We start from the raw sequence: 263,869 nt of genomic DNA on the forward strand, positions 1-263,869 counted from the left end.
AACTAATAATAACAACTAATTAATTAATATTAATATAATACACTTTATTATAGTGTTAACGAACGTTAACGTTATTTAGATTTTAGCCTACCTGTTGCGAAGGCTTCTCCAGGTATCCTTCACTCGTTTCACGTTTGGATTGCCTTCGGGAGTGCGGGCAACACCAAGTGTTTCGGAAATTTCGACCCATGAATTTAGATTTCCTACCACATCTTTATAATCCTGACTGCTGGAGTCATAGAGACTACGGTACTTCCTCACCTCCTCCGCCAGTCTCTCTTCAAAACCATTCATATTGACTCGGTTGACTCGGCTCCGATCAAAACACGGAACTTCTCGTCTCCTAGCAACACAGAACGCTCGTCCAGGCCAGTCAACCAATCAAAGCTATAAGACATGAATGACGCGGTGTGAGCCGCTAGAAATTTCAGGTGGTATGAGCCAAGACTTTCCAAATGACGTCTGTGAGCCACGGCTCATGTCTGTGCGCCGTGAGCCAAGGAGGTATAAATTGGGCTTAAGTTACCTAACTTTTATCAATGTCTGTTGAATCATCAGTCTTCTTCAAACCTCTTTGTTGGAACGTGTTGACGTTTCAGTGGGGCCAAAGGTGAACTTGGAGCCAAATCCCTCAGCATATTTTGGATGTTGAACTTGTTGTCTTAAGTAAACCAAACACAATGTTAATTAATGTGACTTGAACTGTCCTAAGAAGCACGTTGATGGATAGGACAAGACAGGATAGGGTAGATACTGTATTAAGGTCATTTAATTTTGCACATTCAAACATCAGCTAAAACATACTCCATTATAACAGACACAAAATAAAATACTTATTTCATAATAACTCATTTTAAACATGTTATCATGTCATATGTCTGAGGTGTGACTGATCCAATCATTCACATACTGTTAATTTTGACTAAAAAAGAATTACCAAGAAACTTACTTGGCTAGCTAGCTAGCAGATTTTTTTATGCCTTAACTATTTATCTAGCTAGCTAGCTACGTTAGCTGCCTCCAGGCGGTGTTAACGTTAGTCTACGACGTTAACGGTATTACCAGCTGTCGAATTACGTATATATCATGCTATGCATATTTTAAATAATGATAGCGATATATTTTATGTGACAATTTATATTATAGCGTACACGGTTTAACTTACCGAGTAACGTGAACGCTGTCCTCCACTGCCAAATTAAAGCCAACTAGCTATTTCAAATAACCGCAGCCGTTGCTCGCTAAGATGTTGGACCAAAACATGTCTATTTAGGGGGGAGGTAACAACTCATTTATTATAGCTCAAGTCACCTTACCATCTTTGATGGGTACATAACTAAATTCGAGCAGTTGATTAATAACATGGTGTGAGTGGGTGATCATACAGGCACATATGAATAGCCTACGTGTAAAAACGTTTATGAACCGTTATTAATTGCTATACTATTTAAATGGATCCCGCAGCCCGTAATTTAATGCAGTGCACCACTGGAATAAATTCGTCAATGTTACCCGATTGAGCCAAGTTAGCTAGTAAGCTAGCTAAAATTCAGACATGGCTCATGTTATTAACGAAGAAATAGACCTCTTTTTCATTTTCTGGAAACGCAGAAGGCCCAGTAAAAATTCCAAAACGTACCAGGTCACGCTGGAAAAACCGGTGAGTAGCTTCAATGATACCTGAGCCTATGTTAACAAGATAATGTTTCGACTGCTAGCTAGCCTAGTTAGATACTGTAGTGTAGGCCGTAGCGTTAGCTAACTAACGAACAAACTGCTTCTTTTTCTGAAGAAACCTTGAAAGAGCTATGGAGGACCTTGGAGGTAAAAACACTGAAAATGTTCACGTGAGTATCTAACATTACAAACATTAAAGACATATATGTGTGTGTCTTTAATATATATATAATTATATATAATATATGTGTCATAATATATATGGGTAGTTGACGTGACATGGCATTTTCACCGTCACACACGATAAAACACAATTTAAGACACAATTTATTTCACATTTTTCTCATTTAAAATAATGTAAATGTTTAAACATTTTCTTGTTTTATATGAACTTGTTGTTTTAAAACTGGAGTTATTTTTAATTTTTTTGTAACTTTGAGCCAAATCTCAAAATCGTCCTATGGTGTGACTGAAGACAACATGATTCCATAAACATGAACTTTTATAAATAAAGAAAATAATGTTTAAAAATGTTAATGAACACTCCTGGCACAATTGTGCAAGTGCCTATTTTACTAGGTGGCAATCACTTTTCCAATACATATGTTTCAAAAATTGTAGGAATATCATAAAATTTGTCACAGAAAACAATGTCCTATGGTGTTATGCAATAACCTGACTTTAAGTTGGGCAATTTCATGGACAACTACATTTAGTTGAAAGACCCCATTCAAGGTCATGTGAGTGAAGACCCCTATGAAGCCCATGAGCTGTGCACATGGTAAATATTTCTCTCAGAATTGTTCAGATATTTAACTATGTTTTCAGACCACTGAAGTTCTCTAAATTTCATTTTTTTATTAAAATGTGTATTTTTAACAGCAAGATTATGTAATATTATGCAAATGTATAATGCCAAATGCTAATAACAGTTTCAGCTAGTATTAGCATGGTTATTAACTGCCACAGAAGCTGAAATGTCCTTTGGTGTGACACTTTGAGCTGTCACACCATATGATAAAGATGTCACACCGTAGGACAAGACCTCCTAAAGAAGCTTTTAAAACAAATAAACAAAGTTTGTTAACATACTTTTCATTATCTTTTGACCAGTTTTAATGATTCTAAATTCAATAATTACTTAAATTCAAATGTTTATTGCTGTTTTTTGGAGACTATGTAAAATATTCTGAAGTGTTACTGAAACAACTAATAAATAGAAAGTACATAAATATAATGCAACTTAACTCTTTTTTAGAGCAGAAAGAACTGAGGGAGAGATGGATGCAAAAGAGAGGACCAGGGATTTCCAATTCAGAAATCCAGTCTCATCACTGGGCAGGAAGCCGAAAGCAAGTCACACTGCATACTGCAGTTGCATACACATCAAAAGGAACCCAGAGCTATGCAACTCTGTCACCATCATTAAGGCATGACGAGAGAGCTGTTTGGGCACACATCATGCCTGTTCTGGAAGATGTGATGCTGGAACATGACCAAGCCATTGATACCTGGAACCGTTCCTCCAGGCCATCAGGGCCAATCCAGGTGTGGTGGGCTATCCACTACCTGGAGCTGGGGGGGAAGCCATTGATACGCATGTCATCAGTGATGGTCCGGTAACACAATACCGAAACAAAACCAACTGCTTTCTGTTAAGCCAAGTTCCCTTCACAATTGGCTTTAAAGATGTAACTTGGAATTTCTGAGAAAGGTCGCATGGCAAGGGAGCCCCGGATGGTGTTGGGGGAGCAGTGAAAAGAACGGCGGACAAGTATGTTCTGAGAGGCAGTGATTTGCAATCTCCAGAACATTTCTACGAGTTTCTATCCTCCCAAACAGATACGAGGGTGAAATTCAAATGGATTGAAGAGTCAGATATTGAGGCCTACGACAAACTGCTACCTCAATCTGTCAAACCAGTCACAGGGATTCTCAGTACAAACCAAGTCTTGTCATCTTCACCTGGAGTGATCCTGCACAGAGACTTAAGTTGTTTCTGTTCCTATCCTAAAGTATGTTCTTGCCACAAATCAAAGAAGGTGGATTTTGGAAATGGTCTGGAGACTGAATCAAATGACTCCTTTGAGGAAGGTGGTGCACACAAGGAAAATTTGTCATTGTGGAGTATGATGACAGGCCATATGTTGGTCAGATCGTGGAGGTTCATGGAGATGAACTAAAAATAGACTGTATGAAGCAATAAAGTGAGAATTAATTTGTGTGGCCGAAGAAACCTGACTGCATTTACTATTCACGGCAGAAGATAATTGGTGTCATATCTGAACCGGAGCCAATGCGCCGTGGTGCTCGACTCGTACCCCCTTGACTGGTTGATGTTCAATTCTTGATTGATGAATGCTTCCATGTACAATGACCTCATTATTGAAAATGTTGTTAAGAATAAAAAATATAGCTCTTCAAATTGTTTTGTAATAGAAAATTCATACATGAAAGGTAATATTTGAAAATGAATTGAAAGTTTAAAATTGAAAGTACCTAAGAATGTCAAAGGAGTGCCATCTTCTTGATTTAAAATGTGTAAAGTATGATTAAAAACTGTTCTAAGAATGTTTTAGATGGAATGGAGTACATGAATGTTATACAAATGTTTTTAAAAATGTAATTTCCTTGTAAGTGATAGTGTCAAGTATGATTAAAAACTGTTCTAAGAATATATTTTCAATGGAATGGACTACATGAATGTGAAACAACATTAATTCCTTTTAGAAGATTTTATCTTCACGTCACTGTTACTGTTTAACTACATGTTAGTTTAGCTTTTTAACAATGTCACAATATTGTTTTGAAATTAAATTGTATAGAATTTTAGAAAGCTATAATATGCGTCAGCGTTTGTTTGACGATGGATCTCAAATAATCAAAGTTACGTCTGATGTGCTATGTGTTTTGTCCTCCTTTGTCAATGTTACAATAAAATATATTCTGACTCTCTTTATGCAATAACTATCATTGTCCTTTGGTGTGACGTTTTGTCCTACGGTGTGACAAACATTAAATAACAAAAAAAAATCCTCAATTTCAAAATATCTTTTAAAAAAAAGTTAGATTTGGCATCAGGGGAGAATCAATAAGAACTCCTCTTAGATTGGTAGAATTTCTAGCAGTTTTGTGAGGTTGGCGAGAGTTTTATTGACATTCATAGGAAAACGTTAATCAAGTTCAACTATTCATGGTGAAAATGATTCTAAGGAGTACTGTTATGTGAAATAAATATCACTTTAAGAAAATAATGGTGTTACAATATAGACAATTCTGTTTCCAGTAATTTGTATGTTTTTTAATAGACTTTCTTATTCATTTTTTCAATGTCACACCATAGGACACATTTACAGTGCAGTTAAGTGAAAATGTGAAAAAATATGTGAAGTCATTGACAAAATGTGTGACCACTACTATTTTTGCAAACAGCAGTTTTCGTACTCCTTAAATAGGTATTTCTTCTTAAAAAGTGATGTTAAAAAAAAAAAAAAACTTTTTCCTGGCCATTTGTCAACTACCCATATATGTGTGTGTGTGTGTGTGTGACTTGATTATTGAGTTGCAAAATGCCATGTTGTTACTGAAAAATGATGCTGTGTGCAGAAAATATGTTTTACCGTTAGTGACTATGTGATTACAACTGCTGCGGTTTAACGTGAGGCAATATGACTGTTAACTAGTTATGTTGTTAGCTTATTTCGGATTTTAATTTATTTCTCTTCTTTTTTTCTTAATTTATAAATGAAATTAATTTTTTTCATTGAACTAAGAATAACTAATAAAAAAGAATAAAACAGAATAAAAAATGATATAAAGGAAACCTATACAATCAAAAAACTAGGAGAAAAGAAGAGACAACAAGAGTGTACATTGATTTTTATTTTTTTTATCAAAAAAATCTTTATGTAAAAATGAAACCAAATACTTGACTTTCTTTTTTTAATTTCTAAATGTACATGCAAGAATAACAAATAAAAAAATCAAATATATGTAAAGGAAACCTGCATGAAATGTACACAGATAGTTTTTTCATTAAAGTTGTTTTTAAACAGAATTTTTTTTTATCAGAAGACACAAATCATACTTTTTTGGATTTGATAGCTTTTCTCTCCTTCTCCTGAGTTTTCCTTTCCTTCTCTCTCTTCATCTTCTCGACTTTGTCTTTCTTCTCCCTCTCCAGATTTTCTTTCGTCTACTCTGTCCTTTTCCGTTGCTCTAATCTTTTTTGCACTTCCTGTGTTTCTTTTATTTTCCTCTCTGTAGAATTTTTAAAGAGTTCAATATATTCCTCCGTACGATTGTCAGTAGAAAAATAAATGCTGATACGCCTTTGTTTCAAATAGATAGTTTAATATTGTAGAGTGGTTTTTAAGTCCTTTACAATTTAAAAATCTTAAAACACACTCAATAACACAAAGGTCTACAGATGTCTTTTGGTAGACCTTGATGTTCCTCGTCTCCCACAGGACCTGCTTCACGGTGTTAATGATCCTCCACTGACGCTGGAGATCGGTGGTCTTGCACCCTGCTGGCGGACCGTAGAGGATGCCCTCAGCCATCGGGAAGGACCTCGGCAGGCACCTGCTAAGGGAGAAAGAGGAACAAACAAGGCCCCAGACCCGCCTGGCCACGGAGCACTCCCAGAACAAATGGTAGATGTGTTCTGAGTCAGTGCATCTGTGGGGGGCGATACATAAATGTTCTAGTGGGGAGATACCTATGGGCTGTCATCCAGGCAATGTCTTTTTATTTGTTAGTAAGTCACTTGTGTGTCATATTTGCCCAGATCCCGGTCTTGCGGGTCCCGGACTGCCCCCCCCCCTCGGGAGCGTTACAATTTGGGCAGATTTTAAATAAGCCATGATCATTTTGTAGCTCCATGAGGTTAGGCCAGCCCTGGACAGACCCGTCCTGTAGGCAAAGTCCTTCAGGGCTCGGTAGACGTAGGGGGGGTCCCAGCGATAGGGTATGGTACGGTCTAGCACACCCAAGCCCATTGCCCTGAGGAAGGGGGTGGCATAGTACCTGGCAAAGGTACCAGAGGCCTTACCCACCTTCCCTGCGTTCAAGGGTGGCCAGACCCTGCACCATAATTATGGTTATGATGTCTGGGACCCCCTGCCCCCCATTCCGCTCCTCCTTGATGAGGGTGATGCATTTCAGCTTTTCCATGGTATTCCCCCAGACAAAGCGGAAAGCCATCCGGGTGATTAGCTTGGTAAATGGTAAATGGTTGGCATTTATATAGCGCCTTCATCCAAAGCGCTGTATAATTGATGCTTCTCATTCACCCATTCATACACACACTCACACACCAACGGCGATTGGCTGCCATGCAAGGGGCCGACCAGCTCGTCAGGAGCATTTAGGGGTTAGGTGTCTTGCTCAGGGACACTTCGACACAGCCCAGGCGGGGGATCAAACCGTCAACCCTCCGACTGCCAGACGACTGCTCTTACTGTCTGAGCCATGTCGCCCCAGTGGCTTTCCGCTGGCTTTGCCTGGGGAAAACACCCTCCCCACATAGAGCAGAATGGGTAGGACAATTTCCTTCAGGACAAGGATCTTACCTGCCATGGTCAAGGGCAGTGCACTCCAGCTCCTGATTTTATTTTGGACGTGGCGAAGGGCTCCCTCCCAGCTGGTTCTCCCTCCTCCGTCAGCCTGGAAGGTCACCCCCAGGAGCTTGATGGTATTCCTAGGTACAGGGAAGGAAACGGTCAGCTCCTCACTCCAATGTGGAGACAGAAACAGTTCACTCTTGTCCCGGTTGACCAGGGCGCCAGTGGCCACACAGAAGTCGTCCAACACCTTGGTGGCACAAGCAATGGACCGACTATCTGTGGCGACGATGGAAATGTCGTCCATGTACGCCATCGCCTTCAACCGTTCCCCCCCAGCTCCAGGTAGTGGATAGCCCACCACACCTGGATTGGCCCTGATGGCCTGGAGGAACGGTTCCAGGTAGATGACGTACACGAGAGATGCTAGAGGGCACCCCTGCCTGACACAAGACCTGACTATTTTTCTATCCTATCCTTCTTCCTTTTCTCCTGCCTTTCCCTCAATCTCTGCGCCTCCAGCTGCCCTATCGCCTCCGCCATTGCTTTCAACACCTTCCTCTTCTCTCGGAGTTTCCTCACCTGCTCCTTAGATCGCACTTGGATCTAATTTTCTCCTCCTGTTCTTGCTCCTTCCTGTGCTTCTCAAACATTTTCCTCTCAACAGTTCTCTCCTCATGTCTCCCTCCACTTGCTTCCTCCCGTTCTTCTCCTTCTCCTTCCTCATCATTTCCAGGAATATCTTCTCCTGCATTTCTCTCTTCAACTGCTCATTTTCTTTCTTTTTATCCTGGGCTTCCTTCTCTCTCTCTGCCCGCTTCTGAATGATCCTTTCCAGTTCTCTCCTCCTCTGTTCTTCAGCTTGCTTCATCCTTTCTGTCTTTTCCATCACTCTCTCAATCTCCTGTATCTCTCTGTCCCTTCGTTTTCTCTCCTGCTCATCCTCCCTTTTCCTCCGCTCATTCTCAGCTTGCCATTTCTCCTCTGCCCTCTCCTTTTCTTTCCTGTCCCTCTCGAGGCCTTACTTCTTTTCCTGTTCCCTCTTTATCTGCTTTCTGGCCTCCATTTGTCTTCTCTCCACTTCATCAGTCCTCCTTTCATTTTCTCTCACCAGGTTTTCCTTCACCTGCCTGTTCTTCTCCTCCTGCTCTTTTCTTTCCATCTCCTGCACTTGTTTCCTCTGCTTTTGTCTTTTTCTCTGCTCCTCCATCTTCATTCTCTCTCCCTCCTTTGCTGCTATTTCCAGTTCCTTCTTGTGTCTTTTTTCCTCTTCTTCTTGCCTGCCTCTTTCAGCAATCTTTCTTTTCAGTTCCTTCCTCATCTTCTGTTCCTCCGCTCGCCTTCTCTCCTCCACCTTCTCCTTCTTCTCCTTCTCCAGGACTCTATTGAGTGTTGCCTTTGTCCATTTTTGCTTCTTTAAGGCAAGACAAAATGGGACCAGTTAGAATTTAGCAGTGGTGCAGTTAATACCCATTGTGGATTATATTATCCAATATTAAACACCATTGGCAAAAAAAGAGCAGACACAACTGGTCCCTTAAAGGCTGTCATCCTTAAGATATGTATGTCTATCAGATAGAGCCAGATTAAGTAGTTGTAGTCCACCATGAGTTTGCATCTTTAGTTATGGTAAAACCATAAAATGTTAACTATTTCAGTGGGTACATCACAGTGAGAACTTCACAGCAACATCATGGTGCTGCAGATTATTCCTCGACAACATCAAGAGGATTGGACCTGACCATATACTCCATTGGCACCCTGACTTCACAGCTCTGTTAATACTATTCAGTGAAAACTTCACAGTCTATTTCGTGGTCCCTCGTCCTAAACCCTTCCCATGAGACATTAGCGAATTCAAGGTATAGTGGAGTTAAGTAGTGGCCTCATGCTTCCAGAGCATTTGCATTTTGTTCAGCAAACGATCGCTTCCGTACGAACCACAGAACAGTCACGAGCCCATTAAAAAGTATAGAGCGCTGAAGTGATTGAACCTGAAATAAGAGGACTATATCCATTTCTATTTTAATTTTTTAATTTATTTAAATGCGGCCACTTGTGAGCATATTCTAATCAATTTAGGTTTATTACCAGTTAACACTGGTGTCATTTTCGAGTTATGGTACAACATATTACAATCTGCGCGTGCCAATGTGTGCTGAAATATACTCCATACTAAAAACGCGTATGATTATAGACTATTAGATTTGGATTCATGAATCTTGTGGTACATACTTCCATAGGGGAATGGCCACAGACCATCAGTGGCTCCAATTTGTTGTGCTTCGACTAGACAAGAAACCCAAGAGTGAAAGAATAGTAAAGATAATGTACAGGCTAAAATACCCAATTAAGATGTACCCAGTTAAGCAATAATAACTCTTACATAACTCTTAACATGTTTACTTTATTCCACTACCTTCTTTTTTACAATATTTTGTTAAAATGTTTAAATAAAAAATACATTCTCATTACTTACGAACATCGTGCATTCTGTAATCTCTGAAAATGAATAATGAGCATGAATATATAGTTTTGCCCTTTTATGTGGCAACCCCTTGTGAAAATTGATCTAATCTGTGAAGTGCCACAGCACTTCAACCTGTGTCTATCGTTGTGTATGTTTTCAAATTCGTCTTCTGTATCGCAGTCAACTACAATTCTGCTTTGTTGACTGTCGCTAGCCTTGATCAATTAGTTAAGACATACATTTTAAGACATACGTATTAATTTATTGATAGAACATCACCAACTCAATAGTCAATTGTATTTGTATAGCGTTTTTCACAACAGACTGTCCCAAAGACACTTTACAAAGTAACAGAAGGGAAGAAAAAATAGGAAATATCAGCCCTAAGCCCTCAAATAGCATATGAGGTAAACAACTCCCTGAAACAGTGGCGAGAAAAGAAAAATCTTGGGATGAGCTGTTGGGGGACGCCCATCCGCTGGCCTATGAAATGAGACAGTTCAGGTATTAAACTAGCAGGTAAATTAGAAAGTCCACATGGATGGAAGTAGAATAGGCTGTGCAGTTCAGAGGGTATGGGGATTCCAAATGTGATTCCACAGTACGAGGAGCTTAGGGATACATTAACACATTTTACGAAATGATGCCTAAAGGCCTATAGATCGTTTTTAATACACATCACAAACCACGCGACCATGACTCGTGGAGGGCAAACTTGCCATAGAACTCGATGCATTTTTCCTCCAAAAATATAGTTTTTTTTACATCTCAGGTGAACGACAAAGGATACAAATACAGCGATAACACAGGTTTATATGCGCAGTTCATGGTTGCTTAAATCGAGCTGATCCAGAGTGAGACTGTTGGAAAATTAAAATTGGGTCACGAAATATAGCTCAGATGGCATTAGCTGTGTAATTTGTGCAAAGCATTAATATGTGCCCACTTCTACTAATGTGCAGAGAGCAGCTGTCTACCACTGGGAATTTCTACTGAACTGTATCAACGTGAGCAAATTTGTGTCATAGGGCATGAATACCAGTAAGATAAGAGAATCAGAAACATTTGTTTCAAATATCATCACGAGCTTGCAGAAAAACAGGAGCCCACCTAACCACGAAGGAGGGGGCCACACTGGATTAACCCCTGAGCTTAGAATAGTTTCTCTTGGTGCATGTGCTGGCAGCTGACGGGAGGGAGACAGGGACTGCCCCACTCTCCCCAGCAACAGCATATTTATATAAGTTGTAACGAAGTATAAGGCATTGTTCTCAGCGTTGGAAGCGCTGGACCTGATATGCATATTGTATGAAGCTGTTAAACTCTCACTTGTGCAGAGCTTTTATTGTATTGCAGATTTGCATCGAACATAACTTGGGGGCTCATCCGGTATCCCAAGATCTTTACTTCGACTCTCACTGAATACCAAACCTGAAACCGTGCACGGGGGAGTCTGGGACTCCTGAGTAAAGACCTCTTCCCGGATCACTTAAGGAGATTTTTGGGTTAACCCTCCCCAGAATATGCCACCGCCGTATTCTGGGACTGTACCTAAATTGCTTCCGAGTCTGTCTCCGGCTGGGCCAGTGGGTAACTTATACCCCACACTGCCGGAAGGCGGATTCGGCAACCCAACCATATACCCGCTGGCGCCACCCGGCAAATCATTACATTCTGATAACTGTCCGACTGACAGTCCATGCATTGCATGAACTAAAGACAATTACACTGTTGATCAGTACCCCATGCTACAAATGCCCTCGGGAGAACACATTGATTTGGATCTGGAAAAATAACAGGATATGCAAAAACAAACACTAGAACCAGAAAAAAAGGGGATAGATTCATAACCGTAAATTGAACAAAGATACTGGACTCTGGGAGGGCTCAGAGGGTAAGCCAGTACTTCCAAGACATGTATTTGACTTGGTTTCTGAATTGAGTCATGGGAAGACCCATGTCTCAAAGGGAGGGATGGTAGACCAAGTCAGACAAGTGTTTTCAGCATTCGGATATACAACTTACTCACAAAATGTTTGTAAAAAGTGTTTGATTTGCATCAAAAACAACCCACAGGGGATGTGTAAACCAAAACCGGGAAAGATCCCAGGAGCTGAATATCTGTTCCAGTTTTGGATGATGGATTTAATCTCCCCTACACCAAGCGAAGGCCAGAAATATTGCTTGGTGATGATTTGCCCATATTCAGGATGGGTGGAAATTTTCCCTGCAGCACATGCAGATGCCATAACGATGGCAAAAGCATTGTGCAGGGAAATCATTCCAAGGCACGGAGTGCCGCAAAGATTATTCAGTGACAATGGACCAGAATTTGTAAACATGGTCATTGCAGATATTGGTAAGCAATTGGACATAGAACTCAAAAACCACTGTGCCTATCACCCTCAGTCAGCAGGAATGGTGGAAAGAACGGATGGCACTATCAAAGGGAAATGGCGCAAAATGATGCAAGAGACGAGAAATAATTGGACTCACTGTCTCCCCCTGGTAGCGTTAAGCAAGAGAATTCTGAAAGGACAGAGGTCTCTCCCCATTTGAGACAGTACATTGGAAACCATATATTATGGCCATATTTGGAAAGATAATGAAACCAGCAGATGACTAGACCCTGGTAGATCACATGAGGGTAATGTTGGAACAAAAAAACTGTTATCAGTTGTGTCTTAACCCCGACAGAAGCCAGTAGAACCAGAAGACGATCCAGTGGTGAGACTGGGTGGTGGTAAAAGACATTGAGGAAAACCTGGGCGTCGCCCTGGTGGAAAGGACCATATCAGGTGCTGTTGACCACGCCCATAGCAGTAAGAATTGCTGAAAGATCTTCCTGGGTGCACCTCACTCACTGTAAAAAGGTAAACACGGCAGTAACAGAGGGACAAGCAGACACCTAAGAACTGAAGACCGGTTACAAAGGGGGGTGAATACAACAGGTATCATCCGTCTCAAACCCGGTGAAGAAAATGACAACAGTTCTTGGGATTAGTCGCTGCCCATTAGCTAAAATGAAATTATCAACCTTTAAGAGAATAGCAGCTGCAGGGCTGGCTGGGGGGATAGTGCTGATAATAGGCTTACTGTGCAAGCCCATTCCAAAACAGGTAACTGATTATCATAAAAGAGTGGCTGCGAGCAGCAATTGGTACTGGTGGGTTAACGAAACAACACTGCCTCACCATCCCACAGGTGACTGCCTGGTGTGTAGTGGGCCTCAATTTGCGATAAAGCCTTTGCCTATAGTTCCACACCCTCATACGTGGAGTAAATGTGAGGCCTTCCACACAGGGCCAGAAATGAAGGCGTGGGATAAAGAACAGGAGAGGTTAAACTGCAAGTGCCCAACGTGTGCAGTGGCGGGGCTGTGTAACATTAAATGTCCTGAGAAAAACTGCACAAGCAGCATATCGTGGTGTGTTAATGGGAAAGCAAACGCCACCTCCTGTTTGCCACCAGAACACTGTGCAAACTAGATGAGACCACTGTGTGAAGCCGAATGACTAACAATGCTGTCAACAGGATTGTACAATCTGACTAGCTCTCATATGGCTGCAAACTGTTCCCATTTTGAATGGAGGTTCATGCCCGATACTGAGGAAGCCCGATACTGAGTGTCTGTCAAGGAATAGATCTAATAATAGTAATCAGGAAGTGGGCAACTTCCCGGCATTCGCCAGGACCATTAAAGTAACCGGAGGGCGAGAGCCCCTCAATCCAGGAGACCAATGTAATACTGCCTTCTGCCTAAATACTGTACTAATGTATGACCAAGGTACAGCAATGGCTGACTTGTGGTGGATCTGCGGAGGCACCCAATTGGACGGGAACCTGTGCTAGAGTAATGTTAGCAAGGCCATTCCAAATTACCACAGGACCAAAAGAGCACCCAAAAAGGCAGAAAAGAGAGGTACTCCTGCCACCAGAATTAGATGGAAATTGGTTTGATGGAATAAGCACTCCCCACAGGGTACCTGACCAGTACAAAGCACTTAACCTTGTAGGATATCATGTTCTCTCGGTATTCTGCCCCTGGTGTGAAATGGGTAACCATGCAGGTTGGATAAATTTGATATATTATATGCAAATGTATGAGGCAAACTTAACCACGGCTGCATTAGGATTGATTAGGAACACTATAACCACCAGACAAAATAGAGCAGCATTGGACATGATAACCGCAAAAGAAGGCGGAGTCTGTTTAATGTTGGGGGAGCAGTGTTGTATTGTATTCGCAGCACTATGGGGGATGGAGAGGGACTAGACGCGGTTCTGACTCGGATGAAGATGTCTGAAAAGATGCAGGAAGGAGCAGGGACCACTGATTTGCTAGGAGGCCTGGGAAGGTGGTTCTCCGGCTGGACTGGCATCCTGATAACCGGACTGACGATTGTCGGACTGTTTCTGCTGCTCCTCGGGTGCTGTGGATGCTGCGTCCTCCCAATGCTGCAATGAAGAGAACAACGGCCAGTCTGTACCTCAGACTCGAACAGTCCAATAGAGAACCGGAGTATGATGATCAATATGATGATGTGAAGAGTAGAGTCCACTATAAAAATTAACCCTCTGTTGAAAACCTGAAGGGGAGAGGCAGATGGGTGGAAAATTGTAATAGTGTAGATTAATCATTAGGAGCGTTGTAATGATAAAAAGGAGGGAAATGTGGGGAAAAGTTTAAATATAACTGAAATATAACTCATATGGCATTAACTGTGTCATTTGTGCAAAGCATTAATATGTGCTCACTTCTACTAATGTGCAGAGAGAAGCTGTCTACAAGTGGAAATGTCCTCTGAACTGTAGCAACGCAAGCAAATATGTGTCATAGGGCATGCATACCAGTAAGATAAGAGAAGCAGAAACATTTGTTTCAAATATCATCACGAGCTTGCAGAAAAACAGGAGAACACCTAACCATGAAGGAGGGGGCCACACTGGATTGACCCCAGAGCTTAGAATTGTTTCTCTTGGTGCATGTGCTGGCTGCTGACTGGAGGGAGACAGGGACTGCCCCACTCTCCCCAGCAACTGAATGTGTATAAAAGCTGTAACAAAGTATGAGGCATTGTTCTCCTCTTTGCAAGCGCTGGACCCGATATGTATATTGTATAAAGCTGTTAAACTCTCATTGTGCAGAGCTGTTATTGTGTTACAGATTTGTATCCAACAAAAGTCATCACGAAGACGAGTGCATAATAAACGATGAAAACTTCCACTTGGCATCTTAGCTAGTTTGCTGGGTAGATCGCTATTGAAAAATCTTATCCATAAATGTACTGTTTAAAAACAATTTACTTGATATACATGTCTACTTGATTATTGAGTTGCAAAATGCCATGAAATGCCACTGAAAAATGATGCTGTGTGCAGAAAATATGTTTTACTGTTAGTGAGTGACTGATTAAACCCGCTGAGTGTAGATTTAACGTGAGGCTATGTGACTGTTAGCTAGTTACGTAGTTAGCTTGGATTTAAAGTTATTTTTTCTTCATTTATAAATGAAAATATTATTTTCATAAATGAGTTTTCATTGAACTAAAAATAACTAATAGAAAAGAATAAAACAATAAAAAAGATATAAAGGAAACCTATATAACTAATCAAAAAACGAGGAGAAAGAAGAGTACATTGATTTTTATTATTTTTTAATCGATTTTTTTTTATCAATTGTTTTTTTATTCAAATTGTTTTTAAACAGTTTTTTTTTTTAATCGGAATACACTATTGATACTTTTTTGGATTAGATTTTTTCTGTAAGACATTAAACAAATACATTTAATTTATTTTCTCGATCCTTCTCTCCTGCCCTCTTTCTCTTTTCTTGTCCTCTCTTATCTTCCCTTTAATTTTTCTCTCCTTCTCCTGAATTTTCCTTTACTTTCTCACTTTCTTTTCCTCCTCTCTCCATCTCATTCTTTTTCATTTTTCTCTCCCTCTTTTTTCTCTCTGCCCACTTCTGAATCATCCAGTTCTCTCCTCCACTGTTCTTCCTCTTGCTTCATCCTTTCTATCTTTTCCATCACTCTCAACCTCCTGTATTTCTGTCCCTTCGTTTTCTCTTCTGCTTATCCTCCCTTTTCCTCCGCTCATTCTCAGCTTGCCATTTCTCCTCTGCCCTCTCCTTTTCTTTCCTGTCCCTCTCGAGGCCTTTCTTCTTTTCCTGTTCCCTCTTTATCTGCTTTCTGGCCTCCATTTGTCTTCTCTCCATTTCCTCAGCCCTCCTTTCATTGTCTCTAACCAGTTTTTCCTTCACCTGCCTGTTCTTCTCCTGCTCTTTTCTTTCCATCTCCTGCACTTGTTTCCTCTGCTTTTCTTTTTCTCTGCTCCTCCATCTTCATTCTCTCTCCCTCCTTTGCCGCCATTTCCAATTCCTTCGTGTATTTTTTCCTCTTCCTCTTGCCTACCTCTCTCAGCGATCTTCCTTTTCTGTTCCTTCCTCATCTTGTATTCCTCCGCTCGCCTTTTCTCCTCCTCCCCTTCTCCTTCCTCTCCTCTCTCTACATCTTCTCCCTTTTCTCTTTTATTTTCCTCTCCCTCTCCAGGTTTCCTTCATCTTTTTCTCTCCTTTTCTGTTCCTCTAATCTTCCTGTTTTTTCCTTTCCCTCCATTTTGTTTTTCCCATAAACCTTTTCTACTGCTATTTTCGCTTTTGCTTTTCTCTCCTTTTCTCTGTCTGCCTTCTCAGATTTTAATCTTCTGTTTTCTTTCATTTTCTGGGCCCTTTCTATCTTTCCTGCATCCCCCATTTCACAATTTGTTGAGTCCTCCTTGTCTTTGTTTTTCCTGTCCGCCATTACCTCCGTCCTCTTACCGTGGGCTTTCCTCTCCTGTGCTCTCCAATTTCTCTCCTTCTCTAGTTTTGAATCCTCCACTGCCTGCTTTTTCATGTCCTCTATTCTTTTCTTTTCATGGCGGTCTTTTCTCTCTCCCTCTCTTCTCTCCCTCTCCTCCTCTTCCTTCTTTTTCTTCTTCTCCTCCATCACCCTCCTTCTTTCACTTTTTTTCTTCTCCTCTCTTATCTTATCTTCCTTTTCTTTAGCTTTTCTCTCCTTCTCCTGAGTTTTCCTTTCCTCCTCTCTCTTCATCTTCTCTACTTTCTCTTTCATTTTCTTCTCCCTCTCCAGGTTTTCTTTCGCCTGCTCTCTCCCTTTCCGTTGCTCTAATCTTATTTGCTTCTGTTCCCTCTCCCTCCGTTTGGCTTCTTCCAGAAGCATCTTCTTCTCCATTTCCTCTTTTTCTATCCTATCCTTCTCCCTTTTCTCCTGCCTTTCCCTCAATCTCTGCGCCTCCAGCTGCCCTATCGTCTCCACCATTGTTTTCAACTCCTTCCTCTTCTCTCGGAGTTCATTCTCCCTACTTTTCTTCCCCTGCTCCTTGGATCTAATTTTCTCCGTCAGTTGTTGCTCCTTCCTGAGCTTCGCAAACATTTTCCTCTCCAACAGTTCTCTCCTCATGTCTCCCTCCACTCGCTTCCTCCCGTTCTTCTCCTTCTTCTTCCTCATCTTTTCCAGGAATATCTTCTCCTGCATTTCTCTCTTCAACTGCTCATTTTCTTTCTTTTTATCCTGGGCTTCCTTCTCTCTCTCTGCCCGCTTCTGAACGATCCTTTCCAGTTCTCTCCTCCTCTGTTCTTCAGCTTGCTTCATCCTTTCTGTCTTTTCCATCATTCTCTCAATCTCCCGTATCTCTCTGTCCCTTTGTTTTCTCTCCTGCTTATCCTCCCTTTTCCTCCGCTCATTCTCAGCTTGCCATTTCTCCTCTGCCCTCTCCTTTTCTTTCCTGTCCCTCTCGATGCCTTTCTTCTTTTCCTGTTCCCTCTTTATCTGCTTTCTGGCCTCCATTTGTCTTTTCTCCATTTCCTCAGCCCTCCTTTCATTTTCTCTAACCAGTTTTTCCTTCACCTGCCTGTTCTTCTCCTGCTCTTTTCTTTCCATCTCCTGTTTCCTCTGCTTTTCTCTTTTTCTCTGCTCCTCCATCTTCATTCTCTCTCCCTCCTTTGCCGCCATTTCCAGTTCCTTCTTGTGTCTTTTTTCCTCTTCCTCTTGCCTGCCTCTCTCAGCAATCTTCTTTTTCTGTTCCTTCCTCATCGTCTGTTCCTCCGCTCGCCTTCTCTCCTCCTTCTCCTTTTCCAGGACTCTATTTGTTGCCTTTGTCCATTTTTGCTTCTTTAGGGTAAAACAAAATGGGACACCAGTTAGAATTTAGCAGTGGTGCAGTTAATACCCATAGTGGATTATATTATCCAATATTAAACACCGTTGGCAAAAAAAAGCAGACACAACTGGTAAGATATGTATGTCTATCAGATAGAGCCAGATTAAATAGTTATAGTCCACCGTGAGTTTGCATCTTTAGTTATGGTAAAACCATAAAATCTTAACTATTTCAGTGGGTACATCACAGTGAGAACTTCACAGCAACATCGTGGTGCTGCAGATTATTCCTCTACAACATCAAGAGGATTGGACCTGACCATATACTCCATTGGCACCCTGACTTCACAGCTCTGTTAATACTATTCAGTGAAAACTTCACAGTCTATTTTGTGGTCCCTCGTCCTAAACCCTTCCCATGAGACATTATCGAATTCAAGGTACAGTGGAGTTCATTCGGGGCCTCGTGCTTCCAGAGCATTTGCATTTTGTTCCGCAAACAATCGCTTCCGTATGAACCACGGAACAGTCACAAGCCCATCAAAAAGTATTGTGCTAAAGTGATTGAACCTGAAATAAGTGCATATTTGCATTTCTATTTGAAAAAGCCCCAAATATTATTTTTTGAAATACTGACACTTGTTAGCATGCTCTAATCAATTTAGTTTAATTACCAGTAAACACTGGTGTCATTTTTGATTCATGGTACAACATATTACCATCCGCGCGTGCCAATGTGTGCTGAAACATTTGAATCTCTGGCCTCGTATACTACATACTAAAAACGTGTGTGAGTAGAGACTATTAGATTTGGTTTTACGAATACTGCAGTACATACTTCCGTAGGGGAATGGCCACAGACCATCAGTGGCTCCACTTTGTTGTGCTTCGACTGGACAAGAAACACAAGAGTGAAAGAATAGTGAAGATAACGTACAGGCTAAAATATCCAATTAAGATGTATACAGTTAAGCAATAACTCTTTGGAAAGTAACATGTTTATTTTCTTCCACTACCTTCTTATTTACAATATTTCGTATGATTAACGTTAAATAATATTCTCATTACTTACGAACATCGTGCATTCTCTAGTCTCTGAAAACGAATAATGAGCATGAACATATAGTTTTTCCATTTTATGTGGCACCCCCTTGTGACGCCACAGAAGAAAATTGATCTCATCTGTGAAGCGCCACAGCACTTCAACCTGTGTCTATCGTTGTGTATGTTTTCAAATTCGTCTTCTGTATCGCAGTCAACTACAATACAATTCTGCATGATTCACTGTCTCTAGCCTTGATCAATTAGTTAAGACATACATTTTAAGCCATACGTATGAATTTATTGATAGAACATCACTAACTCAATAGTCAATTGTATTTGTATAGCGCTTTTCACAACAGACTGTCCCAAAGACGCTCTGCGTAGTAACAGAAGGGAAGAAAAAATAGGAAATATCAGCCCTAAGCCCCACATAGCATATGAGGTAAACAACTCCCTCAAACAGTGGCGAGAAGAAAAATAAATCTCTGGATGAGCTGTAGGGGGACGCCCATCCTCATAAATTGAAACAGTTCAGGTATTAAACTAGCAGGTAAATTAGAAATTCCACATGGATGGAAGTAGAGTAGGCTATGCAGTTTAGAGGGTATGTGGATTCCAAATATGATTCCACAGTACGAGGAGCTTAGCAATACATTAACACATTTTACGAAATAATGCGTGCCCAAAGGCCTATAGATCGTTCTTAATACACATCACAAACCACGCGACCATGACTCGTGGAGGGACAACCTTGCCATATAACTCAATGTATTTTTTCCTCCAAAAATAGTTTTTTAAAAAATATCTCAGGTCAACGACAAAGGATACAAATACAGCGATAACACAGGTTTATATGGTTGCTTAAGTCGAGCTGATCCAGAGTGAGACAAGTCGTTCTTTCAAGTTGGATTTGCTATTTAAGTAGGCAAAATGTTACACCAGAACAAATTGAATATATACGAGTTCGTATCACTTTGTCACCGGTAAGCTTACTTTTAATGCGTTCAATCATATAACGCATTAAGTGATATAACTAACCAGTGAGCTGGAAAAATCCCAAGGATTTACCATGTGTAAAGTCCAAACTACCGAGCTACGAGATACTTTACAACAAAATCAGCTAATAAACGTTGTGCGACATGATTACTTGTATGTCCTAGCTAACTGGTTATATCGTAACCCTTTGGACGTAAAGTCATTCCGAAGACGTGTGGATAATCAACGATGAAAAACTTCCACTTGGCATCTTAGCTAGTTTGCTGGGTAGATCGCTATTGAAATATCTTATCCATAAATGAAACCTCTACGTGATTATTGAGTTGCAAAATGCCGAAGTGTTCTAGAAAAATGATGCTGTGTGCAGGAAATATGTTTTACAGTTCGTGCTGAGTGTAGGTGTAACGTTAGGCTATATGACTGTTAGCTAGTTACGCTGATTAGCTGATTTCGGTTGTCATCGCTTTTATGTTAGTATACTAGTAATGCATTAATCAAGGATTTAAAGTTATAGCTATCTAGGCTACGTTTGAACTGAAGTACAGCTGGTGCAACCCAATCCTACATAGGCCGACGTTAGATAATTTTATAGCTAGGCCTACTGCTTCAAGACGTTGGTGAGGACTCCCATTTCGATGAAGTAGCATAGTAGGCGAGAACGACTAGAACGACATGTAATGGGCTATCAAATTAGGGTTTTATAAAATTCATTTATTGTTCAAATTAACAGGACTACCGCTAAATTAAAATTGACAAGTTTCTACGTTTTGTTGAAGCAGCATATCCTTATTGAATAATTATTTCCGGTTTATCACAATGGGGCGTTTCACATCAATTTGCTTATTCGCTCCAGTTAGATTCAGTCGCCACGAGGATAAGCAGGCATTTGATGTCCGAAGTTGTGTTCCGTGTTACGTGTTTTATTTAATTAGAAAGTTAGAAACCAGAACTTGGGCATTGAATTTCATTTCTTGTCTTGTGTGAATGTATTTTCTATGTAGATTTTGGGCAGCTGTGTGTTTTTCTGTGGATTGTGTGCTTTGCAGCAGACTGTGTTTTTTAGGCTTGTTTCTTTTACATCTTATTTTGTAGTATTTGTCTTATTTTTTGGTATTATTCTTAGAGATGACTTTTTATACAATTCTTTACCACAGTCTTGCTTACTTTAAAAGTATCGTTGAAATTCTGTCTTTAACCAATTATGTTAATCCATAGCTTCACAATTCACAGTGGCTGACCATTCCAAACACGGGCAAACGCCCAAGAAGAAGTGCCCTCGGAGGATATTGGTAATACTGACCCCCGCGTGTTATATAAAAAAGAAGTTATATAAAAATCATGTTTTTTTTGTATGTTCTTATCGAAATTATTGTGTCTCACTGCATTAAAACATAAAGAAAACATATATGAATTCTTTCTTTATTATGGCCCCTTTCATATACAGTGACTTATAAAAAATGGATATGAAAATTGTATGATTTATGCATGTAGAAATATAGTATTTATGCATGTCAACATATTAGAAATGAATGTAAATTTAACATAATTGTATGTATCTGTATGATTAATATAGTAAACGTACATGATTGTTGTGTGCCTCACTGCATGAAATGTGTAAGAATCATATATTGTTCTTATATGATTTTTGGCTTTTTAATGTATGTTAACATATTAGAAATGAATGAGACAGTAAACATGCGATTATTGTCTCACTGCATTAAAACATAAAGAAAACGTATATTAATTCTTACTTGATTATGGCCCCTTTCATATACAGCAAACATATAAATCTGTACAATTTGTATATGTTAAAACATAATGTTTATTTGTCAGCATACATAGCCATTTTCAGTCATTCAATCATGCTACTTACACAGCAGACATTCTCTTTAAACCAAAAGGAAACAAGAAAATAAATGTTTTGGTTTCAAGTCAGTAAGTGTAAAAGGGTGAACTATCCCTTTAACATTGAACACGCTGTTAAAACGCTTACCGTACTTGGATAAATGTCCATCATTAATAACCCTTTTTAACAAGACCAGGAAAGCCTAGTTGAAGTAGACAACTGCTGGTCACAACTGGTACTGCATGCAGTCCAACGATGGGAATAACTCACCCACTCACATAGGGGGCATTCTCTATTCTAGACAGGGGGCCTGCATGGGTCAGGCAAAAAGTTCTTCAGAGCCATCGGAAGGGCAAACCTAGCCTTAATTGTCAAAAAGCAGTAGGTTCCATCCTTTTGTTTGTCTTGCTGCCGTTTCTTGTGGCGGAGCTCATTGAGTTGATCCCATTTGAGAGGTTGTAGCATTGGGCCATTTTTTCAGTGTAGCTGCTACAATAAAACAAATGAAGGAAAACAGTGCTAGTGGGTCAATTTAAAACATTGTAACAATACTTTTAGTTTCCATATACATTTGAGCTGCTGGAACAAATTAGGTCCTTGTTCAATCGTGGTCTACATCCCCCTTGTGGTGATATTCAGTAATCAGGTCATTTCCCCATTATCTCCTGGCTTATGGCATTCACAAACAAATCTAATGCTTCCATTCAATAGGCTACAGTTCAGAAATGTTATCAAGTAATGTAGCTATACTTTTATAATTATTATTTAGTCATACTCGCATCCTGTTCCGTTTCATTACATAATCTACTTTTGGTTAAGAATTTTCATCATTTACAGTGTTAATTTAATTAAATTAGCTTACTGTAGCATATTCAATTTAAAATACATATGTTTACAAACCGATGAGTGCAAACCGATGACTTCTAATTATTTTCAGGGTGGCAATTCATGCGTAATGCCTATGCAGTGCAGGAACCTGTAATATCATTATTTAGCTAATAATAACTACTGCAAATTAACAGGAACCATAGAATACTAACAACCTTTACAGAATCGTGTCATTTGAGTGAACCATCCCGCACACACACCGCATCGCGCGCACACACCTAAACTTACTGTAAATTGCATCGACTTTCTTGGCATCCAGAGGCTCCCTGCTCTGTCTTCCCTCTCGGGTTTGTCCTCGCAAATTGCTGTTCAGAAGGACATCCACAGGAAAGACAGACATGAGCAGTGTCTGTATAAAGACAGACATCAAAGTCGCGTTCCCAGCTGCAGCCCATGCCAGTTTGTCACAGAAGACCTGTGTTCCTGGATATATTTCAACCTGTGAACACACAAAGAATAAAAATAATGGTAATAATTTGCCCCCATACATTAACTCCTTTTTTTATTGGGTAAGCAATTCCATTATTTTCTCTACAGTTTTCAAACACAAAAACTGATTTTTAAAAATATTTACTGAAGCTTTTCGCAAGTGTGAAATGTAGCACTTGTTGTCGTGGTGTAAAAAGTAACTTCAAAGCAGTGACTTCAGAAGTTGTGTTTGTGTATTACGACATTATTCTATTAAAACAATGTTTGGTTAGTGTCCAATAATGAACCATTTCTTGTAGAATCAATTTTTGCTTTTAGCAAATAAGTTCCAACTGAAAAATAAAATAGAATGAACACAGAAAACGTCTGAAGACACCAAGACAGTCACTGTACACGCTGGATTCAAGGATACTGGTTTAGATATTGTAGTTTGAAAGCTACCATTTCAGTAAAGACTTCATCAGATGACTCTCTAAGTCTGAACATCTGTGGCATAGGAGAAGCTGATGTCTGTAGCCTGGGCGAACAGGATGATTTTAATGAAACTTCAGATGAGACATTCATACTTTCCAGACCTGGGTCGATTACTATTTGCCCTTCAAATACATTAAGTGCTGATTGAGCCTGCCTGGAGTGCCAGAAGGCCAGGGCTTGAAATCTCTGGGACCATTCCACTGGTTTGCTGTGTCAAGCAAGGGCAATCAAGCTGATATTTCGTTTTCTTGCATACATTCACCATATATTTCTACTTGGTACAATCAATTAAATAAAGACTAAAGAGAAAAGTAACGTGAGTAGTAAATAAATAGTATCCATACAGCCTTATTTTTATTCAGAGCTAGAAGCTGAGAGTAAGTTACCTGACTTTTATCAATGTCTGTTGAATCATCAGTCTTCTTCAAACCTCTTTGTTGGAAGGTGTTGACGTTTCAGTGGGGCCAAAGGTGAACTTGGAGCCAAATCCCTCAGCATATTTTGGATGTTGAACTTGTTGTCTTAAGTAAACCAAACACAATGTTAATTAATTTACTTAATTTGCTTAAACGTGACTTGAACTGTCCTAAGAAGCATGTTGATGGATAAGACAAAGCAGGATACTGTATTAAGGTAATTTGTTTTGCACATTCAAACGTCAGTTAAACATACTCCATTATAACATTACAGACACAAAATAAAATACTTAATTCCAGAATAACTCATTTTAAATATGTTATCAATGTCTGAGGTGTGACTGATCCAATAATTCACATATTGTTAATTTTGACTAAAAACGAATTACCAAGAAACTTACCAATAAACTTACTTGGCTAGCTAGCTAGCACATTTTCTTATGCCTTAACTATTTAGCTAGCCAGCTAGCTACGTTAGCGGCCTCTAGGCTGTGTTAACGTTAGTCTACGACGATAACGGTATTACCAGCTGTCGAATTACGTATATATCATGCTATGCATATTTTTAATAATGATAGCGATATATTTTATGTGACAATTTATATTATAGCGTACACGGTTTAACTTACCGAGTAACGTGAATGCTGTCCTCCACTGCCAAATTAAAGCCAACAAGCTATTTCAAATAACCGCAGCCGTTGCTCGCACGCTAAAATGTTTGACCAAAACATGTCTATTTAGGGGGGGTGGTAACAACTCATTTATTATAGCTCAAGTCACCTTACCATCTTTGATGGGTACATAACTAAATTCGAGCAGTTGATTGATAACATGGTGTGAGTGGGTGATCATACAGGCACATATGAATAGCCTACGCGTAAAAACGTTTATGAACCGTTATTAATTGCTATAATATTTAAATGGATCCTGTAACCCGTAATTTAATGCAGTGCTGCATTTAATCTATAAATTAAACCTCTACTTGATTGAGTTGCAAAATGCCATGTTGTTACCGAAAAATGATGCTGTGTGCAGAAAATATGTTTTACCGTTAGTGACTATGTGATTACAACTGCTGCGGTTTAACGTGAGGCAATATGACTGTTAACTAGTTATGTTGTTAGCTTATTTCGGATTGAAATTTATTTCTCTTCTTTTTTTCTTAATTTATAAATGAAATTAATTTTTTTCATTGAACTAAGAATAACTAATAAAAAAGAATAAAACAGAATAAAAAATGATATAAAGGAAACATATACAATCAAAAAACTAGGAGAAAAGAAAAGAGACAAGAGTGTACATTGATTTTTATTTTTTTTATCAATTTTTTTTTATGTAAAAATGAAACCGAATACTTGACTTTCTTTTTCTTTCTTTTTTAATTTCTAAATGTACATGCAAGAATAACAAATAAAAAAATAAAATATATGTAAAGGAAACCTGCATGAAATGTACACAGATAGTTTTTTCATTAAAGTTGTTTTTAAACAGAATTTTTTTTATCAGAAGACACAAATGATACTTTTTTTTGGATTTGATAGCTTTTCTCTCCTTCTCCTGAGTTTTCCTTTCCTTCTCTCTTCATCTTCTCGACTTTGTCTTTCATTTTCTTCTCCCTCTCCAGATTTTCTTTCGTCTACTCTGTCCTTTTCCGTTGCTCTAATCTTTTTTGCACTTCCTGTGTTTCTTTTATTTTCCTCTCTGTAGAATTTTTAAAGAGTTCAATATATTCCTCCGTACGATTGTCAGTATAAAAATAAATGCAGGTACGCCTTTGTTTCAAATAGTTTAATATTGTAGAGTGGTTTTTAAGTCCTTTACAATTTAAAAATCTTAAAACACACTCAATAACACAAAGGTCTACAGATGTCTTTTGGTAGATCTTGATGTTCCTTGTCTCCCACAGGACCTGCTTCACGGTGTTAATGATCCTCCACTGACGCTGGAGATCGGTGGTCTTGCACCCTGCTGGCGGACCGTAGAGGATGCCCTCAGCCATCGGGAAGGACCTCGGCAGGTACCTGCTAAGGGAGAAAGAGGAACAAACAAGGCCCCAGACCCGCCTGGCCACGGAGCACTCCCAGAACAAATGGTAGATGTGTTCTGAGTCAGTGCATCTGTGGGGGGCGATACATAAATGTTCTAGTGGGGAGACACCTATGGGCTGTCATCCAGGCAATGTCTTTTTATTTGTTAGTAAGTCACTTGTGTGTCATATTTGCCCAGATCCCGGTCTTGCGGGTCCCGGTCTGGCTCCCCCCCTCGGGAGCGTTACAATTTGGGCCTTCAGGGCTCGGTAGACGTAGGGGGGGTCCCAGCGATAGGGTATGGTACGGTCTAGCACACCCAAGCCCATTGCCCTGAGGAAGGGGGTGGCATAGTACCTGGCAAAGGTACCAGAGGCCTTACCCACCTTCCCTGCGTTCAAGGGTGGCCAGACTCTGCACCATAATTATGGTTATGATGTCTGGCACCCCCTGCCCCCCATTCCGCTCCTCCTTGAGGAGGGTGATGCGTTTCAGCTTTTCCATGGTATTCCCCCAGACAAAGCGGAAAGCCATCCGGGTGATTAGCTTGGTAAATGGTAAATGGTTGGCATTTATATAGCGCCTTTATCCAAAGCGCTGTATAATTGATGCTTCTCATTCACCCATTCATACACACACTCACACACCAACGGCGATTGGCTGCCATGCAAGGGGCCGACCAGCTCGTCAGGAGCATTTAGGGGTTAGGTGTCTTGCTCAGGGACACTTCGACACAGCCCGGGCGGGGGATCGAACCGTCAACCCTCCGACTGCCAGACGACTGCTCTTACTGTCTGAGCCATGTCGCCCCAGTGGCTTTCCGCTGGCTTTGCCTGGGGAAAACACCCTCCCCACATAGAGCAGAATGGGTAGGACAATTTCCTTCAGGACAAGGATCTTACCTGCCATGGTCAAGGGCAGTGCACTCCAGCTCCTGATTTTATTTTGGACGTGGCGAAGGGCTCCCTCCCAGCTGGTTCTCCCTCCTCCGTCAGCCTGGAAGGTCACCCCCAGGAGCTTGATGGTATTCCTAGGTACAGGGAAGGAAACGGTCAGCTCCTCACTCCAATGTGGAGACAGAAACAGTTCACTCTTGTCCCGGTTGACCAGGGCGCCAGTGGCCACACAGAAGTCGTCCTTGGTGGCACAAGCAATGGACCGACTATCTCTGGCGACGATGGAAATGTCGTCCATGTACGCCATCGCCTTCAACCGTTCCCCCCCAGCTCCAGGTAGTGGATAGCCCACCACACCTGGATTGGCCCTGATGGCCTGGAGGAACGGTTCCAGGTAGATGACGTACAGGAGAGATGCTAAAGGGCACCCCTGCCTGACACAAGACCTGACTATTTTTCTATCCTATCCTTCTTCCTTTTCTCCTGCCTTTCCCTCAATCTCTGAGCCTCCAGCTGCCCTATCGCCTCCGCCATTGCTTTCAACACCTTCCTCTTCTCTCGGAGTTTCTTCACCTGCTCCCTGGATCGCACTTGGATCTAATTTTCTCCTCCTGTTCTTGCTCCTTCCTGTGCTTCTCAAACATTTTCCTCTCCAACAGTTCTCTCCTCATGTCTCCCTCCACTCGCTTCCTCCCGTTCTTCTCCTTCTCCTTCCTCATCATTTCCAGGAATATCTTCTCCTGCATTTCTCTCTTCAACTGCTCATTTTCTTTCTTTTTATCCTGGGCTTCCTTCTCTCTCTCTGCCTGCTTCTGAATGATCCTTTCCAGTTCCTCCTGTTCTTCAGCTTGCTTCATCCTTTCTGTCTTTTCCATCACTCTCTCAATCTCCTGTATCTCTCTGTCCCTTCGTTTTCTCTTCTGCTCATCCTCCCTTTTCCTCCGCTCATTCTCAGCTTGCCATTTCTCCTCTGCCCTGTCCTTTTCTTTCCTGCCCCTCTCGAGGCCTTTCTTCTTTTCCTGTTCCCTCTTTATCTGCTTTCTGGCCTCCATTTGTCTTCTCTCCACTTCATCAGTCCTCCTTTCATTTTCTCTCACCAGGTTTTCCTTCACCTGCCTGTTCTTCTCCTCCTGCTCTTTTCTTTCCATCTCCTGCACTTGTTTCCTCTGCTTTTCTCTTTTTCTCTGCTCCTCCATCTTCATTCTCTCTCCCTCCTTTGCTGCCATTTCCAGTTCCTTCTTGTCTTTTTTCCTCTCCTTCTTGCCTGCCTCTTTCAGCAATCTTCCTTTCTGTTCCTTCCTAATCTTCTGTTCCTCCACTCGCCTTCTCTCCTCCACCTTCTCCTTCTCCAGGACTCTATTGAGTGTTGCCATTTTTGCTTCTTTAAGGCAAGACAAAATGGGACCAGTTAGAATTTAGCAGTGGTGCAGTTAATACCCATTGTGGATTATATTATTCAATATTAAACACCGTTGGCAAAAAAAGAGCAGACACAACTGGTCCATTAAAGGCTGTCATCCTTAAGATATGTATGTCTATCAGATAGAGCCAGATTAAGTAGTTGTAGTCCACCGTGAGTTTGCATCTTTAGTTATGGTAAAACCATAAAATGTTAACTATTTCAGTGGGTACATCACAGTGAGAACTTCACAGCAACATCGTGGTGCTGCAGATTATTCCTCGACAACATCAAGAGGATTGGACCTGACCATATATTCCATTGGCACCCTGACTTCACAGCTCTGTTAATACTATTCAGTGAAAACTTCACAGTCTATTTCGTGGTCCCTCGTCCTAAACCCTTCCCATGAGACATGAGCGAATTCAAGGTATAGTGGAGTTAAGTAGTGGCCTCATGTTTCCAGAGCATTTGCATTTTGTTCAGCAAACGATCACTTCCGTACGAACCACAGAACAGTCACGAGCCCATTAAAAAGTATAGAGCGCTGAAGTGATTGAACCTGAAATAAGAGGACTATATCCATTTCTATTTTAATTTTTTAATTTATTTAAATGCTGCCACTTGTGAGCATATTGTAATCAATTTAGGTTTATTACCAGTTAACACTGGTGTCATTTTCGAGTTATGGTACAACATATTACAATCTGCGCGTGCCAATGTGTGCTGAAATATACTCCATACTAAAAACGCGTATGATTATAGACTATTAGATTTGGATTCATGAATCTTGTGGTACATACTTCCATAGCGGAATGGCCACAGACCATCAGTGGCTTCAATTTGTTGTGCTTCGACTAGACAAGAAACCCAAGAGTGAAAGAATAGTAAAGATAATGTACAGGCTAAAATACCCAATTAAGATGTACCCAGTTAAGCAATAATAACTCTTACATAACTCTTAACATGTTTACTTTATTCCACCAACTTCTTTTTTACAATATTTTGTATGGTTAACGTTAAAATGTTTAAATAAAAAATACATTCTCATTACTTACGAACATTGTGCATTCTGTAATCTCTGAAAATGAATAATGAGCATGAACATATAGTTTTGCCCTTTTATGTGGCAACCCCTTGTGAAAATTGATCTAATCTGTGAAGTGCCACAGCACTTCAACCTGTGTCTATCGTTGTGTATGTTTTCAAATTCGTCTTCTGTATTGCAGTCAACTACAATTCTGCTTTGTTGACTGTCGCTAGCCTTGATCAATTAGTTAAGACATACATTTTAAGACATACGTATTAATTTATTGATAGAACATCACCAACTCAATAGTCAATTGTATTTGTCTAGTGCTTTTCACAACAGACTGTCCCAAAGACACTTTACAAAGTAACAGAAGGGAAGAAAAAATAGGAAATATCAGCCCTAAGCCCTCAAATAGCATATGAGGTAAACAACTCCCTCAAACAGTGGCGAGAAAAGAAAAATCTTGGGATGAGCTGTTGGGGGACGCCCATCCGCTGGCCTATGAAATGAGACGGTTCAGGTATTAAACTAGCAGGTAAATTAGAAAGTCCACATGGATGGAAGTAGAATAGGCTGTGCAGTTCAGAGGGTATGGGGATTCCAAATGTGATTCCACAGTACGAGGAGCTTAGGGATACATTAACACATTTTACGAAATGATGCCTAAAGGCCTATAGATCGTTTTTAATACACATCACAAACCACGCGACCATGACTCGTGGAGGGCAACCTTGCCATAGAACTCAATGCATTTTTCCTCCAAAAATATAGTTTTTTTACATCTCAGGTGAACGACAAAGGATACAAATACAGCGATAACACAGGTTTATATGCGCAGTTCATGGTTGCTTAAATCGAGCTGATCCAGAGTGAGACTGTTGGAAAATTTAAATTGGGTCACGAAATATAGCTCAGATGGCATTAGCTGTGTAATTTGTGCAAAGCATTAATATGTGCCCACTTCTACTAATGTGCAGAGAGAAGCTGTCTACCACTGGGAATTTCTACTGAACTGTATCAACGTGAGCAAATTTGTGTCATAGGGCATGAATACCAGTAAGATAAGAGAATCAGAAACATTTGTTTCAAATATCATCACGAGCTTGCAGAAAAACAGGAGCCCACCTAACCACGAAGGAGGGGGCCACACTGGATTAACCCCTGAGCTTAGAATAGTTTCTCTTGGTGCATGTGCTGGCTGCTGACTGGAGGGAGACAGGGACTGCCCCACTCTCCCCAGCAACAGCATATTTATATAAGTTGTAATGAAGTATAAAGCATTGTTCTCAGCGTTGGAAGCGCTGGACCTGATATGCATATTGTATGAAGCTGTTAAACTCTCACTTGTGCAGAGCTTTTATTGTATTGCAGATTTGCATCGAACATAACTTGGGGGCTCGTCCGGTATCCCAAGATCTTTACTTCGACTCTCACTGAATACCAAACCTGAAACCGTGCACGGGGGAGTCTGGGACTCCTGAGTAAAGACCTCTTCCCGGATCACTTAAGGAGATTTTTGGGTTAACCCTCCCCAGAATATGCCACCGCCGTATTCTGGGACTGTACCTAAATTGCTTCCGAGTCTGTCTCCGGCTGGGCCAGTGGGTAACTTATACCCCACACTGCCGGAAGGCGGATTCGGCAACCCAACCATATACCTGCTGGCGCCACCCGGCAAATCATTAAATTCTGATAACTGTCCGACTGACAGTCCATGCATTGCATGGACTGAAGACAATTACACTGTTGATCAGTACCCCATGCTACAAATGCCCTCGGGAGATGGGCAAGGGGGAACTCAGTGTGTCTACAGACCATGGACCCAGCAAGATATAAAAAGGTGATGGACACCCTACAGAGGGACCAGAAGATTGTATCAGACAATTGATACAAAGTTACAGACCAAATCTGGTGGAATTGGAATCATGTATGAGAGTGATGTTGGGCATTGAGTGGTGTCAGGTGCAGGGCGCCTGGAACCCACTCACCAAAACCAAGTTGTCCCTTATCAAGATCCTCCTGGACCAGCTGCAGACCCTACTAGAGCCCGATAAGGGGACTGCAGGACAGGCTCAGACAGGTCTATGCAGCGCATGCCGACTACTCTCGAGTAGCCAATTGCACGCAGGGACCAGACGAGTCAGTCATGCACTGTTTGGCTAGGCTCGACAAGGTATTTAGGGCAAACAGCGGCATCCCATACCCTCAAGGAGCATGGGATGATGTAGGAGGCTATGCGATGCAACTAAAAAAAAATGCTTTCCTGGCTGGCATGAAACTAGAGATAACAAGGCTGGTGAAACAACATCTGATAACATGGGCAACAGGCGGTAAACGCCTGGAGGATGGTAGAAAAACGGCCATCCTAAATGCACCAAAACTACAAACCAAACAGCAAGTGATGTCATTTTTAGGAATGGTAAATTACTGCAGAGCATGGATCTGTAACTATGTGGAACTGACCCAACCACTGACTGACCTCATATACACCAGGCCTATGACAGCCCAGGAGAATGTCCGATGCACACCTGAGGCGGAAGAAGCCTTTACGAAAGTAAAGCGAGCGTTAGTTGGCTCGGCAGTGCTGGCAAACCCAGACAGAAGTAAACCATTTCAGCAGAAATGGATGCATGACCTTGGTCTTGACTCAAACATTTGGGGGTAATGCTGGGCAAAAGACTGATCCATCCATCCATCCATCATCACCCGCTTATCCGGAGTCGGGTCGCGGGGGCAGTAGGCAAAGCCGGGTATTCCAGGCGTCCCTCTCCCCAGCAGCGCATTCTAGCTCCTCCTGGGGGATCCCGAGGCGTTCCCTGGCCAGGAGAGATATATAATCTCTCCAGCGGGCTCTGGGTCTCCCTCGGGGTCTCCGCCCAGTTGGACGAGCCCGGAAAACCTCCAAAGGGAGGCGCCCGGGAGGCATCCTGATCAGATGCCCGAACCACCTCAATTGGCTCCTTTCGACGCGAAGGAGCAGCGGCTCTACTCCGAGCTCCCTCCGGATGTCCGAGCTCCTCACCCTATCTCTAAGGCTGAGCCCGGCCACCCTACGGAGGAAGCTCATTTCGGCCGCTTGTATACGCGATCTCGTTCTTTCGGTCACTACCCAAAGCTTGTGACCATAGGTGAGGGTTGGGACGTAGATCGACCAGTAAATCGAGAGCTTCGCCTTCCGGCTCAGCTCCTTCTTCACCACAACGGTCCTGTGCAACGCCCGCATTACTGCTGACGCTGCACCGATCCGCCTGTCGATCTCACGCTCCCTTCTACCCTCACTCGTGAACAAGACCCCGAGATACTTGAACTCCTTCACTTGGAGCAAAGACTCGTTCCCAACCCGGAGAGAGCAATCCACCGTTTTCCGGCAGAGAACCATGGCCTCGGACTTGGAGGTGCTGACTCTCATCCCGGCCGCTTCACACTCGGCTGCAAACCGCTCCAGTGCGTGCTGAAGGTCACGGTCCGATGAAGCCAGCAGAACCACATCATCCGCAAAAAGCAGAGATGCGATTCTGAGGTCACCAAACCGGACACTCTCCTCACCTCGGCTGCGCCTTGAGATCCTGTCCATGAATCCCACAAACAGGACCGGTGACAAGGGGCAACCTTGGTGGAGTCCAACACCCACCGGAAACGTGCTTGACTTTGTGCCGAGAATGCGGACACAGCTCTCACTTTGGTTATACAGAGACCTGATGGCTCGTAACAACGGCCCCGATACCCCATACTCCCGCAGTACACCCCACAGGGTTCCCCAGGGGACACGGTCGAAAGCCTTCTCCAAGTCCACAAAGCACATGTGGACTGGATGGGCAAACTCCCATGACCCCGCCAGCAACCCTGCCAAGGTAAAGAGCTGGTCCACTGTTCCACGGCCAGGACGGAAGCCACATTGCTCCTCCTGAATCCGAGGTTCGACCGTCGGTCGGAGCCTCCTTTCCAGTACCCTAGAGTAAGCTTTCCCAGGGAGGCTGAGGAGTGTGATACCCCGGTAATTGGAGCACACCCTCCGGTCCCCCTTCTTGAAAATGGGGACCACCACCCCGGTCTGCCACTCTACAGGTACTGTCCCCGATCTCCACGCGACACTGAAGAGGCGTGTCAGCCAAGACAGCCCAACAATGTCCAGAGCCTTCAGCATCTCAGGGCGAATCTCATCTACACCCGGCGACTTGCCACTGAGGAGCTTTTTGACTACCTCAGCAACTTCCGCCAGGGATATAGGTGCAGATTCCCCCGAGTCTTCAGGCTCTGCCTCTTCCACAGAGGACGTGTTGTTCGGGTTCAGGAGCTCCTCGAAGTGCTCTTTCCACCGCCCGACAATATCCCCAGTCCGGGTCAGCAGTTCTCCTCCCCTGCTGAAAACAGCCTGAGACAAGCCCTGCTTTCCCTTTCTGAGTCGTCGGATGGTTTGCCAGAGGCCAACCGAAAGTCCTTCTCCATAGCCTCCCCGAACTCCTCCCATACCCGGGTTTTTGCTTCAGCGACTGCCGAAGCTGCAGCCCTTCTGGCCACCCGGTACCTGTCTGCTGCTTCAGGGGACCCCCGGGCCAGCCAAGCCCGAAAGGCCTCCTTCTTCAGCTTGACGGCCTCCCTCACCGCTGGTGTCCACCGGCGGGTTCTTGGGTTGCCGCCCCGACAGGCACCGATGACCTTCTGGCCACAGCTCCTGCTTGCCGCCTCTGCAATGGAGGCTTTGAACATGGCCCACTCGGACTCCATGTCCCCAGCTTCCCCCGGGATGCGTGAGAAGTTCTTCCGGAGGTGGGAGTTGAAGACCTCGCGAACAGGGGCCTCCGCCAGACGTTCCCAGTTCACCCTCACTACACGTTTGGGTTTACCGGGTCTGTTAGGCAGCCTCCCCGGCCACTTGATCCAACTCACCACCAGGTGGTGATCAGTTGACAGCTCTGCTCCTCTCTTCACCCGAGTGTCCAAGACATACGGCCGCAGGTCTGATGATACGACCACAAAGTCGATCATCGATCTTTGGCCTAAGGTGCTCTGGTACCAAGTACACTTATGAGCTACCCTATGCTCGAACATGGTGTTTGTTATCGACAATCCATGACCAGCACAGAAGTCCAATAACAAAACACCGCTTGGGTTCAGATCAGGCAGGCCGTTCCTCCCAATCACCCCCCTCCAGGTTTCTCCGTCATTGCCCACGTGAGCGTTGAAGTCGCCCAAAAGACTGATGAAGCAGCAAAAAAAGCTGCGTCACACACAATCTCTGTTGTGCCACATAGAAAAGAACAACACATTGATTTGGATCTGGAAAAATAACAGGATATGCAAAAACTAGAACCAGAAAAAAAGGGGATAGATTCATAACTGTAAATTGAACAAAGATACTGGACTCTGGGAGGGCTCAGAGGGTAAGCCAGTACTTCCAAGACATGTATTTGACTTGGTTTCTGAATTGAGTCATGGGAAGACCCATGTCTCAAAGGGAGGGATGGTAGACCAAGTCAGACAAGTGTTTTCAGCATTCGGATATACAACTTACTCACAAAATGTTTGTAAAAAGTGTTTGATTTGCATCAAAAACAACCCACAGGGGATGTGTAAACCAAAACCGGGAAAGATCCCAGGAGCTGAATATCTGTTCCAGTTTTGGATGATGGATTTAATCTCCCCTACACCAAGCGAAGGCCAGAAATATTGCTTGGTGATGATTTGCCCATATTCAGGATGGGTGGAAATTTTCCCTGCAGCACATGCAGATGCCATAACGATGGCAAAAGCATTGTGCAGGGAAATCATTCCAAGGCACGGAGTGCCGCAAAGATTATTCAGTGACAATGGACCAGAATTTGTAAACATGGTCATTGCAGATATTGGTAAGCAATTGGACATAGAACTCAAAAACCACTGTGCCTATCACCCTCAGTCAGCAGGAATGGTGGAAAGAACGGATGGCACTATCAAAGGGAAATGGCGCAAAATGATGCAAGAGACGAGAAATAATTGGACTCACTGTCTCCCCCTGGTAGCGTTAAGCAAGAGAATTCTGAAAGGACAGAGGTCTCTCCCCATTTGAGACAGTACATTGGAAACCATATATTATGGCCATATTTGGAAAGATAATGAAACCAGCAGATGACTAGACCCTGGTAGATCACATGAGGGTAATGTTGGAACAAAAAAACTGTTATCAGTTGTGTCTTAACCCCGACAGAAGCCAGTAGAACCAGAAGACGATCCAGTGGTGAGACTGGGTGGTGGTAAAAGACATTGAGGAAAACCTGGGCGTCGCCCTGGTGGAAAGGACCATATCAGGTGCTGTTGACCACGCCCATAGCAGTAAGAATTGCTGAAAGATCTTCCTGGGTGCACCTCACTCACTGTAAAAAGGTACACACGGCAGTAACAGAGGGACAAGCAGACACCTAAGAACTGAAGACCGGTTACAAAGGGGGGTGAATACAACAGGTATCATCCGTCTCAAACCCGGTGAAGAAAATGACAACAGTTCTTGGGATTAGTCGCTGCCCATTAGCTAAAATGAAATTATCAACCTTTAAGAGAATAGCAGCTGCAGGGCTGGCTGGGGGGATAGTGCTGATAATAGGCTTACTGTGCAAGCCCATTCCAAAACAGGTAACTGATTATCATAAAAGAGTGGCTGCGAGCAGCAATTGGTACTGGTGGGTTAACGAAACAACACTGCCTCACCATCCCACAGGTGACTGCCTGGTGTGTAGTGGGCCTCAATTTGCGATAAAGCCTTTGCCTATAGTTCCACACCCTCATACGTGGAGTAAATGTGAGGCCTTCCACACAGGGCCAGAAATGAAGGCGTGGGATAAAGAACAGGAGAGGTTAAACTGCAAGTGCCCAACGTGTGCAGTGGCGGGGCTGTGTAACATTAAATGTCCTGAGAAAAACTGCACAAGCAGCATATCGTGGTGTGTTAATGGGAAAGCAAACGCCACCTCCTGTTTGCCACCAGAACACTGTGCAAACTAGATGAGACCACTGTGTGAAGCCGAATGACTAACAATGCTGTCAACAGGATTGTACAATCTGACTAGCTCTCATATGGCTGCAAACTGTTCCCATTTTGAATGGAGGTTCATGCCCGATACTGAGGAAGCCCGATACTGAGTGTCTGTCAAGGAATAGATCTAATAATAGTAATCAGGAAGTGGGCAACTTCCCGGCATTCGCCAGGACCATTAAAGTAACCGGAGGGCGAGAGCCCCTCAATCCAGGAGACCAATGTAATACTGCCTTCTGCCTAAATACTGTACTAATGTATGACCAAGGTACAGCAATGGCTGACTTGTGGTGGATCTGCGGAGGCACCCAATTGGACGGGAACCTGTGCTAGAGTAATGTTAGCAAGGCCATTCCAAATTACCACAGGACCAAAAGAGCACCCAAAAAGGCAGAAAAGAGAGGTACTCCTGCCACCAGAATTAGATGGAAATTGGTTTGATGGAATAAGCACTCCCCACAGGGTACCTGACCAGTACAAAGCACTTAACCTTGTAGGATATCATGTTCTCTCGGTATTCTGCCCCTGGTGTGAAATGGGTAACCATGCAGGTTGGATAAATTTGATATATTATATGCAAATGTATGAGGCAAACTTAACCACGGCTGCATTAGGATTGATTAGGAACACTATAACCACCAGACAAAATAGAGCAGCATTGGACATGATAACCGCAAAAGAAGGCGGAGTCTGTTTAATGTTGGGGGAGCAGTGTTGTATTGTATTCGCAGCACTATGGGGGATGGAGAGGGACTAGACGCGGTTCTGACTCGGATGAAGATGTCTGAAAAGATGCAGGAAGGAGCAGGGACCACTGATTTGCTAGGAGGCCTAGGAAGGTGGTTCTCCGGCTGGACTGGCATCCTGATAACCGGACTGACGATTGTCGGACTGTTTCTGCTGCTCCTCGGGTGCTGTGGATGCTGCGTCCTCCCAATGCTGCAATCAAGAGAACAACGGCCAGTCTGTACCTCAGACTCGAACAGTCCAATAGAGAACCGGAGTATGATGATCAATATGATGATGTGAAGAGTAGAGTAATTAACCCTCTGTTGAAAACCTGAAGGGGAGAGGCAGATGGGTGGAAAATTGTAATAGTGTAGATTAATCATTAGGAGCGTTGTAATGATAAAAAGGAGGGAAATGTGGGGAAAAGTTTAAATATAACTGAAATATAACTCATATGGCATTAACTGTGTCATTTGTGCAAAGCATTAATATGTGCTCACTTCTACTAATGTGCAGAGAGAAGCTGTCTACAAGTGGAAATGTCCTCTGAACTGTAGCAACGCAAGCAAATATGTGTCATAGGGCATGCATACCAGTAAGATAAGAGAAGCAGAAACATTTGTTTCAAATATCATCACGAGCTTGCAGAAAAACAGGAGAACACCTAACCATGAAGGAGGGGGCCACACTGGATTGACCCCAGAGCTTAGAATTGTTTCTCTTGGTGCATGTGCTGGCTGCTGACTGGAGGGAGACAGGGACTGCCCCACTCTCCCCAGCAACTGAATGTGTATAAAAGCTGTAACAAAGTATGAGGCATTGTTCTCCTCTTTGCAAGCGCTGGACCCGATATGTATATTGTATAAAGCTGTTAAACTCTCATTGTGCAGAGCTGTTATTGTGTTACAGATTTGTATCCAACAAAAGTCATCACGAAGACGAGTGCATAATAAACGATGAAAACTTCCACTTGGCATCTTAGCTAGTTTGCTGGGTAGATCGCTATTGAAAAATCTTATCCATAAATGTACTGTTTAAAAACAATTTACTTGATATACATGTCTACTTGATTATTGAGTTGCAAAATGCCATGAAATGCCACTGAAAAATGATGCTGTGTGCAGAAAATATGTTTTACTGTTAGTGAGTGACTGATTAAACCCGCTGAGTGTAGATTTAACGTGAGGCTATGTGACTGTTAGCTAGTTACGTAGTTAGCTTGGATTTAAAGTTATTTTTTCTTCATTTATAAATGAAAATATTATTTTCATAAATGAGTTTTCATTGAACTAAAAATAACTAATAGAAAAGAATAAAACAATAAAAAAGATATAAAGGAAACCTATATAACTAATCAAAAAACGAGGAGAAAGAAGAGTACATTGATTTTTATTATTTTTTAATCGATTTTTTTTTATCAATTGTTTTTTTATTCAAATTGTTTTTAAACAGTTTTTTTTTTAAATCGGAATACACTATTGATACTTTTTTGGATTAGATTTTTTCTGTAAGACATTAAACAAATACATTTAATTTATTTTCTCGATCCTTCTCTCCTGCCCTCTTTCTCTTTTCTTGTCCTCTCTTATCTTCCCTTTAATTTTTCTCTCCTTCTCCTGAATTTTCCTTTACTTTCTCACTTTCTTTTCCTCCTCTCTCCATCTCATTCTTTTTCATTTTTCTCTCCCTCTTTTTTCTCTCTGCCCACTTCTGAATCATCCAGTTCTCTCCTCCACTGTTCTTCCTCTTGCTTCATCCTTTCTATCTTTTCCATCACTCTCAACCTCCTGTATTTCTGTCCCTTCGTTTTCTCTTCTGCTTATCCTCCCTTTTCCTCCGCTCATTCTCAGCTTGCCATTTCTCCTCTGCCCTCTCCTTTTCTTTCCTGTCCCTCTCGAGGCCTTTCTTCTTTTCCTGTTCCCTCTTTATCTGCTTTCTGGCCTCCATTTGTCTTCTCTCCATTTCCTCAGCCCTCCTTTCATTGTCTCTAACCAGTTTTTCCTTCACCTGCCTGTTCTTCTCCTGCTCTTTTCTTTCCATCTCCTGCACTTGTTTCCTCTGCTTTTCTTTTTCTCTGCTCCTCCATCTTCATTCTCTCTCCCTCCTTTGCCGCCATTTCCAATTCCTTCGTGTATTTTTTCCTCTTCCTCTTGCCTACCTCTCTCAGCGATCTTCCTTTTCTGTTCCTTCCTCATCTTGTATTCCTCCGCTCGCCTTTTCTCCTCCTCCCCTTCTCCTTCCTCTCCTCTCTCTACATCTTCTCCCTTTTCTCTTTTATTTTCCTCTCCCTCTCCAGGTTTCCTTCATCTTTTTCTCTCCTTTTCTGTTCCTCTAATCTTCCTGTTTTTTCCTTTCCCTCCATTTTGTTTTTCCCATAAACCTTTTCTACTGCTATTTTCGCTTTTGCTTTTCTCTCCTTTTCTCTGTCTGCCTTCTCAGATTTTAATCTTCTGTTTTCTTTCATTTTCTGGGCCCTTTCTATCTTTCCTGCATCCCCCTTTTCACAATTTGTTGAGTCCTCCTTGTCTTTGTTTTTCCTGTCCGCCATTACCTCCGTCCTCTTACCGTGGGCTTTCCTCTCCTGTGCTCTCCAATTTCTCTCCTTCTCTAGTTTTGAATCCTCCACTGCCTGCTTTTTCATGTCCTCTATTCTTTTCTTTTCATGGCGGTCTTTTCTCTCTCCCTCTCTTCTCTCCCTCTCCTCCTCTTCCTTCTTTTTCTTCTTCTCCTCCATCACCCTCCTTCTTTCACTTTTTTTCTTCTCCTCTCTTATCTTATCTTCCTTTTCTTTAGCTTTTCTCTCCTTCTCCTGAGTTTTCCTTTCCTCCTCTCTCTTCATCTTCTCTACTTTCTCTTTCATTTTCTTCTCCCTCTCCAGGTTTTCTTTCGCCTGCTCTCTCCCTTTCCGTTGCTCTAATCTTATTTGCTTCTGTTCCCTCTCCCTCCGTTTGGCTTCTTCCAGAAGCATCTTCTTCTCCATTTCCTCTTTTTCTATCCTATCCTTCTCCCTTTTCTCCTGCCTTTCCCTCAATCTCTGCGCCTCCAGCTGCCCTATCGTCTCCACCATTGTTTTCAACTCCTTCCTCTTCTCTCGGAGTTCATTCTCCCTACTTTTCTTCCCCTGCTCCTTGGATCTAATTTTCTCCGTCAGTTGTTGCTCCTTCCTGAGCTTCGCAAACATTTTCCTCTCCAACAGTTCTCTCCTCATGTCTCCCTCCACTCGCTTCCTCCCGTTCTTCTCCTTCTTCTTCCTCATCTTTTCCAGGAATATCTTCTCCTGCATTTCTCTCTTCAACTGCTCATTTTCTTTCTTTTTATCCTGGGCTTCCTTCTCTCTCTCTGCCCGCTTCTGAACGATCCTTTCCAGTTCTCTCCTCCTCTGTTCTTCAGCTTGCTTCATCCTTTCTGTCTTTTCCATCATTCTCTCAATCTCCCGTATCTCTCTGTCCCTTTGTTTTCTCTCCTGCTTATCCTCCCTTTTCCTCCGCTCATTCTCAGCTTGCCATTTCTCCTCTGCCCTCTCCTTTTCTTTCCTGTCCCTCTCGATGCCTTTCTTCTTTTCCTGTTCCCTCTTTATCTGCTTTCTGGCCTCCATTTGTCTTTTCTCCATTTCCTCAGCCCTCCTTTCATTTTCTCTAACCAGTTTTTCCTTCACCTGCCTGTTCTTCTCCTGCTCTTTTCTTTCCATCTCCTGTTTCCTCTGCTTTTCTCTTTTTCTCTGCTCCTCCATCTTCATTCTCTCTCCCTCCTTTGCCGCCATTTCCAGTTCCTTCTTGTGTCTTTTTTCCTCTTCCTCTTGCCTGCCTCTCTCAGCAATCTTCTTTTTCTGTTCCTTCCTCATCGTCTGTTCCTCCGCTCGCCTTCTCTCCTCCTTCTCCTTTTCCAGGACTCTATTTGTTGCCTTTGTCCATTTTTGCTTCTTTAGGGTAAAACAAAATGGGACACCAGTTAGAATTTAGCAGTGGTGCAGTTAATACCCATAGTGGATTATATTATCCAATATTAAACACCGTTGGCAAAAAAAAGCAGACACAACTGGTAAGATATGTATGTCTATCAGATAGAGCCAGATTAAATAGTTATAGTCCACCGTGAGTTTGCATCTTTAGTTATGGTAAAACCATAAAATCTTAACTATTTCAGTGGGTACATCACAGTGAGAACTTCACAGCAACATCGTGGTGCTGCAGATTATTCCTCTACAACATCAAGAGGATTGGACCTGACCATATACTCCATTGGCACCCTGACTTCACAGCTCTGTTAATACTATTCAGTGAAAACTTCACAGTCTATTTTGTGGTCCCTCGTCCTAAACCCTTCCCATGAGACATTATCGAATTCAAGGTACAGTGGAGTTCATTCGGGGCCTCGTGCTTCCAGAGCATTTGCATTTTGTTCCGCAAACAATCGCTTCCGTATGAACCACGGAACAGTCACAAGCCCATCAAAAAGTATTGTGCTAAAGTGATTGAACCTGAAATAAGTGCATATTTGCATTTCTATTTGAAAAAGCCCCAAATATTATTTTTTGAAATACTGACACTTGTTAGCATGCTCTAATCAATTTAGTTTAATTACCAGTAAACACTGGTGTCATTTTTGATTCATGGTACAACATATTACCATCCGCGCGTGCCAATGTGTGCTGAAACATTTGAATCTCTGGCCTCGTATACTACATACTAAAAACGTGTGTGAGTAGAGACTATTAGATTTGGTTTTACGAATACTGCAGTACATACTTCCGTAGGGGAATGGCCACAGACCATCAGTGGCTCCACTTTGTTGTGCTTCGACTGGACAAGAAACACAAGAGTGAAAGAATAGTGAAGATAATGTACAGGCTAAAATATCCAATTAAGATGTATACAGTTAAGCAATAACTCTTTGGAAAGTAACATGTTTATTTTCTTCCACTACCTTCTTATTTACAATATTTCGTATGATTAACGTTAAATAATATTCTCATTACTTACGAACATCGTGCATTCTCTAGTCTCTGAAAACGAATAATGAGCATGAACATATAGTTTTTCCATTTTATGTGGCACCCCCTTGTGACGCCACAGAAGAAAATTGATCTCATCTGTGAAGCGCCACAGCACTTCAACCTGTGTCTATCGTTGTGTATGTTTTCAAATTCGTCTTCTGTATCGCAGTCAACTACAATACAATTCTGCATGATTCACTGTCTCTAGCCTTGATCAATTAGTTAAGACATACATTTTAAGCCATACGTATGAATTTATTGATAGAACATCACTAACTCAATAGTCAATTGTATTTGTATAGCGCTTTTCACAACAGACTGTCCCAAAGACGCTCTGCGTAGTAACAGAAGGGAAGAAAAAATAGGAAATATCAGCCCTAAGCCCCACATAGCATATGAGGTAAACAACTCCCTCAAACAGTGGCGAGAAGAAAAATAAATCTCTGGATGAGCTGTAGGGGGACGCCCATCCTCATAAATTGAAACAGTTCAGGTATTAAACTAGCAGGTAAATTAGAAATTCCACATGGATGGAAGTAGAGTAGGCTATGCAGTTTAGAGGGTATGTGGATTCCAAATATGATTCCACAGTACGAGGAGCTTAGCAATACATTAACACATTTTACGAAATAATGCGTGCCCAAAGGCCTATAGATCGTTCTTAATACACATCACAAACCACGCGACCATGACTCGTGGAGGGACAACCTTGCCATATAACTCAATGTATTTTTTCCTCCAAAAATAGTTTAAAAAATATCTCAGGTCAACGACAAAGGATACAAATACAGCGATAACACAGGTTTATATGGTTGCTTAAGTCGAGCTGATCCAGAGTGAGACAAGTCGTTCTTTCAAGTTGGATTTGCTATTTAAGTAGGCAAAATGTTACACCAGAACAAATTGAATATATACGAGTTCGTATCACTTTGTCACCGGTAAGCTTACTTTTAATGCGTTCAATCATATAACGCATTAAGTGATATAACTAACCAGTGAGCTGGAAAAATCCCAAGGATTTACCATGTGTAAAGTCCAAACTACCGAGCTACGAGATACTTTACAACAAAATCAGCTAATAAACGTTGTGCGACATGATTACTTGTATGTCCTAGCTAACTGGTTATATCGTAACCCTTTGGACGTAAAGTCATTCCGAAGACGTGTGGATAATCAACGATGAAAAACTTCCACTTGGCATCTTAGCTAGTTTGCTGGGTAGATCGCTATTGAAATATCTTATCCATAAATGAAACCTCTACGTGATTATTGAGTTGCAAAATGCCGAAGTGTTCTAGAAAAATGATGCTGTGTGCAGGAAATATGTTTTACAGTTCGTGCTGAGTGTAGGTGTAACGTTAGGCTATATGACTGTTAGCTAGTTACGCTGATTAGCTGATTTCGGTTGTCATCGCTTTTATGTTAGTATACTAGTAATGCATTAATCAAGGATTTAAAGTTATAGCTATCTAGGCTACGTTTGAACTGAAGTACAGCTGGTGCAACCCAATCCTACATAGGCCGACGTTAGATAATTTTATAGCTAGGCCTACTGCTTCAAGACGTTGGTGAGGACTCCCATTTCGATGAAGTAGCATAGTAGGCGAGAACGACTAGAACGACATGTAATGGGCTATCAAATTAGGGTTTTATAAAATTCATTTATTGTTCAAATTAACAGGACTACCGCTAAATTAAAATTGACAAGTTTCTACGTTTTGTTGAAGCAGCATATCCTTATTGAATAATTATTTCCGGTTTATCACAATGGGGCGTTTCACATCAATTTGCTTATTCGCTCCAGTTAGATTCAGTCGCCACGAGGATAAGCAGGCATTTGATGTCCGAAGTTGTGTTCCGTGTTACGTGTTTTATTTAATTAGAAAGTTAGAAACCAGAACTTGGGCATTGAATTTCATTTCTTGTCTTGTGTGAATGTATTTTCTATGTAGATTTTGGGCAGCTGTGTGTTTTTCTGTGGATTGTGTGCTTTGCAGCAGACTGTGTTTTTTAGGCTTGTTTCTTTTACATCTTATTTTGTAGTATTTGTCTTATTTTTTGGTATTATTCTTAGAGATGACTTTTTATACAATTCTTTACCACAGTCTTGCTTACTTTAAAAGTATCGTTGAAATTCTGTCTTTAACCAATTATGTTAATCCATAGCTTCACAATTCACAGTGGCTGACCATTCCAAACACGGGCAAACGCCCAAGAAGAAGTGCCCTCGGAGGATATTGGTAATACTGACCCCCGCGTGTTATATAAAAAAGAAGTTATATAAAAATCATGTTTTTTTTGTATGTTCTTATCGAAATTATTGTGTCTCACTGCATTAAAACATAAAGAAAACATATATGAATTCTTTCTTTATTATGGCCCCTTTCATATACAGTGACTTATAAAAAATGGATATGAAAATTGTATGATTTATGCATGTAGAAATATAGTATTTATGCATGTCAACATATTAGAAATGAATGTAAATTTAACATAATTGTATGTATCTGTATGATTAATATAGTAAACGTACATGATTGTTGTGTGCCTCACTGCATGAAATGTGTAAGAATCATATATTGTTCTTATATGATTTTTGGCTTTTTAATGTATGTTAACATATTAGAAATGAATGAGACAGTAAACATGCGATTATTGTCTCACTGCATTAAAACATAAAGAAAACGTATATTAATTCTTACTTGATTATGGCCCCTTTCATATACAGCAAACATATAAATCTGTACAATTTGTATATGTTAAAACATAATGTTTATTTGTCAGCATACATAGCCATTTTCAGTCATTCAATCATGCTACTTACACAGCAGACATTCTCTTTAAACCAAAAGGAAACAAGAAAATAAATGTTTTGGTTTCAAGTCAGTAAGTGTAAAAGGGTGAACTATCCCTTTAACATTGAACACGCTGTTAAAACGCTTACCGTACTTGGATAAATGTCCATCATTAATAACCCTTTTTAACAAGACCAGGAAAGCCTAGTTGAAGTAGACAACTGCTGGTCACAACTGGTACTGCATGCAGTCCAACGATGGGAATAACTCACCCACTCACATAGGGGGCATTCTCTATTCTAGACAGGGGGCCTGCATAGGTCAGGCAAAAAGTTCTTCAGAGCCATCGGAAGGGCAAACCTAGCCTTAATTGTCAAAAAGCAGTAGGTTCCATCCTTTTGTTTGTCTTGCTGCCGTTTCTTGTGGCGGAGCTCATTGAGTTGATCCCATTTGAGAGGTTGTAGCATTGGGCCATTTTTTCAGTGTAGCTGCTACAATAAAACAAATGAAGGAAAACAGTGCTAGTGGGTCAATTTAAAACATTGTAACAATACTTTTAGTTTCCATATACATTTGAGCTGCTGGAACAAATTAGGTCCTTGTTCAATCGTGGTCTACATCCCCCTTGTGGTGATATTCAGTAATCAGGTCATTTCCCCATTATCTCCTGGCTTATGGCATTCACAAACAAATCTAATGCTTCCATTCAATAGGCTACAGTTCAGAAATGTTATCAAGTAATGTAGCTATACTTTTATAATTATTATTTAGTCATACTCGCATCCTGTTCCGTTTCATTACATAATCTACTTTTGGTTAAGAATTTTCATCATTTACAGTGTTAATTTAATTAAATTAGCTTACTGTAGCATATTCAATTTAAAATACATATGTTTACAAACCGATGAGTGCAAACCGATGACTTCTAATTATTTTCAGGGTGGCAATTCATGCGTAATGCCTATGCAGTGCAGGAACCTGTAATATCATTATTTAGCTAATAATAACTACTGCAAATTAACAGGAACCATAGAATACTAACAACCTTTACAGAATCGTGTCATTTGAGTGAACCATCCCGCACACACACCGCATCGCGCGCACACACCTAAACTTACTGTAAATTGCATCGACTTTCTTGGCATCCAGAGGCTCCCTGCTCTGTCTTCCCTCTCGGGTTTGTCCTCGCAAATTGCTGTTCAGAAGGACATCCACAGGAAAGACAGACATGAGCAGTGTCTGTATAAAGACAGACATCAAAGTCGCGTTCCCAGCTGCAGCCCATGCCAGTTTGTCACAGAAGACCTGTGTTCCTGGATATATTTCAACCTGTGAACACACAAAGAATAAAAATAATGGTAATAATTTGCCCCCATACATTAACTCCTTTTTTTATTGGGTAAGCAATTCCATTATTTTCTCTACAGTTTTCAAACACAAAAACTGATTTTTAAAAATATTTACTGAAGCTTTTCGCAAGTGTGAAATGTAGCACTTGTTGTCGTGGTGTAAAAAGTAACTTCAAAGCAGTGACTTCAGAAGTTGTGTTTGTGTATTACGACATTATTCTATTAAAACAATGTTTGGTTAGTGTCCAATAATGAACCATTTCTTGTAGAATCAATTTTTGCTTTTAGCAAATAAGTTCCAACTGAAAAATAAAATAGAATGAACACAGAAAACGTCTGAAGACACCAAGACAGTCACTGTACACGCTGGATTCAAGGATACTGGTTTAGATATTGTAGTTTGAAAGCTACCATTTCAGTAAAGACTTCATCAGATGACTCTCTAAGTCTGAACATCTGTGGCATAGGAGAAGCTGATGTCTGTAGCCTGGGCGAACAGGATGATTTTAATGAAACTTCAGATGAGACATTCATACTTTCCAGACCTGGGTCGATTACTATTTGCCCTTCAAATACATTAAGTGCTGATTGAGCCTGCCTGGAGTGCCAGAAGGCCAGGGCTTGAAATCTCTGGGACCATTCCACTGGTTTGCTGTGTCAAGCAAGGGCAATCAAGCTGATATTTCGTTTTCTTGCATACATTCACCATATATTTCTACTTGGTACAATCAATTAAATAAAGACTAAAGAGAAAAGTAACGTGAGTAGTAAATAAATAGTATCCATACAGCCTTATTTTTATTCAGAGCTAGAAGCTGAGAGTAAGTTACCTGACTTTTATCAATGTCTGTTGAATCATCAGTCTTCTTCAAACCTCTTTGTTGGAAGGTGTTGACGTTTCAGTGGGGCCAAAGGTGAACTTGGAGCCAAATCCCTCAGCATATTTTGGATGTTGAACTTGTTGTCTTAAGTAAACCAAACACAATGTTAATTAATTTACTTAATTTGCTTAAACGTGACTTGAACTGTCCTAAGAAGCATGTTGATGGATAAGACAAAGCAGGATACTGTATTAAGGTAATTTGTTTTGCACATTCAAACGTCAGTTAAACATACTCCATTATAACATTACAGACACAAAATAAAATACTTAATTCCAGAATAACTCATTTTAAATATGTTATCAATGTCTGAGGTGTGACTGATCCAATAATTCACATATTGTTAATTTTGACTAAAAACGAATTACCAAGAAACTTACCAATAAACTTACTTGGCTAGCTAGCTAGCACATTTTCTTATGCCTTAACTATTTAGCTAGCCAGCTAGCTACGTTAGCGGCCTCTAGGCTGTGTTAACGTTAGTCTACGACGATAACGGTATTACCAGCTGTCGAATTACGTATATATCATGCTATGCATATTTTTAATAATGATAGCGATATATTTTATGTGACAATTTATATTATAGCGTACACGGTTTAACTTACCGAGTAACGTGAATGCTGTCCTCCACTGCCAAATTAAAGCCAACAAGCTATTTCAAATAACCGCAGCCGTTGCTCGCACGCTAAAATGTTTGACCAAAACATGTCTATTTAGGGGGGGTGGTAACAACTCATTTATTATAGCTCAAGTCACCTTACCATCTTTGATGGGTACATAACTAAATTCGAGCAGTTGATTGATAACATGGTGTGAGTGGGTGATCATACAGGCACATATGAATAGCCTACGCGTAAAAACGTTTATGAACCGTTATTAATTGCTATAATATTTAAATGGATCCTGTAACCCGTAATTTAATGCAGTGCTGCATTTAATCTATAAATTAAACCTCTACTTGATTGAGTTGCAAAATGCCATGTTGTTACCGAAAAATGATGCTGTGTGCAGAAAATATGTTTTACCGTTAGTGACTATGTGATTACAACTGCTGCGGTTTAACGTGAGGCAATATGACTGTTAACTAGTTATGTTGTTAGCTTATTTCGGATTGAAATTTATTTCTCTTCTTTTTTTCTTAATTTATAAATGAAATTAATTTTTTTCATTGAACTAAGAATAACTAATAAAAAAGAATAAAACAGAATAAAAAATGATATAAAGGAAACATATACAATCAAAAAACTAGGAGAAAAGAAAAGAGACAAGAGTGTACATTGATTTTTATTTTTTTTATCAATTTTTTTTTATGTAAAAATGAAACCGAATACTTGACTTTCTTTTTCTTTCTTTTTTAATTTCTAAATGTACATGCAAGAATAACAAATAAAAAAATAAAATATATGTAAAGGAAACCTGCATGAAATGTACACAGATAGTTTTTTCATTAAAGTTGTTTTTAAACAGAATTTTTTTTATCAGAAGACACAAATGATACTTTTTTTTGGATTTGATAGCTTTTCTCTCCTTCTCCTGAGTTTTCCTTTCCTTCTCTCTTCATCTTCTCGACTTTGTCTTTCATTTTCTTCTCCCTCTCCAGATTTTCTTTCGTCTACTCTGTCCTTTTCCGTTGCTCTAATCTTTTTTGCACTTCCTGTGTTTCTTTTATTTTCCTCTCTGTAGAATTTTTAAAGAGTTCAATATATTCCTCCGTACGATTGTCAGTATAAAAATAAATGCAGGTACGCCTTTGTTTCAAATAGTTTAATATTGTAGAGTGGTTTTTAAGTCCTTTACAATTTAAAAATCTTAAAACACACTCAATAACACAAAGGTCTACAGATGTCTTTTGGTAGATCTTGATGTTCCTCGTCTCCCACAGGACCTGCTTCACGGTGTTAATGATCCTCTGGACGCTGGAGATCGGTGGTCTTGCACCCTGCTGGCGGACCGTAGAGGATGCCCTCAGCCATCGGGAAGGACCTCGGCAGGTACCTGCTAAGGGAGAAAGAGGAACAAACAAGGCCCCAGACCCGCCTGGCCACGGAGCACTCCCAGAACAAATGGTAGATGTGTTCTGAGTCAGTGCATCTGTGGGGGGCGATACATAAATGTTCTAGTGGGGAGACACCTATGGGCTGTCATCCAGGCAATGTCTTTTTATTTGTTAGTAAGTCACTTGTGTGTCATATTTGCCCAGATCCCGGTCTTGCGGGTCCCGGTCTGGCTCCCCCCCTCGGGAGCGTTACAATTTGGGCCTTCAGGGCTCGGTAGACGTAGGGGGGGTCCCAGCGATAGGGTATGGTACGGTCTAGCACACCCAAGCCCATTGCCCTGAGGAAGGGGGTGGCATAGTACCTGGCAAAGGTACCAGAGGCCTTACCCACCTTCCCTGCGTTCAAGGGTGGCCAGACTCTGCACCATAATTATGGTTATGATGTCTGGCACCCCCTGCCCCCCATTCCGCTCCTCCTTGAGGAGGGTGATGCGTTTCAGCTTTTCCATGGTATTCCCCCAGACAAAGCGGAAAGCCATCCGGGTGATTAGCTTGGTAAATGGTAAATGGTTGGCATTTATATAGCGCCTTTATCCAAAGCGCTGTATAATTGATGCTTCTCATTCACCCATTCATACACACACTCACACACCAACGGCGATTGGCTGCCATGCAAGGGGCCGACCAGCTCGTCAGGAGCATTTAGGGGTTAGGTGTCTTGCTCAGGGACACTTCGACACAGCCCGGGCGGGGGATCGAACCGTCAACCCTCCGACTGCCAGACGACTGCTCTTACTGTCTGAGCCATGTCGCCCCAGTGGCTTTCCGCTGGCTTTGCCTGGGGAAAACACCCTCCCCACATAGAGCAGAATGGGTAGGACAATTTCCTTCAGGACAAGGATCTTACCTGCCATGGTCAAGGGCAGTGCACTCCAGCTCCTGATTTTATTTTGGACGTGGCGAAGGGCTCCCTCCCAGCTGGTTCTCCCTCCTCCGTCAGCCTGGAAGGTCACCCCCAGGAGCTTGATGGTATTCCTAGGTACAGGGAAGGAAACGGTCAGCTCCTCACTCCAATGTGGAGACAGAAACAGTTCACTCTTGTCCCGGTTGACCAGGGCGCCAGTGGCCACACAGAAGTCGTCCTTGGTGGCACAAGCAATGGACCGACTATCTCTGGCGACGATGGAAATGTCGTCCATGTACGCCATCGCCTTCAACCGTTCCCCCCCAGCTCCAGGTAGTGGATAGCCCACCACACCTGGATTGGCCCTGATGGCCTGGAGGAACGGTTCCAGGTAGATGACGTACAGGAGAGATGCTAAAGGGCACCCCTGCCTGACACAAGACCTGACTATTTTTCTATCCTATCCTTCTTCCTTTTCTCCTGCCTTTCCCTCAATCTCTGAGCCTCCAGCTGCCCTATCGCCTCCGCCATTGCTTTCAACACCTTCCTCTTCTCTCGGAGTTTCTTCACCTGCTCCCTGGATCGCACTTGGATCTAATTTTCTCCTCCTGTTCTTGCTCCTTCCTGTGCTTCTCAAACATTTTCCTCTCCAACAGTTCTCTCCTCATGTCTCCCTCCACTCACTTCCTCCCGTTCTTCTCCTTCTCCTTCCTCATCATTTCCAGGAATATCTTCTCCTGCATTTCTCTCTTCAACTGCTCATTTTCTTTCTTTTTATCCTGGGCTTCCTTCTCTCTCTCTGCCTGCTTCTGAATGATCCTTTCCAGTTCCTCCTGTTCTTCAGCTTGCTTCATCCTTTCTGTCTTTTCCATCACTCTCTCAATCTCCTGTATCTCTCTGTCCCTTCGTTTTCTCTTCTGCTCATCCTCCCTTTTCCTCCGCTCATTCTCAGCTTGCCATTTCTCCTCTGCCCTGTCCTTTTCTTTCCTGCCCCTCTCGAGGCCTTTCTTCTTTTCCTGTTCCCTCTTTATCTGCTTTCTGGCCTCCATTTGTCTTCTCTCCACTTCATCAGTCCTCCTTTCATTTTCTCTCACCAGGTTTTCCTTCACCTGCCTGTTCTTCTCCTCCTGCTCTTTTCTTTCCATCTCCTGCACTTGTTTCCTCTGCTTTTCTCTTTTTCTCTGCTCCTCCATCTTCATTCTCTCTCCCTCCTTTGCTGCCATTTCCAGTTCCTTCTTGTCTTTTTTCCTCTCCTTCTTGCCTGCCTCTTTCAGCAATCTTCCTTTCTGTTCCTTCCTAATCTTCTGTTCCTCCACTCGCCTTCTCTCCTCCACCTTCTCCTTCTCCAGGACTCTATTGAGTGTTGCCATTTTTGCTTCTTTAAGGCAAGACAAAATGGGACCAGTTAGAATTTAGCAGTGGTGCAGTTAATACCCATTGTGGATTATATTATTCAATATTAAACACCGTTGGCAAAAAAAGAGCAGACACAACTGGTCCATTAAAGGCTGTCATCCTTAAGATATGTATGTCTATCAGATAGAGCCAGATTAAGTAGTTGTAGTCCACCGTGAGTTTGCATCTTTAGTTATGGTAAAACCATAAAATGTTAACTATTTCAGTGGGTACATCACAGTGAGAACTTCACAGCAACATCGTGGTGCTGCAGATTATTCCTCGACAACATCAAGAGGATTGGACCTGACCATATATTCCATTGGCACCCTGACTTCACAGCTCTGTTAATACTATTCAGTGAAAACTTCACAGTCTATTTCGTGGTCCCTCGTCCTAAACCCTTCCCATGAGACATGAGCGAATTCAAGGTATAGTGGAGTTAAGTAGTGGCCTCATGTTTCCAGAGCATTTGCATTTTGTTCAGCAAACGATCACTTCCGTACGAACCACAGAACAGTCACGAGCCCATTAAAAAGTATAGAGCGCTGAAGTGATTGAACCTGAAATAAGAGGACTATATCCATTTCTATTTTAATTTTTTAATTTATTTAAATGCTGCCACTTGTGAGCATATTGTAATCAATTTAGGTTTATTACCAGTTAACACTGGTGTCATTTTCGAGTTATGGTACAACATATTACAATCTGCGCGTGCCAATGTGTGCTGAAATATACTCCATACTAAAAACGCGTATGATTATAGACTATTAGATTTGGATTCATGAATCTTGTGGTACATACTTCCATAGCGGAATGGCCACAGACCATCAGTGGCTTCAATTTGTTGTGCTTCGACTAGACAAGAAACCCAAGAGTGAAAGAATAGTAAAGATAATGTACAGGCTAAAATACCCAATTAAGATGTACCCAGTTAAGCAATAATAACTCTTACATAACTCTTAACATGTTTACTTTATTCCACCAACTTCTTTTTTACAATATTTTGTATGGTTAACGTTAAAATGTTTAAATAAAAAATACATTCTCATTACTTACGAACATTGTGCATTCTGTAATCTCTGAAAATGAATAATGAGCATGAACATATAGTTTTGCCCTTTTATGTGGCAACCCCTTGTGAAAATTGATCTAATCTGTGAAGTGCCACAGCACTTCAACCTGTGTCTATCGTTGTGTATGTTTTCAAATTCGTCTTCTGTATTGCAGTCAACTACAATTCTGCTTTGTTGACTGTCGCTAGCCTTGATCAATTAGTTAAGACATACATTTTAAGACATACGTATTAATTTATTGATAGAACATCACCAACTCAATAGTCAATTGTATTTGTATAGTGCTTTTCACAACAGACTGTCCCAAAGACACTTTACAAAGTAACAGAAGGGAAGAAAAAATAGGAAATATCAGCCCTAAGCCCTCAAATAGCATATGAGGTAAACAACTCCCTCAAACAGTGGCGAGAAAAGAAAAATCTTGGGATGAGCTGTTGGGGGACGCCCATCCGCTGGCCTATGAAATGAGACGGTTCAGGTATTAAACTAGCAGGTAAATTAGAAAGTCCACATGGATGGAAGTAGAATAGGCTGTGCAGTTCAGAGGGTATGGGGATTCCAAATGTGATTCCACAGTACGAGGAGCTTAGGGATACATTAACACATTTTACGAAATGATGCCTAAAGGCCTATAGATCGTTTTTAATACACATCACAAACCACGCGACCATGACTCGTGGAGGGCAACCTTGCCATAGAACTCAATGCATTTTTCCTCCAAAAATATAGTTTTTTTACATCTCAGGTGAACGACAAAGGATACAAATACAGCGATAACACAGGTTTATATGCGCAGTTCATGGTTGCTTAAATCGAGCTGATCCAGAGTGAGACTGTTGGAAAATTTAAATTGGGTCACGAAATATAGCTCAGATGGCATTAGCTGTGTAATTTGTGCAAAGCATTAATATGTGCCCACTTCTACTAATGTGCAGAGAGAAGCTGTCTACCACTGGGAATTTCTACTGAACTGTATCAACGTGAGCAAATTTGTGTCATAGGGCATGAATACCAGTAAGATAAGAGAATCAGAAACATTTGTTTCAAATATCATCACGAGCTTGCAGAAAAACAGGAGCCCACCTAACCACGAAGGAGGGGGCCACACTGGATTAACCCCTGAGCTTAGAATAGTTTCTCTTGGTGCATGTGCTGGCTGCTGACTGGAGGGAGACAGGGACTGCCCCACTCTCCCCAGCAACAGCATATTTATATAAGTTGTAATGAAGTATAAAGCATTGTTCTCAGCGTTGGAAGCGCTGGACCTGATATGCATATTGTATGAAGCTGTTAAACTCTCACTTGTGCAGAGCTTTTATTGTATTGCAGATTTGCATCGAACATAACTTGGGGGCTCGTCCGGTATCCCAAGATCTTTACTTCGACTCTCACTGAATACCAAACCTGAAACCGTGCACGGGGGAGTCTGGGACTCCTGAGTAAAGACCTCTTCCCGGATCACTTAAGGAGATTTTTGGGTTAACCCTCCCCAGAATATGCCACCGCCGTATTCTGGGACTGTACCTAAATTGCTTCCGAGTCTGTCTCCGGCTGGGCCAGTGGGTAACTTATACCCCACACTGCCGGAAGGCGGATTCGGCAACCCAACCATATACCTGCTGGCGCCACCCGGCAAATCATTAAATTCTGATAACTGTCCGACTGACAGTCCATGCATTGCATGGACTGAAGACAATTACACTGTTGATCAGTACCCCATGCTACAAATGCCCTCGGGAGATGGGCAAGGGGGAACTCAGTGTGTCTACAGACCATGGACCCAGCAAGATATAAAAAGGTGATGGACACCCTACAGAGGGACCAGAAGATTGTATCAGACAATTGATACAAAGTTACAGACCAAATCTGGTGGAATTGGAATCATGTATGAGAGTGATGTTGGGCATTGAGTGGTGTCAGGTGCAGGGCGCCTGGAACCCACTCACCAAAACCAAGTTGTCCCTTATCAAGATCCTCCTGGACCAGCTGCAGACCCTACTAGAGCCCGATAAGGGGACTGCAGGACAGGCTCAGACAGGTCTATGCAGCGCATGCCGACTACTCTCCAGTAGCCAATTGCACGCAGGGACCAGACGAGTCAGTCATGCACTGTTTGGCTAGGCTCGACAAGGTATTTAGGGCAAACAGCGGCATCCCATACCCTCAAGGAGCATGGGATGATGTAGGAGGCTATGCGATGCAACTAAAAAAAAATGCTTTCCTGGCTGGCATGAAACTAGAGATAACAAGGCTGGTGAAACAACATCTGATAACATGGGCAACAGGCGGTAAACGCCTGGAGGATGGTAGAAAAACGGCCATCCTAAATGCACCAAAACTACAAACCAAACAGCAAGTGATGTCATTTTTAGGAATGGTAAATTACTGCAGAGCATGGATCTGTAACTATGTGGAACTGACCCAACCACTGACTGACCTCATATACACCAGGCCTATGACAGCCCAGGAGAATGTCCGATGCACACCTGAGGCGGAAGAAGCCTTTACGAAAGTAAAGCGAGCGTTAGTTGGCTCGGCAGTGCTGGCAAACCCAGACAGAAGTAAACCATTTCAGCAGAAATGGATGCATGACCTTGGTCTTGACTCAAACATTTGGGGGTAATGCTGGGCAAAAGACTGATCCATCCATCCATCCATCATCACCCGCTTATCCGGAGTCGGGTCGCGGGGGCAGTAGGCAAAGCCGGGTATTCCAGGCGTCCCTCTCCCCAGCAGCGCATTCTAGCTCCTCCTGGGGGATCCCGAGGCGTTCCCTGGCCAGGAGAGATATATAATCTCTCCAGCGGGCTCTGGGTCTCCCTCGGGGTCTCCGCCCAGTTGGACGAGCCCGGAAAACCTCCAAAGGGAGGCGCCCGGGAGGCATCCTGATCAGATGCCCGAACCACCTCAATTGGCTCCTTTCGACGCGAAGGAGCAGCGGCTCTACTCCGAGCTCCCTCCGGATGTCCGAGCTCCTCACCCTATCTCTAAGGCTGAGCCCGGCCACCCTACGGAGGAAGCTCATTTCGGCCGCTTGTATACGCGATCTCGTTCTTTCGGTCACTACCCAAAGCTTGTGACCATAGGTGAGGGTTGGGACGTAGATCGACCAGTAAATCGAGAGCTTCGCCTTCCGGCTCAGCTCCTTCTTCACCACAACGGTCCTGTGCAACGCCCGCATTACTGCTGACGCTGCACCGATCCGCCTGTCGATCTCACGCTCCCTTCTACCCTCACTCGTGAACAAGACCCCGAGATACTTGAACTCCTTCACTTGGAGCAAAGACTCGTTCCCAACCCGGAGGGAGCAATCCACCGTTTTCCGGCAGAGAACCATGGCCTCGGACTTGGAGGTGCTGACTCTCATCCCGGCCGCTTCACACTCGGCTGCAAACCGCTCCAGTGCGTGCTGAAGGTCACGGTCCGATGAAGCCAGCAGAACCACATCATCCGCAAAAAGCAGAGATGCGATTCTGAGGTCACCAAACCGGACACTCTCCTCACCTCGGCTGCGCCTTGAGATCCTGTCCATGAATCCCACAAACAGGACCGGTGACAAGGGGCAACCTTGGTGGAGTCCAACACCCACCGGAAACGTGCTTGACTTTGTGCCGAGAATGCGGACACAGCTCTCACTTTGGTTATACAGAGACCTGATGGCTCGTAACAACGGCCCCGATACCCCATACTCCCGCAGTACACCCCACAGGGTTCCCCAGGGGACACGGTCGAAAGCCTTCTCCAAGTCCACAAAGCACATGTGGACTGGATGGGCAAACTCCCATGACCCCGCCAGCAACCCTGCCAAGGTAAAGAGCTGGTCCACTGTTCCACGGCCAGGACGGAAGCCACATTGCTCCTCCTGAATCCGAGGTTCGACCGTCGGTCGGAGCCTCCTTTCCAGTACCCTAGAGTAAGCTTTCCCAGGGAGGCTGAGGAGTGTGATACCCCGGTAATTGGAGCACACCCTCCGGTCCCCCTTCTTGAAAATGGGGACCACCACCCCGGTCTGCCACTCTACAGGTACTGTCCCCGATCTCCACGCGACACTGAAGAGGCGTGTCAGCCAAGACAGCCCAACAATGTCCAGAGCCTTCAGCATCTCAGGGCGAATCTCATCTACACCCGGCGACTTGCCACTGAGGAGCTTTTTGACTACCTCAGCAACTTCCGCCAGGGATATAGGTGCAGATTCCCCCGAGTCTTCAGGCTCTGCCTCTTCCACAGAGGACGTGTTGTTCGGGTTCAGGAGCTCCTCGAAGTGCTCTTTCCACCGCCCGACAATATCCCCAGTCCGGGTCAGCAGTTCTCCTCCCCTGCTGAAAACAGCCTGAGACAAGCCCTGCTTTCCCTTTCTGAGTCGTCGGATGGTTTGCCAGAGGCCAACCGAAAGTCCTTCTCCATAGCCTCCCCGAACTCCTCCCATACCCGGGTTTTTGCTTCAGCGACTGCCGAAGCTGCAGCCCTTCTGGCCACCCGGTACCTGTCTGCTGCTTCAGGGGACCCCCGGGCCAGCCAAGCCCGAAAGGCCTCCTTCTTCAGCTTGACGGCCTCCCTCACCGCTGGTGTCCACCGGCGGGTTCTTGGGTTGCCGCCCCGACAGGCACCGATGACCTTCTGGCCACAGCTCCTGCTTGCCGCCTCTGCAATGGAGGCTTTGAACATGGCCCACTCGGACTCCATGTCCCCAGCTTCCCCCGGGATGCGTGAGAAGTTCTTCCGGAGGTGGGAGTTGAAGACCTCGCGAACAGGGGCCTCCGCCAGACGTTCCCAGTTCACCCTCACTACACGTTTGGGTTTACCGGGTCTGTTAGGCAGCCTCCCCGGCCACTTGATCCAACTCACCACCAGGTGGTGATCAGTTGACAGCTCTGCTCCTCTCTTCACCCGAGTGTCCAAGACATACGGCCGCAGGTCTGATGATACGACCACAAAGTCGATCATCGATCTTTGGCCTAAGGTGCTCTGGTACCAAGTACACTTATGAGCTACCCTATGCTCGAACATGGTGTTTGTTATCGACAATCCATGACCAGCACAGAAGTCCAATAACAAAACACCGCTTGGGTTCAGATCAGGCAGGCCGTTCCTCCCAATCACCCCCCTCCAGGTTTCTCCGTCATTGCCCACGTGAGCGTTGAAGTCGCCCAAAAGACTGATGAAGCAGCAAAAAAAGCTGCGTCACACACAATCTCTGTTGTGCCACATAGAAAAGAACAACACATTGATTTGGATCTGGAAAAATAACAGGATATGCAAAAACTAGAACCAGAAAAAAAGGGGATAGATTCATAACTGTAAATTGAACAAAGATACTGGACTCTGGGAGGGCTCAGAGGGTAAGCCAGTACTTCCAAGACATGTATTTGACTTGGTTTCTGAATTGAGTCATGGGAAGACCCATGTCTCAAAGGGAGGGATGGTAGACCAAGTCAGACAAGTGTTTTCAGCATTCGGATATACAACTTACTCACAAAATGTTTGTAAAAAGTGTTTGATTTGCATCAAAAACAACCCACAGGGGATGTGTAAACCAAAACCGGGAAAGATCCCAGGAGCTGAATATCTGTTCCAGTTTTGGATGATGGATTTAATCTCCCCTACACCAAGCGAAGGCCAGAAATATTGCTTGGTGATGATTTGCCCATATTCAGGATGGGTGGAAATTTTCCCTGCAGCACATGCAGATGCCATAACGATGGCAAAAGCATTGTGCAGGGAAATCATTCCAAGGCACGGAGTGCCGCAAAGATTATTCAGTGACAATGGACCAGAATTTGTAAACATGGTCATTGCAGATATTGGTAAGCAATTGGACATAGAACTCAAAAACCACTGTGCCTATCACCCTCAGTCAGCAGGAATGGTGGAAAGAACGGATGGCACTATCAAAGGGAAATGGCGCAAAATGATGCAAGAGACGAGAAATAATTGGACTCACTGTCTCCCCCTGGTAGCGTTAAGCAAGAGAATTCTGAAAGGACAGAGGTCTCTCCCCATTTGAGACAGTACATTGGAAACCATATATTATGGCCATATTTGGAAAGATAATGAAACCAGCAGATGACTAGACCCTGGTAGATCACATGAGGGTAATGTTGGAACAAAAAAACTGTTATCAGTTGTGTCTTAACCCCGACAGAAGCCAGTAGAACCAGAAGACGATCCAGTGGTGAGACTGGGTGGTGGTAAAAGACATTGAGGAAAACCTGGGCGTCGCCCTGGTGGAAAGGACCATATCAGGTGCTGTTGACCACGCCCATAGCAGTAAGAATTGCTGAAAGATCTTCCTGGGTGCACCTCACTCACTGTAAAAAGGTACACACGGCAGTAACAGAGGGACAAGCAGACACCTAAGAACTGAAGACCGGTTACAAAGGGGGGTGAATACAACAGGTATCATCCGTCTCAAACCCGGTGAAGAAAATGACAACAGTTCTTGGGATTAGTCGCTGCCCATTAGCTAAAATGAAATTATCAACCTTTAAGAGAATAGCAGCTGCAGGGCTGGCTGGGGGGATAGTGCTGATAATAGGCTTACTGTGCAAGCCCATTCCAAAACAGGTAACTGATTATCATAAAAGAGTGGCTGCGAGCAGCAATTGGTACTGGTGGGTTAACGAAACAACACTGCCTCACCATCCCACAGGTGACTGCCTGGTGTGTAGTGGGCCTCAATTTGCGATAAAGCCTTTGCCTATAGTTCCACACCCTCATACGTGGAGTAAATGTGAGGCCTTCCACACAGGGCCAGAAATGAAGGCGTGGGATAAAGAACAGGAGAGGTTAAACTGCAAGTGCCCAACGTGTGCAGTGGCGGGGCTGTGTAACATTAAATGTCCTGAGAAAAACTGCACAAGCAGCATATCGTGGTGTGTTAATGGGAAAGCAAACGCCACCTCCTGTTTGCCACCAGAACACTGTGCAAACTAGATGAGACCACTGTGTGAAGCCGAATGACTAACAATGCTGTCAACAGGATTGTACAATCTGACTAGCTCTCATATGGCTGCAAACTGTTCCCATTTTGAATGGAGGTTCATGCCCGATACTGAGGAAGCCCGATACTGAGTGTCTGTCAAGGAATAGATCTAATAATAGTAATCAGGAAGTGGGCAACTTCCCGGCATTCGCCAGGACCATTAAAGTAACCGGAGGGCGAGAGCCCCTCAATCCAGGAGACCAATGTAATACTGCCTTCTGCCTAAATACTGTACTAATGTATGACCAAGGTACAGCAATGGCTGACTTGTGGTGGATCTGCGGAGGCACCCAATTGGACGGGAACCTGTGCTAGAGTAATGTTAGCAAGGCCATTCCAAATTACCACAGGACCAAAAGAGCACCCAAAAAGGCAGAAAAGAGAGGTACTCCTGCCACCAGAATTAGATGGAAATTGGTTTGATGGAATAAGCACTCCCCACAGGGTACCTGACCAGTACAAAGCACTTAACCTTGTAGGATATCATGTTCTCTCGGTATTCTGCCCCTGGTGTGAAATGGGTAACCATGCAGGTTGGATAAATTTGATATATTATATGCAAATGTATGAGGCAAACTTAACCACGGCTGCATTAGGATTGATTAGGAACACTATAACCACCAGACAAAATAGAGCAGCATTGGACATGATAACCGCAAAAGAAGGCGGAGTCTGTTTAATGTTGGGGGAGCAGTGTTGTATTGTATTCGCAGCACTATGGGGGATGGAGAGGGACTAGACGCGGTTCTGACTCGGATGAAGATGTCTGAAAAGATGCAGGAAGGAGCAGGGACCACTGATTTGCTAGGAGGCCTAGGAAGGTGGTTCTCCGGCTGGACTGGCATCCTGATAACCGGACTGACGATTGTCGGACTGTTTCTGCTGCTCCTCGGGTGCTGTGGATGCTGCGTCCTCCCAATGCTGCAATCAAGAGAACAACGGCCAGTCTGTACCTCAGACTCGAACAGTCCAATAGAGAACCGGAGTATGATGATCAATATGATGATGTGAAGAGTAGAGTCCACTATAAAAATTAACCCTCTGTTGAAAACCTGAAGGGGAGAGGCAGATGGGTGGAAAATTGTAATAGTGTAGATTAATCATTAGGAGCGTTGTAATGATAAAAAGGAGGGAAATGTGGGGAAAAGTTTAAATATAACTGAAATATAACTCATATGGCATTAACTGTGTCATTTGTGCAAAGCATTAATATGTGCTCACTTCTACTAATGTGCAGAGAGAAGCTGTCTACCAGTGGAAATGTCCTCTGAACTGTAGCAACGCAAGCAAATATGTGTCATAGGGCATGCATACCAGTAAGATAAGAGAAGCAGAAACATTTGTTTCAAATATCATCACGAGCTTGCAGAAAAACAGGAGAACACCTAACCATGAAGGAGGGGGCCACACTGGATTGACCCCAGAGCTTAGAATTGTTTCTCTTGGTGCATGTGCTGGCTGCTGACTGGAGGGAGACAGGGACTGCCCCACTCTCCCCAGCAACTGAATGTGTATAAAAGCTGTAACAAAGTATGAGGCATTGTTCTCCTCTTTGCAAGCGCTGGACCCGATATGTATATTGTATAAAGCTGTTAAACTCTCATTGTGCAGAGCTGTTATTGTGTTACAGATTTGTATCCAACAAAAGTCATCACGAAGACGAGTGCATAATAAACGATGAAAACTTCCACTTGGCATCTTAGCTAGTTTGCTGGGTAGATCGCTATTGAAAAATCTTATCCATAAATGTACTGTTTAAAAACAATTTACTTGATATACATGTCTACTTGATTATTGAGTTGCAAAATGCCATGAAATGCCACTGAAAAATGATGCTGTGTGCAGAAAATATGTTTTACTGTTAGTGAGTGACTGATTAAACCCGCTGAGTGTAGATTTAACGTGAGGCTATGTGACTGTTAGCTAGTTACGTAGTTAGCTTGGATTTAAAGTTATTTTTTCTTCATTTATAAATGAAAATATTATTTTCATAAATGAGTTTTCATTGAACTAAAAATAACTAATAGAAAAGAATAAAACAATAAAAAAGATATAAAGGAAACCTATATAACTAATCAAAAAACGAGGAGAAAGAAGAGTACATTGATTTTTATTATTTTTTAATCGATTTTTTTTTATCAATTGTTTTTTTATTCAAATTGTTTTTAAACAGTTTTTTTTTTAAATCGGAATACACTATTGATACTTTTTTGGATTAGATTTTTTCTGTAAGACATTAAACAAATACATTTAATTTATTTTCTCGATCCTTCTCTCCTGCCCTCTTTCTCTTTTCTTGTCCTCTCTTATCTTCCCTTTAATTTTTCTCTCCTTCTCCTGAATTTTCCTTTACTTTCTCACTTTCTTTTCCTCCTCTCTCCATCTCATTCTTTTTCATTTTTCTCTCCCTCTTTTTTCTCTCTGCCCACTTCTGAATCATCCAGTTCTCTCCTCCACTGTTCTTCCTCTTGCTTCATCCTTTCTATCTTTTCCATCACTCTCAACCTCCTGTATTTCTGTCCCTTCGTTTTCTCTTCTGCTTATCCTCCCTTTTCCTCCGCTCATTCTCAGCTTGCCATTTCTCCTCTGCCCTCTCCTTTTCTTTCCTGTCCCTCTCGAGGCCTTTCTTCTTTTCCTGTTCCCTCTTTATCTGCTTTCTGGCCTCCATTTGTCTTCTCTCCATTTCCTCAGCCCTCCTTTCATTGTCTCTAACCAGTTTTTCCTTCACCTGCCTGTTCTTCTCCTGCTCTTTTCTTTCCATCTCCTGCACTTGTTTCCTCTGCTTTTCTTTTTCTCTGCTCCTCCATCTTCATTCTCTCTCCCTCCTTTGCCGCCATTTCCAATTCCTTCGTGTATTTTTTCCTCTTCCTCTTGCCTACCTCTCTCAGCGATCTTCCTTTTCTGTTCCTTCCTCATCTTGTATTCCTCCGCTCGCCTTTTCTCCTCCTCCCCTTCTCCTTCCTCTCCTCTCTCTACATCTTCTCCCTTTTCTCTTTTATTTTCCTCTCCCTCTCCAGGTTTCCTTCATCTTTTTCTCTCCTTTTCTGTTCCTCTAATCTTCCTGTTTTTTCCTTTCCCTCCATTTTGTTTTTCCCATAAACCTTTTCTACTGCTATTTTCGCTTTTGCTTTTCTCTCCTTTTCTCTGTCTGCCTTCTCAGATTTTAATCTTCTGTTTTCTTTCATTTTCTGGGCCCTTTCTATCTTTCCTGCATCCCCCTTTTCACAATTTGTTGAGTCCTCCTTGTCTTTGTTTTTCCTGTCCGCCATTACCTCCGTCCTCTTACCGTGGGCTTTCCTCTCCTGTGCTCTCCAATTTCTCTCCTTCTCTAGTTTTGAATCCTCCACTGCCTGCTTTTTCATGTCCTCTATTCTTTTCTTTTCATGGCGGTCTTTTCTCTCTCCCTCTCTTCTCTCCCTCTCCTCCTCTTCCTTCTTTTTCTTCTTCTCCTCCATCACCCTCCTTCTTTCACTTTTTTTCTTCTCCTCTCTTATCTTATCTTCCTTTTCTTTAGCTTTTCTCTCCTTCTCCTGAGTTTTCCTTTCCTCCTCTCTCTTCATCTTCTCTACTTTCTCTTTCATTTTCTTCTCCCTCTCCAGGTTTTCTTTCGCCTGCTCTCTCCCTTTCCGTTGCTCTAATCTTATTTGCTTCTGTTCCCTCTCCCTCCGTTTGGCTTCTTCCAGAAGCATCTTCTTCTCCATTTCCTCTTTTTCTATCCTATCCTTCTCCCTTTTCTCCTGCCTTTCCCTCAATCTCTGCGCCTCCAGCTGCCCTATCGTCTCCACCATTGTTTTCAACTCCTTCCTCTTCTCTCGGAGTTCATTCTCCCTACTTTTCTTCCCCTGCTCCTTGGATCTAATTTTCTCCGTCAGTTGTTGCTCCTTCCTGAGCTTCGCAAACATTTTCCTCTCCAACAGTTCTCTCCTCATGTCTCCCTCCACTCGCTTCCTCCCGTTCTTCTCCTTCTTCTTCCTCATCTTTTCCAGGAATATCTTCTCCTGCATTTCTCTCTTCAACTGCTCATTTTCTTTCTTTTTATCCTGGGCTTCCTTCTCTCTCTCTGCCCGCTTCTGAACGATCCTTTCCAGTTCTCTCCTCCTCTGTTCTTCAGCTTGCTTCATCCTTTCTGTCTTTTCCATCATTCTCTCAATCTCCCGTATCTCTCTGTCCCTTTGTTTTCTCTCCTGCTTATCCTCCCTTTTCCTCCGCTCATTCTCAGCTTGCCATTTCTCCTCTGCCCTCTCCTTTTCTTTCCTGTCCCTCTCGATGCCTTTCTTCTTTTCCTGTTCCCTCTTTATCTGCTTTCTGGCCTCCATTTGTCTTTTCTCCATTTCCTCAGCCCTCCTTTCATTTTCTCTAACCAGTTTTTCCTTCACCTGCCTGTTCTTCTCCTGCTCTTTTCTTTCCATCTCCTGTTTCCTCTGCTTTTCTCTTTTTCTCTGCTCCTCCATCTTCATTCTCTCTCCCTCCTTTGCCGCCATTTCCAGTTCCTTCTTGTGTCTTTTTTCCTCTTCCTCTTGCCTGCCTCTCTCAGCAATCTTCTTTTTCTGTTCCTTCCTCATCGTCTGTTCCTCCGCTCGCCTTCTCTCCTCCTTCTCCTTTTCCAGGACTCTATTTGTTGCCTTTGTCCATTTTTGCTTCTTTAGGGTAAAACAAAATGGGACACCAGTTAGAATTTAGCAGTGGTGCAGTTAATACCCATAGTGGATTATATTATCCAATATTAAACACCGTTGGCAAAAAAAAGCAGACACAACTGGTAAGATATGTATGTCTATCAGATAGAGCCAGATTAAATAGTTATAGTCCACCGTGAGTTTGCATCTTTAGTTATGGTAAAACCATAAAATCTTAACTATTTCAGTGGGTACATCACAGTGAGAACTTCACAGCAACATCGTGGTGCTGCAGATTATTCCTCTACAACATCAAGAGGATTGGACCTGACCATATACTCCATTGGCACCCTGACTTCACAGCTCTGTTAATACTATTCAGTGAAAACTTCACAGTCTATTTTGTGGTCCCTCGTCCTAAACCCTTCCCATGAGACATTATCGAATTCAAGGTACAGTGGAGTTCATTCGGGGCCTCGTGCTTCCAGAGCATTTGCATTTTGTTCCGCAAACAATCGCTTCCGTATGAACCACGGAACAGTCACAAGCCCATCAAAAAGTATTGTGCTAAAGTGATTGAACCTGAAATAAGTGCATATTTGCATTTCTATTTGAAAAAGCCCCAAATATTATTTTTTGAAATACTGACACTTGTTAGCATGCTCTAATCAATTTAGTTTAATTACCAGTAAACACTGGTGTCATTTTTGATTCATGGTACAACATATTACCATCCGCGCGTGCCAATGTGTGCTGAAACATTTGAATCTCTGGCCTCGTATACTACATACTAAAAACGTGTGTGAGTAGAGACTATTAGATTTGGTTTTACGAATACTGCAGTACATACTTCCGTAGGGGAATGGCCACAGACCATCAGTGGCTCCACTTTGTTGTGCTTCGACTGGACAAGAAACACAAGAGTGAAAGAATAGTGAAGATAATGTACAGGCTAAAATATCCAATTAAGATGTATACAGTTAAGCAATAACTCTTTGGAAAGTAACATGTTTATTTTCTTCCACTACCTTCTTATTTACAATATTTCGTATGATTAACGTTAAATAATATTCTCATTACTTACGAACATCGTGCATTCTCTAGTCTCTGAAAACGAATAATGAGCATGAACATATAGTTTTTCCATTTTATGTGGCACCCCCTTGTGACGCCACAGAAGAAAATTGATCTCATCTGTGAAGCGCCACAGCACTTCAACCTGTGTCTATCGTTGTGTATGTTTTCAAATTCGTCTTCTGTATCGCAGTCAACTACAATACAATTCTGCATGATTCACTGTCTCTAGCCTTGATCAATTAGTTAAGACATACATTTTAAGCCATACGTATGAATTTATTGATAGAACATCACTAACTCAATAGTCAATTGTATTTGTATAGCGCTTTTCACAACAGACTGTCCCAAAGACGCTCTGCGTAGTAACAGAAGGGAAGAAAAAATAGGAAATATCAGCCCTAAGCCCCACATAGCATATGAGGTAAACAACTCCCTCAAACAGTGGCGAGAAGAAAAATAAATCTCTGGATGAGCTGTAGGGGGACGCCCATCCTCATAAATTGAAACAGTTCAGGTATTAAACTAGCAGGTAAATTAGAAATTCCACATGGATGGAAGTAGAGTAGGCTATGCAGTTTAGAGGGTATGTGGATTCCAAATATGATTCCACAGTACGAGGAGCTTAGCAATACATTAACACATTTTACGAAATAATGCGTGCCCAAAGGCCTATAGATCGTTCTTAATACACATCACAAACCACGCGACCATGACTCGTGGAGGGACAACCTTGCCATATAACTCAATGTATTTTTTCCTCCAAAAATAGTTTAAAAAATATCTCAGGTCAACGACAAAGGATACAAATACAGCGATAACACAGGTTTATATGGTTGCTTAAGTCGAGCTGATCCAGAGTGAGACAAGTCGTTCTTTCAAGTTGGATTTGCTATTTAAGTAGGCAAAATGTTACACCAGAACAAATTGAATATATACGAGTTCGTATCACTTTGTCACCGGTAAGCTTACTTTTAATGCGTTCAATCATATAACGCATTAAGTGATATAACTAACCAGTGAGCTGGAAAAATCCCAAGGATTTACCATGTGTAAAGTCCAAACTACCGAGCTACGAGATACTTTACAACAAAATCAGCTAATAAACGTTGTGCGACATGATTACTTGTATGTCCTAGCTAACTGGTTATATCGTAACCCTTTGGACGTAAAGTCATTCCGAAGACGTGTGGATAATCAACGATGAAAAACTTCCACTTGGCATCTTAGCTAGTTTGCTGGGTAGATCGCTATTGAAATATCTTATCCATAAATGAAACCTCTACGTGATTATTGAGTTGCAAAATGCCGAAGTGTTCTAGAAAAATGATGCTGTGTGCAGGAAATATGTTTTACAGTTCGTGCTGAGTGTAGGTGTAACGTTAGGCTATATGACTGTTAGCTAGTTACGCTGATTAGCTGATTTCGGTTGTCATCGCTTTTATGTTAGTATACTAGTAATGCATTAATCAAGGATTTAAAGTTATAGCTATCTAGGCTACGTTTGAACTGAAGTACAGCTGGTGCAACCCAATCCTACATAGGCCGACGTTAGATAATTTTATAGCTAGGCCTACTGCTTCAAGACGTTGGTGAGGACTAGAACGACATGTAATGGGCTATCAAATTAGGGTTTTATAAAATTCATTTATTGTTCAAATTAACAGGACTACCGCTAAATTAAAATTGACAAGTTTCTACGTTTTGTTGAAGCAGCATATCCTTATTGAATAATTATTTCCGGTTTATCACAATGGGGCGTTTCACATCAATTTGCTTATTCGCTCCAGTTAGATTCAGTCGCCACGAGGATAAGCAGGCATTTGATGTCCGAAGTTGTGTTCCGTGTTACGTGTTTTATTTAATTAGAAAGTTAGAAACCAGAACTTGGGCATTGAATTTCATTTCTTGTCTTGTGTGAATGTATTTTCTATGTAGATTTTGGGCAGCTGTGTGTTTTTCTGTGGATTGTGTGCTTTGCAGCAGACTGTGTTTTTTAGGCTTGTTTCTTTTACATCTTATTTTGTAGTATTTGTCTTATTTTTTGGTATTATTCTTAGAGATGACTTTTTATACAATTCTTTACCACAGTCTTGCTTACTTTAAAAGTATCGTTGAAATTCTGTCTTTAACCAATTATGTTAATCCATAGCTTCACAATTCACAGTGGCTGACCATTCCAAACACGGGCAAACGCCCAAGAAGAAGTGCCCTCGGAGGATATTGGTAATACTGACCCCCGCGTGTTATATAAAAAAGAAGTTATATAAAAATCATGTTTTTTTTGTATGTTCTTATCGAAATTATTGTGTCTCACTGCATTAAAACATAAAGAAAACATATATGAATTCTTTCTTTATTATGGCCCCTTTCATATACAGTGACTTATAAAAAATGGATATGAAAATTGTATGATTTATGCATGTAGAAATATAGTATTTATGCATGTCAACATATTAGAAATGAATGTAAATTTAACATAATTGTATGTATCTGTATGATTAATATAGTAAACGTACATGATTGTTGTGTGCCTCACTGCATGAAATGTGTAAGAATCATATATTGTTCTTATATGATTTTTGGCTTTTTAATGTATGTTAACATATTAGAAATGAATGAGACAGTAAACATGCGATTATTGTCTCACTGCATTAAAACATAAAGAAAACGTATATTAATTCTTACTTGATTATGGCCCCTTTCATATACAGCAAACATATAAATCTGTACAATTTGTATATGTTAAAACATAATGTTTATTTGTCAGCATACATAGCCATTTTCAGTCATTCAATCATGCTACTTACACAGCAGACATTCTCTTTAAACCAAAAGGAAACAAGAAAATAAATGTTTTGGTTTCAAGTCAGTAAGTGTAAAAGGGTGAACTATCCCTTTAACATTGAACACGCTGTTAAAACGCTTACCGTACTTGGATAAATGTCCATCATTAATAACCCTTTTTAACAAGACCAGGAAAGCCTAGTTGAAGTAGACAACTGCTGGTCACAACTGGTACTGCATGCAGTCCAACGATGGGAATAACTCACCCACTCACATAGGGGGCATTCTCTATTCTAGACAGGGGGCCTGCATGGGTCAGGCAAAAAGTTCTTCAGAGCCATCGGAAGGGCAAACCTAGCCTTAATTGTCAAAAAGCAGTAGGTTCCATCCTTTTGTTTGTCTTGCTGCCGTTTCTTGTGGCGGAGCTCATTGAGTTGATCCCATTTGAGAGGTTGTAGCATTGGGCCATTTTTTCAGTGTAGCTGCTACAATAAAACAAATGAAGGAAAACAGTGCTAGTGGGTCAATTTAAAACATTGTAACAATACTTTTAGTTTCCATATACATTTGAGCTGCTGGAACAAATTAGGTCCTTGTTCAATCGTGGTCTACATCCCCCTTGTGGTGATATTCAGTAATCAGGTCATTTCCCCATTATCTCCTGGCTTTTGGCATTCACAAACAAATCTAATGCTTCCATTCAATAGGCTACAGTTCAGAAATGTTATCAAGTAATGTAGCTATACTTTTATAATTATTATTTAGTCATACTCGCATCCTGTTCCGTTTCATTACATAATCTACTTTTGGTTAAGAATTTTCATCATTTACAGTGTTAATTTAATTAAATTAGCTTACTGTAGCATATTAAATTTAAAATACATATGTTTACAAACCGATGAGTGCAAACCGATGACTTCTAATTATTTTCAGGGTGGCAATTCATGCGTAATGCCTATGCAGTGCAGGAACCTGTAATATCATTATTTAGCTAATAATAACTACTGCAAATTAACAGGAACCATAGAATACTAACAACCTTTACAGAATCGTGTCATTTGAGTGAACCATCCCGCACACACACCGCATCGCGCGCACACACCTAAACTTACTGTAAATTGCATCGACTTTCTTGGCATCCAGAGGCTCCCTGCTCTGTCTTCCCTCTCGGGTTTGTCCTCGCAAATTGCTGTTCAGAAGGACATCCACAGGAAAGACAGACATGAGCAGTGTCTGTATAAAGACAGACATCAAAGTCGCGTTCCCAGCTGCAGCCCATGCCAGTTTGTCACAGAAGACCTGTGTTCCTGGATATATTTCAACCTGTGAACACACAAAGAATAAAAATAATGGTAATAATTTGCCCCCATACATTAACTCCTTTTTTTATTGGGTAAGCAATTCCATTATTTTCTCTACAGTTTTCAAACACAAAAACTGATTTTTAAAAATATTTACTGAAGCTTTTCGCAAGTGTGAAATGAAATGTAGCACTTGTTGTCGTGGTGTAAAAAGTAACTTCAAAGCAGTGACTTCAGAAGTTGTGTTTGTGTATTACGACATTATTCTATTAAAACAATGTTTGGTTAGTGTCCAATAATGAACCATTTCTTGTAGAATCAATTTTTGCTTTTAGCAAATAAGTTCCAACTGAAAAATAAAATAGAATGAACACAGAAAACGTCTGAAGACACCAAGACAGTCACTGTACACGCTGGATTCAAGGATACTGGTTTAGATATTGTAGTTTGAAAGCTACCATTTCAGTAAAGACTTCATCAGATGACTCTCTAAGTCTGAACATCTGTGGCATAGGAGAAGCTGATGTCTGTAGCCTGGGCGAACAGGATGATTTTAATGAAACTTCAGATGAGACATTCATACTTTCCAGACCTGGGTCGATTACTATTTGCCCTTCAAATACATTAAGTGCTGATTGAGCCTGCCTGGAGTGCCAGAAGGCCAGGGCTTGAAATCTCTGGGACCATTCCACTGGTTTGCTGTGTCAAGCAAGGGCAATCAAGCCGATATTTCGTTTTCTTGCATACATTCACCATATATTTCTACTTGGTACAATCAATTAAATAAAGACTAAAGAGAAAAGTAACGTGAGTAGTAAATAAATAGTATCCATACAGCCTTATTTTTATTCAGAGCTAGAAGCTGAGAGTAAGTTACCTGACTTTTATCTATGTCTGTTGAATCATCAGTCTTCTTCAAACCTCTTTGTTGGAAGGTGTTGACGTTTCAGTGGGGCCAAAGGTGAACTTGGAGCCAAATCCCTCAGCATATTTTGGATGTTGAACTTGTTGTCTTAAGTAAACCAAACACAATGTTAATTAATTTACTTAATTTGCTTAAACGTGACTTGAACTGTCCTAAGAAGCATGTTGATGGATAAGACAAAGCAGGATACTGTATTAAGGTAATTTGTTTTGCACATTCAAACGTCAGTTAAACATACTCCATTATAACATTACAGACACAAAATAAAATACTTAATTCCAGAATAACTCATTTTAAATATGTTATCAATGTCTGAGGTGTGACTGATCCAATAATTCACATATTGTTAATTTTGACTAAAAACGAATTACCAAGAAACTTACCAATAAACTTACTTGGCTAGCTAGCTAGCACATTTTCTTATGCCTTAACTATTTAGCTAGCCAGCTAGCTACGTTAGCGGCCTCTAGGCTGTGTTAACGTTAGTCTACGACGATAACGGTATTACCAGCTGTCGATTTACGTATATATCATGCTATTCATATTTTTAATAATGATAGCGATATATTTTATGTGACAATTTATATTATAGCGTACACGGTTTAACTTACCGAGTAACGTGAATGCTGTCCTCCACTGCCAAATTAAAGCCAACAAGCTATTTCAAATAACCGCAGCCGTTGCTCGCACGCTAAAATGTTTGACCAAAACATGTCTATTTAGGGGGGGTGGTAACAACTCATTTATTATAGCTCAAGTCACCTTACCATCTTTGATGGGTACATAACTAAATTCGAGCAGTTGATTGATAACATGGTGAGAGTGGGTGATCATACAGGCACATATGAATAGCCTACGCGTAAAAACGTTTATGAACCGTTATTAATTGCTATAATATTTAAATGGATCCTGTAACCCGTAATTTAATGCAGTGCTGCATTTAATCTATAAACTAAACCTCTACTTGATTGAGTTGCAAAATGCCATGTTGTTACCGAAAAATGATGCTGTGTGCAGAAAATATGTTTTACCGTTAGTGACTATGTGATTACAACTGCTGCGGTTTAACGTGAGGCAATATGACTGTTAACTAGTTATGTTGTTATCTTATTTCGGATTGAAATTTATTTCTCTTCTTTTTTTCTTAATTTATAAATGAAATTAATTTTTTTCATTGAACTAAGAATAACTAATAAAAAAGAATAAAACAGAATAAAAAATGATATAAAGGAAACATATACAATCAAAAAACTAGGAGAAAAGAAAAGAGACAAGAGTGTACATTGATTTTAATTTTTTTTATCAATTTTTTTTTATGTAAAAATGAAACCGAATACTTGACTTTCTTTTTCTTTCTTTTTTAATTTCTAAATGTACATGCAAGAATAACAAATAAAAAAATAAAATATATGTAAAGGAAACCTGCATGAAATGTACACAGATAGTTTTTTCATTAAAGTTGTTTTTAAACAGAATTTTTTTTATCAGAAGACACAAATGATACTTTTTTTTGGATTTGATAGCTTTTCTCTCCTTCTCCTGAGTTTTCCTTTCCTTCTCTCTTCATCTTCTCGACTTTGTCTTTCATTTTCTTCTCCCTCTCCAGATTTTCTTTCGTCTACTCTGTCCTTTTCCGTTGCTCTAATCTTTTTTGCACTTCCTGTGTTTCTTTTATTTTCCTCTCTGTAGAATTTTTAAAGAGTTCAATATATTCCTCCGTACGATTGTCAGTATAAAAATAAATGCAGATACGCCTTTGTTTCAAATAGATAGTTTAATATTGTAGAGTGGTTTTTAAGTCCTTTACAATTTAAAAATCTTAAAACACACTCAATAACACAAAGGTCTACAGATGTCTTTTGGTAGACCTTGATGTTCCTCGTCTCCCACAGGACCTGCTTCACGGTGTTAATGATCCTCTGGACGCTGGAGATCGGTGGTCTTGCACCCTGCTGGCGGACCGTAGAGGATGCCCTCAGCCATCGGGAAGGACCTCGGCAGGCACCTGCTAAGGGAGACAGAGGAACAAACAAGGCCCCAGACCCGCCTGGCCACGGAGCACTCCCAGAACAAATGGTAGATGTGTTCTGAGTCAGTGCATCTGTGGGGGGCGATACATAAATGTTCTAGTGGGGAGACACCTATGGGCTGTCATCCAGGCAATGTCTTTTTATTTGTTAGTAAGTCACTTGTGTGTCATATTTGCCCAGATCCCGGTCTTGCGGGTCCCGGACTGCCCCCCCCCCCTCGGGAGCGTTACAATTTGGGCAGATTTTAAATAAGCCATGATCATTTTGTAGCTCCATGAGGTTAGGCCAGCCCTGGACAGACCCGTCCTGTAGGCAAAGTCCTTCAGGGCTCGGTAGACGTAGGGGGGGTCCCAGCGATAGGGTATGGTACGGTCTAGCACACCCAAGCCCATTGCCCTGAGGAAGGGGGTGGCATAGTACCTGGCAAAGGTACCAGAGGCCTTACCCACCTTCCCTGCGTTCAAGGGTGGCCAGACCCTGCACCATAATAATGGTGATGATGTCTGGGACCCCCTGCCCCCCATTCCGCTCCTCCTTGATGAGGGTGATGCATTTCAGCTTTTCCATGGTATTCCCCCAGACAAAGCGGAAAGCCATCCGGGTGATTAGCTTGGTAAATGGTAAATGGTTGGCATTTATATAGCGCCTTTATCCAAAGCGCTGTATAATTGATGCTTCTCATTCACCCATTCATACACACACTCACACACCAACGGCGATTGGCTGCCATGCAAGGCGCCGACCAGCTCGTCAGGAGCATTTAGGGGTTAGGTGTCTTGCTCAGGGACACTTCGACACAGCCCAGGCGGGGGATCGAACCGTCAACCCTCCGACTGCCAGACGACTGCTCTTACTGTCTGAGCCATGTCGCCCCAGTGGCTTTCCGCTGGCTTTGCCTGGGGAAAACACCCTCCCCACATAGAGCAGAATGGGTAGGACAATTTCCTTCAGGACAAGGATCTTACCTGCCATGGTCAAGGGCAGTGCACTCCAGCTCCTGATTTTATTTTGGACGTGGCGAAGGGCTCCCTCCCAGCTGGTTCTCCCTCCTCCGTCAGCCTGGAAGGTCACCCCCAGGAGCTTGATGGTATTCCTAGGTACAGGGAAGGAAACGGTCAGCTCCTCACTCCAATGTGGAGACAGAAACAGTTCACTCTTGTCCCGGTTGACCAGGGCGCCAGTGGCCACACAGAAGTCGTCCAACACCTTGGTGGCACAAGCAATGGACCAACTATCTGTGGCGACGATGGAAATGTCGTCCATGTACGCCATCGCCTTCAACCGTTCCCCCCCAGCTCCAGGTAGTGGATAGCCCACCACACCTGGATTGGCCCTGATGGCCTGGAGAAACGGTTCCAGGTAGATGACGTACAGGAGAGATGCTAAAGGGCACCCCTGCCTGACACAAGACCTGACTATTTTTCTATCCTATCCTTCTTCCTTTTCTCCTGCCTTTCCCTCAATCTCTGAGCCTCCAGCTGCCCTATCGCCTCCGCCATTGCTTTCAACACCTTCCTCTTCTCTCGGAGTTTCTTCACCTGCTCCTTGGATCGCACTTGGATCTAATTTTCTCCTCCTGTTCTTGCTCCTTCCTGTGCTTCTCAAACATTTTCCTCTCCAACAGTTCTCTCCTCAAGTCTCCCTCCACTCGCTTCCTCCCGTTCTTCTCCTTCTCCTTCCTCATCATTTCCAGGAATATCTTCTCCTGCATTTCTCTCTTCAACTGCTCATTTTCTTTCTTTTTATCCTGGGCTTCCTTCTCTCTCTCTGCCCGCTTCTGAATGATCCTTTCCAGCTCCTCCTGTTCTTCAGCTTGCTTCATCCTTTCTGTCTTTTCCATCACTCTCTCAATCTCCTGTATCTCTCTGTCCCTTCGTTTTCTCTTCTGCTCATCCTCCCTTTTCCTCCGCTCATTCTCAGCTTGCCATTTCTCCTCTGCCCTGTCCTTTTCTTTCCTGTCCCTCTCGAGGCCTTTCTTCTTTTCCTGTTCCCTCTTTATCTGCTTTCTGGCCTCCATTTGTCTTCTCTCCATTTCATCAGTCCTCCTTTCATTTTCTCTAACAAGGTTTTCCTTCACCTGCCTGTTCTTCTCCTCCTGCTCTTTTCTTTCCATCTCCTGCACTTGTTTCCTCTGCTTTTCTCTTTTTCTCTGCTCCTCCATCTTCATTCTCTCTCCCTCCTTTGCTGCCATTTCCAGTTCCTTCTTGTCTTTTTTCCTCTCCTTCTTGCCTGCCTCTCTCAGCGATCTTCCTTTTCTGTTCCTTCCTCATCTTCTGTTCCTCCACTCGCCTTCTCTCCTCCACCTTCTCCTTCTCTAGAACTCTATTGAGTGTTGCCTTTGTCCATTTTTGCTTCTTTAAGGCAAAACAAAATGGGACCAGTTAGAATTCAGCAGTGGTGCAGTTAATACCCATTGTGGATTATATTATCCAATATTAAACACCGTTGGCAAAAAAAGAGCAGACACAACTGGTCCATTAAAGGCTGTCATCCTTAAGATATGTATGTCTATCAGATAGAGCCAGATTAAGTAGTTGTAGTCCACCTTTATGGTAAAACCATAAAAGGTTAACTATTTCAGTGGGTACATCACAGTGAGAACTTCACAGCAACATCGTGGTGCTGCAGATTATTCCTCTACAACATCAAGAGGATTGGACCTGACCATATACTCATATACTCCATTGGCACCCTGACTTCACAGCTCTGTTAATACTATTCAGTGAAAACTTCACACTCTATTTCGTGGTCCCTCATCCTAAACCCTTCCCATGAGACATTAGCGAATTCAAGGTATAGTGGAGTTAAGTAGTGGCCTCATGCTTCCAGAGCATTTGCATTTTGTTCAGCAAACGATCGCTTCCGTACGAACCACAGAACAGTCACGAGCCCATTAAAAAGTATAGAGCGCTGAAGTGATTGAACCTGAAATAAGAGGACTATATCCATTTCTATTTTAATTTTTAAATTAATTTAAATACTGCCACTTGTTAGCATATTCTAATCAATTTAGTTTTATTACCACTTAACACTGGTGTAATTTTTGAGTTATTAACATTTAAATATCTAGCCTCATATACTACATACTAAAAACGTGTATGAGTATAGACTATTAGATTTGGATTCATGAATTTTGTGGTACATACTTCCATAGGGGAATGGCCACAGACCACCAGTGGCTCCAATTTGTTGTGCTTTGACTGGACAAGAAACACAAGAGTGAAAGAACAGTGAAGATAATGTACAGGCTAAAATATCCAATTAAGATATACCCAGTTAAGCAATAATAATACTTTGCAAAGTAACATGTTTACTTTATTCCACGACCTTCTTTTTGAAAATATTTTGCATGGTTAACGTTCAAATGTTTAAATAAAAATACATTCTCATTACTTACGAACATTGTGCATTCTGTAATCTCTGAAAACGAATAATGAGCATGAACATATAGTTTTGCCCTTTTATGTGGCACCCCCTTGCGACGCCACAGAAGAAAATTGATCTAATCTATGAAGCGCCACAGCACTTCAACCTGTGTCTATCGTTGTGTATGTTTTCAAATTATTAAATTGAATATGCTTACTGTAGCATATTAAACTTAAAATACATATGTTTACAGAGTGCAAACCGATGACTTCTAATTATTTTCAGGGTGGAAATTCATGCATAATGCCGATGCAGTGCAGGAACCTGTAATATCATTATTTAGCTAATAATAACTACTGCAAATAAACAGGAACCATAGAATACTAACAACCATTACAGAATCGTGTCATTTGAGTGAACCATCCCACACACACACCGCATCGCGCACACACACCTAAACTTACTGTAAAGTGCATCGACTTTCTTGCCATCCAGAGGCTCCCTGCTCTGTCTTCCCTCCCGGTTTTGTCCTCGCAAATTGCTGTTCAGAAGGACATCCACAGGAAAGACAGACATGAGCAGTATTTTGGATGTTGAACTTGTTGTCTTAAGTAAACCAAACACAATGTTAATTAATTTACTTAATTTGCTTAAACGTGACTTGAACTGTCCTAAGAAGCGCAATGTTGATGCCGGATAGGACAAGACAGGATAGGGTAGATACTGTATTAAGGTCATTTCATTTTGCACATTCACACATTCGTGACATCACCGCGACTGAAATGCGCTCTGTTTGCGGTTGAGGGCAATGTACACTGTTGCATTGTGGGGAAACAGAAAGTCGTCCTTGAAATGCGGTGGGAAAACGCCAAAATAATAAACACATGAAAAAAAAAGAAGTACATGAATAAAAAGGTTGCCATCGTTTATGCGGCTAGCCGCAAGAGCGCAAATCAGACTTTTGAACCGGCTAGACATTGTGACTTGACGGGCTGCTAGCCGACTACCCAGAAACCGTAACTGTGCAACGTACCACCTAGCGGTCCGGCCCATCCCTTGCGGATTCCAACTCATACTTACCTGACAGGGGAGATACCGTGATCACGTGTTTCTTTCTTGCTGTGCATTTTGCTCTGGTTTCTTTTCAGCTCAGTTAGTCCTCTTGCCCACTACTGGGGTTCTAGTGGTGGACAGGGGGTCATTGGGCTGTTTAGTTGCTTTCTAAGAGCATTTTTTTTTTTTTTTTTTCTTTCTTAGTTCATTCTCCTTCCCGTTTTCCTCCTGCTGGAGGAGCCCGGAGCCAAGGCCTGCGGCCTGCTGCTTGGAGGAGCCCGGAGCCAGGGACTGCGGCCTGCTGCCTAAAAGAGCCTGGAGACCTGCAATCAGCTGAGTGTCAAGGCGCCAGACCCCAGATTCTTAGGGGAATAATATTGGAGGAGGTTGCACTGCAGCCTTCTTCTTTTCCAGTTTTAGTTTCTTTGAGTTGTTTTCTCAGTTAAACCCCACTAAATACCTGTTCCTTTTTTCCCCTTTTTCTTTCACCCTCATTTTGATTTTGAACCTCTATTTTAATTTTATTTCTTTTGTTTGTGAGTGTTTCCCTACCCCTTTTCCTTTCCCCACCCTTCCCCCTTCTCCCCATTCCCCCTCCCCCCCACCTTCTCATTCCACCTACCTGCACACCCGAAACATCATGGAGAACCAGCGAGCACCCGGCACGAGAAGGCACAACGCAGTCAGATTCATCCACAACCGCACTGACCCGGAACCATCACTGACACGCCTGGAGTTCAGCAGAGCAGTGCTGCAGAGAGGTTTGGGCTTCGCTCCGTCTGACTTGAACTGCCTGTTCAAGCTGCCTGGTCCTAGGGACATATTTCAAACCAGTTTTAAGAATGCACAGACACTAGAGATGTTTTGGAATCAGTACAGACAGAAAGCCACACAAACACCACTGAACAAATTCACAGTAGAAGCACTCACTGACAGGGAGGTTAAGGTTATCACAGTTTTATTTTATAATGAATCAGTTTCAGATTATGACATTTCACTTTGGTTAAGCAGACACGGCACATTGGTATCGGACGTGAGACGGGTATACGACGAGGACGGGGTGTGGACAGGCGCCAGAAAATGGTTAGTCCGTCTGCACCCAGACGACACATCCATCGGGGGGGTCAGGCATTTACCCAGCACCATCACTTTGGGACAGAACAGGGGACAAATATTTTATAATGGGATGCCAAAACTTTGCCGCACCTGTGGGAACCTGGGGCACCTTGCAGCAGCATGCACGGTGATTAAATGTAAAAATTGTGGAGGGGAGCACCAGACAAACAAATGCACAGAGGCACGGAGGTGTAATCTATGTGGGAGCCAGGAGCATGTTTTCAGGGACTGTCCATCCTCATATGCCAACAAAACACGAGCACGCACAGACAGCAATGCACAACAGGGCACAGACCACCCTCCACAGGACACAGCACCCCCTCCACAGAACACAGCACCACCCCCACAAAACACAACCAACACAAACCCACAAACACACGATGCAACCACAGAACCCGCACAGACCCCCCCTCAGCACCCCACCACCACAGAACAACCCACCCCTACACCACAGTCCGAGACAGAACCCGACACAGACCAGCCCCCAAACCCCTCACAGATGGAGACAGTTGGACCAGACACACAGACAGACTCACTCCCGTGTGGAAATCCTGGACAGTGCACGACACAAGACAGTACTAGCACCAACTCCCCTTCCACCACTACAGACACTGAACAGATAGAAGTCAAGAGCGAGGACGAGGAGATTGAGATCACAGACAGCACACCCTCCACTCTGCCCACAGACACAGACAACACAACAGACACACTGTCACCAGACATCCTTGGAAAAAGAAAAAGAGACCCCCGACCACGGGAAAGGAAAAGAACTACCACCACCTCCACCAATCAGGACACAGAACCAGAACCCACACAAGCAGAAAAACAACCCCCAGCACCACCACCACCACCACCAGAAAAACAGCCACCACCGCCACCTCCACAGACAGTGGAACCACCGACACAACCTGACAAACCAGCGCAGCCAGTAAAACACGCACAGACGGACAGCCCGACCACTACCCAAATACCCCCCAAACCCGTAGTCACCCCAAGGACACACCGCTCCTCTGGGAAAACGATGACAGAACCAGCACAACCAGCACCAGCAAAACCCACCAGACCCAGAACTTCACACAGCACACCTGACAAAGACGACGCACCTGAACTGGACTACATATGGGGAGAAGTTATAGACAGGACGGTCAAATTACAACACCCACAGACACGACCACCCCCACAGACACGCGTATCTAGGGAAACACTCCGACTCACCAAACTTTACATTGACACCCGCCCGGACACAGCTGGACCAGTGCACGCTTCGCAGGCAGCCCTGGGTGCGTCGAGAGCCGGTAAGCCAGCCACACCCCTCACCACTCTGCCCGCCAGGTCCTCCTCCAATCCACCCGGGGGGGGTCCTCCAGAATCTAGAACAGGGAAAGGGCAGAAGTAAATATCACCTCCCGTGATCAGCTATGGATTGGACGCAGTACCATACATACACCACTGTCATTGCACTAGTTACCACTACAACAACAATCATGAGCACATTAAACATCCTCACATTAAACATACGCAGTATTCACAACAATAAGAAAAGGGCAGACGTCATGGCATTCCTCACAACACAAAACACAGACATTTTATGTTTACAAGAGTGTAGAATCCCCTTTTTAACAGATTACATAGATTATCAGAATGAATGGGCCATAGGGGATTCGGTGTGGTCGGGTTCGAGTGTGGCACTTGCAGATGGGGTGGCAATATTAATCAAGAATAACTCAGTCAAGATAACCCGGAAAAAAGTGGTGGAGGCAGGAAGGATTTTAGCAGTTGAACTTGTTTATAACAATTTTCACTTTAAGGTTATTAATGTTTATGCACCCGCAAACCAAAATGAGCGCACAGCCTTTTTCCCCAAGCTGCGTCCAATCCTTTTGGGAAACCTCCCCGTCGTGATGGCAGGGGACTTCAACTGTGCCCTGAGGGATGAGGATCGGAGCCGGCCGTGGAGGGACCGCTCGAGTCGGGAGCTGGCATCAGTCATAGCGGACTGCTCCCTCACTGATGCCGGTCGGGACCTGGTGCCACGCTACACGTGGGTGAGTTCCTGTGGCAAATCCTTTTCCCGGATAGACCTCCTCCTTCTGAGCCATCAGATACAATCACAGAACATCACAGCACAAACAGTCTTCTTTTCAGATCACAAAGCACTCACCATCCAGATTACAACACCAGCACAAACACACAGGGGGAGAGGAATCTGGAAACTAAACACATCATTACTAGAGGACAAAGCAATAAAACAGGCATACATCAATAGACTACAAGAATGGGCATCACTCAAGGAACTCTTCACGTCACCCGTAGAATGGTGGGAAATGGTCAAGACACGCACTAAGGGTTACTTCATCACGGCAGGACGCAGGCAGGCACAGAAAAGGAGGGAACAAACAAAAAAATTGCACAGCACACTCCAACGACTAGCAGCACTACAGGCACAGGGATTCCAGGTCGCACAAGAAATCACACAGGCCAAACACAACCTCTCAGCACTCTATAGACAGGAACAGGAAAAAATTAGACATCAAAGCAGAGTTCAACACCTAGAACAAAATGAAAAATGCACCCGTTACTTTTATAGGAAGATCAAGAACAAAAAGAATCACATACAGACATTACTGGACAACACAGGACAAATCATCACGGGTGAACAGAATATACACAACCACATCAGGGCATTCTACACTGATCTGTATAGCACAAAGCACATGGATGAGCACATGGTGGACACATACCTACATGACATCCCAGCCATAGCACCCCGGGCAGGAGAAGGAGAGGAGGAGGAGAGTCTGTCCGTGGAGGAGCTCACCCACGTGGTGAAAGGCCTGAACACCGGCAAAACTCCGGGTCCCGACGGGCTCCCGGCCGAGTACTACCAAACCTTTTGGGAACACCTCAAGGTAGATTTAACATCGGTGCTCTCCGCGGTGTACAGTGAGGGCCGGTTGGCCCCCTCGATGACAGAGAGCGTCATCACCCTTATTTACAAGGGCAAGGGTGATGAGCGTAGCCTGGCAAACTGGAGGCCTATTAACCTCTTGGGGGCCGACTACAAGCTCTTGGCGAAGGCCCTCATGTACAGGCTCCAGGAGACTACCCCTCAGGTCGTGGGTCCGGACCAGGCTTGCGGGGTCCCGGAGAGGTCGACCGCCGATAACCTGGTGCTCATCCGGGACATCATGGCCCACTCTGTCGAACGGTCGAAACCTTTTTGCATGTTTAATCTAGATCAGGAGAAGGCCTTCGACAGAGTGGGCCATAGCTACATGTTTAAGGTCCTGGAGGCAATGAACCTCCCTCTTGGTCTTAGAAAATGGATTCACATCATCTATCAAAACAACACAGCAAAAATACTGGTTAATGGACACACTACAGAACACTTTCCCATACACTCAGGGGTTAGACAGGGTTGCCCACTTTCTGCACTACTGTACATACACTGCCTGGAACCACTCTTACACAAAATCAGGACAAACACAGACATCACCGGCTACACACTCCCAGGGTGCACAGAACAACTCAAGGCACTAGCATACATGGACGACATCACACTTTTCTGCACTGAACAAACCTCTATACAGCACATCATTAGGACTCTGGACCACTTCTGCACAGCCACCTCCGCAATAATTAACAAGACCAAGAGCGAGGTGTTTGTGTCCAGGGCCTGGGCGGTCGACCAGGTCCTGTCGGACACATTTCCCATTCGTACATCCGTGAACATCCTTGGCGTCACGTTCGACAGGACCAACTCCGGGGGCCGGAGCTGGGCCGGGGCCCTCGGCCGGGCTCGAGCTAAGACCTGCAGTTGGAGTTCCAGGGCACTGTCAATGACGGGGAGAATCCTCATAGTACAGACTATCCTTTACCCGATCCTCGCCTATGTCGGAAAGATCTTTCCCCCAGACAAGCATATTGAGAAACAAATTAACAAAATTGTCTTTGGTTTTGTCTGGGGGAGTAGGCAGGAGAGGGTAAAGAGGCTGATCATGTGGAAGGACCCTAGGAACGGGGGTAGAGGCGTGCCAAACGTCGCAGAACTGATCAGGATGCAGAGCCTCGCCTACCACATCAACTCCATAAAAAACCGCAGTAACAAAACCGGATACATGACCCGTTTTTACTTCACCACCAGCTTAAGACCCCTGGGGCTCTGCATCCTGGATCACAGGCACCCCTACTCCTGGGACCCCCCCCAGCCCTACAGGTCACTCCGCCGGTACATCTACACAGCACGTCTGCACACTGCACAGCTCACTCACTGGACATTTCAGGAAATCAAAACACCACAAATGCACAGGAACATTTACACAGACCCGACAACACGACCCACAGCACAGCCACTACAGTTTGGAAAAACATAAATCACTCATGCCTTCTGAACACACAGAAAGACCTGGCGTGGCTAGCTGTGCTGAAAGCTCTCCCCACCAGGGTGTTCATGTTCAGGAGGAGCTTGGCCCTGGCGGAGACATGCCCGTACCCTCGCTGTAATGAAAAGGAAACCGGAGATCACCTCCTGTGGCACTGCAGAAAGGCCAAATCTATCTGGCAATCCATTTTCACTTTCCTGGACACATACACTGACACACAGTCACTGACCCTCCGGGATATCCTCCTCGGCCCCCGCAACGGGATCACATCTGCTGAGGAGGAGATTGCCTGGAGGGTGATCAACATCACCAAGCACACTTTATGGGACGCACGCAACATCATGTTTTTTCAAAAACAGGAACTTCACAACATCATCATCACCCGGCAGATCACCAACCACATCAAGGACTACTATCACCTGGACTGTCACAAAGCCGGAAAGAGCACCACAAACACAAAATGGAAAATTCACAACAGCACAGAATTGCACATATGACACGGACACCCTGGACAATACACCTACAGCCAGACACCTACACTCCCGAAGCCTTCCCTTGGGTAATGTATGTAATGTTTACTGTGTACTGTCTACTGTCTTAATGTATTGTGGTATTGTCTGCGGTCATGTTTAAATGTAACTCTGTTTGTTACTGTCTGACGTTTGCAATGTAAATATGTGTTATGTAAGTAAATGTAAATAAATGTAAGTATGAATGTAAATGAAATGTAAGAGTGAAAGTAAGTGAAACTCAGTAATGTCTTAATGTATTTTGGTATTGTCTGCGGTCATGTTTAAATGTAACTCTGTTTGTTACTGTCTGACGTTTGCAATGTAAATATGTGTAAAAAGCAATGTGCAATGTAAAAAGCTCAACCCAGGTAAAACTGAAATGATATTCATCCCTGCTAATACCTCTCCCCATCTGGATCTCTCCATTTCTCTCGGGGATACCACACTCACGCCGTCACCCAGTGCAAGGAACCTCAGCGTGGTGATGGACAGCAGACTGTCCCTTTCCGAGAACATTGCGGCGGTGACCCGGTCTTGCAGGTTCTTCCTCTACAACATACGGAGAATCCGCCCCTTTCTCACCCCCTACTCGACCCAGCTCCTGGTCCAAGCGATGGTTCTGTCCCGCCTGGACTACTGCAATTCCCTCTTGGCTGGCCTCCCAGCGTCCGCCATCAGACCCCTCCAACTCATCCAGAATGCAGCAGCTCGTCTGGTCTTCAACCTTCCCAAATACTCACACGTCACCCCCCTGCTTACTTCCCTCCACTGGCTGCCTGTCATGGCTCGCATCAAATTCAAAACATTGGTGCTAGCCTTCCAAGCAGTTAAAGGGTCTTCCCCAGCTTATCTGCAAAAAATCATCAGACCCTACACCCCTGCCAGACCTCTTCGTTCAGCCTCCACAGGCCGCTTGGCACCTCCCCCTCTCAGAACCTCCACCTCACGCTCACGACTACTGTCTGTTCTGGCTCCACGGTGGTGGAACGAACTCCCCGTTGAGGTCAGAACTATAGAATCTCTCCCCACCTTCAAGCGCAAGCTGAAGACGCACCTCTTCAAGCAGCACCTCTCCCCATCCCTCCCTACCTCCCTGTGAACCTTAATTGTTGTCTCTGTGACTTGCTTTGTGTATCGGTATTTTTAGTTGGCTAGGTAAGCAGTGTTTGGATAGTTAACTTTGGTCACTTTTGCTCTTGTTTGTTTGTTTGTTCAAAAAAAAAAAAAAAAAAAAAAAAAAAAAATATGGCCCTTGTCCTTATCTTTGTTGTACAGGTAGCAGTTGAAATTGTACTGACCTCTAGGGTCTTTCAGCGAACTTATCCCTGGTCATGGGTATGCACTTTGTTGTACGTCGCTCTGGATAAGAGCGTCTGCCAAATGCCAATAATGTAATGTAATGTAATGTGTTATGTAAGTAAATGTAAGTAAATGTAAGTAAATGTAAGTATGAATGTAAATGAAATGTAAAAGGGAGAGTAAGTGAAACTCAATAAAAGAAATAACGGTTCACCCAGGGCGAAGCTCGGCCATTGCACTCCGGCTGTGTTGACCCCTGCGAATTCCTCAAATGTGGGAATCTCGACTGCATAATTTCTGCTAGTGGGGGACTGCGTTCGCGCTCTCCCCTGATCACGTGGTCAAACGATAGACTCGATTAATGTGCAAATACCCCCTTGTGCTGCCTTTCCTTCGCTTACGGCCATACCACTCTGAATACGCCCGATCTCGTCTGAGGCTCGGCCATTGCACTCCGGCTGTGTTGACCCCTGCGAATTCCTCAAATGTGGGAATCTCGACTGCATAATTTCTGCTAGTGGGGGACTGCGTTCGCGCTCTCCCCTGATCACGTGGTCAAACGATAGACTCGATTAATGTGCAAATACCCCCTTGTGCTGCCTTTCCTTCGCTTACGGCCATACCACTCTGAATACGCCCGATCTCGTCTGATCTCGGAAGCTAAGCAGGGTCGGGCCCGGTTAGTACTTGGATGGGAGACCGCCTGGGAATACCAGGTGCTGTAAGCTTTTTTCACTATGCTTTTGGACAGGCGCTGCTGTTTCACAACGTTCAAAACACGTCGCGCACAGTGCTATATCGTTTAGTCTATTACCCGTTTATGCTTCTCATGTCTTACCCAGACATTTGGGCAGCGCATTGCAAAGGAACAAGGCTAGCATCCAAATTCATTACGTACGGCGCTATTTTAGACACAACACAGGCTAAATCAGTGCAATGCAAATTCACTTCACACCAAGAGTACCGCACATTTTCCTTACACGTCTGTAGCCTATCATGAAGCAGGATTGCCGAGTTACAGTGAGCGCCGCACTTCATTGGACAGTGGCACGTGTTTTTCTTCTTTTGGTTCTGCGCTCTAGCGATTTCAGTTTGAAAGGACACAACGACAACCAAGTTCAAGTGCAGACTGTCAGCTTTAATTTGAGGCCATTTTCAAGCACACCCGACGAACCGTTTGGAACTCACGTCGCATCTTGCACACGGTCACTTGTCCATTTAGGTGTCGCATTTCGGCAGGGCTCTGGCTTGGTGTTCGACGTGACATCACCGCGACTGAAATGCGCTCTGTTTGCGGTTGAGGGCAATGTACACTGTTGCATTGTGGGGAAACAGAAAGTCGTCCTTGAAATGCGGTGGGAAAACGCCAAAATAATAAACACATGAAAAAAAAAGAAGTACATGAATGAAAAGGTTGCCATCGTTTATGCGGCTAGCCGCAAGAGCGCAAATAAGACTTTTGAACCGGCTAGACATTGTGACTTGACGGGCTGCTAGCCGAATACTCAGAAACCGTAACTGTGCAACGTACCACCTAGCGGTCCGGCCCATCCCTTGCGGATTCCAACTCATACTTACCTGGCAGGGGAGATACCGTGATCACGAAGGCGGTTCACCCAGGGCGAGGCTCGGCCATTGCACTCCGGCTGTGTTGACCCCTGCGAATTCCTCAAATGTGGGAATCTCGACTGCATAATTTCTGCTAGTGGGGGACTGCGTTCGCGCTCTCCCCTGATCACGTGGTCAAACGATAGACTCGATTAATGTGCAAATACCCCCTTGTGCTGCCTTTCCTTCGCTTACGGCCATACCACTCTGAATACGCCCGATCTCGGAAGCTAAGCAGGGTCGGGCCCGGTTAGTACTTGGATGGGAGACCGCCTGGGAATACCAGGTTCTGTAAGCTTTTTTCACTATGCTTTTGGACAGGCGCTGCTGTTTCACAACTTTCAAAACACGTCGCGCACAGTGCTATATCGTTTAGTCTATTACCCGTTTATGCTTCTCATGTCTTACCCAGACACTTGGGCAGCGCATTGCAAAGGAACAAGGCTAGCATCCAAATTCATTACGTACGGCGCTATTTTAGACACAACACAGGCTAAATCAGTGCAATGCAAATTCACTTCACACCAAGAGTACCGCACATTTTCCTTACACATCTGTAGCCTATCATGAAGCAGGATTGCCGAGTTACAGTGAGCGCCGCACTTCATTGGACAGTGGCACGTGTTTTTCTTCTTTTGGTTCTGCGCTCTAGCGATTTCAGTTTGAAAGGACACAACGACAACCAAGTTCAAGTGCAGACTGTCAGCTTTAATTTGAGGCCATTTTCAAGCACACCCGACGAACCGTTTGGAACTCACGTCGCATCTTGCACACGGTCACTTGTCCATTTAGGTGTCGCATTTCGGCAGGGCTCTGGCTTGGTGTTCGACGTGACATCACCGCGACTGAAATGCGCTCTGTTTGCGGTTGAGGGCAATGTACACTGTTGCATTATGGGGAAACAGAAAGTCGTCCTTGAAATGCGGTGGGAAAACGCCAAAATAATAAACACATGAAAAAAAAGAAGTACATGAATGAAAAGGTTGCCATCGTTTATGCGGCTAGCCGCAAGAGCGCAAATCAGACTTTTGAACCGGCTAGACATTGTGACTTGACGGGCTGCTAGCCGAATACTCAGAAACCGTAACTGTGCAACGTACCACCTAGCGGTCCGGCCCATCCCTTGCGGATTCCAACTCATACTTACCTGGCAGGGGAGATACCGTGATCACGAAGGCGGTTCACCCAGGGCGAGGCTCGGCCATTGCACTCCGGCTGTGTTGACCCCTGCGAATTCCTCAAATGTGGGAATCTCGACTGCATAATTTCTGCTAGTGGGGGACTGCGTTCGCGCTCTCCCCTGATCACGTGGTCAAACGATAGACTCGATTAATGTGCAAATACCCCCTTGTGCTGCCTTTCCTTCGCTTACGGCCATACCACTCTGAATACGCCCGATCTCGGAAGCTAAGCAGGGTCGGGCCCGGTTAGTACTTGGATGGGAGACCGCCTGGGAATACCAGGTTCTGTAAGCTTTTTTCACTATGCTTTTGGACAGGCGCTGCTGTTTCACAACGTTCAAAACACGTCGCGCACAGTGCTATATCGTTTAGTCTATTACCCGTTTATGCTTCTCATGTCTTACCCAGACACTTGGGCAGCGCATTGCAAAGGAACAAGGCTAGCATCCAAATTCATTACGTACGGCGCTATTTTAGACACAACACAGGCTAAATCAGTGCAATGCAAATTCACTTCACACCAAGAGTACCGCACATTTTCCTTACACGTCTGTAGCCTATCATGAAGCAGGATTGCCGAGTTACAGTGAGCGCCGCACTTCATTGGACAGTGGCACGTGTTTTTCTTCTTTTGGTTCTGCGCTCTAGCGATTTCAGTTTGAAAGGACACAACGACAACCAAGTTCAAGTGCAGACTGTCAGCTTTAATTTGAGGCCATTTTCAAGCACACCCGACGAACCGTTTGGAACTCACGTCGCATCTTGCACACGGTCACTTGTCCATTTAGGTGTCGCATTTCGGCAGGGCTCTGGCTTGGTGTTCGACGTGACATCACCGCGACTGAAATGCGCTCTGTTTGCGGTTGAGGGCAATGTACACTGTTGCATTGTGGGGAAACAGAAAGTCGTCCTTGAAATGCGGTGGGAAAACGCCAAAATAATAAACACATGAAAAAAAAAGAAGTACATGAATGAAAAGGTTGCCATCGTTTATGCGGCTAGCCGCAAGAGCGCAAATAAGACTTTTGAACCGGCTAGACATTGTGACTTGACGGGCTGCTAGCCGAATACTCAGAAACCGTAACTGTGCAACGTACCACCTAGCGGTCCGGCCCATCCCTTGCGGATTCCAACTCATACTTACCTGGCAGGGGAGATACCGTGATCACGAAGGCGGTTCACCCAGGGCGAGGCTCGGCCATTGCACTCCGGCTGTGTTGACCCCTGCGAATTCCTCAAATGTGGGAATCTCGACTGCATAATTTCTGCTAGTGGGGGACTGCGTTCGCGCTCTCCCCTGATCACGTGGTCAAACGATAGACTCGATTAATGTGCAAATACCCCCTTGTGCTGCCTTTCCTTCGCTTACGGCCATACCACTCTGAATACGCCCGATCTCGGAAGCTAAGCAGGGTCGGGCCCGGTTAGTACTTGGATGGGAGACCGCCTGGGAATACCAGGTTCTGTAAGCTTTTTTCACTATGCTTTTGGACAGGCGCTGCTGTTTCACAACTTTCAAAACACGTCGCGCACAGTGCTATATCGTTTAGTCTATTACCCGTTTATGCTTCTCATGTCTTACCCAGACACTTGGGCAGCGCATTGCAAAGGAACAAGGCTAGCATCCAAATTCATTACGTACGGCGCTATTTTAGACACAACACAGGCTAAATCAGTGCAATGCAAATTCACTTCACACCAAGAGTACCGCACATTTTCCTTACACATCTGTAGCCTATCATGAAGCAGGATTGCCGAGTTACAGTGAGCGCCGCACTTCATTGGACAGTGGCACGTGTTTTTCTTCTTTTGGTTCTGCGCTCTAGCGATTTCAGTTTGAAAGGACACAACGACAACCAAGTTCAAGTGCAGACTGTCAGCTTTAATTTGAGGCCATTTTCAAGCACACCCGACGAACCGTTTGGAACTCACGTCGCATCTTGCACACGGTCACTTGTCCATTTAGGTGTCGCATTTCGGCAGGGCTCTGGCTTGGTGTTCGACGTGACATCACCGCGACTGAAATGCGCTCTGTTTGCGGTTGAGGGCAATGTACACTGTTGCATTATGGGGAAACAGAAAGTCGTCCTTGAAATGCGGTGGGAAAACGCCAAAATAATAAACACATGAAAAAAAAGAAGTACATGAATGAAAAGGTTGCCATCGTTTATGCGGCTAGCCGCAAGAGCGCAAATCAGACTTTTGAACCGGCTAGACATTGTGACTTGACGGGCTGCTAGCCGAATACTCAGAAACCGTAACTGTGCAACGTACCACCTAGCGGTCCGGCCCATCCCTTGCGGATTCCAACTCATACTTACCTGGCAGGGGAGATACCGTGATCACGAAGGCGGTTCACCCAGGGCGAGGCTCGGCCATTGCACTCCGGCTGTGTTGACCCCTGCGAATTCCTCAAATGTGGGAATCTCGACTGCATAATTTCTGCTAGTGGGGGACTGCGTTCGCGCTCTCCCCTGATCACGTGGTCAAACGATAGACTCGATTAATGTGCAAATACCCCCTTGTGCTGCCTTTCCTTCGCTTACGGCCATACCACTCTGAATACGCCCGATCTCGGAAGCTAAGCAGGGTCGGGCCCGGTTAGTACTTGGATGGGAGACCGCCTGGGAATACCAGGTTCTGTAAGCTTTTTTCACTATGCTTTTGGACAGGCGCTGCTGTTTCACAACGTTCAAAACACGTCGCGCACAGTGCTATATCGTTTAGTCTATTACCCGTTTATGCTTCTCATGTCTTACCCAGACACTTGGGCAGCGCATTGCAAAGGAACAAGGCTAGCATCCAAATTCATTACGTACGGCGCTATTTTAGACACAACACAGGCTAAATCAGTGCAATGCAAATTCACTTCACACCAAGAGTACCGCACATTTTCCTTACACGTCTGTAGCCTATCATGAAGCAGGATTGCCGAGTTACAGTGAGCGCCGCACTTCATTGGACAGTGGCACGTGTTTTTCTTCTTTTGGTTCTGCGCTCTAGCGATTTCAGTTTGAAAGGACACAACGACAACCAAGTTCAAGTGCAGACTGTCAGCTTTAATTTGAGGCCATTTTCAAGCACACCCGACGAACCGTTTGGAACTCACGTCGCATCTTGCACACGGTCACTTGTCCATTTAGGTGTCGCATTTCGGCAGGGCTCTGGCTTGGTGTTCGACGTGACATCACCGCGACTGAAATGCGCTCTGTTTGCGGTTGAGGGCAATGTACACTGTTGCATTGTGGGGAAACAGAAAGTCGTCCTTGAAATGCGGTGGGAAAACGCCAAAATAATAAACACATGAAAAAAAAAGAAGTACATGAATGAAAAGGTTGCCATCGTTTATGCGGCTAGCCGCAAGAGCGCAAATCAGACTTTTGAACCGGCTAGACATTGTGACTTGACGGGCTGCTAGCCGAATACTCAGAAACCGTAACTGTGCAAAGTACCACCTAGCGGTCCGGCCCATCCCTTGCGGATTCCAACTCATACTTACCTGGCAGGGGAGATACCGTGATCACGAAGGCGGTTCACCCAGGGCGAGGCTCGGCCATTGCACTCCGGCTGTGTTGACCCCTGCGAATTCCTCAAATGTGGGAATCTCGACTGCATAATTTCTGCTAGTGGGGGACTGCGTTCGCGCTCTCCCCTGATTACGTGGTCAAACGATAGACTCGATTAATGTGCAAATACCCCCTTGTGCTGCCTTTCCTTCGCTTACGGCCATACCACTCTGAATACGCCCGATCTCGTCTGATCTCGGAAGCTAAGCAGGGTCGGGCCCGGTTAGTACTTGGATGGGAGACCGCCTGGGAATACCAGGTGCTGTAAGCTTTTTTCACTATGCTTTTGGACAGGCGCTGCTGTTTCACAACTTTCAAAACACGTCGCGCACAGTGCTATATCGTTTAGTCTATTACCCGTTTATGCTTCTCATGTCTTACCCAGACACTTGGGCAGCGCATTGCAAAGGAACAAGGCTAGCATCCAAATTCATTACGTACGGCGCTATTTTAGACACAACACAGGCTAAATCAGTGCAATGCAAATTCACTTCACACCAAGAGTACCGCACATTTTCCTTACACATCTGTAGCCTATCATGAAGCAGGATTGCCGAGTTACAGTGAGCGCCGCACTTCATTGGACAGTGGCACGTGTTTTTCTTCTTTTGGTTCTGCGCTCTAGCGATTTCAGTTTGAAAGGACACAACGACAACCAAGTTCAAGTGCAGACTGTCAGCTTTAATTTGAGGCCATTTTCAAGCACACCTGACGAACCGTTTGGAACTCACGTTGCATCTTGCACACGGTCACTTGTCCATTTAGGTGTCGCATTTCGGCAGGGCTCTGGCTTGGTGTTCGACGTGACATCACCGCGACTGAAATGCGCTCTGTTTGCGGTTGAGGGCAATGTACACTGTTGCATTGTGGGGAAACAGAAAGTCGTCCTTGAAATGCGGTGGGAAAACGCCAAAATAATAAACACATGAAAAAAAAGAAGTACATGAATGAAAAGGTTGCCATCGTTTATGCGGCTAGCCGCAAGAGCGCAAATCAGACTTTTGAACCGGCTAGACATTGTGACTTGACGGGCTGCTAGCCGAATACTCAGAAACCGTAACTGTGCAACGTACCACCTAGCGGTCCGGCCCATCCCTTGCGGATTCCAACTCATACTTACCTGGCAGGGGAGATACCGTGATCACGAAGGCGGTTCACCCAGGGCGAGGCTCGGCCATTGCACTCCGGCTGTGTTGACCCCTGCGAATTCCTCAAATGTGGGAATCTCGACTGCATAATTTCTGCTAGTGGGGGACTGCTTTCGCGCTCTCCCCTGATCACGTGGTCAAACGATAGACTCGATTAATGTGCAAATACCCCCTTGTGCTGCCTTTCCTTCGCTTATGGCCATACCACTCTGAATACGCCCGATCTCGGAAGCTAAGCAGGGTCGGGCCCGGTTAGTACTTGGATGGGAGACCGCCTGGGAATACCAGGTGCTGTAAGCTTTTTTCACTATGCTTTTGGACAGGCGCTGCTGTTTCACAACTTTCAAAACACGTCGCGCACAGTGCTATATCGTTTAGTCTATTACCCGTTTATGCTTCTCATGTCTTACCCAGACACTTGGGCAGCGCATTGCAAAGGAACAAGGCTAGCATCCAAATTCATTACGTACGGCGCTATTTTAGACACAACACAGGCTAAATCAGTGCAATGCAAATTCACTTCACACCAAGAGTACCGCACATTTTCCTTACACGTCTGTAGCCTATCATGAAGCAGGATTGCCGAGTTACAGTGAGCGCCGCACTTCATTGGACAGTGGCACGTGTTTTTCTTCTTTTGGTTCTGCGCTCTAGCGATTTCAGTTTGAAAGGACACAACGACAACCAAGTTCAAGTGCAGACTGTCAGCTTTAATTTGAGGCCATTTTCAAGCACACCTGACGAACCGTTTGGAACTCACGTCGCATCTTGCACACGGTCACTTGTCCATTTAGGTGTCGCATTTCGGCAGGGCTCTGGCTTGGTGTTCGACGTGACATCACCGCGACTGAAATGTGCTCTGTTTGCGGTTGAGGGCAATGTACACTGTTGCGTTGTGGGGAAACAGAAAGTCGTCCTTGAAATGCGGTGGGAAAACGCCAAAATAATAAACACATGAAAAAAAAAGAAGTACATGAATGAAAAGGTTGCCATCGTTTATGCGGCTAGCCGCAAGAGCGCAAATCAGACTTTTGAACCGGCTAGACATTGTGACTTGACGGGCTGCTAGCCGAATACTCAGAAACCGTAACTGTGCAACGTACCACCTAGCGGTCCGGCCCATCCCTTGCGGATTCCAACTCATACTTACCTGGCAGGGGAGATACCGTGATCACGAAGGCGGTTCACCCAGGGCGAGGCTCGGCCATTGCACTCCGGCTGTGTTGACCCCTGCGAATTCCTCAAATGTGGGAATCTCGACTGCATAATTTCTGCTAGTGGGGGACTGCGTTCGCGCTCTCCCCTGATCACGTGGTCAAACGATAGACTCGATTAATGTGCAAATACCCCCTTGTGCTGCCTTTCCTTCGCTTATGGCCATACCACTCTGAATACGCCCGATCTCGGAAGCTAAGCAGGGTCGGGCCTGGTTAGTACTTGGATGGGAGACCGCCTGGGAATACCAGGTGCTGTAAGCTTTTTTCACTATGCTTTTGGACAGGCGCTGCTGTTTCACAACGTTCAAAACACGTCGCACACAGTGCTATATCGTTTAGTCTATTACCCGTTTATGCTTCTCATGTCTTACCCAGACACTTGGGCAGCGCATTGCAAAGGAACAAGGCTAGCATCCAAATTCATTACGTACGGCGCTATTTTAGACACAACACAGGCTAAATCAGTGCAATGCAAATTCACTTCACACCAAGAGTACCGCACATTTTCCTTACACGTCTGTAGCCTATCATGAAGCAGGATTGCCGAGTTACAGTGAGCGCCGCACTTCATTGGACAGTGGCACGTGTTTTTCTTCTTTTGGTTCTGCGCTCTAGCGATTTCAGTTTGAAAGGACACAACGACAACCAAGTTCAAGTGCAGACTGTCAGCTTTAATTTGAGGCCATTTTCAAGCACACCCGACGAACCGTTTGGAACTCACGTCGCATCTTGCACACGGTCACTTGTCCATTTAGGTGTCGCATTTCGGCAGGGCTCTGGCTTGGTGTTCGACGTGACATCACCGCGACTGAAATGCGCTCTGTTTGCGGTTGAGGGCAATGTACACTGTTGCATTGTGGGGAAACAGAAAGTCGTCCTTGAAATGCGGTGGGAAAACGCCAAAATAATAAACACATGAAAAAAAAGAAGTACATGAATGAAAAGGTTGCCATCGTTTATGCGGCTAGCCGCAAGAGCGCAAATCAGACTTTTGAACCGGCTAGACATTGTGACTTGACGGGCTGCTAGCCGAATACTCAGAAACCGTAACTGTGCAACGTACCACCTAGCGGTCCGGCCCATCCCTTGCGGATTCCAACTCATACTTACCTGGCAGGGGAGATACCGTGATCACGAAGGCGGTTCACCCAGGGCGAGGCTCGGCCATTGCACTCCGGCTGTGTTGACCCCTGCGAATTCCTCAAATGTGGGAATCTCGACTGCATAATTTCTGCTAGTGGGGGACTGCGTTCGCGCTCTCCCCTGATTACGTGGTCAAACGATAGACTCGATTAATGTGCAAATACCCCCTTGTGCTGCCTTTCCTTCGCTTACGGCCATACCACTCTGAATACGCCCGATCTCGGAAGCTAAGCAGGGTCGGGCCCGGTTAGTACTTGGATGGGAGACCGCCTGGGAATACCAGGTTCTGTAAGCTTTTTTCACTATGCTTTTGGACAGGCGCTGCTGTTTCACAACGTTCAAAACACGTCGCGCACAGTGCTATATCGTTTAGTCTATTACCCGTTTATGCTTCTCATGTCTTACCCAGACACTTGGGCAGCGCATTGCAAAGGAACAAGGCTAGCATCCAAATTCATTACGTACGGCGCTATTTTAGACACAACACAGGCTAAATCAGTGCAATGCAAATTCACTTCACACCAAGAGTACCGCACATTTTCCTTACACGTCTGTAGCCTATCATGAAGCAGGATTGCCGAGTTACAGTGAGCGCCGCACTTCATTGGACAGTGGCACGTGTTTTTCTTCTTTTGGTTCTGCGCTCTAGCGATTTCAGTTTGAAAGGACACAACGACAACCAAGTTCAAGTGCAGACTGTCAGCTTTAATTTGAGGCCATTTTCAAGCACACCCGACGAACCGTTTGGAACTCACGTCGCATCTTGCACACGGTCACTTGTCCATTTAGGTGTCGCATTTCGGCAGGGCTCTGGCTTGGTGTTCGACGTGACATCACCGCGACTGAAATGCGCTCTGTTTGCGGTTGAGGGCAATGTACACTGTTGCATTATGGGGAAACAGAAAGTCGTCCTTGAAATGCGGTGGGAAAACGCCAAAATAATAAACACATGAAAAAAAAGAAGTACATGAATGAAAAGGTTGCCATCGTTTATGCGGCTAGCCGCAAGAGCGCAAATCAGACTTTTGAACCGGCTAGACATTGTGACTTGACGGGCTGCTAGCCGAATACTCAGAAACCGTAACTGTGCAACGTACCACCTAGCGGTCCGGCCCATCCCTTGCGGATTCCAACTCATACTTACCTGGCAGGGGAGATACCGTGATCACGAAGGCGGTTCACCCAGGGCGAGGCTCGGCCATTGCACTCCGGCTGTGTTGACCCCTGCGAATTCCTCAAATGTGGGAATCTCGACTGCATAATTTCTGCTAGTGGGGGACTGCGTTCGCGCTCTCCCCTGATCACGTGGTCAAACGATAGACTCGATTAATGTGCAAATACCCCCTTGTGCTGCCTTTCCTTCGCTTACGGCCATACCACTCTGAATACGCCCGATCTCGGAAGCTAAGCAGGGTCGGGCCCGGTTAGTACTTGGATGGGAGACCGCCTGGGAATACCAGGTTCTGTAAGCTTTTTTCACTATGCTTTTGGACAGGCGCTGCTGTTTCACAACGTTCAAAACACGTCGCGCACAGTGCTATATCGTTTAGTCTATTACCCGTTTATGCTTCTCATGTCTTACCCAGACACTTGGGCAGCGCATTGCAAAGGAACAAGGCTAGCATCCAAATTCATTACGTACGGCGCTATTTTAGACACAACACAGGCTAAATCAGTGCAATGCAAATTCACTTCACACCAAGAGTACCGCACATTTTCCTTACACGTCTGTAGCCTATCATGAAGCAGGATTGCCGAGTTACAGTGAGCGCCGCACTTCATTGGACAGTGGCACGTGTTTTTCTTCTTTTGGTTCTGCGCTCTAGCGATTTCAGTTTGAAAGGACACAACGACAACCAAGTTCAAGTGCAGACTGTCAGCTTTAATTTGAGGCCATTTTCAAGCACACCCGACGAACCGTTTGGAACTCACGTCGCATCTTGCACACGGTCACTTGTCCATTTAGGTGTCGCATTTCGGCAGGGCTCTGGCTTGGTGTTCGACGTGACATCACCGCGACTGAAATGCGCTCTGTTTGCGGTTGAGGGCAATGTACACTGTTGCATTGTGGGGAAACAGAAAGTCGTCCTTGAAATGCGGTGGGAAAACGCCAAAATAATAAACACATGAAAAAAAAAGAAGTACATGAATGAAAAGGTTGCCATCGTTTATGCGGCTAGCCGCAAGAGCGCAAATCAGACTTTTGAACCGGCTAGACATTGTGACTTGACGGGCTGCTAGCCGAATACTCAGAAACCGTAACTGTGCAAAGTACCACCTAGCGGTCCGGCCCATCCCTTGCGGATTCCAACTCATACTTACCTGGCAGGGGAGATACCGTGATCACGAAGGCGGTTCACCCAGGGCGAGGCTCGGCCATTGCACTCCGGCTGTGTTGACCCCTGCGAATTCCTCAAATGTGGGAATCTCGACTGCATAATTTCTGCTAGTGGGGGACTGCGTTCGCGCTCTCCCCTGATTACGTGGTCAAACGATAGACTCGATTAATGTGCAAATACCCCCTTGTGCTGCCTTTCCTTCGCTTACGGCCATACCACTCTGAATACGCCCGATCTCGTCTGATCTCGGAAGCTAAGCAGGGTCGGGCCCGGTTAGTACTTGGATGGGAGACCGCCTGGGAATACCAGGTGCTGTAAGCTTTTTTCACTATGCTTTTGGACAGGCGCTGCTGTTTCACAACTTTCAAAACACGTCGCGCACAGTGCTATATCGTTTAGTCTATTACCCGTTTATGCTTCTCATGTCTTACCCAGACACTTGGGCAGCGCATTGCAAAGGAACAAGGCTAGCATCCAAATTCATTACGTACGGCGCTATTTTAGACACAACACAGGCTAAATCAGTGCAATGCAAATTCACTTCACACCAAGAGTACCGCACATTTTCCTTACACATCTGTAGCCTATCATGAAGCAGGATTGCCGAGTTACAGTGAGCGCCGCACTTCATTGGACAGTGGCACGTGTTTTTCTTCTTTTGGTTCTGCGCTCTAGCGATTTCAGTTTGAAAGGACACAACGACAACCAAGTTCAAGTGCAGACTGTCAGCTTTAATTTGAGGCCATTTTCAAGCACACCTGACGAACCGTTTGGAACTCACGTTGCATCTTGCACACGGTCACTTGTCCATTTAGGTGTCGCATTTCGGCAGGGCTCTGGCTTGGTGTTCGACGTGACATCACCGCGACTGAAATGTGCTCTGTTTGCGGTTGAGGGCAATGTACACTGTTGCGTTGTGGGGAAACAGAAAGTCGTCCTTGAAATGCGGTGGGAAAACGCCAAAATAATAAACACATGAAAAAAAAAGAAGTACATGAATGAAAAGGTTGCCATCGTTTATGCGGCTAGCCGCAAGAGCGCAAATCAGACTTTTGAACCGGCTAGACATTGTGACTTGACGGGCTGCTAGCCGAATACTCAGAAACCGTAACTGTGCAACGTACCACCTAGCGGTCCGGCCCATCCCTTGCGGATTCCAACTCATACTTACCTGGCAGGGGAGATACCGTGATCACGAAGGCGGTTCACCCAGGGCGAGGCTCGGCCATTGCACTCCGGCTGTGTTGACCCCTGCGAATTCCTCAAATGTGGGAATCTCGACTGCATAATTTCTGCTAGTGGGGGACTGCGTTCGCGCTCTCCCCTGATCACGTGGTCAAACGATAGACTCGATTAATGTGCAAATACCCCCTTGTGCTGCCTTTCCTTCGCTTATGGCCATACCACTCTGAATACGCCCGATCTCGGAAGCTAAGCAGGGTCGGGCCTGGTTAGTACTTGGATGGGAGACCGCCTGGGAATACCAGGTGCTGTAAGCTTTTTTCACTATGCTTTTGGACAGGCGCTGCTGTTTCACAACGTTCAAAACACGTCGCACACAGTGCTATATCGTTTAGTCTATTACCCGTTTATGCTTCTCATGTCTTACCCAGACACTTGGGCAGCGCATTGCAAAGGAACAAGGCTAGCATCCAAATTCATTACGTACGGCGCTATTTTAGACACAACACAGGCTAAATCAGTGCAATGCAAATTCACTTCACACCAAGAGTACCGCACATTTTCCTTACACGTCTGTAGCCTATCATGAAGCAGGATTGCCGAGTTACAGTGAGCGCCGCACTTCATTGGACAGTGGCACGTGTTTTTCTTCTTTTGGTTCTGCGCTCTAGCGATTTCAGTTTGAAAGGACACAACGACAACCAAGTTCAAGTGCAGACTGTCAGCTTTAATTTGAGGCCATTTTCAAGCACACCCGACGAACCGTTTGGAACTCACGTCGCATCTTGCACACGGTCACTTGTCCATTTAGGTGTCGCATTTCGGCAGGGCTCTGGCTTGGTGTTCGACGTGACATCACCGCGACTGAAATGCGCTCTGTTTGCGGTTGAGGGCAATGTACACTGTTGCATTGTGGGGAAACAGAAAGTCGTCCTTGAAATGCGGTGGGAAAACGCCAAAATAATAAACACATGAAAAAAAAGAAGTACATGAATGAAAAGGTTGCCATCGTTTATGCGGCTAGCCGCAAGAGCGCAAATCAGACTTTTGAACCGGCTAGACATTGTGACTTGACGGGCTGCTAGCCGAATACTCAGAAACCGTAACTGTGCAACGTACCACCTAGCGGTCCGGCCCATCCCTTGCGGATTCCAACTCATACTTACCTGGCAGGGGAGATACCGTGATCACGAAGGCGGTTCACCCAGGGCGAGGCTCGGCCATTGCACTCCGGCTGTGTTGACCCCTGCGAATTCCTCAAATGTGGGAATCTCGACTGCATAATTTCTGCTAGTGGGGGACTGCGTTCGCGCTCTCCCCTGATTACGTGGTCAAACGATAGACTCGATTAATGTGCAAATACCCCCTTGTGCTGCCTTTCCTTCGCTTACGGCCATACCACTCTGAATACGCCCGATCTCGGAAGCTAAGCAGGGTCGGGCCCGGTTAGTACTTGGATGGGAGACCGCCTGGGAATACCAGGTTCTGTAAGCTTTTTTCACTATGCTTTTGGACAGGCGCTGCTGTTTCACAACGTTCAAAACACGTCGCGCACAGTGCTATATCGTTTAGTCTATTACCCGTTTATGCTTCTCATGTCTTACCCAGACACTTGGGCAGCGCATTGCAAAGGAACAAGGCTAGCATCCAAATTCATTACGTACGGCGCTATTTTAGACACAACACAGGCTAAATCAGTGCAATGCAAATTCACTTCACACCAAGAGTACCGCACATTTTCCTTACACGTCTGTAGCCTATCATGAAGCAGGATTGCCGAGTTACAGTGAGCGCCGCACTTCATTGGACAGTGGCACGTGTTTTTCTTCTTTTGGTTCTGCGCTCTAGCGATTTCAGTTTGAAAGGACACAACGACAACCAAGTTCAAGTGCAGACTGTCAGCTTTAATTTGAGGCCATTTTCAAGCACACCCGACGAACCGTTTGGAACTCACGTCGCATCTTGCACACGGTCACTTGTCCATTTAGGTGTCGCATTTCGGCAGGGCTCTGGCTTGGTGTTCGACGTGACATCACCGCGACTGAAATGCGCTCTGTTTGCGGTTGAGGGCAATGTACACTGTTGCATTATGGGGAAACAGAAAGTCGTCCTTGAAATGCGGTGGGAAAACGCCAAAATAATAAACACATGAAAAAAAAGAAGTACATGAATGAAAAGGTTGCCATCGTTTATGCGGCTAGCCGCAAGAGCGCAAATCAGACTTTTGAACCGGCTAGACATTGTGACTTGACGGGCTGCTAGCCGAATACTCAGAAACCGTAACTGTGCAACGTACCACCTAGCGGTCCGGCCCATCCCTTGCGGATTCCAACTCATACTTACCTGGCAGGGGAGATACCGTGATCACGAAGGCGGTTCACCCAGGGCGAGGCTCGGCCATTGCACTCCGGCTGTGTTGACCCCTGCGAATTCCTCAAATGTGGGAATCTCGACTGCATAATTTCTGCTAGTGGGGGACTGCGTTCGCGCTCTCCCCTGATCACGTGGTCAAACGATAGACTCGATTAATGTGCAAATACCCCCTTGTGCTGCCTTTCCTTCGCTTACGGCCATACCACTCTGAATACGCCCGATCTCGGAAGCTAAGCAGGGTCGGGCCCGGTTAGTACTTGGATGGGAGACCGCCTGGGAATACCAGGTTCTGTAAGCTTTTTTCACTATGCTTTTGGACAGGCGCTGCTGTTTCACAACGTTCAAAACACGTCGCGCACAGTGCTATATCGTTTAGTCTATTACCCGTTTATGCTTCTCATGTCTTACCCAGACACTTGGGCAGCGCATTGCAAAGGAACAAGGCTAGCATCCAAATTCATTACGTACGGCGCTATTTTAGACACAACACAGGCTAAATCAGTGCAATGCAAATTCACTTCACACCAAGAGTACCGCACATTTTCCTTACACGTCTGTAGCCTATCATGAAGCAGGATTGCCGAGTTACAGTGAGCGCCGCACTTCATTGGACAGTGGCACGTGTTTTTCTTCTTTTGGTTCTGCGCTCTAGCGATTTCAGTTTGAAAGGACACAACGACAACCAAGTTCAAGTGCAGACTGTCAGCTTTAATTTGAGGCCATTTTCAAGCACACCCGACGAACCGTTTGGAACTCACGTCGCATCTTGCACACGGTCACTTGTCCATTTAGGTGTCGCATTTCGGCAGGGCTCTGGCTTGGTGTTCGACGTGACATCACCGCGACTGAAATGCGCTCTGTTTGCGGTTGAGGGCAATGTACACTGTTGCATTGTGGGGAAACAGAAAGTCGTCCTTGAAATGCGGTGGGAAAACGCCAAAATAATAAACACATGAAAAAAAAAGAAGTACATGAATGAAAAGGTTGCCATCGTTTATGCGGCTAGCCGCAAGAGCGCAAATCAGACTTTTGAACCGGCTAGACATTGTGACTTGACGGGCTGCTAGCCGAATACTCAGAAACCGTAACTGTGCAAAGTACCACCTAGCGGTCCGGCCCATCCCTTGCGGATTCCAACTCATACTTACCTGGCAGGGGAGATACCGTGATCACGAAGGCGGTTCACCCAGGGCGAGGCTCGGCCATTGCACTCCGGCTGTGTTGACCCCTGCGAATTCCTCAAATGTGGGAATCTCGACTGCATAATTTCTGCTAGTGGGGGACTGCGTTCGCGCTCTCCCCTGATTACGTGGTCAAACGATAGACTCGATTAATGTGCAAATACCCCCTTGTGCTGCCTTTCCTTCGCTTACGGCCATACCACTCTGAATACGCCCGATCTCGTCTGATCTCGGAAGCTAAGCAGGGTCGGGCCCGGTTAGTACTTGGATGGGAGACCGCCTGGGAATACCAGGTGCTGTAAGCTTTTTTCACTATGCTTTTGGACAGGCGCTGCTGTTTCACAACTTTCAAAACACGTCGCGCACAGTGCTATATCGTTTAGTCTATTACCCGTTTATGCTTCTCATGTCTTACCCAGACACTTGGGCAGCGCATTGCAAAGGAACAAGGCTAGCATCCAAATTCATTACGTACGGCGCTATTTTAGACACAACACAGGCTAAATCAGTGCAATGCAAATTCACTTCACACCAAGAGTACCGCACATTTTCCTTACACATCTGTAGCCTATCATGAAGCAGGATTGCCGAGTTACAGTGAGCGCCGCACTTCATTGGACAGTGGCACGTGTTTTTCTTCTTTTGGTTCTGCGCTCTAGCGATTTCAGTTTGAAAGGACACAACGACAACCAAGTTCAAGTGCAGACTGTCAGCTTTAATTTGAGGCCATTTTCAAGCACACCTGACGAACCGTTTGGAACTCACGTTGCATCTTGCACACGGTCACTTGTCCATTTAGGTGTCGCATTTCGGCAGGGCTCTGGCTTGGTGTTCGACGTGACATCACCGCGACTGAAATGCGCTCTGTTTGCGGTTGAGGGCAATGTACACTGTTGCATTGTGGGGAAACAGAAAGTCGTCCTTGAAATGCGGTGGGAAAACGCCAAAATAATAAACACATGAAAAAAAAGAAGTACATGAATGAAAAGGTTGCCATCGTTTATGCGGCTAGCCGCAAGAGCGCAAATCAGACTTTTGAACCGGCTAGACATTGTGACTTGACGGGCTGCTAGCCGAATACTCAGAAACCGTAACTGTGCAACGTACCACCTAGCGGTCCGGCCCATCCCTTGCGGATTCCAACTCATACTTACCTGGCAGGGGAGATACCGTGATCACGAAGGCGGTTCACCCAGGGCGAGGCTCGGCCATTGCACTCCGGCTGTGTTGACCCCTGCGAATTCCTCAAATGTGGGAATCTCGACTGCATAATTTCTGCTAGTGGGGGACTGCTTTCGCGCTCTCCCCTGATCACGTGGTCAAACGATAGACTCGATTAATGTGCAAATACCCCCTTGTGCTGCCTTTCCTTCGCTTATGGCCATACCACTCTGAATACGCCCGATCTCGGAAGCTAAGCAGGGTCGGGCCCGGTTAGTACTTGGATGGGAGACCGCCTGGGAATACCAGGTGCTGTAAGCTTTTTTCACTATGCTTTTGGACAGGCGCTGCTGTTTCACAACTTTCAAAACACGTCGCGCACAGTGCTATATCGTTTAGTCTATTACCCGTTTATGCTTCTCATGTCTTACCCAGACACTTGGGCAGCGCATTGCAAAGGAACAAGGCTAGCATCCAAATTCATTACGTACGGCGCTATTTTAGACACAACACAGGCTAAATCAGTGCAATGCAAATTCACTTCACACCAAGAGTACCGCACATTTTCCTTACACGTCTGTAGCCTATCATGAAGCAGGATTGCCGAGTTACAGTGAGCGCCGCACTTCATTGGACAGTGGCACGTGTTTTTCTTCTTTTGGTTCTGCGCTCTAGCGATTTCAGTTTGAAAGGACACAACGACAACCAAGTTCAAGTGCAGACTGTCAGCTTTAATTTGAGGCCATTTTCAAGCACACCTGACGAACCGTTTGGAACTCACGTCGCATCTTGCACACGGTCACTTGTCCATTTAGGTGTCGCATTTCGGCAGGGCTCTGGCTTGGTGTTCGACGTGACATCACCGCGACTGAAATGTGCTCTGTTTGCGGTTGAGGGCAATGTACACTGTTGCGTTGTGGGGAAACAGAAAGTCGTCCTTGAAATGCGGTGGGAAAACGCCAAAATAATAAACACATGAAAAAAAAAGAAGTACATGAATGAAAAGGTTGCCATCGTTTATGCGGCTAGCCGCAAGAGCGCAAATCAGACTTTTGAACCGGCTAGACATTGTGACTTGACGGGCTGCTAGCCGAATACTCAGAAACCGTAACTGTGCAACGTACCACCTAGCGGTCCGGCCCATCCCTTGCGGATTCCAACTCATACTTACCTGGCAGGGGAGATACCGTGATCACGAAGGCGGTTCACCCAGGGCGAGGCTCGGCCATTGCACTCCGGCTGTGTTGACCCCTGCGAATTCCTCAAATGTGGGAATCTCGACTGCATAATTTCTGCTAGTGGGGGACTGCGTTCGCGCTCTCCCCTGATCACGTGGTCAAACGATAGACTCGATTAATGTGCAAATACCCCCTTGTGCTGCCTTTCCTTCGCTTATGGCCATACCACTCTGAATACGCCCGATCTCGGAAGCTAAGCAGGGTCGGGCCTGGTTAGTACTTGGATGGGAGACCGCCTGGGAATACCAGGTGCTGTAAGCTTTTTTCACTATGCTTTTGGACAGGCGCTGCTGTTTCACAACGTTCAAAACACGTCGCACACAGTGCTATATCGTTTAGTCTATTACCCGTTTATGCTTCTCATGTCTTACCCAGACACTTGGGCAGCGCATTGCAAAGGAACAAGGCTAGCATCCAAATTCATTACGTACGGCGCTATTTTAGACACAACACAGGCTAAATCAGTGCAATGCAAATTCACTTCACACCAAGAGTACCGCACATTTTCCTTACACGTCTGTAGCCTATCATGAAGCAGGATTGCCGAGTTACAGTGAGCGCCGCACTTCATTGGACAGTGGCACGTGTTTTTCTTCTTTTGGTTCTGCGCTCTAGCGATTTCAGTTTGAAAGGACACAACGACAACCAAGTTCAAGTGCAGACTGTCAGCTTTAATTTGAGGCCATTTTCAAGCACACCCGACGAACCGTTTGGAACTCACGTCGCATCTTGCACACGGTCACTTGTCCATTTAGGTGTCGCATTTCGGCAGGGCTCTGGCTTGGTGTTCGACGTGACATCACCGCGACTGAAATGCGCTCTGTTTGCGGTTGAGGGCAATGTACACTGTTGCATTGTGGGGAAACAGAAAGTCGTCCTTGAAATGCGGTGGGAAAACGCCAAAATAATAAACACATGAAAAAAAAGAAGTACATGAATGAAAAGGTTGCCATCGTTTATGCGGCTAGCCGCAAGAGCGCAAATCAGACTTTTGAACCGGCTAGACATTGTGACTTGACGGGCTGCTAGCCGAATACTCAGAAACCGTAACTGTGCAACGTACCACCTAGCGGTCCGGCCCATCCCTTGCGGATTCCAACTCATACTTACCTGGCAGGGGAGATACCGTGATCACGAAGGCGGTTCACCCAGGGCGAGGCTCGGCCATTGCACTCCGGCTGTGTTGACCCCTGCGAATTCCTCAAATGTGGGAATCTCGACTGCATAATTTCTGCTAGTGGGGGACTGCGTTCGCGCTCTCCCCTGATTACGTGGTCAAACGATAGACTCGATTAATGTGCAAATACCCCCTTGTGCTGCCTTTCCTTCGCTTACGGCCATACCACTCTGAATACGCCCGATCTCGGAAGCTAAGCAGGGTCGGGCCCGGTTAGTACTTGGATGGGAGACCGCCTGGGAATACCAGGTTCTGTAAGCTTTTTTCACTATGCTTTTGGACAGGCGCTGCTGTTTCACAACGTTCAAAACACGTCGCGCACAGTGCTATATCGTTTAGTCTATTACCCGTTTATGCTTCTCATGTCTTACCCAGACACTTGGGCAGCGCATTGCAAAGGAACAAGGCTAGCATCCAAATTCATTACGTACGGCGCTATTTTAGACACAACACAGGCTAAATCAGTGCAATGCAAATTCACTTCACACCAAGAGTACCGCACATTTTCCTTACACGTCTGTAGCCTATCATGAAGCAGGATTGCCGAGTTACAGTGAGCGCCGCACTTCATTGGACAGTGGCACGTGTTTTTCTTCTTTTGGTTCTGCGCTCTAGCGATTTCAGTTTGAAAGGACACAACGACAACCAAGTTCAAGTGCAGACTGTCAGCTTTAATTTGAGGCCATTTTCAAGCACACCCGACGAACCGTTTGGAACTCACGTCGCATCTTGCACACGGTCACTTGTCCATTTAGGTGTCGCATTTCGGCAGGGCTCTGGCTTGGTGTTCGACGTGACATCACCGCGACTGAAATGCGCTCTGTTTGCGGTTGAGGGCAATGTACACTGTTGCATTGTGGGGAAACAGAAAGTCGTCCTTGAAATGCGGTGGGAAAACGCCAAAATAATAAACACATGAAAAAAAAAGAAGTACATGAATGAAAAGGTTGCCATCGTTTATGCGGCTAGCCGCAAGAGCGCAAATCAGACTTTTGAACCGGCTAGACATTGTGACTTGACGGGCTGCTAGCCGAATACTCAGAAACCGTAACTGTGCAAAGTACCACCTAGCGGTCCGGCCCATCCCTTGCGGATTCCAACTCATACTTACCTGGCAGGGGAGATACCGTGATCACGAAGGCGGTTCACCCAGGGCGAGGCTCGGCCATTGCACTCCGGCTGTGTTGACCCCTGCGAATTCCTCAAATGTGGGAATCTCGACTGCATAATTTCTGCTAGTGGGGGACTGCGTTCGCGCTCTCCCCTGATTACGTGGTCAAACGATAGACTCGATTAATGTGCAAATACCCCCTTGTGCTGCCTTTCCTTCGCTTACGGCCATACCACTCTGAATACGCCCGATCTCGTCTGATCTCGGAAGCTAAGCAGGGTCGGGCCCGGTTAGTACTTGGATGGGAGACCGCCTGGGAATACCAGGTGCTGTAAGCTTTTTTCACTATGCTTTTGGACAGGCGCTGCTGTTTCACAACTTTCAAAACACGTCGCGCACAGTGCTATATCGTTTAGTCTATTACCCGTTTATGCTTCTCATGTCTTACCCAGACACTTGGGCAGCGCATTGCAAAGGAACAAGGCTAGCATCCAAATTCATTACGTACGGCGCTATTTTAGACACAACACAGGCTAAATCAGTGCAATGCAAATTCACTTCACACCAAGAGTACCGCACATTTTCCTTACACATCTGTAGCCTATCATGAAGCAGGATTGCCGAGTTACAGTGAGCGCCGCACTTCATTGGACAGTGGCACGTGTTTTTCTTCTTTTGGTTCTGCGCTCTAGCGATTTCAGTTTGAAAGGACACAACGACAACCAAGTTCAAGTGCAGACTGTCAGCTTTAATTTGAGGCCATTTTCAAGCACACCTGACGAACCGTTTGGAACTCACGTTGCATCTTGCACACGGTCACTTGTCCATTTAGGTGTCGCATTTCGGCAGGGCTCTGGCTTGGTGTTCGACGTGACATCACCGCGACTGAAATGCGCTCTGTTTGCGGTTGAGGGCAATGTACACTGTTGCATTGTGGGGAAACAGAAAGTCGTCCTTGAAATGCGGTGGGAAAACGCCAAAATAATAAACACATGAAAAAAAAGAAGTACATGAATGAAAAGGTTGCCATCGTTTATGCGGCTAGCCGCAAGAGCGCAAATCAGACTTTTGAACCGGCTAGACATTGTGACTTGACGGGCTGCTAGCCGAATACTCAGAAACCGTAACTGTGCAACGTACCACCTAGCGGTCCGGCCCATCCCTTGCGGATTCCAACTCATACTTACCTGGCAGGGGAGATACCGTGATCACGAAGGCGGTTCACCCAGGGCGAGGCTCGGCCATTGCACTCCGGCTGTGTTGACCCCTGCGAATTCCTCAAATGTGGGAATCTCGACTGCATAATTTCTGCTAGTGGGGGACTGCTTTCGCGCTCTCCCCTGATCACGTGGTCAAACGATAGACTCGATTAATGTGCAAATACCCCCTTGTGCTGCCTTTCCTTCGCTTATGGCCATACCACTCTGAATACGCCCGATCTCGGAAGCTAAGCAGGGTCGGGCCCGGTTAGTACTTGGATGGGAGACCGCCTGGGAATACCAGGTGCTGTAAGCTTTTTTCACTATGCTTTTGGACAGGCGCTGCTGTTTCACAACTTTCAAAACACGTCGCGCACAGTGCTATATCGTTTAGTCTATTACCCGTTTATGCTTCTCATGTCTTACCCAGACACTTGGGCAGCGCATTGCAAAGGAACAAGGCTAGCATCCAAATTCATTACGTACGGCGCTATTTTAGACACAACACAGGCTAAATCAGTGCAATGCAAATTCACTTCACACCAAGAGTACCGCACATTTTCCTTACACGTCTGTAGCCTATCATGAAGCAGGATTGCCGAGTTACAGTGAGCGCCGCACTTCATTGGACAGTGGCACGTGTTTTTCTTCTTTTGGTTCTGCGCTCTAGCGATTTCAGTTTGAAAGGACACAACGACAACCAAGTTCAAGTGCAGACTGTCAGCTTTAATTTGAGGCCATTTTCAAGCACACCTGACGAACCGTTTGGAACTCACGTCGCATCTTGCACACGGTCACTTGTCCATTTAGGTGTCGCATTTCGGCAGGGCTCTGGCTTGGTGTTCGACGTGACATCACCGCGACTGAAATGTGCTCTGTTTGCGGTTGAGGGCAATGTACACTGTTGCGTTGTGGGGAAACAGAAAGTCGTCCTTGAAATGCGGTGGGAAAACGCCAAAATAATAAACACATGAAAAAAAAAGAAGTACATGAATGAAAAGGTTGCCATCGTTTATGCGGCTAGCCGCAAGAGCGCAAATCAGACTTTTGAACCGGCTAGACATTGTGACTTGACGGGCTGCTAGCCGAATACTCAGAAACCGTAACTGTGCAACGTACCACCTAGCGGTCCGGCCCATCCCTTGCGGATTCCAACTCATACTTACCTGGCAGGGGAGATACCGTGATCACGAAGGCGGTTCACCCAGGGCGAGGCTCGGCCATTGCACTCCGGCTGTGTTGACCCCTGCGAATTCCTCAAATGTGGGAATCTCGACTGCATAATTTCTGCTAGTGGGGGACTGCGTTCGCGCTCTCCCCTGATCACGTGGTCAAACGATAGACTCGATTAATGTGCAAATACCCCCTTGTGCTGCCTTTCCTTCGCTTATGGCCATACCACTCTGAATACGCCCGATCTCGGAAGCTAAGCAGGGTCGGGCCCGGTTAGTACTTGGATGGGAGACCGCCTGGGAATACCAGGTGCTGTAAGCTTTTTTCACTATGCTTTTGGACAGGCGCTGCTGTTTCACAACGTTCAAAACACGTCGCACACAGTGCTATATCGTTTAGTCTATTACCCGTTTATGCTTCTCATGTCTTACCCAGACACTTGGGCAGCGCATTGCAAAGGAACAAGGCTAGCATCCAAATTCATTACGTACGGCGCTATTTTAGACACAACACAGGCTAAATCAGTGCAATGCAAATTCACTTCACACCAAGAGTACCGCACATTTTCCTTACACGTCTGTAGCCTATCATGAAGCAGGATTGCCGAGTTACAGTGAGCGCCGCACTTCATTGGACAGTGGCACGTGTTTTTCTTCTTTTGGTTCTGCGCTCTAGCGATTTCAGTTTGAAAGGACACAACGACAACCAAGTTCAAGTGCAGACTGTCAGCTTTAATTTGAGGCCATTTTCAAGCACACCCGACGAACCGTTTGGAACTCACGTCGCATCTTGCACACGGTCACTTGTCCATTTAGGTGTCGCATTTCGGCAGGGCTCTGGCTTGGTGTTCGACGTGACATCACCGCGACTGAAATGCGCTCTGTTTGCGGTTGAGGGCAATGTACACTGTTGCATTGTGGGGAAACAGAAAGTCGTCCTTGAAATGCGGTGGGAAAACGCCAAAATAATAAACACATGAAAAAAAAGAAGTACATGAATGAAAAGGTTGCCATCGTTTATGCGGCTAGCCGCAAGAGCGCAAATCAGACTTTTGAACCGGCTAGACATTGTGACTTGACGGGCTGCTAGCCGAATACTCAGAAACCGTAACTGTGCAACGTACCACCTAGCGGTCCGGCCCATCCCTTGCGGATTCCAACTCATACTTACCTGGCAGGGGAGATACCGTGATCACGAAGGCGGTTCACCCAGGGCGAGGCTCGGCCATTGCACTCCGGCTGTGTTGACCCCTGCGAATTCCTCAAATGTGGGAATCTCGACTGCATAATTTCTGCTAGTGGGGGACTGCGTTCGCGCTCTCCCCTGATTACGTGGTCAAACGATAGACTCGATTAATGTGCAAATACCCCCTTGTGCTGCCTTTCCTTCGCTTACGGCCATACCACTCTGAATACGCCCGATCTCGGAAGCTAAGCAGGGTCGGGCCCGGTTAGTACTTGGATGGGAGACCGCCTGGGAATACCAGGTTCTGTAAGCTTTTTTCACTATGCTTTTGGACAGGCGCTGCTGTTTCACAACGTTCAAAACACGTCGCGCACAGTGCTATATCGTTTAGTCTATTACCCGTTTATGCTTCTCATGTCTTACCCAGACACTTGGGCAGCGCATTGCAAAGGAACAAGGCTAGCATCCAAATTCATTACGTACGGCGCTATTTTAGACACAACACAGGCTAAATCAGTGCAATGCAAATTCACTTCACACCAAGAGTACCGCACATTTTCCTTACACGTCTGTAGCCTATCATGAAGCAGGATTGCCGAGTTACAGTGAGCGCCGCACTTCATTGGACAGTGGCACGTGTTTTTCTTCTTTTGGTTCTGCGCTCTAGCGATTTCAGTTTGAAAGGACACAACGACAACCAAGTTCAAGTGCAGACTGTCAGCTTTAATTTGAGGCCATTTTCAAGCACACCCGACGAACCGTTTGGAACTCACGTCGCATCTTGCACACGGTCACTTGTCCATTTAGGTGTCGCATTTCGGCAGGGCTCTGGCTTGGTGTTCGACGTGACATCACCGCGACTGAAATGCGCTCTGTTTGCGGTTGAGGGCAATGTACACTGTTGCATTGTGGGGAAACAGAAAGTCGTCCTTGAAATGCGGTGGGAAAACGCCAAAATAATAAACACATGAAAAAAAAAGAAGTACATGAATGAAAAGGTTGCCATCGTTTATGCGGCTAGCCGCAAGAGCGCAAATCAGACTTTTGAACCGGCTAGACATTGTGACTTGACGGGCTGCTAGCCGAATACTCAGAAACCGTAACTGTGCAAAGTACCACCTAGCGGTCCGGCCCATCCCTTGCGGATTCCAACTCATACTTACCTGGCAGGGGAGATACCGTGATCACGAAGGCGGTTCACCCAGGGCGAGGCTCGGCCATTGCACTCCGGCTGTGTTGACCCCTGCGAATTCCTCAAATGTGGGAATCTCGACTGCATAATTTCTGCTAGTGGGGGACTGCGTTCGCGCTCTCCCCTGATTACGTGGTCAAACGATAGACTCGATTAATGTGCAAATACCCCCTTGTGCTGCCTTTCCTTCGCTTACGGCCATACCACTCTGAATACGCCCGATCTCGTCTGATCTCGGAAGCTAAGCAGGGTCGGGCCCGGTTAGTACTTGGATGGGAGACCGCCTGGGAATACCAGGTGCTGTAAGCTTTTTTCACTATGCTTTTGGACAGGCGCTGCTGTTTCACAACTTTCAAAACACGTCGCGCACAGTGCTATATCGTTTAGTCTATTACCCGTTTATGCTTCTCATGTCTTACCCAGACACTTGGGCAGCGCATTGCAAAGGAACAAGGCTAGCATCCAAATTCATTACGTACGGCGCTATTTTAGACACAACACAGGCTAAATCAGTGCAATGCAAATTCACTTCACACCAAGAGTACCGCACATTTTCCTTACACATCTGTAGCCTATCATGAAGCAGGATTGCCGAGTTACAGTGAGCGCCGCACTTCATTGGACAGTGGCACGTGTTTTTCTTCTTTTGGTTCTGCGCTCTAGCGATTTCAGTTTGAAAGGACACAACGACAACCAAGTTCAAGTGCAGACTGTCAGCTTTAATTTGAGGCCATTTTCAAGCACACCCGACGAACCGTTTGGAACTCACGTCGCATCTTGCACACGGTCACTTGTCCATTTAGGTGTCGCATTTCGGCAGGGCTCTGGCTTGGTGTTCGACGTGACATCACCGCGACTGAAATGTGCTCTGTTTGCGGTTGAGGGCAATGTACACTGTTGCGTTGTGGGGAAACAGAGTCGTCCTTGAAATGCGGTGGGAAAACGCCAAAATAATAAACACATGAAAAAAAAGAAGTACATGAATGAAAAGGTTGCCATCGTTTATGCGGCTAGCCGCAAGAGCGCAAATCAGACTTTTGAACCGGCTAGACATTGTGACTTGACGGGCTGCTAGCCGAATACTCAGAAACCGTAACTGTGCAACGTACCACCTAGCGGTCCGGCCCATCCCTTGCGGATTCCAACTCATACTTACCTGGCAGGGGAGATACCGTGATCACGAAGGCGGTTCACCCAGGGCGAGGCTCGGCCATTGCACTCCGGCTGTGTTGACCCCTGCGAATTCCTCAAATGTGGGAATCTCGACTGCATAATTTCTGCTAGTGGGGGACTGCGTTCGCGCTCTCCCCTGATCACGTGGTCAAACGATAGACTCGATTAATGTGCAAATACCCCCTTGTGCTGCCTTTCCTTCGCTTACGGCCATACCACTCTGAATACGCCCGATCTCGGAAGCTAAGCAGGGTCGGGCCCGGTTAGTACTTGGATGGGAGACCGCCTGGGAATACCAGGTTCTGTAAGCTTTTTTCACTATGCTTTTGGACAGGCGCTGCTGTTTCACAACGTTCAAAACACGTCGCGCACAGTGCTATATCGTTTAGTCTATTACCCGTTTATGCTTCTCATGTCTTACCCAGACACTTGGGCAGCGCATTGCAAAGGAACAAGGCTAGCATCCAAATTCATTACGTACGGCGCTATTTTAGACACAACACAGGCTAAATCAGTGCAATGCAAATTCACTTCACACCAAGAGTACCGCACATTTTCCTTACACGTCTGTAGCCTATCATGAAGCAGGATTGCCGAGTTACAGTGAGCGCCGCACTTCATTGGACAGTGGCACGTGTTTTTCTTCTTTTGGTTCTGCGCTCTAGCGATTTCAGTTTGAAAGGACACAACGACAACCAAGTTCAAGTGCAGACTGTCAGCTTTAATTTGAGGCCATTTTCAAGCACACCCGACGAACCGTTTGGAACTCACGTCGCATCTTGCACACGGTCACTTGTCCATTTAGGTGTCGCATTTCGGCAGGGCTCTGGCTTGGTGTTCGACGTGACATCACCGCGACTGAAATGCGCTCTGTTTGCGGTTGAGGGCAATGTACACTGTTGCATTGTGGGGAAACAGAAAGTCGTCCTTGAAATGCGGTGGGAAAACGCCAAAATAATAAACACATGAAAAAAAAAGAAGTACATGAATGAAAAGGTTGCCATCGTTTATGCGGCTAGCCGCAAGAGCGCAAATCAGACTTTTGAACCGGCTAGACATTGTGACTTGACGGGCTGCTAGCCGAATACTCAGAAACCGTAACTGTGCAAAGTACCACCTAGCGGTCCGGCCCATCCCTTGCGGATTCCAACTCATACTTACCTGGCAGGGGAGATACCGTGATCACGAAGGCGGTTCACCCAGGGCGAGGCTCGGCCATTGCACTCCGGCTGTGTTGACCCCTGCGAATTCCTCAAATGTGGGAATCTCGACTGCATAATTTCTGCTAGTGGGGGACTGCGTTCGCGCTCTCCCCTGATTACGTGGTCAAACGATAGACTCGATTAATGTGCAAATACCCCCTTGTGCTGCCTTTCCTTCGCTTACGGCCATACCACTCTGAATACGCCCGATCTCGTCTGATCTCGGAAGCTAAGCAGGGTCGGGCCCGGTTAGTACTTGGATGGGAGACCGCCTGGGAATACCAGGTGCTGTAAGCTTTTTTCACTATGCTTTTGGACAGGCGCTGCTGTTTCACAACTTTCAAAACACGTCGCGCACAGTGCTATATCGTTTAGTCTATTACCCGTTTATGCTTCTCATGTCTTACCCAGACACTTGGGCAGCGCATTGCAAAGGAACAAGGCTAGCATCCAAATTCATTACGTACGGCGCTATTTTAGACACAACACAGGCTAAATCAGTGCAATGCAAATTCACTTCACACCAAGAGTACCGCACATTTTCCTTACACATCTGTAGCCTATCATGAAGCAGGATTGCCGAGTTACAGTGAGCGCCGCACTTCATTGGACAGTGGCACGTGTTTTTCTTCTTTTGGTTCTGCGCTCTAGCGATTTCAGTTTGAAAGGACACAACGACAACCAAGTTCAAGTGCAGACTGTCAGCTTTAATTTGAGGCCATTTTCAAGCACACCCGACGAACCGTTTGGAACTCACGTCGCATCTTGCACACGGTCACTTGTCCATTTAGGTGTCGCATTTCGGCAGGGCTCTGGCTTGGTGTTCGACGTGACATCACCGCGACTGAAATGTGCTCTGTTTGCGGTTGAGGGCAATGTACACTGTTGCGTTGTGGGGAAACAGAGTCGTCCTTGAAATGCGGTGGGAAAACGCCAAAATAATAAACACATGAAAAAAAAGAAGTACATGAATGAAAAGGTTGCCATCGTTTATGCGGCTAGCCGCAAGAGCGCAAATCAGACTTTTGAACCGGCTAGACATTGTGACTTGACGGGCTGCTAGCCGAATACTCAGAAACCGTAACTGTGCAACGTACCACCTAGCGGTCCGGCCCATCCCTTGCGGATTCCAACTCATACTTACCTGGCAGGGGAGATACCGTGATCACGAAGGCGGTTCACCCAGGGCGAGGCTCGGCCATTGCACTCCGGCTGTGTTGACCCCTGCGAATTCCTCAAATGTGGGAATCTCGACTGCATAATTTCTGCTAGTGGGGGACTGCGTTCGCGCTCTCCCCTGATCACGTGGTCAAACGATAGACTCGATTAATGTGCAAATACCCCCTTGTGCTGCCTTTCCTTCGCTTACGGCCATACCACTCTGAATACGCCCGATCTCGGAAGCTAAGCAGGGTCGGGCCCGGTTAGTACTTGGATGGGAGACCGCCTGGGAATACCAGGTTCTGTAAGCTTTTTTCACTATGCTTTTGGACAGGCGCTGCTGTTTCACAACGTTCAAAACACGTCGCGCACAGTGCTATATCGTTTAGTCTATTACCCGTTTATGCTTCTCATGTCTTACCCAGACACTTGGGCAGCGCATTGCAAAGGAACAAGGCTAGCATCCAAATTCATTACGTACGGCGCTATTTTAGACACAACACAGGCTAAATCAGTGCAATGCAAATTCACTTCACACCAAGAGTACCGCACATTTTCCTTACACGTCTGTAGCCTATCATGAAGCAGGATTGCCGAGTTACAGTGAGCGCCGCACTTCATTGGACAGTGGCACGTGTTTTTCTTCTTTTGGTTCTGCGCTCTAGCGATTTCAGTTTGAAAGGACACAACGACAACCAAGTTCAAGTGCAGACTGTCAGCTTTAATTTGAGGCCATTTTCAAGCACACCCGACGAACCGTTTGGAACTCACGTCGCATCTTGCACACGGTCACTTGTCCATTTAGGTGTCGCATTTCGGCAGGGCTCTGGCTTGGTGTTCGACGTGACATCACCGCGACTGAAATGCGCTCTGTTTGCGGTTGAGGGCAATGTACACTGTTGCATTGTGGGGAAACAGAAAGTCGTCCTTGAAATGCGGTGGGAAAACGCCAAAATAATAAACACATGAAAAAAAAAGAAGTACATGAATGAAAAGGTTGCCATCGTTTATGCGGCTAGCCGCAAGAGCGCAAATCAGACTTTTGAACCGGCTAGACATTGTGACTTGACGGGCTGCTAGCCGAATACTCAGAAACCGTAACTGTGCAACGTACCACCTAGCGGTCCGGCCCATCCCTTGCGGATTCCAACTCATACTTACCTGGCAGGGGAGATACCGTGATCACGAAGGCGGTTCACCCAGGGCGAGGCTCGGCCATTGCACTCCGGCTGTGTTGACCCCTGCGAATTCCTCAAATGTGGGAATCTCGACTGCATAATTTCTGCTAGTGGGGGACTGCGTTCGCGCTCTCCCCTGATCACGTGGTCAAACGATAGACTCGATTAATGTGCAAATACCCCCTTGTGCTGCCTTTCCTTCGCTTACGGCCATACCACTCTGAATACGCCCGATCTCGGAAGCTAAGCAGGGTCGGGCCCGGTTAGTACTTGGATGGGAGACCGCCTGGGAATACCAGGTTCTGTAAGCTTTTTTCACTATGCTTTTGGACAGGCGCTGCTGTTTCACAACTTTCAAAACACGTCGCGCAGAGTGCTATATCGTTTAGTCTATTACCCGTTTATGCTTCTCATGTCTTACCCAGACACTTGGGCAGCGCATTGCAAAGGAACAAGGCTAGCATCCAAATTCATTACGTACGGCGCTATTTTAGACACAACACAGGCTAAATCAGTGCAATGCAAATTCACTTCACACCAAGAGTACCGCACATTTTCCTTACACATCTGTAGCCTATCATGAAGCAGGATTGCCGAGTTACAGTGAGCGCCGCACTTCATTGGACAGTGGCACGTGTTTTTCTTCTTTTGGTTCTGCGCTCTAGCGATTTCAGTTTGAAAGGACACAACGACAACCAAGTTCAAGTGCAGACTGTCAGCTTTAATTTGAGGCCATTTTCAAGCACACCCGACGAACCGTTTGGAACTCACGTCGCATCTTGCACACGGTCACTTGTCCATTTAGGTGTCGCATTTCGGCAGGGCTCTGGCTTGGTGTTCGACGTGACATCACCGCGACTGAAATGCGCTCTGTTTGCGGTTGAGGGCAATGTACACTGTTGCATTGTGGGGAAACAGAAATTCGTCCTTGAAATGCGGTGGGAAAACGCCAAAATAATAAACACATGAAAAAAAAAGAAGTACATGAATGAAAAGGTTGCCATCGTTTATGCGGCTAGCCGCAAGAGCGCAAATCAGACTTTTGAACCGGCTAGACATTGTGACTTGACGGGCTGCTAGCCGAATACTCAGAAACCGTAACTGTGCAACGTACCACCTAGCGGTCCGGCCCATCCCTTGCGGATTCCAACTCATACTTACCTGGCAGGGGAGATACCGTGATCACGAAGGCGGTTCACCCAGGGCGAGGCTCGGCCATTGCACTCCGGCTGTGTTGACCCCTGCGAATTCCTCAAATGTGGGAATCTCGACTGCATAATTTCTGCTAGTGGGGGACTGCGTTCGCGCTCTCCCCTGATTACGTGGTCAAACGATAGACTCGATTAATGTGCAAATACCCCCTTGTGCTGCCTTTCCTTCGCTTACGGCCATACCACTCTGAATACGCCCGATCTCGTCTGATCTCGGAAGCTAAGCAGGGTCGGGCCCGGTTAGTACTTGGATGGGAGACCGCCTGGGAATACCAGGTGCTGTAAGCTTTTTTCACTATGCTTTTGGACAGGCGCTGCTGTTTCACAACTTTCAAAACACGTCGCGCACAGTGCTATATCGTTTAGTCTATTACCCGTTTATGCTTCTCATGTCTTACCCAGACACTTGGGCAGCGCATTGCAAAGGAACAAGGCTAGCATCCAAATTCATTACGTACGGCGCTATTTTAGACACAACACAGGCTAAATCAGTGCAATGCAAATTCACTTCACACCAAGAGTACCGCACATTTTCCTTACACATCTGTAGCCTATCATGAAGCAGGATTGCCGAGTTACAGTGAGCGCCGCACTTCATTGGACAGTGGCACGTGTTTTTCTTCTTTTGGTTCTGCGCTCTAGCGATTTCAGTTTGAAAGGACACAACGACAACCAAGTTCAAGTGCAGACTGTCAGCTTTAATTTGAGGCCATTTTCAAGCACACCCGACGAACCGTTTGGAACTCACGTCGCATCTTGCACACGGTCACTTGTCCATTTAGGTGTCGCATTTCGGCAGGGCTCTGGCTTGGTGTTCGACGTGACATCACCGCGACTGAAATGTGCTCTGTTTGCGGTTGAGGGCAATGTACACTGTTGCGTTGTGGGGAAACAGAGTCGTCCTTGAAATGCGGTGGGAAAACGCCAAAATAATAAACACATGAAAAAAAAGAAGTACATGAATGAAAAGGTTGCCATCGTTTATGCGGCTAGCCGCAAGAGCGCAAATCAGACTTTTGAACCGGCTAGACATTGTGACTTGACGGGCTGCTAGCCGAATACTCAGAAACCGTAACTGTGCAACGTACCACCTAGCGGTCCGGCCCATCCCTTGCGGATTCCAACTCATACTTACCTGGCAGGGGAGATACCGTGATCACGAAGGCGGTTCACCCAGGGCGAGGCTCGGCCATTGCACTCCGGCTGTGTTGACCCCTGCGAATTCCTCAAATGTGGGAATCTCGACTGCATAATTTCTGCTAGTGGGGGACTGCTTTCGCGCTCTCCCCTGATCACGTGGTCAAACGATAGACTCGATTAATGTGCAAATACCCCCTTGTGCTGCCTTTCCTTCGCTTATGGCCATACCACTCTGAATACGCCCGATCTCGGAAGCTAAGCAGGGTCGGGCCCGGTTAGTACTTGGATGGGAGACCGCCTGGGAATACCAGGTGCTGTAAGCTTTTTTCACTATGCTTTTGGACAGGCGCTGCTGTTTCACAACTTTCAAAACACGTCGCGCACAGTGCTATATCGTTTAGTCTATTACCCGTTTATGCTTCTCATGTCTTACCCAGACACTTGGGCAGCGCATTGCAAAGGAACAAGGCTAGCATCCAAATTCATTACGTACGGCGCTATTTTAGACACAACACAGGCTAAATCAGTGCAATGCAAATTCACTTCACACCAAGAGTACCGCACATTTTCCTTACACGTCTGTAGCCTATCATGAAGCAGGATTGCCGAGTTACAGTGAGCGCCGCACTTCATTGGACAGTGGCACGTGTTTTTCTTCTTTTGGTTCTGCGCTCTAGCGATTTCAGTTTGAAAGGACACAACGACAACCAAGTTCAAGTGCAGACTGTCAGCTTTAATTTGAGGCCATTTTCAAGCACACCCGACGAACCGTTTGGAACTCACGTCGCATCTTGCACACGGTCACTTGTCCATTTAGGTGTCGCATTTCGGCAGGGCTCTGGCTTGGTGTTCGACGTGACATCACCGCGACTGAAATGCGCTCTGTTTGCGGTTGAGGGCAATGTACACTGTTGCATTGTGGGGAAACAGAAAGTCGTCCTTGAAATGCGGTGGGAAAACGCCAAAATAATAAACACATAAAAAAAAAAGAAGTACATGAATGAAAAGGTTGCCATCGTTTATGCGGCTAGCCGCAAGAGCGCAAATCAGACTTTTGAACCGGCTAGACATTGTGACTTGACGGGCTGCTAGCCGAATACTCAGAAACCGTAACTGTGCAAAGTACCACCTAGCGGTCCGGCCCATCCCTTGCGGATTCCAACTCATACTTACCTGGCAGGGGAGATACCGTGATCACGAAGGCGGTTCACCCAGGGCGAGGCTCGGCCATTGCACTCCGGCTGTGTTGACCCCTGCGAATTCCTCAAATGTGGGAATCTCGACTGCATAATTTCTGCTAGTGGGGGACTGCGTTCGCGCTCTCCCCTGATTACGTGGTCAAACGATAGACTCGATTAATGTGCAAATACCCCCTTGTGCTGCCTTTCCTTCGCTTACGGCCATACCACTCTGAATACGCCCGATCTCGTCTGATCTCGGAAGCTAAGCAGGGTCGGGCCCGGTTAGTACTTGGATGGGAGACCGCCTGGGAATACCAGGTGCTGTAAGCTTTTTTCACTATGCTTTTGGACAGGCGCTGCTGTTTCACAACTTTCAAAACACGTCGCGCACAGTGCTATATCGTTTAGTCTATTACCCGTTTATGCTTCTCATGTCTTACCCAGACACTTGGGCAGCGCATTGCAAAGGAACAAGGCTAGCATCCAAATTCATTACGTACGGCGCTATTTTAGACACAACACAGGCTAAATCAGTGCAATGCAAATTCACTTCACACCAAGAGTACCGCACATTTTCCTTACACATCTGTAGCCTATCATGAAGCAGGATTGCCGAGTTACAGTGAGCGCCGCACTTCATTGGACAGTGGCACGTGTTTTTCTTCTTTTGGTTCTGCGCTCTAGCGATTTCAGTTTGAAAGGACACAACGACAACCAAGTTCAAGTGCAGACTGTCAGCTTTAATTTGAGGCCATTTTCAAGCACACCTGACGAACCGTTTGGAACTCACGTTGCATCTTGCACACGGTCACTTGTCCATTTAGGTGTCGCATTTCGGCAGGGCTCTGGCTTGGTGTTCGACGTGACATCACCGCGACTGAAATGTGCTCTGTTTGCGGTTGAGGGCAATGTACACTGTTGCGTTGTGGGGAAACAGAGTCGTCCTTGAAATGCGGTGGGAAAACGCCAAAATAATAAACACATGAAAAAAAAAGAAGTACATGAATGAAAAGGTTGCCATCGTTTATGCGGCTAGCCGCAAGAGCGCAAATCAGACTTTTGAACCGGCTAGACATTGTGACTTGACGGGCTGCTAGCCGAATACTCAGAAACCGAAACTGTGCAACGTACCACCTAGCGGTCCGGCCCATCCCTTGCGGATTCCAACTCATACTTACCTGGCAGGGGAGATACCGTGATCACGAAGGCGGTTCACCCAGGGCGAGGCTCGGCCATTGCACTCCGGCTGTGTTGACCCCTGCGAATTCCTCAAATGTGGGAATCTCGACTGCATAATTTCTGCTAGTGGGGGACTGCGTTCGCGCTCTCCCCTGATCACGTGGTCAAACGATAGACTCGATTAATGTGCAAATACCCCCTTGTGCTGCCTTTCCTTCGCTTATGGCCATACCACTCTGAATACGCCCGATCTCGGAAGCTAAGCAGGGTCGGGCCCGGTTAGTACTTGGATGGGAGACCGCCTGGGAATACCAGGTGCTGTAAGCTTTTTTCACTATGCTTTTGGACAGGCGCTGCTGTTTCACAACTTTCAAAACACGTCGCGCACAGTGCTATATCGTTTAGTCTATTACCCGTTTATGCTTCTCATGTCTTACCCAGACACTTGGGCAGCGCATTGCAAAGGAACAAGGCTAGCATCCAAATTCATTACGTACGGCGCTATTTTAGACACAACACAGGCTAAATCAGTGCAATGCAAATTCACTTCACACCAAGAGTACCGCACATTTTCCTTACACATCTGTAGCCTATCATGAAGCAGGATTGCCGAGTTACAGTGAGCGCCGCACTTCATTGGACAGTGGCACGTGTTTTTCTTCTTTTGGTTCTGCGCTCTAGCGATTTCAGTTTGAAAGGACACAACGACAACCAAGTTCAAGTGCAGACTGTCAGCTTTAATTTGAGGCCATTTTCAAGCACACCCGACGAACCGTTTGGAACTCACGTCGCATCTTGCACACGGTCACTTGTCCATTTAGGTGTCGCATTTCGGCAGGGCTCTGGCTTGGTGTTCGACGTGACATCACCGCGACTGAAATGCGCTCTGTTTGCGGTTGAGGGCAATGTACACTGTTGCATTGTGGGGAAACAGAAAGTCGTCCTTGAAATGCGGTGGGAAAACGCCAAAATAATAAACACATGAAAAAAAAAGAAGTACATGAATGAAAAGGTTGCCATCGTTTATGCGGCTAGCCGCAAGAGCGCAAATCAGACTTTTGAACCGGCTAGACATTGTGACTTGACGGGCTGCTAGCCGAATACTCAGAAACCGTAACTGTGCAACGTACCACCTAGCGGTCCGGCCCATCCCTTGCGGATTCCAACTCATACTTACCTGGCAGGGGAGATACCGTGATCACGAAGGCGGTTCACCCAGGGCGAGGCTCGGCCATTGCACTCCGGCTGTGTTGACCCCTGCGAATTCCTCAAATGTGGGAATCTCGACTGCATAATTTCTGCTAGTGGGGGACTGCGTTCGCGCTCTCCCCTGATTACGTGGTCAAACGATAGACTCGATTAATGTGCAAATACCCCCTTGTGCTGCCTTTCCTTCGCTTACGGCCATACCACTCTGAATACGCCCGATCTCGTCTGATCTCGGAAGCTAAGCAGGGTCGGGCCCGGTTAGTACTTGGATGGGAGACCGCCTGGGAATACCAGGTGCTGTAAGCTTTTTTCACTATGCTTTTGGACAGGCGCTGCTGTTTCACAACTTTCAAAACACGTCGCGCACAGTGCTATATCGTTTAGTCTATTACCCGTTTATGCTTCTCATGTCTTACCCAGACACTTGGGCAGCGCATTGCAAAGGAACAAGGCTAGCATCCAAATTCATTACGTACGGCGCTATTTTAGACACAACACAGGCTAAATCAGTGCAATGCAAATTCACTTCACACCAAGAGTACCGCACATTTTCCTTACACATCTGTAGCCTATCATGAAGCAGGATTGCCGAGTTACAGTGAGCGCCGCACTTCATTGGACAGTGGCACGTGTTTTTCTTCTTTTGGTTCTGCGCTCTAGCGATTTCAGTTTGAAAGGACACAACGACAACCAAGTTCAAGTGCAGACTGTCAGCTTTAATTTGAGGCCATTTTCAAGCACACCCGACGAACCGTTTGGAACTCACGTCGCATCTTGCACACGGTCACTTGTCCATTTAGGTGTCGCATTTCGGCAGGGCTCTGGCTTGGTGTTCGACGTGACATCACCGCGACTGAAATGCGCTCTGTTTGCGGTTGAGGGCAATGTACACTGTTGCATTGTGGGGAAACAGAAAGTCGTCCTTGAAATGCGGTGGGAAAACGCCAAAATAATAAACACATGAAAAAAAAAGAAGTACATGAATGAAAAGGTTGCCATCGTTTATGCGGCTAGCCGCAAGAGCGCAAATCAGACTTTTGAACCGGCTAGACATTGTGACTTGACGGGCTGCTAGCCGAATACTCAGAAACCGTAACTGTGCAAAGTACCACCTAGCGGTCCGGCCCATCCCTTGCGGATTCCAACTCATACTTACCTGGCAGGGGAGATACCGTGATCACGAAGGCGGTTCACCCAGGGCGAGGCTCGGCCATTGCACTCCGGCTGTGTTGACCCCTGCGAATTCCTCAAATGTGGGAATCTCGACTGCATAATTTCTGCTAGTGGGGGACTGCGTTCGCGCTCTCCCCTGATTACGTGGTCAAACGATAGACTCGATTAATGTGCAAATACCCCCTTGTGCTGCCTTTCCTTCGCTTACGGCCATACCACTCTGAATACGCCCGATCTCGTCTGATCTCGGAAGCTAAGCAGGGTCGGGCCCGGTTAGTACTTGGATGGGAGACCGCCTGGGAATACCAGGTGCTGTAAGCTTTTTTCACTATGCTTTTGGACAGGCGCTGCTGTTTCACAACTTTCAAAACACGTCGCGCACAGTGCTATATCGTTTAGTCTATTACCCGTTTATGCTTCTCATGTCTTACCCAGACACTTGGGCAGCGCATTGCAAAGGAACAAGGCTAGCATCCAAATTCATTACGTACGGCGCTATTTTAGACACAACACAGGCTAAATCAGTGCAATGCAAATTCACTTCACACCAAGAGTACCGCACATTTTCCTTACACATCTGTAGCCTATCATGAAGCAGGATTGCCGAGTTACAGTGAGCGCCGCACTTCATTGGACAGTGGCACGTGTTTTTCTTCTTTTGGTTCTGCGCTCTAGCGATTTCAGTTTGAAAGGACACAACGACAACCAAGTTCAAGTGCAGACTGTCAGCTTTAATTTGAGGCCATTTTCAAGCACACCTGACGAACCGTTTGGAACTCACGTCGCATCTTGCACACGGTCACTTGTCCATTTAGGTGTCGCATTTCGGCAGGGCTCTGGCTTGGTGTTCGACGTGACATCACCGCGACTGAAATGTGCTCTGTTTGCGGTTGAGGGCAATGTACACTGTTGCGTTGTGGGGAAACAGAGTCGTCCTTGAAATGCGGTGGGAAAACGCCAAAATAATAAACACATGAAAAAAAAAGAAGTACATGAATGAAAAGGTTGCCATCGTTTATGCGGCTAGCCGCAAGAGCGCAAATCAGACTTTTGAACCGGCTAGACATTGTGACTTGACGGGCTGCTAGCCGAATACTCAGAAACCGTAACTGTGCAACGTACCACCTAGCGGTCCGGCCCATCCCTTGCGGATTCCAACTCATACTTACCTGGCAGGGGAGATACCGTGATCACGAAGGCGGTTCACCCAGGGCGAGGCTCGGCCATTGCACTCCGGCTGTGTTGACCCCTGCGAATTCCTCAAATGTGGGAATCTCGACTGCATAATTTCTGCTAGTGGGGGACTGCGTTCGCGCTCTCCCCTGATCACGTGGTCAAACGATAGACTCGATTAATGTGCAAATACCCCCTTGTGCTGCCTTTCCTTCGCTTATGGCCATACCACTCTGAATACGCCCGATCTCGGAAGCTAAGCAGGGTCGGGCCCGGTTAGTACTTGGATGGGAGACCGCCTGGGAATACCAGGTGCTGTAAGCTTTTTTCACTATGCTTTTGGACAGGCGCTGCTGTTTCACAACGTTCAAAACACGTCGCGCACAGTGCTATATCGTTTAGTCTATTACCCGTTTATGCTTCTCATGTCTTACCCAGACACTTGGGCAGCGCATTGCAAAGGAACAAGGCTAGCATCCAAATTCATTACGTACGGCGCTATTTTAGACACAACACAGGCTAAATCAGTGCAATGCAAATTCACTTCACACCAAGAGTACCGCACATTTTCCTTACACGTCTGTAGCCTATCATGAAGCAGGATTGCCGAGTTACAGTGAGCGCCGCACTTCATTGGACAGTGGCACGTGTTTTTCTTCTTTTGGTTCTGCGCTCTAGCGATTTCAGTTTGAAAGGACACAACGACAACCAAGTTCAAGTGCAGACTGTCAGCTTTAATTTGAGGCCATTTTCAAGCACACCCGACGAACCGTTTGGAACTCACGTCGCATCTTGCACACGGTCACTTGTCCATTTAGGTGTCGCATTTCGGCAGGGCTCTGGCTTGGTGTTCGACGTGACATCACCGCGACTGAAATGCGCTCTGTTTGCGGTTGAGGGCAATGTACACTGTTGCATTGTGGGGAAACAGAAAGTCGTCCTTGAAATGCGGTGGGAAAACGCCAAAATAATAAACACATGAAAAAAAAAGAAGTACATGAATGAAAAGGTTGCCATCGTTTATGCGGCTAGCCGCAAGAGCGCAAATCAGACTTTTGAACCGGCTAGACATTGTGACTTGACGGGCTGCTAGCCGAATACTCAGAAACCGTAACTGTGCAACGTACCACCTAGCGGTCCGGCCCATCCCTTGCGGATTCCAACTCATACTTACCTGGCAGGGGAGATACCGTGATCACGAAGGCGGTTCACCCAGGGCGAGGCTCGGCCATTGCACTCCGGCTGTGTTGACCCCTGCGAATTCCTCAAATGTGGGAATCTCGACTGCATAATTTCTGCTAGTGGGGGACTGCGTTCGCGCTCTCCCCTGATTACGTGGTCAAACGATAGACTCGATTAATGTGCAAATACCCCCTTGTGCTGCCTTTCCTTCGCTTACGGCCATACCACTCTGAATACGCCCGATCTCGTCTGATCTCGGAAGCTAAGCAGGGTCGGGCCCGGTTAGTACTTGGATGGGAGACCGCCTGGGAATACCAGGTGCTGTAAGCTTTTTTCACTATGCTTTTGGACAGGCGCTGCTGTTTCACAACTTTCAAAACACGTCGCGCACAGTGCTATATCGTTTAGTCTTGTCTTGTCTAGGAAACGACAGAGTCCAAATCTTCAATTTGTCGAAAAACATCTTTGCGAGGGAAAAGACGACACCAGGCAGCAAGATCTTCAGGAAAATCAGACTTTATTAGCACACGTGCATAAAGCCGGATCAGCTCTCCAGAACTGAACCCCGACTGGCATTTGTACACCCATTTTATACACAGTTACTCCACCTACAACTCCTCCTCGAACCTCATTCTGGCAAATCACCCACACTTTTCTTATTGTAACTCCTCCCAACGCTCCTCCCACAACGTCATTGTGGCAAATTGCCAACGGTCCTTATGCTCTGCCAACTCTGTACAAAGTTCAGGGCATTCTGCCAACTACGTGTCCTCACTTCACCCCGCACCTGCTCTTGGCAAACTACCAGACCTCAGAAAGTTCTGGATGCCCTCCCTCTAACACGTCATCCATACACGTCACTCTGTATCTTTCGCTTTTATAAGACGAACTAAGCAGCAGTAATCATTGAAAATATACAGACAAACTAAACATTTCATTAATATTCACTTCTAATATACTTTTCTAATCTACAGACATACTAAACATTTGATTAATTATTCTCTTCTAAGGGAGTAAATGTACGTAGCATTATTTGCTCTCATTTCAACAGTTTTCACTGTGGTTTCTTGCGTTTTCATAAGCTCAGCTATAATTAATGTTCTAGGTCAAATAGATACACTCCTGGCATAAAACATCGAGAGTCCCGGAGAAATCAGCTGTATAGTCATATCTTGCTCTGCCCGTGTCCTTGACAGTTTGGTCTACACAGTTCAAGACGGGCCCCCCCCCTGCCAGCTGGCTGGGCTCACTGTGTAATCCTAGCACAATTTAGCAGTTAATCAGTTTGAAACTATACAGGGTACATATCATACTTTAATACAGATATATTGATAAACTTTTAGCACACATCGTCGAGAGTTTTGGAGGAACCAGCCTGCTCACTAAGGCGGAGTCTGATTTTGACTTGTGATTGGTTATCATGCTTTTAGGAGGGAGATCTTTCATTCTGTGAATTTTCCCTACATTCCCCCCTTTCGGGGTCAAAACCTATGGCCCCGAATACCTCCCTTGGCCAATGCACCATACTAAGTTGGGTTCCTGCACATCCCCTGCTGCTATAGCAGCATCCAATTGCCTCAGACTCAATATAACAGCGTTTCCATGGTTTCTCCAACACTCTCTGCACAAGTGCATCCCGCGTAATTTGACTGGCTATAGCCGTATCACAGCTGTATGTATTATCCTAAGTGACTCAGCTATTAAAATTATCACACACTTCTTTTAATTTTGTTAACATGTTGATTCGTAGCACGAGGAATTGCCATAGTCCATGTAACAGGTGGGCTCCTGGATCCAACCAGTGGATGTGGTCTGCACGTCCCTCCACTGGTGAGCCGGCTTGATCTTCCAACCAGTGGATGTAGTCTGCACGTCCCTCCACTGGTGAGCCGGCTTGCAATTCTCGTACTGGGTCCACTGGGGCACTGTTGGTGCTTCTGGCACTCCCAGCTGTAAGCTGGAATAAAGTGACCCTAAAAAACCAAAACCAAAATAACAACATACAACCCAGAAAAAACACTAGGCACGGAAATAAAGAACCATGAGACGCAGCTCAGGAAAAAACACAAACCAAAATACAAATACCGGGGACAACGTCCCTCACCCACAAGCTCACATGAGCAAGAACATAAAAAGAGACAAAGAACCTTTAGGAAGGCGTCTGGTTCTATGTGTTACTACTCTGTTTAAGTTCACCAAGTTTACTTTTATTTTTACTTTGATTATCTACTCCAATTAGAATCAGATAAATACCAGCTATCATAAATACTACCACTACCAGCATCATCAAAAGTGCGCTGATTCTGCTGCCCTGTCCACTGATTGGTTTGCCCACCATTCCCTGGCCCTCCCTTCATTTGGTTCCCACCCATTTGTAGTTCCCCCCCTTGTATATTACCTTGCATGGCCACTGGGTGAGGGATGCCGGAGAAGTTGTAGACCACCGCTGGCGGGGCGCCATCGGGCTGCTCCATGGTTCGGGTGTGGGGGGTGCTTTGGTTCTTTGGCTTCCAGCTCCTTCAGCTGCACAGTAGTTTTCTTTGAATGTCTTTTGCTTGATCTTCCAGCTTTTTTCCATCTTTTCGCTGTCTCTCTTCAGCATGCGCCACATGATCCACAAACTCCCTGTGTGTCATGGTGTTCAGTCCCACCACCTCATCGAGGCGGCACCCCACTCCTGGTGACATCCCCTCCCGTATGGCTTTACGGCATTATGGGATCTGTTTGTGCGTCCCTTTCGGTTATCAGCCTCCACCTGCGCAGCACGTACATTGTCAAATGGCCCACTGTCCACTGCTGTAGGTTTGCATCTGGGCTCTGACAACGCCAGCCTGCTCGAATATATCCAGCATTGTTTCCATCCCCACAACCTTCCCCAGGAGAGCCTTCAGGCCCCCGACAGCCAAGATTCGGCCGCTCATCTCCTTCTCCAGCACCCTGAACCAGTGGCTCACTCCATTCTGTAACTCAGGGAGATTTGTTATTACATGTTGCATGCCCTGAGTGGACCAGGGAATGTATCGAGGTACAGCAACCCTAATTAATAATGGCCCTACTATTTTGGGGAGCTCCTCCTTATCGCGAAACCGTATGGGTTTCTGTGCTGTTCTTGTTTTATTTTAAAAAAATTATAGTTCTGTATCACCCAGCTAAGTCCCTCTGCACCTGTTTTGACCCCCCTTCTCCACACTCCTCCTTCCCAAGGCCACACGTCATACGGAGGCGGAGTCGCCTCTTCGCTTCAGTTTCTACCCGCCGCCATTACGCTCTCCTTCTCCTCCGCATATTTTTCTTATCAAACGGCCATTTTGCCACCATTTTCTTAGTTCTTTTTTTGTTTCCACTTATCGGAGATAGTTTCTATCTCCTGTATACATTTAAGATACACCCCCGCTATTATCTCAATCGCAGTTTTCTTTCCCTTTTTCATTTTCATATACTGCCCGTAATACTTTTATATTATTATCTATTTATTTATATTTTTTCCGCCTATTATTATCTATATTATTATGTCTTTAACCTTTATTTTCCCTATTATTATCTATATTATTATATATTTTATCTTTATTTTTCCGCCAGAGCCTGTATTTTCTCCCGTTAATACTTTTATTCACTCTTTGCGTTTCTTATCTTACACATACATAAATAACGATTTTTACCTCCGTTGTCTCAATACACCGTTATATCCGCACACGCACAAGCATTCTAAGCCTCAGCACAGCGTTATTTTTACCTTTGTTGCCTCAATACAACATTATATTCGCACAAGCCTTCGAAGCATCAGCACAGCGTAACAGTATTTTCTCTTACATCACAGCAATTTTTCTCTTACATCACACCTTGAGGTAACTACCTAGATATAGCTTGCAGGATCCCCTTTTTGGGTTTCTTTCCTTCCAAGTCTCTGGCACCTCTTATCACATAACTTAAAATCGTTAGCAGCAACAATATAACTTCAGTCCGCAGTATCAATATACTTTTTAGACTTAATACAAGTTCTGCTAAAAAAACATCTTCCAACACAATTAATAAATTCCCACACCATTTACTCACAGTTCACCTCGCGCACGTTTCCTGAAAAGTTTGCTACGTTTGTCCCCTTAATTTAGTTGCCGGGTTAATTATACGAGAGAATGTTGCCTCCGGCGTCCGGGAGAGGAGATCAGAGTCCTTGAATACTTTCATTCCCTGATAAGCTGCAGCTGCAGCCTATCAAAAAGTACTCTCCACCCTGGTCTCCAGTCGCCGGGAGCTTCTCTTTCTCTTTCGTATCCCGGACGAGCCCCCAAATGTCGTGTCTAGGAAACGACAGAGTCCAAATCTTCAATTTGTCGAAAAACATCTTTGCGAGGGAAAAGACGACACCAGGCAGCAAGATCTTCAGGAAAATCAGACTTTATTAGCACACGTGCATAAAGCCGGATCAGCTCTCCAGAACTGAACCCCGACTGGCATTTGTACACCCATTTTATACACAGTTACTCCACCTACAACTCCTCCTCGAACCTCATTCTGGCAAATCACCCACACTTTTCTTATCGTAACTCCTCCCAACGCTCCTCCCACAACGTCATTGTGGCAAATTGCCAACGGTCCTTATGCTCTGCCAACTCTGTACAAAGTTCAGGGCATTCTGCCAACTACGTGTCCTCACTTCACCCCGCACCTGCTCTTGGCAAACTACCAGACCTCAGAAAGTTCTGGATGCCCTCCCTCTAACACGTCATCCATACACGTCACTCTGTATCTTTCGCTTTTATAAGACGAACTAAGCAGCAGTAATCATTGAAAATATACAGACAAACTAAACATTTCATTAATATTCACTTCTAATATACTTTTCTAATCTACAGACATACTAAACATTTGATTAATTATTCTCTTCTAAGGGAGTAAATGTACGTAGCATTATTTGCTCTCATTTCAACAGTTTTCACTGTGGTTTCTTGCGTTTTCATAAGCTCAGCTATAATTAATGTTCTAGGTCAAATAGATACACTCCTGGCATAAAACATCGAGAGTCCCGGAGAAATCAGCTGTATAGTCATATCTTGCTCTGCCCGTGTCCTTGACAGTTTGGTCTACACAGTTCAAGACGGGCCCCCCCCCTGCCAGCTGGCTGGGCTCACTGTGTAATCCTAGCACAATTTAGCAGTTAATCAGTTTGAAACTATACAGGGTACATATCATACTTTAATACAGATATATTGATAAACTTTTAGCACACATCGTCGAGAGTTTTGGAGGAACCAGCCTGCTCACTAAGGCGGAGTCTGATTTTGACTTGTGATTGGTTATCATGCTTTTAGGAGGGAGATCTTTCATTCTGTGAATTTTCCCTACAGTCTATTACCCGTTTATGCTTCTCATGTCTTACCCAGACACTTGGGCAGCGCATTGCAAAGGAACAAGGCTAGCATCCAAATTCATTACGTACGGCGCTATTTTAGACACAACACAGGCTAAATCAGTGCAATGCAAATTCACTTCACACCAAGAGTACCGCACATTTTCCTTACACATCTGTAGCCTATCATGAAGCAGGATTGCCGAGTTACAGTGAGCGCCGCACTTCATTGGACAGTGGCACGTGTTTTTCTTCTTTTGGTTCTGCGCTCTAGCGATTTCAGTTTGAAAGGACACAACGACAACCAAGTTCAAGTGCAGACTGTCAGCTTTAATTTGAGGCCATTTTCAAGCACACCTGACGAACCGTTTGGAACTCACGTCGCATCTTGCACACGGTCACTTGTCCATTTAGGTGTCGCATTTCGGCAGGGCTCTGGCTTGGTGTTCGACGTGACATCACCGCGACTGAAATGTGCTCTGTTTGCGGTTGAGGGCAATGTACACTGTTGCGTTGTGGGGAAACAGAGTCGTCCTTGAAATGCGGTGGGAAAACGCCAAAATAATAAACACATGAAAAAAAAAGAAGTACATGAATGAAAAGGTTGCCATCGTTTATGCGGCTAGCCGCAAGAGCGCAAATCAGACTTTTGAACCGGCTAGACATTGTGACTTGACGGGCTGCTAGCCGAATACTCAGAAACCGTAACTGTGCAACGTACCACCTAGCGGTCCGGCCCATCCCTTGCGGATTCCAACTCATACTTACCTGGCAGGGGAGATACCGTGATCACGAAGGCGGTTCACCCAGGGCGAGGCTCGGCCATTGCACTCCGGCTGTGTTGACCCCTGCGAATTCCTCAAATGTGGGAATCTCGACTGCATAATTTCTGCTAGTGGGGGACTGCGTTCGCGCTCTCCCCTGATCACGTGGTCAAACGATAGACTCGATTAATGTGCAAATACCCCCTTGTGCTGCCTTTCCTTCGCTTATGGCCATACCACTCTGAATACGCCCGATCTCGGAAGCTAAGCAGGGTCGGGCCCGGTTAGTACTTGGATGGGAGACCGCCTGGGAATACCAGGTGCTGTAAGCTTTTTTCACTATGCTTTTGGACAGGCGCTGCTGTTTCACAACGTTCAAAACACGTCGCGCACAGTGCTATATCATTTAGTCTATTACCCGTTTATGCTTCTCATGTCTTACCCAGACACTTGGGCAGCGCATTGCAAAGGAACAAGGCTAGCATCCAAATTCATTACGTACGGCGCTATTTTAGACACAACACAGGCTAAATCAGTGCAATGCAAATTCACTTCACACCAAGAGTACCGCACATTTTCCTTACACGTCTGTAGCCTATCATGAAGCAGGATTGCCGAGTTACAGTGAGCGCCGCACTTCATTGGACAGTGGCACGTGTTTTTCTTCTTTTGGTTCTGCGCTCTAGCGATTTCAGTTTGAAAGGACACAACGACAACCAAGTTCAAGTGCAGACTGTCAGCTTTAATTTGAGGCCATTTTCAAGCACACCCGACGAACCGTTTGGAACTCACGTCGCATCTTGCACACGGTCACTTGTCCATTTAGGTGTCGCATTTCGGCAGGGCTCTGGCTTGGTGTTCGACGTGACATCACCGCGACTGAAATGCGCTCTGTTTGCGGTTGAGGGCAATGTACACTGTTGCATTGTGGGGAAACAGAAAGTCGTCCTTGAAATGCGGTGGGAAAACGCCAAAATAATAAACACATGAAAAAAAAAAAGAAGTACATGAATGAAAAGGTTGCCATCGTTTATGCGGCTAGCCGCAAGAGCGCAAATCAGACTTTTGAACCGGCTAGACATTGTGACTTGACGGGCTGCTAGCCGAATACTCAGAAACCGTAACTGTGCAACGTACCACCTAGCGGTCCGGCCCATCCCTTGCGGATTCCAACTCATACTTACCTGGCAGGGGAGATACCGTGATCACGAAGGCGGTTCACCCAGGGCGAGGCTCGGCCATTGCACTCCGGCTGTGTTGACCCCTGCGAATTCCTCAAATGTGGGAATCTCGACTGCATAATTTCTGCTAGTGGGGGACTGCGTTCGCGCTCTCCCCTGATCACGTGGTCAAACGATAGACTCGATTAATGTGCAAATACCCCCTTGTGCTGCCTTTCCTTCGCTTACGGCCATACCACTCTGAATACGCCCGATCTCGTCTGAGGCTCGGCCATTGCACTCCGGCTGTGTTGACCCCTGCGAATTCCTCAAATGTGGGAATCTCGACTGCATAATTTCTGCTAGTGGGGGACTGCGTTCGCGCTCTCCCCTGATCACGTGGTCAAACGATAGACTCGATTAATGTGCAAATACCCCCTTGTGCTGCCTTTCCTTCGCTTACGGCCATACCACTCTGAATACGCCCGATCTCGTCTGAGGCTCGGCCATTGCACTCCGGCTGTGTTGACCCCTGCGAATTCCTCAAATGTGGGAATCTCGACTGCATAATTTCTGCTAGTGGGGGACTGCGTTCGCGCTCTCCCCTGATCACGTGGTCAAACGATAGACTCGATTAATGTGCAAATACCCCCTTGTGCTGCCTTTCCTTCGCTTACGGCCATACCACTCTGAATACGCCCGATCTCGTCTGAGGCTCGGCCATTGCACTCCGGCTGTGTTGACCCCTGCGAATTCCTCAAATGTGGGAATCTCGACTGCATAATTTCTGCTAGTGGGGGACTGCGTTCGCGCTCTCCCCTGATCACGTGGTCAAACGATAGACTCGATTAATGTGCAAATACCCCCTTGTGCTGCCTTTCCTTCGCTTACGGCCATACCACTCTGAATACGCCCGATCTCGGAAGCTAAGCAGGGTCGGGCCCGGTTAGTACTTGGATGGGAGACCGCCTGGGAATACCAGGTTCTGTAAGCTTTTTTCACTATGCTTTTGGACAGGCGCTGCTGTTTCACAACGTTCAAAACACGTCGCGCACAGTGCTATATCGTTTAGTCTATTACCCGTTTATGCTTCTCATGTCTTACCCAGACACTTGGGCAGCGCATTGCAAAGGAACAAGGCTAGCATCCAAATTCATTACGTACGGCGCTATTTTAGACACAACACAGGCTAAATCAGTGCAATGCAAATTCACTTCACACCAAGAGTACCGCACATTTTCCTTACACGTCTGTAGCCTATCATGAAGCAGGATTGCCGAGTTACAGTGAGCGCCGCACTTCATTGGACAGTGGCACGTGTTTTTCTTCTTTTGGTTCTGCGCTCTAGCGATTTCAGTTTGAAAGGACACAACGACAACCAAGTTAATTTGAGGCCATTTTCAAGCACACCCGACGAACCATTTGGAACTCACGTCGCATCTTGCACACGGTCACTTGTCCATTTAGGTGTCGCATTTCGGCAGGGCTCTGGCTTGGTGTTCGACGTGACATCACCGCGACTGAAATGCGCTCTGTTTGCGGTTGAGGGCAATGTACACTGTTGCATTGTGGGGAAACAGAAAGTCGTCCTTGAAATGCGGTGGGAAAACGCCAAAATAATAAACACATGAAAAAAAAAAGAAGTACATGAATGAAAAGGTTGCCATCGTTTATGCGGCCAGCCGCAAGAGCGCAAATCAGACTTTTGAACCGGCTAGACATTGTGACTTGACGGGCTGCTAGCCGAATACTCAGAAACCGTAACTGTGCAACGTACCACCTAGCGGTCCGGCCCATCCCTTGCGGATTCCAACTCATACTTACCTGGCAGGGGAGATACCGTGATCACGAAGGCGGTTCACCCAGGGCGAGGCTCGGCCATTGCACTCCGGCTGTGTTGACCCCTGCGAATTCCTCAAATGTGGGAATCTCGACTGCATAATTTCTGCTAGTGGGGGACTGCGTTCGCGCTCTCCCCTGGTCACGTGGTCAAACGATAGACTCGATTAATGTGCAAATACCCCCTTGTGCTGCCTTTCCTTCGCTTACGGCCATACCACTCTGAATACGCCTGATCTCGGAAGCTAAGCAGGGTCGGGCCCGGTTAGTACTTGGATGGGAGACCGCCTGGGAATACCAGGTGCTGTAAGCTTTTTTCACTATGCTTTTGGACAGGCGCTGCTGTTTCACAACGTTCAAAACACGTCGCGCACAGTGCTATATCGTTTAGTCTATTACCCGTTTATGCTTCTCATGTCTTACCCAGACACTTGGGCAGCGCATTGCAAAGGAACAAGGCTAGCATCCAAATTCATTACGTACGGCGCTATTTTAGACACAACACAGGCTAAATCAGTGCAATGCAAATTCACTTCACACCAAGAGTACCGCACATTTTCCTTACACGTCTGTAGCCTATCATGAAGCAGGATTGCCGAGTTACAGTGAGCGCCGCACTTCATTGGACAGTGGCACGTGTTTTTCTTCTTTTGGTTCTGCGCTCTAGCGATTTCAGTTTGAAAGGACACAACGACAACCAAGTTCAAGTGCAGACTGTCAGCTTTAATTTGAGGCCATTTTCAAGCACACCCGACGAACCGTTTGGAACTCACGTCGCATCTTGCACACGGTCACTTGTCCATTTAGGTGTCGCATTTCGGCAGGGCTCTGGCTTGGTGTTCGACGTGACATCACCGCGACTGAAATGCGCTCTGTTTGCGGTTGAGGGCGATGTACACTGTTGCATTGTGGGGAAACAGAAAGTCGTCCTTGAAATGCGGTGGGAAAACGCCAAAATAATAAACACATGAAAAAAAAAGAAGTACATGAATGAAAAGGTTGCCATCGTTTATGCGGCTAGCCGCAAGAGCGCAAATCAGACTTTTGAACCGGCTAGACATTGTGACTTGACGGGCTGCTAGCCGAATACTCAGAAACCGTAACTGTGCAACGTACCACCACTGCGTTCGCGCTCTCCCCTGGTCACGTGGTCAAACGATAGACTCGATTAATGTGCAAATACCCCCTTGTGCTGCCTTTCCTTCGCTTACGGCCATACCACTCTGAATACGCCCGATCTCGTCTGAGGCTCGGCCATTGCACTCCGGCTGTGTTGACCCCTGCGAATTCCTCAAATGTGGGAATCTCGACTGCATAATTTCTGCTAGTGGGGGACTGCGTTCGCGCTCTCCCCTGATCACGTGGTCAAACGATAGACTCGATTAATGTGCAAATACCCCCTTGTGCTGCCTTTCCTTCGCTTACGGCCATACCACTCTGAATACGCCCGATCTCGTCTGAGGCTCGGCCATTGCACTCCGGCTGTGTTGACCCCTGCGAATTCCTCAAATGTGGGAATCTCGACTGCATAATTTCTGCTAGTGGGGGACTGCGTTCGCGCTCTCCCCTGATCACGTGGTCAAACGATAGACTCGATTAATGTGCAAATACCCCCTTGTGCTGCCTTTCCTTCGCTTACGGCCATACCACTCTGAATACGCCCGATCTCGGAAGCTAAGCAGGGTCGGGCCCGGTTAGTACTTGGATGGGAGACCGCCTGGGAATACCAGGTTCTGTAAGCTTTTTTCACTATGCTTTTGGACAGGCGCTGCTGTTTCACAACGTTCAAAACACGTCGCGCACAGTGCTATATCGTTTAGTCTATTACCCGTTTATGCTTCTCATGTCTTACCCAGACACTTGGGCAGCGCATTGCAAAGGAACAAGGCTAGCATCCAAATTCATTACGTACGGCGCTATTTTAGACACAACACAGGCTAAATCAGTGCAATGCAAATTCACTTCACACCAAGAGTACCGCACATTTTCCTTACACGTCTGTAGCCTATCATGAAGCAGGATTGCCGAGTTACAGTGAGCGCCGCACTTCATTGGACAGTGGCACGTGTTTTTCTTCTTTTGGTTCTGCGCTCTAGCGATTTCAGTTTGAAAGGACACAACGACAACCAAGTTCAAGTGCAGACTGTCAGCTTTAATTTGAGGCCATTTTCAAGCACACCCGACGAACCGTTTGGAACTCACGTCGCATCTTGCACACGGTCACTTGTCCATTTAGGTGTCGCATTTCGGCAGGGCTCTGGCTTGGTGTTCGACGTGACATCACCGCGACTGAAATGCGCTCTGTTTGCGGTTGAGGGCAATGTACACTGTTGCATTGTGGGGAAACAGAAAGTCGTCCTTGAAATGCGTTGGGAAAACGCCAAAATAATAAACACATGAAAAAAAAAAGAAGTACATGAATGAAAAGGTTGCCATCGTTTATGCGGCCAGCCGCAAGAGCGCAAATCAGACTTTTGAACCGGCTAGACATTGTGACTTGACGGGCTGCTAGCCGAATACTCAGAAACCGTAACTGTGCAACGTACCACCTAGCGGTCCGGCCCATCCCTTGCGGATTCCAACTCATACTTACCTGGCAGGGGAGATACCGTGATCACGAAGGCGGTTCACCCAGGGCGAGGCTCGGCCATTGCACTCCGGCTGTGTTGACCCCTGCGAATTCCTCAAATGTGGGAATCTTGACTGCATAATTTCTGCTAGTGGGGGACTGCGTTCGCGCTCTCCCCTGATCACGTGGTCAAACGATAGACTCGATTAATGTGCAAATACCCCCTTGTGCTGCCTTTCCTTCGCTTACGGCCATACCACTCTGAATACGCCCGATCTCGTCTGAGGCTCGGCCATTGCACTCCGGCTGTGTTGACCCCTGCGAATTCCTCAAATGTGGGAATCTCGACTGCATAATTTCTGCTAGTGGGGGACTGCGTTCGCGCTCTCCCCTGATCACGTGGTCAAACGATAGACTCGATTAATGTGCAAATACCCCCTTGTGCTGCCTTTCCTTCGCTTACGGCCATACCACTCTGAATACGCCCGATCTCGGAAGCTAAGCAGGGTCGGGCCCGGTTAGTACTTGGATGGGAGACCGCCTGGGAATACCAGGTTCTGTAAGCTTTTTTCACTATGCTTTTGGACAGGCGCTGCTGTTTCACAACGTTCAAAACACGTCGCGCACAGTGCTATATCGTTTAGTCTATTACCCGTTTATGCTTCTCATGTCTTACCCAGACACTTGGGCAGCGCATTGCAAAGGAACAAGGCTAGCATCCAAATTCATTACGTACGGCGCTATTTTAGACACAACACAGGCTAAATCAGTGCAATGCAAATTCACTTCACACCAAGAGTACCGCACATTTTCCTTACACGTCTGTAGCCTATCATGAAGCAGGATTGCCGAGTTACAGTGAGCGCCGCACTTCATTGGACAGTGGCACGTGTTTTTCTTCTTTTGGTTCTGCGATCTAGCGATTTCAGTTTGAAAGGACACAACGACAACCAAGTTAATTTGAGGCCATTTTCAAGCACACCCGACGAACCATTTGGAACTCACGTCGCATCTTGCACACGGTCACTTGTCCATTTAGGTGTCGCATTTCGGCAGGGCTCTGGCTTGGTGTTCGACGTGACATCACCGCGACTGAAATGCGCTCTGTTTGCGGTTGAGGGCAATGTACACTGTTGCATTGTGGGGAAACAGAAAGTCGTCCTTGAAATGCGGTGGGAAAACGCCAAAATAATAAACACATGAAAAAAAAAAGAAGTACATGAATGAAAAGGTTGCCATCGTTTATGCGGCCAGCCGCAAGAGCGCAAATCAGACTTTTGAACCGGCTAGACATTGTGACTTGACGGGCTGCTAGCCGAATACTCAGAAACCGTAACTGTGCAACGTACCACCTAGCGGTCCGGCCCATCCCTTGCGGATTCCAACTCATACTTACCTGGCAGGGGAGATACCGTGATCACGTGTTTCTTTCTTGCTGTGCGGCAGTATCAAAATCTTTTGGGGCTTCGGCGTCTTTAAGATAGCATTTAAATTGTTGAAAATTGTTGTATGTATTTTGTTTTTTTTTTGTTGTAGGTGTTGCTGTTGACGGACTTTTAATCAGCTGCAGCTGATTAAGGGGTAAGGCCCTTCGGGGCTCGTTTTTCTCTTTACTTTTTTGAAATTTCTGTCTCTTTTGTAATTCATTGTTTGTCTGTTTCGTGCACGGGGTTTGCTTTAAGGATGTCGGCTGCTCGAGTCGGCACTCCGAGGCACCACTGCGTGCGGTTTAACTTAAAACCGAAAGACGGGGTTCTGTACGAACTATCAAGGTTAGATTTTTCCCGTAAATTTTTGAAGGGAATTCTTCATTTTTCGGCGGCGGATATTAATTGCCTGCTAGTGCTTCCACATGGCAAAGGTTTCGATGTAAGTTTTAAGACCTCGGACGGGTTACGTGAATTCTGGAACCGGTTTGAAAATGTGAAGGAAAAGTTCGAAATTTTCACAATGGAACGGTTATCAGACGAATCCTTAAAAGTAATTATAGTCAGAATGTATAATGAAATGGTAAACTGTTCAGACATTGAGACCTGGTTGAGCAGGTATTGTTTGGTGAGGGATTCACCAATGAAAATTAAAGATGAGGATGGGATTTGGACAGGGAGCTGGCGAGTGCCGGTAAAATTTCAAATTGATGCGTCGGGATTTGGAGGGTGGAGGCACCCCCCGTCAATGATTGTACTTGGGGAGAATCGCGGCCTAATCCATTATATGGGCCAACCAAAGTTGTGTCGCAGATGTGGAGCTTTTGGGCACTTGGTGGAAGCCTGTGAAAAAATTGTTTGCCAAAAATGCAGGGAGGTGGGCCATGAGGCAACCCTGTGTCCAACAGGCCGCAAATGCAATTTGTGCGGGTTGGCTTCCCACATGTTCAGGGACTGCCCAGACTCCTTCGCCAATAGGGCCAAGAGAGGGCGGCCTTCCTCCAGAGCACAACAGCAGGAGGAAGGGGGGGAGGCAAAGAAGGCTGGAGGGGAAACAGGTAAGGAGGGAGAGGCAGAGAAAAAGCCTCAAGATGGAGAGAGTGAGGGAAGGGAGGAGGGTAAGGGGGAAACAGGGAAGGCGGGGGAAGGAGAGGTGCAGGGGGAAAAGGAGGATTTAGGTGCTGGGGGCCAGCAGCCTAGTGAGGAGCCTGAAGGTGGGGAGGGAGACGGGAACTCGCAGGTAGGTGTAAAAGCGCGACAAGCCACCGAAAAAAGTCCTGTAGGGGTGGGGAAGAGAAGGGAGGTGGTGGAGGCTGACTCAGACTCTGAGGCAGAGTCCATGGTTACGGTGGGCTCAGATCTGGAAGAGGAGCAGGAGAAGGACAGGGGTGAGGAAGGAGGAGCAGTTAAACGGCCGGCTGAAGAAAATAAGGAGGTAGGAGGAGGGAAGAAGCAGAGGCCAGGAGTGAGGGAGAGGTGGAATTTAATGGGCCAACTCTCTGACAGTGAGGGGTCGGGGGAGTCTCCAGTATATGGGGACTCTTCCCCAAATCAGACCCCCTATGTATGTGAGTCACCCCTTTTGACTGAAGGGTCACTTTTTGGTGACCCAGGGGGTGGGGAGAAGATGGTGATATGATGTGTGGTGGAATGGAAGGTGTATGTATGTGGTTATTGTCTCTCCTGGTTAGCCTTAAAATGGCTTCTCAGCAGGTGTCCCTCTCTGTTGCGACAGTAAATGTGCGCAGCATGAGAGCAATAAACAGGGCACAGTCTGTCCTGGCTTTTCTGGAAGGAGTGCAGGCAGACATTATCTGCCTACAAGAATGCTGGTTGCCTTTCAGGACCACCTATGGGCCCTGGATGAAGAGGTGGCCGCATGGGCCATCTCTGTGGAGCGGCTCAGAGGAAAATAAATGTGACGGTGTGGCGGTGCTAATAAAGAACAAAAAAATTGAAATTGTAGAAAACACAGTTGTGAGGAGCGGGAGAATTTTAATGGTGGTACTAAAAATGTGTGGAGTGCCTTTTAATTTAATTAATATTTATTGTTCGCCGCAAAGGCAGAGCAGGTGGGAGGAACTGCAGGACCTCCCTCAGTATTTAATGGGCCGAGCTCCAGTTTTAATGGCGGGAGATTTTAATTGTGTTTTAAACAGGAGTGGCCGGAGGGGGGCAGCAGAGAAATATGAGGTGGACAGAACCTCCTTTTATTTGCAAAATTTAATTAAAGATTTTAAACTTTTAGATATGTATCCTAGGTTGCACCCAGGCCCAGAGGGGTTTACATGGCACAGTGATGACGGGTCCCGGGCGTCAAGGATTGATTTCCTGTTCGCAAGGGGTTTTGTCGGTGAGACGGCAGATCTGAACCCGGTCTTTTTCTCAGACCATTCCCTGCTGCGCTGCTCCCTGACTATGGAGTCAGGAGTAGCTTTCGGCAGCGGGGTTTGGAAGCTGAACTGCAGGTTGTTGGAGGACCCAGCAGTAGTGATGGCTTTTAAAAAGCAGTATCAGGACTGGCAGACACTCCAGGGTTTTTACGATACACGGGCAGAGTGGTGGGAGGAGGCCAAAAAGAAATTTAAAGTGTTTTTTGTGCGGGCAGGTAAGGCGAGGAGGGAGAAGGACAGGAGGGTGTGGGCAGGGCTCCAAAGACGCCTGAACCGCTACTCCTCCCTACTGAGAGGGGGTTTTGATTTCCGGGAGGAGGTGGGGGAGGTGAAACGGGAGATGGCAGCGCTGTCAAAGAAAAGGGGCAGAGAAATCATGTTTAGGTGCAGGGAGAAGGAGATTGATGAGGGAGAGACTTGCTCTCGATATTTTTTTAAAAAGATTATGGCAAAAGGTGTAGCAATGAAAGGCCTGAGGAGGGAGGACGGGGTCATAGTATCTGACCAGAAGGGGATGATAGGAGTGGTGGAGGCCTTTTATCAGGAATTATTTGGGGAAAAAACGATTTTAGAGGAAGGGAAAAATAAATTTTTAAGTTTTCTGGAAAAAGTGGTGGGTGATGGAACAGATTTGGAGGCAGATTTTAAAATGGCTGATCTAAACAGCAGTTTGGGGTCTTTTAAAAGTGGGAGGGCTCCAGGGATGGATGGACTACCAGTGGAGTTTTATCGGGTTTTTTGGGAGGTAGTGGGCCCTGATTTGCTTTGTGTTTTTAAAGAATTTGATCAGTTGGATAGGTTACCACACAGTTTTAAAAATGGGTTGGTGACTCTCCTTTTTAAGAAAGGGGAAAGAACAGATTTAAAAAATTGGCGCCCGATTACTTTGTTAAATTTGGATTTTAAATTGTTTTCAAAAATTTTAACAATGAAAATGAGTTGTGTTTTAGGGGGCCTGATACACCCAGATCAGGCCTGTGCAGTGCCGGGGAGGAGGATCACAGACGCCCTGGTATTGGTGAGAGACGCCATCTGTCTAGCGAGAGACAGACAGAGTAGACTAGCGGTGGTAAATTTAGATTTTGAAAAGGCTTATGATCGGGTCTCGCACCAGTACATGTTCGCTGTGCTGGAAAAAATGGGTTTTCCGGCCAGGTTCATAGCACGGGTGGGGCTGCTGTACGCGGGGGCGAAGAGCACTTTCCTGGTTAACGGGTTTCAGAGTAGTGCAGTGTCAGTAAACTGCGGTGTCCGCCAAGGGTGCCCGTTATCCCCTCTCCTGTTCGTCTGCTGCATGGAACCACTGGCACAGGTCCTGAGAAGGGACACCTGGATTTCGGGGCTGAAAATCCCAGGGGGTGGGGGGAGGGAGGCCAGGTGTATCCTGTACATGGATGATGTCACCATTTTAACAGTGGATGGGGTGTCGGTAACCAGAATTTTAAAGAAAACAGAACTATACGGGAAAGCATCGGGAGCAAAATTAAATACAGACAAGACTGTGGTGAAACTGTATGGACAGTGGGGGGAGGCAGAGAGGCGGGAACTCCCCTTAAAAGAGAGCGGGGGGGTTATAAAAGTTTTAGGGGTAGAGTTTGATTCAGAGGGACTGGGAGGGAGCAATTGGGAAAACATTTTAAAGAAAGTGGAAAAAAAGGTCCAGTTCTGGCAGTTGAGGCAATTGACTATGGAGGGAAAAATTTTAATTATTAAGTCTGTGTTGTTGCCGTTGTTGTTGTTCGTGGGTGTTGTGTTTGTACCGTCACGTTCTGTTCTGTCTCGGCTGGACCGTATTGTTTTTCGTTTTTTATGGGGAGGGGGATGGGAACGGATCCGGAGGGAGTGGGTGAAAAGAGCTGGAGGGCAAGGGGGGAGGGGGGTCCCTGATTTTTATAGATTTTTAATGTGTAGGTTTGTCTCGTTACATGTGTCTTTATGTGTGTCTTTGTCTACTAAAGCGGGTTTCTTTGTTCGGTTTTTTATGGGGGGTTATTTTAGGCGACTGGAAATAGTGAAAGTGCCGCTGACAGTACCGGTCGCCTTTGTTACGCCCGGTTTTTATCAGCCAGTACCGGCTTTTTTAAAAAGATTTGGGTTGGAGAAGGAGGGAGTGGAGGTTTTAACTTCTCACCATCTTTTGTTCTCTTTTGTGCAGGCCAGGGATCCGATGTGTCCGGTGCGCGGGCTGGCACTAGGCCAAGCCGAGAGGATTTGGAGCACGGTGACCCATCCGGACCTGTTTAACCGACACAAAGACATGGCCTGGCTAATCGCCCATGGCGTCCTGTCGGTCCGTGCAGTGATGCACGCACGCCGAATGGCGAGGACTGCGGTCTGCCCCCGAGAAGCTTGCCTGGAGCCGGAGACTGTCCGTCACGCCCTGTGGGACTGTGAGTACGCCCAGAGATTCTGGAGGCTGGCCCTACCGCTGCTCCGGTTTTTCCTGACCGGAGGAATTTTAGACGGGCAGCTGGTGTTGTTTGGTGGGGGCAGGACAGTGCTGGGAGGCCCTAAAGGGAGGACAGCATGGCTGTCTTTAAACGCCTGCAGATGGGGCCTTTGGACGTGCAGGTCTTTCCTCGTGTTGGAGGACCGGGCCTTGTCACCACAGGAGGCGTGGCTGATCGCGAAGGCCTCCGTAAAGGACTACATGAGGCGGGACTGGAGGAGGCATGGACGAGAGAAGGCGCGGAGCATGTGGGGGGCAGACGCTTGGGACGCTGTGGGCCTGGACTGAGACAGATCACAGGAGCCAGGTACTTTGTGTTGGTAAATGGTCTGGGTGGTGTGATATTGTTAAAGACACATTCTGTTCTGTACAAAAGTGGTTGGTTTTAAAGGAAAAATTGTGTACTTTTTTGGGTTGTGGTCTGGGGTTTTGTAAGACTTTGCCTTTAAAAAAAAAAGAATAATAATAAGAATAATAACAATAAAAATGTCTTACATTTTACTGTTTTAGATTTGTATGTGCTTTATATGTTTTTTATGTATCCATGGATGTTAGTATGTGGTTTTTGTGTGTGTTTTATGTCGTGAATTATTTATGTGTGTATTTATGTATGTGACTATTTATATTTAAGAGGAAAACCTTGACCATGTAAAATGTAAACGTGATTTAAACTGTATATCTGTGAAGATACAATAAAATCTTTTAAAAGGAAAAGGTTCACCCAGGGCGAGGCTCGGCCATTGCACTCCGGCTGTGTTGTGTTTCTTTCTTGCTGTGCATTTTGCTCTGGCTTTTTTTCAGTTCAGTTGGTCCTGTTGCCCACCACTGGGGTTCACTGGGCTGTTTAGTTGTTTTCTAAGAGCATTTTGTTCTTTTGTTATTTTTCCTTCTTTTTCTTAGTCCGTTCTCTTTCCCTTCCCATTTTCCTCCTTCTTTCTGGACGGGCTGCAAGGCTTGGGTTCAGTACGTGGCTTGACCGCGGCTGGCTCGACCTTGTAGCCCAGCGGAACACCCCGGAAACCCAGATCAGTGGCACATAGCTGCACTGATCAGGAGCCAGGGCCTACTGCCTGGAGGAGCCCGGAGCCGAGGCCTGCTGCCTGCTGCCTGGAGGAGCCCGGAGCCGAGGTCTGCTGCCTGGAGGAGCCTGCAGCCAGGGCCTGCTGCCTGGAGGAGCCCACAGCCAGGGCCTGCGGCCTGCTGCCTGGAGGAGCCCGGAGCCAGGGCCTGCGGCCTGCTGCCTGGAGGAGCCCGGAGCCAGATCCTGGAGCCAGATCCTGGAGCCTGACCCCGCAGAGGGAGCCAGAGGAGACCTGCAATCAGCTGAGTGTCTATGCGCCAGACCCCAGATTCTTAGGGGAGTAATATTGGAGGAGGTTGCACTGCAGCCTTCTCCCTTTCCAGTTTTAGTTTCTTTGAGTTGTTTTCTCAGTTAAACCCCACTAAATACCTGTTCCTTTTTTCCCCTTTTTCTTTCACCCTCATTTTGATTTTGAACCTCTATTTTACTTTTATTTCTTTTGTTTGTGAGTGTTTCCCTACCCCTTTTCCTTTCCCCACCCTTCCCCCTTCTCCCCATTCCCCCTCCCCCCCACCTTCTCATTCCACCTACCTGCACACCCGAAACATCATGGAGAACCAGCGAGCACCCGGCACGAGAAGGCACAACGCAGTCAGATTCATCCACAACCGCACTGACCCGGAACCATCACTGACACGCCTGGAGTTCAGCAGAGCAGTGCTGCAGAGAGGTTTGGGCTTCGCTCCGTCTGACTTGAACTGCCTGTTCAAGCTGCCTGGTCCTAGGGACATATTTGAAACCAGTTTTAAGAATGCACAGACACTAGCGATGTTTTGGAATCAGTACAGACAGAAAGCCACACAAACACCACTGAACAAATTCACAGTAGAAGCACTCACTGACAGGGAGGTTAAGGTTATCACAGTTTTATTTTATAATGAATCAGTTTCAGATTATGACATTTCACTTTGGTTAAGCAGACACGGCACATTGGTATCGGACGTGAGACGGGTATACGACGAGGACGGGGTGTGGACAGGCGCCAGAAAATGGTTAGTCCGTCTGCACCCAGACGACACATCCATCGGGGGGGTCAGGCATTTACCCAGCACCATCACTTTGGGACAGAACAGGGGACAAATTTTTTATAATGGGATGCCAAAACTTTGCCGCACCTGTGGGAACCTGGGGCACCTCGCAGCAGCATGCACGGTGATTAAATGTAAAAATTGTGGAGGGGAGCACCAGACAAACAAATGCACAGAGGCACGGAGGTGTAATCTATGTGGGAGCCAGGAGCATGTTTTCAGGGACTGTCCATCCTCATATGCCAACAAAACACGAGCACGCACAGACAGCAACGCACAACAGGGCACAGACCACCCTACACAGGACACAGCACCCCCTCCACAGAACACAGCACCACCCCCACAAAACACAACCAACACAAACCCACAAACACACGATGCAACCACAGAACCCGCACAGACCCCCCCTCAGCACCCCACCACCACAGAACAACCCACCCCTACACCACAGTCCGAGACAGAACCCGACACAGACCAGCCCCCAAACCCCTCACAGATGGAGACAGTTGGACCAGACACACAGACAGACTCACTCCCGTGTGGAAATCCTGGACAGTGCACGACACAAGACAGTACTAGCACCAACTCCCCTTCCACCACTACAGACACTGAGCAGATAGAAGTCAAGAGCGAGGAGGAGGAGATTGAGATCACAGACAGCACACCCTCCACTCTGCCCACAGACACAGACAACACAACAGACACACTGTCACCAGACATCCTTGGAAAAAGAAAAAGAGACCCCCGACCACGGGAAAGGAAAAGAACTACCACCACCTCCACCAATCAGGACACAGAACCAGAACCCACACAAGCAGAAAAACAACCCCCAGCACCACCACCACCACCACCAGAAAAACAGCCACCACCGCCACCTCCACAGACAGTGGAACCGCCGACACAACCTGACAAACCAGCACAGCCAGTAAAACACGCACAGACGGACAGCCCGACCACTACCCAAATACCCCCCAAACCCGTAGTCACCCCAAGGACACACCGCTCCTCTGGGAAAACGATGACAGAACCAGCACAACCAGCACCAGCAAAACCCACCAGACCCAGAACTTCACACAGCACACCTGACAAAGACGATGCACCTGAACTGGACTACATATGGGGAGAAGTTATAGACAGGACGGTCAAATTACAACACCCACAGACACGACCACCCCCACAGACACGCGTATCTAGGGAAACACTCCGACTCACCAAACTTTACATTGACACCCGCCCGGACACAGCTGGACCAGTGCACGCTTCGCAGGCAGCCCTGGGTGCGTCGAGAGCCGGTAAGCCAGCCACACCCCTCACCACTCTGCCCGCCAGGTCCTCCTCCAATCCACCCGGGGGGGGTCCTCCAGAATCTAGAACAGGGAAAGGGCAGAAGTAAATATCACCTCCCGTGATCAGCTATGGATTGGACGCAGTACCATACATACACCACTGTCATTGCACTAGTTACCACTACAACAACAATCATGAGCACATTAAACATCCTCACATTAAACGTACGCAGTATTCACAACAATAAGAAAAGGGCAGACGTCATGGCATTCCTCACAACACAAAACACAGACATTTTATGTTTACAAGAGTGTAGAATCCCCTTTTTAACAGATTACATAGATTATCAGAATGAATGGGCCATAGGGGATTCGGTGTGGTCGGGTTCGAGTGTGGCACGTGCAGATGGGGTGGCAATATTAATCAAGAATAACTCAGTCAAGATAACCCGGAAAAAAGTGGTGGAGGCAGGAAGGATTTTAGCAGTTGAACTTGTTTATAACAATTTTCACTTTAAGGTTATTAATGTTTATGCACCCGCAAACCAAAATGAGCGCACAGCCTTTTTCCCCAAGCTGCGTCCAATCCTTTTGGGAAACCTCCCCGTCGTGATGGCAGGGGACTTCAACTGTGCCCTGAGGGATGAGGATCGGAGCCGGCCGTGGAGGGACCGCTCGAGTCGGGAGCTGGCGTCAGTCATAGCGGACTACTCCCTCACTGACGCCGGTCGGGACCTGGTGCCACGCTACACGTGGGTGAGTTCCTGTGGCAAATCCTTTTCCCGGATAGACCTCCTCCTTCTGAGCCATCAGATACAATCACAGAACATCACAGCACAAACAGTCTTCTTTTCAGATCACAAAGCACTCACCATCCAGATTACAACACCAGCACAAACACACAGGGGGAGAGGAATCTGGAAACTAAACACATCATTACTAGAGGACAAAGCAATAAAACAGGCATACATCAATAGACTACAAGAATGGGCATCACTCAAGGAACTCTTCACGTCACCCGTAGAATGGTGGGAAATGGTCAAGACACGCACTAAGGGTTACTTCATCACGGCAGGACGCAGGCAGGCACAGAAAAGGAGGGAACAAACAAAAAAATTGCACAGCACACTCCAACGACTAGCAGCACTACAGGCACAGGGATTCCAGGTCGCACAAGAAATCACACAGGCCAAACACAACCTCTCAGCACTCTATAGACAGGAACAGGAAAAAATTAGACATCAAAGCAGAGTTCAACAACTAGAACAAAATGAAAAATGCACCCGTTACTTTTATAGGAAGATCAAGAACAAAAAGAATCACATACAGACATTACTGGACAACACAGGACAAATCATCACGGGTGAACAGAATATACACAACCACATCAGGGCATTCTACACTGATCTGTATAGCACAAAGCACATGGATGAGCACATGGTGGACACATACCTACATGACATCCCAGCCATAGCACCCCGGGCAGGAGAAGGAGAGGAGGAGGAGAGTCTGTCCGTGGAGGAGCTCACCCACGTGGTGAAAGGCCTGAACACCGGCAAAACTCCGGGTCCCGACGGGCTCCCGGCCGAGTACTACCAAACCTTTTGGGAACACCTCAAGGTAGATTTAACATCGGTGCTCTCCGCGGTGTACAGTGAGGGCCGGTTGGCCCCCTCGATGACAGAGAGCGTCATCACCCTTATTTACAAGGGCAAGGGTGATGAGCGTAGCCTGGCAAACTGGAGGCCTATTAACCTCTTGGGGGCCGACTACAAGCTCTTGGCGAAGGCCCTCATGTACAGGCTCCAGGAGACTACCCCTCAGGTCGTGGGTCCGGACCAGGCTTGCGGGGTCCCGGAGAGGTCGACCGCCGATAACCTGGTGCTCATCCGGGACATCATGGCCCACTCTGTCGAACGGTCGAAACCTTTTTGCATGTTTAACCTAGATCAGGAGAAGGCCTTCGACAGAGTGGGCCATAGCTACATGTTTAAGGTCCTGGAGGCAATGAACCTCCCTCTTGGTCTTAGAAAATGGATTCACATCATCTATCAAAACAACACAGCAAAAATACTGGTTAATGGACACACTACAGAACACTTTCCCATACACTCAGGGGTTAGACAGGGTTGCCCACTTTCTGCACTACTGTACATACACTGCCTGGAACCACTCTTACACAAAATCAGGACAAACACAGACATCACCGGCTACACACTCCCAGGGTGCACAGAACAACTCAAGGCACTTGCATACATGGACGACATCACACTTTTCTGCACTGAACAAACCTCTGTACAGCACATCATTAGGACTCTGGACCACTTCTGCACAGCCACCTCCGCAATAATTAACAAGACCAAGAGCGAGGTGTTTGTGTCCAGGGCCTGGGCGGTCGACCAGGTCCTGTCGGACACATTTCCCATTCGTACATCCGTGAACATCCTTGGCGTCACGTTCGACAGGACCAACTCCGGGGGCCGGAGCTGGGCCGGGGCCCTCGGCCGGGCTCGAGCTAAGACCTGCAGTTGGAGTTCCAGGGCACTGTCAATGACGGGGAGAATCCTCATAGTACAGACTATCCTTTACCCGATCCTCGCCTATGTTGGAAAGATCTTTCCCCCAGACAAGCATATTGAGAAACAAATTAACAAAATTGTCTTTGGTTTTGTCTGGGGGAGTAGGCAGGAGAGGGTAAAGAGGCTGATCATGTGGAAGGACCCTAGGAACGGGGGTAGAGGCGTGCCAAACGTCGCAGAACTGATCAGGATGCAGAGCCTCGCCTACCACATCAACTCCATAAAAAACCGCAATAACAAAACCGGATACATGACCCGTTTTTACTTCACCACCAGCATAAGACCCCTGGGGCTCTGCATCCTGGATCACAGGCACCCCTACTCCTGGGACCCCCCCCAGCCCTACAGGTCACTCCGCCGGTACATCTACACAGCACGTCTGCACACTGCACAGCTCACTCACTGGACATTTCAGGAAATCAAAAACACCACAAATGCACAGGAACATTTACACAGACCCGACAACACGACCCACAGCACAGCCACTACAGTTTGGAAAAACATAAATCACCCATGCCTTCTGAACACACAGAAAGACCTGGCGTGGCTAGCTGTGCTGAAAGCTCTCCCCACCAGGGTGTTCATGTTCAGGAGGAGCTTGGCCCTGTCGGAGACATGCCCGTACCCTCGCTGTAACGAAAAGGAAACCGTAGATCACCTCCTGTGGCACTGCAGAAAGGCCAAATCTATCTGGCAATCCATTTTCACTTTCCTGGACACATACACTGACACACAGTCACTGACCCTCCGGGATATCCTCCTCGGCCCCCGCAACGGGATCACATCTGCTGAGGAGGAGATTGCCTGGAGGGTGATCAACATCACCAAGCACACTTTATGGGACGCACGCAACATCATGTTTTTTCAAAAACAGGAACTTCACAACATCATCATCACCCGGCAGATCACCAACCACATCAAGGACTACTATCACCTGGACTGTCACAAAGCCGGAAAGAGCACCACAAACACAAAATGGAAAATTCACAACAGCACAGAATTATACATATGACACGGACACCCTGGACAATACACATACAGCCGGACACCTACACCCCCGAAGCCTTCCCTTGGGTAATGTATGTAAAGTTTACTGTGTACTGTCTACTGTCTTAATGTATTGTGGTATTGTCTGCGGTCATGTTTAAATGTAACTCTGTTTGTTACTGTCTGACGTTTGCAATGTAAATATGTGTTACGTAAGTAAATGTAAGTAAATGTAAGTATGAATGTAAATGAAATGTAAAAGTGAAAGTAAGTGAAACTCAGTAATGTCTTAATGTATTTTGGTATTGTCTGCGGTCATGTTTAAATGTAACTCTGTTTGTTACTGTCTGACGTTTGCAATGTAAATATGTGTTATGTAAGTAAATGTAAGTAAATGTAAGTATGAATGTAAATGAAATGTAAAAGGGAGAGTAAGTGAAACTCAATAAAAGAAATAACGGTTCACCCAGGGCGAGACTCGGCCATTGCACTCCGGCTGTGTTGACCCCTGCGAATTCCTCAAATGTGGGAATCTCGACTGCATAATTTCTGCTAGTGGGGGACTGCGTTCGCGCTCTCCCCTGATCACGTGGTCAAACGATAGACTCGATTAATGTGCAAATACCCCCTTGTGCTGCCTTTCCTTCGCTTACGGCCATACCACTCTGAATACGTCTGATCTCGGAAGCTAAGCAGGGTCGGGCCCAGTTAGTACTTGGATGGGAGACCGCCTGGGAATACCAGGTGCTGTAAGCTTTTTTCACTATGCTTTTGGACAGGCGCTGCTGTTTCACAACGTTCAAAACACGTCGCGCACAGTGCTATATCGTTTAGTCTATTACCCGTTTATGCTTCTCATGTCTTACCCAGACACTTGGGCAGCGCATTGCAAAGGAACAAGGCTAGCATCGAAATTCATTACGTACGGCGCTATTTTAGACACAACACAGGCTAAATCAGTGCAATGCAAATTCACTTCACACCAAGAGTACCGCACATTTTCCTTACACGTCTGTAGCCTATCATGAAGCAGGATTGCCGAGTTACAGTGAGCGCCGCACTTCATTGGACAGTGGCACGTGTTTTTCTTCTTTTGGTTCTGCGCTCTAGCGATTTCAGTTTGAAAGGACACAACGACAACCAAGTTCAAGTGCAGACTGTCAGCTTTAATTTGAGGCCATTTTCAAGCACACCCGACGAACCGTTTGGAACTCACGTCGCATCTTGCACACGGTCACTTGTCCATTTAGGTGTCGCATTTCGGCAGGGCTCTGGCTTGGTGTTCGACGTGACATCACCGCGACTGAAATGCGCTCTGTTTGCGGTTGAGGGCAATGTACACTGTTGCATTGTGGGGAAACAGAAAGTCGTCCTTGAAATGCGGTGGGAAAACGCCAAAATAATAAACACATGAAAAAAAAAAGAAGTACATGAATGAAAAGGTTGCCATCGTTTATGCGGCTAGCCGCAAGAGCGCAAATCAGACTTTTGAACCGGCTAGACATTGTGACTTGACGGGCTGCTAGCCGAATACTCAGAAACCGTAACTGTGCAACGTACCACCTAGCGGTCCGGCCCATCCCTTGCGGATTCCAACTCATACTTACCTGGCAGGGGAGATACCGTGATCACGAAGGCGGTTCACCCAGGGCGAGGCTCGGCCATTGCACTCCGGCTGTGTTGACCCCTGCGAATTCCTCAAATGTGGGAATCTCGACTGCATAATTTCTGCTAGTGGGGGACTGCGTTCGCGCTCTCCCCTGATCACGTGGTCAAACGATAGACTCGATTAATGTGCAAATACCCCCTTGTGCTGCCTTTCCTTCGCTTACGGCCATACCACTCTGAATACGCCCGATCTCGTCTGATCTCGGAAGCTAAGCAGGGTCGGGCCCGGTTAGTACTTGGATGGGAGACCGCCTGGGAATACCAGGTGCTGTAAGCTTTTTTCACTATGCTTTTGGACAGGCGCTGCTGTTTCACAATGTTCAAAACACGTCGCGCACAGTGCTATATCGTTTAGTCTATTACCCGTTTATGCTTCTCATGTCTTACCCAGACACTTGGGCAGCGCATTGCAAAGGAACAAGGCTAGCATCCAAATTCATTACGTACGGCGCTATTTTAGACACAACACAGGTTAAATCAGTGCAATGCAAATTCACTTCACACCAAGAGTACCGCACATTTTCCTTACACGTCTGTAGCCTATCATGAAGCAGGATTGCCGAGTTACAGTGAGCGCCGCACTTCATTGGACAGTGGCACGTGTTTTTCTTCTTTTGGTTCTGCGCTCTAGCGATTTCAGTTTGAAAGGACACAACGACAACCAAGTTCAAGTGCAGACTGTCAGCTTTAATTTGAGGCCATTTTCAAGCACACCCGACGAACCGTTTGGAACTCACGTCGCATCTTGCACACGGTCACTTGTCCATTTAGGTGTCGCATTTCGGCAGGGCTCTGGCTTGGTGTTCGATGTGACATCACCGCGACAGAAATGCGCTCTGTTTGCGGTTGAGGGCAATGTACACTGTTGCATTGTGGGGAAACAGAAAGTCGTCCTTGAAATGCGGTGGGAAAACGCCAAAATAATAAACACATGAAAAAAAAGAAGTACATGAATGAAAAGGTTGCCATCGTTTATGCGGCTAGCCGCAAGAGCGCAAATCAGACTTTTGAACCGGCTAGACATTGTGACTTGACGGGCTGCTAGCCGAATACTCAGAAACCGTAGTTGTGCAACGTACCACCTAGCGGTCCGGCCCATCCCTTGCGGATTCCAACTCATACTTACCTGGCAGGGGAGATACCGTGATCACGAAGGCGGTTCACCCAGGGCGAGGCTCGGCCATTGCACTCCGGCTGTGTTGACCCCTGCGAATTCTTCAAATGTGGGAATCTCGACTGCATAATTTCTGCTAGTGGGGGACTGCGTTCGCGCTCTCCCCTGATCATGTGGTCAAACGATAGACTCGATTAATGTGCAAATACCCCCTTGTGCTGCCTTTCCTTCGCTTACGGCCATACCACTCTGAATACGCCCAATCTCGTCTGATCTCGGAAGCTAAGCAGGGTCGGGCCCGGTTAGTACTTGGATGGGAGACCGCCTGGGAATACCAGGTGCTGTAAGCTTTTTTCACTATGCTTTTGGACAGGCGCTGCTGTTTCACAACGTTCAAAACACGTCGCGCACAGTGCTATATCGTTTAGTCTATTACCCGTTTATGCTTCTCATGTCTTACCCAGACACTTGGGCAGCGCATTGCAAAGGAACAAGGCTAGCATCCAAATTCATTACGTACGGCGCTATTTTAGACACAACACAGGCTAAATCAGTGCAATGCAAATTCACTTCACACCAAGAGTACCGCACATTTTCCTTACACGTCTGTAGCCTATCATGAAGCAGGATTGCCGAGTTACAGTGAGCGCCGCACTTCATTGGACAGTGGCACGTGTTTTTCTTCTTTTGGTTCTGCGCTCTAGCGATTTCAGTTTGAAAGGACACAACGACAACCAAGTTCAAGTGCAGACTGTCAGCTTTAATTTGAGGCCATTTTCAAGCACACCCGACGAACCGTTTGGAACTCACGTCGCATCTTGCACACGGTCACTTGTCCATTTAGGTGTCGCATTTCGGCAGGGCTCTGGCTTGGTGTTCGACGTGACATCACCGCGACTGAAATGCGCTCTGTTTGCGGTTGAGGGCGATGTACACTGTTGCATTGTGGGGAAACAGAAAGTCGTCCTTGAAATGCGGTGGGAAAACGCCAAAATAATAAACACATGAAAAAAAAGAAGTACATGAATGAAAAGGTTGCCATCGTTTATGCGGCTAGCCGCAAGAGCGCAAATCAGACTTTTGAACCGGCTAGACATTGTGACTTGACGGGCTGCTAGCCGAATACTCAGAAACCGTAACTGTGCAACGTACCACCTAGCGGTCCGGCCCATCCCTTGCGGATTCCAACTCATACTTACCTGGCAGGGGAGATACCGTGATCACGAAGGCGGTTCACCCAGGGCGAGGCTCGGCCATTGCACTCCGGCTGTGTTGACCCCTGCGAATTCCTCAAATGTGGGAATCTCGACTGCATAATTTCTGCTAGTGGGGGACTGCGTTCGCGCTCTCCCCTGATCACGTGGTCAAACGATAGACTCGATTAATGTGCAAATACCCCCTTGTGCTGCCTTTCCTTCGCTTACGGCCATACCACTCTGAATACGCCCGATCTCGTCTGATCTCGGAAGCTAAGCAGGGTCGGGCCCGGTTAGTACTTGGATGGGAGACCGCCTGGGAATACCAGGTGCTGTAAGCTTTTTTCACTATGCTTTTGGACAGGCGCTGCTGTTTCACAATGTTCAAAACACGTCGCGCACAGTGCTATATCGTTTAGTCTATTACCCGTTTATGCTTCTCATGTCTTACCCAGACACTTGGGCAGCGCATTGCAAAGGAACAAGGCTAGCATCCAAATTCATTACGTACGGCGCTATTTTAGACACAACACAGGCTAAATCAGTGCAATGCAAATTCACTTCACACCAAGAGTACCGCACATTTTCCTTACACGTCTGTAGCCTATCATGAAGCAGGATTGCCGAGTTACAGTGAGCGCCGCACTTCATTGGACAGTGGCACGTGTTTTTCTTCTTTTGGTTCTGCGCTCTAGCGATTTCAGTTTGAAAGGACACAACGACAACCAAGTTCAAGTGCAGACTGTCAGCTTTAATTTGAGGCCATTTTCAAGCACACCCGACGAACCGTTTGGAACTCACGTCGCATCTTGCACACGGTCACTTGTCCATTTAGGTGTCGCATTTCGGCAGGGCTCTGGCTTGGTGTTCGATGTGACATCACCGCGACAGAAATGCGCTCTGTTTGCGGTTGAGGGCAATGTACACTGTTGCATTATGGGGAAACAGAAAGTCGTCCTTGAAATGCGGTGGGAAAACGCCAAAATAATAAACACATGAAAAAAAAGAAGTACATGAATGAAAAGGTTGCCATCGTTTATGCGGCTAGCCGCAAGAGTGCAAATCAGACTTTTGAACCGGCTAGACATTGTGACTTGACGGGCTGCTAGCCGAATACTCAGAAACCGTAACTGTGCAACGTACCACCTAGCGGTCCGGCCCATCCCTTGCGGATTCCAACTCATACTTACCTGGCAGGGGAGATACCGTGATCACGAAGGCGGTTCACCCAGGGCGAGGCTCGGCCATTGCACTCCGGCTGTGTTGACCCCTGCGAATTCCTCAAATGTGGGAATCTCGACTGCATAATTTCTGCTAGTGGGGGACTGCGTTCGCGCTCTCCCCTGATCATGTGGTCAAACGATAGACTCGATTAATGTGCAAATACCCCCTTGTGCTGCCTTTCCTTCGTTTACGGCCATACCACTCTGAATACGCCCGATCTCGTCTGATCTCGGAAGCTAAGCAGGGTCGGGCCAGGTTAGTACTTGGATGGGAGACCGCCTGGGAATACCAGGTGCTGTAAGCTTTTTTCACTATGCTTTTGGACAGGCGCTGCTGTTTCACAACGTTCAAAACACGTCGCGCACAGTGCTATATCGTTTAGTCTATTACCCGTTTATGCTTCTCATGTCTTACCCAGACACTTGGGCAGCGCATTGCAAAGGAACAAGGCTAGCATCCAAATTCATTACGTACGGCGCTATTTTAGACACAACACAGGCTAAATCAGTGCAATGCAAATTCACTTCACACCAAGAGTACCGCACATTTTCCTTACACGTCTGTAGCCTATCATGAAGCAGGATTGCCGAGTTACAGTGAGCGCCGCACTTCATTGGACAGTGGCACGTGTTTTTCTTCTTTTGGTTCTGCGCTCTAGCGATTTCAGTTTGAAAGGACACAACGACAACCAAGTTCAAGTGCAGACTGTCAGCTTTAATTTGAGGCCATTTTCAAGCACACCCGACGAACCGTTTGGAACTCACGTCGCATCTTGCACACGGTCACTTGTCCATTTAGGTGTCGCATTTCGGCAGGGCTCTGGCTTGGTGTTCGATGTGACATCACCGCGACAGAAATGCGCTCTGTTTGCGGTTGAGGGCAATGTACACTGTTGCATTATGGGGAAACAGAAAGTCGTCCTTGAAATGCGGTGGGAAAACGCCAAAATAATAAACACATGAAAAAAAAGAAGTACATGAATGAAAAGGTTGCCATCGTTTATGCGGCTAGCCGCAAGAGCGCAAATCAGACTTTTGAACCGGCTAGACATTGTGACTTGACGGGCTGCTAGCCGAATACTCAGAAACCGTAACTGTGCAACGTACCACCTAGCGGTCCGGCCCATCCCTTGCGGATTCCAACTCATACTTACCTGGCAGGGGAGATACCGTGATCACGAAGGCGGTTCACCCAGGGCGAGGCTCGGCCATTGCACTCCGGCTGTGTTGACCCCTGCGAATTCCTCAAATGTGGGAATCTCGACTGCATAATTTCTGCTAATGGGGGACTGTGTTCGCGCTCTCCCCTGATCATGTGGTCAAACGATAGACTCGATTAATGTGCAAATACCCCCTTGTGCTGCCTTTCCTTCGCTTACGGCCATACCACTCTGAATACGCCCGATCTCGTCTGATCTCGGAAGCTAAGCAGGGTCGGGCCAGGTTAGTACTTGGATGGGAGACCGCCTGGGAATACCAGGTGCTGTAAGCTTTTTTCACTATGCTTTTGGACAGGCGCTGCTGTTTCACAACGTTCAAAACACGTCGCGCACAGTGCTATATCGTTTAGTCTATTACCCGTTTATGCTTCTCATGTCTTACCCAGACACTTGGGCAGCGCATTGCAAAGGAACAAGGCTAGCATCCAAATTCATTACGTACGGCGCTATTTTAGACACAACACAGGCTAAATCAGTGCAATGCAAATTCACTTCACACCAAGAGTACCGCACATTTTCCTTACACGTCTGTAGCCTATCATGAAGCAGGATTGCCGAGTTACAGTGAGCGCCGCACTTCATTGGACAGTGGCACGTGTTTTTCTTCTTTTGGTTCTGCGCTCTAGCGATTTCAGTTTGAAAGGACACAACGACAACCAAGTTCAAGTGCAGACTGTCAGCTTTAATTTGAGGCCATTTTCAAGCACACCCGACGAACCGTTTGGAACTCACGTCGCATCTTGCACACGGTCACTTGTCCATTTAGGTGTCGCATTTCGGCAGGGCTCTGGCTTGGTGTTCGACGTGACATCACCGCGACTGAAATGCGCTCTGTTTGCGGTTGAGGGCAATGTACACTGTTGCATTATGGGGAAACAGAAAGTCGTCCTTGAAATGCGGTGGGAAAACGCCAAAATAATAAACACATGAAAAAAAAGAAGTACATGAATGAAAAGGTTGCCATCGTTTATGCGGCTAGCCGCAAGAGCGCAAATCAGACTTTTGAACCGGCTAGACATTGTGACTTGACGGGCTGCTAGCCGAATACTCAGAAACCGTAACTGTGCAACGTACCACCTAGCGGTCCGGCCCATCCCTTGCGGATTCCAACTCATACTTACCTGGCAGGGGAGATACCGTGATCACGAAGGCGGTTCACCCAGGGCGAGGCTCGGCCATTGCACTCCGGCTGTGTTGACCCCTGCGAATTCCTCAAATGTGGGAATCTCGACTGCATAATTTCTGCTAATGGGGGACTGCGTTCGCGCTCTCCCCTGATCATGTGGTCAAACGATAGACTCGATTAATGTGCAAATACCCCCTTGTGCTGCCTTTCCTTCGCTTACGGCCATACCACTCTGAATACGCCCGATCTCGTCTGATCTCGGAAGCTAAGCAGGGTCGGGCCAGGTTAGTACTTGGATGGGAGACCGCCTGGGAATACCAGGTGCTGTAAGCTTTTTTCACTATGCTTTTGGACAGGCGCTGCTGTTTCACAACGTTCAAAACACGTCGCGCACAGTGCTATATCGTTTAGTCTATTACCCGTTTATGCTTCTCATGTCTTACCCAGACACTTGGGCAGCGCATTGCAAAGGAACAAGGCTAGCATCCAAATTCATTACGTACGGCGCTATTTTAGACACAACACAGGCTAAATCAGTGCAATGCAAATTCACTTCACACCAAGAGTACCGCACATTTTCCTTACACGTCTGTAGCCTATCATGAAGCAGGATTGCCGAGTTACAGTGAGCGCCGCACTTCATTGGACAGTGGCACGTGTTTTTCTTCTTTTGGTTCTGCGCTCTAGCGATTTCAGTTTGAAAGGACACAACGACAACCAAGTTCAAGTGCAGACTGTCAGCTTTAATTTGAGGCCATTTTCAAGCACACCCGACGAACCGTTTGGAACTCACGTCGCATCTTGCACACGGTCACTTGTCCATTTAGGTGTCGCATTTCGGCAGGGCTCTGGCTTGGTGTTCGATGTGACATCACCGCGACAGAAATGCGCTCTGTTTGCGGTTGAGGGCGATGTACACTGTTGCATTGTGGGGAAACAGAAAGTCGTCCTTGAAATGCGGTGGGAAAACGCCAAAATAATAAACACATGAAAAAAAAGAAGTACATGAATGAAAAGGTTGCCATCGTTTATGCGGCTAGCCGCAAGAGCGCAAATCAGACTTTTGAACCGGCTAGACATTGTGACTTGACGGGCTGCTAGCCGAATACTCAGAAACCGTAACTGTGCAACGTACCACCTAGCGGTCCAGCCCATCCCTTGCGGATTCCAACTCATACTTACCTGGCAGGGGAGATACCGTGATCACGAAGGCGGTTCACCCAGGGCGAGGCTCGGCCATTGCACTCCGGCTGTGTTGACCCCTGCGAATTCCTCAAATGTGGGAATCTCGACTGCATAATTTCTGCTAGTGGGGGACTGCGTTCGCGCTCTCCCCTGATTACGTGGTCAAACGATAGACTCGATTAATGTGCAAATACCCCCTTGTGCTGCCTTTCCTTCGCTTACGGCCATACCACTCTGAATACGCCCGATCTCGTCTGATCTCGGAAGCTAAGCAGGGTCGGGCCCGGTTAGTACTTGGATGGGAGACCGCCTGGGAATACCAGGTTCTGTAAGCTTTTTTCACTATGCTTTTGGACAGGCGCTGCTGTTTCACAACGTTCAAAACACGTCGCGCACAGTGCTATATCGTTTAGTCTATTACCCGTTTATGCTTCTCATGTCTTACCCAGACACTTGGGCAGCGCATTGCAAAGGAACAAGGCTAGCATCCAAATTCATTACGTACGGCGCTATTTTAGACACAACACAGGCTAAATCAGTGCAATGCAAATTCACTTCACACCAAGAGTACCGCACATTTTCCTTACACGTCTGTAGCCTATCATGAAGCAGGATTGCCGAGTTACAGTGAGCGCCGCAATTCATTGGACAGTGGCACGTGTTTTTCTTCTTTTGGTTCTGCGCTCTAGCGATTTCAGTTTGAAAGGACACAACGACAACCAAGTTCAAGTGCAGACTGTCAGCTTTAATTTGAGGCCATTTTCAAGCACACCCGACGAACCGTTTGGAACTCACGTCGCATCTTGCACACGGTCACTTGTCCATTTAGGTGTCGCATTTCGGCAGGGCTCTGGCTTGGTGTTCGACGTGACATCACCGCGACTGAAATGCGCTCTGTTTGCGGTTGAGGGCAATGTACACTGTTGCATTGTGGGGAAACAGAAAGTCGTCCTTGAAATGCGGTGGGAAAACGCCAAAATAATAAACACATGAAAAAAAAAAGAAGTACATGAATGAAAAGGTTGCCATCGTTTATGCGGCCAGCCGCAAGAGCGCAAATCAGACTTTTGAACCGGCTAGACATTGTGACTTGACGGGCTGCTAGCCGAATACTCAGAAACCGTAACTGTGCAACGTACCACCTAGCGGTCCGGCCCATCCCTTGCGGATTCCAACTCATACTTACCTGGCAGGGGAGATACCGTGATCACGAAGGCGGTTCACCCAGGGCGAGGCTCGGCCATTGCACTCCGGCTGTGTTGACCCCTGCGAATTCCTCAAATGTGGGAATCTTGACTGCATAATTTCTGCTAGTGGGGGACTGCGTTCGCGCTCTCCCCTGATCACGTGGTCAAACGATAGACTCGATTAATGTGCAAATACCCCCTTGTGCTGCCTTTCCTTCGCTTACGGCCATACCACTCTGAATACGCCCGATCTCGGAAGCTAAGCAGGGTCGGGCCCGGTTAGTACTTGGATGGGAGACCGCCTGGGAATACCAGGTTCTGTAAGCTTTTTTCACTATGCTTTTGGACAGGCGCTGCTGTTTCACAACGTTCAAAACACGTCGCGCACAGTGCTATATCGTTTAGTCTATTACCCGTTTATGCTTCTCATGTCTTACCCAGACACTTGGGCAGCGCATTGCAAAGGAACAAGGCTAGCATCCAAATTCATTACGTACGGCGCTATTTTAGACACAACACAGGTTAAATCAGTGCAATGCAAATTCACTTCACACCAAGAGTACCGCACATTTTCCTTACACGTCTGTAGCCTATCATGAAGCAGGATTGCCGAGTTACAGTGAGCGCCACACTTCATTGGACAGTGGCACGTGTTTTTCTTCTTTTGGTTCTGCGATCTAGCGATTTCAGTTTGAAAGGACACAACGACAACCAAGTTCAAGTGCAGACTGTCAGCTTTAATTTGAGGCCATTTTCAAGCACACCCGACGAACCGTTTGGAACTCACGTCGCATCTTGCACACGGTCACTTGTCCATTTAGGTGTCGCATTTCGGCAGGGCTCTGGCTTGGTGTTCGACGTGACATCACCGCGACTGAAATGCGCTCTGTTTGCGGTTGAGGGCGATGTACACTGTTGCATTGTGGGGAAACAGAAAGTCGTCCTTGAAATGCGGTGGGAAAACGCCAAAATAATAAACACATGAAAAAAAAGAAGTACATGAATGAAAAGGTTGCCATCGTTTATGCGGCTAGCCGCAAGAGCGCAAATCAGACTTTTGAACCGGCTAGACATTGTGACTTGACGGGCTGCTAGCCGAATACTCAGAAACCGTAACTGTGCAACGTACCACCTAGCGGTCCGGCCCATCCCTTGCGGATTCCAACTCATACTTACCTGGCAGGGGAGATACCGTGATCACGTGTTTCTTTCTTGCTGTGCATTTTGCTCTGGCTTCTTTTCAGTTCAGTTGGTCCTGTTGCCCACCACTGGGGTTCTAGTGGTGGAGAGGAGGTCACTGGGCTGTTTAGTTGCTTTCTAAGAGCATTTTGTTCTTTTGTTATTTTCCCTTCTTTTTCTTAGTCCGTTCTCTTTCCCTTCCCATTGTCCTCCTTCTTTCTGGACGGGCTGCAAGGCTTGGGTTCAGTACGTGGCTTGACCGCGGCTGGCTCGACCTTGTAGCCCAGCGGAACACCCCGGAAACCCAGATCAGTTGCACATAGCTGCACTGATCAGGAGCCAGGGCCTGCTGCCTGGAGGAACCCGGAGCCGAGGCCTGCTGCCTGGAGGAGCCTGCAGCCAGGGCCTGCTGCCTGGAGGAGCCCACAGCCAGGGCCTGCTGCCTGGAGGAACCCGGAGCCGAGGCCTACTGCCTGGAGGAGCCCGGAGCCGAGGCCTGCTGCCTGGAGGAGCCTGCAGCCAGGGCCTGCTGCCTGGAGGAGCCCACAGCCAGGGCCTGCGGCCTGCTGCCTGGAGGAGCCCGGAGCCAGATCCTGGAGCCAGATCCTGGAGCCTGACCCCGCAGAGGGAGCCAGAGGAGACCTGCAATCAGCTGAGTGTCTATGCGCCAGACCCCAGATTCTTAGGGGAGTAATATTGGAGGAGGTTGCACTGCAGCCTTCTCCCTTTCCAGTTTTAGTTTCTTTGAGTTGTTTTCTCAGTTAAACCCCACTAAATACCTGTTCCTTTTTTCCCCTTTTTCTTTCACCCTCATTTTGATTTTGAACCTCTATTTTACTTTTATTTCTTTTGTTTGTGAGTGTTTCCCTACCCCTTTTCCTTTCCCCACCCTTCCCCCTTCTCCCCATTCCCCCTCCCCCCCACCTTCTCATTCCACCTACCTGCACACCCGAAACATCATGGAGAACCAGCGAGCACCCGGCACGAGAAGGCACAACGCAGTCAGATTCATCCACAACCGCACTGACCCGGAACCATCACTGACACGCCTGGAGTTCAGCAGAGCAGTGCTGCAGAGAGGTTTGGGCTTCGCTCCGTCTGACTTGAACTGCCTGTTCAAGCTGCCTGGTCCTAGGGACATATTTGAAACCAGTTTTAAGAATGCACAGACACTAGAGATGTTTTGGAATCAGTACAGACAGAAAGCCACACAAACACCACTGAACAAATTCACAGTAGAAGCACTCACTGACAGGGAGGTTAAGGTTATCACAGTTTTATTTTATAATGAATCAGTTTCAGATTATGACATTTCACTTTGGTTAAGCAGACACGGCACATTGGTATCGGACGTGAGACGGGTATACGACGAGGACGGGGTGTGGACAGGCGCCAGAAAATGGTTAGTCCGTCTGCACCCAGACGACACATCCATCGGGGGGGTCAGGCATTTACCCAGCACCATCACTTTGGGACAGAACAGGGGACAAATTTTTTATAATGGGATGCCAAAACTTTGCCGCACCTGTGGGAACCTGGGGCACCTTGCAGCAGCATGCACGGTGATTAAATGTAAAAATTGTGGAGGGGAGCACCAGACAAACAAATGCACAGAGGCACGGAGGTGTAATCTATGTGGGAGCCAGGAGCATGTTTTCAGGGACTGTCCATCCTCATATGCCAACAAAACACGAGCACGCACAGACAGCAACGCACAACAGGGCACAGACCACCCTACACAGGACACAGCACCCCCTCCACAGAACACAGCACCACCCCCACAAAACACAACCAACACAAACCCACAAACACACGATGCAACCACAGAACCCGCACAGACCCCCCCTCAGCACCCCACCACCACAGAACAACCCACCCCTACACCACAGTCCGAGACAGAACCCGACACAGACCAGCCCCCAAACCCCTCACAGATGGAGACAGTTGGACCAGACACACAGACAGACTCACTCCCGTGTGGAAATCCTGGACAGTGCACGACACAAGACAGTACTAGCACCAACTCCCCTTCCACCACTACAGACACTGAGCAGATAGAAGTCAAGAGCGAGGACGAGGAGATTGAGATCACAGACAGCACACCCTCCACTCTGCCCACAGACACAGACAACACAACAGACACACTGTCACCAGACATCCTTGGAAAAAGAAAAAGAGACCCCCGACCACGGGAAAGGAAAAGAACTACCACCACCTCCACCAATCAGGACACAGAACCAGAACCCACACAAGCAGAAAAACAACCCCCAGCACCACCACCACCACCACCAGAAAAACAGCCACCACCGCCACCTCCACAGACAGTGGAACCGCCGACACAACCTGACAAACCAGCACAGCCAGTAAAACACGCACAGACGGACAGCCCGACCACTACCCAAATACCCCCCAAACCCGTAGTCACCCCAAGGACACACCGCTCCTCTGGGAAAACGATGACAGAACCAGCACAACCAGCACCAGCAAAACCCACCAGACCCAGAACTTCACACAGCACACCTGACAAAGACGATGCACCTGAACTGGACTACATATGGGGAGAAGTTATAGACAGGACGGTCAAATTACAACACCCACAGACACGACCACCCCCACAGACACGCGTATCTAGGGAAACACTCCGACTCACCAAACTTTACATTGACACCCGCCCGGACACAGCTGGACCAGTGCACGCTTCGCAGGCAGCCCTGGGTGCGTCGAGAGCCGGTAAGCCAGCCACACCCCTCACCACTCTGCCCGCCAGGTCCTCCTCCAATCCACCCGGGGGGGGTCCTCCAGAATCTAGAACAGGGAAAGGGCAGAAGTAAATATCACCTCCCGTGATCAGCTATGGATTGGACGCAGTACCATACATACACCACTGTCATTGCACTAGTTACCACTACAACAACAATCATGAGCACATTAAACATCCTCACATTAAACGTACGCAGTATTCACAACAATAAGAAAAGGGCAGACGTCATGGCATTCCTCACAACACAAAACACAGACATTTTATGTTTACAAGAGTGTAGAATCCCCTTTTTAACAGATTACATAGATTATCAGAATGAATGGGCCATAGGGGATTCGGTGTGGTCGGGTTCGAGTGTGGCACGTGCAGATGGGGTGGCAATATTAATCAAGAATAACTCAGTCAAGATAACCCGGAAAAAAGTGGTGGAGGCAGGAAGGATTTTAGCAGTTGAACTTGTTTATAACAATTTTCACTTTAAGGTTATTAATGTTTATGCACCCGCAAACCAAAATGAGCGCACAGCCTTTTTCCCCAAGCTGCGTCCAATCCTTTTGGGAAACCTCCCCGTCGTGATGGCAGGGGACTTCAACTGTGCCCTGAGGGATGAGGATCGGAGCCGGCCGTGGAGGGACCGCTCGAGTCGGGAGCTGGCGTCAGTCATAGCGGACTACTCCCTCACTGACGCCAGTCGGGACCTGGTGCCACGCTACACGTGGGTGAGTTCCTGTGGCAAATCCTTTTCCCGGATAGACCTCCTCCTTCTGAGCCATCAGATACAATCACAGAACATCACAGCACAAACAGTCTTCTTTTCAGATCACAAAGCACTCACCATCCAGATTACAACACCAGCACAAACACACAGGGGGAGAGGAATCTGGAAACTAAACACATCATTACTAGAGGACAAAGGAATAAAACAGGCATACATCAATAGACTACAAGAATGGGCATCACTCAAGGAACTCTTCACGTCACCCGTAGAATGGTGGGAAATGGTCAAGACACGCACTAAGGGTTACTTCATCACGGCAGGACGCAGGCAGGCACAGAAAAGGAGGGAACAAACAAAAAAATTGCACAGCACACTCCAACGACTAGCAGCACTACAGGCACAGGGATTCCAGGTCGCACAAGAAATCACACAGGCCAAACACAACCTCTCAGCACTCTATAGACAGGAACAGGAAAAAATTAGACATCAAAGCAGAGTTCAACAACTAGAACAAAATGAAAAATGCACCCGTTACTTTTATAGGAAGATCAAGAACAAAAAGAATCACATACAGACATTACTGGACAACACAGGACAAATCATCACGGGTGAACAGAATATACACAACCACATCAGGGCATTCTACACTGATCTGTATAGCACAAAGCACATGGATGAGCACATGGTGGACACATACCTACATGACATCCCAGCCATAGCACCCCGGGCAGGAGAAGGAGAGGAGGAGGAGAGTCTGTCCGTGGAGGAGCTCACCCACGTGGTGAAAGGCCTGAACACCGGCAAAACTCCGGGTCCCGACGGGCTCCCGGCCGAGTACTACCAAACCTTTTGGGAACACCTCAAGGTAGATTTAACATTGGTGCTCTCCGCGGTGTACAGTGAGGGCCGGTTGGCCCCCTCGATGACAGAGAGCGTCATCACCCTTATTTACAAGGGCAAGGGTGATGAGCGTAGCCTGGCAAACTGGAGGCCTATTAACCTCTTGGGGGCCGACTACAAGCTCTTGGCGAAGGCCCTCATGTACAGGCTCCAGGAGACTACCCCTCAGGTCGTGGGTCCGGACCAGGCTTGCGGGGTCCCGGAGAGGTCGACCGCCGATAACCTGGTGCTCATCCGGGACATCATGGCCCACTCTGTCGAACGGTCGAAACCTTTTTGCATGTTTAACCTAGATCAGGAGAAGGCCTTCGACAGAGTGGGCCATAGCTACATGTTTAAGGTCCTGGAGGCAATGAACCTCCCTCTTGGTCTTAGAAAATGGATTCACATCATCTATCAAAACAACACAGCAAAAATACTGGTTAATGGACACACTACAGAACACTTTCCCATACACTCAGGGGTTAGACAGGGTTGCCCACTTTCTGCACTACTGTACATACACTGCCTGGAACCACTCTTACACAAAATCAGGACAAACACAGACATCACCGGCTACACACTCCCAGGGTGCACAGAACAACTCAAGGCACTTGCATACATGGACGACATCACACTTTTCTGCACTGAACAAACCTCTGTACAGCACATCATTAGGACTCTGGACCACTTCTGCACAGCCACCTCCGCAATAATTAACAAGACCAAGAGCGAGGTGTTTGTGTCCAGGGCCTGGGCGGTCGACCAGGTCCTGTCGGACACATTTCCCATTCGTACATCCGTGAACATCCTTGGCGTCACGTTCGACAGGACCAACTCCGGGGGCCGGAGCTGGGCCGGGGCCCTCGGCCGGGCTCGAGCTAAGACCTGCAGTTGGAGTTCCAGGGCACTGTCAATGACGGGGAGAATCCTCATAGTACAGACTATCCTTTACCCGATCCTCGCCTATGTTGGAAAGATCTTTCCCCCAGACAAGCATATTGAGAAACAAATTAACAAAATTGTCTTTGGTTTTGTCTGGGGGAGTAGGCAGGAGAGGGTAAATAGGCTGATCATGTGGAAGGACCCTAGGAACGGGGGTAGAGGCGTGCCAAACGTCGCAGAACTGATCAGGATGCAGAGCCTCGCCTACCACATCAACTCCATAAAAAACCGCAATAACAAAACCGGATACATGACCCGTTTTTACTTCACCACCAGCATAAGACCCCTGGGGCTCTGCATCCTGGATCACAGGCACCCCTACTCCTGGGACCCCCCCCAGCCCTACAGGTCACTCCGCCGGTACATCTACACAGCACGTCTGCACACTGCACAGCTCACTCACTGGACATTTCAGGAAATCAAAAACACCACAAATGCACAGGAACATTTACACAGACCCGACAACACGACCCACAGCACAGCCACTACAGTTTGGAAAAACATAAATCACCCATGCCTTCTGAACACACAGAAAGACCTGGCGTGGCTAGCTGTGCTGAAAGCTCTCCCCACCAGGGTGTTCATGTTCAGGAGGAGCTTGGCCCTGGCGGAGACATGCCCGTACCCTCGCTGTAACGAAAAGGAAACCGGAGATCACCTCCTGTGGCACTGCAGAAAGGCCAAATCTATCTGGCAATCCATTTTCACTTTCCTGGACACATACACTGACACACAGTCACTGACCCTCCGTGATATCCTCCTCGGCCCCCGCAACGGGATCACATCTGCTGAGGAGGAGATTGCCTGGAGGGTGATCAACATCACCAAGCACACTTTATGGGACGCACGCAACATCATGTTTTTTCAAAAACAGGAACTTCACAACATCATCATCACCCGGCAGATCACCAACCACATCAAGGACTACTATCACCTGGACTGTCACAAAGCCGGAAAGAGCACCACAAACACAAAATGGAAAATTCACAACAGCACAGAATTATACATATGACACGGACACCCTGGACAATACACCTACAGCCAGACACCTACACTCCCGAAGCCTTCCCTCGGGTAATGTATGTAATGTTTACTGTGTACTGTCTACTGTCTTAATGTATTGTGGTATTGTCTGCGGTCATGTTTAAATGTAACTCTGTTTGTTACTGTCTGACGTTTGCAATGTAAATATGTGTTATGTAAGTAAATGTAAGTAAATGTAAGTATGAATGTAAATGAAATGTAAAAGTGAAAGTAAGTGAAACTCAGTAATGTCTTAATGTATTTTGGTATTGTCTGCGGTCATGTTTAAATGTAACTCTGTTTGTTACTGTCTGACGTTTGCAATGTAAATATGTGTTATGTAAGTAAATGTAAGTAAATGTAAGTATGAATGTAAATGAAAGTAAGTGAAACTCAATAAAAGAAATAACGGTTCACCCAGGGCGAGGCTCGGCCATTGCACTCCGGCTGTGTTGACCCCTGCGAATTCCTCAAATGTGGGAATCTCGACTGCATAATTTCTGCTAGTGGGGGACTGCGTTCGCGCTCTCCCCTGATCACGTGGTCAAACGATAGACTCGATTAATGTGCAAATACCCCCTTGTGCTGCCTTTCCTTCGCTTACGGCCATACCACTCTGAATACGCCCGATCTCGTCTGATCTCGGAAGCTAAGCAGGGTCGGGCCCGGTTAGTACTTGGATGGGAGACCGCCTGGGAATACCAGGTGCTGTAAGCTTTTTTCACTATGCTTTTGGACAGGCGCTGCTGTTTCACAACGTTCAAAACACGTCGCGCACAGTGCTATATCGTTTAGTCTATTACCCGTTTATGCTTCTCATGTCTTACCCAGACACTTGGGCAGCGCATTGCAAAGGAACAAGGCTAGCATCCAAATTCATTACGTACGGCGCTATTTTAGACACAACACAGGCTAAATCAGTGCAATGCAAATTCACTTCACACCAAGAGTACCGCACATTTTCCTTACACGTCTGTAGCCTATCATGAAGCAGGATTGCCGAGTTACAGTGAGCGCCGCACTTCATTGGACAGTGGCACGTGTTTTTCTTCTTTTGGTTCTGCGCTCTAGCGATTTCAGTTTGAAAGGACACAACGACAACCAAGTTCAAGTGCAGACTGTCAGCTTTAATTTGAGGCCATTTTCAAGCACACCCGACGAACCGTTTGGAACTCACGTCGCATCTTGCACACGGTCACTTGTCCATTTAGGTGTCGCATTTCGGCAGGGCTCTGGCTTGGTGTTCGATGTGACATCACCGCGACAGAAATGCGCTCTGTTTGCGGTTGAGGGCAATGTACACTGTTGCATTATGGGGAAACAGAAAGTCGTCCTTGAAATGCGGTGGGAAAACGCCAAAATAATAAACACATGAAAAAAAAGAAGTACATGAATGAAAAGGTTGCCATCGTTTATGCGGCTAGCCGCAAGAGCGCAAATCAGACTTTTGAACCGGCTAGACATTGTGACTTGACGGGCTGCTAGCCGAATACTCAGAAACCGTAGCTGTGCAACGTACCACCTAGCGGTCCGGCCCATCCCTTGCGGATTCCAACTCATACTTACCTGGCAGGGGAGATACCGTGATCACGAAGGCGGTTCACCCAGGGCGAGGCTCGGCCATTGCACTCCGGCTGTGTTGACCCCTGCGAATTCCTCAAATGTGGGAATCTCGACTGCATAATTTCTGCTAGTGGGGGACTGCGTTCGCGCTCTCCCCTGATCACGTGGTCAAACGATAGACTCGATTAATGTGCAAATACCCCCTTGTGCTGCCTTTCCTTCGCTTACGGCCATACCACTCTGAATACGCCCGATCTCGTCTGATCTCGGAAGCTAAGCAGGGTCGGGCCAGGTTAGTACTTGGATGGGAGACCGCCTGGGAATACCAGGTGCTGTAAGCTTTTTTCACTATGCTTTTGGACAGGCGCTGCTGTTTCACAACGTTCAAAACACGTCGCGCACAGTGCTATATCGTTTAGTCTATTACCCGTTTATGCTTCTCATGTCTTACCCAGACACTTGGGCAGCGCATTGCAAAGGAACAAGGCTAGCATCCAAATTCATTACGTACGGCGCTATTTTAGACACAACACAGGCTAAATCAGTGCAATGCAAATTCACTTCACACCAAGAGTACCGCACATTTTCCTTACACGTCTGTAGCCTATCATGAAGCAGGATTGCCGAGTTACAGTGAGCGCCGCACTTCATTGGACAGTGGCACGTGTTTTTCTTCTTTTGGTTCTGCGATCTAGCGATTTCAGTTTGAAAGGACACAACGACAACCAAGTTCAAGTGCAGACTGTCAGCTTTAATTTGAGGCCATTTTCAAGCACACCCAACGAACCGTTTGGAACTCACGTCGCATCTTGCACACGGTCACTTGTCCATTTAGGTGTCGCATTTCGGCAGGGCTCTGGCTTGGTGTTCGACGTGACATCACCGCGACTGAAATGCGCTCTGTTTGCGGTTGAGGGCGATGTACACTGTTGCATTGTGGGGAAACAGAAAGTCGTCCTTGAAATGCGGTGGGAAAACGCCAAAATAATAAACACATGAAAAAAAAGAAGTACATGAATGAAAAGGTTGCCATCGTTTATGCGGCTAGCCGCAAGAGCGCAAATCAGACTTTTGAACCGGCTAGACATTGTGACTTGACGGGCTGCTAGCCGAATACTCAGAAACCGTAACTGTGCAACGTACCACCTAGCGGTCCGGCCCATCCCTTGCGGATTCCAACTCATACTTACCTGGCAGGGGAGATACCGTGATCACGAAGGCGGTTCACCCAGGGCGAGGCTCGGCCATTGCACTCCGGCTGTGTTGACCCCTGCGAATTCCTCAAATGTGGGAATCTCGACTGCATAATTTCTGCTAGTGGGGGACTGCGTTCGCGCTCTCCCCTGATCACGTGGTCAAACGATAGACTCGATTAATGTGCAAATACCCCCTTGTGCTGCCTTTCCTTCGCTTACGGCCATACCACTCTGAATACGCCCGATCTCGTCTGATCTCGGAAGCTAAGCAGGGTCGGGCCAGGTTAGTACTTGGATGGGAGACCGCCTGGGAATACCAGGTGCTGTAAGCTTTTTTCACTATGCTTTTGGACAGGCGCTGCTGTTTCACAACGTTCAAAACACGTCGCGCACAGTGCTATATCGTTTAGTCTATTACCCGTTTATGCTTCTCATGTCTTACCCAGACACTTGGGCAGCACATTGCAAAGGAACAAGGCTAGCATCCAAATTCATTACGTACGGCGCTATTTTAGACACAACACAGGCTAAATCAGTGCAATGCAAATTCACTTCACACCAAGAGTACCGCACATTTTCCTTACACGTCTGTAGCCTATCATGAAGCAGGATTGCCGAGTTACAGTGAGCGCCGCACTTCATTGGACAGTGGCACGTGTTTTTCTTCTTTTGGTTCTGCGCTCTAGCGATTTCAGTTTGAAAGGACACAACGACAACCAAGTTCAAGTGCAGACTGTCAGCTTTAATTTGAGGCCATTTTCAAGCACACCCGACGAACCGTTTGGAACTCACGTCGCATCTTGCACACGGTCACTTGTCCATTTAGGTGTCGCATTTCGGCAGGGCTCTGGCTTGGTGTTCGACGTGACATCACCGCGACTGAAATGCGCTCTGTTTGCGGTTGAGGGCGATGTACACTGTTGCATTGTGGGGAAACAGAAAGTCGTCCTTGAAATGCGGTGGGAAAACGCCAAAATAATAAACACATGAAAAAAAAGAAGTACATGAATGAAAAGGTTGCCATCGTTTATGCGGCTAGCCGCAAGAGCGCAAATCAGACTTTTGAACCGGCTAGACATTGTGACTTGACGGGCTGCTAGCCGAATACTCAGAAACCGTAACTGTGCAACGTACCACCTAGCGGTCCGGCCCATCCCTTGCGGATTCCAACTCATACTTACCTGGCAGGGGAGATACCGTGATCACGAAGGCGGTTCACCCAGGGCGAGGCTCGGCCATTGCGAATTCCTCAAATGTGGGAATCTCGACTGCATAATTTCTGCTAGTGGGGGACTGCGTTCGCGCTCTCCCCTGATCACGTGGTCAAACGATAGACTCGATTAATGTGCAAATACCCCCTTGTGCTGCCTTTCCTTCGCTTACGGCCATACCACTCTGAATACGCCCGATCTCGGAAGCTAAGCAGGGTCGGGCCCGGTTAGTACTTGGATGGGAGACCGCCTGGGAATACCAGGTGCTGTAAGCTTTTTTCACTATGCTTTTGGACAGGCGCTGCTGTTTCACAACGTTCAAAACACGTCGCGCACAGTGCTATATCGTTTAGTCTATTACCCGTTTATGCTTCTCATGTCTTACCCAGACACTTGGGCAGCGCATTGCAAAGGAACAAGGCTAGCATCCAAATTCATTACGTACGGCGCTATTTTAGATACAACACAGGTTAAATCAGTGCAATGCAAATTCACTTCACACCAAGAGTACCGCACATTTTCCTTACACGTCTGTAGCCTATCATGAAGCAGGATTGCCGAGTTACAGTGAGCGCCACACTTCATTGGACAGTGGCACGTGTTTTTCTTCTTTTGGTTCTGCGATCTAGCGATTTCAGTTTGAAAGGACACAACGACAACCAAGTTCAAGTGCAGACTGTCAGCTTTAATTTGAGGCCATTTTCAAGCACACCCGACGAACCGTTTGGAACTCACGTCGCATCTTGCACACGGTCACTTGTCCATTTAGGTGTCGCATTTCGGCAGGGCTCTGGCTTGGTGTTCGACGTGACATCACCGCGACTGAAATGCGCTCTGTTTGCGGTTGAGGGCGATGTACACTGTTGCATTGTGGGGAAACAGAAAGTCGTCCTTGAAATGCGGTGGGAAAACGCCAAAATAATAAACACATGAAAAAAAAGAAGTACATGAATGAAAAGGTTGCCATCGTTTATGCGGCTAGCCGCAAGAGCGCAAATCAGACTTTTGAACCGGCTAGACATTGTGACTTGACGGGCTGCTAGCCGAATACTCAGAAACCGTAACTGTGCAACGTACCACCTAGCGGTCCGGCCCATCCCTTGCGGATTCCAACTCATACATACCTGGCAGGGAAGATACCGTGATCACGAAGGCGGTTCACCCAGGGCGAGGCTCGGCCATTGCACTCCGGCTGTGTTGACCCCTGCGAATTCCTCAAATGTGGGAATCTCGACTGCATAATTTCTGCTAGTGGGGGACTGCGTTCGCGCTCTCCCCTGATCACGTGGTCAAACGATAGACTCGATTAATGTGCAAATACCCCCTTGTGCTGCCTTTCCTTCGCTTACGGCCATACCACTCTGAATACGCCCGATCTCGTCTGATCTCGGAAGCTAAGCAGGGTCGGGCCCGGTTAGTACTTGGATGGGAGACCGCCTGGGAATACCAGGTGCTGTAAGCTTTTTTCACTATGCTTTTGGACAGGCGCTGCTGTTTCACAACGTTCAAAACACGTCGCGCACAGTGCTATATCGTTTAGTCTATTACCCGTTTATGCTTCTCATGTCTTACCCAGACACTTGGGCAGCGCATTGCAAAGGAACAAGGCTAGCATCCAAATTCATTACGTACGGCGCTATTTTAGACACAACACAGGTTAAATCAGTGCAATGCAAATTCACTTCACACCAAGAGTACCGCACATTTTCCTTACACGTCTGTAGCCTATCATGAAGCAGGATTGCCGAGTTACAGTGAGCGCCACACTTCATTGGACAGTGGCACGTGTTTTTCTTCTTTTGGTTCTGCGATCTAGCGATTTCAGTTTGAAAGGACACAACGACAACCAAGTTCAAGTGCAGACTGTCAGCTTTAATTTGAGGCCATTTTCAAGCACACCCGACGAACCGTTTGGAACTCACGTCGCATCTTGCACACGGTCACTTGTCCATTTAGGTGTCGCATTTCGGCAGGGCTCTGGCTTGGTGTTCGACGTGACATCACCGCGACTGAAATGCGCTCTGTTTGCGGTTGAGGGCGATGTACACTGTTGCATTGTGGGGAAACAGAAAGTCGTCCTTGAAATGCGGTGGGAAAACGCCAAAATAATAAACACATGAAAAAAAAGAAGTACATGAATGAAAAGGTTGCCATCGTTTATGCGGCTAGCCGCAAGAGCGCAAATCAGACTTTTGAACCGGCTAGACATTGTGACTTGATGGGCTGCTAGCCGAATACTCAGAAACCGTAACTGTGCAACGTACCACCTAGCGGTCCGGCCCATCCCTTGCGGATTCCAACTCATACTTACCTGGCAGGGGAGATACCGTGATCACGAAGGCGGTTCACCCAGGGCGAGGCTCGGCCATTGCACTCCGGCTGTGTTGACCCCTGCGAATTCCTCAAATGTGGGAATCTCGACTGCATAATTTCTGCTAGTGGGGGACTGCGTTCGCGCTCTCCCCTGATCACGTGGTCAAACGATAGACTCGATTAATGTGCAAATACCCCCGTGTGCTGCCTTTCCTTCGCTTACGGCCATACCACTCTGAATACGCCCGATCTTGTCTGATCTCGGAAGCTAAGCAGGGTCGGGCCCGGTTAGTACTTGGATGGGAGACCGCCTGGGAATACCAGGTGCTGTAAGCTTTTTTCACTATGCTTTTGGACAGGCGCTGCTGTTTCACAACGTTCAAAACACGTCGCGCACAGTGCTATATCGTTTAGTCTATTACCCGTTTATGCTTCTCATGTCTTACCCAGACACTTGGGCAGCGCATTGCAAAGGAACAAGGCTAGCATCCAAATTCATTACGTACGGCGCTATTTTAGACACAACACAGGTTAAATCAGTGCAATGCAAATTCACTTCACACCAAGAGTACCGCACATTTTCCTTACACGTCTGTAGCCTATCATGAAGCAGGATTGCCGAGTTACAGTGAGCGCCGCACTTCATTGGACAGTGGCACATGTTTTTCTTCTTTTGGTTCTGCGATCTAGCGATTTCAGTTTGAAAGGACACAACGACAACCAAGTTCAAGTGCAGACTGTCAGCTTTAATTTGAGGCCATTTTCAAGCACACCCGACGAACCGTTTGGAACTCACGTCGCATCTTGCACACGGTCACTTGTCCATTTAGGTGTCGCATTTCGGCAGGGCTCTGGCTTGGTGTTCGACGTGACATCACCGCGACTGAAATGCGCTCTGTTTGCGGTTGAGGGCGATGTACACTGTTGCATTGTGGGGAAACAGAAAGTCGTCCTTGAAATGCGGTGGGAAAACGCCAAAATAATAAACATATGAAAAAAAAGAAGTACATGAATGAAAAGGTTGCCATCGTTTATGCGGCTAGCCGCAAGAGCGCAAATCAGACTTTTGAACCGGCTAGACATTGTGACTTGACGGGCTGCTAGCCGAATACTCAGAAACCGTAACTGTGCAACGTACCACCTAGCGGTCCGGCCCATCCCTTGCGGATTCCAACTCATACTTACCTGGCAGGGGAGATACCGTGATCACGAAGGCGGTTCACCCAGGGCGAGGCTCGGCCATTGCACTCCGGCTGTGTTGACCCCTGCGAATTCCTCAAATGTGGGAATCTCGACTGCATAATTTCTGCTAGTGGGGGACTGCGTTCGCGCTCTCCCCTGATCACGTGGTCAAACGATAGACTCGATTAATGTGCAAATACCCCCTTGTGCTGCCTTTCCTTCGCTTACGGCCATACCACTCTGAATACGCCCGATCTCGTCTGATCTCGGAAGCTAAGCAGGGTCGGGCCCGGTAAGTACTTGGATGGGAGACCGCCTGGGAATACCAGGTGCTGTAAGCTTTTTTCACTATGCTTTTGGACAGGCGCTGCTGTTTCACAACGTTCAAAACACGTCGCGCACAGTGCTATATCGTTTAGTCTATTACCCGTTTATGCTTCTCATGTCTTACCCAGACACTTGGGCAGCGCATTGCAAAGGAACAAGGCTAGCATCCAAATTCATTACGTACGGCGCTATTTTAGACACAACACAGGTTAAATCAGTGCAATGCAAATTCACTTCACACCAAGAGTACCGCACATTTTCCTTACACGTCTGTAGCCTATCATGAAGCAGGATTGCCGAGTTACAGTGAGCGCCGCACTTCATTGGACAGTGGCACGTGTTTTTCTTCTTTTGGTTCTGCGATCTAGCGATTTCAGTTTGAAAGGACACAACGACAACCAAGTTCAAGTGCAGACTGTCAGCTTTAATTAGAGGCCATTTTCAAGCACACCCGACGAACCGTTTGGAACTCACGTCGCATCTTGCACACGGTCACTTGTCCATTTAGGTGTCGCATTTCGGCAGGGCTCTGGCTTGGTGTTCGACGTGACATCACCGCGACTGAAATGCGCTCTGTTTGCGGTTGAGGGCGATGTACACTGTTGCATTGTGGGGAAACAGAAAGTCGTCCTTGAAATGTGGTGGGAAAACGCCAAAATAATAAACACATGAAAAAAAAGAAGTACATGAATGAAAAGGTTGCCATCGTTTATGCGGCTAGCCGCAAGAGCGCAAATCAGACTTTTGAACCGGCTAGACATTGTGACTTGACGGGCTGCTAGCTGAATACTCAGAAACCGTAACTGTGCAACGTACCACCTAGCGGTCCGGCCCATCCCTTGCGGATTCCAACTCATACTTACCTGGCAGGGGAGATACCGTGATCACGAAGGCGGTTCACCCAGGGCGAGGCTCGGCCATTGCACTCCGGCTGTGTTGACCCCTGCGAATTCCTCAAATGTGGGAATCTCGACTGCATAATTTCTGCTAGTGGGGGACTGCGTTCGCGCTCTCCCCTGATCACGTGGTCAAACGATAGACTCGATTAATGTGCAAATACCCCCTTGTGCTGCCTTTCCTTCGCTTACGGCCATACCACTCTGAATACGCCCGATCTCGTCTGATCTCGGAAGCTAAGCAGGGTCGGGCCCGGTTAGTACTTGGATGGGAGACCGCCTGGGAATACCAGGTGCTGTAAGCTTTTTTCACTATGCTTTTGGACAGGCGCTGCTGTTTCACAACGTTCAAAACACGTCGCGCACAGTGCTATATCGTTTAGTCTATTACCCGTTTATGCTTCTCATGTCTTACCCAGACACTTGGGCAGCGCATTGCAAAGGAACAAGGCTAGCATCCAAATTCATTACGTACGGCGCTATTTTAGACACAACACAGGTTAAATCAGTGCAATGCAAATTCACTTCACACCAAGAGTACCGCACATTTTCCTTACACGTCTGTAGCCTATCATGAAGCAGGATTGCCGAGTTACAGTGAGCGCCGCACTTCATTGGACAGTGGCACGTGTTTTTCTTCTTTTGGTTCTGCGATCTAGCGATTTCAGTTTGAAAGGACACAACGACAACCAAGTTCAAGTGCAGACTGTCAGCTTTAATTTGAGGCCATTTTCAAGCACACCCGACGAACCGTTTGGAACTCACGTCGCATCTTGCACACGGTCACTTGTCCATTTAGGTGTCGCATTTCGGCAGGGCTCTGGCTTGGTGTTCGACGTGACATCACCGCGACTGAAATGCGCTCTGTTTGCGGTTGAGGGCGATGTACACTGTTGCATTGTGGGGAAACAGAAAGTCGTCCTTGAAATGCGGTGGGAAAACGCCAAAATAATAAACACATGAAAAAAAAGAAGTACATGAATGAAAAGGTTGCCATCGTTTATGCGGCTAGCCGCAAGAGCGCAAATCAGACTTTTGAACCGGCTAGACATTGTGACTTGACGGGCTGCTAGCCGAATACTCAGAAACCGTAACTGTGCAACGTACCACCTAGCGGTCCGGCCCATCCCTTGCGGATTCCAACTCATACTTACCTGGCAGGGGAGATACCGTGATCACGAAGGCGGTTCACCCAGGGCGAGGCTCGGCCATTGCACTCCGGCTGTGTTGACCCCTGCGAATTCCTCAAATGTGGGAATCTCGACTGCATAATTTCTGCTAGTGGGGGACTGCGTTCGCGCTCTCCCCTGATCACGTGGTCAAACGATAGACTCGATTAATGTGCAAATACCCCCTTGTGCTGCCTTTCCTTCGCTTACGGCCATACCACTCTGAATACGCCCGATCTCGTCTGATCTCGGAAGCTAAGCAGGGTCGGGCCCGGTTAGTACTTGGATGGGAGACCGCCTGGGAATACCAGGTGCTGTAAGCTTTTTTCACTATGCTTTTGGACAGGCGCTGCTGTTTCACAACGTTCAAAACACGTCGCGCACAGTGCTATATCGTTTAGTCTATTACCCGTTTATGCTTCTCATGTCTTACCCAGACACTTGGGCAGCGCATTGCAAAGGAACAAGGCTAGCATCCAAATTCATTACGTACGGCGCTATTTTAGACACAACACAGGTTAAATCAGTGCAATGCAAATTCACTTCACACCAAGAGTACCGCACATTTTCCTTACACGTCTGTAGCCTATCATGAAGCAGGATTGCCGAGTTACAGTGAGCGCCGCACTTCATTGGACAGTGGCACGTGTTTTTCTTCTTTTGGTTCTGCGATCTAGCGATTTCAGTTTGAAAGGACACAACGACAACCAAGTTCAAGTGCAGACTGTCAGCTTTAATTAGAGGCCATTTTCAAGCACACCCGACGAACCGTTTGGAACTCACGTCGCATCTTGCACACGGTCACTTGTCCATTTAGGTGTCGCATTTCGGCAGGGCTCTGGCTTGGTGTTCGACGTGACATCACCGCGACTGAAATGCGCTCTGTTTGCGGTTGAGGGCGATGTACACTGTTGCATTGTGGGGAAACAGAAAGTCGTCCTTGAAATGTGGTGGGAAAACGCCAAAATAATAAACACATGAAAAAAAAGAAGTACATGAATGAAAAGGTTGCCATCGTTTATGCGGCTAGCCGCAAGAGCGCAAATCAGACTTTTGAACCGGCTAGACATTGTGACTTGACGGGCTGCTAGCTGAATACTCAGAAACCGTAACTGTGCAACGTACCACCTAGCGGTCCGGCCCATCCCTTGCGGATTCCAACTCATACTTACCTGGCAGGGGAGATACCGTGATCACGAAGGCGGTTCACCCAGGGCGAGGCTCGGCCATTGCACTCCGGCTGTGTTGACCCCTGCGAATTCCTCAAATGTGGGAATCTCGACTGCATAATTTCTGCTAGTGGGGGACTGCGTTCGCGCTCTCCCCTGATCACGTGGTCAAACGATAGACTCGATTAATGTGCAAATACCCCCTTGTGCTGCCTTTCCTTCGCTTACGGCCATACCACTCTGAATACGCCCGATCTCGTCTGATCTCGGAAGCTAAGCAGGGTCGGGCCCGGTTAGTACTTGGATGGGAGACCGCCTGGGAATACCAGGTGCTGTAAGCTTTTTTCACTATGCTTTTGGACAGGCGCTGCTGTTTCACAACGTTCAAAACACGTCGCGCACAGTGCTATATCGTTTAGTCTATTACCCGTTTATGCTTCTCATGTCTTACCCAGACACTTGGGCAGCGCATTGCAAAGGAACAAGGCTAGCATCCAAATTCATTACGTACGGCGCTATTTTAGACACAACACAGGTTAAATCAGTGCAATGCAAATTCACTTCACACCAAGAGTACCGCACATTTTCCTTACACGTCTGTAGCCTATCATGAAGCAGGATTGCCGAGTTACAGTGAGCGCCGCACTTCATTGGACAGTGGCACGTGTTTTTCTTCTTTTGGTTCTGCGATCTAGCGATTTCAGTTTGAAAGGACACAACGACAACCAAGTTCAAGTGCAGACTGTCAGCTTTAATTTGAGGCCATTTTCAAGCACACCCGACGAACCGTTTAGAACTCACGTCGCATCTTGCACACGGTCACTTGTCCATTTAGGTGTCGCATTTCGGCAGGGCTCTGGCTTGGTGTTCGACGTGACATCACCGCGACTGAAATGCGCTCTGTTTGCGGTTGAGGGCGATGTACACTGTTGCATTGTGGGGAAACAGAAAGTCGTCCTTGAAATGCGGTGGGAAAACGCCAAAATAATAAACACATGAAAAAAAAGAAGTACATGAATGAAAAGGTTGCCATCGTTTATGCGGCTAGCCGCAAGAGCGCAAATCAGACTTTTGAACCGGCTAGACATTGTGACTTGACGGGCTGCTAGCCGAATACTCAGAAACCGTAACTGTGCAACGTACCACCTAGCGGTCCGGCCCATCCCTTGCGGATTCCAACTCATACTTACCTGGCAGGGGAGATACCGTGATCACGAAGGCGGTTCACCCAGGGCGAGGCTCGGCCATTGCACTCCGGCTGTGTTGACCCCTGCGAATTCCTCAAATGTGGGAATCTCGACTGCATAATTTCTGCTAGTGGGGGACTGCGTTCGCGCTCTCCCCTGATCACGTGGTCAAACGATAGACTCGATTAATGTGCAAATACCCCCTTGTGCTGCCTTTCCTTCGCTTACGGCCATACCACTCTGAATACGCCCGATCTCGTCTGATCTCGGAAGCTAAGCAGGGTCGGGCCCGGTTAGTACTTGGATGGGAGACCGCCTGGGAATACCAGGTGCTGTAAGCTTTTTTCACTATGCTTTTGGACAGGCGCTGCTGTTTCACAACGTTCAAAACACGTCGCGCACAGTGCTATATCGTTTAGTCTATTACCCGTTTATGCTTCTCATGTCTTACCCAGACACTTGGGCAGCGCATTGCAAAGGAACAAGGCTAGCATCCAAATTCATTACGTACGGCGCTATTTTAGACACAACACAGGTTAAATCAGTGCAATGCAAATTCACTTCACACCAAGAGTACCGCACATTTTCCTTACACGTCTGTAGCCTATCATGAAGCAGGATTGCCGAGTTACAGTGAGCGCCGCACTTCATTGGACAGTGGCACGTGTTTTTCTTCTTTTGGTTCTGCGATCTAGCGATTTCAGTTTGAAAGGACACAACGACAACCAAGTTCAAGTGCAGACTGTCAGCTTTAATTTGAGGCCATTTTCAAGCACACCCGACGAACCGTTTAGAACTCACGTCGCATCTTGCACACGGTCACTTGTCCATTTAGGTGTCGCATTTCGGCAGGGCTCTGGCTTGGTGTTCGACGTGACATCACCGCGACTGAAATGCGCTCTGTTTGCGGTTGAGGGCGATGTACACTGTTGCATTGTGGGGAAACAGAAAGTCGTCCTTGAAATGCGGTGGGAAAACGCCAAAATAATAAACACATGAAAAAAAAGAAGTACATGAATGAAAAGGTTGCCATCGTTTATGCGGCTAGCCGCAAGAGCGCAAATCAGACTTTTGAACCGGCTAGACATTGTGACTTGACGGGCTGCTAGCCGAATACTCAGAAACCGTAACTGTGCAACGTACCACCTAGCGGTCCGGCCCATCCCTTGCGGATTCCAACTCATACTTACCTGGCAGGGGAGATACCGTGATCACGAAGGCGGTTCACCCAGGGCGAGGCTCGGCCATTGCACTCCGGCTGTGTTGACCCCTGCGAATTCCTCAAATGTGGGAATCTCGACTGCATAATTTCTGCTAGTGGGGGACTGCGTTCGCGCTCTCCCCTGATCACGTGGTCAAACGATAGACTCGATTAATGTGCAAATACCCCCTTGTGCTGCCTTTCCTTCGCTTACGGCCATACCACTCTGAATACGCCCGATCTCGTCTGATCTCGGAAGCTAAGCAGGGTCGGGCCCGGTAAGTACTTGGATGGGAGACCGCCTGGGAATACCAGGTGCTGTAAGCTTTTTTCACTATGCTTTTGGACAGGCGCTGCTGTTTCACAACGTTCAAAACACGTCGCGCACAGTGCTATATCGTTTAGTCTATTACCCGTTTATGCTTCTCATGTCTTACCCAGACACTTGGGCAGCGCATTGCAAAGGAACAAGGCTAGCATCCAAATTCATTACGTACGGCGCTATTTTAGACACAACACAGGTTAAATCAGTGCAATGCAAATTCACTTCACACCAAGAGTACCGCACATTTTCCTTACACGTCTGTAGCCTATCATGAAGCAGGATTGCCGAGTTACAGTGAGCGCCGCACTTCATTGGACAGTGGCACGTGTTTTTCTTCTTTTGGTTCTGCGATCTAGCGATTTCAGTTTGAAAGGACACAACGACAACCAAGTTCAAGTGCAGACTGTCAGCTTTAATTAGAGGCCATTTTCAAGCACACCCGACGAACCGTTTGGAACTCACGTCGCATCTTGCACACGGTCACTTGTCCATTTAGGTGTCGCATTTCGGCAGGGCTCTGGCTTGGTGTTCGACGTGACATCACCGCGACTGAAATGCGCTCTGTTTGCGGTTGAGGGCGATGTACACTGTTGCATTGTGGGGAAACAGAAAGTCGTCCTTGAAATGTGGTGGGAAAACGCCAAAATAATAAACACATGAAAAAAAAGAAGTACATGAATGAAAAGGTTGCCATCGTTTATGCGGCTAGCCGCAAGAGCGCAAATCAGACTTTTGAACCGGCTAGACATTGTGACTTGACGGGCTGCTAGCCGAATACTCAGAAACCGTAACTGTGCAACGTACCACCTAGCGGTCCGGCCCATCCCTTGCGGATTCCAACTCATACTTACCTGGCAGGGGAGATACCGTGATCACGAAGGCGGTTCACCCAGGGCGAGGCTCGGCCATTGCACTCCGGCTGTGTTGACCCCTGCGAATTCCTCAAATGTGGGAATCTCGACTGCATAATTTCTGCTAGTGGGGGACTGCGTTCGCGCTCTCCCCTGATCACGTGGTCAAACGATAGACTCGATTAATGTGCAAATACCCCCTTGTGCTGCCTTTCCTTCGCTTACGGCCATACCACTCTGAATACGCCCGATCTCGGAAGCTAAGCAGGGTCGGGCCCGGTTAGTACTTGGATGGGAGACCGCCTGGGAATACCAGGTGCTGTAAGCTTTTTTCACTATGCTTTTGGACAGGCGCTGCTGTTTCACAACGTTCAAAACACGTCGCGCACAGTGCTATATCGTTTAGTCTATTACCCGTTTATGCTTCTCATGTCTTACCCAGACACTTGGGCAGCGCATTGCAAAGGAACAAGGCTAGCATCCAAATTCATTACGTACGGCGCTATTTTAGACACAACACAGGTTAAATCAGTGCAATGCAAATTCACTTCACACCAAGAGTACCGCACATTTTCCTTACACGTCTGTAGCCTATCATGAAGCAGGATTGCCGAGTTACAGTGAGCGCCGCACTTCATTGGACAGTGGCACGTGTTTTTCTTCTTTTGGTTCTGCGATCTAGTGATTTCAGTTTGAAAGGACACAACGACAACCAAGTTCAAGTGCAGACTGTCAGCTTTAATTTGAGGCCATTTTCAAGCACACCCGACGAACCGTTTGGAACTCACGTCGCATCTTGCACACGGTCACTTGTCCATTTAGGTGTCGCATTTCGGCAGGGCTCTGGCTTGGTGTTCGACGTGACATCACCGCGACTGAAATGCGCTCTGTTTGCGGTTGAGGGCGATGTACACTGTTGCATTGTGGGGAAACAGAAAGTCGTCCTTGAAATGCGGTGGGAAAACGCCAAAATAATAAACACATGAAAAAAAAGAAGTACATGAATGAAAAGGTTGCCATCGTTTATGCGGCTAGCCGCAAGAGCGCAAATCAGACTTTTGAACCGGCTAGACATTGTGACTTGACGGGCTGCTAGCCGAATACTCAGAAACCGTAACTGTGCAACGTACAACCTAGCGGTCCGGCCCATCCCTTGCGGATTCCAACTCATACTTACCTGGCAGGGGAGATACCGTGATCACGAAGGCGGTTCACCCAGGGCGAGGCTCGGCCATTGCACTCCGGTTGTGTTGACCCCTGCGAATTCCTCAAATGTGGGAATCTCGACTGCATAATTTCTGCTAGTGGGGGACTGCGTTCGCGCTCTCCCCTGATCACGTGGTCAAACGATAGACTCGATTAATGTGCAAATACCCCCTTGTGCTGCCTTTCCTTCGCTTACGGCCATACCACTCTGAATATGCCCGATCTCGGAAGCTAAGCAGGGTCGGGCCCGGTTAGTACTTGGATGGGAGACCGCCTGGGAATACCAGGTGCTGTAAGCTTTTTTCACTATGCTTTTGGACAGGCGCTGCTGTTTCACAACGTTCAAAACACGTCGCGCACAGTGCTATATCGTTTAGTCTATTACCCGTTTATGCTTCTCATGTCTTACCCAGACACTTGGGCAGCGCATTGCAAAGGAACAAGGCTAGCATCCAAATTCATTACGTACGGCGCTATTTTAGACACAACACAGGTTAAATCAGTGCAATGCAAATTAACTTCACACCAAGAGTACCGCACATTTTCCTTACACGTCTGTAGCCTATCATGAAGCAGGATTGCCGAGTTACAGTGAGCGCCGCACTTCATTGGACAGTGGCACGTGTTTTTCTTCTTTTGGTTCTGCGATCTAGCGATTTCAGTTTGAAAGGACACAACGACAACCAAGTTCAAGTGCAGACTGTCAGCTTTAATTAGAGGCCATTTTCAAGCACACCCGACGAACCGTTTGGAACTCACGTCGCATCTTGCACACGGTCACTTGTCCATTTAGGTGTCGCATTTCGGCAGGGCTCTGGCTTGGTGTTCGACGTGACATCACCGCGACTGAAATGCGCTCTGTTTGCGGTTGAGGGCGATGTACACTGTTGCATTGTGGGGAAACAGAAAGTCGTCCTTGAAATGCGGTGGGAAAACGCCAAAATAATAAACACATGAAAAAAAAGAAGTACATGAATGAAAAGGTTGCCATCGTTTATGCGGCTAGCCGCAAGAGCGCAAATCAGACTTTTGAACCGGCTAGACATTGTGACTTGACGGGCTGCTAGCCGAATACTCAGAAACCGTAACTGTGCAACGTACCACCTAGCGGTCCGGCCCATCCCTTGCGGATTCCAACTCATACTTACCTGGCAGGGGAGATACCGTGATCACGAAGGCGGTTCACCCAGGGCGAGGCTCGGCCATTGCACTCCGGCTGTGTTGACCCCTGCGAATTCCTCAAATGTGGGAATCTCGACTGCATAATTTCTGCTAGTGGGGGACTGCGTTCGCGCTCTCCCCTGATCACGTGGTCAAACGATAGACTCGATTAATGTGCAAATACCCCCTTGTGCTGCCTTTCCTTCGCTTACGGCCATACCACTCTGAATACGTCTGATCTCGGAAGCTAAGCAGGGTCGGGCCCGGTAAGTACTTGGATGGGAGACCGCCTGGGAATACCAGGTGCTGTAAGCTTTTTTCACTATGCTTTTGGACAGGCGCTGCTGTTTCACAACGTTCAAAACACGTCGCGCACAGTGCTATATCGTTTAGTCTATTACCCGTTTATGCTTCTCATGTCTTACCCAGACACTTGGGCAGCGCATTGCAAAGGAACAAGGCTAGCATCCAAATTCATTACGTACGGCGCTATTTTAGACACAACACAGGTTAAATCAGTGCAATGCAAATTCACTTCACACCAAGAGTACCGCACATTTTCCTTACACGTCTGTAGCCTATCATGAAGCAGGATTGCCGAGTTACAGTGAGCGCCGCACTTCATTGGACAGTGGCACGTGTTTTTCTTCTTTTGGTTCTGCGATCTAGCGATTTCAGTTTGAAAGGACACAACGACAACCAAGTTCAAGTGCAGACTGTCAGCTTTAATTAGAGGCCATTTTCAAGCACACCCGACGAACCGTTTGGAACTCACGTCGCATCTTGCACACGGTCACTTGTCCATTTAGGTGTCGCATTTCGGCAGGGCTCTGGCTTGGTGTTCGACGTGACATCACCGCGACTGAAATGCGCTCTGTTTGCGGTTGAGGGCGATGTACACTGTTGCATTGTGGGGAAACAGAAAGTCGTCCTTGAAATGCGGTGGGAAAACGCCAAAATAATAAACACATGAAAAAAAAGAAGTACATGAATGAAAAGGTTGCCATCGTTTATGCGGCTAGCCGCAAGAGCGCAAATCAGACTTTTGAACCGGCTAGACATTGTGACTTGACGGGCTGCTAGCCGAATACTCAGAAACCGTAACTGTGCAACGTACCACCTAGCGGTCCGGCCCATCCCTTGCGGATTCCAACTCATACTTACCTGGCAGGGGAGATACCGTGATCACGAAGGCGGTTCACCCAGGGCGAGGCTCGGCCATTGCACTCCGGCTGTGTTGACCCCTGCGAATTCCTCAAATGTGGGAATCTCGACTGCATAATTTCTGCTAGTGGGGGACTGCGTTCGCGCTCTCCCCTGATCACGTGGTCAAACGATAGACTCGATTAATGTGCAAATACCCCCTTGTGCTGCCTTTCCTTCGCTTACGGCCATACCACTCTGAATACGCCCGATCTCGTCTGATCTCGGAAGCTAAGCAGGGTCGGGCCCGGTTAGTACTTGGATGGGAGACCGCCTGGGAATACCAGGTGCTGTAAGCTTTTTTCACTATGCTTTTGGACAGGCGCTGCTGTTTCACAACGTTCAAAACACGTCGCGCACAGTGCTATATCGTTTAGTCTATTACCCGTTTATGCTTCTCATGTCTTACCCAGACACTTGGGCAGCGCATTGCAAAGGAACAAGGCTAGCATCCAAATTCATTACGTACGGCGCTATTTTAGACACAACACAGGTTAAATCAGTGCAATGCAAATTCACTTCACACCAAGAGTACCGCACATTTTCCTTACACGTCTGTAGCCTATCATGAAGCAGGATTGCCGAGTTACAGTGAGCGCCGCACTTCATTGGACAGTGGCACGTGTTTTTCTTCTTTTGGTTCTGCGATCTAGCGATTTCAGTTTGAAAGGACACAACGACAACCAAGTTCAAGTGCAGACTGTCAGCTTTAATTTGAGGCCATTTTCAAGCACACCCGACGAACCGTTTAGAACTCACGTCGCATCTTGCACACGGTCACTTGTCCATTTAGGTGTCGCATTTCGGCAGGGCTCTGGCTTGGTGTTCGACGTGACATCACCGCGACTGAAATGCGCTCTGTTTGCGGTTGAGGGCGATGTACACTGTTGCATTGTGGGGAAACAGAAAGTCGTCCTTGAAATGCGGTGGGAAAACGCCAAAATAATAAACACATGAAAAAAAAGAAGTACATGAATGAAAAGGTTGCCATCGTTTATGCGGCTAGCCGCAAGAGCGCAAATCAGACTTTTGAACCGGCTAGACATTGTGACTTGACGGGCTGCTAGCCGAATACTCAGAAACCGTAACTGTGCAACGTACAACCTAGCGGTCCGGCCCATCCCTTGCGGATTCCAACTCATACTTACCTGGCAGGGGAGATACCGTGATCACGTGTTTCTTTCTTGCTGTGCATTTTGCTCTGGCTTCTTTTCAGTTCAGTTGGTCCTGTTGCCCACCACTGGGGTTCTAGTGGTGGACAGGGGGTCACTGGGCTGTTTAGTTGCTTTCTAAGAGCATTTTGTTCTTTTGTTATTTTCCTTTCTTTTTCTTAATCCTTTCTCTTTCCCTTCCCATTTTCCTCCTTCTTTCTGGACGGGCTGCAAGGCTTGGGTTCAGTACGTGGCTTGACCGCGGCTGGCTCGACCTTGTAGCCCAGCGGAACACCCCGGAAACCCAGTTCAGTTGCACATAGCTGCACTGATCAGGAGCCAGGGCCTGCTGCCTGGAGGAACCCGGAGCCGAGGTCTGCGGCCTGGAGGAGCCCAGAGTCGAGGTCTGCGGCCTGCTGCCTGGAGGAGCCCGGAGCTGAGGTCTGCGGCCTGCTGCCTGGAGGAGCCTGCAGCCAGGGCCTGCTGCCTGGAGGAGCCCGGAGCCAAGGCCTGCGGCCTGCTGCTTGGAGGAGCCCGGAGCCAGGGACTGCGGCCTGCTGCCTGCTGCCTGGAGGAGCCCGGAGCCAAGGACTGCGGCCTGCGGCCTGCTGCCTGGAGGAGCCCGGAGCCAGGGACTGCGGCCTGCGGCCTGCTGCCTGGAGGAGCCTGCAGCCAGGGCCTGCTGCCTGGAGGAGCCAGGGACTGCGGCCTGCGGCCTGCTGCCTGGAGGAGCCTGCAGCCAGGGCCTGCGGCCTGCTGCCTGGAGGAGCCCGGAGCCCGGGACTGCGGCCTGCTGCCTGAAAGAGCCTGGAGCCAGATCCTGGAGCCTGACCCCGCAGAGGGAGCCAGAGGAGACCTGCAATCAGCTGAGTGTCTATGCGCCAGACCCCAGATTCTTAGGGGAGTAATATTGGAGGAGGTTGCACTGCAGCCTTCTCCCTTTCCAGTTTTAGTTTCTTTGAGTTGTTTTCTCAGTTAAACCCCACTAAATACCTGTTCCTTTTTTCCCCTTTTTCTTTCACCCTCATTTTGATTTTGAACCTCTATTTTACTTTTATTTCTTTTGTTTGTGAGTGTTTCCCTACCCCTTTTCCTTTCCCCACCCTTCCCCCTTCTCCCCATTCCCCCTCCCCCCCACCTTCTCATTCCACCTACCTGCACACCCGAAACATCATGGAGAACCAGCGAGCACCCGGCACGAGAAGGCACAACGCAGTCAGATTCATCCACAACCGCACTGACCCGGAACCATCACTGTCACGCCTGGAGTTCAGCAGAGCAGTGCTGCAGAGAGGTTTGGGCTTCGCTCCGTCTGACTTGAACTGCCTGTTCAAGCTGCCTGGTCCTAGGGACATATTTGAAACCAGTTTTAAGAATGCACAGACACTAGAGATGTTTTGGAATCAGTACAGACAGAAAGCCACACAAACACCACTGAACAAATTCACAGTAGAAGCACTCACAGACAGGGAGGTTAAGGTTATCACAGTTTTATTTTATAATGAATCAGTTTCAGATTATGACATTTCACTTTGGTTAAGCAGACACGGCACATTGGTATCGGACGTGAGACGGGTATACGACGAGGACGGGGTGTGGACAGGCGCCAGAAAATGGTTAGTCCGTCTGCACCCAGACGACACATCCATCGGGGGGGTCAGGCATTTACCCAGCACCATCACTTTGGGACAGAACAGGGGACAAATTTTTTATAATGGGATGCCAAAACTTTGCCGCACCTGTGGGAACCTGGGGCACCTTGCAGCAGCATGCACGGTGATTAAATGTAAAAATTGTGGAGGGGAGCACCAGACAAACAAATGCACAGAGGCACGGAGGTGTAATCTATGTGGGAGCCAGGAGCATGTTTTCAGGGACTGTCCATCCTCATATGCCAACAAAACACGAGCACGCACAGACAGCAACGCACAACAGGGCACAGACCACCCTCCACAGGACACAGCACCCCCTCCACAGAACACAGCACCACCCCCACAAAACACAACCAACACAAACCCACAAACACACGATGCAACCACAGAACCCGCACAGACCCCCCCTCAGCACCCCACCACCACAGAACAACCCACCCCTACACCACAGTCCGAGACAGAACCCGACACAGACCAGCCCCCAAACCCCTCACAGATGGAGACAGTTGGACCAGACACACAGACAGACTCACTCCCGTGTGGAAATCCTGGACAGTGCACGACACAAGACAGTACTAGCACCAACTCCCCTTCCACCACTACAGACACTGAACAGATAGAAGTCAAGAGCGAGGACGAGGAGATTGAGATCACAGACAGCACACCCTCCACTCTGCCCACAGACACAGACAACACAACAGACACACTGTCACCAGACATCCTTGGAAAAAGAAAAAGAGACCCCCGACCACGGGAAAGGAAAAGAACTACCACCACCTCCACCAATCAGGACACAGAACCAGAACCCACACAAGCAGAAAAACAACCCCCAGCACCACCACTACCACCACCAGAAAAACAGCCACCACCGCCACCTCCACAGACAGTGGAACCGCCGACACAACCTGACAAACCAGCACAGCCAGTAAAACACGCACAGACGGACAGCCCGACCACTACCCAAATACCCCCCAAACCCGTAGTCACCCCAAGGACACACCGCTCCTCTGGGAAAACGATGACAGAACCAGCACAACCAGCACCAGCAAAACCCACCAGACCCAGAACTTCACACAGCACACCTGACAAAGACGACGCACCTGAACTGGACTACATATGGGGAGAAGTTATAGACAGGACGGTCAAATTACAACACCCACAGACACGACCACCCCCACAGACACGCGTATCTAGGGAAACACTCCGACTCACCAAACTTTACATTGACACCCGCCCGGACACAGCTGGACCAGTGCACGCTTCGCAGGCAGCCCTGGGTGCGTCGAGAGCCGGTAAGCCAGCCACACCCCTCACCACTCTGCCCGCTAGGTCCTCCTCCAATCCACCCGGGGGGGGTCCTCCAGAATCTAGAACAGGGAAAGGGCAGAAGTAAATATCACCTCCCGTGATCAGCTATGGATTGGACGCAGTACCATACATACACCACTGTCATTGCACTAGTTACCACTACAACAACAATCATGAGCACATTAAACATCCTCACATTAAACGTACGCAGTATTCAGAACAATAAGAAAAGGGCAGACGTCATGGCATTCCTCACAACACAAAACACAGACATTTTATGTTTACAAGAGTGTAGAATCCCCTTTTTAACAGATTACATAGATTATCAGAATGAATGGGCCATAGGGGATTCGGTGTGGTCGGGTTCGAGTGTGGCACGTGCAGATGGGGTGGCAATATTAATCAAGAATAACTCAGTCAAGATAACCCGGAAAAAAGTGGTGGAGGCAGGAAGGATTTTAGCAGTTGAACTTGTTTATAACAATTTTCACTTTAAGGTTATTAATGTTTATGCACCCGCAAACCAAAATGAGCGCACAGCCTTTTTCCCCAAGCTGCGTCCAATCCTTTTGGGAAACCTCCCCGTCGTGATGGCAGGGGACTTCAACTGTGCCCTGAGGGATGAGGATCGGAGCCGGCCGTGGAGGGACCGCTCGAGTCGGGAGCTGGCGTCAGTCATAGCGGACTACTCCCTCACTGACGCCGGTCGGGACCTGGTGCCACGCTACACGTGGGTGAGTTCCTGTGGCAAATCCTTTTCCCGGATAGACCTCCTCCTTCTGAGCCATCAGATACAATCACAGAACATCACAGCACAAACAGTCTTCTTTAATCAGATCACAAAGCACTCACCATCCAGATTACAACACCAGCACAAACACACAGGGGGAGAGGAATCTGGAAACTAAACACATCACTACTAGAGGACAAAGCAATAAAACAGGCATACATCAATAGACTACAAGAATGGGCATCACTCAAGGAACTCTTCACGTCACCCGTAGAATGGTGGGAAATGGTCAAGACACGCACTAAGGGTTACTTCATCACGGCAGGACGCAGGCAGGCACAGAAAAGGAGGGAACAAACAAAAAAATTGCACAGCACACTCCAACGACTAGCAGCACTACAGGCACAGGGATTCCAGGTCGCACAAGAAATCACACAGGCCAAACACAACCTCTCAGCACTCTATAGACAGGAACAGGAAAAAATTAGACATCAAAGCAGAATTCAACACCTAGAACAAAATGAAAAATGCACCCGTTACTTTTTTAGGAAGATCAAGAACAAAAAGAATCACATACAGACATTACTGGACAACACAGGACAAATCATCACGGGTGAACAGAATATACACAACCACATCTGGGCATTCTACACTGATCTGTATAGCACAAAGCACATGGATGAGCACATGGTGGACACATACCTACAGGACATCCCAGCCATAGCACCCCGGGCAGGAGAAGGAGAGGAGGAGGAGGAGGAGAGTCTGTCCGTGGAGGAGCTCACCCACGTGGTGAAAGGCCTGAACACCGACAAAACTCCGGGTCCCGACGGGCTCCCGGCCGAGTACTACCAAACCTTTTGGGAACACCTCAAGGTAGATTTAACATCGGTGCTCTCCGCGGTGTACAGTGAGGGCCGGTTGGCCCCCTCGATGACAGAGAGCGTCATCACCCTTATTTACAAGGGCAAGGGTGATGAGCGTAGCCTGACAAACTGGAGGCCTATAAACCTCTTGGGGGCCGACTACAAGCTCTTGGCGAAGGCCCTCATGTACAGGCTCCAGGAGACTACCCCTCAGGTCGTGGGTCCGGACCAGGCTTGCGGGGTCCCGGAGAGGTCGACCGCCGATAACCTGGTGCTCATTCGGGACATCATGGCCCACTCTGTCGAACGGTCAAAACCTTTTTGCATGTTTAATCTAGATCAGGAGAAGGCCTTCGACAGAGTGGGCCATAGCTACATGTTTAAGGTCCTGGAGGCAATGAACCTCCCTCTTGGTCTTAGAAAATGGATACACATCATCTATCAAAACAACACAGCAAAAATATTGGTTAATGGACACACTACAGAACACTTTCCCATACACTCAGGGGTTAGACAGGGTTGCCCACTTTCTGCACTACTGTACATACACTGCCTGGAACCACTCTTACACAAAATCAGGACAAACACAGACATCACCGGCTACACACTCCCAGGGTGCACAGAACAACTCAAGGCACTTGCATACATGGACGACATCACACTTTTCTGCACTGAACAAACGTCTGTACAGCACATCATTAGGACTCTGGACCACTTCTGCACAGCCACCTCCGCAATAATTAACAAGACCAAGAGCGAGGTGTTTGTGTCCAGGGCCTGGGCGGTCGACCAGGTCCTGTCGGACACATTTCCCATTCGTACATCCGTGAACATCCTTGGCGTCACGTTCGACAGGACCAACTCCGGGGGCCGGAGCTGGGCCGGGGCCCTCGGCCGGGCTCGAGCTAAGACCTGCAGTTGGAGTTCCAGGGCACTGTCAATGACGGGGAGAATCCTCATAGTACAGACTATCCTTTACCCGATCCTCGCCTATGTCGGAAAGATCTTTCCCCCAGACAAGCATATTGAGAAACAAATTAACAAAATTGTCTTTGGTTTTGTCTGGGGGAGTAGGCAGGAGAGGGTAAAGAGGCTGATCATGTGGAAGGACCCTAGGAACGGGGGTAGAGGCGTGCCAAACGTCGCAGAACTGATCAGGATGCAGAGCCTCGCCTACCACATCAACTCCATAAAAAACCGCAGTAACAAAACCGGATACATGACCCGTTTTTACTTCACCACCAGCTTAAGACCCCTGGGGCTCTGCATCCTGGATCACAGGCACCCCTACTCCTGGGACCCCCCCCAGCCCTACAGGTCACTCCGCCGGTACATCTACACAGCACGTCTGCACACTGCACAGCTCACTCACTGGACATTTCAGGAAATCAAAAACACCACAAATGCACAGGAACATTTACACAGACCCGACAACATGACCCACAGCACAGCCACTACAGTTTGGAAAAACATAAATCACCCATGCCTTCTGAACACACAGAAAGACCTGGCGTGGCTAGCTGTGCTGAAAGCTCTCCCCACCAGGGTGTTCATGTTCAGGAGGAGCTTGGCCCTGGCGGAGACATGCCCGTACCCTCGCTGTAACGAAAAGGAAACCGGAGATCACCTCCTGTGGCACTGCAGAAAGGCCAAATCTATCTGGCAATCCATTTTCACTTTCCTGGACACATACACTGACACACAGTCACTGACCCTCCGGGATATCCTCCTCGGCCCCCGCAACGGGATCACATCTGCTGAGGAGGAGATTGCCTGGAGGGTGATCAACATCACCAAGCACACTTTATGGGTCGCACGCAACATCATGTTTTTTCAAAAACAGGAACTTCACAACATCATCATCACCCGGCAGATCACCAACCACATCAAGGACTACTATCACCTGGACTGTCACAAAGCCGGAAAGAGCACCACAAACACAAAATGGAAAATTCACAACAGCACAGAATTATACATATGACACGGACACCCTGGACAATACACCTACAGCCGGACACCTACACTCCCGAAGCCTTCCCTTGGGTAATGTATGTAATGTTTACTGTGTACTGTCTACTGTCTTAATGTATTGTGGTATTGTCTGCGGTCATGTTTAAATGTAACTCTGTTTGTTACTGTCTGACGTTTGCAATGTAAATATGTGTTATGTAAGTAAATGTAAGTAAATGTAAGTATGAATGTAAATGAAATGTAAAAGTGAAAGTAAGTGAAACTCAGTAATGCCTTAATGTATTTTGGTATTGTCTGCGGTCATGTTTAAATGTAACTCTGTTTGTTACTGTCTGACGTTTGCAATGTAAATATGTGTTATGTAAGTAAATGTAAGTAAATGTAAGTATGAATGTAAATGAAAGTAAGTGAAACTCAATAAAAGAAATAACGGTTCACCCAGGGCGAGGCTCGGCCATTGCACTCCGGCTGTGTTGACCCCTGCGAATTCCTCAAATGTGGGAATCTCGACTGCATAATTTCTGCTAGTGGGGGACTGCGTTCGCGCTCTCCCCTGATCACGTGGTCAAACGATAGACTCGATTAATGTGCAAATACCCCCTTGTGCTGCCTTTCCTTCGCTTACGGCCATACCACTCTGAATATGCCCGATCTCGGAAGCTAAGCAGGGTCGGGCCCGGTTAGTACTTGGATGGGAGACCGCCTGGGAATACCAGGTGCTGTAAGCTTTTTTCACTATGCTTTTGGACAGGCGCTGCTGTTTCACAACGTTCAAAACACGTCGCGCACAGTGCTATATCGTTTAGTCTATTACCCGTTTATGCTTCTCATGTCTTACCCAGACACTTGGGCAGCGCATTGCAAAGGAACAAGGCTAGCATCCAAATTCATTACGTACGGCGCTATTTTAGACACAACACAGGTTAAATCAGTGCAATGCAAATTCACTTCACACCAAGAGTACCGCACATTTTCCTTACACGTCTGTAGCCTATCATGAAGCAGGATTGCCGAGTTACAGTGAGCGCCGCACTTCATTGGACAGTGGCACGTGTTTTTCTTCTTTTGGTTCTGCGATCTAGCGATTTCAGTTTGAAAGGACACAACGACAACCAAGTTCAAGTGCAGACTGTCAGCTTTAATTAGAGGCCATTTTCAAGCACACCCGACGAACCGTTTGGAACTCACGTCGCATCTTGCACACGGTCACTTGTCCATTTAGGTGTCGCATTTCGGCAGGGCTCTGGCTTGGTGTTCGACGTGACATCACCGCGACTGAAATGCGCTCTGTTTGCGGTTGAGGGCGATGTACACTGTTGCATTGTGGGGAAACAGAAAGTCGTCCTTGAAATGCGGTGGGAAAACGCCAAAATAATAAACACATGAAAAAAAAGAAGTACATGAATGAAAAGGTTGCCATCGTTTATGCGGCTAGCCGCAAGAGCGCAAATCAGACTTTTGAACCGGCTAGACATTGTGACTTGACGGGCTGCTAGCCGAATACTCAGAAACCGTAACTGTGCAACGTACCACCTAGCGGTCCGGCCCATCCCTTGCGGATTCCAACTCATACTTACCTGGCAGGGGAGATACCGTGATCACGAAGGCGGTTCACCCAGGGCGAGGCTCGGCCATTGCACTCCGGCTGTGTTGACCCCTGCGAATTCCTCAAATGTGGGAATCTCGACTGCATAATTTCTGCTCGTGGGGGACTGCGTTCGCGCTCTCCCCTGATCACGTGGTCAAACGATAGACTCGATTAATGTGCAAATACCCCCTTGTGCTGCCTTTCCTTCGCTTACGGCCATACCACTCTGAATATGCCCGATCTCGGAAGCTAAGCAGGGTCGGGCCCGGTTAGTACTTGGATGGGAGACCGCCTGGGAATACCAGGTGCTGTAAGCTTTTTTCACTATGCTTTTGGACAGGCGCTGCTGTTTCACAACGTTCAAAACACGTCGCGCACAGTGCTATATCGTTTAGTCTATTACCCGTTTATGCTTCTCATGTCTTACCCAGACACTTGGGCAGCGCATTGCAAAGGAACAAGGCTAGCATCCAAATTCATTACGTACGGCGCTATTTTAGACACAACACAGGTTAAATCAGTGCAATGCAAATTAACTTCACACCAAGAGTACCGCACATTTTCCTTACACGTCTGTAGCCTATCATGAAGCAGGATTGCCGAGTTACAGTGAGCGCCGCACTTCATTGGACAGTGGCACGTGTTTTTCTTCTTTTGGTTCTGCGATCTAGCGATTTCAGTTTGAAAGGACACAACGACAACCAAGTTCAAGTGCAGACTGTCAGCTTTAATTAGAGGCCATTTTCAAGCACACCCGACGAACCGTTTGGAACTCACGTCGCATCTTGCACACGGTCACTTGTCCATTTAGGTGTCGCATTTCGGCAGGGCTCTGGCTTGGTGTTCGACGTGACATCACCGCGACTGAAATGCGCTCTGTTTGCGGTTGAGGGCGATGTACACTGTTGCATTGTGGGGAAACAGAAAGTCGTCCTTGAAATGCGGTGGGAAAACGCCAAAATAATAAACACATGAAAAAAAAGAAGTACATGAATGAAAAGGTTGCCATCGTTTATGCGGCTAGCCGCAAGAGCGCAAATCAGACTTTTGAACCGGCTAGACATTGTGACTTGACGGGCTGCTAGCCGAATACTCAGAAACCGTAACTGTGCAACGTACCACCTAGCGGTCCGGCCCATCCCTTGCGGATTCCAACTCATACTTACCTGGCAGGGGAGATACCGTGATCACGAAGGCGGTTCACCCAGGGCGAGGCTCGGCCATTGCACTCCGGCTGTGTTGACCCCTGCGAATTCCTCAAATGTGGGAATCTCGACTGCATAATTTCTGCTAGTGGGGGACTGCGTTCGCGCTCTCCCCTGATCACGTGGTCAAACGATAGACTCGATTAATGTGCAAATACCCCCTTGTGCTGCCTATCCTTCGCTTACGGCCATACCACTCTGAATACGTCTGATCTCGGAAGCTAAGCAGGGTCGGGCCCGGTAAGTACTTGGATGGGAGACCGCCTGGGAATACCAGGTGCTGTAAGCTTTTTTCACTATGCTTTTGGACAGGCGCTGCTGTTTCACAACGTTCAAAACACGTCGCGCACAGTGCTATATCGTTTAGTCTATTACCCGTTTATGCTTCTCATGTCTTACCCAGACACTTGGGCAGCGCATTGCAAAGGAACAAGGCTAGCATCCAAATTCATTACGTACGGCGCTATTTTAGACACAACACAGGTTAAATCAGTGCAATGCAAATTCACTTCACACCAAGAGTACCGCACATTTTCCTTACACGTCTGTAGCCTATCATGAAGCAGGATTGCCGAGTTACAGTGAGCGCCGCACTTCATTGGACAGTGGCACGTGTTTTTCTTCTTTTGGTTCTGCGATCTAGCGATTTCAGTTTGAAAGGACACAACGACAACCAAGTTCAAGTGCAGACTGTCAGCTTTAATTAGAGGCCATTTTCAAGCACACCCGACGAACCGTTTGGAACTCACGTCGCATCTTGCACACGGTCACTTGTCCATTTAGGTGTCGCATTTCGGCAGGGCTCTGGCTTGGTGTTCGACGTGACATCACCGCGACTGAAATGCGCTCTGTTTGCGGTTGAGGGCGATGTACACTGTTGCATTGTGGGGAAACAGAAAGTCGTCCTTGAAATGCGGTGGGAAAACGCCAAAATAATAAACACATGAAAAAAAAGAAGTACATGAATGAAAAGGTTGCCATCGTTTATGCGGCTAGCCGCAAGAGCGCAAATCAGACTTTTGAACCGGCTAGACATTGTGACTTGACGGGCTGCTAGCTGAATACTCAGAAACCGTAACTGTGCAACGTACCACCTAGCGGTCCGGCCCATCCCTTGCGGATTCCAACTCATACTTACCTGGCAGGGGAGATACCGTGATCACGAAGGCGGTTCACCCAGGGCGAGGCTCGCCCATTGCACTCCGGCTGTGTTGACCCCTGCGAATTCCTCAAATGTGGGAATCTCGACTGCATAATTTCTGCTAGTGGGGGACTGCGTTCGCGCTCTCCCCTGATCACGTGGTCAAACGATAGACTCGATTAATGTGCAAATACCCCCTTGTGCTGCCTTTCCTTCGCTTACGGCCATACCACTCTGAATACGCCCGATCTCGTCTGATCTCGGAAGCTAAGCAGGGTCGGGCCCGGTTAGTACTTGGATGGGAGACCGCCTGGGAATACCAGGTGCTGTAAGCTTTTTTCACTATGCTTTTGGACAGGCGCTGCTGTTTCACAACGTTCAAAACACGTCGCGCACAGTGCTATATCGTTTAGTCTATTACCCGTTTATGCTTCTCATGTCTTACCCAGACACTTGGGCAGCGCATTGCAAAGGAACAAGGCTAGCATCCAAATTCATTACGTACGGCGCTATTTTAGACACAACACAGGTTAAATCAGTGCAATGCAAATTCACTTCACACCAAGAGTACCGCACATTTTCCTTACACGTCTGTAGCCTATCATGAAGCAGGATTGCCGAGTTACAGTGAGCGCCGCACTTCATTGGACAGTGGCACGTGTTTTTCTTCTTTTGGTTCTGCGATCTAGCGATTTCAGTTTGAAAGGACACAACGACAACCAAGTTCAAGTGCAGACTGTCAGCTTTAATTTGAGGCCATTTTCAAGCACACCCGACGAACCGTTTAGAACTCACGTCGCATCTTGCACACGGTCACTTGTCCATTTAGGTGTCGCATTTCGGCAGGGCTCTGGCTTGGTGTTCGACGTGACATCACCGCGACTGAAATGCGCTCTGTTTGCGGTTGAGGGCGATGTACACTGTTGCATTGTGGGGAAACAGAAAGTCGTCCTTGAAATGCGGTGGGAAAACGCCAAAATAATAAACACATGAAAAAAAAGAAGTACATGAATGAAAAGGTTGCCATCGTTTATGCGGCTAGCCGCAAGAGCGCAAATCAGACTTTTGAACCGGCTAGACATTGTGACTTGACGGGCTGCTAGCCGAATACTCAGAAACCGTAACTGTGCAACGTACCACCTAGCGGTCCGGCCCATCCCTTGCGGATTCCAACTCATACTTACCTGGCAGGGGAGATACCGTGATCACGAAGGCGGTTCACCCAGGGCGAGGCTCGGCCATTGCACTCCGGCTGTGTTGACCCCTGCGAATTCCTCAAATGTGGGAATCTCGACTGCATAATTTCTGCTAGTGGGGGACTGCGTTCGCGCTCTCCCCTGATCACGTGGTCAAACGATAGACTCGATTAATGTGCAAATACCCCCTTGTGCTGCCTATCCTTCGCTTACGGCCATACCACTCTGAATACGTCTGATCTCGGAAGCTAAGCAGGGTCGGGCCCGGTAAGTACTTGGATGGGAGACCGCCTGGGAATACCAGGTGCTGTAAGCTTTTTTCACTATGCTTTTGGACAGGCGCTGCTGTTTCACAACGTTCAAAACACGTCGCGCACAGTGCTATATCGTTTAGTCTATTACCCGTTTATGCTTCTCATGTCTTACCCAGACACTTGGGCAGCGCATTGCAAAGGAACAAGGCTAGCATCCAAATTCATTACGTACGGCGCTATTTTAGACACAACACAGGTTAAATCAGTGCAATGCAAATTCACTTCACACCAAGAGTACCGCACATTTTCCTTACACGTCTGTAGCCTATCATGAAGCAGGATTGCCGAGTTACAGTGAGCGCCGCACTTCATTGGACAGTGGCACGTGTTTTTCTTCTTTTGGTTCTGCGATCTAGCGATTTCAGTTTGAAAGGACACAACGACAACCAAGTTCAAGTGCAGACTGTCAGCTTTAATTAGAGGCCATTTTCAAGCACACCCGACGAACCGTTTGGAACTCACGTCGCATCTTGCACACGGTCACTTGTCCATTTAGGTGTCGCATTTCGGCAGGGCTCTGGCTTGGTGTTCGACGTGACATCACCGCGACTGAAATGCGCTCTGTTTGCGGTTGAGGGCGATGTACACTGTTGCATTGTGGGGAAACAGAAAGTCGTCCTTGAAATGCGGTGGGAAAACGCCAAAATAATAAACACATGAAAAAAAAGAAGTACATGAATGAAAAGGTTGCCATCGTTTATGCGGCTAGCCGCAAGAGCGCAAATCAGACTTTTGAACCGGCTAGACATTGTGACTTGACGGGCTGCTAGCTGAATACTCAGAAACCGTAACTGTGCAACGTACCACCTAGCGGTCCGGCCCATCCCTTGCGGATTCCAACTCATACTTACCTGGCAGGGGAGATACCGTGATCACGAAGGCGGTTCACCCAGGGCGAGGCTCGCCCATTGCACTCCGGCTGTGTTGACCCCTGCGAATTCCTCAAATGTGGGAATCTCGACTGCATAATTTCTGCTAGTGGGGGACTGCGTTCGCGCTCTCCCCTGATCACGTGGTCAAACGATAGACTCGATTAATGTGCAAATACCCCCTTGTGCTGCCTTTCCTTCGCTTACGGCCATACCACTCTGAATACGCCCGATCTCGTCTGATCTCGGAAGCTAAGCAGGGTCGGGCCCGGTTAGTACTTGGATGGGAGACCGCCTGGGAATACCAGGTGCTGTAAGCTTTTTTCACTATGCTTTTGGACAGGCGCTGCTGTTTCACAACGTTCAAAACACGTCGCGCACAGTGCTATATCGTTTAGTCTATTACCCGTTTATGCTTCTCATGTCTTACCCAGACACTTGGGCAGCGCATTGCAAAGGAACAAGGCTAGCATCCAAATTCATTACGTACGGCGCTATTTTAGACACAACACAGGTTAAATCAGTGCAATGCAAATTCACTTCACACCAAGAGTACCGCACATTTTCCTTACACGTCTGTAGCCTATCATGAAGCAGGATTGCCGAGTTACAGTGAGCGCCGCACTTCATTGGACAGTGGCACGTGTTTTTCTTCTTTTGGTTCTGCGATCTAGCGATTTCAGTTTGAAAGGACACAACGACAACCAAGTTCAAGTGCAGACTGTCAGCTTTAATTTGAGGCCATTTTCAAGCACACCCGACGAACCGTTTAGAACTCACGTCGCATCTTGCACACGGTCACTTGTCCATTTAGGTGTCGCATTTCGACAGGGCTCTGGCTTGGTGTTCGACGTGACATCACCGCGACTGAAATGCGCTCTGTTTGCGGTTGAGGGCGATGTACACTGTTGCATTGTGGGGAAACAGAAAGTCGTCCTTGAAATGCGGTGGGAAAACGCCAAAATAATAAACACATGAAAAAAAAGAAGTACATGAATGAAAAGGTTGCCATCGTTTATGCGGCTAGCCGCAAGAGCGCAAATCAGACTTTTGAACCGGCTAGACATTGTGACTTGACGGGCTGCTAGCCGAATACTCAGAAACCGTAACTGTGCAACGTACCACCTAGCGGTCCGGCCCATCCCTTGCGGATTCCAACTCATACTTACCTGGCAGGGGAGATACCGTGATCACGAAGGCGGTTCACCCAGGGCGAGGCTCGGCCATTGCACTCCGGCTGTGTTGACCCCTGCGAATTCCTCAAATGTGGGAATCTCGACTGCATAATTTCTGCTAGTGGGGGACTGCGTTCGCGCTCTCCCCTGATCACGTGGTCAAACGATAGACTCGATTAATGTGCAAATACCCCCTTGTGCTGCCTTTCCTTCGCTTACGGCCATACCACTCTGAATACGCCCGATCTCGGAAGCTAAGCAGGGTCGGGCCCGGTTAGTACTTGGATGGGAGACCGCCTGGGAATACCAGGTGCTGTAAGCTTTTTTCACTATGCTTTTGGACAGGCGCTGCTGTTTCACAACGTTCAAAACACGTCGCGCACAGTGCTATATCGTTTAGTCTATTACCCGTTTATGCTTCTCATGTCTTACCCAGACACTTGGGCAGCGCATTGCAAAGGAACAAGGCTAGCATCCAAATTCATTACGTACGGCGCTATTTTAGACACAACACAGGTTAAATCAGTGCAATGCAAATTCACTTCACACCAAGAGTACCGCACATTTTCCTTACACGTCTGTAGCCTATCATGAAGCAGGATTGCCGAGTTACAGTGAGCGCCGCACTTCATTGGACAGTGGCACGTGTTTTTCTTCTTTTGGTTCTGCGATCTAGCGATTTCAGTTTGAAAGGACACAACGACAACCAAGTTCAAGTGCAGACTGTCAGCTTTAATTTGAGGCCATTTTCAAGCACACCCGACGAACCGTTTGGAACTCACGTCGCATCTTGCACACGGTCACTTGTCCATTTAGGTGTCGCATTTCGGCAGGGCTCTGGCTTGGTGTTCGACCTGACATCACCGCGACTGAAATGCGCTCTGTTTGCGGTTGAGGGCGATGTACACTGTTGCATTGTGGGGAAACAGAAAGTCGTCCTTGAAATGCGGTGGGAAAACGCCAAAATAATAAACACATGAAAAAAAAGAAGTACATGAATGAAAAGGTTGCCATCGTTTATGCGGCTAGCCGCAAGAGCGCAAATCAGACTTTTGAACCGGCTAGACATTGTGACTTGACGGGCTGCTAGCCGAATACTCAGAAACCGTAACTGTGCAACGTACAACCTAGCGGTCCGGCCCATCCCTTGCGGATTCCAACTCATACTTACCTGGCAGGGGAGATACCGTGATCACGAAGGCGGTTCACCCAGGGCGAGGCTCGGCCATTGCACTCCGGCTGTGTTGACCCCTGCAAATTCCTCAAATGTGGGAATCTCGACTGCATAATTTCTGCTAGTGGGGGACTGCGTTCGCGCTCTCCCCTGATCATGTGGTCAAACGATAGACTCGATTAATGTGCAAATACCCCCTTGTGCTGCCTTTCCTTCGCTTACGGCCATACCACTCTGAATACGCCCGATCTCGTCTGATCTCGGAAGCTAAGCAGGGTCGGGCCCGGTTAGTACTTGGATGGGAGACGGCCTGGGAATACCAGGTGCTGTAAGCTTTTTTCACTATGCTTTTGGACAGGCGCTGCTGTTTCACAACGTTCAAAACACGTCGCGCACAGTGCTATATCGTTTAGTCTATTACCCGTTTATGCTTCTCATGTCTTACCCAGACACTTGGGCAGCGCATTGCAAAGGAACAAGGCTAGCATCCAAATTCATTACGTACGGCGCTATTTTAGACACAACACAGGTTAAATCAGTGCAATGCAAATTCACTTCACACCAAGAGTACCGCACATTTTCCTTACACGTCTGTAGCCTATCATGAAGCAGGATTGCCGAGTTACAGTGAGCGCCGCACTTCATTGGACAGTGGCACGTGTTTTTCTTCTTTTGGTTCTGCGATCTAGCGATTTCAGTTTGAAAGGACACAACGACAACCAAGTTCAAGTGCAGACTGTCAGCTTTAATTAGAGGCCATTTTCAAGCACACCCGACGAACCGTTTGGAACTCACGTCGCATCTTGCACACGGTCACTTGTCCATTTAGGTGTCGCATTTCGGCAGGGCTCTGGCTTGGTGTTCGACGTGACATCACCGCGACTGAAATGCGCTCTGTTTGCGGTTGAGGGCGATGTACACTGTTGCATTGTGGGGAAACAGAAAGTCGTCCTTGAAATGCGGTGGGAAAACGCCAAAATAATAAACACATGAAAAAAAAGAAGTACATGAATGAAAAGGTTGCCATCGTTTATGCGGCTAGCCGCAAGAGCGCAAATCAGACTTTTGAACCGGCTAGACATTGTGACTTGACGGGCTGCTAGCTGAATACTCAGAAACCGTAACTGTGCAACGTACCACCTAGCGGTCCGGCCCATCCCTTGCGGATTCCAACTCATACTTACCTGGCAGGGGAGATACCGTGATCACGAAGGCGGTTCACCCAGGGCGAGGCTCGGCCATTGCACTCCGGCTGTGTTGACCCCTGCGAATTCCTCAAATGTGGGAATCTCGACTGCATAATTTCTGCTAGTGGGGGACTGCGTTCGCGCTCTCCCCTGATCACGTGGTCAAACGATAGACTCGATTAATGTGCAAATACCCCCTTGTGCTGCCTTTCCTTCGCTTACGGCCATACCACTCTGAATACGCCCGATCTCGTCTGATCTCGGAAGCTAAGCAGGGTCGGGCCCGGTTAGTACTTGGATGGGAGACCGCCTGGGAATACCAGGTGCTGTAAGCTTTTTTCACTATGCTTTTGGACAGGCGCTGCTGTTTCACAACGTTCAAAACACGTCGCGCACAGTGCTATATCGTTTAGTCTATTACCCGTTTATGCTTCTCATGTCTTACCCAGACACTTGGGCAGCGCATTGCAAAGGAACAAGGCTAGCATCCAAATTCATTACGTACGGCGCTATTTTAGACACAACACAGGTTAAATCAGTGCAATGCAAATTCACTTCACACCAAGAGTACCGCACATTTTCCTTACACGTCTGTAGCCTATCATGAAGCAGGATTGCCGAGTTACAGTGAGCGCCGCACTTCATTGGACAGTGGCACGTGTTTTTCTTCTTTTGGTTCTGCGATCTAGCGATTTCAGTTTGAAAGGACACAACGACAACCAAGTTCAAGTGCAGACTGTCAGCTTTAATTTGAGGCCATTTTCAAGCACACCCGACGAACCGTTTAGAACTCACGTCGCATCTTGCACACGGTCACTTGTCCATTTAGGTGTCGCATTTCGGCAGGGCTCTGGCTTGGTGTTCGACGTGACATCACCGCGACTGAAATGCGCTCTGTTTGCGGTTGAGGGCGATGTACACTGTTGCATTGTGGGGAAACAGAAAGTCGTCCTTGAAATGCGGTGGGAAAACGCCAAAATAATAAACACATGAAAAAAAAGAAGTACATGAATGAAAAGGTTGCCATCGTTTATGCGGCTAGCCGCAAGAGCGCAAATCAGACTTTTGAACCGGCTAGACATTGTGACTTGACGGGCTGCTAGCCGAATACTCAGAAACCGTAACTGTGCAACGTACAACCTAGCGGTCCGGCCCATCCCTTGCGGATTCCAACTCATACTTACCTGGCAGGGGAGATACCGTGATCACGAAGGCGGTTCACCCAGGGCGAGGCTCGGCCATTGCACTCCGGCTGTGTTGACCCCTGCGAATTCCTCAAATGTGGGAATCTCGACTGCATAATTTCTGCTAGTGGGGGACTGCGTTCGCGCTCTCCCCTGATCACGTGGTCAAACGATAGACTCGATTAATGTGCAAATACCCCCTTGTGCTGCCTTTCCTTCGCTTACGGCCATACCACTCTGAATACGTCTGATCTCGGAAGCTAAGCAGGGTCGGGCCCGGTAAGTACTTGGATGGGAGACCGCCTGGGAATACCAGGTGCTGTAAGCTTTTTTCACTATGCTTTTGGACAGGCGCTGCTGTTTCACAACGTTCAAAACACGTCGCGCACAGTGCTATATCGTTTAGTCTATTACCCGTTTATGCTTCTCATGTCTTACCCAGACACTTGGGCAGCGCATTGCAAAGGAACAAGGCTAGCATCCAAATTCATTACGTACGGCGCTATTTTAGACACAACACAGGTTAAATCAGTGCAATGCAAATTCACTTCACACCAAGAGTACCGCACATTTTCCTTACACGTCTGTAGCCTATCATGAAGCAGGATTGCCGAGTTACAGTGAGCGCCGCACTTCATTGGACAGTGGCACGTGTTTTTCTTCTTTTGGTTCTGCGATCTAGCGATTTCAGTTTGAAAGGACACAACGACAACCAAGTTCAAGTGCAGACTGTCAGCTTTAATTAGAGGCCATTTTCAAGCACACCCGACGAACCGTTTGGAACTCACGTCGCATCTTGCACACGGTCACTTGTCCATTTAGGTGTCGCATTTCGGCAGGGCTCTGGCTTGGTGTTCGACGTGACATCACCGCGACTGAAATGCGCTCTGTTTGCGGTTGAGGGCGATGTACACTGTTGCATTGTGGGGAAACAGAAAGTCGTCCTTGAAATGTGGTGGGAAAACGCCAAAATAATAAACACATGAAAAAAAAGAAGTACATGAATGAAAAGGTTGCCATCGTTTATGCGGCTAGCCGCAAGAGCGCAAATCAGACTTTTGAACCGGCTAGACATTGTGACTTGACGGGCTGCTAGCTGAATACTCAGAAACCGTAACTGTGCAACGTACCACCTAGCGGTCCGGCCCATCCCTTGCGGATTCCAACTCATACTTACCTGGCAGGGGAGATACCGTGATCACGAAGGCGGTTCACCCAGGGCGAGGCTCGGCCATTGCACTCCGGCTGTGTTGACCCCTGCGAATTCCTCAAATGTGGGAATCTCGACTGCATAATTTCTGCTAGTGGGGGACTGCGTTCGCGCTCTCCCCTGATCACGTGGTCAAACGATAGACTCGATTAATGTGCAAATACCCCCTTGTGCTGCCTTTCCTTCGCTTACGGCCATACCACTCTGAATACGCCCGATCTCGTCTGATCTCGGAAGCTAAGCAGGGTCGGGCCCGGTTAGTACTTGGATGGGAGACCGCCTGGGAATACCAGGTGCTGTAAGCTTTTTTCACTATGCTTTTGGACAGGCGCTGCTGTTTCACAACGTTCAAAACACGTCGCGCACAGTGCTATATCGTTTAGTCTATTACCCGTTTATGCTTCTCATGTCTTACCCAGACACTTGGGCAGCGCATTGCAAAGGAACAAGGCTAGCATCCAAATTCATTACGTACGGCGCTATTTTAGACACAACACAGGTTAAATCAGTGCAATGCAAATTCACTTCACACCAAGAGTACCGCACATTTTCCTTACACGTCTGTAGCCTATCATGAAGCAGGATTGCCGAGTTACAGTGAGCGCCGCACTTCATTGGACAGTGGCACGTGTTTTTCTTCTTTTGGTTCTGCGATCTAGCGATTTCAGTTTGAAAGGACACAACGACAACCAAGTTCAAGTGCAGACTGTCAGCTTTAATTTGAGGCCATTTTCAAGCACACCCGACGAACCGTTTAGAACTCACGTCGCATCTTGCACACGGTCACTTGTCCATTTAGGTGTCGCATTTCGGCAGGGCTCTGGCTTGGTGTTCGACGTGACATCACCGCGACTGAAATGCGCTCTGTTTGCGGTTGAGGGCGATGTACACTGTTGCATTGTGGGGAAACAGAAAGTCGTCCTTGAAATGCGGTGGGAAAACGCCAAAATAATAAACACATGAAAAAAAAGAAGTACATGAATGAAAAGGTTGCCATCGTTTATGCGGCTAGCCGCAAGAGCGCAAATCAGACTTTTGAACCGGCTAGACATTGTGACTTGACGGGCTGCTAGCCGAATACTCAGAAACCGTAACTGTGCAACGTACCACCTAGCGGTCCGGCCCATCCCTTGCGGATTCCAACTCATACTTACCTGGCAGGGGAGATACCGTGATCACGAAGGCGGTTCACCCAGGGCGAGGCTCGGCCATTGCACTCCGGCTGTGTTGACCCCTGCGAATTCCTCAAATGTGGGAATCTCGACTGCATAATTTCTGCTAGTGGGGGACTGCGTTCGCGCTCTCCCCTGATCACGTGGTCAAACGATAGACTCGATTAATGTGCAAATACCCCCTTGTGCTGCCTTTCCTTCGCTTACGGCCATACCACTCTGAATACGCCCGATCTCGGAAGCTAAGCAGGGTCGGGCCCGGTTAGTACTTGGATGGGAGACCGCCTGGGAATACCAGGTGCTGTAAGCTTTTTTCACTATGCTTTTGGACAGGCGCTGCTGTTTCACAACGTTCAAAACACGTCGCGCACAGTGCTATATCGTTTAGTCTATTACCCGTTTATGCTTCTCATGTCTTACCCAGACACTTGGGCAGCGCATTGCAAAGGAACAAGGCTAGCATCCAAATTCATTACGTACGGCGCTATTTTAGACACAACACAGGTTAAATCAGTGCAATGCAAATTCACTTCACACCAAGAGTACCGCACATTTTCCTTACACGTCTGTAGCCTATCATGAAGCAGGATTGCCGAGTTACAGTGAGCGCCGCACTTCATTGGACAGTGGCACGTGTTTTTCTTCTTTTGGTTCTGCGATCTAGCGATTTCAGTTTGAAAGGACACAACGACAACCAAGTTCAAGTGCAGACTGTCAGCTTTAATTAGAGGCCATTTTCAAGCACACCCGACGAACCGTTTGGAACTCACGTCGCATCTTGCACACGGTCACTTGTCCATTTAGGTGTCGCATTTCGGCAGGGCTCTGGCTTGGTGTTCGACGTGACATCACCGCGACTGAAATGCGCTCTGTTTGCGGTTGAGGGCGATGTACACTGTTGCATTGTGGGGAAACAGAAAGTCGTCCTTGAAATGCGGTGGGAAAACGCCAAAATAATAAACACATGAAAAAAAAGAAGTACATGAATGAAAAGGTTGCCATCGTTTATGCGGCTAGCCGCAAGAGCGCAAATCAGACTTTTGAACCGGCTAGACATTGTGACTTGACGGGCTGCTAGCTGAATACTCAGAAACCGTAACTGTGCAACGTACCACCTAGCGGTCCGGCCCATCCCTTGCGGATTCCAACTCATACTTACCTGGCAGGGGAGATACCGTGATCACGAAGGCGGTTCACCCAGGGCGAGGCTCGGCCATTGCACTCCGGCTGTGTTGACCCCTGCGAATTCCTCAAATGTGGGAATCTCGACTGCATAATTTCTGCTAGTGGGGGACTGCGTTCGCGCTCTCCCCTGATCACGTGGTCAAACGATAGACTCGATTAATGTGCAAATACCCCCTTGTGCTGCCTTTCCTTCGCTTACGGCCATACCACTCTGAATACGCCCGATCTCGTCTGATCTCGGAAGCTAAGCAGGGTCGGGCCCGGTTAGTACTTGGATGGGAGACCGCCTGGGAATACCAGGTGCTGTAAGCTTTTTTCACTATGCTTTTGGACAGGCGCTGCTGTTTCACAACGTTCAAAACACGTCGCGCACAGTGCTATATCGTTTAGTCTATTACCCGTTTATGCTTCTCATGTCTTACCCAGACACTTGGGCAGCGCATTGCAAAGGAACAAGGCTAGCATCCAAATTCATTACGTACGGCGCTATTTTAGACACAACACAGGTTAAATCAGTGCAATGCAAATTCACTTCACACCAAGAGTACCGCACATTTTCCTTACACGTCTGTAGCCTATCATGAAGCAGGATTGCCGAGTTACAGTGAGCGCCGCACTTCATTGGACAGTGGCACGTGTTTTTCTTCTTTTGGTTCTGCGATCTAGCGATTTCAGTTTGAAAGGACACAACGACAACCAAGTTCAAGTGCAGACTGTCAGCTTTAATTTGAGGCCATTTTCAAGCACACCCGACGAACCGTTTAGAACTCACGTCGCATCTTGCACACGGTCACTTGTCCATTTAGGTGTCGCATTTCGGCAGGGCTCTGGCTTGGTGTTCGACGTGACATCACCGCGACTGAAATGCGCTCTGTTTGCGGTTGAGGGCGATGTACACTGTTGCATTGTGGGGAAACAGAAAGTCGTCCTTGAAATGCGGTGGGAAAACGCCAAAATAATAAACACATGAAAAAAAAGAAGTACATGAATGAAAAGGTTGCCATCGTTTATGCGGCTAGCCGCAAGAGCGCAAATCAGACTTTTGAACCGGCTAGACATTGTGACTTGACGGGCTGCTAGCCGAATACTCAGAAACCGTAACTGTGCAACGTACAACCTAGCGGTCCGGCCCATCCCTTGCGGATTCCAACTCATACTTACCTGGCAGGGGAGATACCGTGATCACGAAGGCGGTTCACCCAGGGCGAGGCTCGGCCATTGCACTCCGGCTGTGTTGACCCCTGCGAATTCCTCAAATGTGGGAATCTCGACTGCATAATTTCTGCTAGTGGGGGACTGCGTTCGCGCTCTCCCCTGATCACGTGGTCAAACGATAGACTCGATTAATGTGCAAATACCCCCTTGTGCTGCCTTTCCTTCGCTTACGGCCATACCACTCTGAATACGTCTGATCTCGGAAGCTAAGCAGGGTCGGGCCCGGTAAGTACTTGGATGGGAGACCGCCTGGGAATACCAGGTGCTGTAAGCTTTTTTCACTATGCTTTTGGACAGGCGCTGCTGTTTCACAACGTTCAAAACACGTCGCGCACAGTGCTATATCGTTTAGTCTATTACCCGTTTATGCTTCTCATGTCTTACCCAGACACTTGGGCAGCGCATTGCAAAGGAACAAGGCTAGCATCCAAATTCATTACGTACGGCGCTATTTTAGACACAACACAGGTTAAATCAGTGCAATGCAAATTCACTTCACACCAAGAGTACCGCACATTTTCCTTACACGTCTGTAGCCTATCATGAAGCAGGATTGCCGAGTTACAGTGAGCGCCGCACTTCATTGGACAGTGGCACGTGTTTTTCTTCTTTTGGTTCTGCGATCTAGCGATTTCAGTTTGAAAGGACACAACGACAACCAAGTTCAAGTGCAGACTGTCAGCTTTAATTAGAGGCCATTTTCAAGCACACCCGACGAACCGTTTGGAACTCACGTCGCATCTTGCACACGGTCACTTGTCCATTTAGGTGTCGCATTTCGGCAGGGCTCTGGCTTGGTGTTCGACGTGACATCACCGCGACTGAAATGCGCTCTGTTTGCGGTTGAGGGCGATGTACACTGTTGCATTGTGGGGAAACAGAAAGTCGTCCTTGAAATGTGGTGGGAAAACGCCAAAATAATAAACACATGAAAAAAAAGAAGTACATGAATGAAAAGGTTGCCATCGTTTATGCGGCTAGCCGCAAGAGCGCAAATCAGACTTTTGAACCGGCTAGACATTGTGACTTGACGGGCTGCTAGCTGAATACTCAGAAACCGTAACTGTGCAACGTACCACCTAGCGGTCCGGCCCATCCCTTGCGGATTCCAACTCATACTTACCTGGCAGGGGAGATACCGTGATCACGAAGGCGGTTCACCCAGGGCGAGGCTCGGCCATTGCACTCCGGCTGTGTTGACCCCTGCGAATTCCTCAAATGTGGGAATCTCGACTGCATAATTTCTGCTAGTGGGGGACTGCGTTCGCGCTCTCCCCTGATCACGTGGTCAAACGATAGACTCGATTAATGTGCAAATACCCCCTTGTGCTGCCTTTCCTTCGCTTACGGCCATACCACTCTGAATACGCCCGATCTCGTCTGATCTCGGAAGCTAAGCAGGGTCGGGCCCGGTTAGTACTTGGATGGGAGACCGCCTGGGAATACCAGGTGCTGTAAGCTTTTTTCACTATGCTTTTGGACAGGCGCTGCTGTTTCACAACGTTCAAAACACGTCGCGCACAGTGCTATATCGTTTAGTCTATTACCCGTTTATGCTTCTCATGTCTTACCCAGACACTTGGGCAGCGCATTGCAAAGGAACAAGGCTAGCATCCAAATTCATTACGTACGGCGCTATTTTAGACACAACACAGGCTAAATCAGTGCAATGCAAATTCACTTCACACCAAGAGTACCGCACATTTTCCTTACACGTCTGTAGCCTATCATGAAGCAGGATTGCCGAGTTACAGTGAGCGCCGCACTTCATTGGACAGTGGCACGTGTTTTTCTTCTTTTGGTTCTGCGCTCTAGCGATTTCAGTTTGAAAGGACACAACGACAACCAAGTTCAAGTGCAGACTGTCAGCTTTAATTTGAGGCCATTTTCAAGCACACCCGACGAACCGTTTGGAACTCACGTCGCATCTTGCACACGGTCACTTGTCCATTTAGGTGTCGCATTTCGGCAGGGCTCTGGCTTGGTGTTCGATGTGACATCACCGCGACAGAAATGCGCTCTGTTTGCGGTTGAGGGCAATGTACACTGTTGCATTGTGGGGAAACAGAAAGTCGTCCTTGAAATGCGGTGGGAAAACGCCAAAATAATAAACACATGAAAAAAAAGAAGTACATGAATGAAAAGGTTGCCATCGTTTATGCGGCTAGCCGCAAGAGCGCAAATCAGACTTTTGAACCGGCTAGACATTGTGACTTGACGGGCTGCTAGCCGAATACTCAGAAACCGTAACTGTGCAACGTACCACCTAGCGGTCCGGCCCATCCCTTGCGGATTCCAACTCATACTTACCTGGCAGGGGAGATACCGTGATCACGAAGGCGGTTCACCCAGGGCGAGGCTCGGCCATTGCACTCCGGCTGTGTTGACCCCTGCGAATTCCTCAAATGTGGGAATCTCGACTGCATAATTTCTGCTAGTGGGGGACTGCGTTCGTGCTCTCCCCTGATCACGTGGTCAAACGATAGACTCGATTAATGTGCAAATACCCCCTTGTGCTGCCTTTCCTTCGCTTACGGCCATACCACTCTGAATACGCCCGATCTCGGAAGCTAAGCAGGGTCGGGCCCGGTTAGTATTTGGATGGGAGACCGCCTGGGAATACCAGGTGCTGTAAGCTTTTTTCACTATGCTTTTGGACAGGCGCTGCTGTTTCACAACGTTCAAAACACGTCGCGCACAGTGCTATATCGTTTAGTCTATTACCCGTTTATGCTTCTCATGTCTTACCCAGACACTTGGGCAGCGCATTGCAAAGGAACAAGGCTAGCATCCAAATTCATTACGTACGGCGCTATTTTAGACACAACACAGGCTAAATCAGTGCAATGCAAATTCACTTCACACCAAGAGTACCGCACATTTTCCTTACACGTCTGTAGCCTATCATGAAGCAGGATTGCCGAGTTACAGTGAGCGCCGCACTTCATTGGACAGTGGCACGTGTTTTTCTTCTTTTGGTTCTGCGCTCTAGCGATTTCAGTTTGAAAGGACACAACGACAACCAAGTTCAAGTGCAGACTGTCAGCTTTAATTTGAGGCCATTTTCAAGCACACCCGACGAACCGTTTGGAACTCACGTCGCATCTTGCACACGGTCACTTGTCCATTTAGGTGTCGCATTTCGGCAGGGCTCTGGCTTGGTGTTCGATGTGACATCACCGCGACAGAAATGCGCTCTGTTTGCGGTTGAGGGCAATGTACACTGTTGCATTGTGGGGAAACAGAAAGTCGTCCTTGAAATGCGGTGGGAAAACGCCAAAATAATAAACACATGAAAAAAAAGAAGTACATGAATGAAAAGGTTGCCATCGTTTATGCGGCTAGCCGCAAGAGCGCAAATCAGACTTTTGAACCGGCTAGACATTGTGACTTGACGGGCTGCTAGCCGAATACTCAGAAACCGTAACTGTGCAACGTACCACCTAGCGGTCCGGCCCATCCCTTGCGGATTCCAACTCATACTTACCTGGCAGGGGAGATACCGTGATCACGAAGGCGGTTCACCCAGGGCGAGGCTCGGCCATTGCACTCCGGCTGTGTTGACCCCTGCGAATTCCTCAAATGTGGGAATCTCGACTGCATAATTTCTGCTAGTGGGGGACTGCGTTCGCGCTCTCCCCTGATCACGTGGTCAAACGATAGACTCGATTAATGTGCAAATACCCCCTTGTGCTGCCTTTCCTTCGCTTACGGCCATACCACTCTGAATACGCCCGATCTCGGAAGCTAAGCAGGGTCGGGCCCGGTTAGTACTTGGATGGGAGACCGCCTGGGAATACCAGGTGCTGTAAGCTTTTTTCACTATGCTTTTGGACAGGCGCTGCTGTTTCACAACGTTCAAAACACGTCGCGCACAGTGCTATATCGTTTAGTCTATTACCCGTTTATGCTTCTCATGTCTTACCCAGACACTTGGGCAGCGCATTGCAAAGGAACAAGGCTAGCATCCAAATTCATTACGCACGGCGCTATTTTAGACACAACACAGGCTAAATCAGTGCAATGCAAATTCACTTCACACCAAGAGTACCGCACATTTTCCTTACACGTCTGTAGCCTATCATGAAGCAGGATTGCCGAGTTACAGTGAGCGCCGCACTTCATTGGACAGTGGCACGTGTTTTTCTTCTTTTGGTTCTGCGCTCTAGCGATTTCAGTTTGAAAGGACACAACGACAACCAAGTTCAAGTGCAGACTGTCAGCTTTAATTTGAGGCCATTTTCAAGCACACCCGACGAACCGTTTGGAACTCACGTCGCATCTTGCACACGGTCACTTGTCCATTTAGGTGTCGCATTTCGGCAGGGCTCTGGCTTGGTGTTCGACGTGACATCACCGCGACAGAAATGCGCTCTGTTTGCGGTTGAGGGCAATGTACACTGTTGCATTGTGGGGAAACAGAAAGTCGTCCTTGAAATGCGGTGGGAAAACGCCAAAATAATAAACACATGAAAAAAAAGAAGTACATGAATGAAAAGGTTGCCATCGTTTATGCGGCTAGCCGCAAGAGCGCAAATCAGACTTTTGAACCGGCTAGACATTGTGACTTGACGGGCTGCTAGCCGAATACTCAGAAACCGTAACTGTGCAACGTACCACCTAGCGGTCCGGCCCATCCCTTGCGGATTCCAACTCATACTTACCTGGCAGGGGAGATACCGTGATCACGAAGGCGGTTCACCCAGGGCGAGGCTCGGCCATTGCACTCCGGCTGTGTTGACCCCTGCGAATTCCTCAAATGTGGGAATCTCGACTGCATAATTTCTGCTAGTGGGGGACTGCGTTCGCGCTCTCCCCTGATCACGTGGTCAAACGATAGACTCGATTAATGTGCAAATACCCCCTTGTGCTGCCTTTCCTTCGCTTACGGCCATACCACTCTGAATACGCCCGATCTCGTCTGATCTCGGAAGCTAAGCAGGGTCGGGCCCGGTTAGTACTTGGATGGGAGACCGCCTGGGAATACCAGGTGCTGTAAGCTTTTTTCACTATGCTTTTGGACAGGCGCTGCTGTTTCACAACGTTCAAAACACGTCGCGCACAGTGCTATATCGTTTAGTCTATTACCCGTTTATGCTTCTCATGTCTTACCCAGACACTTGGGCAGCGCATTGCAAAGGAACAAGGCTAGCATCCAAATTCATTACGTACGGCGCTATTTTAGACACAACACAGGTTAAATCAGTGCAATGCAAATTCACTTCACACCAAGAGTACCGCACATTTTCCTTACACGTCTGTAGCCTATCATGAAGCAGGATTGCCGAGTTACAGTGAGCGCCACACTTCATTGGACAGTGGCACGTGTTTTTCTTCTTTTGGTTCTGCGATCTAGCGATTTCAGTTTGAAAGGACACAACGACAACCAAGTTCAAGTGCAGACTGTCAGCTTTAATTTGAGGCCATTTTCAAGCACACCCGACGAACCGTTTGGAACTCACGTCGCATCTTGCACACGGTCACTTGTCCATTTAGGTGTCGCATTTCGGCAGGGCTCTGGCTTGGTGTTCGACGTGACATCACCGCGACAGAAATGCGCTCTGTTTGCGGTTGAGGGCAATGTACACTGTTGCATTGTGGGGAAACAGAAAGTCGTCCTTGAAATGCGGTGGGAAAACGCCAAAATAATAAACACATGAATGAAAAGGTTGCCATCGTTTATGCGGCTAGCCGCAAGAGCGCAAATCAGACTTTTGAACCGGCTAGACATTGTGACTTGACGGGCTGCTAGCCGAATACTCAGAAACCGTAACTGTGCAACGTACCACCTAGCGGTCCGGCCCATCCCTTGCGGATTCCAACTCATACTTACCTGGCAGGGGAGATACCGTGATCACGAAGGCGGTTCACCCAGGGCGAGGCTCGGCCATTGCACTCCGGCTGTGTTGACCCGTGCGAATTCCTCAAATGTGGGAATCTCGACTGCATAATTTCTGCTAGTGGGGGACTGCGTTCGCGCTCTCCCCTGATCACGTGGTCAAACGATAGACTCGATTAATGTGCAAATACCCCCTTGTGCTGCCTTTCCTTCGCTTACGGCCATACCACTCTGAATACGCCCGATCTCGTCTGATCTCGGAAGCTAAGCAGGGTCGGGCCCGGTTAGTACTTGGATGGGAGACCGCCTGGGAATACCAGGTGCTGTAAGCTTTTTTCACTATGCTTTTGGACATGCGCTGCTGTTTCACAACGTTCAAAACACGTCGCGCACAGTGCTATATCGTTTAGTCTATTACCCGTTTATGCTTCTCATGTCTTACCCAGACACTTGGGCAGCGCATTGCAAAGGAACAAGGCTAGCATCCAAATTCATTACGTACGGCGCTATTTTAGACACAACACAGGCTAAATCAGTGCAATGCAAATTCACTTCACACCAAGAGTACCGCACATTTTCCTTACACGTCTGTAGCCTATCATGAAGCAGGATTGCCGAGTTACAGTGAGCGCCGCACTTCATTGGACAGTGGCACGTGTTTTTCTTCTTTTGGTTCTGCGCTCTAGCGATTTCAGTTTGAAAGGACACAACGACAACCAAGTTCAAGTGCAGACTGTCAGCTTTAATTTGAGGCCATTTTCAAGCACACCCGACGAACCGTTTGGAACTCACGTCGCATCTTGCACACGGTCACTTGTCCATTTAGGTGTCGCATTTCGGCAGGGCTCTGGCTTGGTGTTCGACGTGACATCACCGCGACTGAAATGCGCTCTGTTTGCGGTTGAGGGCAATGTACACTGTTGCATTGTGGGGAAACAGAAAGTCGTCCTTGAAATGCGGTGGGAAAACGCCAAAATAATAAACACATGAAAAAAAAGAAGTACATGAATGAAAAGGTTGCCATCGTTTATGCGGCTAGCCGCAAGAGCGCCAATCAGACTTTTGAACTGGCTAGACATTGTGACTTGACGGGCTGGTAGCCGAATACTCAGAAACCGTAACTGTGCAACGTACCACCTAGCGGTCCGGCCCATCCCTTGCGGATTCCAACTCATACTTACCTGGCAGGAGAGATACCGTGATCACGAAGGCGGTTCACCCAGGGCGAGGCTCGGCCATTGCACTCCGGCTGTGTTGACCCCTGCGAATTCCTCAAATGTGGGAATCTCGACTGCATAATTTCTGCTAGTGGGGGACTGCGTTCGCGCTCTCCCCTGATCACGTGGTCAAACGATAGACTCGATTAATGTGCAAATACCCCCTTGTGCTGCCTTTCCTTCGCTTACGGCCATACCACTCTGGATACGCCCGATCTCGTCTGATCTCGGAAGCTAAGCAGGGTCGGGCCCGGTTAGTACTTGGATGGGAGACCGCCTGGGAATACCAGGTGCTGTATGCTTTTGGACAGGCGCTGCTGTTTCACAACGTTCAAAACACGTCGCGCACAGTGCTATATCGTTTAGTCTATTACCCGTTTATGCTTCTCATGTCTTACCCAGACACTTGGGCAGCGCATTGCAAAGGAACAAGGCTAGCATCCAAATTCATTACGTACGGCGCTATTTTAGACACAACACAGGCTAAATCAGTGCAATGCAAATTCACTTCACACCAAGAGTACCGCACATTTTCCTTACACGTCTGTAGCCTATCATGAAGCAGGATTGCCGAGTTACAGTGAGCGCCGCACTTCATTGGACAGTGGCACGTGTTTTTCTTCTTTTGGTTCTGCGCTCTAGCGATTTCAGTTTGAAAGGACACAACGACAACCAAGTTCAAGTGCAGACTGTCAGCTTTAATTTGAGGCCATTTTCAAGCACACCCGACGAACCGTTTGGAACTCACGTCGCATCTTGCACACGGTCACTTGTCCATTTAGGTGTCGCATTTCGGCAGGGCTCTGGCTTGGTGTTCGACGTGACATCACCGCGACTGAAATGCGCTCTGTTTGCGGTTGAGGGCAATGTACACTGTTGCATTGTGGGGAAACAGAAAGTCGTCCTTGAAATGCGGTGGGAAAACGCCAAAATAATAAACACATGAAAAAAAAAGAAGTACATGAATGAAAAGGTTGCCATCGTTTATGCGGCTAGCCGCAAGAGCGCAAATCAGACTTTTGAACCGGCTAGACATTGTGACTTGACGGGCTGCTAGCCGAATACTCAGAAACCGTAACTGTGCAACGTACCACCTAGCGGTCCGGCCCATCCCTTGCGGATTCTAACTCATACTTACCTGGCAGGGGAGATACCGTGATCACGTGTTTCTTTCTTGCTGTGCATTTTGCTCTGGCTTCTTTTCAGTTCAGTTGGTCCTGTTGCCCACCACTGGGGTTCTAGTGGTGGAGAGGAGGTCACTGGGCTGTTTAGTTGCTTTCTAAGAGCATTTTGTTCTTTTGTTATTTTCCCTTCTTTTTCTTAGTCCGTTCTCTTTCCCTTCCCATTTTCCTCCTTCTTTCTGGACGGGCTGCAAGGCTTGGGTTCAGTACGTGGCTTGACCGCGGCTGGCTCGACCTTGTAGCCCAGCGGAACACCCCGGAAACCCAGATCAGTAGCACATAGCTGCACTGATCAGGAGCCAGGGCCTGCTGCCTGGAGGAACCCGGAGCCGAGGTCTGCGGCCTGCTGCCTGGAGGAGCCTGCAGCCAGGGCCTGCTGCCTGGAGGAGCCCGCAGCCAGGGCCTGCTGCCTGGAAGAGCCTGCAGCCAGGGCCTGCTGCCTGGAGGAGCCCGGAGCCAAGGCCTGCTGCTTGGAGGAGCCCGGAGCCAAGGCCTGCTGCTTGGAGGAGCCCGGAGCCAGGGCCTGCTGCCTGGAGGAGCCTGGAGCCGAGGTCTGCGGCCTGCTGTCTGGAGGAGCCCGCAGCCAGGGCCTGCTGCCTGGAGGAGCCCAGAGCCGCGGCCTGCTGCCTGGAGGAGCCTGCAGCCAGGGCCAGCTGCCTGGAGGAGCCCGGAGCCAGGGCCTTGCTGCCTGGAGGAGCCCGGAGCCAAGGCCTGCGGCCTGCTGCTTGGAGGAGCCCGGAGCCAGGGACTGCGGCCTGCTGCCTGGAGGAGCCCGGAGCCAGGGACTGCGGCCTGCTGCCTGGAGGAGCCCGGAGCCAAGGCCTGCGGCCTGCTGCTTGGAGGAGCCCGGAGCCAAGGCCTGCGGCCTGCTGCTTGGAGGAGCCCGGAGCCAGGGACTGCGGCCTGCTGCCTGGAGGAGCCCGGAGCCAGGGCCTCCTGGAGCCTGACCCCGCAGAGGGAGCCAGAGGAGACCTGCAATCAGCTGAGTGTCTATGCGCCAGACCCCAGATTCTTAGGGGAGTAATATTGGAGGAGGTTGCACTGCAGCCTTCTCCCTTTCCAGTTTTAGTTTCTTTGAGTTGTTTTCTCAGTTAAACCCCACTAAATACCTGTTCCTTTTTTCCCCTTTTTCTTTCACCCTCATTTTGATTTTGAACCTCTATTTTACTTTTATTTCTTTTGTTTGTGAGTGTTTCCCTACCCCTTTTCCTTTCCCCACCCTTCCCCCTTCTCCCCATTCCCCCTCCCCCCCACCTTCTCATTCCACCTACCTGCACACCCGAAACATCATGGAGAACCAGCGAGCACCCGGCACGAGAAGGCACAACGCAGTCAGATTCATCCACAACCGCACTGACCCGGAACCATCACTGACACGCCTGGAGTTCAGCAGAGCAGTGCTGCAGAGAGGTTTGGGCTTCGCTCCGTCTGACTTGAACTGCCTGTTCAAGCTGCCTGGTCCTAGGGACATATTTGAAACCAGTTTTAAGAATGCACAGACACTAGAGATGTTTTGGAATCAGTACAGACAGAAAGCCACACAAACACCACTGAACAAATTCACAGTAGAAGCACTCACTGACAGGGAGGTTAAGGTTATCACAGTTTTATTTTATAATGAATCAGTTTCAGATTATGACATTTCACTTTGGTTAAGCAGACACGGCACATTGGTATCGGACGTGAGACGGGTATACGACGAGGACGGGGTGTGGACAGGCGCCAGAAAATGGTTAGTCCGTCTGCACCCAGACGACACATCCATCGGGGGGGTCAGGCATTTACCCAGCACCATCACTTTGGGACAGAACAGGGGACAAATTTTTTATAATGGGATGCCAAAACTTTGCCGCACCTGTGGGAACCTGGGGCACCTTGCAGCAGCATGCACGGTGATTAAATGTAAAAATTGTGGAGGGGAGCACCAGACAAACAAATGCACAGAGGCACGGAGGTGTAATCTATGTGGGAGCCAGGAGCATGTTTTCAGGGACTGTCCATCCTCATATGCCAACAAAACACGAGCACGCACAGACAGCAACGCACAACAGGGCACAGACCACCCTACACAGGACACAGCACCCCCTCCACAGAACACAGCACCACCCCCACAAAACACAACCAACACAAACCCACAAACACACGATGCAACCACAGAACCCGCACAGACCCCCCCTCAGCACCCCACCACCACAGAACAACCCACCCCTACACCACAGTCCGAGACACAACCCGACACAGACCAGCCCCCAAACCCCTCACAGATGGAGACAGTTGGACCAGACACACAGACAGACTCACTCCCGTGTGGAAATCCTGGACAGTGCACGACACAAGACAGTACTAGCACCAACTCCCCTTCCACCACTACAGACACTGAGCAGATAGAAGTCAAGAGCGAGGACGAGGAGATTGAGATCACAGACAGCACACCCTCCACTCTGCCCACAGACACAGACAACACAACAGACACACTGTCACCAGACATCCTTGGAAAAAGAAAAAGAGACCCCCGACCACGGGAAAGGAAAAGAACTACCACCACCTCCACCAATCAGGACACAGAACCAGAACCCACACAAGCAGAAAAACAACCCCCAGCACCACCACCACCACCACCAGAAAAACAGCCACCACCGCCACCTCCACAGACAGTGGAACCGCCGACACAACCTGACAAACCAGCACAGCCAGTAAAACACGCACAGACGGACAGCCCGACCACTACCCAAATACCCCCCAAACCCGTAGTCACCCCAAGGACACACCGCTCCTCTGGGAAAACGATGACAGAACCAGCACAACCAGCACCAGCAAAACCCACCAGACCCAGAACTTCACACAGCACACCTGACAAAGACGACGCACCTGAACTGGACTACATATGGGGAGAAGTTATAGACAGGACGGTCAAATTACAACACCCACAGACACGACCACCCCCACAGACACGCGTATCTAGGGAAACACTCCGACTCACCAAACTTTACATTGACACCCGCCCGGACACAGCTGGACCAGTGCACGCTTCGCAGGCAGCCCTGGGTGCGTCGAGAGCCGGTAAGCCAGCCACACCCCTCACCACTCTGCCCGCCAGGTCCTCCTCCAATCCACCCGGGGGGGGTCCTCCAGAATCTAGAACAGGGAAAGGGCAGAAGTAAATATCACCTCCCGTGATCAGCTATGGATTGGACGCAGTACCATACATACACCACTGTCATTGCACTAGTTACCACTACAACAACAATCATGAGCACATTAAACATCCTCACATTAAACGTACGCAGTATTCACAACAATAAGAAAAGGGCAGACGTCATGGCATTCCTCACAACACAAAACACAGACATTTTATGTTTACAAGAGTGTAGAATCCCCTTTTTAACAGATTACATAGATTATCAGAATGAATGGGCCATAGGGGATTCGGTGTGGTCGGGTTCGAGTGTGGCACGTGCAGATGGGGTGGCAATATTAATCAAGAATAACTCAGTCAAGATAACCCGGAAAAAAGTGGTGGAGGCAGGAAGGATTTTAGCAGTTGAACTTGTTTATAACAATTTTCACTTTAAGGTTATTAATGTTTATGCACCCGCAAACCAAAATGAGCGCACAGCCTTTTTCCCCAAGCTGCGTCCAATCCTTTTGGGAAACCTCCCCGTCGTGATGGCAGGGGACTTCAACTGTGCCCTGAGGGATGAGGATCGGAGCCGGCCGTGGAGGGACCGCTCGAGTCGGGAGCTGGCGTCAGTCATAGCGGACTACTCCCTCACTGACGCCGGTCGGGACCTGGTGCCACGCTACACGTGGGTGAGTTCCTGTGGCAAATCCTTTTCCCGGATAGACCTCCTCCTTCTGAGCCATCAGATACAATCACAGAACATCACAGCACAAACAGTCTTCTTTTCAGATCACAAAGCACTCACCATCCAGATTACAACACCAGCACAAACACACAGGGGGAGAGGAATCTGGAAACTAAACACATCACTACTAGAGGACAAAGCAATAAAACAGGCATACATCAATAGACTACAAGAATGGGCATCACTCAAGGAACTCTTCACGTCACCCGTAGAATGGTGGGAAATGGTCAAGACACGCACTAAGGGTTACTTCATCACGGCAGGACGCAGGCAGGCACAGAAAAGGAGGGAACAAACAAAAAAATTGCACAGCACACTCCAACGACTAGCAGCACTACAGGCACAGGGATTCCAGGTCGCACAAGAAATCACACAGGCCAAACACAACCTCTCAGCACTCTATAGACAGGAACAGGAAAAAATTAGACATCAAAGCAGAATTCAACACCTAGAACAAAATGAAAAATGCACCCGTTACTTTTTTAGGAAGATCAAGAACAAAAAGAATCACATACAGACATTACTGGACAACACAGGACAAATCATCACGGGTGAACAGAATATACACAACCACATCAGGGCATTCTACACTGATCTGTATAGCACAAAGCACATGGATGAGCACATGGTGGACACATACCTACAGGACATCCCAGCCATAGCACCCCGGGCAGGAGAAGGAGAGGAGGAGGAGGAGGAGAGTCTGTCCGTGGAGGAGCTCACCCACGTGGTGAAAGGCCTGAACACCGGCAAAACTCCGGGTCCCGACGGGCTCCCGGCCGAGTACTACCAAACCTTTTGGGAACACCTCAAGGTAGATTTAACATCGGTGCTCTCCGCGGTGTACAGTGAGGGCCGGTTGGCCCCCTCGATGACAGAGAGCGTCATCACCCTTATTTACAAGGGCAAGGGTGATGAGCGTAGCCTGACAAACTGGAGGCCTATTAACCTCTTGGGGGCCGACTACAAGCTCTTGGCGAAGGCCCTCATGTACAGGCTCCAGGAGACTACCCCTCAGGTCGTGGGTCCGGACCAGGCTTGCGGGGTCCCGGAGAGGTCGACCGCCGATAACCTGGTGCTCATTCGGGACATCATGGCCCACTCTGTCGAACGGTCAAAACCTTTTTGCATGTTTAATCTAGATCAGGAGAAGGCCTTCGACAGAGTGGGCCATAGCTACATGTTTAAGGTCCTGGAGGCAATGAACCTCCCTCTTGGTCTTAGAAAATGGATACACATCATCTATCAAAACAACACAGCAAAAATATTGGTTAATGGACACACTACAGAACACTTTCCCATACACTCAGGGGTTAGACAGGGTTGCCCACTTTCTGCACTACTGTACATACACTGCCTGGAACCACTCTTACACAAAATCAGGACAAACACAGACATCACCGGCTACACACTCCCAGGGTGCACAGAACAACTCAAGGCACTTGCATACATGGACGACATCACACTTTTCTGCACTGAACAAACGTCTGTACAGCACATCATTAGGACTCTGGACCACTTCTGCACAGCCACCTCCGCAATAATTAACAAGACCAAGAGCGAGGTGTTTGTGTCCAGGGCCTGGGCGGTCGACCAGGTCCTGTCGGACACATTTCCCATTCGTACATCCGTGAACATCCTTGGCGTCACGTTCGACAGGACCAACTCCGGGGGCCGGAGCTGGGCCGGGGCTCTCGGCCGGGCTCGAGCTAAGACCTGCAGTTGGAGTTCCAGGGCACTGTCAATGACGGGGAGAATCCTCATAGTACAGACGATCCTTTACCCGATCCTCGCCTATGTCGGAAAGATCTTTCCCCCAGACAAGCATATTGAGAAACAAATTAACAAAATTGTCTTTGGTTTTGTCTGGGGGAATAGGCAGGAGAGGGTAAAGAGGCTGATCATGTGGAAGGACCCTAGGAACGGGGGTAGAGGCGTGCCAAACGTCGCAGAACTGATCAGGATGCAGAGCCTCGCCTACCACATCAACTCCATAAAAAACCGCAGTAACAAAACCGGATACATGACCCGTTTTTACTTCACCACCAGCTTAAGACCCCTGGGGCTCTGCATCCTGGATCACAGGCACCCCTACTCCTGGGACCCCCCCCAGCCCTACAGGTCACTCCGCCGGTACATCTACACAGCACGTCTGCACACTGCACAGCTCACTCACTGGACATTTCAGGAAATCAAAAACACCACAAATGCACAGGAACATTTACACAGACCCGACAACACGACCCACAGCACAGCCACTACAGTTTGGAAAAACATAAATCACCCATGCCTTCTGAACACACAGAAAGACCTGGCGTGGCTAGCTGTGCTGAAAGCTCTCCCCACCAGGGTGTTCATGTTCAGGAGGAGCTTGGCCCTGGCGGAGACATGCCCGTACCCTCGCTGTAACGAAAAGGAAACCGGAGATCACCTCCTGTGGCACTGCAGAAAGGCCAAATCTATCTGGCAATCCATTTTCACTTTCCTGGACACATACACTGACACACAGTCACTGACCCTCCGGGATATCCTCCTCGGCCCCCGCAACGGGATCACATCTGCTGAGGAGGAGATTGCCTGGAGGGTGATCAACATCACCAAGCACACTTTATGGGACGCACGCAACATCATGTTTTTTCAAAAACAGGAACTTCACAACATCATCATCACCCGGCAGATCACCAACCACATCAAGGACTACTATCACCTGGACTGTCACAAAGCCGGAAAGAGCACCACAAACACAAAATGGAAAATTCACAACAGCACAGAATTGCACATATGACACGGACACCCTGGACAATACACCTACAGCCGGACACCTACACTCCCGAAGTCTTCCCTTGGGTAATGTATGTAATGTTTACTGTGTACTGTCTACTGTCTTAATGTATTATGGTATTGTCTGCGGTCATGTTTAAATGTAACTCTGTTTGTTACTGTCTGACGTTTGCAATGTAAATATGTGTTATGTAAGTAAATGTAAATAAATGTAAGTATGAATGTAAATGAAATGTAAAAGTGAAAGTAAGTGAAACTCAGTAATGTCTTAATGTATTTTGGTATTGTCTGCGGTCATGTTTAAATGTAACTCTGTTTGTTACTGTCTGACGTTTGCAATGTAAATATGTGTTATGTAAGTAAATGTAAGTAAATGTAAGTATGAATGTAAATGAAAGTAAGTGAAACTCAATAAAAGAAATAACGGTTCACCCAGGGCGAGGCTCGGCCATTGCAGTCCGGCTGTGTTGACCCCTGCGAATTCCTCAAATGTGGGAATCTCGACTGCATAATTTCTGCTAGTGGGGGACTGCGTTCGCGCTCTCCCCTGATCACGTGGTCAAACGATAGACTCGATTAATGTGCAAATACCCCCTTGTGCTGCCTTTCCTTCGCTTACGGCCATACCACTCTGAATACGCCCGATCTCGTCTGATCTCGGAAGCTAAGCAGGGTTGGGCCCGGTTAGTACTTGGATGGGAGACCGCCTGGGAATACCAGGTGCTGTAAGCTTTTTTCACTATGCTTTTGGACAGGCGCTGCTGTTTCACAACGTTCAAAACACGTCGCGCACAGTGCTATATCGTTTAGTCTATTACCCGTTTATGCTTCTCATGTCTTACCCAGACACTTGGGCAGCGCATTGCAAAGGAACAAGGCTAGCATCCAAATTCATTACGTACGGCGCTATTTTAGACACAACACAGGCTAAATCAGTGCAATGCAAATTCACTTCACACCAAGAGTACCGCACATTTTCCTTACACGTCTGTAGCCTATCATGAAGCAGGATTGCCGAGTTACAGTGAGCGCCGCACTTCATTGGACAGTGGCACGTGTTTTTCTTCTTTTGGTTCTGCGCTCTAGCGATTTCAGTTTGAAAGGACACAACGACAACCAAGTTCAAGTGCAGACTGTCAGCTTTAATTTGAGGCCATTTTCAAGCACACCCGACGAACCGTTTGGAACTCACGTCGCATCTTGCACACGGTCACTTGTCCATTTAGGTGTCGCATTTCGGCAGGGCTCTGGCTTGGTGTTCGACGTGACATCACCGCGACTGAAATGCGCTCTGTTTGCGGTTGAGGGCGATGTACACTGTTGCATTGTGGGGAAACAGAAAGTCGTCCTTGAAATGCGGTGGGAAAACGCCAAAATAATAAACACATGAAAAAAAAGAAGTACATGAATGAAAAGGTTGCCATCGTTTATGCGGCTAGCCGCAAGAGCGCAAATCAGACTTTTGAACCGGCTAGACATTGTGACTTGACGGGCTGCTAGCCGAATACTCAGAAACCGTAACTGTGCAACGTACCACCTAGCGGTCCGGCCCATCCCTTGCGGATTCCAACTCATACTTACCTGGCAGGGGAGATACCGTGATCACGAAGGCGGTTCACCCAGGGCGAGGCTCGGCCATTGCACTCTGGCTGTGTTGACCCCTGCAAATTCCTCAAATGTGGGAATCTCGACTGCATAATTTCTGCTAGTGGGGGACTGCGTTCGCGCTCTCCCCTGATCACGTGGTCAAACGATAGACTCGATTAATGTGCAAATACCCCCTTGTGCTGCCTTTCCTTTGCTTACGGCCATACCACTCTGAATACGCCCGATCTCGGAAGCTAAGCAGGGTCAGGGTCGGGCCCGGTTAGTACTTGGATGGGAGACCGCCTGGGAATACCAGGTGCTGTAAGCTTTTTTCACTCTGCTTTTTTTGAGGAATTCGCAGGGGTCAACACAGCCGGAGTGCAATGGCCGAGTCTCGCCCTGGGTGAACCGTTATTTCTTTTATTGAGTTTCACTTACTCTCCCTTTTACATTTCATTTACATTCATACTTACATTCATACTTACATTTACTTACATAACACATATTTACATTGCAAACGTCAGACAGTAACAAACAGAGTTACATTTAAACATGACCGCAGACAATACCAAAATACATTAAGACATTACTGAGTTTCACTTACTTTCACTTTTACATTTCATTTACATTCATACTTACATTTATTTACATTTACTTACATAACACATATTTACATTGCAAACGTCAGACAGTAACAAACAGAGTTACATTTAAACATGACCGCAGACAATACCATAATACATTAAGACAGTAGACAGTACACAGTAAACATTACATACATTACCCAAGGGAAGACTTCGGGAGTGTAGGTGTCCGGCTGTAGGTGTATTGTCCAGGGTGTCCGTGTCATATGTGCAATTCTGTGCTGTTGTGAATTTTCCATTTTGTGTTTGTGGTGCTCTTTCCGGCTTTGTGACAGTCCAGGTGATAGTAGTCCTTGATGTGGTTGGTGATCTGCCGGGTGATGATGATGTTGTGAAGTTCCTGTTTTTGAAAAAACACGATGTTGCGTGCGTCCCATAAAGTGTGCTTGGTGATGTTGATCACCCTCCAGGCAATCTCCTCCTCAGCAGATGTGATCCCGTTGCGGGGGCCGAGGAGGATATCCCGGAGGGTCAGTGACTGTGTGTCAGTGTATGTGTCCAGGAAAGTGAAAATGGATTGCCAGATAGATTTGGCCTTTCTGCAGTGCCACAGGAGGTGATCTCCGGTTTCCTTTCCATTACAGCGAGGGTACGGGCATGTCTCCGCCAGGGCCAAGCTCCTCCTGAACATGAACACCCTGGTGGGGAGAGCTTTCAGCACAGCTAGCCACGCCAGGTCTTTCTGTGTGTTCAGAAGGCATGGGTGATTTATGTTTTTCCAAACTGTAGTGGCTGTGCTGTGGGTCGTGTTGTCGGGTCTGTGTAAATGTTCCTGTGCATTTGTGGTGTTTTTGATTTCCTGAAATGTCCAGTGAGTGAGCTGTGCAGTGTGCAGACGTGCTGTGTAGATGTACCGGCGGAGTGACCTGTAGGGCTGGGGGGGGTCCCAGGAGTAGGGGTGCCTGTGATCCAGGATGCAGAGCCCCAGGGGTCTTAAGCTGGTGGTGAAGTAAAAACGGGTCATGTATCCGGTTTTGTTACTGCGGTTTTTTATGGAGTTGATGTGGTAGGCGAGGCTCTGCATCCTGATCAGTTCTGCGACGTTTGGCACGCCTCTACCCCCGTTCCTAGGGTCCTTCCACATGATCAGCCTCTTTACCCTCTCCTGCCTACTCCCCCAGACAAAACCAAAGACAATTTTGTTAATTTGTTTCTCAATATGCTTGTCTGGGGGAAAGATCTTTCCGACATAGGCGAGGATCGGGTAAAGGATAGTCTGTACTATGAGGATTCTCCCCGTCATTGACAGTGCCCTGGAACTCCAACTGCAGGTCTTAGCTCGAGCCCGGCCGAGGGCCCCGGCCCAGCTCCGGCCCCCGGAGTTGGTCCTGTCGAACGTGACGCCAAGGATGTTCACGGATGTACGAATGGGAAATGTGTCCGACAGGACCTGGTCGACCGCCCAGGCCCTGGACACAAACACCTCGCTCTTGGTCTTGTTAATTATTGCGGAGGTGGCTGTGCAGAAGTGGTCCAGAGTCCTAATGATGTGCTGTACAGAGGTTTGTTCAGTGCAGAAAAGTGTGATGTCGTCCATGTATGCAAGTGCCTTGAGTTGTTCTGTGCACCCTGGGAGTGTGTAGCCGGTGATGTCTGTGTTTGTCCTGATTTTGTGTAAGAGTGGTTCCAGGCAGTGTATGTACAGTAGTGCAGAAAGTGGGCAACCCTGTCTAACCCCTGAGTGTATGGGAAAGTGTTCTGTAGTGTGTCCATTAACCAGTATTTTTGCTGTGTTGTTTTGATAGATGATGTGAATCCATTTTCTAAGACCAAGAGGGAGGTTCATTGCCTCCAGGACCTTAAACATGTAGCTATGGCCCACTCTGTCGAAGGCCTTCTCCTGATCTAGATTAAACATGCAGAAAGGTTTCGACCGTTCGACAGAGTGGGCCATGATGTCCCGAATGAGCACCAGGTTATCGGCGGTCGACCTCTCCGGGACCCCGCAAGCCTGGTCCGGACCCACGACCTGAGGGGTAGTCTCCTGGAGCCTGTACATGAGGGCCTTCGCCAAGAGCTTGTAGTCGGCCCCCAAGAGGTTAATAGGCCTCCAGTTTGTCAGGCTACGCTCATCACCCTTGCCCTTGTAAATAAGGGTGATGACGCTCTCTGTCATCGAGGGGGCCAACCGGCCCTCACTGTACACCGCGGAGAGCACCGATGTTAAATCTACCTTGAGGTGTTCCCAAAAGGTTTGGTAGTACTCGGCCGGGAGCCCGTCGGGACCCGGAGTTTTGCCGGTGTTCAGGCCTTTCACCACGTGGGTGAGCTCCTCCACGGACAGACTCTCCTCCTCCTCTCCTTCTCCTGCCCGGGGTGCTATGGCTGGGATGTCATGTAGGTATGTGTCCACCATGTGCTCATCCATGTGCTTTGTGCTATACAGATCAGTGTAGAATGCCCTGATGTGGTTGTGTATATTCTGTTCACCCGTGATGATTTGTCCTGTGTTGTCCAGTAATGTCTGTATGTGATTCTTTTTGTTCTTGATCTTCCTAAAAAAGTAACGGGTGCATTTTTCATTTTGTTCTAGGTGTTGAACTCTGCTTTGATGTCTAATTTTTTCCTGTTCCTGTCTATAGAGTGCTGAGAGGTTGTGTTTGGCCTGTGTGATTTCTTGTGCGACCTGGAATCCCTGTGCTTGTAGTGCTGCTAGTCGTTGGAGTGTGCTGTGCAATTTTTTTGTTTGTTCCCTCCTTTTCTGTGCCTGCCTGCGTCCTGCCGTGATGAAGTAACCCTTAGTGCGTGTCTTGACCATTTCCCACCATTCTACGGGTGACGTGAAGAGTTCCTTGAGTGATGCCCATTCTTGTAGTCTATTGATGTATGCCTGTTTTATTGCTTTGTCCTCTAGTAATGATGTGTTTAGTTTCCAGATTCCTCTCCCCCTGTGTGTTTGTGCTGGTGTTGTAATCTGGATGGTGAGTGCTTTGTGATCTGAAAAGAAGACTGTTTGTGCTGTGATGTTCTGTGATTGTATCTGATGGCTCAGAAGGAGGAGGTCTATCCGGGAAAAGGATTTGCCACAGGAACTCACCCACGTGTAGCGTGGCACCAGGTCCCGACCGGCGTCAGTGAGGGAGTAGTCCGCTATGACTGACGCCAGCTCCCGACTCGAGCGGTCCCTCCACGGCCGGCTCCGATCCTCATCCCTCAGGGCACAGTTGAAGTCCCCTGCCATCACGACGGGGAGGTTTCCCAAAAGGATTGGACGCAGCTTGGGGAAAAAGGCTGTGCGCTCATTTTGGTTTGCGGGTGCATAAACATTAATAACCTTAAAGTGAAAATTGTTATAAACAAGTTCAACTGCTAAAATCCTTCCTGCCTCCACCACTTTTTTCCGGGTTATCTTGACTGAGTTATTCTTGATTAATATTGCCACCCCATCTGCACGTGCCACACTCGAACCCGACCACACCGAATCCCCTATGGCCCATTCATTCTGATAATCTATGTAATCTGTTAAAAAGGGGATTCTGCACTCTTGTAAACATAAAATGTCTGTGTTTTGTGTTGTGAGGAATGCCATGACGTCTGCCCTTTTCTTATTGTTCTGAATACTGCGTACGTTTAATGTGAGGATGTTTAATGTGCTCATGATTGTTGTTGTAGTGGTAACTAGTGCAATTACAGTGGTGTATGTATGGTACTGCGTCCAATCCATAGCTGATCACGGGAGGTGATATTTACTTCTGCCCTTTCCCTGTTCTAGATTCTGGAGGACCCCCCCCGGGTGGATTGGAGGAGGACCTGGCGGGCAGAGTGGTGAGGGGTGTGGCTGGCTTACCGGCTCTCGACGCACCCAGGGCTGCCTGCGAAGCGTGCACTGGTCCAGCTGTGTCCGGGCGGGTGTCAATGTAAAGTTTGGTGAGTCGGAGTGTTTCCCTAGATACGCGTGTCTGTGGGGGTGGTCGTGTCTGTGGGTGTTGTAATTTGACCGTCCTGTCTATAACTTCTCCCCATATGTAGTCCAGTTCAGGTGCGTCGTCTTTGTCAGGTGTGCTGTGTGAAGTTCTGGGTCTGGTGGGTTTTGCTGGTGCTGGTTGTGCTGGTTCTGTCATCGTTTTCCCAGAGGAGCGGTGTGTCCTTGGGGTGACTACGGGTTTGGGGGGTATTTGGGTAGTGGTCGGGCTGTCCGTCTGTGCGTGTTTTACTGGCTGTGCTGGTTTGTCAGGTTGTGTCGGCGGTTCCACTGTCTGTGGAGGTGGCGGTGGTGGCTGTTTTTCTGGTGGTGGTGGTGGTGGTGCTGGGGGTTGTTTTTCTGCTTGTGTGGGTTCTGGTTCTGTGTCCTGATTGGTGGAGGTGGTGGTAGTTCTTTTCCTTTCCCGTGGTCGGGGGTCTCTTTTTCTTTTTCCAAGGATGTCTGGTGACAGTGTGTCTGTTGTGTTGTCTGTGTCTGTGGGCAGAGTGGAGGGTGTGCTGTCTGTGATCTCAATCTCCTCGTCCTCGCTCTTGACTTCTATCTGTTCAGTGTCTGTAGTGGTGGAAGGGGAGTTGGTGCTAGTACTGTCTTGTGTCGTGCACTGTCCAGGATTTCCACACGGGAGTGAGTCTGTCTGTGTGTCTGGTCCAACTGTCTCCATCTGTGAGGGGTTTGGGGGCTGGTCTGTGTCGGGTTCTGTCTCGGACTGTGGTGTAGGGGTGGGTTGTTCTGTGGTGGTGGGGTGCTGAGGGGGGGTCTGTGCGGGTTCTGTGGTTGCATCGTGTGTTTGTGGGTTTGTGTTGGTTGTGTTTTGTGGGGGTGGTGCTGTGTTCTGTGGAGGGGGTGCTGTGTCCTGTGTAGGGTGGTCTGTGCCCTGTTGTGCGTTGCTGTCTGTGCGTGCTCGTGTTTTGTTGGCATATGAGGATGGACAGTCCCTGAAAACATGCTCCTGGCTCCCACATAGATTACACCTCCGTGCCTCTGTGCATTTGTTTGTCTGGTGCTCCCCTCCACAATTTTTACATTTAATCACCGTGCATGCTGCTGCAAGGTGCCCCAGGTTCCCACAGGTGCGGCAAAGTTTTGGCATCCCATTATAAAAAATTTGTCCCCTGTTCTGTCCCAAAGTGATGGTGCTGGGTAAATGCCTGACCCCCCCGATGGATGTGTCGTCTGGGTGCAGACGGACTAACCATTTTCTGGCGCCTGTCCACACCCCGTCCTCGTCGTATACCCGTCTCACGTCCGATACCAATGTGCCGTGTCTGCTTAACCAAAGTGAAATGTCATAATCTGAAACTGATTCATTATAAAATAAAACTGTGATAACCTTAACCTCCCTGTCAGTGAGTGCTTCTACTGTGAATTTGTTCAGTGGTGTTTGTGTGGCTTTCTGTCTGTACTGATTCCAAAACATCTCTAGTGTCTGTGCATTCTTAAAACTGGTTTCAAATATGTCCCTAGGACCAGGCAGCTTGAACAGGCAGTTCAAGTCAGACGGAGCGAAGCCCAAACCTCTCTGCAGCACTGCTCTGCTGAACTCCAGGCGTGTCAGTGATGGTTCCGGGTCAGTGCGGTTGTGGATGAATCTGACTGCGTTGTGCCTTCTCGTGCCGGGTGCTCGCTGGTTCTCCATGATGTTTCGGGTGTGCAGGTAGGTGGAATGAGAAGGTGGGGGGGAGGGGGAATGGGGAGAAGGGGGAAGGGTGGGGAAATGAAAAGGGGTAGGGAAACACTCACAAACAAAAGAAATAAAAGTAAAATAGAGGTTCAAAATCAAAATGAGGGTGAAAGAAAAAGGGGAAAAAAGGAACAGGTATTTAGTGGGGTTTAACTGAGAAAACAACTCAAAGAAACTAAAACTGGAAAGGGAGAAGGCTGCAGTGCAACCTCCTCCAATATTACTCCCCTAAGAATCTGGGGTCTGGCGCATAGACACTCAGCTGATTGCAGGTCTCCTCTGGCTCCCTCTGCGGGGTCAGGCTCCAGGATCTGGCTCCAGGCTCTTTCAGGCAGCAGGCCCTGGCTCCGGGCTCCTCCAGGCAGCAGGCCGCAGTGCCTGGCTCCGGGCTCCTCCAGGCAGCAGGCAGCAGGCCGCAGGCCCTGGCTCCGGGCTCCTCCAGGCAGCAGGCCGCAGTCCCTGGCTCCGGGCTCCTCCAAGCAGCAGGCTGCAGGCCTTGGCTCCGGGCTCCTCCAGGCAGCAGGCCCTGGCTCCGGGCTCCTCCAGGCAGCAGGCCGCAGACCTCGGCTCCGGGCTCCTCCAGGCAGCAGGCAGCAGGCCGCAGACCTCAGCTCCGGGCTCCGGGCTCCTCCAGGCAGCAGGCCCTGGCTCCGGGCTCCTCCAGGCAGCAGGCCGCAGACCTCGGCTCCGGGCTCCTCCTGGCAGCAGGCCGCAGACTTCAGCTCCGGGCTCCTCCAGGCAGCAGGCCGCAGACCTCGGCTCCGGGCTCCTCCAGGCAGCAGGCCGCAGACCTCGGCTCCGGGCTCCTCCAGGCAGCAGGCAGCAGGCAGCAGGCAGCAGGCCCTGGCTCCTGATCAGTGCAGCTATGTGCAACTGATCTGGGTTTCCGGGGTGTTCCGCTGGGCTACAAGGTCGAGCCACGTACTGAACCCAAGCCTTTCAGCCCGTCCAAAAAAAAAGGAGGAAAATGGGAAGGGAAAGAGAACGGACTAAGAAAAAGAAGGGAAAATAACAAAAGAACAAAATGCTCTTAGAAAGCAACTAAACAGCCCAGTGACCCCCTGTCCACCACTAGAACCCCAGTGGTGGGCAACAGGATCAACTGAACTGAAAAGAAACCAGAGCAAAATGCACAGCAAGAAAGAAACACGTGATCACGGTATCTCCCCTGCCAGGTAAGTATGAGTTGGAATCCGCAAGGGATGGGCCGGACTGCTAGGTGGTACGTTGCACAGTTACGGTTTCTGAGTATTCGGCTAGCAGCCCGTCAAGTCACAATGTCTAGCCGGTTCAAAAGTCTGATTTGCGCTCTTGCGGCTAGCCGCATAAACGATGGCAACCTTTTCATTCATGTACTTCTTTTTTTTTCATGTGTTTATTATTTTGGCGTTTTCCCACCGCATTTCAAGGACGACTTTCTGTTTCCCCACAATGCAACAGTGTACATTGCCCTCAACCGCAAACAGAGCGCATTTCAGTCGCGGTGATGTCACGTCGAACACCAAGCCAGAGCCCTGCCGAAATGCGACACCTAAATGGACAAGTGACCGTGTGCAAGATGCGACGTGAGTTCCAAACGGTTCGTCGGGTGTGCTTGAAAATGGCCTCAAATTAAAGCTGACAGTCTGCACTTGAACTTGGTTGTCGTTGTGTCCTTTCAAACTGAAATCGCTAGAGCGCAGAACCAAAAGAAGAAAAACACGTGCCACTGTCCAATGAAGTGCGGCGCTCACTGTAACTCGGCAATCCTGCTTCATGATAGGCTACAGACGTGTAAGGAAAATGTGCGGTACTCTTGGTGTGAAGTGAATTTGCATTGCACTGATTTAGCCTGTGTTGTGTCTAAAATAGCGCCGTACGTAATGAATTTGGATGCTAGCCTTGTTCCTTTGCAATGCGCTGCCCAAGTGTCTGGGTAAGACATGAGAAGCATAAACGGGTAATAGACTAAACGATATAGCACTGTGCGCAACGTGTTTTGAACGTTGTGAAACAGCAGCGCCTGTCCAAAAGCATACAGCACCTGGTATTCCCAGGCGGTCTCCCATCCAAGTACTAACCGGGCCCGACCCTGCTTAGCTTCCGAGATCAGACGAGATCGGGCGTATTCAGAATGGTATGGCCGTAAGCGAAGGAAAGGCAGCACAAGGGGGTATTTGCACATTAATCGAGTCTATCGTTTGACCACGTGATCAGGGGAGAGCGCGAACGCAGTCCCCCACTAGCAGAAATTATGCAGTCGAGATTCCCACATTTGAGGAATTCGCAGGGGTCAACACAGCCGGAGTGCAATGGCCGAGCCTCGCCCTGGGTGAACCGCCTTCGTGATCACGGTATCTCCCCTGCCAGGTAAGTATGAGTTGGAATCCGCAAGGGATGGGCCGGACCGCTAGGTGGTACGTTGCACAGTTACGGTTTCTGAGTATTCGGCTAGCAGCCCGTCAAGTCACAATGTCTAGCCGGTTCAAAAGTCTGATTTGCGCTCTTGCGGCTAGCCGCATAAACGATGGCAACCTTTTCATTCATGTACTTCTTTTTTTTTCATGTGTTTATTATTTTGGCGTTTTCCCACCGCATTTCAAGGACGACTTTCTGTTTCCCCACAATGCAACAGTGTACATTGCCCTCAACCTCAACTGGGAACAGAGCCCATTTCAGTCGCGGTGATGTCACGTCGAACACCAAGCCAGAGCCCTGCCGAAATGCGACACCTAAATGGACAAGTGACCGTGTGCAAGATGCGACGTGAGTTCCAAACGGTTCGTCGGGTGTGCTTGAAAATGGCCTCAAATTAAAGCTGACAGTCTGCACTTGAACTTGGTTGTCGTTGTGTCCTTTCAAACTGAAATCGCTAGAGCGCAGAACCAAAAGAAGAAAAACACGTGCCACTGTCCAATGAAGTGCGGCGCTCACTGTAACTCGGCAATCCTGCTTCATGATAGGCTACAGACGTGTAAGGAAAATGTGCGGTACTCTTGGTGTGAAGTGAATTTGCATTGCACTGATTTAGCCTGTGTTGTGTCTAAAATAGCGCCGTACGTAATGAATTTGGATGCTAGCCTTGTTCCTTTGCAATGCGCTGCCCAAGTGTCTGGGTAAGACATGAGAAGCATAAACGGGTAATAGACTAAACGATATAGCACTGTGCGCGACGTGTTTTGAACGTTGTGAAACAGCAGCGCCTGTCCAAAAGCATAGTGAAAAAAGCTTACAGCACCTGGTATTCCCAGGCGGTCTCCCATCCAAGTACTAACCGGGCCCGACCCTGCTTAGCTTCCGAGATCAGACGAGATCGGGCGTATTCAGAGTGGTATGGCCGTAAGCGAAGGAAAGGCAGCACAAGGGGGTATTTGCACATTAATCGAGTCTATCGTTTGACCACGTGATCAGGGGAGAGCGCGAACGCAGTCCCCCACTAGCAGAAATTATGCAGTCGAGATTCCCACATTTGAGGAATTCGCAGGGGTCAACACAGCCGGAGTGCAATGGCCGAGCCTCGCCCTGGGTGAACCGTTATTTCTTTTATTGAGTTTCACTTACTCTCCCTTTTACATTTCATTTACATTCATACTTACATTTACTTACATTTACTTACATAACACATATTTACACTGCAAAAGTCAGACAGTAACAAACAGAGTTACATTTAAACATGACCGCAGACAATACCAAAATACATTAAGACATTACTGAGTTTCACTTACTTTCACTTTTACATTTCATTTACATTCATACTTACATTTACTTACATAACACATATTTACATTGCAAACGTCAGACAGTAACAAACAGAGTTACATTTAAACATGACCGCAGACAATACCACAATACATTAAGACAGTAGACAGTACACAGTAAACATTACATACATTACCCAAGGGAAGGCTTCAGGAGTGTAGGTGTCCGGCTGTAGGTGTATTGTCCAGGGTGTCCGTGTCATATGTGTAATTCTGTGCTGTTGTGAATTTTCCATTTTGTGTTTGTGGTGCTCTTTCCGGCTTTGTGACAGTCCAGGTGATAGTAGTCCTTGATGTGGTTGGTGATCTGCCGGGTGATGATGATGTTGTGAAGTTCCTGTTTTTGAAAAAACATGATGTTGCGTGCGTCCCATAAAGTGTGCTTGGTGATGTTGATCACCCTCCAGGCAATCTCCTCCTCAGCAGATGTGATCCCGTTGCGGGGGCCGAGGAGGATATCCCGGAGGGTCAGTGACTGTGTGTCAGTGTATGTGTCCAGGAAAGTGAAAATGGATTGCCAGATAGATTTGGCCTTTCTGCAGTGCCACAGGAGGTGATCTCCGGTTTCCTTTTCGTTACAGCGTGGGTACGGGCATGTCTCCGCCAGGGCCAAGCTCCTCCTGAACATGAACACCCTGGTGGGGAGAGCTTTCAGCACAGCTAGCCACGCCAGGTCTTTCTGTGTGTTCAGAAGGCATGGGTGATTTATGTTTTTCCAAACTGTAGTGGCTGTGCTGTGGGTCGTGTTGTCGGGTCTGTGTAAATGTTCCTGTGCATTTGTGGTGTTTTTGATTTCCTGAAATGTCCAGTGAGTGAGCTGTGCAGTGTGCAGACGTGCTGTGTAGATGTACCGGCGGAGTGACCTGTAGGGCTGGGGGGGGTCCCAGGAGTAGGGGTGCCTGTGATCCAGGATGCAGAGCCCCAGGGGTCTTATGCTGGTGGTGAAGTAAAAACGGGTCATGTATCCGGTTTTGTTATTGCGGTTTTTTATGGAGTTGATGTGGTAGGCGAGGCTCTGCATCCTGATCAGTTCTGCGACGTTTGGCACGCCTCTACCCCCGTTCCTAGGGTCCTTCCACATGATCAGCCTCTTTACCCTCTCCTGCCTACTCCCCCAGACAAAACCAAAGACAATTTTGTTAATTTGTTTCTCAATATGCTTGTCTGGGGGAAAGATCTTTCCAACATAGGCGAGGATCGGGTAAAGGATAGTCTGTACTATGAGGATTCTCCCCGTCATTGACAGTGCCCTGGAACTCCAACTGCAGGTCTTAGCTCGAGCCCGGCTGAGGGCCCCGGCCCAGCTCCGGCCCCCGGAGTTGGTCCTGTCGAACGTGACGCCAAGGATGTTCACGGATGTACGAATGGGAAATGTGTCCGACAGGACCTGGTCGACCGCCCAGGCCCTGGACACAAACACCTCGCTCTTGGTCTTGTTAATTATTGCGGAGGTGGCTGTGCAGAAGTGGTCCAGAGTCCTAATGATGTGCTGTACAGAGGTTTGTTCAGTGCAGAAAAGTGTGATGTCGTCCATGTATGCAAGTGCCTTGAGTTGTTCTGTGCACCCTGGGAGTGTGTAGCCGGTGATGTCTGTGTTTGTCCTGATTTTGTGTAAGAGTGGTTCCAGGCAGTGTATGTACAGTAGTGCAGAAAGTGGGCAACCCTGTCTAACCCCTGAGTGTATGGGAAAGTGTTCTGTAGTGTGTCCATTAACCAGTATTTTTGCTGTGTTGTTTTGATAGATGATGTGAATCCATTTTCTAAGACCAAGAGGGAGGTTCATTGCCTCCAGGACCTTAAACATGTAGCTATGGCCCACTCTGTCGAAGGCCTTCTCCTGATCTAGGTTAAACATGCAAAAAGGTTTCGACCGTTCGACAGAGTGGGCCATGATGTCCCGAATGAGCACCAGGTTATCGGCGGTCGACCTCTCCGGGACCCCGCAAGCCTGGTCCGGACCCACGACCTGAGGGGTAGTCTCCTGGAGCCTGTACATGAGGGCCTTCGCCAAGAGCTTGTAGTCGGCCCCCAAGAGGTTAATAGGCCTCCAGTTTGTCAGGCTACGCTCATCACCCTTGCCCTTGTAAATAAGGGTGATGACGCTCTCTGTCATCGAGGGGGCCAACCGGCCCTCACTGTACACCGCGGAGAGCACCGATGTTAAATCTACCTTGAGGTGTTCCCAAAAGGTTTGGTAGTACTCGGCCGGGAGCCCGTCGGGACCCGGAGTTTTGCCGGTGTTCAGGCCTTTCACCACGTGGGTGAGCTCCTCCACGGACAGACTCTCCTCCTCCTCCTCCTCTCCTTCTCCTGCCCGGGGTGCTATGGCTGGGATGTCCTGTAGGTATGTGTCCACCATGTGCTCATCCATGTGCTTTGTGCTATACAGATCAGTGTAGAATGCCCTGATGTGGTTGTGTATATTCTGTTCACCCGTGATGATTTGTCCTGTGTTGTCCAGTAATGTCTGTATGTGATTCTTTTTGTTCTTGATCTTCCTAAAAAAGTAACGGGTGCATTTTTCATTTTGTTCTAGGTGTTGAACTCTGCTTTGATGTCTAATTTTTTCCTGTTCCTGTCTATAGAGTGCTGAGAGGTTGTGTTTGGCCTGTGTGATTTCTTGTGCGACCTGGAATCCCTGTGCCTGTAGTGCTGCTAGTCGTTGGAGTGTGCTGTGCAATTTTTTTGTTTGTTCCCTCCTTTTCTGTGCCTGCCTGCGTCCTGCCGTGATGAAGTAACCCTTAGTGCGTGTCTTGACCATTTCCCACCATTCTACGGGTGACGTGAAGAGTTCCTTGAGTGATGCCCATTCTTGTAGTCTATTGATGTATGCCTGTTTTATTGCTTTGTCCTCTAGTAATGATGTGTTTAGTTTCCAGATTCCTCTCCCCCTGTGTGTTTGTGCTGGTGTTGTAATCTGGATGGTGAGTGCTTTGTGATCTGAAAAGAAGACTGTTTGTGCTGTGATGTTCTGTAATTGTATCTGATGGCTCAGAAGGAGGAGGTCTATCCGGGAAAAGGATTTGCCACAGGAACTCACCCACGTGTAGCGTGGCACCAGGTCCCGACCGGCGTCAGTGAGGGAGTAGTCCGCTATGACTGACGCCAGCTCCCGACTCGAGCGGTCCCTCCACGGCCGGCTCCGATCCTCATCCCTCAGGGCACAGTTGAAGTCCCCTGCCATCCCGACGGGGAGGTTTCCCAAAAGGATTGGACGCAGCTTGGGGAAAAAGGCTGTGCGCTCATTTTGGTTTGCGGGTGCATAAACATTAATAACCTTAAAGTGAAAATTGTTATAAACAAGTTCAACTGCTAAAATCCTTCCTGCCTCCACCACTTTTTTCCGGGTTATCTTGACTGAGTTATTCTTGATTAATATTGCCACCCCATCTGCACGTGCCACACTCGAACCCGACCACACCGAATCCCCTATGGCCCATTCATTCTGATAATCTATGTAATCTGTTAAAAAGGGGATTCTGCACTCTTGTAAACATAAAATGTCTGTGTTTTGTGTTGTGAGGAATGCCATGACGTCTGCCCTTTTCTTATTGTTGTGAATACTGCGTACGTTTAATGTGAGGATGTTTAATGTGCTCATGATTGGTGTTGTAGTGGTAACTAGTGCAATGACAGTGGTGTATGTATGGTACTGCGTCCAATCCATAGCTGATCACGGGAGGTGATATTTACTTCTGCCCTTTCCCTGTTCTAGATTCTGGAGGACCCCCCCCGGGTGGATTGGAGGAGGACCTGGCGGGCAGAGTGGTGAGGGGTGTGGCTGGCTTACCGGCTCTCGACGCACCCAGGGCTGCCTGCGAAGCGTGCACTGGTCCAGCTGTGTCCGGGCGGGTGTCAATGTAAAGTTTGGTGAGTCGGAGTGTTTCCCTAGATACGCGTGTCTGTGGGGGTGGTCGTGTCTGTGGGTGTTGTAATTTGACCGTCCTGTCTATAACTTCTCCCCATATGTAGTCCAGTTCAGGTGCGTCGTCTTTGTCAGGTGTGCTGTGTGAAGTTCTGGGTCTGGTGGGTTTTGCTGGTGCTGGTTGTACTGGTTCTGTCATCGTTTTCCCAGAGGAGCGGTGTGTCCTTGGGGTGACTACGGGTTTGGGGGGTATTTGGGTAGTGGTCGGGCTGTCTGTCCGTCTGTGCGTGTTTACTGGCTGTGCTGGTTTGTCAGGTTGTGTCGGCGGTTCCACTGTCTGTGGAGGTGGCGGTGGTGGCTGTTTTTTTGGTGGTGGTGGTGCTGGGGGTTGTTTTTCTGCTTGTGTGGGTTCTGGTTCTGTGTCCTGATTGGTGGAGGTGGTGGTAGTTCTTTTCCTTTCCCGTGGTCGGGGGTCTCTTTTTCTTTTTCCAAAGATGTCTGGTGACAGTGTGTCTGTTGTGTTGTCTGTGTCTGTGGGCAGAGTGGAGGGTGTGCTGTCTGTGATCTCAATCTCCTCGTCCTCGCTCTTGACTTCTATCTGTTCAGTGTCTGTAGTGGTGGAAGGGGAGTTGGTGCTAGTACTGTCTTGTGTCGTGCACTGTCCAGGATTTCCACACGGGAGTGAGTCTGTCTGTGTGTCTGGTCCAACTGTCTCCATCTGTGCGGGGTTTGGGGGCTGGTCTGTGTCGGGTTCTGTCTCGGACTGTGGTGTAGGGGTGGGTTGTTCTGTGGTGGTGGGGTGCTGAGGGGGGGTCTGTGCGGGTTCTGTGGTTGCATCGTGTGTTTGTGGGTTTGTGTTGGTTGTGTTTTGTGGGGGTGGTGCTGTGTTCTGTGGAGGGGGTGCTGTGTCCTGTGGAGGGTGGTCTGTGCCCTGTTGTGCGTTGCTGTCTGTGCGTGCTCGTGTTTTGTTGGCATATGAGGATGGACAGTCCCTGAAAACATGCTCCTGGCTCCCACATAGATTAAACCTCCGTGCCTCTGTGCATTTGTTTGTCTGGTGCTCCCCTCCACAATTTTTACATTTAATCACCGTGCATGCTGCTGCAAGGTGCCCCAGGTTCCCACAGGTGCGGCAAAGTTTTGGCATCCCATTATAAAATATTTGTCCCCTGTTCTGTCCCAAAGTGATGGTGCTGGGTAAATGCCTGACCCCCCCGATGGATGTGTCGTCTGGGTGCAGACGGACTAACCATTTTCTGGCGCCTGTCCACACCCCGTCCTCGTCGTATACCCGTCTCACGTCCGATACCAATGTGCCGTGTCTGCTTAACCAAAGTGAAATGTCATAATCTGAAACTGATTCATTATAAAATAACACTGTGATAACCTTAACCTCCCTGTCAGTGAGTGCTTCTACTGTGAATTTGTTCAGTGGTGTTTGTGTGGCTTTCTGTCTGTACTGATTCCAAAACATCTCTAGTGTCTGTGCATTCTTAAAACTGGTTTCAAATATGTCCCTAGGACCAGGCAGCTTGAACAGGCAGTTCAAGTCAGACGGAGCGAAGCCCAAACCTCTCTGCAGCACTGCTCTGCTGAACTCCAGGCGTGTCAGTGATGGTTCCGGGTCAGTGCGGTTGTGGATGAATCTGACTGCATTGTGCCTTCTCGTGCCGGGTGCTCGCTGGTTCTCCATGATGTTTCGGGTGTGCAGGTAGGTGGAATGAGAAGGTGGGGGGGAGGGGGAATGGGGAGAAGGGGGAAGGGTGGGGAAAGGAAAAGGGGTAGGGAAACACTCACAAACAAAAGAAATAAAAGTAAAATAGAGGTTCAAAATCAAAATGAGGGTGAAAGAAAAAGGGGAAAAAAGGAACAGGTATTTAGTGGGGTTTAACTGAGAAAACAACTCAAAGAAACTAAAACTGGAAAGGGAGAAGGCTGCAGTGCAACCTCCTCCAATATTACTCCCCTAAGAATGTGGGGTCTGGCGCATAGACACTCAGCTGATTGCAGGTCTCCTCTGGCTCCCTCTGCGGGGTCAGGCTCCAGGATCTGGCTCCAGGCTCTTTTAGGCAGCAGGCCGCAGTCCCTGGCTCCGGGCTCCTCCAAGCAGCAGGCCGCAGGCCTTGGCTCCGGGCTCCTCCAGGCAGCAGGCCCTGGCTGCGGGCTCCTCCAGGAAGCAGGCCCTGGCTGCAGGCTCCTCCAGGCAGCAGGCCGCAGACCTCGGCTCCGGGCTCCTCCAGGCCGCAGACCTCAGCTCCGGGCTCCTCCTGGCAGCAGGCCGCAGACCTCAGCTCCGGGCTCCTCCAGGCAGCAGGCCTCGGCTCCGGGCTCCTCCAGGCAGCAGGCTCTGGCTCCTGATCAGTGCAGCTATGTGCCACTGATCTGGGTTTCCAGGGTGTTCGGCTGGGCTACAAGGTCAAGCCAGCCGCGGTCAAGCCACGTACTGAACCCAAGCCTTGCAGCCCGTCCAAAAAAAAGGAGTAAAATGGGAAGGGGAGGAGAATGGACTAAGAAAAAGAAGGGAAAATAACAAAAAAACAAAATGCTCTTAGACAGCAACTAAACAGCCCAGTGACCCCCTGTCCACCACTAGAACCCCAGTGGTGGGCAACAGGACCAATTGAACTGAAAAGATGCCAGAACAAAATGCACAGCAAGAAAGAAACACGTGATCACGGTATCTCCCCTGCCAGGTAAATATGAGTTGGAATCCGCAAGGGATGGGCCGGACCGCTAGGTGGTACGTTGCACGGTTACGGTTTCTGAGTATTCGGCTAGCAGCCCGTCAAGTCACAATGTCTAGCCGGTTCAAAAGTCTGCGCTCTTGCGGCTAGCCGCATAAACGATGCCAACCTTTTTATTCATGTACTTCTTTTTTTTTCATGTGTTTATTATTTTGGCGTTTTCCCACCGCATTTCAAGGACGACTTTCCGTTTCCCCACAATGCAACAGTGTACATTGCCCTCAACCGCAAACAGAGCGCATTTCTGTCGCGGTGATGTCACGAATGTTTGAATGTGCAAAATGAAATGACCTTAATACAGTATCTACCCTATCCTGTCTTGTCCTATCCGGCATCAACATTCCGCTTCTTAGGACAGTTCAAGTCACGTTTAAGCAAATTAAGTAAATTAATAAACATTGTGTTTGGTTTACTTAAGACAACAAGTTCAACATCCAAAATACTGCTCATGTCTGTCTTTCCTGTGGATGTCCTTCTGAACAGCAATTTGCGAGGACAAACCCGGGAGGGAAGACAGAGCAGGGAGCCTCTGGATCGCAAGAAAGTCGATGCACTTTACAGTAAGTTTAGGTGTGTGTGCGCGATGCGGTGTGTGTGTGGGATGGTTCACTCAAATGACACGATTCTGTAATGGTTGTTAGTATTCTATGGTTCCTGTTTATTTGCAGTAGTTATTATTAGCTAAATAATGATATTACAGGTTCCTGCACTGCATCGGCATTATGCATGAATTTCCACCCTGAAAATAATTAGAAGTCATCGGTTTGCACTCTGTAAACATATGTATTTTAAGTTTAATATGCTACAGTAAGCATATTCAATTTAATAATTTGAAAACATACACAACGATAGACACAGGTTGAAGTGCTGTGGCGCTTCATAGATTAGATCAATTTTCTTCTGTGGCGTCACAAGGGGGTGCCACATAAAAGGGCAAAACTATATGTTCATGCTCATTATTCGTTTTCAGAGATTACAGAATGCACAATGTTCGTAAGTAATGAGAATGTATTTTTATTTAAACATTTGAACGTTAACCATGCAAAATATTTTCAAAAAGAAGGTTGTGGAATAAAGTAAACATGTTACTTTGCAAAGCATTATTATTGCTTAACTGGGTACATCTTAATTGGATATTTTAGCCTGTACATTATCTTCACTATTCTTTCACTCTTGTGTTTCTTGTCCAGTCAAAGCACAACAAATTGGAGCCACTGGTGGTCTGTGGCCATTCCCCTATGGAAGTATGTACCACAAAATTCATGAATCCAAATCTAATAGTCTATACTCATACACGTTTTTAGTATGTAGTATATGAGGCTAGATATTCAAATGTTAATAACTCAAAAATGACACCAGTGTTAAGTGGTAATAAAACTAAATTGATTAGAAAATGCTAACAAGTGGCAGCATTTAAATGAATTAAAAAATTAAAATAGAAATGGATATAGTCCTCTTATTTCAGGTTCAATCACTTCAGCGCTCTATACTTTTTAATGGGCTCGTGACTGTTCTGTGGTTCGTACGGAAGCGATCGTTTGCTGAACAAAATGCAAATGCTCTGGAAGCATGAGGCCACTACTTAACTCCACTATACCTTGAATTCGCTAATGTCTCATGGGAAGGGTTTAGGATGAGGGACCACGAAATAGAGTGTGAAGTTTTCACTGAATAGTATTAACAGAGCTGTGAAGTCAGGGTGCCAATGGAGTATATGGTCAGGTCCAATCCTCTTGATGTTGTAGAGGAATAATCTGCAGCACCACAATGTTGCTGTGAAGTTCTCACTGTGATGTACCCACTGAAATAGTTAACCTTTTATGGTTTTACCATAAAGGTGGACTACAACTACTTAATCTGGCTCTATCTGATAGACATACATATCTTAAGGATGACAGCCTTTAATGGACCAGTTGTGTCTGCTCTTTTTTTGCCAACGGTGTTTAATATTGGATAATATAATCCACAATGGGTATTAACTGCACCACTGCTAAATTCTAACTGGTCCCATTTTGTTTTGCCTTAAAGAAGCAAAAATGGACAAAGGCAACACTCAATAGAGTTCTAGAGAAGGAGAAGGTGGAGGAGAGAAGGCGAGTGGAGGAACAGAAGATGAGGAAGGAACAGAAAAGGAAGATCGCTGAGAGAGGCAGGCAAGAAGGAGAGGAAAAAAGACAAGAAGGAACTGGAAATAGCAGCAAAGGAGGGAGAGAGAATGAAGATGGAGGAGCCGAGAAAAAGAGAAAAGCAGAGGAAACAAGTGCAGGAGATGGAAAGAAAAGAGCAGGAGGAGAAGAACAGGCAGGTGAAGGAAAACCTTGTTAGAGAAAATGAAAGGAGGACTGATGAAATGGAGAGAAGACAAATGGAGGCCAGAAAGCAGATAAAGAGGGAACAGGAAAAGAAGAAAGGCCTCGAGAGGGACAGGAAAGAAAAGGACAGGGCAGAGGAGAAATGGCAAGCTGAGAATGAGCGGAGGAAAAGGGAGGATGAGCAGAAGAGAAAACGAAGGGACAGAGAGATACAGGAGATTGAGAGAGTGATGGAAAAGACAGAAAGGATGAAGCAAGCTGAAGAACAGGAGGAGCTGGAAAGGATCATTCAGAAGCGGGCAGAGAGAGAGAAGGAAGCCCAGGATAAAAAGAAAGAAAATGAGCAGTTGAAGAGAGAAATGCAGGAGAAGATATTCCTGGAAATGATGAGGAAGGAGAAGGAGAAGAACGGGAGGAAGCGAGTGGAGGGAGACTTGAGGAGAGAACTGTTGGAGAGGAAAATGTTTGAGAAGCACAGGAAGGAGCAAGAACAGGAGGAGAAAATTAGATCCAAGTGCGATCCAAGGAGCAGGTGAAGAAACTCCGAGAGAAGAGGAAGGTGTTGAAAGCAATGGCGGAGGCGATAGGGCAGCTGGAGGCTCAGAGATTGAGGGAAAGGCAGGAGAAAAGGAAGAAGGATAGGATAGAAAAATAGTCAGGTCTTGTGTCAGGCAGGGGTGCCCTTTAGCATCTCTCCTGTACGTCATCTACCTGGAACCGTTCCTCCAGGCCATCAGGGCCAATCCAGGTGTGGTGGGCTATCCACTACCTGGAGCTGGGGGGGAACGGTTGAAGGCGATGGCGTACATGGACGACATTTCCATCGTCGCCACAGATAGTCGGTCCATTGCTTGTGCCACCAAGGTGTTGGACGACTTCTGTGTGGCCACTGGCGCCTGGTCAACCGGGACAAGAGTGAACTGTTTCTGTCTCCACATTGGAGTGAGGAGCTGACCGTTTCCTTCCCTGTACCTAGGAATACCATCAAGCTCCTGGGGGTGACCTTCCAGGCTGACGGAGGAGGGAGAACCAGCTGGGAGGGAGCCCTTCGCCACGTCCAAAATAAAATCAGGAGCTGGAGTGCACTGCCCTTGACCATGGCAGGTAAGATCCTTGTCCTGAAGGAAATTGTCCTACCCATTCTGCTCTATGTGGGGAGGGTGTTTTCCCCAGGCAAAGCCAGCGGAAAGCCACTGGGGCGACATGGCTCAGACAGTAAGAGCAGTCGTCTGGCAGTCGGAGGGTTGACGGTTCGATCCCCCGCCTGGGCTGTGTCGAAGTGTCCCTGAGCAAGACACCTAACCCCTAAATGCTCCTGACGAGCTGGTCGGCCCCTTGCATGGCAGCCAATCGCCGTTGGTGTGTGAGTGTGTGTATGAATGGGTGAATGAGAAGCATCAATTATACAGCGCTTTGGATAAAGGCGCTATATAAATGCCAACCATTTACCATTTACCAAGCTAATCACCCGGATGGCTTTCCGCTTTGTCTGGGGGAATACCATGGAAAAGCTGAAACGCATCACCCTCCTCAAGGAGGAGCGGAATGGGGGGCAGGGGGTGCCAGACATCATAACCATAATTATGGTGCAGAGTCTGGCCACCCTTGAACGCAGGGAAGGTGGGTAAGGCCTCTGGTACCTTTGCCAGGTACTATGCCACCCCCTTCCTCAGGGCAATGGGCTTGGGTGTGCTAGACCGTACCATACCCTATCGCTGGGACCCCCCCTACGTCTACCGAGCCCTGAAGGCCCAAATTGTAACGCTCCCGAGGGGGGGAGCCAGACCGGGACCCGCAAGACCGGGATCTGGGCAAATATGACACACAAGTGACTTACTAACAAATAAAAAGACATTGCCTGGATGACAGCCCATAGGTGTCTCCCCACTAGAACATTTATGTATCGCCCCCCACAGATGCACTGACTCAGAACACATCTACCATTTGTTCTGGGAGTGCTCCGTGGCCAGGCGGGTCTGGGGCCTTGTTTGTTCCTCTTTCTCCCTTAGCAGGTGCCTGCCGAGGTCCTTCCCGATGGCTGAGGGCATCCTCTACGGTCCGCCAGCAGGGTGCAAGACCACCGATCTCCAGCGTCAGTGGAGGATCATTAACACCGTGAAGCAGGTCCTGTGGGAGACGAGGAACATCAAGGTCTACCAAAAGACATCTGTAGACCTTTGTGTTATTGAGTGTGTTTTAAGATTTTTAAATTGTAAAGGACTTAAAAACCACTACAATATTAAACTATCTATTTGAAACAAAGGCGTATCTGCATTTATTTTTATACTGACAATCGTACGGAGGCGGCACGGATGGTGCAGTGGGTAGCACTGCTGCCTCACAGCAAGGAGGTCCTGGGTTCGAATCCCCGTCGGCCGGGGCCTCTCTGTGCGGAGTTTGCATGTTCTCCCCGTGTCTGCGTGGGTTTCCTCCGGGTACTCCGGTTTCCTCCCACAGTCCAAAGACATGCATGTTAGGCTGATTGGAGAGTCTAAATTGCCCGTAGGTATGAGTGTGTGAGTGAATGGTGTGTGTGCCCTGCGATGGACTGGCGACCTGTCCAGGGTGTATTCCTGCCTTTCGCCCAATGTATGCTGGGATAGGCTCCAGCCCCCCTGCGACCCTCTTCAGGATAAGCGGGTTCAGATAATGGATGGATGGATGGACAATCGTACGGAGGAATATATTGAACTCTTTAAAAATTCTACAGAGAGGAAAATAAAAGAAACACAGGAAGTGCAAAAAAGATTAGAGCAACGGAAAAGGACAGAGTAGACGAAAGAAAATCTGGAGATCATGCAGGTTTCCTTTACATATATTTGATTTTTTTATTTGTTATTCTTGCATGTACATTTAGAAATTAAAAAAGAAAGAAAAAGAAAGTCAAGTATTCGGTTTCATTTTTACATAAAAATTTTTTTGATAAAAAAAATAAAAATCAATGTACACTCTTGTTGTCTCTTTTCTTTTCTCCTAGTTTTTTGATTGTATAGGTTTCCTTTATATCATTTTTGATTCTGTTTTATTCTTTTTTATTAGTTATTCTTAGTTAAATGAAAAAAATAAATTTCATTTATAAATTAAGAAAAAAAGAAGAGAAATAAATTTCAATCCGAAATAAGCTAACAACATAACTAGTTAACAGTCATATTGCCTCACGTTAAACCGCAGCAGTTTTAATCACATAGTCACTAACGGTAAAACATATTTTCTGCACACAGCATAATTTTTCGGTAACAACATGGCATTTTGCAACTCAATCAAGTAGAGGTTTAATTTATAGATTAAATGCAGCACTGCATTAAATTACGGGTTACAGGATCCATTTAAATATTATAGCAATTAATAACGGTTCATAAACGTTTTTACGCGTAGGCTATTCATATGTGCCTGTATGATCACCCACTCACTCCATGTTATTAATCAACTGCTCGAATTTAGTTATGTACCCATCAAAGATGGTAAGGTGACTTGAGCTATAATAAATGAGTTGTTACCACCACCCCTAAATAGACATGTTTTGGTCAAACATTTTAGCGCGCGAGCAACGGCTGCGGTTATTTGAAATAGCTTGTTAGCTTTAATTTGGCAGTGGAGGACAGCATTCACGTTACTCGGTAAGTTAAACCGTGTACGCTATAATATAAATTGTCACATAAAATATATCGCTATCATTATTAAAAATATGCATAGCATGATATATACGTAATTCGACAGCTGGTAATACCGTTAACGTCGTAGACTAACGTTAACACAGCCTGGAGGCAGCTAACGTAGCTAGCTAAATAGTTAAGGCATAAGAAAATGTGCTAGCTAGCTAGCCAAGTAAGTTTCTTGGTAAGTTTCTTGGTAATTCGTTTTTAGTCAAAATTAACAATATGTGAATGATTGGATCAGTCACACCTCAGACATTGATAACATATTTAAAATGAGTTATTATGGAATTAAGTATTTTATTTTGTGTCTGTAATGTTATAATGGAGTATGTTTTAACTGACGTTTGAATGTGCAAAACAAATTACCTTAATACAGTATCTACCCTATCCTGCTTTGTCCTATCCATCAACATGCTTCTTAGGACAGTTCAAGTCACGTTTAAGCAAATTAAGTAAATTAATTAACATTGTGTTTGGTTTACTTAAGACAACAAGTTCAACATCCAAAATATGCTGAGGGATTTGGCTCCAAGTTCACCTTTGGCCCCACTGAAACGTCAACACGTTCCAACAAAGAGGTTTGAAGAAGACTGATGATTCAACAGACATTGATAAAAGTCAGGTAACTTACTCTCAGCTTCTAGCTCTGAATAAAAATAAGGCTGTATGGATACTATTTATTTACTACTCACGTTACTTTTCTCTTTAGTCTTTATTTAATTGATTGTACCAAGTAGAAATATATGGTGAATGTATGCAAGAAAACGAAATATCGGCTTGATTGCCCTTGCTTGACACAGCAAACCAGTGGAATGGTCCCAGAGATTTCAAGCCCTGGCCTTCTGGCACTCCAGGCAGGCTCAGTCAGCACTTAATGTATTTGAAGGGCAAATAGTAATCGACCCAGGTCTGGAAAGTATGAATGTCTCATCTGAAGTTTCATTAAAATCATCCTGTTCGCCCAGGCCACAGACATCAGCTTCTCCTATGCCACAGATGTTCAGACTTAGAGAGTCATCTGATGAAGTCTTTACTGAAATGGTAGCTTTCAAACTACAATATCTAAACCAGTATCCTTGAATCCAGCGTGTACAGTGACTGTCTTGGTGTCTTCAGACGTTTTCTGTGTTCATTCTATTTTATTTTTCAGTTGGAACTTATTTGCTAAAAGCATGCTTGAATTGATTCTACAAGAAATGGTTCATTATTGGACACGAACCAAACATTGTTTTAATAGAATAATGTGGTAATACACAAACACAACTTCTGAAGTCACTGCTTTGAAGTTACTTTTTACACCACGACAACAAGTGCTACATTTCACACTTGCGAAAAGCTTCAGTAAATATTTTTTTAAATCATTTTTTGTTTTTGAAAACTGTAGAGAAAATAATGGAATTGCTTACCCAATAAAAAAAGGAGTTAATGTATGGGGGCAAATTATTACCATTATTTTTATTCTTTGTGTGTTCACAGGTTGAAATATATCCAGGAACACAGGTCTTCTGTGACAAACTGGCATGGGCTGCAGTTGGGAACGCGTCTGTCTTTATACAGACACTGCTCATGTCTGTCTTTCCTGTGGATGTCCTTCTGAACAGCAATTTGCGAGGACAAACCCGAGAGGGAAGACAGAGCAGGGAGCCTCTGGATGCCAAGAAAGTCGATGCAATTTACAGTAAGTTTAGGTGTGTGTGCGCGATGCGGTGTGTGTGTGGGATGGTTCACTCAAATGACACGATTCTGTAAAGGTTGTTAGTATTCTATGGTTCCTGTTAATTTGCAGTAGTTATTATAAGCTAAATAATGATATTACAGGTTCCTGCACTGCATAGGCATTACGCATGAATTGCCACCCTGAAAATAATTAGAAGTCATCGGTTTGCACTCATCAGTTTGTAAACATATGTATTTTAAATTTCATATGCTACAGTAAGCTAATTTAATTAAATTAACACTGTAAATGATGACAATTCTTAACCAAAAATAGATTATGTAATGAAACGGAACAGGATGCGAGTATGACTAAATAATAATTATAAAAGTATAGCTACATTACTTGATAACATTTCTGAACTGTAGCCTATTGAATGGAAGCATTAGATTTGTTTGTGAATGCCATAAGCCAGGAGATAATGGGGAAATGACCTGATTACTGAATATCACCACAAGGGGGATGTAGACCACGATTGAACAAGGACCTAATTTGTTCCAGCAGCTCAAATGTATATGGAAACTAAAAGTATTGTTACAATGTTTTAAATTGACCCACTAGCACTGTTTTCCTTCATTTGTTTTATTGTAGCAGCTACACTGAAAAAATGGCCCAATGCTACAACCTCTCAAATGGGATCAACTCAATGAGCTCCGCCACAAGAAACGGCAGCAAGACAAACAAAAGGATGGAACCTACTGCTTTTTGACAATTAAGGCTAGGTTTGCCCTTCCGATGGCTCTGAAGAACTTTTTGCCTGACCCATGCAGGCCCCCTGTCTAGAATAGAGAATGCCCCCTATGTGAGTGGGTGAGTTATTCCCATCGTTGGACTGCATGCAGTACCAGTTGTGACCAGCAGTTGTCTACTTCAACTAGGCTTTCCTGGTCTTGTTAAAAAGGGTTATTAATGATGGACATTTATCCAAGTACAGTAAGCGTTTTAACAGCGTGTTCAATGTTAAAGGGATAGTTCACCCTTTTACACTTACTGACTTGAAACGAAAACATTTATTTTCTTGTTTCCTTTTGGTTTAAAGAGAATGTCTGCTGTGTAAGTAGCATGATTGAATGACTGAAAATGGCTATGTATGCTGACAAATAAACATTATGTTTTAACATATACAAATTGTACAGATTTATATGTTTGCTGTATATGAAAGGGGCCATAATCAAGTAAGAATTAATATACGTTTTCTTTATGTTTTAATGCAGTGAGACAATAATCGCATGTTTACTGTCTCATTCATTTCTAATATGTTAACATACATTAAAAAGCCAAAAATCCTATAAGAACAATATATGATTCTTACACATTTCATGCAGTGAGGCACACAGCAATCATGTACGTTTACTATATTAATCATACAGATACATACAATTATGTTAAATTTACATTCATTTCTAATATGTTGACATGCATAAATACTTTATTTCTACATGCATAAATCATACAATTTTCATATCCATTTTTTATAAGTCACTGTATATGAAAGGGGCCATAATCAAGTAAGAATTCATATATGTTTTCTTTATGTTTTAATGCAGTGAGACACAATAATTTCGATAAGAACATACAAAAAAAAACATGATTTTTATATAACTTCTCACTTCTTCTTGGGCGTTTGCCCGTGTTTGGAATGGTCAGCCACTGTGAATTGTGAAGCTATGGATTAACATAATTGGTTAAAGACAGAATTTCAACGCTACTTTTAAAGTAAGCAAGACTGTGGTAAAGAATTGTATAAAAAGTCATCTCTAAGAATAATACCAAAAAATAAGACAAATAGAACAAAATAAGATGTAAAAGAAACAAGCCTAAAAAACACAGTCTGCTGCAAAGCACACAATCCACAGAAAAACACACAGCTGCCCAAAATCTACATAGAAAATACATTCACACAAGACAAGAAATGAAATTCAATGCCCAAGTTCTGGTTTCTAACTTTCTAATTAAATAAAACACGTAACACGGAACACAACTTCGGACATCAAATGCCTGCTTATCCTCGTGGCGACTGAATCTAACTGGAGCGAATAAGCAAATTGATGTGAAACGCCCCATTGTGATAAACCGGAAATAATTATTCAATAAGGATATGCTGCTTCAACAAAACGTAGAAACTTGTCAATTTTAATTTAGCGGTAGTCCTGTTAATTTGAACAATAAATGAATTTTATAAAAACCTAATTTGATAGCCCATTACATGTCGTTCTAGTCGTTCTCGCCTACTATGCTACTTCGTCGAAATGGGAGTCCTCACCAACGTCTTGAAGCAGTAGGCCTAGCTATAAAATTATCTAATGTCGGCCTATGTAGGATTGGGTTGCACCAGCTGTACTTCAGTTCAAACGTAGCCTACATAGCTATAACTTTAAATCCTTGATTAATGCATTACTAGTATACTAACATAAAAGCGATGACAACCGATATCAGCTAATCAGCGTAACTAGCTAACAGTCATATAGCCTAACGTTACACCTACACTCAGCACGAACTGTAAAACATATTTCCTGCACACAGCATCATTTTTCTGGAACACTTCGGCATTTTGCAACTCAATAATCACGTAGAGGTTTCATTTATGGATAAGATATTTCAATAGCGATCTACCCAGCAAACTAGCTAAGATGCCAAGTGGAAGTTTTTCATCGTTGATTATCCACACGTCTTCGGAATGACTTTACGTCCAAAGGGTTACGATATAACCAGTTAGCTAGGACATACAAGTAATCATGTCGCACAACGTTTATTAGCTGATTTTGTTGTAAAGTATCTCGTAGCTCGGTAGTTTGGACTTTACACATGGTAAATCCTTGGGATTTTTCCAGCTCACTGGTTAGTTATATCACTTAATGCGTTATATGATTGAACGCATTAAAAGTAAGCTTACCGGTGACAAAGTGATACGAACTCGTATATATTCAATTTGTTCTGGTGTAACATTTTGCCTACTTAAATAGCAAATCCAACTTGAAAGAACAACTTGTCTCACTCTGGATCAGCTCGACTTAAGCAACCATATAAACCTGTGTTATCGCTGTATTTGTATCCTTTGTCGTTGACCTGAGATATTTTTTAAAAAACTATTTTTGGAGGAAAAAATACATTGAGTTAGATGGCAAGGTTGTCCCTCCACGAGTCATGGTCGCGTGGTATGTGATGTGTATTAAGAACGATCTATAGGCCTTTGGGCACGCATTATTTCGTAAAATGTGTTAATGTATCGCTAAGCTCCTCGTACTGTGGAATCATATTTGGAATCCACATACCCTCTAAACTGCATAGCCTACTCTACTTCCATCCATGTGGAATTTCTAATTTACCTGCTAGTTTAATACCTGAACTGTCTCAATTTATGAGGATGGGCGTCCCCCTACAACTCATCCAGAGATTTATTTTTCTTCTCGCCACTGTTTGAGGGAGTTGTTTACCTCATATGCTATGTGGGGCTTAGGGCTGATATTTCCTATTTTTTCTTCCCTTCTGTTACTACGCAGAGCGTCTTTGGGACAGTCTGTTGTGAAAAGCGCTATACAAATACAATTGACTATTGAGTTAGTGATGTTCTATCAATAAATTCATACGTATGGCTTAAAATGTATGTCTTAACTAATTGATCAAGGCTAGAGACAGTGAATCATGCAGAATTGTATTGTAGTTGACTGCGATACAGAAGACGAATTTGAAAACATACACAACGATAGACACAAGTTGAAGTGCTGTGGCGCTTCACAGATGAGATCAATTTTCTTCTGTGGCGTCACAAGGGGGTGCCACATAAAATGGCAAAACTATATGTTCATGCTCATTATTCGTTTTCAGAGACTAGAGAATGCACGATGTTCGTAAGTAATGAGAATGTATTATTTAACGTTAATCATACGAAATATTGTAAATAAGAAGGTAGTGGAAGAAAATAAACATGTTACTTTCCAAAGAGTTATTGCTTAACTGTATACATCTAAATTGGATATTTTAGCCTGCACATTATCTTCACTATTCTTTCATTCTTGTGTTTCTTGTCCATTTGAAGCACAACAAAGTGGAGCCACTGATGGTCTGTGGCCATTCCCCTACGGAAGTATGTACTGCAGTATTTGTAAAACCAAATCTAATAGTCTCTACTCACACGCGTTTTTAGTATGTAGTATATGAGGCCAGAGATTCAAATGTTTCAGCACACATTGGCACGCGCGGATGGTAATATGTTGTACCAAAAATGACACCAGTGTTTACTGGTAATTAAACTAAATTGATTAGAGCATGCTAACAAGTGTCAGTATTTCAAAAAAATAATATTTGGGGCTTTTTCAAATAGAAATGCAAATATGCACTTATTTCAGGTTCACTTTAGCACAATACTTTTTAATGGGCTTGTGACTGTTCCGTGGTTCGTACGGAAGCGATTGTTTGCTGAACAAAATGCAAATGCTCTGGAAGCACGAGGCCCCAAATGAACTCCACTGTACCTTGAATTCGATAATGTCTCATGGGAAGGGTTTAGGACGAGGGACCACAAAATAGACTGTGAAGTTTTCACTGAATAGTATTAACAGAGCTGTGAAGTCAGGGTGCCAATGGAGTATATGGTCAGGTCCAATCCTCTTGATGTTGTAGAGGAATAATCTGCAGCACCACGATGTTGCTGTGAAGTTCTCACTGTGATGTACCCACTGAAATAGTTAACCTTTTATGGTTTTACCATAACTAAAGATGCAAACTCACGGTGGACTATAACTACTTAATCTGGCTCTATCTGATAGACATACATATCTTACCAGTTGTGTCTGCTTTTTTTTGCCAACGGTGTTTAATATTGGATAATATAATCCACTATGGGTATTAACTGCACCACTGCTAAATTCTAACTGGTGTCCCATTTTGTTTTACCTTAAAGAAGCAAAAATGGACAAAGGCAACAAATAGAGTCCTGGAAAAGGAGAAGGAGGAGAGAAGGCGAGCGGAGGAACAGACGATGAGGAAGGAACAGAAAAAGAAGATTGCTGAGAGAGGCAGGCAAGAGGAAGAGGAAAAAAGACACAAGAAGGAACTGGAAATGGCGGCAAAGGAGGGAGAGAGAATGAAGATGGAGGAGCAGAGAAAAAGAGAAAAGCAGAGGAAACAGGAGATGGAAAGAAAAGAGCAGGAGAAGAACAGGCAGGTGAAGGAAAAACTGGTTAGAGAAAATGAAAGGAGGGCTGAGGAAATGGAGAAAAGACAAATGGAGGCCAGTAAGCAGATAAAGAGGGAACAGGAAAAGAAGAAAGGCCTCGAGAGGGACAGGAAAGAAAAGGAGAGGGCAGAGGAGAAATGGCAAGCTGAGAATGAGCGGAGGAAAAGGGAGGATAAGCAGGAGAGAAAACAAAGGGACAGAGAGATACGGGAGATTGAGAGAATGATGGAAAAGACAGAAAGGATGAAGCAAGCTGAAGAACAGAGGAGGAGAGAACTGGAAAGGATCGTTGAGAAGCGGGCAGAGAGAGAGAAGGAAGCCCAGGATAAAAAGAAAGAAAATGAGCAGTTGAAGAGAGAAATGCAGGAGAAGATATTCCTGGAAAAGATGAGGAAGGAGAAGGAGAAGAACGGGAGGAAGCGAGTGGAGGGAGACATGAGGAGAGAACTGTTGGAGAGGAAAATGTTTGCGAAGCTCAGGAAGGAGCAACAACTGACGGAGAAAATTAGATCCAAGGAGCAGGGGAAGAAAAGTAGGGAGAATGAACTCCGAGAGAAGAGGAAGGAGTTGAAAACAATGGTGGAGACGATAGGGCAGCTGGAGGCGCAGAGATTGAGGGAAAGGCAGGAGAAAAGGGAGAAGGATAGGATAGAAAAAGAGGAAATGGAGAAGAAGATGCTTCTGGAAGAAGCCAAACGGAGGGAGAGGGAACAGAAGCAAATAAGATTAGAGCAACGGAAAGGGAGAGAGCAGGCGAAAGAAAACCTGGAGAGGGAGAAGAAAATGAAAGAGAAAGTGGAGAAGATGAAGAGAGAGGAGGAAAGGAAAACTCAGGAGAAGGAGAGAAAAGCTAAAGAAAAGGAAGATAAGATAAGAGAGGAGAAGAAAAAAAGTGAAAGAAGGAGGGTGATGGAGGAGAAGAAGAAAAAGAAGGAAGAGGAGGAGAGGGAGAGAAGAGAAGGAGAGAGAAAAGACCGCCATGAAAAGAAAAGAATAGAGGACATGAAAAAGCAGGCAGTGGAGGATTCAAAACTAGAGAAGGAGAGAAATTGGAGAGCACAGGAGAGGAAAGCCCACGGTAAGAGGACGGAGGTAATGGCGGACAGGAAAAACAAAGACAAGGAGGACTCAACAAATTGTGAAATGGGGGATGCAGAAAAGATAGAAAGGGCCCAGAAAATGAAAGAAAACAGAAGATTAAAATCTGAGAAGGCAGACGGAGAAAAGGAGAGAAAAGCAAAAGCGAAAATAGCAGTAGAAAAGGTTTATGGGAAAAACAAAATGGAGGGAAAGGAAAAAACAGGAAGATTAGAGGAACGGAAAAGGAGAGAAAAAGATGAAGGAAACCTGGAGAGGGAGAGGAAAATAAAAGAGAAAAGGGAGAAGATGTAGAGAGAGGAGAGGAAGGAGAAGGGGAGGAGGAGAAAAGGCGAGCGGAGGAATACAAGATGAGGAAGGAACAGAAAAGGAAGATCGCTGAGAGAGGCAGGCAAGAGGAAGAGGAAAAAAGACACGAAGGAACTGGAAATGGCGGCAAAGGAGGGAGAGAGAATGAAGATGGAGGAGCAGAGAAAAAGAGAAAAGCAGAGGAAACAAGTGCAGGAGATGGAAAGAAAAGAGCAGGAGAAGAACAGGCAGGTGAAGGAAAAACTGGTCAGAGACAATGAAAGGAGGGCTGAGGAAATGGAGAGAAGACAAATGGAGGCCAGAAAGCAGATAAAGAGGGAACAGGAAAAGAAGAAAGGCCTCGAGATGGACAGGAAAGAAAAGGAGAGGGCAGAGGAGAAATGGCAAGCTGAGAATGAGCGGAGGAAAAGGGAGGATGAGCAGAAGAGAAAACGAAGGGACAGAAATACAGGAGATTGAGAGTGATGGAAAAGACAGAAAGGATGAAGCAAGAGGAAGAACAGTGGAGGAGAGAACTGGATGATTCAGAAGTGGGCAGAGAGAAAAAAGAGGGAGAGAAAAATGAAAAAGAATGAGATGGAGAGAGGAGGAAAAGAAAGTGAGAAAGTAAAGGAAAATTCAGGAGAAGGAGAGAAAAATTAAAGGGAAGATAAGAGAGGACAAGAAAAGAGAAAGAGGGCAGGAGAGAAGGATCGAGAAAATAAATTAAATGTATTTGTTTAATGTCTTACAGAAAAAATCTAATCCAAAAAAGTATCAATAGTGTATTCCGATTAAAAAAAAAACTGTTTAAAAACAATTTGAATAAAAAAACAATTGATTAAAAAAAATCTATTAAAAAATAATAAAAATCAATGTACTCTTCTTTCTCCTCGTTTTTTGATTAGTTATATAGGTTTCCTTTATATCTTTTTTATTGTTTTATTCTTTTCTATTAGTTATTTTTAGTTCAATGAAAACTCATTTATGAAAATAATATTTTCATTCATAAATGAAGAAAAAATTACTTCCGAAATAAGCTAACTACGTAACTAGCTAACAGTCATATAGCCTCACGTTAAATCTACACTCAGCGGGTTTAATCAGTCACTCACTAACAGTAAAACATATTTTCTGCACACAGCATCATTTTTCAGTGGCATTTCATGGCATTTTGCAACTCAATAATCAAGTAGACATGTATATCAAGTAAATTGTTTTTAAACAGTACATTTATGGATAAGATTTTTCAATAGCGATCTACCCAGCAAACTAGCTAAGATGCCAAGTGGAAGTTTTCATCGTTTATTATGCACTCGTCTTCGTGATGACTTTTGTTGGATACAAATCTGTAACACAATAACAGCTCTGCACAATGAGAGTTTAACAGCTTTATACAATATACATATCGGGTCCAGCGCTTGCAAAGAGGAGAACAATGCCTCATACTTTGTTACAGCTTTTATACACATTCAGTTGCTGGGGAGAGTGGGGCAGTCCCTGTCTCCCTCCAGTCAGCAGCCAGCACATGCACCAAGAGAAACAATTCTAAGCTCTGGGGTCAATCCAGTGTGGCCCCCTCCTTCATGGTTAGGTGTTCTCCTGTTTTTCTGCAAGCTCGTGATGATATTTGAAACAAATGTTTCTGCTTCTCTTATCTTACTGGTATGCATGCCCTATGACACATTTGACATATTTGCTTGCGTTGCTACAGTTCAGAGGACATTTCCACTGGTAGACAGCTTCTCTCTGCACATTAGTAGAAGTGGGCACATATTAATGCTTTGGACAAATGACACAGTTAATGCCATATGAGTTATATTTCAGTTATATTTAAACTTTTTCCCACATTTCCCTCCTTTTTATCATTACAACGCTCCTAATGATTAATCTACACTATTAAAATTTTCCACCCATCTGCCTCTCCCTTTCAGGTTTTCAACAGAGGGTAAATTTTTATAGTGGACTCTACTCTTCACATCATCATATTGATCATCATACTCCGGTTCTCTATTGGACTGTTCGAGTCTGAGGTACAGACTGGCCGTTGTTCTCTTCATTGCAGCATTGGGAGGACGCAGCATCCACAGCACCCGAGGAGCAGCAGAAACAGTCCGACAATCGTCAGTCCGGTGATCAGGATGCCAGTCCAGCCGGAGAACCACCTTCCCAGGCCTCCTAGCAAATCAGTGGTCCCTGCTCCTTCCTGCATCTTTTCAGACATCTTCATCCGAGTCAGAACCGCGTCTAGTCCCTCTCCATCCCCCATAGTGCTGCGAATACAGTACAACACTGCTCCCCCAACATTAAACAGACTCCGCCTTCTTTTGCGGTTATCATGTCCAATGCTGCTCTATTTTGTCTGGTGGTTATAGTGTTCCTAATCAATCCTAATGCAGTCGTGGTTAAGTTTGCCTCATACATTTGCATATAATATATCAAATTTATCCAACCTGCATGGTTACCCATTTCACACCAGGGGCAGAATACCGAGAGAACACGATATCCTACAAGGTTAAGCGCTTTGTACTGGTCAGGTACCCTGTGGGGAGTGCTTATTCCATCAAACCAATTTCCATCTAATTCTGGTGGCAGGAGTACCTCTCTTTTCTGCCTTTTTGGGTGCTCTTTTGGCCTTGTGGTAATTTGGAATGGCCTTGCTAACATTACTCTAGCACAGGTTCCCGTCCAATTGGGGGGTAAGGTAGCTCTTAGCTTGGTGCCTCCGCACATCCACCACAAGTCAGCCATTGCTGTACCTTGGTCATACATTAGTACAGTATTTAGGCAGAAGGCAGTATTACATTGGTCTCCTGGATTGAGGGGCTCTCGCCCTCCGGTTACTTTAATGGTCCTGGCGCATGCCGGGAAGTTGCCCACTTCCTGATTACTATTATTAGATCTATTCCTTGACAGACACTCAGTATCAGGCTTCCTCAGTATCGGGCATGAACCTCCATTCAAAATGGGAACAGTTTGCAGCCATATGAGAGCTAGTCAGATTGTACAATCCTGTTGACAGCATTGTTAGTCATTCGGCTTCACACAGCGGTCTCGTCTAGTTTGCACAGTGTTCTGGTGGCAAACAGGAGGTGGCGTTTGCTTTCCCATTAACACACCACGATATGCTGCTTGTGCAGTTTTTCTCAGGACATTTAATGTTACACAGCCCCGCCACTGCACACGTTGGGCACTTGCAGTTTAACCTCTCCTGTTCTTTATCCCACGCCTTCATTTCTGGCCCTGTGTGGAAGGCCTCACATTTACTCCACGTATGAGGGTGTGGAACTATAGGCAAAGGCTTTATCGCAAATTGAGGCCCACTACACACCAGGCAGTCACCTGTGGGATGGTGAGGCAGTGTTGTTTTGTTAACCCACCAGTACCAATTGCTGCTCGCAGCTGCTCTTTTATGATAATCAGTTACCTGTTTTGGAATGGGCTTGCACAGTAAGCCTATTATCAGCACTATCCCCCCAGCCAGCCCTGCAGCTGCTATTCTCTTAAAGGTTGATAATTTCATTTTAGCTAATGGGCAGCGACTAATCCCAAGAACTGTTGTCATTTTCTTCACCGGGTTTGAGACGGATGATACCTGTTGTATTCACCCCCCTTTGTAACCGGTCTTCAGTTCTTAGGTGTCTGCTTGTCCCTCTGTTACTGCCGTGTTTACCTTTTTACAGTGAGTGAGGTGCACCCAGGAAGATCTTTCAGCAATTCTTACTGCTATGGGCGTGGTCAACAGCACCTGATATGGTCCTTTCCACCAGGGCGACGCCCAGGTTTTCCTCAATGTCTTTTACCACCACCCAGTCTCACCACTGGATCGTCTTCTGGTTCTACTGGCTTCTGTCGGGGTTAAGACACAACTGATAACAGTTTTTTTGTTCCAACATTGCCCTCATGTGATCTACCAGGGTCTAGTCATCTGCTGGTTTCATTATCTTTCCAAATATGGCCATAATATATGGTTTCCAATGTACTATCTCAAATGGGGAGAGACCTCTGTCCTTTCAGAATTCTCTTGCTTAATGCTACCAGGGGGAGACAGTGAGTCCAATTATTTCTCGTCTCTTGCATCATTTTGCGCCATTTCCCTTTGATAGTGCCATCCGTTCTTTCCACCATTCCTGCTGACTGAGGGTGATAGGCACAGTGTTTTTGAGTTCTATGTCCAATTGTTTACCAATATGTGCAATGACCATGTTTACAAATTCTGGTCCATTGTCACTGAATAATCTTTGCGGCACTCCGTGCCTTGGAATGATTTCCCTGCACAATGCTTTTGCCATCGTTATGGCATCTGCGTGTGCTGCAGGGAAAATTTCCACCCATCCTGAATATGGGCAAATCATCACCAAGCAATATTTCTGGCCTTCGCTTGGTGTAGGGGAGATTAAATCCATCATCCAAAACTGGAACAGATATTCAGCTCCTGGGATCTTTTCGTAAAATGTGTTAATGTATCCCTAAGCTCCTCGTACTGTGGAATCACATTTGGAATCCCCATACCCTCTGAACTGCACAGCCTATTCTACTTCCATCCATGTGGACTTTCTAATTTTCCAGCTTGTTTAATACCTGAACCGTCTCATTTCATAGGCCAGCGGATGGGCATCCCCCAACAGCTCATCCCAAGATTTTTCTTTTCTCGCCACTGTTTGAGGGAGTTGTTTACCTCATATGCTATTTGAGGGCTTAGGGCTGATATTTCCTATTTTTTCTTCCCTTCTGTTACTTTGTAAAGTGTCTTTGGGACAGTCTGTTGTGAAAAGCGCTATACAAATACAATTGACTATTGAGTTGGTGATGTTCTATCAATAAATTAATACGTATGTCTTAAAATGTATGTCTTAACTAATTGATCAAGGCTAGCGACAGTCAACAAAGCAGAATTGTAGTTGACTGCAATACAGAAGACAAATTTGAAAACATACACAACGATAGACACAGGTTGAAGTGCTGTGGCACTTCACAGATTAGATCAATAGTCTATAATCATATGCGTTTTTAGTATGGAGTATATTTCAGCACACATTGGCACGCGCAGATTGTAATATGTTGTACCATAACTCGAAAATGACACCAGTGTTAACTGGTAATAAACCTAAATTGATTAGAATATGCTCACAAGTGGCAGCATTTAAATAAATTAAAAAATAAAAATAGAAATGGATATAGTCCTCTTATTTCAGGTTCAATCACTTCAGCGCTCTATACTTTTTAATGGGCTCGTGACTGTTCTGTGGTTCGTACGGAAGCGATCGTTTGCTGAACAAAATGCAAATGCTCTGGAAACATGAGGCCACTAATTAGCTCCACTATACCTTGAATTCGCTCATGTCTCATGGGAAGGGTTTAGGACGAGGGACCACGAAATAGACTGTGAAGTTTTCACTGAATAGTATTAACAGAGCTGTGAAGTCAGGGTGCCAATGGAGTATATGGTCAGGTCCAATCCTCTTGATGTTGTCGAGGAATAATCTGCAGCACCATGATGTTGCTGTGAAGTTCTCACTGTGATGTACCCACTGAAATAGTTAACCTTTTATGGTTTTACCATAACTAAAGATGCAAAATCACGGTGGACTACAACTACTTAATCTGGCTCTATCTGATAGACATACATATCTTAAGGATGACATCCTTTAATGGACCAGTTGTGTCTGCTCTTTTTTCGCCAACGGTGTTTAATATTGGATAATATAATCCACAATGGGTATTAACTGCACCACTGCTAAATTCTAACTGGTCCCATTTTGTCTTGCCTTAAAGAAGCAAAAATGGACAAAGGCAACACTCAATAGAGTCCTGGAGAAGGAGAAGAAGGAGAAGGTGGAGGAGAGAAGGCGAGCGGAGGAACAGAAGATGAGGAAGGAACTGAAAAGAAAGATTGCTGAAAGAGGCAGGCAAGAAGAAGAGGAAAAAAGACACAAGAAGGAACTGGAAATAGCAGCAAAGGAGGGAGAGAGAATGAAGATGGAGGAGCAGAGAAAAAGACAAAAGCAGAGGAAACAAGTGCAGGAGATGGAAAGAAAAGAGCAGGAGGAGAAGAACACGCAGGTGAAGGAAAACCTGGTGAGAGAAAATGAAAGGAGGACTGATGAAGTGGAGAGAAGACAAATGGAGGCCAGAAAGCAGATAAAGAGGGAACAGGAAAAGAAGAAAGGCCTCGAGAGGGACAGGAAAGAAAAGGAGAGGGCAGAGGAGAAATGGCAAGCTGAGAATGAGCGGAGGAAAAGGGAGGATGAGCAGGAGAGAAAACGAAGGGACAGAGAGATACAGGAGATTGAGAGAGTGATGGAAAAGACAGAAAGGATGAAGCAAGCAGAAGAACAGGAGGAACTGGAAAGGATCATTCAGAAGCGGGCAGAGAGAGAGAAGGAAGCCCAGGATAAAAAGAAAGAAAATGAGCAGTTGAAGAGAGAAATGCAGGAGAAGATATTCCTGGAAATGATGAGGAAGGAGAAGGAGAAGAACGGGAGGAAGCAAGTGGAGGGAGACATGAGGAGAGAACTGTTGGAGAGGAAAATGTTTGAGAAGCACAGGAAGGAGCAAGAAGAGGAGGAGAAAATTAGATCCAAGTGCGATCCAAGGAGCAGGTGAAGAAACTCCGAGAGAAGAGGAAGGTGTTGAAAGCAATGGCGGAGGCGATAGGGCAGCTGGAGGCGCAGAGATTGAGGGAAAGACAGGAGAAAAGGTGTTGGACGACTTCTGTGTGGCCACTGGCGCCCTGGTCAACCGGGACAAGAGTGAACTGTTTCTGTCTCCACATTAGAGTGAGAAGCTGACCGTTTCCTTCCCTGTACCTAGAAATACCATCAAGCTCCTGGGGGTGACCTTCCAGGCTGACGGAGGAGAGAGAACCAGCTGGGAGGGAGCCCTTCGCCACGTCCAAAATAAAATCAGGAGCTGGAGTGCACTGCCCTTGACCATGGCAGGTAAGATCCTTGTCCTGAAGGAAATTGTCCTACCCATTCTGCTCTATGTGGGGAGAGTGTTTTCCCCAGGCAAAGCCAGCGGAAAGCCACTGGGGCGACATGGCTCAGACAGTAAGAGCAGTCGTCTGGCAGTCGGAGGGTTGACGATTCGATCCCCCGCCCGGGCTGTGTCGAAGTGTCCCTGAGCAAGACACCTAACCCCTAAATGCTCCTGACGAGCTGGTCGGCCCCTTGCATGGCAGCCAATCGCCGTTGGTGTGTGAGTGTGTGTATGAATGGGTGAATGAGAAGCATCAATTATACAGCGCTTTGGATAAAGGCGCTATATAAATGCCAACCATTTACCAAGCTAATCACCCGGATGGCTTTCCGCTTTGTCTGGGGGAATACCATGGAAAAGCTGAAACGCATCACCCTCCTCAAGGAGGAGCAGAATGGGGGGCAGGGGGTGCCAGACATGATAACCATTATTATGGTGCAGGGTCTGGCCACCCTTGAACGCAGGGAAGGTGGGTAAGGCCTCTGGTACCTTTGCCAGGTACTATGCCACCCCCTTCCTCAGGGCAATGGGCTTGGGTGTTCTAGACCGTACCATACCCTATAGCTGGGACCCCCCCTACGTCTACCGAGCCCTGAAGGACTTTGCCTACAGGACGGGTCTGTCCAAGGCTGGCCTAACCTCGTGGAGCTACAAAATGATCGTGGCTTATTTAAAATCTGCCCAAATTGTAACGCTCCCGAGGGGGGGGGGGCAGACCGGGACCCGCAAGACCGGGATCTGGGCAAATATGACACACAAGTGTCTTACTAAAAAATAAAAAGACATTGCCTGGATGACAGCCCATAGGTGTCTCCCCACTAGAACATTTATGTATCGCCCCCCACAGATGCACTGACTCAGAACACATCTACCATTTGTTCTGGGAGTGCTCCATGGCCAGGCGGGTCTGGGGCCTTGTTTGTTCCTCTTTCTCCCTTAGCAGGTGCCTGCCGAGGTCCTTCCCGATGGCTGAGGGCATCCTCTACGGTCCGCCAGCAGGGTGCAAGACCACCGATCTCCAGCGTCAGTGGAGGATCATTAACACCGTGAAGCAGGTCCTGTGGGAGACGAGGAACATCAAGGTCTACCAAAAGACATCTGTAGACCTTTGTGTTATTGAGTGTGTTTTAAGATTTTTAAATTGTAAACCACTCTACAATATTA

At 46.9% G+C, this 263,869-nt stretch overlaps 131 non-coding genes and 53 pseudogenes across 131 annotated transcripts; 180 read left to right on the forward strand and 4 right to left on the reverse strand.

The window, feature by feature from the left end:
* Window positions 1–84,057: 84,057 nt before the first annotated feature.
* On the forward strand, window positions 84,058–84,226 carry LOC133112324 (U1 spliceosomal RNA). Its single transcript, XR_009705171.1, has one exon. It is a non-coding gene; the product is annotated as a U1 spliceosomal RNA (small nuclear RNA).
* A 37-nt stretch (window positions 84,227–84,263) lies between these two features.
* Window positions 84,264–84,440, forward strand: LOC133112328 (U1 spliceosomal RNA; annotated as a pseudogene).
* A 63-nt stretch (window positions 84,441–84,503) lies between these two features.
* Window positions 84,504–84,622, forward strand: LOC133112182 (5S ribosomal RNA). Its single transcript, XR_009705073.1, has one exon. It is a non-coding gene; the product is annotated as a 5S ribosomal RNA (ribosomal RNA).
* Window positions 84,623–85,464: 842 nt separating this feature from the next.
* Window positions 85,465–85,628, forward strand: LOC133112225 (U1 spliceosomal RNA). The gene has a single exon (XR_009705078.1). It is a non-coding gene; the product is annotated as a U1 spliceosomal RNA (small nuclear RNA).
* Window positions 85,629–85,691: 63 nt separating this feature from the next.
* Window positions 85,692–85,800, forward strand: LOC133112196 (5S ribosomal RNA; annotated as a pseudogene).
* An 841-nt stretch (window positions 85,801–86,641) lies between these two features.
* LOC133112226 (U1 spliceosomal RNA) lies at window positions 86,642–86,805 on the forward strand. The gene has a single exon (XR_009705079.1). It is a non-coding gene; the product is annotated as a U1 spliceosomal RNA (small nuclear RNA).
* A 63-nt stretch (window positions 86,806–86,868) lies between these two features.
* LOC133112197 (5S ribosomal RNA) lies at window positions 86,869–86,977 on the forward strand (annotated as a pseudogene).
* Window positions 86,978–87,819: 842 nt separating this feature from the next.
* On the forward strand, window positions 87,820–87,983 carry LOC133112227 (U1 spliceosomal RNA). Its single transcript, XR_009705080.1, has one exon. It is a non-coding gene; the product is annotated as a U1 spliceosomal RNA (small nuclear RNA).
* Window positions 87,984–88,046: 63 nt separating this feature from the next.
* On the forward strand, window positions 88,047–88,155 carry LOC133112198 (5S ribosomal RNA; annotated as a pseudogene).
* An 841-nt stretch (window positions 88,156–88,996) lies between these two features.
* Window positions 88,997–89,160, forward strand: LOC133112229 (U1 spliceosomal RNA). Its single transcript, XR_009705082.1, has one exon. It is a non-coding gene; the product is annotated as a U1 spliceosomal RNA (small nuclear RNA).
* A 63-nt stretch (window positions 89,161–89,223) lies between these two features.
* Window positions 89,224–89,332, forward strand: LOC133112199 (5S ribosomal RNA; annotated as a pseudogene).
* An 842-nt stretch (window positions 89,333–90,174) lies between these two features.
* On the forward strand, window positions 90,175–90,338 carry LOC133112230 (U1 spliceosomal RNA). The gene has a single exon (XR_009705083.1). It is a non-coding gene; the product is annotated as a U1 spliceosomal RNA (small nuclear RNA).
* A 63-nt stretch (window positions 90,339–90,401) lies between these two features.
* LOC133112195 (5S ribosomal RNA) lies at window positions 90,402–90,520 on the forward strand. The gene has a single exon (XR_009705074.1). It is a non-coding gene; the product is annotated as a 5S ribosomal RNA (ribosomal RNA).
* An 841-nt stretch (window positions 90,521–91,361) lies between these two features.
* LOC133112308 (U1 spliceosomal RNA) lies at window positions 91,362–91,525 on the forward strand. Its single transcript, XR_009705157.1, has one exon. It is a non-coding gene; the product is annotated as a U1 spliceosomal RNA (small nuclear RNA).
* A 63-nt stretch (window positions 91,526–91,588) lies between these two features.
* On the forward strand, window positions 91,589–91,697 carry LOC133112179 (5S ribosomal RNA; annotated as a pseudogene).
* An 842-nt stretch (window positions 91,698–92,539) lies between these two features.
* Window positions 92,540–92,703, forward strand: LOC133112231 (U1 spliceosomal RNA). The gene has a single exon (XR_009705084.1). It is a non-coding gene; the product is annotated as a U1 spliceosomal RNA (small nuclear RNA).
* Window positions 92,704–92,766: 63 nt separating this feature from the next.
* Window positions 92,767–92,875, forward strand: LOC133112682 (5S ribosomal RNA; annotated as a pseudogene).
* Window positions 92,876–93,716: 841 nt separating this feature from the next.
* LOC133112232 (U1 spliceosomal RNA) lies at window positions 93,717–93,880 on the forward strand. Its single transcript, XR_009705085.1, has one exon. It is a non-coding gene; the product is annotated as a U1 spliceosomal RNA (small nuclear RNA).
* A 63-nt stretch (window positions 93,881–93,943) lies between these two features.
* Window positions 93,944–94,052, forward strand: LOC133112200 (5S ribosomal RNA; annotated as a pseudogene).
* An 841-nt stretch (window positions 94,053–94,893) lies between these two features.
* On the forward strand, window positions 94,894–95,057 carry LOC133112233 (U1 spliceosomal RNA). The gene has a single exon (XR_009705086.1). It is a non-coding gene; the product is annotated as a U1 spliceosomal RNA (small nuclear RNA).
* Window positions 95,058–95,120: 63 nt separating this feature from the next.
* LOC133112201 (5S ribosomal RNA) lies at window positions 95,121–95,229 on the forward strand (annotated as a pseudogene).
* An 842-nt stretch (window positions 95,230–96,071) lies between these two features.
* Window positions 96,072–96,235, forward strand: LOC133112234 (U1 spliceosomal RNA). Its single transcript, XR_009705087.1, has one exon. It is a non-coding gene; the product is annotated as a U1 spliceosomal RNA (small nuclear RNA).
* Window positions 96,236–96,298: 63 nt separating this feature from the next.
* On the forward strand, window positions 96,299–96,417 carry LOC133112207 (5S ribosomal RNA). Its single transcript, XR_009705075.1, has one exon. It is a non-coding gene; the product is annotated as a 5S ribosomal RNA (ribosomal RNA).
* Window positions 96,418–97,259: 842 nt separating this feature from the next.
* On the forward strand, window positions 97,260–97,423 carry LOC133112235 (U1 spliceosomal RNA). Its single transcript, XR_009705088.1, has one exon. It is a non-coding gene; the product is annotated as a U1 spliceosomal RNA (small nuclear RNA).
* Window positions 97,424–97,486: 63 nt separating this feature from the next.
* On the forward strand, window positions 97,487–97,595 carry LOC133112157 (5S ribosomal RNA; annotated as a pseudogene).
* An 841-nt stretch (window positions 97,596–98,436) lies between these two features.
* Window positions 98,437–98,600, forward strand: LOC133112236 (U1 spliceosomal RNA). Its single transcript, XR_009705089.1, has one exon. It is a non-coding gene; the product is annotated as a U1 spliceosomal RNA (small nuclear RNA).
* A 63-nt stretch (window positions 98,601–98,663) lies between these two features.
* On the forward strand, window positions 98,664–98,772 carry LOC133112202 (5S ribosomal RNA; annotated as a pseudogene).
* Window positions 98,773–99,613: 841 nt separating this feature from the next.
* LOC133112237 (U1 spliceosomal RNA) lies at window positions 99,614–99,777 on the forward strand. The gene has a single exon (XR_009705090.1). It is a non-coding gene; the product is annotated as a U1 spliceosomal RNA (small nuclear RNA).
* Window positions 99,778–99,840: 63 nt separating this feature from the next.
* On the forward strand, window positions 99,841–99,949 carry LOC133112203 (5S ribosomal RNA; annotated as a pseudogene).
* An 842-nt stretch (window positions 99,950–100,791) lies between these two features.
* On the forward strand, window positions 100,792–100,955 carry LOC133112238 (U1 spliceosomal RNA). The gene has a single exon (XR_009705091.1). It is a non-coding gene; the product is annotated as a U1 spliceosomal RNA (small nuclear RNA).
* Window positions 100,956–101,018: 63 nt separating this feature from the next.
* Window positions 101,019–101,137, forward strand: LOC133112218 (5S ribosomal RNA). The gene has a single exon (XR_009705076.1). It is a non-coding gene; the product is annotated as a 5S ribosomal RNA (ribosomal RNA).
* Window positions 101,138–101,978: 841 nt separating this feature from the next.
* On the forward strand, window positions 101,979–102,142 carry LOC133112309 (U1 spliceosomal RNA). Its single transcript, XR_009705158.1, has one exon. It is a non-coding gene; the product is annotated as a U1 spliceosomal RNA (small nuclear RNA).
* A 63-nt stretch (window positions 102,143–102,205) lies between these two features.
* On the forward strand, window positions 102,206–102,314 carry LOC133112180 (5S ribosomal RNA; annotated as a pseudogene).
* An 842-nt stretch (window positions 102,315–103,156) lies between these two features.
* On the forward strand, window positions 103,157–103,320 carry LOC133112240 (U1 spliceosomal RNA). The gene has a single exon (XR_009705093.1). It is a non-coding gene; the product is annotated as a U1 spliceosomal RNA (small nuclear RNA).
* A 63-nt stretch (window positions 103,321–103,383) lies between these two features.
* Window positions 103,384–103,492, forward strand: LOC133112168 (5S ribosomal RNA; annotated as a pseudogene).
* Window positions 103,493–104,333: 841 nt separating this feature from the next.
* Window positions 104,334–104,497, forward strand: LOC133112241 (U1 spliceosomal RNA). Its single transcript, XR_009705094.1, has one exon. It is a non-coding gene; the product is annotated as a U1 spliceosomal RNA (small nuclear RNA).
* A 63-nt stretch (window positions 104,498–104,560) lies between these two features.
* LOC133112204 (5S ribosomal RNA) lies at window positions 104,561–104,669 on the forward strand (annotated as a pseudogene).
* An 842-nt stretch (window positions 104,670–105,511) lies between these two features.
* On the forward strand, window positions 105,512–105,675 carry LOC133112242 (U1 spliceosomal RNA). The gene has a single exon (XR_009705095.1). It is a non-coding gene; the product is annotated as a U1 spliceosomal RNA (small nuclear RNA).
* Window positions 105,676–105,738: 63 nt separating this feature from the next.
* LOC133112224 (5S ribosomal RNA) lies at window positions 105,739–105,857 on the forward strand. Its single transcript, XR_009705077.1, has one exon. It is a non-coding gene; the product is annotated as a 5S ribosomal RNA (ribosomal RNA).
* An 841-nt stretch (window positions 105,858–106,698) lies between these two features.
* Window positions 106,699–106,862, forward strand: LOC133112311 (U1 spliceosomal RNA). The gene has a single exon (XR_009705160.1). It is a non-coding gene; the product is annotated as a U1 spliceosomal RNA (small nuclear RNA).
* A 63-nt stretch (window positions 106,863–106,925) lies between these two features.
* LOC133112181 (5S ribosomal RNA) lies at window positions 106,926–107,034 on the forward strand (annotated as a pseudogene).
* Window positions 107,035–107,876: 842 nt separating this feature from the next.
* On the forward strand, window positions 107,877–108,040 carry LOC133112243 (U1 spliceosomal RNA). Its single transcript, XR_009705096.1, has one exon. It is a non-coding gene; the product is annotated as a U1 spliceosomal RNA (small nuclear RNA).
* Window positions 108,041–108,103: 63 nt separating this feature from the next.
* LOC133112183 (5S ribosomal RNA) lies at window positions 108,104–108,212 on the forward strand (annotated as a pseudogene).
* An 841-nt stretch (window positions 108,213–109,053) lies between these two features.
* Window positions 109,054–109,217, forward strand: LOC133112244 (U1 spliceosomal RNA). Its single transcript, XR_009705097.1, has one exon. It is a non-coding gene; the product is annotated as a U1 spliceosomal RNA (small nuclear RNA).
* Window positions 109,218–109,280: 63 nt separating this feature from the next.
* Window positions 109,281–109,389, forward strand: LOC133112205 (5S ribosomal RNA; annotated as a pseudogene).
* Window positions 109,390–110,231: 842 nt separating this feature from the next.
* Window positions 110,232–110,395, forward strand: LOC133112245 (U1 spliceosomal RNA). Its single transcript, XR_009705098.1, has one exon. It is a non-coding gene; the product is annotated as a U1 spliceosomal RNA (small nuclear RNA).
* A 63-nt stretch (window positions 110,396–110,458) lies between these two features.
* Window positions 110,459–110,577, forward strand: LOC133112228 (5S ribosomal RNA). Its single transcript, XR_009705081.1, has one exon. It is a non-coding gene; the product is annotated as a 5S ribosomal RNA (ribosomal RNA).
* An 839-nt stretch (window positions 110,578–111,416) lies between these two features.
* Window positions 111,417–111,580, forward strand: LOC133112246 (U1 spliceosomal RNA). Its single transcript, XR_009705099.1, has one exon. It is a non-coding gene; the product is annotated as a U1 spliceosomal RNA (small nuclear RNA).
* Window positions 111,581–111,643: 63 nt separating this feature from the next.
* On the forward strand, window positions 111,644–111,752 carry LOC133112208 (5S ribosomal RNA; annotated as a pseudogene).
* Window positions 111,753–112,594: 842 nt separating this feature from the next.
* LOC133112247 (U1 spliceosomal RNA) lies at window positions 112,595–112,758 on the forward strand. The gene has a single exon (XR_009705100.1). It is a non-coding gene; the product is annotated as a U1 spliceosomal RNA (small nuclear RNA).
* Window positions 112,759–112,821: 63 nt separating this feature from the next.
* On the forward strand, window positions 112,822–112,940 carry LOC133112239 (5S ribosomal RNA). The gene has a single exon (XR_009705092.1). It is a non-coding gene; the product is annotated as a 5S ribosomal RNA (ribosomal RNA).
* An 839-nt stretch (window positions 112,941–113,779) lies between these two features.
* Window positions 113,780–113,943, forward strand: LOC133112249 (U1 spliceosomal RNA). Its single transcript, XR_009705101.1, has one exon. It is a non-coding gene; the product is annotated as a U1 spliceosomal RNA (small nuclear RNA).
* A 63-nt stretch (window positions 113,944–114,006) lies between these two features.
* On the forward strand, window positions 114,007–114,115 carry LOC133112209 (5S ribosomal RNA; annotated as a pseudogene).
* An 842-nt stretch (window positions 114,116–114,957) lies between these two features.
* On the forward strand, window positions 114,958–115,121 carry LOC133112250 (U1 spliceosomal RNA). Its single transcript, XR_009705102.1, has one exon. It is a non-coding gene; the product is annotated as a U1 spliceosomal RNA (small nuclear RNA).
* A 63-nt stretch (window positions 115,122–115,184) lies between these two features.
* Window positions 115,185–115,293, forward strand: LOC133112210 (5S ribosomal RNA; annotated as a pseudogene).
* An 842-nt stretch (window positions 115,294–116,135) lies between these two features.
* On the forward strand, window positions 116,136–116,299 carry LOC133112252 (U1 spliceosomal RNA). The gene has a single exon (XR_009705104.1). It is a non-coding gene; the product is annotated as a U1 spliceosomal RNA (small nuclear RNA).
* Window positions 116,300–116,362: 63 nt separating this feature from the next.
* Window positions 116,363–116,481, forward strand: LOC133112251 (5S ribosomal RNA). Its single transcript, XR_009705103.1, has one exon. It is a non-coding gene; the product is annotated as a 5S ribosomal RNA (ribosomal RNA).
* An 839-nt stretch (window positions 116,482–117,320) lies between these two features.
* On the forward strand, window positions 117,321–117,484 carry LOC133112313 (U1 spliceosomal RNA). Its single transcript, XR_009705161.1, has one exon. It is a non-coding gene; the product is annotated as a U1 spliceosomal RNA (small nuclear RNA).
* Window positions 117,485–117,547: 63 nt separating this feature from the next.
* LOC133112185 (5S ribosomal RNA) lies at window positions 117,548–117,656 on the forward strand (annotated as a pseudogene).
* Window positions 117,657–118,498: 842 nt separating this feature from the next.
* LOC133112253 (U1 spliceosomal RNA) lies at window positions 118,499–118,662 on the forward strand. Its single transcript, XR_009705105.1, has one exon. It is a non-coding gene; the product is annotated as a U1 spliceosomal RNA (small nuclear RNA).
* Window positions 118,663–118,725: 63 nt separating this feature from the next.
* On the forward strand, window positions 118,726–118,844 carry LOC133112262 (5S ribosomal RNA). The gene has a single exon (XR_009705114.1). It is a non-coding gene; the product is annotated as a 5S ribosomal RNA (ribosomal RNA).
* Window positions 118,845–119,684: 840 nt separating this feature from the next.
* LOC133112254 (U1 spliceosomal RNA) lies at window positions 119,685–119,848 on the forward strand. Its single transcript, XR_009705106.1, has one exon. It is a non-coding gene; the product is annotated as a U1 spliceosomal RNA (small nuclear RNA).
* Window positions 119,849–119,911: 63 nt separating this feature from the next.
* On the forward strand, window positions 119,912–120,020 carry LOC133112186 (5S ribosomal RNA; annotated as a pseudogene).
* An 842-nt stretch (window positions 120,021–120,862) lies between these two features.
* LOC133112255 (U1 spliceosomal RNA) lies at window positions 120,863–121,026 on the forward strand. The gene has a single exon (XR_009705107.1). It is a non-coding gene; the product is annotated as a U1 spliceosomal RNA (small nuclear RNA).
* A 63-nt stretch (window positions 121,027–121,089) lies between these two features.
* On the forward strand, window positions 121,090–121,208 carry LOC133112274 (5S ribosomal RNA). Its single transcript, XR_009705125.1, has one exon. It is a non-coding gene; the product is annotated as a 5S ribosomal RNA (ribosomal RNA).
* Window positions 121,209–122,050: 842 nt separating this feature from the next.
* Window positions 122,051–122,214, forward strand: LOC133112256 (U1 spliceosomal RNA). Its single transcript, XR_009705108.1, has one exon. It is a non-coding gene; the product is annotated as a U1 spliceosomal RNA (small nuclear RNA).
* Window positions 122,215–122,277: 63 nt separating this feature from the next.
* Window positions 122,278–122,396, forward strand: LOC133112287 (5S ribosomal RNA). Its single transcript, XR_009705137.1, has one exon. It is a non-coding gene; the product is annotated as a 5S ribosomal RNA (ribosomal RNA).
* Window positions 122,397–123,236: 840 nt separating this feature from the next.
* Window positions 123,237–123,400, forward strand: LOC133112257 (U1 spliceosomal RNA). The gene has a single exon (XR_009705109.1). It is a non-coding gene; the product is annotated as a U1 spliceosomal RNA (small nuclear RNA).
* Window positions 123,401–123,463: 63 nt separating this feature from the next.
* LOC133112187 (5S ribosomal RNA) lies at window positions 123,464–123,572 on the forward strand (annotated as a pseudogene).
* Window positions 123,573–124,414: 842 nt separating this feature from the next.
* On the forward strand, window positions 124,415–124,578 carry LOC133112258 (U1 spliceosomal RNA). The gene has a single exon (XR_009705110.1). It is a non-coding gene; the product is annotated as a U1 spliceosomal RNA (small nuclear RNA).
* Window positions 124,579–124,641: 63 nt separating this feature from the next.
* Window positions 124,642–124,760, forward strand: LOC133112299 (5S ribosomal RNA). The gene has a single exon (XR_009705148.1). It is a non-coding gene; the product is annotated as a 5S ribosomal RNA (ribosomal RNA).
* Window positions 124,761–130,537: 5,777 nt separating this feature from the next.
* Window positions 130,538–130,701, forward strand: LOC133112259 (U1 spliceosomal RNA). The gene has a single exon (XR_009705111.1). It is a non-coding gene; the product is annotated as a U1 spliceosomal RNA (small nuclear RNA).
* A 63-nt stretch (window positions 130,702–130,764) lies between these two features.
* LOC133112188 (5S ribosomal RNA) lies at window positions 130,765–130,873 on the forward strand (annotated as a pseudogene).
* An 844-nt stretch (window positions 130,874–131,717) lies between these two features.
* On the forward strand, window positions 131,718–131,881 carry LOC133112260 (U1 spliceosomal RNA). Its single transcript, XR_009705112.1, has one exon. It is a non-coding gene; the product is annotated as a U1 spliceosomal RNA (small nuclear RNA).
* A 37-nt stretch (window positions 131,882–131,918) lies between these two features.
* Window positions 131,919–132,095, forward strand: LOC133112329 (U1 spliceosomal RNA; annotated as a pseudogene).
* Window positions 132,096–132,132: 37 nt separating this feature from the next.
* Window positions 132,133–132,309, forward strand: LOC133112330 (U1 spliceosomal RNA; annotated as a pseudogene).
* A 37-nt stretch (window positions 132,310–132,346) lies between these two features.
* LOC133112331 (U1 spliceosomal RNA) lies at window positions 132,347–132,523 on the forward strand (annotated as a pseudogene).
* A 63-nt stretch (window positions 132,524–132,586) lies between these two features.
* LOC133112211 (5S ribosomal RNA) lies at window positions 132,587–132,695 on the forward strand (annotated as a pseudogene).
* Window positions 132,696–133,517: 822 nt separating this feature from the next.
* LOC133112261 (U1 spliceosomal RNA) lies at window positions 133,518–133,681 on the forward strand. Its single transcript, XR_009705113.1, has one exon. It is a non-coding gene; the product is annotated as a U1 spliceosomal RNA (small nuclear RNA).
* Window positions 133,682–133,744: 63 nt separating this feature from the next.
* LOC133112193 (5S ribosomal RNA) lies at window positions 133,745–133,853 on the forward strand (annotated as a pseudogene).
* An 866-nt stretch (window positions 133,854–134,719) lies between these two features.
* LOC133112332 (U1 spliceosomal RNA) lies at window positions 134,720–134,896 on the forward strand (annotated as a pseudogene).
* Window positions 134,897–134,933: 37 nt separating this feature from the next.
* Window positions 134,934–135,110, forward strand: LOC133112334 (U1 spliceosomal RNA; annotated as a pseudogene).
* Window positions 135,111–135,173: 63 nt separating this feature from the next.
* LOC133112212 (5S ribosomal RNA) lies at window positions 135,174–135,282 on the forward strand (annotated as a pseudogene).
* An 843-nt stretch (window positions 135,283–136,125) lies between these two features.
* LOC133112303 (U1 spliceosomal RNA) lies at window positions 136,126–136,289 on the forward strand. Its single transcript, XR_009705152.1, has one exon. It is a non-coding gene; the product is annotated as a U1 spliceosomal RNA (small nuclear RNA).
* A 37-nt stretch (window positions 136,290–136,326) lies between these two features.
* On the forward strand, window positions 136,327–136,503 carry LOC133112335 (U1 spliceosomal RNA; annotated as a pseudogene).
* Window positions 136,504–136,566: 63 nt separating this feature from the next.
* LOC133112213 (5S ribosomal RNA) lies at window positions 136,567–136,675 on the forward strand (annotated as a pseudogene).
* A 13,079-nt stretch (window positions 136,676–149,754) lies between these two features.
* LOC133112321 (U1 spliceosomal RNA) lies at window positions 149,755–149,923 on the forward strand. Its single transcript, XR_009705168.1, has one exon. It is a non-coding gene; the product is annotated as a U1 spliceosomal RNA (small nuclear RNA).
* Window positions 149,924–149,986: 63 nt separating this feature from the next.
* Window positions 149,987–150,095, forward strand: LOC133112223 (5S ribosomal RNA; annotated as a pseudogene).
* Window positions 150,096–150,938: 843 nt separating this feature from the next.
* LOC133112263 (U1 spliceosomal RNA) lies at window positions 150,939–151,102 on the forward strand. The gene has a single exon (XR_009705115.1). It is a non-coding gene; the product is annotated as a U1 spliceosomal RNA (small nuclear RNA).
* Window positions 151,103–151,165: 63 nt separating this feature from the next.
* On the forward strand, window positions 151,166–151,284 carry LOC133112310 (5S ribosomal RNA). The gene has a single exon (XR_009705159.1). It is a non-coding gene; the product is annotated as a 5S ribosomal RNA (ribosomal RNA).
* Window positions 151,285–152,125: 841 nt separating this feature from the next.
* On the forward strand, window positions 152,126–152,289 carry LOC133112305 (U1 spliceosomal RNA). Its single transcript, XR_009705154.1, has one exon. It is a non-coding gene; the product is annotated as a U1 spliceosomal RNA (small nuclear RNA).
* A 63-nt stretch (window positions 152,290–152,352) lies between these two features.
* Window positions 152,353–152,471, forward strand: LOC133112601 (5S ribosomal RNA). Its single transcript, XR_009705429.1, has one exon. It is a non-coding gene; the product is annotated as a 5S ribosomal RNA (ribosomal RNA).
* An 841-nt stretch (window positions 152,472–153,312) lies between these two features.
* Window positions 153,313–153,476, forward strand: LOC133112265 (U1 spliceosomal RNA). Its single transcript, XR_009705116.1, has one exon. It is a non-coding gene; the product is annotated as a U1 spliceosomal RNA (small nuclear RNA).
* Window positions 153,477–153,539: 63 nt separating this feature from the next.
* LOC133112322 (5S ribosomal RNA) lies at window positions 153,540–153,658 on the forward strand. The gene has a single exon (XR_009705169.1). It is a non-coding gene; the product is annotated as a 5S ribosomal RNA (ribosomal RNA).
* An 841-nt stretch (window positions 153,659–154,499) lies between these two features.
* LOC133112266 (U1 spliceosomal RNA) lies at window positions 154,500–154,663 on the forward strand. Its single transcript, XR_009705117.1, has one exon. It is a non-coding gene; the product is annotated as a U1 spliceosomal RNA (small nuclear RNA).
* A 63-nt stretch (window positions 154,664–154,726) lies between these two features.
* On the forward strand, window positions 154,727–154,845 carry LOC133112520 (5S ribosomal RNA). The gene has a single exon (XR_009705352.1). It is a non-coding gene; the product is annotated as a 5S ribosomal RNA (ribosomal RNA).
* An 841-nt stretch (window positions 154,846–155,686) lies between these two features.
* On the forward strand, window positions 155,687–155,850 carry LOC133112315 (U1 spliceosomal RNA). The gene has a single exon (XR_009705163.1). It is a non-coding gene; the product is annotated as a U1 spliceosomal RNA (small nuclear RNA).
* A 63-nt stretch (window positions 155,851–155,913) lies between these two features.
* Window positions 155,914–156,032, forward strand: LOC133112151 (5S ribosomal RNA). Its single transcript, XR_009705046.1, has one exon. It is a non-coding gene; the product is annotated as a 5S ribosomal RNA (ribosomal RNA).
* An 841-nt stretch (window positions 156,033–156,873) lies between these two features.
* Window positions 156,874–157,037, forward strand: LOC133112301 (U1 spliceosomal RNA). The gene has a single exon (XR_009705150.1). It is a non-coding gene; the product is annotated as a U1 spliceosomal RNA (small nuclear RNA).
* A 63-nt stretch (window positions 157,038–157,100) lies between these two features.
* Window positions 157,101–157,219, forward strand: LOC133112281 (5S ribosomal RNA). The gene has a single exon (XR_009705131.1). It is a non-coding gene; the product is annotated as a 5S ribosomal RNA (ribosomal RNA).
* An 841-nt stretch (window positions 157,220–158,060) lies between these two features.
* Window positions 158,061–158,224, forward strand: LOC133112267 (U1 spliceosomal RNA). The gene has a single exon (XR_009705118.1). It is a non-coding gene; the product is annotated as a U1 spliceosomal RNA (small nuclear RNA).
* A 63-nt stretch (window positions 158,225–158,287) lies between these two features.
* LOC133112577 (5S ribosomal RNA) lies at window positions 158,288–158,406 on the forward strand. The gene has a single exon (XR_009705407.1). It is a non-coding gene; the product is annotated as a 5S ribosomal RNA (ribosomal RNA).
* An 843-nt stretch (window positions 158,407–159,249) lies between these two features.
* On the forward strand, window positions 159,250–159,413 carry LOC133112304 (U1 spliceosomal RNA). Its single transcript, XR_009705153.1, has one exon. It is a non-coding gene; the product is annotated as a U1 spliceosomal RNA (small nuclear RNA).
* Window positions 159,414–159,476: 63 nt separating this feature from the next.
* LOC133112214 (5S ribosomal RNA) lies at window positions 159,477–159,585 on the forward strand (annotated as a pseudogene).
* A 7,546-nt stretch (window positions 159,586–167,131) lies between these two features.
* On the forward strand, window positions 167,132–167,298 carry LOC133112325 (U1 spliceosomal RNA). The gene has a single exon (XR_009705172.1). It is a non-coding gene; the product is annotated as a U1 spliceosomal RNA (small nuclear RNA).
* Window positions 167,299–167,361: 63 nt separating this feature from the next.
* Window positions 167,362–167,480, forward strand: LOC133112333 (5S ribosomal RNA). The gene has a single exon (XR_009705176.1). It is a non-coding gene; the product is annotated as a 5S ribosomal RNA (ribosomal RNA).
* An 841-nt stretch (window positions 167,481–168,321) lies between these two features.
* LOC133112268 (U1 spliceosomal RNA) lies at window positions 168,322–168,485 on the forward strand. The gene has a single exon (XR_009705119.1). It is a non-coding gene; the product is annotated as a U1 spliceosomal RNA (small nuclear RNA).
* A 63-nt stretch (window positions 168,486–168,548) lies between these two features.
* On the forward strand, window positions 168,549–168,667 carry LOC133112396 (5S ribosomal RNA). Its single transcript, XR_009705235.1, has one exon. It is a non-coding gene; the product is annotated as a 5S ribosomal RNA (ribosomal RNA).
* An 841-nt stretch (window positions 168,668–169,508) lies between these two features.
* On the forward strand, window positions 169,509–169,672 carry LOC133112269 (U1 spliceosomal RNA). Its single transcript, XR_009705120.1, has one exon. It is a non-coding gene; the product is annotated as a U1 spliceosomal RNA (small nuclear RNA).
* Window positions 169,673–169,735: 63 nt separating this feature from the next.
* LOC133112514 (5S ribosomal RNA) lies at window positions 169,736–169,854 on the forward strand. The gene has a single exon (XR_009705346.1). It is a non-coding gene; the product is annotated as a 5S ribosomal RNA (ribosomal RNA).
* An 841-nt stretch (window positions 169,855–170,695) lies between these two features.
* LOC133112320 (U1 spliceosomal RNA) lies at window positions 170,696–170,836 on the forward strand (annotated as a pseudogene).
* A 63-nt stretch (window positions 170,837–170,899) lies between these two features.
* LOC133112623 (5S ribosomal RNA) lies at window positions 170,900–171,008 on the forward strand (annotated as a pseudogene).
* An 841-nt stretch (window positions 171,009–171,849) lies between these two features.
* On the forward strand, window positions 171,850–172,013 carry LOC133112319 (U1 spliceosomal RNA). The gene has a single exon (XR_009705167.1). It is a non-coding gene; the product is annotated as a U1 spliceosomal RNA (small nuclear RNA).
* Window positions 172,014–172,076: 63 nt separating this feature from the next.
* Window positions 172,077–172,195, forward strand: LOC133112346 (5S ribosomal RNA). The gene has a single exon (XR_009705185.1). It is a non-coding gene; the product is annotated as a 5S ribosomal RNA (ribosomal RNA).
* Window positions 172,196–173,036: 841 nt separating this feature from the next.
* LOC133112270 (U1 spliceosomal RNA) lies at window positions 173,037–173,200 on the forward strand. Its single transcript, XR_009705121.1, has one exon. It is a non-coding gene; the product is annotated as a U1 spliceosomal RNA (small nuclear RNA).
* Window positions 173,201–173,263: 63 nt separating this feature from the next.
* On the forward strand, window positions 173,264–173,382 carry LOC133112566 (5S ribosomal RNA). The gene has a single exon (XR_009705396.1). It is a non-coding gene; the product is annotated as a 5S ribosomal RNA (ribosomal RNA).
* Window positions 173,383–174,223: 841 nt separating this feature from the next.
* On the forward strand, window positions 174,224–174,387 carry LOC133112271 (U1 spliceosomal RNA). The gene has a single exon (XR_009705122.1). It is a non-coding gene; the product is annotated as a U1 spliceosomal RNA (small nuclear RNA).
* Window positions 174,388–174,450: 63 nt separating this feature from the next.
* Window positions 174,451–174,569, forward strand: LOC133112532 (5S ribosomal RNA). Its single transcript, XR_009705363.1, has one exon. It is a non-coding gene; the product is annotated as a 5S ribosomal RNA (ribosomal RNA).
* Window positions 174,570–175,410: 841 nt separating this feature from the next.
* Window positions 175,411–175,574, forward strand: LOC133112272 (U1 spliceosomal RNA). The gene has a single exon (XR_009705123.1). It is a non-coding gene; the product is annotated as a U1 spliceosomal RNA (small nuclear RNA).
* Window positions 175,575–175,637: 63 nt separating this feature from the next.
* On the forward strand, window positions 175,638–175,756 carry LOC133112357 (5S ribosomal RNA). Its single transcript, XR_009705196.1, has one exon. It is a non-coding gene; the product is annotated as a 5S ribosomal RNA (ribosomal RNA).
* Window positions 175,757–176,597: 841 nt separating this feature from the next.
* LOC133112273 (U1 spliceosomal RNA) lies at window positions 176,598–176,761 on the forward strand. The gene has a single exon (XR_009705124.1). It is a non-coding gene; the product is annotated as a U1 spliceosomal RNA (small nuclear RNA).
* Window positions 176,762–176,824: 63 nt separating this feature from the next.
* On the forward strand, window positions 176,825–176,943 carry LOC133112368 (5S ribosomal RNA). Its single transcript, XR_009705207.1, has one exon. It is a non-coding gene; the product is annotated as a 5S ribosomal RNA (ribosomal RNA).
* Window positions 176,944–177,784: 841 nt separating this feature from the next.
* Window positions 177,785–177,948, forward strand: LOC133112275 (U1 spliceosomal RNA). Its single transcript, XR_009705126.1, has one exon. It is a non-coding gene; the product is annotated as a U1 spliceosomal RNA (small nuclear RNA).
* Window positions 177,949–178,011: 63 nt separating this feature from the next.
* Window positions 178,012–178,130, forward strand: LOC133112379 (5S ribosomal RNA). Its single transcript, XR_009705218.1, has one exon. It is a non-coding gene; the product is annotated as a 5S ribosomal RNA (ribosomal RNA).
* Window positions 178,131–178,971: 841 nt separating this feature from the next.
* On the forward strand, window positions 178,972–179,135 carry LOC133112276 (U1 spliceosomal RNA). Its single transcript, XR_009705127.1, has one exon. It is a non-coding gene; the product is annotated as a U1 spliceosomal RNA (small nuclear RNA).
* Window positions 179,136–179,198: 63 nt separating this feature from the next.
* Window positions 179,199–179,317, forward strand: LOC133112390 (5S ribosomal RNA). Its single transcript, XR_009705229.1, has one exon. It is a non-coding gene; the product is annotated as a 5S ribosomal RNA (ribosomal RNA).
* An 841-nt stretch (window positions 179,318–180,158) lies between these two features.
* Window positions 180,159–180,322, forward strand: LOC133112277 (U1 spliceosomal RNA). Its single transcript, XR_009705128.1, has one exon. It is a non-coding gene; the product is annotated as a U1 spliceosomal RNA (small nuclear RNA).
* Window positions 180,323–180,385: 63 nt separating this feature from the next.
* LOC133112544 (5S ribosomal RNA) lies at window positions 180,386–180,504 on the forward strand. The gene has a single exon (XR_009705374.1). It is a non-coding gene; the product is annotated as a 5S ribosomal RNA (ribosomal RNA).
* Window positions 180,505–181,345: 841 nt separating this feature from the next.
* On the forward strand, window positions 181,346–181,509 carry LOC133112278 (U1 spliceosomal RNA). Its single transcript, XR_009705129.1, has one exon. It is a non-coding gene; the product is annotated as a U1 spliceosomal RNA (small nuclear RNA).
* A 63-nt stretch (window positions 181,510–181,572) lies between these two features.
* Window positions 181,573–181,681, forward strand: LOC133112635 (5S ribosomal RNA; annotated as a pseudogene).
* An 841-nt stretch (window positions 181,682–182,522) lies between these two features.
* On the forward strand, window positions 182,523–182,686 carry LOC133112298 (U1 spliceosomal RNA). Its single transcript, XR_009705147.1, has one exon. It is a non-coding gene; the product is annotated as a U1 spliceosomal RNA (small nuclear RNA).
* A 63-nt stretch (window positions 182,687–182,749) lies between these two features.
* LOC133112189 (5S ribosomal RNA) lies at window positions 182,750–182,858 on the forward strand (annotated as a pseudogene).
* Window positions 182,859–183,699: 841 nt separating this feature from the next.
* On the forward strand, window positions 183,700–183,863 carry LOC133112279 (U1 spliceosomal RNA). Its single transcript, XR_009705130.1, has one exon. It is a non-coding gene; the product is annotated as a U1 spliceosomal RNA (small nuclear RNA).
* Window positions 183,864–183,926: 63 nt separating this feature from the next.
* LOC133112215 (5S ribosomal RNA) lies at window positions 183,927–184,035 on the forward strand (annotated as a pseudogene).
* Window positions 184,036–184,876: 841 nt separating this feature from the next.
* On the forward strand, window positions 184,877–185,040 carry LOC133112282 (U1 spliceosomal RNA). The gene has a single exon (XR_009705132.1). It is a non-coding gene; the product is annotated as a U1 spliceosomal RNA (small nuclear RNA).
* Window positions 185,041–185,103: 63 nt separating this feature from the next.
* Window positions 185,104–185,222, forward strand: LOC133112402 (5S ribosomal RNA). The gene has a single exon (XR_009705241.1). It is a non-coding gene; the product is annotated as a 5S ribosomal RNA (ribosomal RNA).
* A 7,768-nt stretch (window positions 185,223–192,990) lies between these two features.
* Window positions 192,991–193,157, forward strand: LOC133112326 (U1 spliceosomal RNA). Its single transcript, XR_009705173.1, has one exon. It is a non-coding gene; the product is annotated as a U1 spliceosomal RNA (small nuclear RNA).
* A 63-nt stretch (window positions 193,158–193,220) lies between these two features.
* LOC133112191 (5S ribosomal RNA) lies at window positions 193,221–193,329 on the forward strand (annotated as a pseudogene).
* An 841-nt stretch (window positions 193,330–194,170) lies between these two features.
* On the forward strand, window positions 194,171–194,334 carry LOC133112300 (U1 spliceosomal RNA). Its single transcript, XR_009705149.1, has one exon. It is a non-coding gene; the product is annotated as a U1 spliceosomal RNA (small nuclear RNA).
* A 63-nt stretch (window positions 194,335–194,397) lies between these two features.
* On the forward strand, window positions 194,398–194,506 carry LOC133112192 (5S ribosomal RNA; annotated as a pseudogene).
* An 841-nt stretch (window positions 194,507–195,347) lies between these two features.
* On the forward strand, window positions 195,348–195,511 carry LOC133112283 (U1 spliceosomal RNA). Its single transcript, XR_009705133.1, has one exon. It is a non-coding gene; the product is annotated as a U1 spliceosomal RNA (small nuclear RNA).
* A 63-nt stretch (window positions 195,512–195,574) lies between these two features.
* LOC133112216 (5S ribosomal RNA) lies at window positions 195,575–195,683 on the forward strand (annotated as a pseudogene).
* Window positions 195,684–196,524: 841 nt separating this feature from the next.
* LOC133112306 (U1 spliceosomal RNA) lies at window positions 196,525–196,688 on the forward strand. The gene has a single exon (XR_009705155.1). It is a non-coding gene; the product is annotated as a U1 spliceosomal RNA (small nuclear RNA).
* Window positions 196,689–196,751: 63 nt separating this feature from the next.
* Window positions 196,752–196,870, forward strand: LOC133112413 (5S ribosomal RNA). Its single transcript, XR_009705252.1, has one exon. It is a non-coding gene; the product is annotated as a 5S ribosomal RNA (ribosomal RNA).
* An 841-nt stretch (window positions 196,871–197,711) lies between these two features.
* On the forward strand, window positions 197,712–197,875 carry LOC133112284 (U1 spliceosomal RNA). Its single transcript, XR_009705134.1, has one exon. It is a non-coding gene; the product is annotated as a U1 spliceosomal RNA (small nuclear RNA).
* A 63-nt stretch (window positions 197,876–197,938) lies between these two features.
* On the forward strand, window positions 197,939–198,047 carry LOC133112217 (5S ribosomal RNA; annotated as a pseudogene).
* Window positions 198,048–198,888: 841 nt separating this feature from the next.
* LOC133112307 (U1 spliceosomal RNA) lies at window positions 198,889–199,052 on the forward strand. Its single transcript, XR_009705156.1, has one exon. It is a non-coding gene; the product is annotated as a U1 spliceosomal RNA (small nuclear RNA).
* Window positions 199,053–199,115: 63 nt separating this feature from the next.
* Window positions 199,116–199,234, forward strand: LOC133112425 (5S ribosomal RNA). Its single transcript, XR_009705263.1, has one exon. It is a non-coding gene; the product is annotated as a 5S ribosomal RNA (ribosomal RNA).
* Window positions 199,235–200,075: 841 nt separating this feature from the next.
* Window positions 200,076–200,239, forward strand: LOC133112285 (U1 spliceosomal RNA). The gene has a single exon (XR_009705135.1). It is a non-coding gene; the product is annotated as a U1 spliceosomal RNA (small nuclear RNA).
* A 63-nt stretch (window positions 200,240–200,302) lies between these two features.
* On the forward strand, window positions 200,303–200,411 carry LOC133112647 (5S ribosomal RNA; annotated as a pseudogene).
* Window positions 200,412–201,252: 841 nt separating this feature from the next.
* LOC133112314 (U1 spliceosomal RNA) lies at window positions 201,253–201,416 on the forward strand. The gene has a single exon (XR_009705162.1). It is a non-coding gene; the product is annotated as a U1 spliceosomal RNA (small nuclear RNA).
* Window positions 201,417–201,479: 63 nt separating this feature from the next.
* Window positions 201,480–201,598, forward strand: LOC133112612 (5S ribosomal RNA). The gene has a single exon (XR_009705440.1). It is a non-coding gene; the product is annotated as a 5S ribosomal RNA (ribosomal RNA).
* An 841-nt stretch (window positions 201,599–202,439) lies between these two features.
* LOC133112286 (U1 spliceosomal RNA) lies at window positions 202,440–202,603 on the forward strand. The gene has a single exon (XR_009705136.1). It is a non-coding gene; the product is annotated as a U1 spliceosomal RNA (small nuclear RNA).
* A 63-nt stretch (window positions 202,604–202,666) lies between these two features.
* Window positions 202,667–202,785, forward strand: LOC133112437 (5S ribosomal RNA). Its single transcript, XR_009705274.1, has one exon. It is a non-coding gene; the product is annotated as a 5S ribosomal RNA (ribosomal RNA).
* An 841-nt stretch (window positions 202,786–203,626) lies between these two features.
* LOC133112288 (U1 spliceosomal RNA) lies at window positions 203,627–203,790 on the forward strand. The gene has a single exon (XR_009705138.1). It is a non-coding gene; the product is annotated as a U1 spliceosomal RNA (small nuclear RNA).
* A 63-nt stretch (window positions 203,791–203,853) lies between these two features.
* LOC133112219 (5S ribosomal RNA) lies at window positions 203,854–203,962 on the forward strand (annotated as a pseudogene).
* An 841-nt stretch (window positions 203,963–204,803) lies between these two features.
* LOC133112289 (U1 spliceosomal RNA) lies at window positions 204,804–204,967 on the forward strand. Its single transcript, XR_009705139.1, has one exon. It is a non-coding gene; the product is annotated as a U1 spliceosomal RNA (small nuclear RNA).
* A 63-nt stretch (window positions 204,968–205,030) lies between these two features.
* Window positions 205,031–205,149, forward strand: LOC133112448 (5S ribosomal RNA). Its single transcript, XR_009705285.1, has one exon. It is a non-coding gene; the product is annotated as a 5S ribosomal RNA (ribosomal RNA).
* An 841-nt stretch (window positions 205,150–205,990) lies between these two features.
* LOC133112290 (U1 spliceosomal RNA) lies at window positions 205,991–206,154 on the forward strand. The gene has a single exon (XR_009705140.1). It is a non-coding gene; the product is annotated as a U1 spliceosomal RNA (small nuclear RNA).
* A 63-nt stretch (window positions 206,155–206,217) lies between these two features.
* LOC133112660 (5S ribosomal RNA) lies at window positions 206,218–206,326 on the forward strand (annotated as a pseudogene).
* An 841-nt stretch (window positions 206,327–207,167) lies between these two features.
* On the forward strand, window positions 207,168–207,331 carry LOC133112291 (U1 spliceosomal RNA). Its single transcript, XR_009705141.1, has one exon. It is a non-coding gene; the product is annotated as a U1 spliceosomal RNA (small nuclear RNA).
* A 63-nt stretch (window positions 207,332–207,394) lies between these two features.
* LOC133112460 (5S ribosomal RNA) lies at window positions 207,395–207,513 on the forward strand. Its single transcript, XR_009705296.1, has one exon. It is a non-coding gene; the product is annotated as a 5S ribosomal RNA (ribosomal RNA).
* An 841-nt stretch (window positions 207,514–208,354) lies between these two features.
* Window positions 208,355–208,518, forward strand: LOC133112292 (U1 spliceosomal RNA). The gene has a single exon (XR_009705142.1). It is a non-coding gene; the product is annotated as a U1 spliceosomal RNA (small nuclear RNA).
* Window positions 208,519–208,581: 63 nt separating this feature from the next.
* On the forward strand, window positions 208,582–208,690 carry LOC133112220 (5S ribosomal RNA; annotated as a pseudogene).
* An 841-nt stretch (window positions 208,691–209,531) lies between these two features.
* LOC133112293 (U1 spliceosomal RNA) lies at window positions 209,532–209,695 on the forward strand. The gene has a single exon (XR_009705143.1). It is a non-coding gene; the product is annotated as a U1 spliceosomal RNA (small nuclear RNA).
* Window positions 209,696–209,758: 63 nt separating this feature from the next.
* Window positions 209,759–209,877, forward strand: LOC133112472 (5S ribosomal RNA). Its single transcript, XR_009705307.1, has one exon. It is a non-coding gene; the product is annotated as a 5S ribosomal RNA (ribosomal RNA).
* An 841-nt stretch (window positions 209,878–210,718) lies between these two features.
* Window positions 210,719–210,882, forward strand: LOC133112302 (U1 spliceosomal RNA). Its single transcript, XR_009705151.1, has one exon. It is a non-coding gene; the product is annotated as a U1 spliceosomal RNA (small nuclear RNA).
* A 63-nt stretch (window positions 210,883–210,945) lies between these two features.
* LOC133112194 (5S ribosomal RNA) lies at window positions 210,946–211,054 on the forward strand (annotated as a pseudogene).
* An 841-nt stretch (window positions 211,055–211,895) lies between these two features.
* LOC133112294 (U1 spliceosomal RNA) lies at window positions 211,896–212,059 on the forward strand. The gene has a single exon (XR_009705144.1). It is a non-coding gene; the product is annotated as a U1 spliceosomal RNA (small nuclear RNA).
* Window positions 212,060–212,122: 63 nt separating this feature from the next.
* On the forward strand, window positions 212,123–212,231 carry LOC133112671 (5S ribosomal RNA; annotated as a pseudogene).
* Window positions 212,232–213,072: 841 nt separating this feature from the next.
* On the forward strand, window positions 213,073–213,236 carry LOC133112295 (U1 spliceosomal RNA). The gene has a single exon (XR_009705145.1). It is a non-coding gene; the product is annotated as a U1 spliceosomal RNA (small nuclear RNA).
* A 63-nt stretch (window positions 213,237–213,299) lies between these two features.
* Window positions 213,300–213,418, forward strand: LOC133112483 (5S ribosomal RNA). The gene has a single exon (XR_009705318.1). It is a non-coding gene; the product is annotated as a 5S ribosomal RNA (ribosomal RNA).
* An 823-nt stretch (window positions 213,419–214,241) lies between these two features.
* On the forward strand, window positions 214,242–214,405 carry LOC133112318 (U1 spliceosomal RNA). Its single transcript, XR_009705166.1, has one exon. It is a non-coding gene; the product is annotated as a U1 spliceosomal RNA (small nuclear RNA).
* A 63-nt stretch (window positions 214,406–214,468) lies between these two features.
* LOC133112495 (5S ribosomal RNA) lies at window positions 214,469–214,587 on the forward strand. Its single transcript, XR_009705329.1, has one exon. It is a non-coding gene; the product is annotated as a 5S ribosomal RNA (ribosomal RNA).
* Window positions 214,588–215,428: 841 nt separating this feature from the next.
* Window positions 215,429–215,592, forward strand: LOC133112317 (U1 spliceosomal RNA). The gene has a single exon (XR_009705165.1). It is a non-coding gene; the product is annotated as a U1 spliceosomal RNA (small nuclear RNA).
* Window positions 215,593–215,655: 63 nt separating this feature from the next.
* On the forward strand, window positions 215,656–215,774 carry LOC133112555 (5S ribosomal RNA). Its single transcript, XR_009705385.1, has one exon. It is a non-coding gene; the product is annotated as a 5S ribosomal RNA (ribosomal RNA).
* A 7,909-nt stretch (window positions 215,775–223,683) lies between these two features.
* On the forward strand, window positions 223,684–223,850 carry LOC133112327 (U1 spliceosomal RNA). Its single transcript, XR_009705174.1, has one exon. It is a non-coding gene; the product is annotated as a U1 spliceosomal RNA (small nuclear RNA).
* A 63-nt stretch (window positions 223,851–223,913) lies between these two features.
* Window positions 223,914–224,032, forward strand: LOC133112629 (5S ribosomal RNA). Its single transcript, XR_009705456.1, has one exon. It is a non-coding gene; the product is annotated as a 5S ribosomal RNA (ribosomal RNA).
* Window positions 224,033–224,873: 841 nt separating this feature from the next.
* Window positions 224,874–225,037, forward strand: LOC133112316 (U1 spliceosomal RNA). Its single transcript, XR_009705164.1, has one exon. It is a non-coding gene; the product is annotated as a U1 spliceosomal RNA (small nuclear RNA).
* Window positions 225,038–225,100: 63 nt separating this feature from the next.
* LOC133112221 (5S ribosomal RNA) lies at window positions 225,101–225,215 on the forward strand (annotated as a pseudogene).
* Window positions 225,216–233,145: 7,930 nt separating this feature from the next.
* On the reverse strand, window positions 233,146–233,264 carry LOC133112589 (5S ribosomal RNA). The gene has a single exon (XR_009705418.1). It is a non-coding gene; the product is annotated as a 5S ribosomal RNA (ribosomal RNA).
* Window positions 233,265–233,327: 63 nt separating this feature from the next.
* On the reverse strand, window positions 233,328–233,491 carry LOC133112297 (U1 spliceosomal RNA). The gene has a single exon (XR_009705146.1). It is a non-coding gene; the product is annotated as a U1 spliceosomal RNA (small nuclear RNA).
* An 848-nt stretch (window positions 233,492–234,339) lies between these two features.
* Window positions 234,340–234,458, reverse strand: LOC133112507 (5S ribosomal RNA). The gene has a single exon (XR_009705340.1). It is a non-coding gene; the product is annotated as a 5S ribosomal RNA (ribosomal RNA).
* A 63-nt stretch (window positions 234,459–234,521) lies between these two features.
* On the reverse strand, window positions 234,522–234,690 carry LOC133112323 (U1 spliceosomal RNA). Its single transcript, XR_009705170.1, has one exon. It is a non-coding gene; the product is annotated as a U1 spliceosomal RNA (small nuclear RNA).
* Window positions 234,691–263,869: the final 29,179 nt, after the last annotated feature.

This window comes from Conger conger, chromosome 15, assembly GCF_963514075.1.
Source record: "Conger conger chromosome 15, fConCon1.1, whole genome shotgun sequence".
NCBI lineage: Eukaryota > Metazoa > Chordata > Actinopteri > Anguilliformes > Congridae > Conger > Conger conger.